The 219,978-nt window shown below is 37.0% G+C and overlaps 30 protein-coding genes, 5 long non-coding RNA genes and 1 pseudogene across 57 annotated transcripts in view; 17 read left to right on the forward strand and 19 right to left on the reverse strand.

Moving 5' to 3' along the window:
* Asator (tau-tubulin kinase asator) overlaps nucleotides 1-5,328 on the reverse strand; it is a 27,871-nt gene extending 22,543 nt beyond the window's left edge. The window contains exon 1 of one of the 3 annotated variants that reach the window (XM_043434183.1): nucleotides 5,149-5,328. Coding sequence is in view for 1 of the 3 variants with exons in the window: in XM_043434180.1 (XP_043290115.1) it covers nucleotides 2,893-2,900 (8 nt within the window). In the remaining 2 variants the exon portion in view is untranslated. Of the gene's footprint in view, nucleotides 1-1,870; nucleotides 1,890-2,892; nucleotides 3,187-5,148 lie in introns of those variants that run through there. The other 2 variants (XM_043434180.1, XM_043434187.1) reach the window with 2 other exon arrangements.
* Nucleotides 5,329-8,937: 3,609 nt separating this feature from the next.
* Nucleotides 8,938-11,754, forward strand: Pgk (phosphoglycerate kinase). Its single transcript, XM_043418873.1, has 5 exons — nucleotides 8,938-9,186; nucleotides 9,266-9,614; nucleotides 9,708-10,046; nucleotides 10,197-10,416; nucleotides 10,951-11,754. Exons 1-5 carry the CDS (start codon nucleotides 9,125-9,127, stop codon nucleotides 11,229-11,231), a joined length of 1,251 nt encoding a protein of 416 aa, XP_043274808.1. The 5' UTR covers nucleotides 8,938-9,124; the 3' UTR covers nucleotides 11,232-11,754.
* Pex19 (peroxin 19) lies at nucleotides 11,454-14,241 on the reverse strand. 2 transcript variants are annotated; one of them, XM_043418887.1, is made up of 5 exons: nucleotides 14,039-14,241; nucleotides 13,511-13,708; nucleotides 13,239-13,399; nucleotides 12,914-13,162; nucleotides 11,454-12,181 (listed from the first exon to the last, which is right to left on the reverse strand). In XM_043418887.1, exons 1-5 carry the CDS (start codon nucleotides 14,100-14,102, stop codon nucleotides 11,951-11,953), a joined length of 903 nt encoding a protein of 300 aa, XP_043274822.1. In that variant the 5' UTR covers nucleotides 14,103-14,241; the 3' UTR covers nucleotides 11,454-11,950. The 2 variants fall into 2 exon arrangements, with proteins under 2 accessions (XP_043274822.1, XP_043274830.1); XM_043418895.1 differs by lacking the exon at nucleotides 14,039-14,241 and adding an exon at nucleotides 13,846-13,981.
* Nucleotides 14,242-14,658: 417 nt separating this feature from the next.
* On the forward strand, nucleotides 14,659-19,412 carry LOC122411085 (uncharacterized). Its single transcript, XR_006261075.1, has 2 exons — nucleotides 14,659-15,200; nucleotides 19,009-19,412. It is a non-coding gene; the product is annotated as an uncharacterized lncRNA (long non-coding RNA).
* Nucleotides 15,707-19,896, reverse strand: Zip102B (Zinc/iron regulated transporter-related protein 102B). The gene is made up of 5 exons (XM_043419608.1): nucleotides 19,784-19,896; nucleotides 19,350-19,479; nucleotides 19,048-19,274; nucleotides 18,131-18,265; nucleotides 15,707-17,988 (listed from the first exon to the last, which is right to left on the reverse strand). The coding sequence occupies exons 1-5, from the start codon at nucleotides 19,877-19,879 to the stop codon at nucleotides 17,737-17,739; spliced, it is 840 nt and encodes a 279-aa protein (XP_043275543.1). The 5' UTR covers nucleotides 19,880-19,896; the 3' UTR covers nucleotides 15,707-17,736.
* A 1,636-nt stretch (nucleotides 19,897-21,532) lies between these two features.
* On the reverse strand, nucleotides 21,533-26,859 carry LOC122412554 (transcriptional repressor protein YY1-like). The gene is made up of 3 exons (XM_043422189.1): nucleotides 26,294-26,859; nucleotides 24,316-24,871; nucleotides 21,533-23,974 (listed from the first exon to the last, which is right to left on the reverse strand). The coding sequence occupies exons 1-3, from the start codon at nucleotides 26,778-26,780 to the stop codon at nucleotides 23,860-23,862; spliced, it is 1,158 nt and encodes a 385-aa protein (XP_043278124.1). The 5' UTR covers nucleotides 26,781-26,859; the 3' UTR covers nucleotides 21,533-23,859.
* Nucleotides 26,860-27,302: 443 nt separating this feature from the next.
* Nucleotides 27,303-30,176, forward strand: Fancl (E3 ubiquitin-protein ligase Fancl). The gene is made up of 7 exons (XM_043433968.1): nucleotides 27,303-27,864; nucleotides 27,943-28,044; nucleotides 28,278-28,522; nucleotides 28,647-28,836; nucleotides 29,067-29,303; nucleotides 29,383-29,507; nucleotides 29,995-30,176. Exons 1-6 carry the CDS (start codon nucleotides 27,583-27,585, stop codon nucleotides 29,482-29,484), a joined length of 1,158 nt encoding a protein of 385 aa, XP_043289903.1. The 5' UTR covers nucleotides 27,303-27,582; the 3' UTR covers nucleotides 29,485-29,507; nucleotides 29,995-30,176.
* LOC122419425 (NADH-cytochrome b5 reductase-like) lies at nucleotides 29,691-31,183 on the reverse strand. Its single transcript, XM_043433970.1, has 4 exons — nucleotides 31,068-31,183; nucleotides 30,598-31,003; nucleotides 30,208-30,442; nucleotides 29,691-30,133 (listed from the first exon to the last, which is right to left on the reverse strand). The coding sequence occupies exons 2-4, from the start codon at nucleotides 30,866-30,868 to the stop codon at nucleotides 29,731-29,733; spliced, it is 909 nt and encodes a 302-aa protein (XP_043289905.1). The 5' UTR covers nucleotides 30,869-31,003; nucleotides 31,068-31,183; the 3' UTR covers nucleotides 29,691-29,730.
* A 150-nt stretch (nucleotides 31,184-31,333) lies between these two features.
* On the forward strand, nucleotides 31,334-34,680 carry LOC122419421 (proton-coupled folate transporter-like; annotated as a pseudogene).
* Nucleotides 34,681-36,319: 1,639 nt separating this feature from the next.
* Nucleotides 36,320-39,898, forward strand: LOC122419419 (proton-coupled folate transporter-like). Of its 3 annotated transcripts, none has more exons than XM_043433964.1 (6): nucleotides 36,320-36,449; nucleotides 37,209-37,469; nucleotides 37,806-38,158; nucleotides 38,248-38,533; nucleotides 38,753-38,935; nucleotides 39,022-39,898. In XM_043433964.1, the coding sequence occupies exons 2-6, from the start codon at nucleotides 37,229-37,231 to the stop codon at nucleotides 39,249-39,251; spliced, it is 1,293 nt and encodes a 430-aa protein (XP_043289899.1). In that variant the 5' UTR covers nucleotides 36,320-36,449; nucleotides 37,209-37,228; the 3' UTR covers nucleotides 39,252-39,898. The 3 variants fall into 3 exon arrangements, with proteins under 3 accessions (XP_043289899.1, XP_043289897.1, XP_043289898.1); XM_043433962.1 differs by lacking the exon at nucleotides 36,320-36,449 and adding an exon at nucleotides 36,575-37,133; XM_043433963.1 differs by lacking the exon at nucleotides 36,320-36,449 and adding an exon at nucleotides 36,575-36,937.
* A 130-nt stretch (nucleotides 39,899-40,028) lies between these two features.
* On the forward strand, nucleotides 40,029-43,415 carry LOC122419418 (proton-coupled folate transporter-like). The gene is made up of 6 exons (XM_043433961.1): nucleotides 40,029-40,656; nucleotides 40,902-41,162; nucleotides 41,459-41,811; nucleotides 41,911-42,196; nucleotides 42,357-42,539; nucleotides 42,931-43,415. Exons 1-6 carry the CDS (start codon nucleotides 40,560-40,562, stop codon nucleotides 43,173-43,175), a joined length of 1,425 nt encoding a protein of 474 aa, XP_043289896.1. The 5' UTR covers nucleotides 40,029-40,559; the 3' UTR covers nucleotides 43,176-43,415.
* Nucleotides 43,416-43,557: 142 nt separating this feature from the next.
* Nucleotides 43,558-45,696, reverse strand: LOC122419426 (sepiapterin reductase-like). The gene is made up of 4 exons (XM_043433971.1): nucleotides 45,555-45,696; nucleotides 44,986-45,365; nucleotides 44,369-44,682; nucleotides 43,558-43,895 (listed from the first exon to the last, which is right to left on the reverse strand). Exons 2-4 carry the CDS (start codon nucleotides 45,215-45,217, stop codon nucleotides 43,653-43,655), a joined length of 789 nt encoding a protein of 262 aa, XP_043289906.1. The 5' UTR covers nucleotides 45,218-45,365; nucleotides 45,555-45,696; the 3' UTR covers nucleotides 43,558-43,652.
* Nucleotides 45,697-47,882: 2,186 nt separating this feature from the next.
* On the reverse strand, nucleotides 47,883-48,713 carry LOC122418939 (uncharacterized). The gene has a single exon (XM_043433105.1). The coding sequence runs from the start codon at nucleotides 48,711-48,713 to the stop codon at nucleotides 47,883-47,885; it is 831 nt and encodes a 276-aa protein (XP_043289040.1).
* A 2,556-nt stretch (nucleotides 48,714-51,269) lies between these two features.
* LOC122419430 (ejaculatory bulb-specific protein 3-like) lies at nucleotides 51,270-54,628 on the reverse strand. Its single transcript, XM_043433976.1, has 4 exons — nucleotides 54,479-54,628; nucleotides 53,135-53,309; nucleotides 52,914-53,008; nucleotides 51,270-51,557 (listed from the first exon to the last, which is right to left on the reverse strand). The coding sequence occupies exons 1-4, from the start codon at nucleotides 54,482-54,484 to the stop codon at nucleotides 51,456-51,458; spliced, it is 378 nt and encodes a 125-aa protein (XP_043289911.1). The 5' UTR covers nucleotides 54,485-54,628; the 3' UTR covers nucleotides 51,270-51,455.
* A 2,578-nt stretch (nucleotides 54,629-57,206) lies between these two features.
* LOC122419431 (uncharacterized) lies at nucleotides 57,207-58,428 on the reverse strand. The gene is made up of 2 exons (XR_006262894.1): nucleotides 58,141-58,428; nucleotides 57,207-57,955 (listed from the first exon to the last, which is right to left on the reverse strand). It is a non-coding gene; the product is annotated as an uncharacterized lncRNA (long non-coding RNA).
* A 1,777-nt stretch (nucleotides 58,429-60,205) lies between these two features.
* On the reverse strand, nucleotides 60,206-61,587 carry RpL28 (ribosomal protein L28). Its single transcript, XM_043433975.1, has 4 exons — nucleotides 61,463-61,587; nucleotides 60,972-61,068; nucleotides 60,422-60,664; nucleotides 60,206-60,327 (listed from the first exon to the last, which is right to left on the reverse strand). Exons 2-4 carry the CDS (start codon nucleotides 61,056-61,058, stop codon nucleotides 60,241-60,243), a joined length of 417 nt encoding a protein of 138 aa, XP_043289910.1. The 5' UTR covers nucleotides 61,059-61,068; nucleotides 61,463-61,587; the 3' UTR covers nucleotides 60,206-60,240.
* Nucleotides 61,588-61,796: 209 nt separating this feature from the next.
* On the forward strand, nucleotides 61,797-63,070 carry Samtor (S-adenosylmethionine sensor upstream of TORC1). Its single transcript, XM_043433969.1, has 2 exons — nucleotides 61,797-62,050; nucleotides 62,115-63,070. The coding sequence occupies exons 1-2, from the start codon at nucleotides 61,919-61,921 to the stop codon at nucleotides 63,042-63,044; spliced, it is 1,062 nt and encodes a 353-aa protein (XP_043289904.1). The 5' UTR covers nucleotides 61,797-61,918; the 3' UTR covers nucleotides 63,045-63,070.
* Nucleotides 63,071-63,219: 149 nt separating this feature from the next.
* On the forward strand, nucleotides 63,220-66,121 carry Srp54 (splicing regulatory protein 54). Its single transcript, XM_043433958.1, has 2 exons — nucleotides 63,220-63,884; nucleotides 64,839-66,121. The coding sequence occupies exons 1-2, from the start codon at nucleotides 63,563-63,565 to the stop codon at nucleotides 66,005-66,007; spliced, it is 1,491 nt and encodes a 496-aa protein (XP_043289893.1). The 5' UTR covers nucleotides 63,220-63,562; the 3' UTR covers nucleotides 66,008-66,121.
* A 214-nt stretch (nucleotides 66,122-66,335) lies between these two features.
* LOC122419422 (zinc finger and BTB domain-containing protein 17-like) lies at nucleotides 66,336-68,949 on the reverse strand. Of its 2 annotated transcripts, none has more exons than XM_043433967.1 (4): nucleotides 68,393-68,949; nucleotides 67,938-68,141; nucleotides 67,010-67,605; nucleotides 66,336-66,868 (listed from the first exon to the last, which is right to left on the reverse strand). In XM_043433967.1, the coding sequence occupies exons 2-4, from the start codon at nucleotides 68,039-68,041 to the stop codon at nucleotides 66,498-66,500; spliced, it is 1,071 nt and encodes a 356-aa protein (XP_043289902.1). In that variant the 5' UTR covers nucleotides 68,042-68,141; nucleotides 68,393-68,949; the 3' UTR covers nucleotides 66,336-66,497. The 2 variants fall into 2 exon arrangements, with proteins under 2 accessions (XP_043289902.1, XP_043289901.1); XM_043433966.1 differs by having other exon boundaries at nucleotides 67,010-67,655; nucleotides 68,393-68,945.
* A 520-nt stretch (nucleotides 68,950-69,469) lies between these two features.
* On the forward strand, nucleotides 69,470-71,958 carry LOC122419427 (transmembrane protein 208). Of its 2 annotated transcripts, none has more exons than XM_043433972.1 (5): nucleotides 69,470-70,068; nucleotides 70,486-70,644; nucleotides 70,734-70,870; nucleotides 71,426-71,510; nucleotides 71,580-71,958. In XM_043433972.1, the coding sequence occupies exons 1-5, from the start codon at nucleotides 70,063-70,065 to the stop codon at nucleotides 71,712-71,714; spliced, it is 522 nt and encodes a 173-aa protein (XP_043289907.1). In that variant the 5' UTR covers nucleotides 69,470-70,062; the 3' UTR covers nucleotides 71,715-71,958. The 2 variants fall into 2 exon arrangements, with proteins under 2 accessions (XP_043289907.1, XP_043289908.1); XM_043433973.1 differs by lacking the exon at nucleotides 69,470-70,068 and adding an exon at nucleotides 70,204-70,300.
* Nucleotides 71,959-72,096: 138 nt separating this feature from the next.
* Nucleotides 72,097-79,450, forward strand: LOC122419410 (nose resistant to fluoxetine protein 6-like). The gene is made up of 12 exons (XM_043433945.1): nucleotides 72,097-73,001; nucleotides 74,924-75,192; nucleotides 75,287-75,504; nucleotides 75,883-76,162; nucleotides 76,245-76,405; nucleotides 76,671-76,839; nucleotides 76,917-77,113; nucleotides 77,969-78,107; nucleotides 78,209-78,404; nucleotides 78,830-78,972; nucleotides 79,067-79,200; nucleotides 79,348-79,450. The coding sequence occupies exons 1-12, from the start codon at nucleotides 72,659-72,661 to the stop codon at nucleotides 79,376-79,378; spliced, it is 2,280 nt and encodes a 759-aa protein (XP_043289880.1). The 5' UTR covers nucleotides 72,097-72,658; the 3' UTR covers nucleotides 79,379-79,450.
* Nucleotides 79,451-80,528: 1,078 nt separating this feature from the next.
* On the forward strand, nucleotides 80,529-88,402 carry Mgat4a (alpha-1,3-mannosyl-glycoprotein 4-beta-N-acetylglucosaminyltransferase a). 4 transcript variants are annotated; one of them, XM_043433951.1, is made up of 11 exons: nucleotides 80,529-80,824; nucleotides 81,096-81,258; nucleotides 81,990-82,619; nucleotides 83,036-83,082; nucleotides 83,352-83,662; nucleotides 83,748-83,878; nucleotides 84,036-84,143; nucleotides 84,225-84,418; nucleotides 84,553-84,689; nucleotides 84,811-84,926; nucleotides 85,224-88,402. In XM_043433951.1, the coding sequence occupies exons 3-11, from the start codon at nucleotides 82,086-82,088 to the stop codon at nucleotides 85,251-85,253; spliced, it is 1,608 nt and encodes a 535-aa protein (XP_043289886.1). In that variant the 5' UTR covers nucleotides 80,529-80,824; nucleotides 81,096-81,258; nucleotides 81,990-82,085; the 3' UTR covers nucleotides 85,254-88,402. The 4 variants fall into 4 exon arrangements, with proteins under 4 accessions (XP_043289886.1, XP_043289888.1, XP_043289887.1 ...); XM_043433953.1 differs by having other exon boundaries at nucleotides 81,248-81,258; XM_043433952.1 differs by lacking the exon at nucleotides 81,096-81,258.
* A 1,554-nt stretch (nucleotides 88,403-89,956) lies between these two features.
* Nucleotides 89,957-95,609, reverse strand: Cyp303a1 (Probable cytochrome P450 303a1). 2 transcript variants are annotated; one of them, XM_043433947.1, is made up of 9 exons: nucleotides 95,501-95,609; nucleotides 93,843-93,928; nucleotides 93,485-93,736; nucleotides 91,979-92,453; nucleotides 91,710-91,890; nucleotides 91,526-91,634; nucleotides 90,962-91,260; nucleotides 90,580-90,718; nucleotides 89,957-90,362 (listed from the first exon to the last, which is right to left on the reverse strand). In XM_043433947.1, the coding sequence occupies exons 1-9, from the start codon at nucleotides 95,527-95,529 to the stop codon at nucleotides 90,181-90,183; spliced, it is 1,752 nt and encodes a 583-aa protein (XP_043289882.1). In that variant the 5' UTR covers nucleotides 95,530-95,609; the 3' UTR covers nucleotides 89,957-90,180. The 2 variants fall into 2 exon arrangements, with proteins under 2 accessions (XP_043289882.1, XP_043289881.1); XM_043433946.1 differs by having other exon boundaries at nucleotides 91,526-91,890.
* Nucleotides 90,345-92,354, forward strand: LOC122419432 (uncharacterized). The gene is made up of 4 exons (XR_006262895.1): nucleotides 90,345-90,559; nucleotides 91,048-91,733; nucleotides 91,860-92,103; nucleotides 92,213-92,354. It is a non-coding gene; the product is annotated as an uncharacterized lncRNA (long non-coding RNA).
* Nucleotides 95,610-95,730: 121 nt separating the features above from the next.
* LOC122419415 (methyltransferase-like protein 17, mitochondrial) lies at nucleotides 95,731-100,252 on the reverse strand. 3 transcript variants are annotated; one of them, XM_043433956.1, is made up of 10 exons: nucleotides 100,082-100,252; nucleotides 99,278-99,407; nucleotides 99,023-99,188; nucleotides 98,028-98,424; nucleotides 97,415-97,565; nucleotides 97,094-97,237; nucleotides 96,901-96,984; nucleotides 96,677-96,815; nucleotides 96,452-96,590; nucleotides 95,731-96,074 (listed from the first exon to the last, which is right to left on the reverse strand). In XM_043433956.1, the coding sequence occupies exons 2-10, from the start codon at nucleotides 99,320-99,322 to the stop codon at nucleotides 95,840-95,842; spliced, it is 1,500 nt and encodes a 499-aa protein (XP_043289891.1). In that variant the 5' UTR covers nucleotides 99,323-99,407; nucleotides 100,082-100,252; the 3' UTR covers nucleotides 95,731-95,839. The 3 variants fall into 3 exon arrangements, with proteins under 3 accessions (XP_043289891.1, XP_043289890.1, XP_043289892.1); XM_043433955.1 differs by having other exon boundaries at nucleotides 99,278-99,326; nucleotides 100,082-100,251; XM_043433957.1 differs by lacking the exons at nucleotides 99,278-99,407; nucleotides 100,082-100,252 and adding an exon at nucleotides 98,628-98,710 and having other exon boundaries at nucleotides 99,023-99,137.
* Nucleotides 100,253-103,059: 2,807 nt separating this feature from the next.
* On the forward strand, nucleotides 103,060-113,209 carry LOC122419417 (uncharacterized). Of its 2 annotated transcripts, none has more exons than XM_043433959.1 (6): nucleotides 103,060-103,671; nucleotides 107,274-108,233; nucleotides 108,674-108,740; nucleotides 108,879-109,040; nucleotides 109,963-110,068; nucleotides 110,290-113,209. In XM_043433959.1, the coding sequence occupies exons 1-6, from the start codon at nucleotides 103,569-103,571 to the stop codon at nucleotides 110,377-110,379; spliced, it is 1,488 nt and encodes a 495-aa protein (XP_043289894.1). In that variant the 5' UTR covers nucleotides 103,060-103,568; the 3' UTR covers nucleotides 110,380-113,209. The 2 variants fall into 2 exon arrangements, with proteins under 2 accessions (XP_043289894.1, XP_043289895.1); XM_043433960.1 differs by having other exon boundaries at nucleotides 103,070-103,671; nucleotides 109,966-110,068.
* On the reverse strand, nucleotides 112,955-117,461 carry RpA-70 (replication protein A 70). 2 transcript variants are annotated; one of them, XM_043433948.1, is made up of 12 exons: nucleotides 117,245-117,461; nucleotides 117,088-117,135; nucleotides 116,816-117,009; nucleotides 116,222-116,382; nucleotides 115,736-115,838; nucleotides 115,495-115,657; nucleotides 115,008-115,212; nucleotides 114,704-114,816; nucleotides 114,465-114,631; nucleotides 113,981-114,293; nucleotides 113,674-113,868; nucleotides 112,955-113,585 (listed from the first exon to the last, which is right to left on the reverse strand). In XM_043433948.1, exons 1-12 carry the CDS (start codon nucleotides 117,272-117,274, stop codon nucleotides 113,466-113,468), a joined length of 1,812 nt encoding a protein of 603 aa, XP_043289883.1. In that variant the 5' UTR covers nucleotides 117,275-117,461; the 3' UTR covers nucleotides 112,955-113,465. The 2 variants fall into 2 exon arrangements, with proteins under 2 accessions (XP_043289883.1, XP_043289884.1); XM_043433949.1 differs by having other exon boundaries at nucleotides 115,736-115,835; nucleotides 117,245-117,460.
* Nucleotides 117,462-117,945: 484 nt separating this feature from the next.
* Nucleotides 117,946-126,582, forward strand: pcm (pacman). Its single transcript, XM_043424654.1, has 11 exons — nucleotides 117,946-118,254; nucleotides 118,642-119,082; nucleotides 119,413-119,857; nucleotides 119,948-120,204; nucleotides 120,296-120,423; nucleotides 120,662-121,044; nucleotides 121,121-121,413; nucleotides 121,664-121,950; nucleotides 122,226-124,332; nucleotides 124,528-125,025; nucleotides 125,309-126,582. The coding sequence occupies exons 1-11, from the start codon at nucleotides 118,180-118,182 to the stop codon at nucleotides 125,468-125,470; spliced, it is 5,076 nt and encodes a 1,691-aa protein (XP_043280589.1). The 5' UTR covers nucleotides 117,946-118,179; the 3' UTR covers nucleotides 125,471-126,582.
* cdm (importin-13-like protein cdm) lies at nucleotides 126,504-131,636 on the reverse strand. Its single transcript, XM_043424780.1, has 8 exons — nucleotides 131,321-131,636; nucleotides 131,031-131,195; nucleotides 130,306-130,452; nucleotides 129,937-130,193; nucleotides 128,862-129,624; nucleotides 127,365-128,274; nucleotides 127,116-127,262; nucleotides 126,504-126,966 (listed from the first exon to the last, which is right to left on the reverse strand). Exons 1-8 carry the CDS (start codon nucleotides 131,459-131,461, stop codon nucleotides 126,719-126,721), a joined length of 2,778 nt encoding a protein of 925 aa, XP_043280715.1. The 5' UTR covers nucleotides 131,462-131,636; the 3' UTR covers nucleotides 126,504-126,718.
* Nucleotides 131,595-133,835, forward strand: LOC122414119 (uncharacterized protein C1orf50 homolog). 3 transcript variants are annotated; one of them, XM_043425224.1, is made up of 5 exons: nucleotides 131,595-131,613; nucleotides 132,275-132,307; nucleotides 132,386-132,498; nucleotides 132,890-133,108; nucleotides 133,413-133,835. In XM_043425224.1, exons 2-5 carry the CDS (start codon nucleotides 132,277-132,279, stop codon nucleotides 133,596-133,598), a joined length of 549 nt encoding a protein of 182 aa, XP_043281159.1. In that variant the 5' UTR covers nucleotides 131,595-131,613; nucleotides 132,275-132,276; the 3' UTR covers nucleotides 133,599-133,835. The 3 variants fall into 3 exon arrangements, with proteins under 3 accessions (XP_043281159.1, XP_043281067.1, XP_043280977.1); XM_043425132.1 differs by lacking the exon at nucleotides 131,595-131,613 and adding an exon at nucleotides 131,804-132,009; XM_043425042.1 differs by lacking the exon at nucleotides 131,595-131,613 and having other exon boundaries at nucleotides 131,964-132,307.
* Nucleotides 133,836-133,945: 110 nt separating this feature from the next.
* Nucleotides 133,946-139,449, reverse strand: LOC122414058 (dnaJ homolog subfamily C member 11). Its single transcript, XM_043424915.1, has 8 exons — nucleotides 139,199-139,449; nucleotides 137,587-137,716; nucleotides 137,182-137,425; nucleotides 136,787-137,106; nucleotides 136,300-136,507; nucleotides 135,626-136,190; nucleotides 134,968-135,097; nucleotides 133,946-134,887 (listed from the first exon to the last, which is right to left on the reverse strand). The coding sequence occupies exons 1-8, from the start codon at nucleotides 139,268-139,270 to the stop codon at nucleotides 134,865-134,867; spliced, it is 1,692 nt and encodes a 563-aa protein (XP_043280850.1). The 5' UTR covers nucleotides 139,271-139,449; the 3' UTR covers nucleotides 133,946-134,864.
* Nucleotides 139,450-151,093: 11,644 nt separating this feature from the next.
* Nucleotides 151,094-184,521, forward strand: LOC122413250 (forkhead box protein L1-like). Of its 4 annotated transcripts, none has more exons than XM_043423489.1 (9): nucleotides 151,094-151,422; nucleotides 156,105-156,604; nucleotides 160,950-161,085; nucleotides 179,387-180,043; nucleotides 180,629-180,833; nucleotides 180,957-181,005; nucleotides 181,243-181,315; nucleotides 181,388-181,546; nucleotides 183,667-184,521. In XM_043423489.1, exons 2-9 carry the CDS (start codon nucleotides 156,545-156,547, stop codon nucleotides 183,756-183,758), a joined length of 1,431 nt encoding a protein of 476 aa, XP_043279424.1. In that variant the 5' UTR covers nucleotides 151,094-151,422; nucleotides 156,105-156,544; the 3' UTR covers nucleotides 183,759-184,521. The 4 variants fall into 4 exon arrangements, with proteins under 4 accessions (XP_043279424.1, XP_043279433.1, XP_043279415.1 ...); XM_043423498.1 differs by lacking the exon at nucleotides 183,667-184,521 and adding an exon at nucleotides 181,921-182,417; XM_043423480.1 differs by having other exon boundaries at nucleotides 151,095-151,422; nucleotides 181,418-181,546; nucleotides 183,686-184,521.
* Nucleotides 173,570-179,451, reverse strand: LOC122413273 (uncharacterized). Its single transcript, XR_006261532.1, has 5 exons — nucleotides 179,342-179,451; nucleotides 177,218-179,267; nucleotides 175,697-175,948; nucleotides 174,943-175,370; nucleotides 173,570-174,364 (listed from the first exon to the last, which is right to left on the reverse strand). It is a non-coding gene; the product is annotated as an uncharacterized lncRNA (long non-coding RNA).
* A 7,919-nt stretch (nucleotides 184,522-192,440) lies between the features above and the next one.
* Nucleotides 192,441-202,542, reverse strand: beta'COP (coatomer subunit beta'). Of its 2 annotated transcripts, XM_043432955.1 has the most exons (8): nucleotides 202,388-202,542; nucleotides 201,633-201,984; nucleotides 200,208-201,146; nucleotides 199,787-200,022; nucleotides 198,609-199,547; nucleotides 197,233-197,520; nucleotides 196,918-196,934; nucleotides 192,441-192,786 (listed from the first exon to the last, which is right to left on the reverse strand). In XM_043432955.1, the coding sequence occupies exons 1-8, from the start codon at nucleotides 202,388-202,390 to the stop codon at nucleotides 192,780-192,782; spliced, it is 2,781 nt and encodes a 926-aa protein (XP_043288890.1). In that variant the 5' UTR covers nucleotides 202,391-202,542; the 3' UTR covers nucleotides 192,441-192,779. The 2 variants fall into 2 exon arrangements, with proteins under 2 accessions (XP_043288890.1, XP_043288882.1); XM_043432947.1 differs by lacking the exon at nucleotides 196,918-196,934.
* A 583-nt stretch (nucleotides 202,543-203,125) lies between these two features.
* LOC122418873 (uncharacterized) lies at nucleotides 203,126-205,425 on the reverse strand. Its single transcript, XM_043432961.1, has 2 exons — nucleotides 203,523-205,425; nucleotides 203,126-203,386 (listed from the first exon to the last, which is right to left on the reverse strand). Exon 1 carries the CDS (start codon nucleotides 205,106-205,108, stop codon nucleotides 203,555-203,557), a length of 1,554 nt encoding a protein of 517 aa, XP_043288896.1. The 5' UTR covers nucleotides 205,109-205,425; the 3' UTR covers nucleotides 203,126-203,386; nucleotides 203,523-203,554.
* Nucleotides 205,426-217,223: 11,798 nt separating this feature from the next.
* Nucleotides 217,224-218,914, forward strand: LOC122418901 (uncharacterized). Of its 2 annotated transcripts, none has more exons than XR_006262766.1 (3): nucleotides 217,224-217,744; nucleotides 217,948-218,096; nucleotides 218,175-218,914. It is a non-coding gene; the product is annotated as an uncharacterized lncRNA (long non-coding RNA). The 2 variants fall into 2 exon arrangements; XR_006262767.1 differs by having other exon boundaries at nucleotides 218,178-218,914.
* The last annotated feature ends 1,064 nt before the right edge of the window (nucleotides 218,915-219,978 follow it).

A 219,978-nucleotide genomic window follows, 5' to 3' on the forward strand; every position in this document is an offset into this window, starting at 1 on the left:
GAATTTCTCGGTTGTCGCAATTTATGCATGCCGGCGCGTGCTTTGACTGCGAGAACGCTTCGACGCTCTGCACCACGTGGCGGCTGGAATAGGAAGCTCCGTGGGCATTGGGACCTGCCATAGAGGCGTTGCCAAAATGAAAATGGCGTCAAAAGAGTGCAAATCGTATCTGTTACATTCGTAGTGACCCGTGAGTGTCTAGTTGTCAGTGTGCATCGACAATTCACTTCAAAATTAAGCATCGACGTCATACTAATTTTCGTCAAACTCCGCACTTGAAGGAGAGCGTTAGCTGTTTGAAAAAAAAATTTTAATTGTCCATCCGAGTTTAAAACATTCGAATAAATGATCTTCAAAAAATACGCGAAAGAATTTTCTTCGAGTTCGGTGCTGCAACATCGACTACGCAAATCAGTTATCATGATGGATTGAGGAAATTGTGCTCTAGAAAAGAAGTGGATGTATTTTTATTCTCATGGAAAAATCACGTCCCAGAGATTCTTCGATTTTCTGACTTTTGACAGAACTCGCGACCAGCCGATGCGAAACTCGAGAGGTTTATTCTCGTTTCGTTCTTTTTCTCTCTTCCTCTCTTTGTCTCTCGCTCGATCTCGATGCACTCGTGCAAGTCACTCGCTGTGGGACACTTCCGTTTCGAACACTCGAACGTTCGCTGAATCTGTCACTTAAATTATTCTTCTTCATATAATAAACTCGCGTCCCGTTGCGTGGAAGTGGACGAGTGTTTATGACAAATCAGAAAATATCCGAATGTTTCCAGCGATCATCATACGAAGCGGATCACTTGTCAATTGAACAGCGTCGGTCGTGAGGACGAAAAGCAAAAATCGGCTTATACTCGTTCGATCAAAATATTTCGATTTTTAGTCGCTTTACAAGCGACTTTGATTCCTCAACTCGTACTGGCACGACACAAACATAAATCTCGCTGCCGGGGAATTTGTATTTCGACAAGAGTAACGTCGCCCCCGCGCGGCCATGACAGGCGAACTTGACGAAACGAGAGCGAAAAGTATAGAGTTTCATTCGTGTCGCCTGGATATCGATCATTGGATAAGTTTCGAAAAAAGTTTGAAGAGTCTCGCGTTGAGAGAAGAGAAAAAAAAAGTAGGCGAAAACTAACCTTCGAAATTTTCTACCGCATTCGAAATAGAGTGAACGAGAGCATCGTAATTTTCGACGTTGGCTAAAGCAACGTCTTTGATCTGGTCATCGACACTGAATTTTCGCTTTCATCGAAATGGCGAATTCTGTCGTTAAAAAGTGTCATCGATGCCTCGGAAGCCGCAAGTACGTTTTATTTCGATGTTTCCGAGGACTGATCACGGGTCAAACGAGCTGCGTAAAACATTTTTTCATCCGCGTGTGTCTCCGAGTGTCCCAACAAAATGACGATACCCCGCCCGTTTATTTAGAATGTACATTCGAATTTCCATCGTTGCGGAAATAGCCTGCCGCGCACCGCGCGCCACCGTGTGAAAAGCACGTACACAAATACGCGCGCGAACGCCGCGTACATTTACGTAAATATACACGACCCGGGTGCCTCTCTCTGTTGGTCGAGTGCAAAGATCTCTCTGGCGGACATTACCAGCGGTACGCTCTTACGCTTTTTGTTTTCTCGGGAAAGTTTGAGCTGAATAAAGGCCCCCGGTTACTCTCGAAATAACGTCCGGAGACGTTTTTTATTGTGCACTTTATGTCCCTCGGATAAAGGGATTGCAAATACAACAAAACAAATATCGCTTTTGTAAATACTCGTTTTACAATCATGCGATAACAATGTTCCGAGAACATTTTCCAATCGAGTAAACTAATGAAATGCGTATACGAGCTGTTAAAAACGTACCGAAATATACAAAGCAGATGAGACGAAAAATGTGCGAACGAAGGCAAAATGGTGAGATGAACACGATTTTCAATCACCAAACAAAAACATTCCGACGAAAAAATATCCACGGGAAATACGAAGAAAAAAAGAAAAAACCAACTTGCTGAAACACACTGTTTGTCAATTAACGATGAAAACACGATTAAAAGGGAAAAAAGTTAAAATTATAGTACGGAGAAATTAATTAGGAACAAAAGGAATGAGGGAAAATGTCGAGCAGCGTACGCAACACGGGGGAGCTTCGTAGCAGGTTTTCCGTATTTCAAATAAAACGTAAGAAATCGATGCACTGAGAGAAAATTTGGATATGTGAGAAAGCGTTGACCCCGTGTCTTCGAATCAATTCACCACACTTCGGGGACTGATTGCTCCCACTTGGTCAAAAAAATTTATTGACACTTCGGCTGTAAATGTAAGCTGTGAATTTTTAGTTTCTTCGTTCCTTTTCCTACTGAATTATTCTTAAAAAATTGAACATTTTATTGTTTCGATTCTCTAAAACGAGTATTTTATTTGGCACTGATAACTACAGATTTATTCGGGCCAAATCGTATTCAAGGTTCATTAACATCCAATGAATTCGTGACTTGGCGAATAAAAATAGTGAAACTCGATTTTTTCAGTCACAGAAAAACTGTCCGTGAATTTAGACGAATTTTTCCTGTCCGAGAAAAAAGATCGAAAATATTTCGAACATGACGCATTTGAGTCCAAAGACCTGAAAGTTCACTTGGAAAAATGAATTTTTCGATCGGAAGAAAAGCACTTTCCGCAGCGATAATCGGATCAAAAAGTATGAAAATATTTTTTGAGATTTTCAAAATATTCTAGGACTAACCGTCTGTTCGATATTGAAAATTCGTATTCGTCAGTTGCAAACAAGCTCTGTTAATAAATTTCATGATTCAAACAGCCATGCAACGAACGGCGGTGCTCAACGGATCATGAAAAAAAAAACACAAAGAATTGCAATCACGTACCACTTCATCGCAGGTATAAATAACGAAAAATGGGAAAACAATGGTGACCGAACTGTTTGTTATCGCTCGATGAATCGAACGTAAGGTGGCGTGACCAATCGCGTGTGCGAAGCAAACGCACCACCGGTTTAGCGCGGACCGTTGACACTCTGACGGACAAACGCCGTACTAAACGTCACGAATATTCTAGAACTAATGCCGAGTGAAAAACTGTGATTATTGTACACAATAACGTTAATTACGATTTATTAACAACTTTTACGAAGAGTGAATCGTCGCTGGCGATCTACGCGCAAAGATATCGAGAAGTTTCTGATCTGCCTCTCGACGATAGACTAACGCCACAGTGCCAAGAGGACTCGTGACTCTCGCAACCCTACCTACCAAATACACGCCAGTCGTTCTACTGGCATTGGCCCGCTCACCACCGGACCAACAATTACTATAACTATTTTTTTTCTCTTGTTGAAGAAAAAACGAAAAAGAGGGAGAAAGGGGAGAGTGATGGAGGAGCCAGTCTCGACTTTGTTCTCCCTCCTCCTTTTTGAGGTTACGGGACAACCTGCTAATTTCGTTCGCCCATGTGCAGAGTTTCGAAATCAATAATCGATCTATAGAGAATTACCGAACATCTGATCGCCATTGTTCCCGTATTTACGTCACATTTAATCGCGTTTAAATGTCAATCGGCACGAAATTACAGAAATAGAATAAAAAATCACGGACCAGATCGAAAGTGACGAGGGGCGATCGGAAAGACGCCGAGGATTACGAAAATTGGAAATTTCATGCAAACACTATTTGTGCGGAATAAATAAAGTTTATACTTATCAACAGTGTGTGAGGACCGATGGAGTTTTTAGTACGAACTGGACCAATCAATCGACAGTTCCCAAGCAGTTTGTCAGTGTTCGAATCGTAAAACATACTTTGAAAAAGTGCTACGAATATCTAGTGTCAAATGAGTCGTTCGCTATTTCCTACGTATATTTTAATCTACAACGACAACAATCGGTCGGAATCTTATCAAAGTTTTTGAACGTTATCAGTCAATAACATCGAATGTAGTGCAAAACTTGCGGAATATTGATAAAGCTGAATATCAATGATAACCGAAGTAAATTTCAAAATAAAAGTCATTTTCTACGAAATTCTTCGATAAATTAATATTCAAATAAGTTATGCAAAATAAAATTAACGCTAGAGTGATTCAGCAATTAATTATCAAATAAACAAACAAAAAATCAGTTGGAAAGAAAATTTAGATAAAATGGCCGAAGTCTTGGTTTCAACATAGACCGTGCGATCGTTATCAAAGAAATACGAGAATCTTGGAAAATTAATGATCACAACAACCTACAAAAAAAGTATGGTGCAAGTTTTCGTGGCCCTTTGGATCTTCGTTCATATAGAATCGTTCACAAGTGGGTGTGAGGAACATGACAAAACGTTCGAGAAACTCTGATTTTTATGCGAGAATATCACGTTGAATGGGTTCTTCGTTTTCATCGCCAAAGTCAAATTTATCGTTGATTGAGAGTACGAATTCCTGGAGGAAGTTTTATGTCGCAAGGCATCACGACGAAGGAAACAAATTCGTCATTTATTTAAGCAATTTTCGATTTTCGGTATTTTTTCTCAAAGCGACTAGCAGCGGAGTTGAAATTGATGATTATTTTTTGAAATTTTCATACTTCGCTGTCCATTTAGTCCACTTTGGATTTCACAAAATACTCAAATTGAAATTCATTGTAATTTTTGCATCTGCTCACGAACTTTTTCATCGCATTATCGCTTGTTCGAATTTTCCGAAATTTTCAATGCTCTCGTAGCGTGCAGAGTCGAATCGCAGAGAAAACAGAGAAACCGTTTCAACAAGCTTCATATACGATGACCCGACATAGCTGTCAAAACTCATCGCTCCGACCATATCGCGAATCACTGTCACAATCTCAAAAATTTAAGATTGTGGAATGCCTCGTGTCACGAGTGACGTCTGTGTAGGTAAATGAATCGTAATAAGTAACCTCGAAACGAGCGTGTTAAATTTCTGATGCTCTCGTTAGAATTAGGTCCATTTTGCACGCGGCCCCTTCTCGTCGCTTGTATACAGATGTATAAAATATTACGTACACGTGTATCACGTATAAAACATAACACAATCACTAAGCACACGTCGAGTGAAACCTGCGTAAGTGACAGGTCGAAAAAGGTTGAAAATAAATTTCGCGAAAAGCCTGAAAATAATTGCATTACCTTTTCTTTGTCGAGCATAATGTTACGATGGAAGATTTCTCGGCGATTTTATTCTTCTTTTAGTGCGTGTATGCGTGAATGAAATATCATTTTGACGAGGAAAAAATGGACAGGAGGAAAATTGCACGAATCGCGACACTTCGGACACACATTCTGACCGCGAATCTAGCGCCGCTCGTTATCGAGACTGTTGACCAAAAACTGGCGAGAGCGTGATATTGAAAATTATAACGCTCGAGTTTTCGAGTGTGTGTAATAATATCGTCCGATGGATTTATGTGTACGAATTTCACGTTGGTGAAGGATAGCGCGCGGAAGGAGGCGAAGATGAGAAGCGATGAAGAAGAAGCAGAAGTGCGCTTTTCCCCAATACACTTCGGCGCGATACAAAAGTGGCTGGGCGTGTGTAGCGCGCCCCCGCGTTTCACGAGGTGCCGTCTATTTTCGTGACTACTTTGCGCCTTAAGGATTCGCGAGTTGAAAAAATACAGTTCGAGAGTTCATCACAATGAAAAAAAGGTTCGAAGAGATCTCATCGATCTCGGAACGAAATTCGATGAATTTTCGAGTTCGTATCACTTCGCACTTATTGAAACAAAAATAATTCGACTAAAAATTGAACTTCGACTTTTTGTTCGACAGTTGTAGTCATCAGATTCACAAGTTCCGAGGCAGTTCGATTGGATTATCGTTTTGCTTTTTCTATATTAGTGTGAGCAGAGTTTCAGAGTCGTGGAAAAAATCGATCGGAAAGAATACTGTTGTCTTTTTAGGTTAAAAATGCAATAATGCGGGAAGCAACCGCTAGAGGCCGCGTCGGAGGGGGGGAGGGGGGCGGGATAACAGAGCGTAACGGTCATCGGCAGTGATCTGACACGAAAATTCGCGTCAACGAGCACACGGGTAAGTAATAAATCAGCTCAGGTGGTTGTCTGATTACTTGCAGCTCTGGCGTCGTCGTGAAAATGGCAGAAAGATCATTTCGCTTGCACGCCTGGCGCATTTTTTCACTTCTGCCCCTCTCTTAATTTTCTCCTTCCTTCTCCCCCCCACCCAAGCCCACTTCGCGTCCACAATTATTGGCGAGTGTGTACTCGTCGATTGTATCTATTGAAGAAATGTCTGTACATATAAATATAACCGTTTAGCTCACGCAAATGCACTCACAGTTTCATCGTCATTTCTCTCCCGGCCATTCACACATATTCTATTTTATATTTGGCATTCGATCAACGAGACTTTCCCGTTTTACAACGAGATGCATATAAATTTGCACCTTCTTGCTCTTCGCCTCTGGATCCGCGGAATTTCGACTGGCAATTCTCGAAATGCGATCGGTTTATGAAGAAAGATGTTTTGTCGTCAAGGAAGCATGTGAACAGTTTGTTACTTTAATATATTATTGCGGATGACGTTTGATATCAAGAGTTGTGAAATGTGACATTTTGTTCCAATTATGACATTGACACTGTCGGTTTTGACATGTTAATTTTGTCGTATAAATCGTGAATTGTTAAATTGTCCGTGTGGTGTCTGAAAAATTGCGGGCGAAATTCAGGTCGAAAATCGAATTTGCGTTTTCTATTGATGACATTAATTTTTTTTCTGTTTTTATTTCTTTTGACAAATAAATGCTTTCAGAGCCTCGACATATCGATTTTTCGATAAAAATTAGTCGTACTGAAATCGATGATCGAAAAACACACTACAAACCGAAGAGCCGTCTTCGTATAGAATTCGGCGTTTTAACGAAAGATTTTTTTTCGTTCCGTGACAAAATATTCCGGTGCACTTCAATCCCAAGGTCGAAAGGGGTTTCGAGGAAAAAATCTTTCAATAGCCATTTCAACGACACACGCACGTTCTAGACTTTCGCGGTGAAGGACTCGGTCTGCGCGATGTATTTCACGGTGCTTTGGTGTAGTTCCCGAACGTCCCGTGAGACGAGACAAGTTGACAGACTTTTTAGTACGATATTGTGTCACGTCCCAATTTTTCAAGGGGAGCCACACGAGAGCTGAAGTTCTTCTACACCGTCAAATCTCATGTTTCTTCGGACTTTCAAAACGATCCGTTTTTTCTTCGATTTTTCGTAAGAAATTTACAAAGAAATAAGAGATTTTTGCCTTCACATATGAAACTCGCTCTCTCGAATGTACGAAATTCTATTTAAAAATTGTTCACGGAAATCGAGAGAAAGAAGATCATGAAAATGTAGATTGTAAGCAGACTTTTTGTGTTCTTTTGACAAAAACAGACTAAATCTACCCGCTTTTAATATTATTATAATCTTAGGTCGTATTTTCTTAGTTTCAACTTTCCCTATTTTAAACTCCACTGTGTGTCCCAGATAAACTCAACTAATGTGCGTCTCTCGAAATATATTATTGTCCGCCGGTCTCGCTTTTGCGTGATCAAGGGAAAAGAAAGAAAACAAAATTATACCGATATTTTATCCCTTCTTTTTCGTAACTTTTTTCGAAATATACAAAATTCTAGCAAATATTACTGAGCCATTTTTGATCGAGCCATTCCATCGACGTGTTTTGAATCTCGAAAACCTCGCCAAATATCAATAATATAACGATATATTTCGCATGAATAGTGAAAAAATGGGAGGAGGGGAAAAATGGTCAACACAAAGTTGACAGCTCAGGAAATGAGTGTTTTTTTTTTTAAAACAAGTTTCAAGGTTATAGTAAAATGTGCTAAATTTATCACTTCTCGTTCCAAAAGAAAAGCACGTACGCCTGGAAAATTTTTAGTAAATATATGAAAAACCGAGTCTCTCGATATTTTTTAGCGAGTTTTGGAATATGAATGTTTTCGGAAAAATTGATGTGGCAATGGATTCTTGGAAAATTCGGGAAAGCGAAGTTAACATCGTGATAAAATGATTTGATGTATTAACGGTTAATTTTGTAAAACCGTAACGATAAATATACAGCGAGTGTACACGTGAGCACACGTAGTGTGGATACCTTGCTCGAAGCTAGAATCGTGAATAGCACGATTGGTGGTGTAATCACGTGATATGAGAAACGTTGATTGAACAGCAGCTGCAAGACACAGGTCATGGACTGGCAATGCCCTCTTCCAACGGTATTTGATACTTCCTCGAACCAGAGATGCGTATCCGGTTGAAAAATAATGAAAAAGCCTCCATATTACGTCCAAGTGAATCAGATCTCTCTTATTATTGTACAGATGCTTATCGAACTGAATAAAAAACGCGTCAGTGTCCATGTCTGACTTTTTCTTTCTTAACCAATGTCAAAAAAAATATGGATCGCTTGATGAAATTACGAATCGGGTAACTCTTTTGAGAAAGTAAGGAAAATGCAGCGGATTATTTGCCTAAAAACAGTATTTTTTACACCACCGAACACATTGTCCGGTTTATTTTGTTTTTGTTTTATCGATGGTTGCTCATTGTTTCATATTTCATTTTTTCTTTGGCACGTTGTTTCGATTTATTTGAATATTGTGGGGTTCGCATGCGTGCCCAAAAGCGCTTGCGCTTTCGTCGATAACCCCCGTCTCTGACCCTTGCCCTCGTCTTTTCTCTGCTGGGCAAGGCACTTTGAATTTCTGAATCGAAAAGAACAAAATTGTGTAACGCCGCTGCTCTATAATTTTGTACAAGCGTATAGATTGTATTCGAAAGCATAATTTTTTTCAATATTGAATCATTTTGTCTTCATAAAATGAAAATATCGTAAAAAATTTCGTTTTTCTAATCAATCGATCGCAAATGCGCGCCATTTTTAATCTCGTGCGATGCCGCCACCTTCGACGCCCTTCGTTTGACATTGTCACCTCGTTTCACCGAATCGTTCGATTCTCGGGAGCAATACTTGTGAAAACGAGCATAAGACACGACAGTGACAATTTATCAAATCAACAAATATCCTCGACAAATTCATCGTACGTCAATTTTCTTGTTAGAGAAAAAGGATCGTATTTCAGGGAAAAAATGGCACTGAACAAACTCAGCATCGACAAGGTCGACCTCGCCGGCAAAAGGGTCCTCATACGGTAGGCTTTCATCAATTTTTTTTCGATTCCCTGTCTGTATTCTTTGAAATCGTGAAAAAACAATCGACGTTTCTTTCAGCGTCGATTTTAACGTTCCGATGAAAGAAGGAAAAATCACGAACACTCAGAGAATCGTTGCTGCCTTGGACACAGTCAAGTATGCTCTGGAGAAACAAGCCAAATCCATCGTCCTTATGTCCCACTTGGGACGTCCGGACGGTTCGAAAAATATGAAATACACCATGAAACCTGTTGCGGATGAACTCAAAACTCTACTGGGTAAAGATATCCAATTTTTGGATGACTGCGTTGGACCTGCAGTCGAAGCTGCTTGTGCCGATCCTGCTCCTGGTACTATCATTCTTTTGGAAAACTTGAGATTCCACGTCGAAGAGGAAGGCAAGGGTGTTGGTCCGGATGGCAGCAAGGTAAGCTTTTTTTTGATATTCGATCTAATAACTGTTCTCTGGTATTTTAATACAACCGACCGATAACAAAAATCACTCGTTGATATTCCATAGATCAAAGCTGACAAGGACAAAGTCACAGAATTCCGTGCATCGCTAAGGAAACTCGGTGATGTCTACATCAATGATGCATTTGGCACAGCGCATCGTGCACACAGTTCAATGATGGGTGACGGTTTTGATATAAGAGCGAGTGGCTTCCTGTTGAAGAAAGAGTTGGATTACTTTGCCAAAGCTTTAAACAATCCTGACAGGCCTGTCCTGGCAATCCTCGGAGGTGCTAAAGTGGCTGACAAAATTCAATTGATTAATAATTTGTTGGATAAAGTCAACGAAATGATTATCGGCGGTGGAATGGCCTATACTTTCCTCAAAGTCACCAAAGACATGAAGGTAATTAAGACCTTAGGTCTAATGTCAAAATTCGAGTTTTATGAAAAATTGCAAGTTTTACCACCGGACTATCTGAGAGAACTACGAACACGGTCGAAGGCACTTTTAATTGCAAGAAGTTTTACAAGGTAATTCCAACGTTTTTATTAGATTGGCAACTCCTTGTTCGACGAGGAAGGTGCCAAAATTGTGAAGGATCTGTTAGAAAAGGCAGCGAAGAACAACGTTCAGATTCACCTTCCCGTTGATTTCGTTACGGCTGATAAATTTGCGGAAAACGCTGCAGTTGGAAGTGCCGATGTTGCTTCGGGCATTCCTGATGGGTGGATGGGACTCGACGTTGGACCTAAGTCCAGCGAATTGTTTGCTGGTAATTGACTTTTCAAATTTTTTTCAACTTAAAGAAACACTTTCTTTCATTTTTTTTTTGGAAACGATGCTTTACCCCTTCAAAAAACGATCTCGAGATACATCACTTTCCGAGTATCTCCTATAGAGTTTATTAAAAGAAAACATTGTGCCAAATTTCTTCTAATAATTTGATGGCTCAGAATCTGTTGCATGCAAAAGATGCAAACCCTTGCTTCGAAAGTGCCAAAAAATTTTACAGTAAAATGATGAAATTTTTATCCAGGCAAGACATTCATTTCTAAAAAATAAAATTAGGCTAGAAAAAGTAGTCGATCTTTTCTCAAATTTTCTAGAATCAAGCAGTTGAAAAAGAATGTTGGCTATTACAAAATTAAATTCTTGACAAGTATTTTCTTTTCGAAATATGAAAGTTTTGATAGCGTGTCATAAAATCAATAATCAATTGAGAAAAGATTAATCTGAGGGACGAAAAATAATGACATTCCGAGAATATTTAAATGAGCATTTTTCGAAAATTTTAATTATTTTCCAGAGCCGATTAAACGAGCAAAAGTAATCATATGGAACGGACCAGCGGGTGTTTTCGAGTTCGATAATTTCAGCAAGGGAACGAAGAGTTTAATGGACGGTGTTGTAGAAGCTACGACACGTGGTGCGATTACGATTATCGGAGGTGGTGACACGGCAACCTGTGCCGCGAAGTGGAAAACCGAGGATAAAGTGAGCCACGTGAGCACGGGTGGCGGCGCAAGTTTAGAATTGTTGGAAGGAAAAGTATTGCCAGGTGTCGATGCACTGTGTGCGTCTTCCTAAATGTAAATAATCATTAGAAAGTAAACATACACGTACATAAACGCGCAAAAAACCGTGACAATAGAACAGAGTGAAAAAGTCGAATGGTTTGAATGACACGAGAAAAGACACTGCAGCATAGTTTTTACCATTCATACATTGAAAATCAATCGTGATTTTTGTCCCCAAAGTACCAGATTTCGGACTCGATCAAGTGTCCTCGAGCTTGAAGATGATTAACAGTTTAAAAGTATACGTATATTTTATTGTTATATACATACAAGATATACCTTCGGTGTTAACGAACTACGTCGTTTAAAAAGAATAACAAAAGCAGCGCCTAGAATGAGCGCCAGTAAAACCTTCAACAATAAATTAATTACTCGTATGTGCACGTAGAGATTTTATGCGTTGTGTTCCGTTCAGGGAAGTCGTTGAAAATTATATAAATAACAAGATAACGTGTCAAAGATAGAAATTTGTGTCACGCGTAAAAAAAACAATATCGATGTTGATGAAAAGAAAATGATAAATATCGAATGTTCTTTTTGCGTCGATCGCTTTTTTCTGCTCTCAATTTCGTGTCCCTTTCCTTTAATTCTTTTGACCACAACTTTCATGAAAACACTCTATGTACCTGTCAAACGAGTACGATTTTCGAGTACTACTATTTTTATCTTCACGAAAATTTTATGCACGTTCGAATAACGTTATCATCGTAATAGACTCGTTGAGCCTCATCACATGATATTACAATTCTGAGGCGATTCAACTCCAGCTGGCAATGGTGGCATCACTGGATTACCATCCGCATCGACTTGGAAAAAGGCTGATTGTTGATCACCGACCAGTTCCTCCGGTGGCTGACCGTAGTTCTGCATCTCTTGCATTAGAGCTAATATCGTGTCGAAACGTTGCTTCTTAACTTCCTCCGAGTCAGTTTCATTTTCATTCTCCAATTCTGTACATACCTAGAAAAAGTTAAGATTCGAAAGTTTCAGCTTATTCTTTGTTCAGATGTACGTCAGTTTTTTAATGGCAAAAGCAACACGATATTTTTCTTCCTCATTTCTTTCGTTTCCTGTGTAGACGAGCCAAAATTCAAAGTAAAGTCAAAATTTACCATAACAAAACAGTCTTCATTTCGCAATACCTCAAATTGTTTATACTTTTTAAAGCGAGATATTAAACACCATATTACAAGAATGTCTGCGCTTCTTTCAAACTCGCTCATTTGTCCTTCAACGGACTGCCACACTTGTGGTTTTTCTATGGTAATGTAAGAAAAACAATATATGATTTAGCATTTGCTAAGGAAACAATCTAAAATAATCTTTTTCTTTTACTCGTATAATTCATTTCTAATGCGCAATGAATATTATTGAGTTAGTTTTTCTGAATTCCTTTTAAAAAAAACTCTGAAAACTTTTTTAACGCTGGACACATTTTCATTAAACAGGATTTTTAAAAGCAACACATCGTCGACGATTAAAAAAATCTTGAAATCCTTGAAAAATCTGGGCACTTTCATTGTGGACTTTGAAGGTTGAGTAATTTTGTAAGATCCACCAAGATTCGTATGGTAAATTTTCTTTGAGATTTTGTTTCCATGAAAATTTTCATGTAGTCATTAAAAACTGGTCTTTGACTTCAGGCTGCTTTTTCAACTATTCTATTATTTGAAAATCCAAGATTGGAAAAACCTTTTGCATGAGCTCCAACTGTTTATTGTATTTTTCCAAATCATCAGGAGGCAGCGTAGTCTTTTTTTCCTCTAACCAGGCAGGATATTTGTCAACGAGTTCCTTTAACGATGGGTACAAAACTTCTTTTGAGAGTAGTGACTGAATCATCCCATGCATAAATGGGAGTATGTCATTTGAACCATCTTCCAGCGAAGCTTGACCAAACATTGCAGCGAGATCAGCCTCAGTTAAACCAGAACCAGCATTCTGTGAAATCAGAGATTTTTCCTCTGTTGAAACCACAGTTCTCACTAAAAATTTGCAATGTGACCAGAAAAAATACCTGCAAATTTTCCGTCGTTGCGGACAAGTCTTTCAGTGCTTGGGCAATGGCAGCTTGAAAATCTGGACTGTCACTATCCGATCCCGAGGGGTTGGTTCCTATCGCACTGGCCACGCTTTGAGCCATTTTTTGTAACGAAGCTCCCAAATCTCCTTCCACTCCTAAAAAACGTATTGATTGCTAATAACAATAATAATGATAACAGTGATACTGAAATAATTTTTTTCAATTCAAATAAACTGAACAAGTCAATGGAATTATGAGGTATATACCATTATTCATGAGATTCTGTAAATTTTTTTCAAATTGGTCCGCCGCTTGTTTAATAAAATCCTGAGGCCACGTCTCGTCGACGAGTTCATCTGGAACATCATTGGCACTGGTCTGCGGAGTGGAAGAATCTGCTTGACCTTCAGCCTTGGATGCAGCATTGGTGGTCTTTGGAGGCTTGTCGAAATCCTCCAACGCGTCTAAAACACAAAGTTGCTGTAAAGAAAAAAATAAACCTGTAATGCTAATCACATCGCGTACTTTGACTTCTCGCAAGCATTACGTAAGAATCGAATTGGGAGTATTTTCGTCGAAAATTTGAAAGAATAGAATTTACAATTGTGTTTGAAAGCCAAATGCTGAAGATCACCGAGTGTCAAGTAGCGATTCATGATTCTCATTATTTCCCATTTGACAGTAAACAACGACCGCAAGTTGAAGAGATTTCTAGGTTATAAACGTACAACACTGAAAACCTCAGAAATTACATTTATAATTTTTTGAACGTGTTGATACACGTATTCACTCACTGTCCAATAATTCATTCAATTCTGCATCCACAGAAACGTCTTTGCTGTTCTTATCGTCCGACATTTTCGACGTTTTATTATAATTTTGCTGTTGCACAGAGCAATCAGCTGATCCCGCACATCAATCAATTTTTATTATCAAAAACGGAGAATTCACATTCACCCCGCGCTTCCACACTTCTCCTTAGCAACGCTCGCAACGCCATGTGCCGGTAGGTGGTCGCTGCCAGAAAATGGATTGATCTAAAGCTGTTTTACAGGGACCGTGCGCAGCGTCTATAGTCTATAGTGTCACTACGACGCGGCCAATTCCAAAACTTCCTCCAAGGTGCAATTTAAAGCAGGCGCATATGGGAATTATTACTTTTCGTCTCGATCGAGAAAATATTGTTGCATTCGAGAGTGCTCTAATGCACAATTTCGACGTCGAGATGTTGAAGTATCAGTAAAAGTTTATTATTTCCCAGAGGGCACAGTCCATTCTCCATGGAAAAATGAGAAACGGACCAAATGGATCAAAAGGTTAAACACTGTCAATTCATCCACTAAACTTTCTTTTTTTCAATACTTTCGCGCCGAGTCGGTTCCAGCGACTCGATTCGATGTATGATTTTTAAATTTGATCATATATTTGAAAAACATTTTATCCGTGTTCCATTCGACATGAACGAATGAAGTTTTGAAAAATTTATTCCATATTATAATTTGAAAACAATCAGGACCGTGCGTGAGCTGTAGAGAGCAGCACCTACAGTCGATGAGCGCGCTCTCTCGTGTCTGAATATGCAATTTTTCTAATGATATTTTGACTGTATATGATTGAAAATAATTAATTTTTCGGAAAAAAATAATGATTAAAGTAATCAAATACGGTTTTTGTCCGATCAACAATGATCGCATTCAAAATCAAAATGACGTAAAAGGAAAAAAACTGTTTGAATTGAATGACGTTTTAAATGTCGTCGAAACAGAAAGCTTAGTGGATGAGTTGACAGTGTTTAACCTTTTGATCCATTTGGTCCGTTTCTCACTTTTCCATGGAGAATGGACTGTGCCCTCTGGGAAATAATAATAAAATTTTACTGATACTTCAACGTTTCGGCGTCGAAATTGTGCATTAGAGCACTCTCGAATGCAACGATATTTTCTCGATCGAGACATGGTAAAAAATAATAATTTTATTTTGTTAAATAATGCGAAAAGTAATATAATTCCCATATGCACCTGCTTCAAATTGCACCTAGGAAGTTTTGAAATTGGCCGCATAGTGACACGTCGCGGTCCCTATATTAATTTTTCCAAATAATATTCTAATGAGCAGACATCAATCATGCAACCATTTCATCGCGACAAAATATAACTGATAAACCACCGCCCTTCATTTACCCTTCGGAAAAAAATATATACATAATGTAGTAGTGGCGGCATTACCAGTACTCGTACCCCAAAATATTACCATCATTGTATCCCGAATAAGCTGGCTGTATCTGCATGGGAATTATATATAGAAGTCGAAATTTTCTGTTGCACACAGAAAAAAATCAGTTCATATCAAGGTTTCCAGTCCAAGACGAAAAATCTCAAAAAATTTGTGATAAAATGAGAAAAAATTTCAAAAATTTTGCAAAAAGAAAAATATTTCAGTACAGTTGGAATATTGCAAGTTCATTTAAAAAAAATTCTATTGCAGGATTTATTGAATTATTGCTATAAGTACACAATAAACAGAATGTACATAATACATAACAAACGAAATGGTTCAACAATTGCGATATGCTATATATATATATATATATATGGGACGATACTGTGTGTGTAGCGTACATATGATATTCGAAAATTTAGTAATCAATAAACGATTTTTTGACCACATGATATTTCTATGAAATTCGAACAAAGTTATACAATAAATCTAAGGATTGCCAAAGTTTTAATCGAGGTATCTAGCACATAAATGTACAGAACTGAACAAATTGGCACGGTATCCGAAATAAAACTGATAACCTGTCTTATTTGTGAGATAAATATTACCAAAAACCAATCACTCGTTTTATGCACATTAAGCACGAGTTCATATACGAAATGAAGGAAAAAAAACAAAAAATCATTCACAATGTGAAGAGATGTTCGTCTCTGAATCAGAGATGTACGTCAACCGAGCAACGTCTCTCATACAAAATAGTTATAAATGCATCAATACGATCGGTTGACAGAAACCAATCCAAATGGAGTCTCCAGAACCAAAAATTCTCTTTTACTTAATATTGTACCGATTCGTTGTTTTTGTCTGAACAAATATAACTCATTATCCGAAAATGTTTTATAATAAATAATAAATTTGTACATTTATATATATGTATATATGTTTCTGAATATATATTCATCAATAATTACTCTAAATAATATGCAAATATTGAAATATATATATTCAGGATGTCTGTCCCACGATCGATGTTAAAAGGGAAGTTATATTGTAAACGGAATTACGATAGCTGCATTAAAGCAAAGTCCACAGAAACAATCTGGTAAAGTGTAAATATGCTACAAAGAGGTCTTTGTTGAATATATATTCTATATGCTGAATATATATTCAGCATATAGAATATTATTTAAATAATAATTATGTTATTATACCTCCAATAAGTTGGCCCTGAGAACTGGTTAGAAAAGAACATTTTAAAACGTTCCTTCGATCCACTCTACAGATAACACTACCGAAGATAGAAGATCGTCATACAGAACTTTTTTATGGGAAATTTGATGTTCTACAAGATTGATTCCATCTCTTCAACTCTACATGCAGCCTTTTCTGTGGTATTCGTTATAAAATAACACTCGCGTCGCCATAATTGTAATTCAACATTTATCAGGATTTATCGACTTGAAATACGGTTTGAAATTTAGATTCACTGATGGCCATCGGTCGTGGGATACCCTGTGCGATTATATGTACAAACATATATGTGCTAATCGGATAATGCAACTTTGTGTGGAGCTATATCAGTGTTGTAACTTCACGTAACACAAGGTTTTTGAATTGTAATAAAATAGATTCTATATTAGAAGAGTTATATCCTAAGTCCATCTCATCTGCACGCTTTTTTTCTTATTCATTCGCTCATTCATCGATCGCATCAACGCGATCAATTTTTCATCAGACGATCAATAATATATGTTATAAAAAACCTTTCAGGTACAAGTACAGCGAATAATTATGGAGAAAAAAAAACAGTTTTCACAAACTAGTCTGACATTTTTTATTGTTCAGTTTTCATCGTTCTTTATGAAATTTCAAATTTTTTGGCGCGTGCGTTATTCGAAGAGTGTTTTCTCGTGACAAATGGAATGAGACTAATGAGATGGGGCTGGCGAGCTTCCATCGTTGCAACGGATATTCTTATTGTTGAAAATTCCAATGATTTAATCGATTTTTACTTTCGGTAATGTTGGAAATTACTTTAAAACTTAAAAAACAAATGCTTGAGCCATTTTTTCAGCTCAAATTTGCAACGAACCGATGAAAAAAAAACATTCATTTTCTTGAGTTTCAACAACCCAAACTCCAATACCGTTTAAGACGTTGCGTGGCAAAGAAATTGCCTCGTGAACGAGACTTCTCTTTGCGAAGGTTTTAACTTTTGTGCCACAGTCAGGAGACGACAAAATTAAGAAAAAAGTCAGAAGAAAGAAAAGGGAGGTCAGTGATGATGACCCGTTGTGAGCACAGCTGGTACAATTGCTCCTATCACCAAAGCCACGATCTCTTTGAACTTGAGACCCGACGTAACTACCGGAGCGTTCTCGACGGTCGGTAAATGTGAATACGCGGTACTGCCACGTGCCATAAGTTCCGGCAATACGTGGACCGTAGCTACGTAGAGAAAAGTGCCGGCACTAAAAAGCATTGCGATTCCAGTTGCGTTCACGTTACTCAGGGTTTCCTTTCCTTCCTGAAATTAGTCAATGAGACAATTTTCAATTATCCTTGTTCCAACACTCGTTTCGCAATAAGGCAAAAATTCTTCCATCGCAAATCTTTTGTATCGGATTGAAAAATAAAAATTTTCAATCAAGTTAGCAACTGAAACGAACCTTTCCAATTCCGAAATATGTTATAAGGGCTAGGCACGGCGCCGCAAGAGAAAATACCAGCAAATGTCTGGATATCCTCTTTCTGTCGACTCCTTCGTGAAGCAGAAATGACACCAATCCAAATGCTGCAGGAGCCTGTGAAAAGAATAAAGCAATTGTCACCATGGAAAACATGAACTCCTGACGAAAATACACTCATTTCCCGCTGGATTATATTCAATTAAAATTTTAATGAAAAAATTTCTATTGAATTCAGTTATATTAATTTGAGTTCAATTATTTTACATTACTCAATGAATTATTAGCCGATGTCTAATTTCATGATCAGCAAATTAAACACAAATGTTAGAAAAATCTTATGATCCCTTATTCTTAAAGTTATCGTCACATCTGTTTCTGAAAATAATTTAAATCTATGGAAGCTTAATAGTTTATATTTCAACATAAATATTTATTGATCACGAATTTGAATTTATGAAATTGTCAATATTCGTTAATGTAGATATGTTCATATTTTTAGTATGACTATGAACAGCTCAAGAATTTTCAACCTCATCACTTTTGCATGCATACTCTGTGGAAATGATTTCAAATATTTTTGGCGCTCGAACCGTGCTGCCGATTGACAAAAGCAAATATTTGAGAAAAACATTTAACTTTGTTTATTTAAGAAAAAACTTTATTGCCATTTCTCAAAGAATATCATTAAACACATCAAGAGAAAGAATAGAGACTCAAAGTCAAGTATCAAAGGAAAGAGCTTGCACAAGATCTTATGGATTCAAATATCATGGATTTTAGGCTCTCACATTTAACTGGATTGCAAAGTCTCTTTTGTGCACTCTGTAAATCATTTAACTAGTGATATTTTTTATCAGGAAATAGTGACTACCATCATGGAAAATGGGATTGCTCACCTTGTGGAGCATAATAGCGAGGAAAACGATAGCTTCAACATCAGCCTGTGAGGTAGTAGCAGCAGCGCCAAGAGCAACTCCGTCAGCAGCTGCGTGAACGACGAGTCCAAGAGTGGCAGTCATGCTTTTTTCTTTGCCTCCACTTCTCTTAGTTGAGCATTGGTCTATCAGGAGCATAAATATGAATCCTAGAACTAAACTGATGCCGATAACAGCATGTAGATCGTCTGAAAACAATGCAAGTGTTTATGATCCTCTGAGGCTCAAGAATAAATCACAAATATATTATGTTGAAAACTTACTGTGCGGCGGAGAGGTTTGCCCTGTGGGTACTGAACCAAATAAAGCTCGAATACCTTCTGGAATTATTACGGCCAATGCTGTGCCAACCAAGAGTCCGGCTCCCAACACCGAAACTAATTGCAACTTGTCCTGCAAAAAGAATGGGTGAATAAATATGCACAGAAAGGGGGAAGGGGAGTGAAAATGACGATAAAAGTGAAATAGAGACAATGCTTTGTTATGCCAACGTCTGTTCTGTCAAAAATGAATATGTAAATAATAGAAAGCTTCAATAAGCAAATGATCCATATGTAGGTATAATATTTATATAACTGATAAAAAGTAACTGTTATAAATCGATTTGTTTGTATAGTGGCTCGTTTTCGAACGAGGAACATAAAAACGTATGGCATTCGCTGTAAATTTTGACGGAAATTGCAAAACGACAACTTACCTCAGACAAATTCATAATAAGTGGTAAATATCCAGCAGCATAAGAGCCCGCCAACATAACGAGGGCGAGCATCCACAAAACAGCAGTTTCCTCCATATTTATATCGGGACTAAAACCGTCTGTTAGAAGAGTTCAAAACGGTATTAGAAAGTTTGTTGTATCGTGAAAAAAATAAGAAAACAACAAATCGAAGTATATTGCAACAAGATTTAATGAGGCACTATTTTATCGAACCTGAGACACGAATACTTGATCTCACGAATATATATATATTTATTGTTTAAACTTTTTATTCACTTCCATTACCGATTCACCACATGACGTGTGGTTGAAAGAGTTTTGTATTATTGAAGTATTGCGGTTAACGTAAAATTTTGGCTACGTAGACATTTTCGCGGTGAAGGCGGCAGAACACCATCGCGCGTGTGAAAGGGGATCTATTTCCTTCGGGTGTGAGAGAGATATTTGACACTTGTCAGCTGAAACTTATTCGTTCTCTTCTGAACCGCTGGAGCGCTGCTTTATTATTGTTTTGCATGCCTACGAATGTTGCAAGAAAACTGTTGGAGAATAATTCAGTTTTTCTATTAAAAAATCGTAAACAGCAAATAGCAGATGACAGCAAAGACTATTGAGTCTCTTGATATTCTAAAGAAATAAAACTTATACTGCACTTTGATATTCTAAAGGACCAATATTTTTTTTACTTACCAAGTTTCCCCTTATGCTGGAAGAAGCCTTCATTCAAGCAGGGACATTTTCCGAAACATTTTTCAATTAAAGAGTATGGATCAGTCGACTAACCTCACTTGGAATTTCCGAAATCGAAATTCGACATAGTTTGACCGATTAAAAAAAGGCTCTGTCAGCTTACGCAGAACGATGACAAAAATCGGCTAACAGAGCCTTTTTTAATCGGTCAAACCGTGTCAAAGAATTTCGATTTCGAAATTTGCCCTCTCGCACTCACGGTTGCGATATACCGACAGTCGATCCTCTTAAGGAGGGTGGATAGCGGCAATACAATGTTGCCATGCTAAACCATGTTAAATACATTAAAAAATTCAAAATGATCAAAATTTTATAAAATTTGGTGAACATATTCTTTAGTGCCAAATTTCACGTGTTAAGCATAGCGTTTCCATATGTATTGGTATACATTCCGAGCATAAGAACTCTGCTTTAATGCGTAATTACTCGATAACTAAGCAGAAGAAAATTTTGAAAAAAATTGTATCTTCGCACTTGATGTTGAAGAACATTATCGCCAAATTTGATCAATTTCTTATCATTTTGACGAATGTAGCCACCCTCCTTAAATTCAAAAACGACTGGACTAAGCCATTTTTATTCAATCACTATATGTGTATGAAATTAATTTGAATAACACTTTAACGAAGTATAGACGTGTGTGTATAATAACTATTATAATTTTTTAAAATTATTTCTGATTCCGAAGCGTGTAAACGAAATTGCGTGATCATCACGACTGTTCCCGGTTTTTCCTTTTCCAGATAGACTCGTGAATTGAAAAACTTTAAATCTAAATTTAAAATTGAAATTCCCATAGTATCGTCCAGGGGTTTAGTCACACAATCGAGATAAAAGAATTAGGGAAGGACATATTTTGCGTAAACTGCTCCCTTGGAGTATTGCTTTCTAACTTTTCAGTATCATTAGAAAATTCAGAATACGTTCAGTGATAAATGAATGAAAAAAACGGAATTTGTAAAAAATCAAGTGAACACCTGAAATATAGAACAATTGTATTTACGTTTTTCTTCTGCCCTCTCTTCTCATATAAATCGACAGACTTAAGTATATACCATTGAGTTCGACAGTATTGTGATATCTTATACGCAAGAAAAAATTTCTTTTTTTACTCTTTCATCGCTAATAATAAAAGTGTCGCTCCTATCTTTCGTTCTCTCCAAAAGTCTTGGCGATATACAGGGATTTGCGAATGTGCAGGCGCGCATACAAACTGTTCAGACGAGTTTTCCAACCGAATTTACTACGTTTTCCTTCCGTTCACTCCACTCATACGATATTTTTACAAATTTAATTTCTTCCATTCCGTTTCTCGTTTGAGGGCTTTCGTCATCGATGTCGATAGAAAGAAACACGAAAAAAGTATTTCATTCCAATGACAATGGATTTCGAGTTAGGTAAATACGCGGACATCAAGTTTTCAATGTTTTTTTTTTCTCGCGCTCAAATGTACATGCTCGCTATTAATATAATAGGCCGTGAAAAAATGTTCATTGTTTGCATCGGTGAGAAGCTCATTCAATCTCGTTCGTGTGTTGCGCTTGCACGAAAGCTCTGTGTAAATGTTTCTCTTATGTTTCGTTATCCTCTTTTTATTCTTTTTTTTCTTATTTAATTCGTCCTTAAATAATCCTGTGTTCGCTGCAGTATAAACAATTTTATAACATGGATTCACATCTCTCTTTTTCTCTCCCTCTCTCTTTCTCTCTCTCTGTATCTCTCGTATGGACATTAAGGCTACTTGATCCTCCGTCATTTTATTTCGAGAATTATTTATATTCCCGTTTCATTTGTTTTATAGTCTTTTATATGTACGCACTGTTATTCAGTATCGAGGCATTTAAGAAAAACGTTTCTTCTCTTGCTACATTTTTTCTTCGTCTCTGTTCGTAAAAAAGTTTTTCACCCATTTCAGTTCACGGGATCAACGCGCGAACTCCAATTAAGACATTGCCAGACTTGTGATCAAGTCAATTACGATCGTAAAAGAGATGCACCGTAGACACATCGAACTGACGAAAGTTTTGCCCGTTCAACAACCACAGCTGTGACATACTCGGGGATGGCGGAAAAGTCTGTGTAGCCATCGGATTGTGCAATTACAGCAGCCCCTCATTCTTCATTTTTTTTCCTCTACACTTCCGAGTATACGCGTCGTTGTGCGATCTTCACAAATTCCTAATGATCTTTCGTGTTTCTCTATTTTTACTCTGTCTTTTTGTTTTTGTTTTTCTCTTTTTTTCAAGGACCATACAATCGTTTTTGTATTCATTTTTCAATATTAAAAATTCAAAGTCTTCACACTGCTTAACAATTCATTGTATCGTTAATGTACAATCATTTTTTTCTCTTTCATCCTCGTTCGTTATCATTTTCTCTGGCGATTTTTATAGATATACATATATGCGTATATGTATACTTATAGATTCATAATAAAAATGAAAAAAAAGAAAACGAAAAGACTTCGGCGCGCGAATAATGAAGATAACGAGATATACGTAGTTTGAAAATGATAAAATAACCACTCCGTGAATTGCACGAAAGAGCTCGAAGCGCCCAACTTTATTTCTGTTCTGTTTCGTTTAAAGTTTCACATGGTAAACTTTCATTTTTTATTTTTACGGATTTATTATCCTCCAAATGTATTTTTATCCTTTTCGCACTGTTTTCTCTCTTGTTTGTTTGTTTGTTTGTTTGTTTTTCCAAAATATACTGTATACAATATTTAACTTTACTTATAAATATATACAGTCACGTTTTGACGAGAACACACTTAATTCACGTGAATTTGTTTTTACTTCAACGTAAAATTGAGCAGTGCGCGAGAGTCTACCGCAAAATTCTCGTTTTCTTTTCAAAACTTTTTTTTTCTTCTTCCATTCGAAGATCTGCAATATTCTTATCTCAAGTATGCCAGTGTTCGACTTAATTCAACCAATCTTTCAATGAACCACCCGCGTTTCAATGTTTTTCTTATATTTCTTCCTTTTTTACAATTATTCATCGATTTTTGGCCCATGCACGATTTCGATCGGTCATTCGACTTGAAATTCTTCACAAGAAAATTACATTCACGTACTTGTCTTTCTTTGTCATTCGTTTCTTGTCATTTCTTTTTTTTCGTTTCATTCTCGCCTCGTTCATTTACTATCTCATTAACCACGCGCAACTTCGCTTTGTAAATATGTACACTGTTTTTCTTTTTTTATCTGTTTGTTTGTGGATTAATAATAATTAATGGTTACGTTACTTAATATTGGGCTCGTTAAAGGACGATGGAGATCAGCGGGATGGGTTCAAGGGGGCTAATCCGCGTAGACGATAAACTGCTGATTGTCCACATCGGCTACCTCCACTTGTACGAATTGAGGCTGTTGCAGCTGAATTTGTGATACTTGTCTCCCAATTGCGTTACGCGATCTAGAATAAAAAACAAAGGAAAAAAAATCAATCAAAATTCTCAACGACATTCAACACTAGAATTTCTGTTTCAACACCGCTTGAAATTGTCAATTAATTCTTTTCTTTCTTGATATTTAACAGTTTTTGCGAGTAAGGAAAACTTGTGCAAAAAGCAAGCGAATGAAATTCATGAAGAATCGGAGAATGGGTTTTCGTGTTGATAGCGTGAATCGCTTTTTCAGTATTTTATATTTGTGCAAAAAAAATTTCTCTCAATTTTATCAAAGAATATAAATTAGTATAACAATGTTTGCGATCGCTCATGATTGTAACGCATGTTTTTTGGTTTAAATGCTTACTTTGCTTTCGCGTGTGTCAATATGTGGGACTTGAGGTTCGTTGATTGGGCAAATTTTTTGCTACAACCGTCGAAGGGACATACGTAAGGCCGGTCACCGGTGTGAATTCTGACGTGAGTTCTAAGATTAAAATCGAGGCTAAATCTCTTCCCACAGCCTTCGAAGGTACACTGAAAAGGTTTTTCGCCGGTGTGAACAAGCTGATGCCTCTTTAGTTTTGAACTTTCAACAAAGGCTTTCCCACACTCAGCACACACGTGCACCCGTGGTCCATGAGTATGAAGGTGTTTTCGCATCGCACTGTTGTCACGAAACATCTTTGTACATCCTTTGTGAGGACAGGCTATCGTACGCTCTACACCATCCATCACTGGCGGCTTCCGAACCTTCAACTTGTGTCCGGGTCGTGCAAATTCTGCAAGTTGCTTAGGATCTGACAGATCCAGTCCTGGCATTCCATCGGATACTGAACTACCGGAGTGATTAAATTTTGCTGATGATTTACCCGTCATATATTCTGTGTAATCAGGGTCAGGCTCTGGGTTCGAACCTTCATCTGAAAAATCAAATCCAAATGATAACAATGATAGTGATAATACTTAAAAATTCAATGTGAGAATGACATTGACGTAGAAAGAAATCGGATTGTACAAATTTAATTTTCAAATTTACTTTGTCAATTTAACAGTATGAAAAGTTTGCTATCAAAGTGGAACTGATTTCGCCACTATGTCACAAAATTGTTAAATATTTGTCTTGAAATTATTTATACGGAGATGAATAATACATTTTTTTGTACTGAAGTTGTGCGAGTTTTAGTTAAAAAAATATTCCATGTCAACACGAGGTTGGGCTTCGTACCTTTTGGATTTACCAGAAATTTATTCAAACATTTTCAGAGGTTTAAGAAACGATGTTGAAAATTGCGGAGTGTGAACAAACGATCAAGAAATAAAAGAATTTTGAATGAATGTACATTATTTTTGTAAAATGTTGACTTTCACAAATAAAATGTACCGTTGAAAATCTGAGGAACTATTGAATATTCCACGTCAGCGGTAAACGAGATGCTTCAATTTTTCTGAGAATTTATATCGAATAAATAAAAAAAACTCTCCTACATAATGGCATGAAACTGGAACTTTCAAATTTAGCGCCACGCCAGGTGGCGCAATGATAGGAGGTGAGAAGGGAATCGCAAAGCACTGTGGGTAAATATACGGGGTGAGCGAGTGAACGGCTTTGGCGTCCTTTTATGAAACAGAAAATTAAAAAAACATTTTTCACGACGAATAAAAGCTATTAGTAGCAAAAATATGAGGTATAAGCATGCTCAAAGCTTGCACAAACACTGATTAAAGAAACTGAAAAAGATTAGCATTGAAAAAGGCGAATAACTATGTTCTCGAGTGAAAAAATAAGGGGGGGGTGGAAGGTGGGAGTTGCGTCGATCGCCTTTGTTCGTTCCGCCAACATCCGCCATGATGATAAAATGTCGGCCGCGAGAGTTTAATGTCGGTGGTAAAAGAAGCCATTTTCAAAATATGGCTGCCCCCTGACTGACATCATAATGGCGTTCAGACTCGATCAAAACAAACAACACGTTGACTGTCAAGTCGTTATAAACCGGCGTTAAAATAAAAATAATAAAATTAGAATTATTTTAGGAAACAGTAGCCACGTGTATAGCGTGCAGTATTGATCAAAGAGCGCGGCCGGAAGTGCGTTCTCGCGTGTTAGACGAACCAGTGTTGGAATTTTCTATTATATACGCATGTATTTACTCACGTTTCTAGATTCGAAAATGCGTAAAAAATGAAGAAGGAAGAAAAGACGGGAAATAAATATATTTTCTACACTTTGATGAACTGACAAGGGGGTCTAATAGCTGGAAAATTTCGGGAAAAGAGATACGTGCGGAAGCCAGGAATAGGTCGTAATAGACAGAAAGAATGATGTAAATAAAACATAAACTTACCGTCATCGGTCCCCGAAGCCCACATAGTTACTGAAAACTCTCCCTCGAGAGTTTTTATCTGCACCTGCTTCTGTTCCCACTTTCTAGCTTTAGTTTCAGAACCCATGTCACCGAAGATCGTATGATCAGGTGTCCGAAATCTCGAGTTGCCACCTTTTCTAGCTTTCTTGGTTGTTTTCCTGGAAGGTCCAGGGCTCGATTCGACATAAATATCGTTATCCGGCACGGGTATTTGATCGTAAACGCTCAATGGATCTCCGCCGACAATTTCCTCCTGTGTCTGAAGTATTATTTCCTCGCGTCCTGGCTCTGGGAGTGGTTGCAACGTTATCATCGGTTGTCCGTCGTCACCGTCGATCGTTGTTTCCACTGTTTCGCACGGTATCTCCACCGGAATACTCTCGATCTCAACCTCCTGAATGTCCGGCTGGATCTCAACTTCAGTTATTATGTCCGAAGACGCCATATTAATATCCCCTGACGCCATATTATAAACTAATCCAAAATGGCTGACACGAACAGGGCACAAACCGCACGGTCGCGCGACTAGCGGACTTGGCTAACTCCGACCAAAACTCCCCCAACCTCACGTGATCTCACCTTACACTTATAAATGCCCCACTCTCTTTTCCCAACACTTTTCTTATATGAATGCACGCGCGATCACCTACACAACTTTCCAAGCTTCTTCCCCTTCTCCCTAACTTTCTATTCTATCGACATCTTGCGTACGAATTTTGGATAATCTTTAACCGATTCAGTCGTTAAAGCAAGGATCTACGTTTTCCGAGGAGTTATGGCGTCGGTATTATATATTTATGTGGCAGTTCCACCCTTCGCATTATTATCAAAGGAAACGAATGAGAGAGTAAATATGAAACATTCAAGATTCTAGAGTGAGAGGGAAAAATTTAACTCGGCGAAACAGTAGAAGTTGAAATAACAGAGAGATTAATCAGGAAACGCAAAGTAATAGCGGACGCTCTCTTTTTTATCGACGTCAATGTTTTTTTCGAATGGCGGGACTGTCCTTGAGTTCTAGAGTTCGACATTCCAAACATAAATATAAAATACAACCAATTTTTTTCATGTTATAAATACGAAAAGTGTTTAAGAACGGTTCACAAATGTAAAAAAAATTTGAATTGTTTTGTGCCCCATTATTACCGTCGAAAATCATTAAATATTACAATTATTGCATTCGGCAAAAGTGATTTTAGAATTTCCCAAAAGTTCGTTATATTCCCGATCCGCATGTGAGAATTTTGACAACTCGATCTTTTGTAATCATGGAAGAAAGTGCGGAAATAATAAAATCTCATCCGGGACTCGTTCTCGTCTCCGAACATCCCGTAACCTGGAAAGGCTTCCTTGTCGTCGACACGAGTTTAGGATTCGCTATTGATATAACACTCACTCTGCCGTTTTATCCACAATTGACCGATGCCAATCTTTTTTTCGGTCAAAGTATTTCGCTTCTCCATGGTACCGATTTCACCGATAAAATTCTCAGGCTGTTAGAAAACGCAACTACCGTATCGTCTTTGCTCTTTCAATTGAAAAGAATTGTGGTATGAATTATACTTGCAATCGTTAGCCCAACTTTTTACTTGCTAGTAATTCCGATCTTTTATAATCATTTTTCCCAGACAAACCTGTTGAAAGAAAAATTTGACCTGACCAACAATACAACAACAAGTTTGCAAGGTGACGTTGTGGATGAAATCAGAGAAGCACTTCGTACAAATTCTGTAAGCTAATTCTAAGAAAACAATTTAAGCAATGATTCAGAAGAGTTTTCATTTTTTTGAAAGCACTAAATTTAATCGTAACTATCAGTATTTGGGATTTCGCAATCCAATTTCTTTCAAAATATCTTTATATTTATTTTCAAATTGGAGTATTCAAATCGACATGCGTTTGCTTTAAACTTTCATCGATCATCAAGAGTTGATTCGATCGAACCATATTTTGTATTTTTCAGCCAGTCAAAGTATCTGCCAGTAACGGCTTGAAAGCAGTAAAATTGTCGTTGGACGATGTTGTTGTTATTATTAGTAAAGATTCAGGAACAAACATGTGGAAAGTTATATCATCTGATTTGCCAGAATTGCCTATGTTGGAACAATTTGAATTGAATTTGAAAAATCTGAGCACAGCAATGGAAAAATTGCATACGCAGGTGAATATGTTGGAAGATGCCTGGAACGTACTTCACGAAATTGACAAGTAAGTATGCGTAAATCGAAAAGCATCAAGTTTTTTAGACCAATTTCAGATATATGACTGAATTTTCAAAATTTTATAAGAATAATTGTTGTAGGAAAGTACAAGAATATTATGTATTTTTCAGCACATGCTGGGTTGTTGATCCACGAGTACCAAAGCCTTATCATCTCTACAGACGAGTGAATTTGACATCTTCATTGTCAGCTCTTATAACCATTGATCCCATTAATTTCTGTGAGCTACCAGACATCAAACTTCTTGGCAGTGACAGTGACGTAGCTAAATACAGAAATATCATGAGCAGAAACCTTATGGTGAGAAGAGAATATACACTGCATATTTTGCACAAATTGACCGGTTGAAAATATCTTCCTAATTCTTGGCATCAAAACTCTGCTGAGACTCCAGATACTCGATAAAGAGATTTGAAAAGCTGTTCAGTGAAAAAAGCAAAGTTCCAGTTTCATTTGTGTCTTTGCTCTAAGGTTCATTCAAAGTTCTGCATGAATTGATGCCTGAGATTAATTTCAAAAATTGGTCATAGAAATGGGATCCGGAAAGTGCAATAGCAGATAATTTGCGAATACTTTTTGCAATCGACGAATTGCCTCAACCACCAGAAGAAGAAAAAACAAAGGATGAAAACGCTATTGTTGAGGATGATGAGTGTAGCATATGCTTTGCCATGGAACTTGACGAGCACACTCCACCTTTGCTACCTGTTGAAATATGCAGTAATGAAAAGTGCAGAAAACATTTTCACACCATGTGTTTACGGCAGGTAGAAACCACTGTTTCCAGAAATTTGGAAGTCTCAACATTTTAACAGTTGAAAATTTCAAATAAAATTTTTTTTTCAGTGGCTACAAGCGATTGCTAGTAACCAAGTATCATTTGACCGGATCCATGGAACATGTCCGAATTGCAGTGAAAGTATTTCGTGCTCGCTCGTGAGCACATGAGCCAAATAATTTGAAAAATCGTGGTAAGCTCCGATCTATCGAAAATCCCATGAACCTCATTCCGGTGGGACATCAAAGTGAGAATAAGTATTGGTGCAAAAAGTTGATGGAAAATACTATAAATTTTACTGCAACCATCAAGAGCTTCATCGAACTTTTGAATATTTAAAAATGCAAATAAGAAAATTTCATAAAACACATTCAGATAAGTCATTACAAAAGTTATATTTTTTGTGAAAAATTTAATCAACTGAAAACATGATAATGAAAAAAATTACGATTCCTGCTCCAACGTTCCAAACTCTCGTTAAATTTTGGTGTTCCACAAATGAGAATCAGAGTTTTAGCGGTTGAACAATTTTTGACGAGTTCGTTGAAAGTAAATTCGTTTAATCGACCTCGTTGAATTTCTATCCCGTTTGGACTAACTCCGTCCCACATTGGGCTCGATATTTGCAGAGTACATTTGACGTTCCAATAATCAGATAACTGTTGCAATTCTATTCTCAGGGGAATTTCCGCCGTCGTTCGAAATCCAGCAACGAGATGAAATCTTGTTTCGTCGGTCTCCTCGTCGACTACTGATCTTGCGATTGGATAAATCGCGGCAATCCCCGAACCGATGCAAAATGCGACGATTTCGCTAAAACTAATGTACAAATGAATAATAAGTACTCGATTCTTCAAGTGAATGTTTGTACTCGAAAATTCGACCGAACTCACCGATTTTTCTCGTACACAAAATCACCGTAAGGCCCCCTGACCCGAATTTCATCGGCAATTTTCGCATTAGCCAAATAACTCGATAGCTCACCATTTACATAAACTTTGATCAGAAGTTCCAAACTGTCATTCGTCCAAGATATCGGTGTATAAGGCCTCGATTTTTTGTTTTGGGCATACAATATTATGTGTTGTCCAGGAAGCAAAATTATTTTGGAATTTCGTTCAATTTGTTCTACAATTTGAATTATTTCATTACGAATGAGATTATTTATTGATAAATACATTGCCTCGCAAACGTCACAATACAGTAGAATTTTTTTCTAATTGATAACATTAAAATCAGATTTTCAATGTCTTTCCCACCCAGTGTATGGTAAAAGAACTCACGACTACAATCGAGTACAAGTTTCACATAATTATCCGCAACAACGAGAATATTCTTGACGGAGAATATTTTATACAATAAAGGATTCAAGAAGTTATTGCGTCGACTATTCTCGATTCCCTGAGCTTTTCTCCTGTTGTATTGTTCCAACAATTGTTTGTGTACATCGAAGACACATGGATTGCAGGAATTGCCACAACAGTCGTCCTCCCTCGGGGTGGCTGGTCGACTACTCGTTTCGTCAAAATTTTTATCGTTTTTATCATCGTTCATGTTAAAAATGGGGTACTTGCGAGTACAGAGAAAAAGTACTTCGACATGATTTCATCGAATTTACAAATGTTCGCTCGCTCGCGTGCACAACACGACTGATCAGCTGTTCCCCGTCTCATAATAATAATGCTCTCGCTACGAAAAGAGAGTAATCAGCTGATTGGTCGGTGACGTCAAAACAATGAAATATTTTACTTACGTTAATGTATCATTTTCTTTTTTAGGAAAAGACGTTTGCACGAAAAGGTTTTCAGTGGCCAAAAAATCAAGGACAAATTCGAATGAAGCTCGAAAGACATTTTTATCTCTCAGGACGATACACGAGCATAAAAAAATGCTGTTGCTGTTTCGTTTGAAAAATCAAACTGAGGATTATTTCGAAAATGGCACAGCAATAGGAAGATCGAAAAAGGGCTTGAAATGTTGCGGAATAGACGACAATAATGATCGTTGCATTGGAAAAATGTTCAAAACGGATAATGACTTTGAGTCGTTTCCGGAATTCGTTGCTACATTTTTACTTTGTGAGCGCGATAAGCTCGCAGTTACATGCAGTTTTCTTTTGAACAAGGCCAGAAATAATTGTTTGTTGAACCTATAGAATAAGCGTTCATGAATTGACGAGTAACGAAATTGCTCAATTTAAAGAAAAAAATGCCTCTTTCGTAGACTTCCTACCCAACAAACGACTGTTACAATGGATTCTACCGTCAGTGGATGGCGACTTTACACTTTCGTCGAACCTCCCCTTTTTTTGTGCCTTTTTGCTCGAGTAATTAGTGGTGAGTGATACAAATTTAATTCGCTCTTATTATCTAATGCTTTTTTTAAACCTTATTTTTTCCCTTCTAGGAGCTGTTATCCCGGATCTCTTGATTTTTCGGACCTGTCGATTTATGTACAGCGACGACAAAAACATTTGCGATATTCTTCATACCGATAGCAAAAGTCAGGATGCTTTGAATTTACGAGCAGAAGCACAGCCTCTCGCATCCTATATTCTCATGTGCCAATCACTCGTCGATGGAATCGTGCCTGCTTTCATGTCCTTTTTTCTTGGACCCTGGAGCGATAAATACGGCAGAAAGCCCTTAATGCTCGCTGGATATAGTGGTGAGCAACAATCCTTTTTTTTTTAAATCCCTAATACAAAATGTACTTTTATTATTTGTGTACAGATTTGAATTATAAGAGAATTCGTCGAATTCGAAGTTTTTCAACAATTTTTTTTTTTTGCATCATTCAAAAGTTTGAGCTCTAATGAATGTGCTTTTAAATTGTTATTTGAAAATTTGGACTATTCCAGGCGATGGATTCTCTTTTAATAAAAAATGCAGGTTGAAGAAAGGAGAAGAAGGGAGCGTTAGGAGAAAATGAGGATTAGTTCAACCGTTCGTTAGAGTAAGCAGACGGTTCATCAAAATCTGAAAATTTCGTACTCGAAATTGCGATTTTCTCGAAAAGCGATCCTGGAAAATCAATTTGATGAAATTCACTTTTTCTTGCCCCGATAAACGCTTTTCTCTATCTCGAGATTCTTCGTCGATCCTCATCATGTTCCTCTTACTCGAAATTTGTTTGCCTTTGTTTTACGGAAAATGGAATTCGTGCGTAGAATATCGCTCATAAAATAGATTTTTTTCTACCTTGTACACAAATGTGGGTGACAGTATAATTAAAAAAAGAATTTCAAGCCATGTAATTCAGTTTCCCAATGAATGTTCAGTTAAACAATTTTGACAAATTTATTTTATTTTATTTTTTCCATGTTGATTTATCGAGCGTACACAAATTGAAAATTATACTAATTTAGAAAATTCTTACTGCATTTCCATTGCGTTTCGAACCATTATTATTTTTCCAGGCTCCACGGTAGCTTTTCTGCTATGGGCGATCCTCTCCACTCAAGACGCGAGCCCTTGGTTATTCTCACTGTGTTCGGCGCCTCTGGCTCTAATGGGAGGAATGGCCGGTCCGATTCTAGCGAGTTTTTGCCTTATCACGGATATGAGAAGTGAAAAAGATCGAGCATGGCACTTGATATGTTTACAGGTGGTGATTTCTAAGGGAATCTTTGTGGGCACCTTCGCTGGTTCTGCTATTTTTTAATTTTTCGGTTATTTTATGGTATTCAGTGTTGCTTGTGGATGTTCAGCTCTCGCGACGCTCTACGTCATTTTCTTAGTTCCTGAAACTGTGCGACGAACTGACACGCAGGTGAGTTGAGCATGAAATTAAAATTGCTTTCTGACGAAGTGTCGACGATTCTCAACGATCGTAACATAAAATATGATTTTTTGTTTGTCTTAGTCCAGTTGTTGCAAACTCTTCGACATCTTTTTGGTCAGAGACATGTTCGTCGCTTGTTTGAAGAAGCGCGACGGTTTGAATCGTGCTATTCTCTGGTCGTGCATCATTGGCCTATCGTTGAACCTTATAGCAATAAATGGAGATTCCGCAATTGGATTTTTGTTCGCGAGTGCGAAATTTGGTTGGAATGTCAGTGACTATTCGTTGAGTCAGGCAGCTTCCGTACTGTTCATAGGTATCGGGACGTTACTCGCAGCTAAATTGTTCCGGGTATTTTTGGATGAAGGTTAGCGCCGTTTCCCAACAATATTCGCAGCTCCATGGATGAAAAAAAAAAAAATTATTGATCAAATTTACCCATAGAGGATCAGAAAATCACTCATGAACGAACGTTCAAACTCTCAAGAATTATTCACGAGGAAATACGTTTAATCTTCGATATCTTATTGGAAGTAATTTCTATGTCAACTAGCCCGCCTCTGTCCCGATTTCGAGCTCTTAAAAATCCCCCAAAAAAGGCTACTCGCTAAATTTTTTGTTACTTGATTTTTAATGTTTTGTTGCAATTATCTAGGTAGAGTTCTACTAAATTTTCGTATTTTCTCTGTCAAGTGGCATCGAAGTTTGTATTTTACGATTTGCAAATTGTATTTTGCAGACATGATGGATATGAGAATTGCAAAAGCTTCAATCATTTCTGCCTTTGCGTGTTCTGTAACGAGATCATTAGCAACACGACCGTGGCATTTGTACTTGGCGATTGCACTTGCTTCGTTAAGTGGTTTATTGGGGCCAGTTTTACGTGCTGTATTGTCAAAATCTGGTCCATCGCAAGATGCAGGTAACGCTGACAAAGAAACTATTTGACTAAATTCTCATTTTCAAGAATCGTTATAACTGTAATATTCCAACAAATATTCGTTGTTTTTCAGGAAAAATATTTACACTCTCACAATCAATCGAAGCGATTATACCGCTCATAGCATCCCCTGTTTATACGCTGGTTTACACGCACAATATGCCACCGATTTATCCATCTCCGGTATATTTCGTCACAGCAGCAACATTTTTAGCTTTATTCGTTATCGTTATTTTAATTGACAGAGAATTGAAGGATTTGAAAAATTTTGCATATGTCAGTATCAAAGAGGATTTCGATTGAGCTTTTTCTACAAGAGAAAGCAAATTTTATAATTTTTATCGTTATTTTTGAGACATCATTGATCAATAGTCGTGATACGTTCTTATGTACATTGCCCTTATTTTGAAATATGTCCCAGACAAGGAATCCGACTGATTACACTTTTGGACAATAATGTTGAGGCCATAAGCCTGAGAAAAACAGTCACCACGCTGGAAGGAATAATAAAAATTGTAATTCTCTACTTTTCAACGAAAATTCATAGAAGATACTTCGCACATGTGGTACTTTCAGATCCAAAGCATTTTTGTGTATTTTAAAAACGATTGAAATTGTTTCAAAAGCAACAAAATCACTGATACATTTATGATTTATCAAATCATTCTATTTTTACAAATATTTTATCAATTTTATATGCAGCTTCCATAACCGTCGATTTACCCAACAGCTGGATTATAAATTCTCGTTTTCAACGCACAAACTTTTCTGCAGCTCTGAGAAATGTGGAACAAAACAAATAAACACCCTATTGAATGACGTTGGATTCAGCTCAGATATTTAATCTGCGATACTTAAAAATTTTGGGCCAAAGGCAAGAAGGACTATTTGAATATTCAGGGCAGCTGTAAATATTTGCATTTTCAATACCTGAGATTAAAGCTATTCGTGATTTATTACGTGTTATTACGACAGAAAATCTTTTAACGTGTTAAATATTTCGTAGAAATATTTATTTTAAGCAGTATATAAACGATCCTAATCGATACGAATTTTTATTACGATCCTTTTTTTGAGTAGCTACGAATGATTTCATGGTAAATCATACTAAAATATCGTAATTTGAAAGTATATCGTGCGAATTCGAAGTCGATACGACGACGTAACTATCATACCGTTTTTTTTATAAGATTCATCGAAAAAATTATTTTTACCAATTCCTTCGATTCCACCACCAAATTTCCCTTATTCTGGTTCAGGCCGTTGTTTCAGCAACAATGTGTTTGTTTTTATTAGAAAATATATAGGTTACAGGCATTACTGCAGTCGTCGTTCGTCGATGCACTTTGAGTCGATTATTCATTTTGTCGAAATCAAAATAGTTCTCTTCATTATTATTTGTATGTGTTAAAAGTGAGATGATTACTGCGAGCACAGAGAAGAAGTGCTTCAACGTGCATGGTTGCGGTACAGAGCGTATGGAAGTGTGCACGCGAATAATCAGCTGTTTTCTGATAATAATCATGAGAATAATGGTTAAAGAAAAGGAAAGAAAGAAAAAAAATAATAAAAAATATGTCAACGTATAATATTCTCCGAAATGATATAGTTAATTAATTATTGAAGAAACAAATTTTGAAAATTTTCGAAAACAATTGGAAACGCTATCGCTCCGGTAAAGAGTCTCTGGCAGCAACTCGTCATATCTTATAAATGTACTTGTCTCAGAGTCGCTGCCGCGACTCTAGATAATCAGCTGATTATTATATCAACATCACGTCGCGAAACTAAGCCAGTCACACAGAATGTGCATAGCATAGCATAATGCAGTGTACGTAGCTTCCGCCTACGTATGGTATAAATGTGTATTGCTTTATATACGTAGATAAAGTTACGTAAATGATGGAGAATTTTTATTTTGCTATGCCGTACAAAGTCGTGTTTGGGCTTGGGTGGGCTAAAAATGCTGAATATAGTCATACTACTCAATTGCAATGCGTTAGCACTTTTGTATATAATGCATATAACGACTCCCTTAAAAACGCACCTATTATCAAACGTCATTTTTAATTAAATTAGGTATCGCTCGTATGTATTGAATCCTTTGAAAACGTCAAAGATTCCCATCAAAATCTCAATCATTATTAAATTTGGACAATAAATAGACGCCTATTACCTTATATTTAATTCTATATTTAAATCAGAAAAATTTCGATGTCGAAATTGATGCTTGATAGCTTAACCTTTTAAGGACGGGGATTTTAACGTCGTAATTGACCTTTTTTTGTACGAAATTTGTGCATGATATCGATGAATTTAAAGGTTAAAAGAGATTATTTCTATTTACATCGGAAGAAAAAAAAATTACGAAATATTTCAAAAATGGAAGAATCGAACGCACGTGCGGTCAGGGTAACCCACTACTGTAGAAAAAGTGCAAGATGTTGTAATTGCAAAATGAATATCAGTGTAATAGTAAGGGCCTACAAAGTATAGAAAAGCCATACAAGCGATCAAAATGTTTATCTTGCCCCTTGGTAAAAACTTAACAACATTTATAGTGCATTGTGGAAACATAACAAAGCCTACTGCTACTCTGTATCTTGCCCCTTGGTAAAAACTCAACAATATTTAGTGCATTGTGGAAACAATAAAGCCTACTGCTATACTGTATGACAACGACACGCAAAAGAAGAGACAAAGACTTTTCGCAGTGTGAGCACGTTCGTAGTGTGTGAATTGAGAAAGGCTTCAAAAGCAGCAGAGTTCGTCGCAATTTTTCTATTCTGTTGCTCCGATAAGCGCGCGAGTTGCTTTGAACAGTATTTTTTTCAAGGCTGAATATAATTGCTCATAGCAAATATGGGACGTGTAATCAAGTTTTGACGAGCGAGGAAATTGTGAGAGCAATAATGGCAATAATTAGATAAAGAGAATGCGTAAAATTCTGCATTGACCGTAGATCAGTTTCGTTTATATTTATACTGTTTTTACAATACACGAAGCTCACAATGGATCCCAGTATCAGTGGTTGGCGTCTCTACACTTTTATTGAACCTCCCCTTTTTTTGTATCTTTTTGCTCAAGTGCTCAGTGGTAAATTTGGTCTTTTTTATTTCGCCCACTGCGTCGAACGACTTTGTGTATTTAATATTTTTCTTTTGATTTAAGGATCTGTTGCCACTGATCTCATGGTTTTTCGGACCTGTGAATCCATCCACAGCGACGACAAACATGTCTGTGATATTCTTCATACCGACAGTCAGAGTCAGGAAGCTTTGAAGTTGGAAGCAGAGTCACAACCTCGTGCTTCGTACATCCTCATGTGTGACTCTCTTCTCAATGGCATTGTACCTGCTTTTCTTTCCTTTTTCATTGGACCCTGGAGCGATAAGTATGGCAGGAAACCGCTAATGCTTGCTGGATACAGCGGTGAGCCAGTTTTTTTTTCAAAGATCTAGCGCAACTCAAAGTTTTGAGATTTATGTTAAAATTTGAAAGCAAAGTGTCGAATTGAATTGCTGAAGGGGATGGAAATCTCATCATAGGTATTTTTTCATACTGTGATAAAGCAAATCTTTTTGATACTTGTTACCTCATTTATTATGTATTTTGTCATAACACAAAACTTATTTCCAACAAAAAATGTTATATCTTTGTAAAGCTTTTAAAGCTTTTTGTCTGTCCTGCTGATGAAACGTATCATAAAGTACTAATGAGCCCAAATTCTTTTCTGTTTTTCATGCATTTCTAATGATTAACTTCCAGGCTCAGCGGTAAGTTTGTTGTTACGGACGATTCTCTGCACGCGCACTTTGGATCCTTGGTTCTACCTATTGTGCTCGTTGCCTCCGGCTCTTTTGGGTGGTATGAGTGGTCTAATCCTAGCAAGTTTATGCTTTGTTACGGATATCAGAAGCGAAGGAGATCGAGCTTGGCACTTGACATGGTTACAGGCAGTTATTTCTGGAGGAATATTTTTGGGCTCTTTCGCCGGATCTGAGCTGTTCAAGTTATTCGGTTATTCTGTAGTATTCGGTGTTGCTAGCGCATGTTCAACTCTTGCGACGCTCTACGTTATTTTCATCGTTCCTGAAACTGTCGTTCGAACTGACACGAATGTGAGAATAATACAAATTTACTAAAATTCAAAGAAAGCAAACGCCCTCCAAAATCGTACATCAGAATATACACTTTTTTCCATTTTCAGCAACGTTTCTGTACTCTCTTCGATGTTTCCTTGGTCAAGGACATGTTCGCAGCTTGTTCAAAAAAGCGCGATGGTTTCAATCGCGTTATTGTTTGGTCCTGCATAACTTGTTTATCCCTGAATGTCCTGACGATAGAAGGAGATTATGCAATCGGATTTTTATTCGCGAGCGCTAAATTTGGTTGGAACGTCAGTGACTATTCGTCCTACCAGGCAGCTGCTGTATTATTCGGCATCGTTGGAACCTTACTTGGAGCTAAATTTTTCCAGGCTTTTGTGGATAAAGGTCAGCACTATTTTCCTAACAATCATCATTTTCTCTCAATTACCAGAATTTTTTTCTTCAAGTGTACCTTATTTCCGGAGCTCCCGAAAAAATGAAGAATCCTGAAGCAATTTTTGTACTATTATCATCCACAAAAAAACGTTGATATATTAAGATTTTCAATTTCCTCAACGTCGAATTCCGACGAAAAAGTATTAACTTAAAATATTAAATTTGCAGACATGTTGGATATGAGAATCGCAATGTTTGCCAATATTTCTGCTTTCGTTGGAGCCATGACTAAATCTTTAGTAAGGAAACCCTGGCACTTGTATTGTGCGACCGCCTTCGCCATGTACAGTGGATTATTGTCGCCTGTGTTACGTGCCATATTATCGAAATCTGGACCACCTCAAGATGCCGGTGAATTATCAAAAGAATTATTCCCCTTTGATTTTAAACTTCTACAAACATTATGATGTTCCTAAAAATATATTTTTTTCTTTCAGGCAAAATCTTTTCGCTCACACAATCTATGGAAGCGGTCGTACCGCTTGCAGCTTCCCCTCTTTACACGCTGGTTTACACGCGCAATATGCCACCAATATACCCATCTCCGGTATTTCAAATCACAGCGGGCATATTGTTAGTTATACTTATTCTCATTATTTTGATAGACCGGGAACTTGGGAAATTGAAGAACTCGCCTTACGTCAGCATTAACGAGGATGTTGACTGAAACTTTATTTGCACAAGAAGACGAAAATAACGATATTTAGTATATTCTATATTTATCAAACCTTCGTAGTATCATCGAGAATGTAGAATCTTTGTTCTATTACAATCAAAACAGTCTCGGTGTGACCACGAATGGTTGATACAAAAAAAGTATTTATTACTCAAATCCAGCAAAGTTTATAATAATATATTTTGTGTATGTTTCGATACATTATTTGCAATGAAAAACGCTCAAAGCGTTAGTCATTTTTTAAACTAAACGTTATTCTCTTTACAAGTAACGGTAGTGGTTCTATAAAGCGCTGATAACAGCAGAGTTACCTGATAAGCCTGATAAGCCATCGATCGCCATTTTCTATGCCCTAGTTTTCTTCAGCTAAGCTAGAGAAGCGCGAAAAAAATGCCGAAATGCCTAATGAACGATTAACATCACCTTTAGTATATGGAACTGAACAAGATAATTATTCTGTGATACTAAGAAATATTGAGACAAAAAATGGACAATTTGTATATTACGCACAGCTGTAAATATTTACATTCTAAATGGAGAAGCTTGTACAGCATAACATTTACAGCTTTAGTCTTCAGCAATGGAACGATTTGTATTTGAGTCTCTACGAGATTAAAAACATATTAATTGTTAGTGCAGTTGCGAATCGCTGTTGGATTTATTTCTTAAAAGTTATTGTAATCTGTGAAAAAAAACATCGTCATAATTTTATTACGTGTCGTTGCGCTGAAAAAATAATAGTTTTTTTGTCTTCGATGCACATTCAGATAACCGGCATCGTCGAAAGATTATACCGCAAAAATTACATCCGATATGAACGCATATGAGCGCCAACGTTTATTTTGAAAAGTCAATGCTCGAATGAAAAGAGTATTCAATATCTCATTCTCAGCATTGAAACTCGTTAAAAATATCTTGGCTATCGGATTCTGATAACTCATATGGAAACTCTACACTCGGAACGGTGATAAATTTTAATGAAAACACAGGAAGCGGCTCACGAGCACGTTCAGAAATCGGCGCTGATCCTGTCACAGTCGGTACTTGATCGTGTAAGCTAACGAAGTAGCACTTATAATTCGGGAATCTTTTGAAACTTGTGAAAAGTTCGAAAACAGTGGGATATTCTTAAATGGGGAAAATTGATATTTTTAAAAAAAAAAAAAACTTCACATCATTTTTTTCAATCTCTACGTTGGGCCACAAAAAGCGAACTGAATTGAATTGTGAATAACTTAATGGAATATGTTTTTTATCCTATTCTATAAAAATCTCTGAAGCAACTATTGGAAATAAAAAATGGAGTTTAACGAAAATGCAGCTTTTAAGGGATGGCGCAGTTACGTTCTTGTTGAACCGCCAGTGATGTTGTATTTCTTTGGACAGGCAATCATAGGTATGAACAATACTTTTCGAATTTGCTCGTGAAATAAATTGACATTGAATTTTAAATTCAGTTATTTTTTAAACAAATTTGATTTTATTACAAATGTTCTTGCATTTTGTACAATAAGAAATGCAGAAATGAATGCATAAAACATTAACTTTTTAAGAGACTTACGAAATTTGATTTTTGAGTAAATTCAATCTTGCCGGACTGATGTCGAGATTTTAATGGATTTATTATTTTCAATTTTTCAGGTGCGGTTACTTCAGATCTTATGATTTTTCGGACTTGCCAAGCTATCTTGGGCACTGACAAAGGAGACTGCGATATCCTGCACTCGAACAGTTCAAGCTCAGAAGCAATGAATTTGCAGACAACAATTCAACCCTACGTCAGTTACATTGTGATGAACAAATCTTTTATCGATGGCTTGGTACCAGCGATTCTTTCATTCTGCTTGGGATCCTGGAGCGACAAATATGGAAGAAAACCAATTTTACTGGCGAGTTATTCAGGTGATTTGTTACTCCGAATGCAAGTAGCTTGAACATGACAAAATGTCGTCGCAGTTAAAACATTTTATCTCTTGAAACGAACAGGTTTGCTCCGTCAGTTTTTCAATTAATCTTCACATATTTTTTATCGAGAAGAAAATCCTTTTTTTCGGATAAACAATTTATGAATAAATTCCATGTCAGCTGTGACATTATTGAATTACCAACACAGTATTCCTGGCAATTTTATTGTGTGCAGGGCTCCAATCATAGTTTTCAAACTAGACGATTATTCTGAAACTAAATAATCATTGCAGGTTCGGCGATCAGCTTTTTTCTCTGGGCAGTTCTGAGTTCGATGGAGCTGAATCCCTGGTGGTACCTCCTTGCCTCCGTTCCACCGGCTCTCGTTGGTGGATACAGCAGCCTTATTCTCGCAACTTATTGCTACATAACGGATATAACGTCGGAACGTGAGCGCGCATGGCACATGACTTGGCAACAGTCTGTCATACCGGCCGGTCAATTTTTGGGAAGTTTTGCTGGGCCTGCGATTTACAAAAAATTTGGATACGTCGGTGTTTTTGCGACAGCTTCTGCAGGTGGAGCGATTTCAGCGCTTTACGTATTAATTTTTGTTCCTGAAACGGTCGCTGTAGTCAGCGAAAAAGTAAGTTTTACCAAAAGTGTAAAACTACCAAACGTGTTTTAGAGTGAAATCAAAAATTCAAGGGAAGCGAGACTCTTATACTTGATTTTAATGTTTCAGAAAAGCCTTTGCAGCCTCTTTGATTTAACGTTGATCAAGGATATGATAAAAACTTGTGTTAAAAAACGCAGGAATACCGATCGTCTCATCATGTGGTGTTGCATCTTGAGTCTCGCAATCCTAATGCTCGTTGGTGAGGGGGAACTGAGCATTGCATATTTGTTCGCGAGCGCGAAACTCGGTTGGGGAATCGACAAGTATTATTTTTATCAAGCAATCGTTGTTCTTCTGACGGTGATTGGTGCATTGGTTGGAGCCAAAGTCTTCAAATCCTTCGTTGATAAAAGTGAGCACCTGTTTTCGTAATATTTACAATTCAAGATATTTACCAAAAAAAAGGTTCCTTAACGATTTTGTCAATGATATTTCGGTGACATTCATTCGATTGCTTAATTGCGATCAATTTTTCTTTGGCCATGAACATTAATAATGAAAGTTTTTGGCAGGTATGGCGGACATGCTCATCGCTACAATTGCAGTAACTTCCTCGTTCGCCGGTGCAATCACCAAATCATTTACAACAAAATCTTGGCACTTCTATCTATCTACGGGTCTCGCAATGTTTAATGGACTCTGTGGACCAGTGTTACGGGCTGCACTATCAAAATCTGTCCCATCTACAGATACAGGTGCGTTTCAAATCGAAAGTTGAGATTAAAAACTACGTAGGAAGTCGAGTTTTTAATTTGAAGATAAAAGATTCGCTTCGATGTATTTATTAATACAATTGAAAACATTGAATTCTACGTCAACTTTGGTTTAGCGAAATCAAGCGAAACCATCAATTATAGCGCTTTCTTAGAAACCGAATAAACGGTTTGAGTATATTTTTCCTGTGTTTCTCCACTAGGAAATTAGCATTTCACATTTCAATGAACAATCAATGAGATTGATGAATATTTAAACTTGGAAAGTTCTTAAAAAATCATCATTTCCAAGCGCCAAACTCGGTGCAATATTCGTTGAAAACAAGTTTTTGAAAAGATCCACGAATTGATTGTACGTCTTTTTTTCAAACAGGCAAAGTATTCTCTTTCGAAACATCGATGGAAGCGATGATCGCGCTGGCATCGGGCCCTCTGTACGCGATGATATACGGACATTTCATGCCACCGATTTATCCGTCTCCAGTTTTTCTGCTCTCCGGTGGATTTTACGCTTTCATTATAATACTCGTGGTAATAATAGAATGGAGAATCAAAAAGAATGCTCACAAGAAAGCCAGAGAAGCGATAGATCCTGGAATCGTCGAAAATTTGGACTGAAAGTAATTCAAATTTTCGATCCAGTACAGATTTTCAGGATTTAAGAAAAACAGCCTGCACGTCAAGAAAATTATTTTTACGCTCTATTTTTGTACAATTGCGAAGTTCTCGAGTCGAGGACAGGAATGTTCAGCGTAATCTCGATAACGATCTGAAACGTTTAGATTAAAAAATCCTGATGGGTTTTGAAGAAAAAATTCAGAATTCGAATTCATTGCAACAGCGGATGTCTGATCAGCGTTGTGCATCGCGTCCCTCAGAATGGATATCGATCAACTGGTCCAATCCAATCGCGAAAGCAAGGCCTCGTTATCTTGTAACTCGTGGAATTTTGCGTGCAATTAAGCGTCATCGGTTTCACTCATGAGTGGGAACAATCGTATCGACGTCGACTCGATCATATGACTATATTTATACCAAAAAATAAGGAGAAATTCCGGTGGACTTTGAGGGTACAAAAAATCATAAAAAGGTACATTACAATTGATCGTAATAATCGACGTGGTCACCAGACTTGTAACTCTGATGCTTCAAAACCATAATCAACCGATTGGTCGATTGCTCGGGCGTCAATATGTCGTGGTTATCTCGTAGATCGTTGAACTTGGCACGTAATTGAGGATCGCTAGATTCTTTTGTCAGAGTGTCAAACATATCGGTGTCGACTGGACCAGGCGACCAGTTGAGAACGTTGACCGTAGGGAATTCTGCAGCGAACGTCTGCCAAATGAAATTTCGTCGAATGAGGATCGAGTGGAGCAAAAAATGCGACGTTTTATCAACGTGTGAGTCGATATTCTTAGCTTAAAGTAGAAACGTCGACCATTCATTGATTTAGGGCTTTGTGTCTAACTTTTGGATTTTCGTGTTCGAAAACATACATTTTGAGAAACGTTCGCTTTTTTCTATGTCATTAAATAAATATTTTTGACCTATGTCAAAATGGTCAACGTTTGACAAAAAATTACTCATTTCCGAACGAAAATTCATAACTTTGTCGTCGCAAAGACCAATGAAAGTCATTAGAGAATTCTTCGCGAATAGAACAACCGTGAAATATTTCAAACAGTTTTAGTAACTGCAAGCATTTCTCGAAATTTATTTTCAAAATTACCATAAACTTTGATCCCATTTCTTCCATAGAAGCTAAAAAATTGTTTGCTATTATTGCTGAAATGATAATTTATGATTACCTTGAAGAACATTTCTCTGGCTGCTTTTCCAGTGTTGTAGAAACCGGATGACTTCATAGGCTCGATAGCGCAAAGTGACGTAACGTTTATCACCAGTCTTGAAACTTTGCTTACATCCGTAAATATGTTCATGAATACACTGTTCAAGATTATGGGAGAGAATAAATTGAGATCACAGTATCGTCGCCATTCCTCGAGATCGTCCATGTCCTTCGTACTTTTAGAAAGATCACCAATCGTTGCGGCGTTGTGCACGATTACTGCTCTATCATATTGTTGCACACCTTTATCTCCCAGAGCTTTTAAAATAATTGCTGTGAATCACGTGAAAGAAAAATCAGCATTGATACGATTTTTTTGTTTCCTCATTTTCAGAAAATAAGCAAACTTTATTCTCGAAAATTGGCAGTTGAGAATATTTTTATCTGCAGCATTTTGTAAATTCGATTTTTCCTTGTAAAGCACTTTGAACCAGCTTTGATCCCCAGCATTAAGGAATAACATTTTTCACAAAAAAAATTGGAAAATTTTCAATCAGAAGTTGAAGCACGTTAAAAAGATTCTCATCAAAATTGAACCCTCAAATGCGCTCGCAGAGAAAAATAACAAAAAAATACCTTTCAATTCGTCTTTAGTGGCAACCGAAAGATCGACGTTTTCACAATGACACGTTACGGATTTCGGCATTTTTTCAGCATTTTTCCGGAGTTTTTCGAGATCTCGTGCCATCAGTAGGATGTGAGAACCTTCGGCCAATAAACGAGAGAATTGTTGTGCAATCTCAGCGCCGATGCCCCGACTCGCTCCAGTTATAATGAGGAAAACTTTGCCGGACAATGCATCAACCATGATTGGAGTCGAAAAAATGAGTGGTTTGCTCGATAAAACAAAGCGATTGAAATAACCTCGTGGAAGAAGAGCAGTTGGAGCAGAAGAAGACAGATAAAGATTATTCAACGAAATGCATATTTGGGGTCGTCGAAAAGTAGCTGTTCCGCTGAAACAAAAAATTGATGAAACGGATTAAAATCGGTGAGAGTGAGTCAAGTAAAACAATAATTTCATACTCGTATCTGAAGCATATGTTAAAAAATTATTTTTATTCAACGATTGATTTTTCAAATTAATATTTTCAATTGTCCATCGCTCGAAATTGATTATATTTTCACTGATTATTGCAACGCACTTTTGCTTCCAAAATTTCAATGATTTTCTAATTTCCAGAGATCGGAGCAACAGCTGTCAGAACGGTTGAGAGATCATTGTGCTCCGACTGCATCTTCGAAGCACAGATACGAGCCCGCCCCACTTCTGATCCAATCGCGGAGCTCGAGGGATAGCCGACAACTTGCCGACGGCAAGTTGTCGGCTAGTTATCTGCCGATAAGAAATTAAATTCTGGTCAACTTGGCAGTTACAATATGATGCTACTAATTTTATCTATGCTAAATAAAAAGCATTTGAATAAGGACAATATATGGTTGCTCCTCTGACACGATCTAAACACAGTTTAATTATTAAAAGTACAGTTTAGTCAGGATCAACTAAATTAAGAGTAACTAATGCTTCTTTTTAAATTAAATTAAATTGATTTAAATTTTTAAAATTTTAGAAAGTAAAATAAAATAAATTAATCTAATTTAAATTAAATTAAAAGTACGCTTCTAAGTGAGTGCTGAAATTTCGAAGCTTTTTTATGCCCACTTTAAAAGGAGGTCGTAGCAGAAAGTCAATTATTAGACACAGTATTAAATTTTAAATATGTTGTGGATTGAACTCTCGATTTTCATCTGGAAAAAATTTGGAGCAGCTTATCGACAATCAAAGCAAGAAATTAAATTCCAAAATACGTTACTTTAACCCGTTGTCTGATGACGTTCTTATTTCGATCGTATATTTCATGCATTTAGATATTAGATAGCCATAAAGTTTTGATCCCCAGTTATAAACGAATAATCAGGGATTAATTTCGTAGCATAAAAAAAACGGGTTATCGAATTAGTTTTTTCGATTTTTTTAGTTGAAGTTGCAGAAAACGAAATAACCTCGTTGAGAGGTTCGATCGGTCCGCGCTGAAAAATTCTTAGAGTGTGAGCTGTATACTCTCAAACGCCGTAACAACCTACGATAGGCTTTGCTGGTCAAATGTGCGATCACGGGCATGCGAATGAACAGTTTAACTAAGATCGTAACCGTTTAATACCAGTTTATCTACAAACGAAAAAGTGTTTGTAAATAATTTATTAATATATTCAGTGATTGAAAGTTCTTTTACGTGTCTGTGATTGTTTCAATAATGGAGTGAAAAAAACTGTTAAACTAGTCCGTGTAAAATTATAACAAATGCAGTTGGAAAGGAAGTAGAAAAAGATCATGCAAATAATTTTTGAATAAATTGTATTGTTGCAGAAGTTGAATTGTTTTTATTCGTTGTTTTCCATTTTTTTTACAACTTTTGCAATTATCGAAGCGTTTTGGTCACTCGAGGTTTTCCGGATACATCCTCTGCCAATAAAATTCGTATGGCATCCTGACCACCATCAGTATAGGTTTTTTTAAATAAATCCAAACTTATGCCCACTTGAGCCATTTTTGAAATCATCCCCTTCGAAATTTCAGGTGCAAGGCCCTTCAAAGAAGCTTTCAGATTAGTTCGATGAGCTGTCAGTTGTTGTTGCCAAATAAATTTCCGTACAGAGAGAGATGATTTTCGGAAATGTTCTTCTGGGATTTTTAACGTTTCAATTAATTTTTTTAATATATTGATATCAGTCAAAGCATTATGAGCTCCATCAGCTGCTGTTCCTCCAAGATAGTCGTTTGCTAAAGACGTCAGAGAAAAACTCTTTTTCTGCTGGTTAGCTCGATCCTTCAGCTCATTTCGAAAAATGGGCAAAGTATCTGAGAAACCACGAGTAATCCTTTCGAATTCTTCAAGAAACCCGTATTTTTGGAGATATCGCAGAATAATGGGAGCATCAAACCTATGGGAAGTGATGGAAATGTTTCAAAATATATACTTAATGAATGTTTATGAGGAGATATTGTTTTTATGTACTTCAGTCCATTGTGAGCAACTAAAATAACTCTATTTTGAACAGAGCGCAAAAAACTCATGAATTTGTCGAATGCAACTCCAGGTGGTGGAGTAGGCAGTAACACATTGTGCAAGAACAGATCGTTGTTTTCAACATGCAACCCTGTAACATTTGTTGCTTTCGGAGCTATACTTTTTGGAACGTGCTGCAATCTGCAAAAGATTTATACAACTTGTACTCTATATAGTCACCACTATACGTCATTAATAATTTAGAGTGATTACCTGACATATTTCGGCCGTATTTCTGTTCAGACCACTAGTTTCGAGATCGAATAAAATCAACGTTGAATCATCATCGTCATCATTATCAGCAACGTTTTTTTCCGAAGTGATAATCATATACATTTGCGATAACAAACGCAATAACAATAATAAATATCAAAACACTGCAATTTAACTTACGGTGCAATTGAACTAGCTGGTCGAAGGAAAACTGTGTTCCTGCTGACATTGCATATTCCGATTCGTATGTGATTCCCTCTTGTTTTTTAGCGCTAGCATTTTGAGCCGACCTCTTTTTCTTGCTAAAAAGTCGCTGTTGCTTGAAAGCAATGCTGCGTCTTTTAATAGCGTTTTTCGCCCTTTCTGCATCCTTGGCGTGCCGAAACGGTTCAGTATTTTTCCCAGGCGATAGGCAAAGTTTTTCATATACTTTGAGGATATATGATGTGCCGTATTTTTTTTGCAGACCGCAGCAGCTACTCTGAATGGCATTGACTCTGAAGCACCATAGAATTTATTTTTAGGGTGTTTGCTGGCCACGATGCTGTTAAACGACTCGTTCGGTTGGGAAGAACCACAAGGTGCTAATTTATTTGCATTCTTTGCATACTTTTCGAATATAGGTGTCAATTTAGCACGTAGATTCGGATCGGTAAGTGGCTCCCCATTTGGTAATCCATTGTGGACGTAAAGAATTTCGTTTTCGTACGCATGATTGACAATGTTTAGTAACGCAACTTTTGTTTCCTCTACTTTATCCTTGTTTTGTTGCAGAGCATAGGTAAAGGCTCTAGTAAAGTAGTCAATCAGTCGTTTAGGTAGAGAAATTGCGTACAGATCGTTACTTAGGTTTTTTTTTGCGTGATTGATATCGGACCATTTTTCAATCGTGTACGTCACTTCTTGACGCATAGCCGCAATAGACGAAGCATCATCATCACCGATGAAAACTGAAATATAGACATTTTCATCTTCCAAAAGGTGATTTTTGGCAACGAGCTCTACCGCCATGTCAGGCTCCATAGCTCTCGAGCTTCGATCGAAATTTTTCCGACAATCATGTGACGATTTAGGCTGTCCTTTCTCGCACTTTAAGCAACGCTTTGAACGGACTGCATATGATAGTACTTTGCCAGTATGATATCCGATCAGTGAACCATGAGCTGAAAGAATCATTCGAAAATGTAGACTGTGCTGTTTCAATGAAATATCATACAATTAATGCGAAATTGTACCTATCATACTATTGTAAGAACGGCCCGTACAACGCGTTTGCCATGCACCGTCGAAAGTGCCGATTATGCCTAATTTGTCCACACGATTTGAAATGGTAGTCCTGTCATCGCTTTTAGGTTCAGTCAAGGAATCGATGTTACCTCCGCTTTCGAATTCTTCGATGACATCCAGATGTGCAAAAACGCTGAAATGTTGGTTCAAACATTCGCCACTTTATAAATCGAAATTTTTAATGCCAACACAAATTCACAGATATGTTGATCCATCATAAAAAATCAGCCAGATCGTTGTTGAATAGTCCATTGAAGATAATGATGTATAATGGTCATAATGGCGATTCCCAATAATCCAACGATATATGAATCCACAGGTTTTTTTTAGCACCGGAAATTGAATGGGCAGCCTCCAGTTTTTGTTGGAAGAGTGAAACACTTAAATCTGTAATGGAGATCCTGTGGATAATTTTTCTATTAGTCTTCGCTCATAAATAATTCACACTCCATCAAACACAATGAATGACATTCCAGATGCAAGGATCTTCAAAGAAAGCGCCTCGTCCGTAAAATTTTTCTTATTCGAACGAAAACAGTGCATGGATAAAAAAAAAATACACTGCATAGATGATAGAATTATGTAGTGAATTATAGTTGATCGACTGAGGATTGAAAAAAATTGCATGCAGAGGAATACCAATTGTTAGTGGAAAAAATAGGATTTGAATTTTGCATTATTGTGACACACAGAATTTTGTATCGAATAAAATTTTTGCAATTTTTAAAATAATTGTAATTTTTCCAACAGATTAAATTTCCACTTTCCTTATAAATATTGTCGTATGAAATAAACTCCAATAAATTTCATTTTCATTAAAGGTTTTTCAATTTTTTTTTAAATTCCAACTTATTCACAGTTAACACATCAAACAAAACTTGAGGTTTTCTGCAACTAGACAATTTTGTTGCCGAACCAGCTGACGACGAGTAGTTCGATTAAGTGATTGAAAATGTGTAATTTCTTAAAATATCACCTGATGGCTCAGGATTGTTAACGTTATATTGGGGATATATAAAAAAAATAATTTCTTGGACACCATCGTATCGGAAATTCGCAGTTAAAAAAAAAAAAATTCTATACGGTCAATTGACCACGAGGAACCGCTACGACCTCCTTTCCACCAATGGAACGTAATTTTAGTGGTTTCGTATCTTAGCATATCTTATCTTATTGTCTTAAAGAAATATTTGAAGCGATATAGATTTGTAGAATAATCAATTGACAAATGCAGGATACTCGATGGCACATTTTTATTGTAATTTGCCAAAGGATTTCGTAACGTTTAACCAATTGTTCCACACCGGCAGTTCGTTGACATTTTTTCCACCAATTCACCACACGAATTTCTCTTGAGCTTTTTTTTTCACTGTAGTAACTATAGTTGTTTTTTTTTGCAGGAAAACTCTTTCAGAAAAGAATTACCATGCATGGTTAGCTAACTTGGAAAAAAAATCATTTGGTCGATTCATAGATGATCACTTGAAAAAAAAATAAGATTGCAAAATAGATTTTGCAAATCTATCGTTATTAATGTTTTTTTTTTAAATTAAGGAGACAGGCTCGTTCAACTTAACTGTGCTTATTTGCAGTGCATTAGTCTGGATAGAAAAATATTAGGAAAATGTAGAACTGATTTAATTAGCATACAATACAATGCTTCACTTTTTTAGTGAAGCTGTGTATAATCTATGAGATTGTTTGCAAGCCTTCATTACTGTGCATTAGAGTTTTCTCGCAGCAATTAGAGTTTCCTCTATAATTAATGATAAACGTCAAGTCAAACGAATGAATAATGAGTGTTAAATTAGTCTCACACAGTTTATCATCTAATTTCGACGCCGAAATTTTTTGTTTTGTTCCGAATATTTAAGTTCATTTCATTCTAAATATTGACGAAAAATATTTTATTTTTCAGGGTTTAGCTGTTGGAGTATTTTGATGAGGCCTCTGTCAGTACTTTAAAGCAACGTTCGAAAACTCGGAGGCAGGACAGAGCTTAGTCGAAGCTTTTATTATTATAGTACTGAAAAGCGTTGGAAATTCTCATGCCTGGGAAGTTTTTTTCTCGAAAATATAATAATTTCCATCCTTGTTTACATTGATCTCGAAACGCTTATAATTAAATCTTATTCGAAGAAAAATAAACAAAACAGTTCGACTGGCGCCCTCGAGCCACGCCTTCTCAACCAGTTTTGCAGATCCCACTCCTCGTACTACAATTCGAAAGCAGATATTCCTTCGTACCATACTCGTTAAAATTCTCGAAATAAATTCTTACGTGTTCGGAGATAAGTTTTGAGTGTTTTATTCAAAATTCATTTACAATGACATATAAAAAATAACAAAATGATAAACACGAGATATGTAACGATGTCGAGACAATTTAAGAAGTTCGAATGAGAATCATTGCATTACTATAATGAGACATTTTCGTTTCATCACCCTCAAAACCTTCGGTCCGCTTTTGTTTGTCTCTTAAACGGTGATTCCACGTTTATTAGCTTCGTTTTGGAACTTGCTCTTGTACTCGTTGTTGGGATCGTATTTCGCGGAGAGTTTTTCCCAAATTTGTGGACGCTATGAACGAGAGGGGAAAAACAAATCATTAAAAACACGTTTGAATAGTATGAAAATGAACTGTTGCAAAATATCGCATGAGTGCGATTGATTTGCATATTGTTTTCCAGTTTTGTTTGCTTATAATTGCTCTACGTTCTTCAATTTTACTGTGAAACAACAATTTAGTCTTTGAGCCCATTTTCTTCGTAGATTTTTTTTTCACTTTTAAAAAATTGCAGGAATTTTGTAGATTTTAATATTACTCATGAAATTTGCAAGCGAAACAAAGTTACGCTCTCGTGCGGACACAATCGCGAGTCGTAACTGTTCGTATTTTATTGGACGATTAGCAGCGATTTTCATAATGTTGGTAAATTATAAAAGGAAATATTGCATGAAAACGATACTACGAGCGATGCAGATATTTTATTACAGTAAAAGTATCAGGAACGTTGCAATAAATCGTGAAAGTTGAAATGCAAGTTGGGAAGAACATTCGCAACCGATACTCGCAATGTAATAGGGAGAAAATGCAGTTTGAATTGGGACGGATTACATAACTCGAGAGTCTTTAAATTACTCTTACGGACTGTCAATTATTTTTGTTTTTCCAATTTTTTTTACTTCCAACAACTTTAAAGTAGATTATGCCCGTAGGATCGTATTTTTCGGGTGTCTAAATTGAGACGATTTTTAATTCCTCATTAAAAATATTATCACTCCAAATTAATGTCAGAGTTATTAATTCAAAATTGTAAATAAGCTTTTCCAGCTTATTTTTTGGCGAATGAAATGACAAGCAATTAATTTATTGGGAAACCATCATCGACTGAACTCGAAATTCTATTCGTCCCTGACTATAGTTTTTTTTTTTTTAAAAAAATCGCTTTAGAGAGCTCAAAGGAAAATCAATAAAGAAAAAGGTGTTAATAAAAAGACAGAAGGCTGTAACAGGAATGGCCCAAGCCAAGAAGAAACAAAATGTCAAAATAAGCAAATGTGAGACTTTACGAGTGCTCATTACCAATTTCGTTCAATCCTTAACGCAATATATCTTTATCACTATCGAGGCAATCGTCTCGAATTTTTTCCAGACCTTCATTATATACTTCATTGTTATTGTGTACGTTTTTCACAAACTCCGTAAGAACCGTTCGTTCGTTGTATGGAAAGATGAACGATTTTTTACGCATACACCCCTGTGTGTGTTTTTTTTTCATATTTAAGCACGTTTATCTAAGTAACCAATAAGACGAACCCTTGAAAATTTGATGTGCGTCTCAGATCCATTTAAGTTCTGCGTAAATTTCAAGATTTTCTTAAGAAAATCGTTTCGTGCATGAACTACCTTAAAATGAGGAAAGGTGAACGTACCTCATTTACTAGAAACCGGATGACCTTCTCGCTGCCGGCCTTCTGCTTTTCGCTACATTTGGCGCAACCACTGGCCAGAGCATCGGGCAGTGATTCTGTAAAAAAAATTGTCGTTTTTTCAAAAGATCCGAATAATAAAAACAAATTTGCGACTTTTTTTTAGTTCAAGTGAAAAATATAGAAAAAAAAACATTTTTTTTTATTGCAGAACGACCACTCACTCTTCAACTCTTTACCATCGGGAGTACAATTTCCAGCATCGAGAAGACAATTGACGTAATTATTGAGGAGCCGAGTACTTCTGAGGATTTGATCGATGTCAACGTTGTCGTACTTCGTCGTAAAAGTACCTTGAGCAGCGACGCACGCTACAACAGCGATAAAAACGACGGCTACCTGGACCCAGAAACGAGCACATCCGCGTAAAATAAATACACCGTGAATTGTGTTGAAAATGGAAGCAAAGAGTTTATCAATTTTTTTCAATATTTACTAGTCGTACATTAGTTCAAAACAAACTCAAACATTTCAAAAAATTGCCTGAAAAAAATATTTTGCAGAACGATTGAATCAGTCACTCGAGAAAATTTTTATATATATTTATTGCCCAACAAACACGAGACGAAGCAGAAGAATTTTATTTTAACTGAAATAAAACTTTCAATGCGCATTTGAGGTTTGAAAAAATTGGCACAGTAAAAATTCACAAAAGTTCTACAATATAATAATGAATAATGACTTCGGTATATACGAGATGACAAAAAGTCCTAATTCGATATTAGCCAAATGCCTAGTGTCTCATCAGGCCACTGTTGTATGTCATTGCACGATTGCAATGACATACAAATAATATTAAGGAGTTTCGGTACAGGCGATACAATGTTGCCACGCTAAACCATGCTAAAAGCATAAAAAATTTCAAAAAGTTCAGAATTTTATAAAATTTGGTCAACATATTCTTTAGTGCCAAATTTGACAATACAAATTTTTTAAGATTTTTCTTCTACACAGTTATCGAGTAATTGATCACTAAAGTTCACGTGTACAAGCATAGCGTTTCCATATATACAGGTATACATTTCGGGCATAAGAAATCTGCTTTAATGCGTAATTACTCGATAACTAAGTAGAAGAAAATTTTGAAAAAATTTGTGTTTTCGCACTTGATGTTGAAGAACGTTATCACCAAATTTGATCAATTTCTTAATATTTAGACTTTTGTACCGAAACTCCTTAAATATTTATCTTTTGTGGGCAGTTCGAACACTAGGCGTTGGGCTGGTGTCGAATTTGGATCCTGCCTTCAAGATTTGCTCGTCACTAATATTGCCAGTGTTCGTGACTGGACCGAAACACTTTTAGAATTTTCGATCGATTGTATAGAAACTCGAGTAGAGTTGATTTTGTTGAAAAATTGTAAAAAAGTGGTAATTTTGTAAGAAAAGTTGAACTTTTGCTTGTGTTAACGGAACGTCGAATCGTGAATGTGGTGAGCGAGTGTACGAGCGCGAAAGTTAAGAAAACAATCACTGTATTTACTCTCGATGAATTTAGCAACGTTTTACCTTCATGTTTGGTGCGTAAGCTGACTGCGAAGTTAAGCAACTGATGCTGGGGGCTACGAGATCTGGCTCTTTATACCCAGCGGATGTCCAGAAAGATCCTAATTCGCCGAACTCTCTCACTCGTGGTCCTCGCGTCGAGTTTTACATTCCCACACACGCAAACGTACACGAATATATTTAAATAGCTTTGTACGTGTGTTTGCGTTTTTGCCCATTGCTTGCACGCTTCATTATTTGTACTTATATTTCGGAATACTGATGAGATCTTTCTGAGGATTCGTGTGTGCGTGCGATGAAGCAAAAAATACTGTTCTTCGATTTTTCCTTATAAAGTTTTGGCTTTTATGAGTATTTTGTTCCGTGCGCAATGTCGAGAAAAACAAATGATGAGGCTCCTCGAGTTATTTCGATTTATTCTGTCACACGATGATTTGTAAAAAATTACTACAAACGTTTCGAATTGGGGAACATTTATTAAGGCTTTGATGCACTTGCAGCGGCCGAAAAAACGTGATTTTCGTGATTCTTTTCGACAAGAAAATCAATGTTTATTGAAAAATTGTGAACGACATTCTGTGCAATTTTTTTCATCTAAAAATTTCTCAAAATTGCGAAACTCCAGTTATTTATGGGATCCATACGAAAAAACTATCAATGCGACCCATACGAAATTTATACCACTTATTTATTATAATAATGGCTTGGGCCTGGACGGAGGATTCATAAAAATTTTGATTTAAAAAAAGGCAACAGTTTTATCAAAAAATTCATTCTTTGAGGTACTCAATTTTCCGTTTTTCGTGACAATTTTTTTTCAACGAAATACGAAATCCTTCGCCCAGGCCCGAGCTATTGTTACGATAAATAAGTGGTATAAATTTCGTATGGATCGAATTAATAGTTGTTTACGAATCTAATGCTCCGATCTTTGTGAAATTTGGTGAGAATATTCTTCAGAAATTGTACTCGAGGAATATTTAATAAAAAATCTCGGTTTTCCCGCCCAACACAAGTGTACCTAAGGCCTTAAATTATCGACCGATCTAATCTCAGTGTCATATCTCAAATTATGCTGATTATTTCGTCTCCTTTTATTCAATGTTATTGCTTATATTGGCTGTATTTGGAAAAGAAAAATAGCAAGGAAAATAAGTTCACAAAAAATCGAATCAGCCTTCAGTCATTTAAATGAGTTTGTTGGTCGAATGAAGTATGAACAAGAGTTTCGTATTATACACGAATTTGCGTAGGTAGATTGATGTTCTCGCATCATGTGTAACAGGTATATTCGACACACCCAGGTCCACCCGAGAGCACGTAGTGTACATTCTTATATCCAACTTGCGTGGTCCTTTATGCAAATGAGTTTCAGACTCTGTCGCAATAGAGACGGAAAGACAATTGAGAAATTGCTCGAAGCGTGTGCGTGAAAAAATCCCTTCATACCGAATCGATCACGTCGCGAATTATTGAATTTCTATATTCCTTTTTTTTCTTCAAAATCATTCGATTCGATTTTTTTCGCGTTTCGTTTTCTAACGCTTCGTAAAAAATTTGTAAGATAACGAAACAATTTTCGTTGAATTTTTCATCTCTTTTCACTAATTTCATATTTCTAATTGAAATTTATTTATCGTAGAACGTGGTTAGTGTTACAAATTATTTTCAAGACTTCCAAATGAAAGGAATACTTTTAAATTGAAATTGAACGTTCTCATTACGCTGATAACACAAAATGAAGCGTCGTTTAAAATTTTAAGCATTTTTCCTCGACGCGTTTTTCAAGTAGGGAACTTCATATGTTACCACACTGAGGGAAATTATATTTCCGAATAATTTCTGCCAAAGCTCATCTGGCCAACCGGATTTTCGAAATTTCTGCGTTATTCATTTTAACAATGAAAAAAACAACCATTAAAATGTAAAATCATTTTTTAACGGCATGTAAATATGTGAGCACATAACAAAAAAAACTTACAGCTAAAGTATTGATTCAATTTTATTTGTCTTCTGTGTCGAATTTTTTTTTTTTTTTTTTTTTTTTTTTTAATGAGTTCAACAACTGTTTAAATCCGATTTTTTATACCAGACAAAAATTATACACGTTACGGTGTATGCCACTGAACAACATTTTATTGTAGGAATAAAATTTTTACGTTACAATAAAATGTAGAGAATGCTCCAAAAATTTGAAATTCTATTGATACACGAGGAAAACGAGGCTAAAGTTGCCTTCACTAGAAGTATCATGAAACATATTTCGAGTCAGATTGAAATTTAAGGTAAAACCTCATATTCGTTGTGTATTTGAACATTCATCATAAAATTTGCTGCGCCGAAGCTCAAAAATTGCAATTTTCAACAAATATTCATTAATTACAAAGTTCTAGTCAAACATAAAAAAATAACACTCAAAAGTAAAGCAAAATATTGATTTTTTATATCCACACAAAAATGCCAAGAATCCAAGTGAAGAAAAGTGCGAATTTAAAAAATACTGTGCTCTCTTTTGCATTTCGTGTTTAAACTGTTTCGACTTTGCTTAAAAAAAATTATTATTTCTCTCGAGACAAAATTCATTCGTTTTCCTTGTGTACCGGGAAATAAAGCCGAGCATCGGACTTAGTGACGTAGTTCAGATTTCTTGACGTCGATGACAATTTTTAAGAGGACGAATACTTGTCGAATTTTTAGAATCGGCCGTTCCGTCGTAAAAAATAGTACAAGATTTTGGAAATAATTTATTTATTGAAATTTTTTGCAGTAGTTTTTAATAGAAAACATTTTTCATACGAAGCTCTTTGATTTACGTAGACTATGCGGGTATTTTATTTCCATAGTTGTTGAAGTTTAATGAAAAAAAAAAACGTACTGTTGATAAATATTGTAATTCCGAAAACAATGAAACATAAAAAGGTTTACGTTTCACGAAGAACTCGTTTGAAATCGTCAGCCTCTTATTTTCACATCGGGGCAAAGCTCAAAGACAGATAGACGAAAACAAAAAAAATGATTTCGGGAATCCCCGATCATTCCAACCTGTTGGCTAGTTAACCCGAACTGAAAAAAAAAACGATGTACAGGGAAAGATAAATTTCCATAAGAGATACACCGTAATTCGAAAATGAGAAAAAAAAGTCGACCAGCTGGCGATGAATCACGAAGATCTGCTGGCCTTCAACAGCTACGAGATTGACGAGAACAGGCGTTGGGACTATTATACCATTGACCTTCTTCTTCTCGAGGAAAAAATCAACAGGACTTGGCGAACGAGTTCGTAAAACTTTCCGTCACAAGCGTACGGTTATTTCATTCTTTTTTTTCTTCAACTTTTTCTCGTCGATATTTGTTTCTCCTGTGCGTTGGAGGAAAAGTGAACGACAATTCAAATGAGTGTTTTTGCTCAACTCGTTCAACCCGGCCCAGAATTCAAATTGAATAAGTTTCCATAGGTTTTCCGCGTCGAGGACAACGACCCTGTAAGTATAATGAATAAACAACGATGAAATAATGAATAATGACTCCGGAGAACATAACGCTGACTGGGGGTTTTGAACATTATATTAATTCATATTAATATAATGTATATAATATACTATAATATAATAATAATTAATATAAATTAATCATTAATTGGAAAAGAATAATACCACATTTCTTACCTTTTGGAAATTTTTTCCCCCGTTGTCGAAGTAAAACAAGCGAAATAAAGTAACTCTGAAAAAAATCAATGAAACTTCAAATTATTCTCGTTTTTTGATCCCCGACGTAAACATTTTTTTTTTTTTTCATTAAATCAGAGTAGCAAATATGCTAATCACGGCATTCAGAGATCTTGGTGGTTGCTATATCATCATAATTTTCAATTGTTTAATGCAGAAAAATTGTATTAGCAACAGTTGAGAAAAAATCAGTTTCAGATTGAAACAAATTTGACGTAAATGATATACTTTTTTTTACCATTTTATGAGAACTTCTTTTCCGGAATTGGACTGCGGGGCGAGCGAAATTTTGTAGCTCTGAAAAAGAAGCAATAAATATTGAGTATTGATGTTTTTTTAAAACTTCACGGTTGAAGTGTCTTTCCTCTTAAATCAGAGTAGCAAATATGTTAATCACGACATTCAGAGATCTTGGTGGTTGCTGGATAAGTGTTGTTCGAAATAGTAATTCGATATTAAAAATTTGTAGCAGGATTTGTTTCATTTTCAATCTCTTTTAGCCATTTATGTATGTTACGACCATTATTCATTTGAAATGGTATTCTTACCTCTTTGTTTGATGAATTCATGTTCATCAGAAAAGATATTGCCCGATAGGAGCAACGTTTTCATGTTATTGCGATCTGACCGGAGTCCTCACTGAAACAAAAAATATGAAAAATTTAATTTAAACGTTCGTTTGCGAGGCTGAAGTCTGGTAGTTCTGGGGAAAAAATCAGTTAGCAAATACTATGAATAATCATGGCACTCATAGATCTTGGTGGTTGCATATTTCATCACAACGAATTATTATTCAAGATTTAAAAATGTATAGCTTGTGAATTAAAAGAAGCAAAATTGTTAGCTCACCTTTTTTCTGAATTACTCTCCCATCTTTCGCCAACTCTGGAAAAATGATAAAAAAAATATAATTCCATTCTCTCAAGGTTTATTTAAATTCAAATATTTTTTTGTACAATCAGTTAGCAAATACTGTGAATAATCACGGCACTCATAGATCTTGGTGGTTGCGTATTTCATCAGGTAAAATATACAAAGACTGACACTGAGTAGAAGTTCTTCTTACCTCATTTTCTCGCTTGAAAACTCCTCCAGGATCGAATCACTCAGAAATGTGGTTAACAAGATCTGAAGTAGAAAAAAAAGGAAATCTTGAAAATTTTATCAAAGAGATTGAAACAATTACAAACAAAATACGATGAATTGAGGTCAGTTAGCAAATACTATGAATAATCACGGCATTCATAAATCTTGGTGGTTGCATAAGTCATCATATCATTGAAATTCACTTATAAATTAAAAACATAAAGGTTAAGTACAAACTCACCTAAAATCCGAGTTCAGCCTCTAGCCTTAGTCAGTCCTGAAACAATTGTAAAGAAAAAAATGTGTCACAGCTCCATTGGCAAAAACTCGTTTTCTTTTTATTTTTCTTTCGACATTCAGCTAGCAAATACTAGGAATAATCATGGCATTCATAGATCTTGGTGGTTGCATATTTCATCATTTAATGGAACATTACTATTCAAAAGTAATGATAGAAACTTACCTGTCATGGAGATTGAAGTTATAGTAGTCTAGAGCGTCTGGATAAAATAGTATCTGAAAAGAAAAACTCATGTGAATAAGTATATCGAGATACAAAGAAACAGTTTGGATGAAGCTCACCTCGTTTGTTCATTTGTGATAAAATAATCGATGAAGGATCGAAGCAGGTTTACGGAAAACGATTTACAAAAAAAAGTCATCTCATCAAAGAACAACAATGATTACGAATGCTCGTGTTCTCTACCGTTAAAATGTACTTTAGGTTGAGATTACTCCGAGGTTTGAAAAAAAATTTAAATATCTGATATCATGAAGATTTTTCCAGATTTGGTATTTGTTTTCTATTCGATAAAAATTTCTATTGTTAGTAAATATTTGAAAATGATTGAGAATTTTTCTCTATCTGCAAAATATGATTGAATCATTCGTATTCTTTGACAAGTAGTGAGCATTTGTATGTGTTTAAAATATTTTATTGATGGAAACCATGAATTAATCGGCTTTTTTAGGAGCACGAGTCTTTTTAGCTGGCAAAGGTTTTTGTGATTGTAGAACAGCACTGGCACGACGCAACGCAACCTGTTCAAGGGGAGATAACATTATTGTAGGAATTTAAATGTTTTAAAGCCTTTTCTGTTTAAATCTTCAGTTTAATAATAGAAATTTATCGAACCTTGGTGAGATCCCGACGGTACTTGTTGGCCGTAAGGAGAGTCTTCAGCTTGTAAAGAGATCTACGAGCTCCTGCTTTCATTGTACGTCTGACTGTTGCCTTGGCGGGTTTCAGCGCTGCCTTTGGCTTCTTGTAGACTACCGTGAAACCTTTCTTGTCTGGGGTGTCTACAACACCAACACTTTTGCGGTGGACAATGCCGGAATAACGGTAGCTACTGAGGTTCGTCAGATTGTTGGGTTCCTAGAAAATCAAGTATACAAAGGTTTATAAGAAATGGGTCGAGGCTTGCCAGCAGATATTGGAATAACAGGATTAAGATATCAACGCAGCTTGCTAATACACAAGAAGATGTAATTACAATTTATGATGATAAATGTGTTCAGAAAAATTCAATAAGTATTTAGTGGATAAATATTTGAACTAAGTGAATAATTTAGAATAAGATTCGAAAAAGTTCTAATCAATTATGAACTACTGGGACTCTTTTCCTACAAAAGCATGTGTGCGTGTACTATTGCATATCAATTTCAAGGCACATTGAACTTACTGTCGAAAAAGGTTTGCTAATGTTTCGCTTCTTAAGAAGGAAAGCATTGTTGTTGCGAATAATCATCCAATTCAAGTGGGACGACATGATGAATGACCTGAAACACAAAGTTCTTGTTCAGATCTCGAATTGATTTGTCTTCGAACAACGGAAAAGTGAGGTTATGATTTTCCACAAAAAATATTCATTGATTCACTACTTGAATATATTAATGCAAATAGAAATAAAAATAAAATTTCAATTAATTTCTTAATGAGAACACTTTATTGGATCTCAAAAAACATTAAAACTTTGAATGTTGAAATCGCGATGTGCACCGTGCAAAAATTGACACATGTGCTTTTCACCATGAATAAAGCTGTTCACGAATAAAGAAAACTCCAATGATTATTGAGAGAAAAAAAACTGCAATTAATTGGACCAATCTATCTCGAACAATTTATATTGATCGCGCAATAATATCAATATGAATGAAAATATATTTTCCTCACCTCGTGCGTCCAAAAAGCAGCGAGAGGAAAAGAAACTCTTGAAGAAGGAGAGGAAATGTCGTGTTCAAATGACAACTTATCAAATTTTGCAAAAGGTTCTAAAAACCTCTACTCAATCAAAATATATTCACGTTTACTACTAATATAAATTACGGACTGCTTTTTAATGTTAACTTTAAAACATACGAACAAAATATGCATATTATACTAATTTTCAACTGACTTCCGTAGTTTCCATAAAATTGAACGGGGAATTGCTGAACTATTTACTCCGAAAATCGAACATGCTGCTGGAACAACGCACTTCCGTCTTCCGTTATGTCAATGCGAAGGCGCAATCTGCGCAATGTTACTTCTCCAAAGTAAACAAACCCACGTATAAGCAGTATACGGCTGCTTATTTCTTTCGTCAAACTTTCGTTTTTTATTTTTTTTCGTTAATTTATCATATACATAATGGCAAGCGACGATCACAAGAAATTAGCGAATTTTATAAAATCTACGCACAATCAATTGCGGAAAGAGTCTCGTCTTTACGGGCCGATGGAGGCATGGGAAAGACATCTAGCTCGTACGGAAGTTCTTAAGGTTAGATCGCGTGATGAATCGCGACAAATTGACAACTCAATGAGGGTTGGTTTGAAAATTGCAGAATTACGCGACATCGATGAGAGAATTAGCAACGAATCACTGGGAGCAGAACGAACAAATTATGGGAAAGCAGGAAGGAGCAGCAATACACTGTAGAAACCAGTGGATCAGGTCACGATGCTATGATTATTTTTTTAAAGGAGGCAAAGCCAAATTTGATCAGAAAGAAACAAATATTAGGTCTAAAATGAATGGAGTAGGACTTAGTGTCAATAATGAATTTCTAGACACTGAATGTATCGAGAATGAGAGTAGTATGGTTAGCGGAACTAAAATAGGACTGTTGGACGTAGGAAGTTGCTATAATCCGCTGGGTATGGAAGAAATGTTTTGCGTTACTCCGATCGATATAGCACCCTCAACTGCAAATGTAATTCAATGTGATTTTCTTAACATAGAATTAGCTCCTGCTACAATATTGTCTAGCAACCAACAAAGTATAGAAAAGTTGGGAGAAAAGTCTTTCGACGCAGTAGTTTTTTCTCTGCTTCTGGAATATTTTCCATGTCCCAAGCAAAGATTCGAATGTTGTAAAAAAGCTTACAATTTGTTGAAAGAACGTGGAATATTGATAATTGTAACACCGGATTCCAATCACATTGGAGCAAATGCAAGAATCATTAAATCCTGGAGACTCGTTTTATCTAGAATGGGTTTCATGAGAATAGTCTACGAAAAATTGCGACATCTTCATTGTCTCGTCTTTCGAAAATGTGTCGACAGAGACGTCGCTGCTAGATGGTTTGAATTACAAAATATTCATGAGGATGACAAATTTCTCAGTTACGATGATAAAATTTACATTCCACAAGATTTTTCGAAGGTTGTCGACGAACCCGCGAAAATAATGGGAGATAACGTTGTGTACGATCGCAAAGAACTAGTTGAATTTTTTGAGGAGATGCCTGGCTCTTGTGATGTGTTTGAATAAATCGAGAAGCTTTAAAGCGAGCGAAACCATGTGTCATTCATTTCATAATTACATCGTCATTTCTTGAATTGCCGCGCGCACCCGTTCACGCTACCTAGCGGTAATACCCGGCAACAGTACGCGCTTGGTGATAGTATGCGTGCGTAATTTCCGGCGAAACTAGAGACCCGGTCGGTGATTTATTTTGCGGTTGTTGGGGCAAAGTATTGCCCACGGAGACTCCGGGCTGCGAGTTATCTCAAAAAATAAGCGGCGGTCATAATAAGGAGTGGAGAGAGTGAGTGAGAAAAAATTATAGCGTCCTTTCTGTGATTCGTGAATAGAGTAATTACAAAGTGAACGTGATAAATCGTTTAAAAGGTACGCGTAAGCGTCGTTCCAATACGATGAACGTCGCCGTGACAGATTCCTACGCGGTAGTTTCGTATTCGTGAAATTTTCGGTGTAATTCTGCACCGGAAAATAAACTAACCTACAATTTCGTGTGTGATACGATCATAAAACATAATCTCAACGAAATGGCGGTTGGCTCAACGAAAGTCGTACAAGTTACGAATATCGCACCTCAAGCAACCAAAGATCAAATGCAAACACTGTTTGGTTATTTGGGCAAAATTGAGGACATTCGGCTGTATCCAACTATTCGGGACGTCGCTGTGCCTGTTCAGTCCCGAATATGCTACATCAAATTTCACGATCACAGTAGCGTCGCCGTTGCTCAACACATGACTAACACTGTTTTCATCGACCGGGCCCTTATTGTTATACCTTATCAGAATGGCGATATTCCGGACGAACAAAGAGCACTTGAACTTACGAACAATGGCACAGTCGTTCCAGGTAAAGTCTCGTTAAGAAACACAGTCAAATTAATATAAATGCAACTTTAGAACCGTAAGATGGAATTTTTTTTTCATTGATTTTCATCTTTAGAAAAAACATTGTGTTTTTACGTTCGATACCGAAAAAATTTTCGTAACTTAATGCTATGCAAGTTCTGTATCTGAGAGACCTAATCAAATTTACCTTGCAATATTTCATCAATATTTGATTTTTCAGTTCCGTTTTTTATTTTTGTAAAAATGTTTTGTTGATCTTGCATGAATGGAAAAAAGAATGAAATTTTATTTGTCATCGTTAAAAGACAATGAAAAAAAGTCAGGTTCGAGACTTTCACAACTGGGTCCAAGACATGCATGCGAGAAAGGAGAACTTCAAAATTTTTGTTGTATCCCAACTGAGTTTGATACGACGCTGAAGTTTACAATGTTGGAGTCCAACGAAATGAAGGAAAAAAACATTTGACATTGACCAATTTTTTATTTCATGAAGTATCGATGCAGGTTGAAAAACTACGAATTGCAAATTCAACAGAGAACGAAATTGGAGAATTACTGGAATTATTGGAGAGTTATTTAAAATCATTTCGTTGGACTCCAATGTTGCAATCTTCAGTGTCATATTCTTGCATTTATCTATGAAAATATATCATAGAAATCTCATGTAAAATAAGATTGAGAAAAAAAATTTTTTGTTCTGAAAAAGTACCGGAAATGACAATTTAGGATATTGCCTGATATATTTATATTTTTACTAATAATGTATTGATCATATCAATCATGTAAAAAGTTTTTTCTGAGTAATTTAAAGAAAAGTACATGTTTTATTTTATTGAATAAATGAGTTGCACTGTTAATTTCAAATATATCTCAATGACGGTAGAAATATTTGAAATTTCAGGCATCTTGGAGTCCTGATATTAATATTCTAATACCACAAATGTTTTTTTTACAGGATTATATCCATCGGAACCGAAACTGCCTCCAAATGTAGTGAACGCGATAGAAGGAATACCTCCAAATCATGTAATAGCTACGATCGATCCAAAATTGGATGCAAATGGTTTACCAGCATATCCTCATCTCCCGGGACACTTGGACAGTCGGAGGATCGAGGAGATAAGGCGTACCTTGGTAGTAGGAAATCTCGATATTTCGGTATCGGTAGAGCAACTGTTGGACTTTTTTGTGAGCAACGGTGTTGAGATTAAGTATCTTAGATTATGTACTCGTGATTCTGACACTGAGCATTACGCACTTCTGGAATTATCGGAACAGTCGAGCGTGGTTTCGGCATTGCAATTGAACGGTAAATTATTAGCGGAAAAGCCGATAAAACTGTGCCATTCGACACAAGCGATAGCGAAACCGGAAGCGAAGAGCAATGAAGCCGCGCAAAAAGAGATCGAAGAGGCGATGTCGAGGGTAAAGGAAGCTCACAACTTGATATCAGCAGCGATCGATCCAGTGATCGGAATGTTATCGAAGGACAAGAGGAGTCGTAGCGGTTCGCGGAGTCGCAAGTCACGATCGCGTTCGAGAGGGCGCAGTCGACGTTCGAGATCGCGCAAACGATCGCGCTCTCGTCACAGAAGATCACGTTCGCGGCATCGTCGCAGATCCCGATCACGATCGAAACGTTCACGATCGAAAGAACGTCGAAGAAAATCGGCTTCGCGGAGGCGAAGTAGCTCGAGGAGCCGTCATCGTTCTAGGTCAAGGTCACGAAGATCCAGATCGAGACGCTCTCGGACGCGATCGAAGGATCGGAAGAAGAGATCGTCGCCGTCGTCCCGTCGTAGAAGTCGATCAAGATCGCGCAGCAAACGCTCCAAATCGAAGACGCGTCGCTCCAGATCGAAGTCCAAATCTAGATCCTCCAAATCTAAATATTCGGAAAAGAGCAGGGACAAAGAAAAGCGTGACAAAGACAAATCAGACAGTAATGGAAAAAAAAGCGACGGGGATAAAGATCGAAGCGAAAAAAGCGATCGGGGAGAACGAAGCGAGAAAAAATCGAGCAGAGATAAAAGAGCGGATAAGGAATCTAAGTCCGAGGAAAAGTCACGAGGCGGAGGATCTGATTACAGCGATAGCAAGGACAAAACAGAGTCCGAAAATTGATTCTTTCGTTCTTTTTTTTCTTCCATTTAATTCCTATTCAATAAGCTCCTTTGCGAATTTGAGGTCGAGTCATGTATTGGCGTAATCGTCCCAATAAAATAATAATGATATTTATACGAGTTTTTCTTCTGAATGTTCAGTCACCATTCACATATGACATTGATAATGAAGCATGACAGAACAATTTCGTACTTTTTGAAGCTATTACTATTTTCCTCAGACGATTCTTTCGTTTAAAAAAATTCGCTCAATTCTAACGGTGTACCATTGGTAAAAATTGAAAGGCATCAAAAAGTCGTAAAGGATCAGTGACAATAATAATCTAAGGTTTTATTCAATAATAACGATTTTTATTCAAATTTTACAAGTATAATTCAATAACAACAAATAACATGCGATACGTCAATAAAGCTTTGTTTGGCAAAACAAAAGGGAGGAAAAACAAATAAGAGGATGGGAAGAAACATTATCAGACATTGCCACTCAAGATTTATGGCTTAGTGTGTTTGCTGCGTCTTGTATTATGATAAAGATACGAGTGTACGCGTAAGCTGTTGCTGTTCTTGTACTTGTTGCCACAAAGTTTGCACGTGAGACTCTCGAGGGGACCGTGTATGTAACGTACGTGCAATTTGAGATTTTCTTTTCGCGTAAAATGTCTCAAGCACCATGGACACGAGTACATACGAACGACTTTGCCCCTATCGACTCTCAACGTTGGTCCAATCTCGGAGACAACCCTTAAGGTTGTTTCCAACGGCAAAGAATCGCTTGGTAATCCTTTGACTGGTTTTTTTCCTCTCGAAAAACTCGCTTCTTCACAGTTCAAATCCTTTGATTCTTGCGGTTGATTTTCGGTCCCTAACGTATATATATATATTCATGTTTACATTGTCTTTTAGTTTTTGTTTCAAGTATTAAACAATAGCGTGGCAGAATTTTGGCTTTTAAAAGAAAGTGAAAATATCTTCCAGTCGAGTGGGATCTTCCGGCTGGGCTTACCTAGGCTTTCCCTCTCACAATTCTCGGCATGAGGTAAAATCAAACCAAAATCTTGGGGAGGATGATCATTTGCGTTCAGCCTGTAGTTCAATGGTTCTTCGCCATCATCCATCGGAGCTCGCACTTCAGAAGTGTAATCCAACGGTTCTTCGCTCATCGCTGTCATTTGTTCTGTCTTCATTTCATTTGTTCTGTCTTCATAGTTTTCATGAAACATTCTGTTTATCGGCTGCATTACTTTTTCTGTGTCCAAGTCTCCTCCGAAGCGCTGAAAAACCTTACTGGATGTCACTTTTATACAGGATTGTTTAGTTCTTGTAGATGGAGACCTTTCTCGATGAGGAGAACCAACGGAACCTTCCAATCTCTGCGATACCGTCTCTTCTAGATTTTGCTCCGCCAAGTCTTCACACATTTCTGTTCTAAATGAATCTTTCTCTTTCTTAGTCTCACCGGAGATGTAAGATTCAGTGCGGTTCTCAGTTGTTAGACCTTTTATTTGTAACGTCTCGGCAAGTTTCAAAAAACTTGATATATCTTCTTGCTTTATGTTCACTTCTCCCTGATACATAAAATGTAACATCGCCGACAGATCTCTGTAATTCACATCCTTCAGTATAACTATCGGATGCTTGCAAGTGTTCTCCTAGAAGAATCAATAAATAGTTGCAAATATTTTTGCAAATTGAAAAAACCAGGTGTTTGGAAAATTTTTTCAATAAAAATGTAAATTCTGGAATTCAATGCTAATGACTTATTTCGATCTATGATTTTGACATTAGAAATCAAAAATAGAATTGCATTTCTTAACACTTCGTTCTATACACTCCAAGCTACGTTTTGAGAACTCTGACTACATTTTAGACCTCCAGCAAATTTTGAGAAAATTATTAAGTAAAATCAAAATAATCCGTCGCTCTGAACTTACCTCGAAGAGTTCTCTAAAATAAGAACTACAGACAGATAATATAAGCTTGTGAGCTCTAAGAATTTGGCCCTCGGCAGTAAGTGTAACATCAACAAGATGTTCATCCGTCAAAAGAGTGTACAAACCGGAAGACAAATTTGTTGGAAAACTGTTCCAAACGAGCGAAAATTGTTCACTCGCCATGATATTATTTTACGTTTGTATCTGAACAAAAAAAATAATATACCATATGTGTAATAAATGTTTTTGTTGTGTGTGTAAACAAAGGGTTTACAACTGCCTATTTTTTTGACTCAACACAAATGGCCACTGTCAACATTTCCTTGTTTTCGTATTCTACAAACAAATGACGACAATAGAAGTCACATTTTATTTTTATTGACGAATATGCTATATCGAATATTGAATTTTTCAATTGTTTTCATACTGCGATGAATTTACACGATTTTATTTACCTGAATGTCACCAATCACTTTATTCTTAATGACTGTAAGAATATACGTAATTCGTCATCGACACGCAGTCACGAAAATACTTTGTTGTATGAACGATGTTTTTTTTTACGTATATTTTTTTATCACGAAGTAATTTGTATAAAATGTATCATCATTGCGAGAATCAACGTATTAGATGGAAAAATTTGAGTTTGATCGACTGAACAATGATCTCGTGATGTTTCGTGATGACATTTTAGCGATATCGTATAATTCAACGTTTCATTATGTGCGTGCTTCAAGTTTTTGTTGCTCGTAACTACATGACGATGATGATATTCGTATAATTCGAGTCGCGTTTGCCGAGACATAACGCATAACTATTCCATGAATCATAAGATGTATGCATTCGTATATATAACATATTTAAAGTACTGTTAAAGTATGTGTGTATATGCACATTGAATTTTGTCGAAGCTGCAGCAGAAGATTGTGTGTATATGCCGTCGTCGTCGTATTTCGCGTTCTCTCTCTTTTCCCCGCCAAACGCATGTCCCGTGCTTTTTCGTTTTCTCACTCCTTCACCCCTCCGGCCTGTAATACCGTGAAAATGCGTGTCGTATTCACACGGACGAGTGCAGAAGCATCGTTTCTATTGGATATCATGCACTTGCTATTTTTTCTCTTTTCAGCCTTTTACATTATCGCTTCTTCCAAATGCGCGACCATATGCAACACACGCGTGCATATGAAAAAATGCGTGGAGCGAAGTGCAATTCTTGCAACCAATCGCATGGCTATCCATGTATTAGCCTTAGCAGGGCGGGAATTTAATCAAATTTTGTTCAAAATTTGTCATAAGAATTATTCAAAATGTATTCAAACGATATTGGAAAAAAAATAAAGTCGCGCGAGAAATATTTTCACCAAATTATAGATCTTTACGTATAAGTTGATATTTTTCCGTCTCTGCTCCTCAAGTTTTTAAATTTTTTCACTTTTTTACTCTAATTTTTATTCAGCTACTTCTTTGATGCATGTAACTTGTTTTTTTGCTTTCGAAGCTTTTGTATATATTCAACTCAAAAAAATGTCCATTGACCGACATAAGCTCTTTTTTCTGCTTTGAAATGAAAAATTACGAATTACGATATAGAGTGAATATCCCAATTTTTATGTACACAAAAATCATCATTTGCGTTGCCTGATTGCTTGTAAAATGAAAGTAATTCAGCTCGAAGTATAAATTTTGTATATATAGTGCTCGCGGTGGTACAGTTTTACAAAGAAAAAAGTTTGGCTACAACAGGTTGAGAAGAGAGGTGTTTTGATTAGAAGTCGAAATAAACAAGTTTTACGTATACGAGATGATACAAGGTTCAACTTTTGAGAATCAAAAACTTTTGCGTGAGGAGTTGAAAATTGGTTATAGTTTTTAAATTTCTTCATAAATATGGCGAAGTCTGCTATGAGGTTAGGTTCGTGGTATAATGGGTTTACAGTTGGTCGTACGTTGCTACACGTCGTTTGATTAGGGTTCCTGTGATTGCCACTGAGAGTGCTGACTGCAAAGTTTATGAAGCGAAATGATAATCCCAATTCGAACAGAACTTTGGAAATAATTGTAAATTTATAAAATAAAAATTCAGTAATAAAAATACCATTGATAATAAAATAATAAAGCTTCAACGATGGCGGTAAGTTTTAGTGATAAAATTATAAAATTGTTGTTGATATGAAAAAACATAACCCGCAAACTGGAAAATTTACATGCTGCAACTTATCAAATCGTATGACTTTTTAAAAATTTTTCAATAATTGTAAAGTAGTCTTGCTTTTATCATATTTAAAATCGAAGTTATGCAATACTGGTTTCAATATGTTAGAGCCATATATCCTAGAGTTATCAATTAAATCTGGAAAGAGTCGGTAATAAAATTTCAAAGTTGTAAAGAGAAATGAGAAAGTCATGAAAATTGCTATCCACATAAATCGAATGTAGAATCTCTGAAAGAAAATCTCAATTCAAAACAGTGCAGTGTTTGAAAATTGAAAATAATTCATACATTATTGTTTTGTTAAAATATGAATTCTTCAAATTACAAACTTTACAGGCAGAAAAGAAGAGCAGCAAAGTTGCAACAAAAGGAGCTAAACAAATAGTCGAGGAAAATGTATCGACTCTTAATTTTTATAGAAATATGGTTTTCGCTGCCGTTGCCATTTATCTTACCACAATGATGGTGTTCTTCCAATTTAATGCTCTAGAAATTGTAAGTGCCTGCATCATATATTGCTGTATGCAATTGTAAAAATTCTGTTTTTTTTGATGATTTACATTAGTTCAAACCTTTTTTCACAGACATTAACTATATTTTCTGCTCTCGCATACCTTGGGAGTTATCAGTTCATGATGTACATGGCACGAACAAAGTACAGTGAAACAGGTCAATTGCTGGATTCCGGAGTTGATCTCAATATGGACGGTGGTATAGCGGAGTAGGTTTTAGCATTTTCATTGATATGATAAAAAAAATACTTTGATCCTTCCATCTTTTCCCAATTCACTTGAATTTCTTGGCCTTTTTTAACCTTTGTAACTCTTTTCATTATTTTTTCAATCACTAACACCTTTGCCTTTCATCTTATCCCCTATTCATCCCTCTCGCACTCCTTTTATTTTTATCTTCATCTCCCTTCTCTGTTTACGTTAAATATTCCCTCAACGTTTTCTTTTAAAAATGTTCCGTCATAGATTTTTCTTACTTTAATTGGAGTGAAAAATGATAATTATAAAAAACGGTACAAATTCAGTAAAATAATCACAAAATTGGAATTATTGAAATAACTATAAATGTAGGTTGTACGTTAAAGCGTATTAGCAATTTTAGTTTGCAAACATTCAGGAGAGTCTTATTTTTGTTTTTCACTTGAAATTATTATAAACAATCCCTAGACTGCTTAATGAAACTGCAAAATGGGAAACTGACCATAGTTTTGGTCATGCTAAGATATTTCGCATCTTTTGTACCTAATAGAATAATATTGTTTTAGGAATTTCAAAGATCTCATAATTCTTACGGCCGGTGTCCAAGTTCTGTCCTTAACATCGAATTATTTTTGGCTATTGTGGTTGCTGGTAAGTACACAAAAAATCCAAATATGAATATCTGGAGGATAGAAATAAAAAAATTATTACTGATCGCAGGCACCGATCAGAGCCCTTTGGATGTTATGGTCGAAACTCCTCGCACCTTGGTTTTTCTCTGGACCTCAGGAGCAGCCGGAAATGGATGAGAAGAAGCAACGAAAGATGGAGCGAAAAATGGCCAAACGTCATTGAATGAAGAACATTAAAATATAACAAAATGTTGTACATAAATCAAAACTCCACGTAATCCAGCTCACAAAGTCACAAATGGAAAAAATCTTTCTCTTTCGATAAAGTTTCGTTAATTATTTATTAAACAACATCTCAGGATTACTGGTATGCTTGAACATATTTGTGCAATTTTTCTATTCTTCGATGAACGTTATTAAACGAATTTCCATAAAACATTGAAAAATAGATGAGAATTCTCAACCAAGTTGACGTTTATGAGGGTTCTCCTTTTTTTAATACTCTACGACGCGTAGCTCGGGTCGCTCTCGATATTTTATTTGACGGTTGGGGAAAAAATGCAAATTTTCGAGCTACCGAATAAGTACGTCTATCGAGTCATAATGTGACGCGAGTAATTTGTTGTAAAAATTGTCCCATTCCTATGAGCGTTTCCGTATAAATAAAAAGGCAAAAGGCCAAAAGATTCTCGACAAAACGAGCATGTTACTCTCCAAATAGATAAGGATGTAGAGTTTCGGAGGTAACAAATACAAGAAAAAAAAGTGAAGCGTACCTATCGCAATCAATATATAAAAAAGATAGTTCTGTCATAGTTAAGAAGATCGATAGTAGTAACGATAGAAGAGGGGACAATGGAAGCGAGAGATAGAAAGCTCAAAGGTTGAGAACGACTTCCCGACTCTGTTTTTCGACTCGGGTCTTCCACGCAGAGTTTTAAACGTAAATAAGAATGTGCGGGGCGCAGAAAGTTCAGTGATTAGCGAGGGATGAACACGACTCGCTTTGCAAACGATTGAAACGAGTGTAATGTGACATGGGCTTCCAATGAAATCTCGAAGAGTAACTTAACACCGGAGGCTTCAAAGAGAGTCGGGAAAATATTGTATTTTTATCGTTCTACATAGTTTTTATCTATTCACTATTTGACTAGAATTCCTTGAAGTATGATTTCGAGATTTTTACTTTTGTGTGCTTATTCGCAAGTGTTTTTGCTCGCGGCGTCCTCCGACAATGTCTTAGAAGATCACACGAATAACTCAGTGTCAACGGAAGCGTGGACAACTCAAATTATCACCGAGAATATCTGGACCAAAGAGGAGACGGAGAAAAATAATGAAATCCGGAGAAACAACCGATCGAATCACGTCCAGCACCCATGGTATTCCAACGTTCCTCTACTTCCCATCATCTTTGCGAGTTCCTCGACTTTGCCTGATGGACCCTGCAAAGTGCAGGCTCAGCGTTATTTGACCGCCTTGAGAAATGGCACTCTCTGGGCCACTCAAAGTAAGTGGACAGAAACGTCTCAAACATTATTATTCCCTCTTCTCATCGTCAGTTTACTTTTTCCACTTTGACAACAACACACTCGATTCCTAGTGAGTTCATCAATATTTATTATTACGTAGATCGCTGGTTTTTTGTCTTTTTATTGTCAATCTTATTTTTTTTTTTTTTATCAAAAAAACCGATAAAAAATATCGAATCGAAGTTTCATTGTTACGATTTATCCGAGTCGTTGACTTATTCGGAAAATTCTTGAGGGCAAAATAGTAATTGAAAACTGTGCTAAAATATAAATATCCTCGGATTATAATGTCGTGAAAAAGTTTTATTAATTTTTTTAACCATTGTAGGGAAAGAAGAAGGAAACGGTTCGATAGAAACACCGCGGGACTTCCGTTTTCGCACGCGAATAGCAAGATTTTACTTTGTAAGATGCGTGCTTACGGTCTTCCGCTAATAGTATATACATCGAAAAAAGCATTGATCAGAGATCATGGATGAGAAGGTCACGCGGTTATTTTGCATAACGTCTTGACGCGTTGCGATATTGGCGGCTTTGAAACGCAGGTGCTTTCCTCGGAATTTTTCATCTTGACGTGCATGCTTTTTTTTGTTGAAAAAAACCATGTGACTGGATAGTTACAGACTTTGTAATAGTTTGTATTTTACGAGCACGACATTTACAAGAGTACTTTATTGAAAAAAAACTCTCGCACATGTGCAATTTCGTTTTCATCGACATTCAAATTTTTATTCAGCTCGCTTCGGTGGACCAGAAGATTCGTTTAAAATTCGACGTTGAACGACATCCGCTTTTTTATTAAGCATACCGCTGAAATGCTTGAGGATAGAACGAGAAACCATAGCAATTTTGATTTTTAATCTCCACTCGTTTGCCATGAGAAGAAGTCTCGAAAACGTTCGCTCCGAGGAGCTTTGGATTTTTTTCAGCTTTTTTTTTCATTGGCTCCCAGAAATGCAGGACTAAAGATAACTGCAGTCCGAAGTTTTTCATAGAAAATTTTATATAATGCTTTACGAAATCTTTTGGTTCTTTTCCAATTTCCAAGCATTTCTGCAGTACCTCTGATAAAAGGGAGAGGATTTTCAAATATTAATAATTAATAATTCATCACGAGAAATGCTGAATCGAAAATCTTGCCAAAGACTTCGTCTGGGATCGTCGTCGTGTAAATCTAACGTATAACTAAATCTATTTTATTCGATTAACCAGAAGATTGCAATTATTTGTTGACAACTTTTTAAAAAATGTCGAAGTCAGAATACGAATGAATTTAGTTCATAACTTTTATTATTGATTCATCATAAGCTCATGAGTATAAAAAACTTATTAGAATCTGCATGATAAATATTGTTAACGTGTTTTTTTTTGTGTATAAGTTAACAGCTTTTTCTAGTAGCATTACATAAAAATATCAGTTCAAACCGCGTGGATTTTAATTTCAGAATACAAAATCAGTGATCGGTCGTGGGGGAAGCCAAAGGATTCGAGTAGTTTTTTGTCACCTGTTTTTGCAACATTCATCGGAAAAGCGATTAGATTGGAGTATTGATGTTTATGCGATTAGATGTGCTGATGCATTAATTATCATTGATTTCATCAATGACGCACCGTTTTTTCGTTTAATACTTTTATTTTGTATTTACACGAGCGGACAACTACATTACATTCTAACGAATGCTGATTATGTGACATGCAATTGAAAATGCTTTTATACACATTCAACACCGATTCCTGATACTGCATCAGTCAAAATACAATTTAGCATTGAACGTAACATGGATGATGAGTTAAAGTAGCTGCAATTATCTTCCTCTGTAATTTTCTTCTGTCCCATTATTTTGAGGAATGGAAAAAAAAGAAAATGATTATCTTTCAAATTTTGTTGTTGTTGTTTCAGTGTACGATGCATCGACGAAGTATCCCGATGGTCTAATCAACGGGCATACGAGACATTTTGGTGATTTTGACGGATGTTACAATCTCGAAGTGAAATTACCAGCTGCTGCTTCCCAAAATGGGGATAAATTCAACGAGGAAGAAGAAATAAGCGGTCGATACTGTCTCGTCGATATCAAATACGAGAAGCAAAATTTACCCACACTCCGGAGAGACGAGGACCTTGACCTCGAATTCGATCCTAATGATTCTGCGTGGGAAGCTATTCGAGTATGGAAACACACGAGAGATCATTGAGCGAGCAGAAAATACTAAAAAAATCGAGACAGGTGCATTTATTTGAATAATTTTATCGAATCGATAGGAAAAAGGTGACTTTAGACGGGTCAAACGGTACTTGCTGCAAATGGCCTTGTGCGTGCCGGAAGTCTGCAGTCATTCCGACGTCGAGGCCGCTCTTCGGGGACCGATGAAAACCTTTGGAATTGAAACTGAAATGAATCTCGACGTCTCCGTTAAGCCACAGTTTTGTCAAGCGCGCAAAGATGCCCCGGAATTTTCATTGGCTGCAAAAATTTATAGGTAAAGCGCCAAATCATTTCGAAACATTCGACCAACGTCAATGTTTTCGTTGAAGAAAAAATGAGAATAATTTATAGAATCGATCATCGAGTTTCACGAACGCACTAGCGGAGCGTATACTGCGAGAGCCATTAAGGATAGAGCGAAAATTCATAGAATAATTTTAAAGAGCACAAAATTTTAGTCCACATCAATGCTATTACAAATACCTGCCAGAAGGCAGATCGTTGTTCCAATGAAGTACAAAATATGGAAAAATTCTGAAGTACAAAAGATAGAGAATATTTTCACATTATTAGAACATTACCCGAGTAAAAACTTGAGATCTTTTATAATTATTTAAATTTTTGTAATGTAATTGTAACTATACACCGGCAGTTCGATACTCCTGGGACTGATAACGCTGGTTGTAGTGAGCACATGGTACGACTTCACTTTGGAGGATTACAACGAGAACGTAACATCAACAGCGAAGGATTTAGTCTTATGTTTTTCGGCTCGTCGTAATTTTAATTCAATCATTGAAATAACGAGTGGCCATCGGGGATTGGACACATTGCATTTGACTCGATTTTTTTTCCTTACTTTGACGATGGTTGGTCATCGGACAGTGCAATATTTCACTGGCCCTGTCTTGAATATACAATACATGGAATCGGTAAAAGAAATAATCTTTATAAACACAAAAAATCGAATTTTCATTCAATTTATAATAATTTGATAAAAAAAAATTTGTTTAGCTGTACAAGTACAAAGCAGTAATGTTGGTCGTTGCTGGACCCCAAACGGTCGAAAGTTTCTTCGGTATCGGTGGTCTCCTATTGACGTACAGTTTGCTTACCGAACTTGACGCTAAAAGAAAAATTAATTTCCTCGGACTAATCATCATCCGATTTATCAGGTCAGTTATGTAAACTTTCATATGAGAGTGAAAGAAATCCGTCTACTTTCGGACGATCTTATTACGTATTTCGACAATGAAAAACATTTTCATACACCCACGATTTTGAAAAAGATTTTTAAAACCCGAGGCTAGTCGATTTCACTGAAAACTCTTGTTCCGTGCAGCTAAAGTAGAACTGAGGCAATGAAAAAACTCGTTTACACATTAATACAATAATTTTCAAAGTAAATAAAATGATGAATTTTTATTTTATTTCATTCAGATTGACACCGTCGTACATTTTGATCATTTTTTTTAATGCCTTAATACTGCCGTACCTTGGATCTGGGCCTTACTGGGAGTGGAAAGTTGGACTAGAACGAGACGCTTGCTGGAATAATTGGTGGGCCAATATTTTGTACATCAATAATTATATAGACCCGGAACACGCAGTGAGTTTTATTCAATCTGATTAAATTAATCCTAACAGATGTAAAATGTGTTCTAATTTGTTATCATTTTTTTTCAGTGCATGTTCCAATCGTGGTACCTCGCGGTTGATTATCACTTGTACATTATTGCGATACCAGCAATTTATATTTTCTGGCGGATGCCACGTAAATTCGGCTATTCGTTCTTTACCGTCATTATTCTCGGAGGCTGCATTATCCCGTTCATATACACATACGTTTACGACGTCCAACCACTCTACAAAGGTCTCCTATAGTCAGTATCAACTTTTTTCCAACTTTTTTTTCTTACTCGCATACCTTGGAATTCGTATTACTCTTACAACGAAAAAAATTCTATAAAAGTACCTTTGTCACGAGTTAATTTACATATTCTAATCTATTTGTGAGTTTAGCAATAGCTTCTGCAAATGCAATTAACTTGTAATGGGATCTTTTGAAAATTATGTTTAATCAGTTAAAAATTTGATCATAATTTGACAACCAAGATGCATCAGAGCTTATGAAAGTTCTCGATAATGTGAGTTATTCATTCGAACGTAAAAATTGATGAACTGATGAAACGAATGTAAAGTTCCGAGTTTTAGGCAAAACTGGTTTGTCATTTCTACGATTTTTGCAGTGGAATGTCCCATCAAGGTTCAGACCTTCAATTTTTTTTCATCATTCGTAATTATTTCGAAATGACTTACAATACAATATTCACAATGGAGAAATTTTTTTTTTTTTTAAAACGTCATAGCACGTACGTGCTTTTTCGACACTTTTACAATCTTTTTTTCTTCAGTATACGAAATAGCATGTACGTGCTTTTTCGACACTTTTACAATCTTTTTTTCTTCAGTATACAAAATAGCACGTACGTGCTTTTTCGACACTTTTACAATCTTTTTTTCTCCGTACTGAAGAAAAAACAAAGTTCGTTATACGCTAAAATTAATTAAAAATTGAAAATAATTGTAAAATTGCAAGTTTTTGGATATGTTTATTGGGTTAACACACAAATGATTGCAATACGTGTCCTCGATATCGCAGCCTCATTTACAATTATTGGATCGAGTTCGATTTCAAGTCCGATAATTTTAATGAGGAACACCATTTACTTTTACAGTATGCAAGAAGTTCGGGACGACCCTTATTTCACTGGGCACTACATCGTCTCCCACGAACGGATTACTTCTTATTTTATCGGAGTATTGATAGGCGCAATAATTTACGATCACACTCGTGCACCTTGGCAATTGGGCAAGGTATGCGTTAAGCATTTAACGGTTCCATTATCGATATTCATTATTATTCATTGTTGCTAATTATTATGAATTATCTCTAATCAGAGCATTTTTTTATTCAGGTTTCCTCAAACATTTTGTTCTTTTTCGTGGTGGTTGTGTTGAGCCTTGGAACTGAGATTACCGGACACGAATACTATAATCCTAATTCGAATCCAACGAGTCTTAATAAGGCCATTTACGCTTGTTTACATCGAGGCTTATTCGCTTTAGCGATATGTTCTATTTCATTACTCATTACAGTTGGACAAGGTTTAGGTAAGAGCCACGTACTCGTGTCGACGTTGCGATTCATTTTAAATACATTAAAATAACTCTAACCACTTTTTTGTTTCTTTGCAAACGAACATGTTTTTTTTTCGTTTTAATCTCGTAACAAAACGGTGTTAAAGATCATGGGCCCATGTCAACGTCGATCGATTCAAAATACTGTTGAATTGCTTTTTTTCTTTTTTTGACACGTGCGACGGGCATTATTTCTTGATGCGTCCAAGCCGTGATGAAAGAATGTTGAAAATCAATAGATTTACGATGTTTTTATACTCACGACTATGCATGAAATTGTCTGTCAAAAGAATTTTTCAAAGCAGATTAGACATTGCTTTGTTGGAATTATGGTTGACGGTAGCGTTTTTCCAGTGTGTGAAAATTTGACTGAAAAACATATTTTTCTTTTAATTCAGAATTTCACTACAATTTTTTGACTCCAAATTGGGCTCAACCGCTGGGCAGGTTGACGTACGGTGCGTATCTCGTTCACACAATTATTCAACTCTACGACGTTGGAGTGACGAGGAGCCCTAGAGATTTCGCCATTCTCCACATGGTATGGAATTTTTTAACTTGATATTTTTATCGATCAGAAGAAAATCACATGTGAGAAAAATATCGCGATTTAAACGATTGTGCGCTCCTTCTAGTTGTGGGATTACATACCGGACGTGGCGTTCACGTTCTTCTTGGCATTGCTAATTTCATTGGTCGTCGAGGGACCATTCAGAAGAATTGAAAAACGTTTTATATTGAAAAGAGTAAAGAGCAGTCCGTCCACAAAGTGAGTTCATTACTTTTCATGCCCGGTCATCCAAATCCTTCATTATTTTTGTTAAAATACATTTTTATCGGAGCATTCTCATTGCAATGGAAAAAAAATCCCAACCAGTACTTAAACACTTTTGACAATTGTAATTTAAATTTTCAGGTCGGAAGGGGAAGAGAAAAAAATAAACTAGTCATTCGTCGATTGATATTGTATATAGTTGACTTGGTAATAAATTTATAAAGAATCCCATCGTTCCCTTTCATTCGTTTTTATTTTATTTTGTCCAGTTTTACAAAAATAAACATTTTTATAGGCAAATAGTCATTTCTTATGTTTTCAGAGTCGCTCTTTCGAATGCCGCTGAGAAAATTTTGGAAAAAAGACATCATACTTATTTAAGAAAACGTGGAAAAAAGAGGATTTTTCACTGTTTTTTTTTCGATTGCTTCATTTTTTGATTGCTTCATTTTTCGATTACTTCATTTTTTGATAGGAAAACATTTTTTGAATCACTCACAAATTTATTAGAAAAGTGGTCCCGATACTAAGGTAAGAAGACTCGGCCTTAGGAAAAAAAAAATTCCAAGATAGCGTTATTGTCAAAAGATAGCGGCTGAAGGAATGAATTTTCATTTCAATCGATGGATTACGAACGTTCATCGGTTCAGTTTCATAGTTTCGAAGACAAAGGCAGTGTTCCAATATTGACTGTGAGTACTGCGAGTATGTGCTCTGGTATAGGGCTTACAGTACTCAATCAATATCGGAACACGGCTGAAATAACATTTATTGGGATTTTAGGGTCGTTGATCACAATTTCGATATCGAAATGGTGAAATTCAAGATGGCGACTATCCAAACTCTCGATATTTTCTATTCAACATTCAAGCGGCTTGAAATTATACTCATGGCAGTTTTTTGGCTCGCTAAGCACATCCACATTATTTGGAATAAAACGTGCAGCAGGATTTTTACCTATTGAACAACTGACAGATCACGTTAATGGGTTAATTCAATAAGGATGTAAAAATGGTACTGATGTCCATTAAAAATTGACTGAGAAAAAAAGATAAAAAGAAAAGGAGGAAAAAATTTTGAGAATCAAGCTGGTTACAAAAAAAAAATTATGCACGTATAGTAGCAACTATATCCATAGCTTAGCTATATAGTAGTTTCCTATATAGGGCAAGAACGTCCAAGCTCTCGAATCTCTTTTTGAAACGCGCAGCTATTCGTATTTTCCCGCTATTATTTCGGCTACTGAAAATCAAATGTGTCATAAATAGCGCCCGTCTCTGCGCTCTGGCAATCTCACGGTTTTCACAGTGGCGCGTAATCATTCTCAGCCGAGATTGGTTTGTCTCTCGTATTTATTTATGTCCCAGTTTGACTCGAGCGAATTATATGTGTATGAGAATACGTACATGCAGTCAATGTAGAGACAAGTAGAGGGGATTGTAGCAGGCACACAGCAGGCACCATTCTACTTGGTTTCTCACGGTTTTCGACCAGTTCAGATCATTCAGAATTCAGATGACAAACCTACCTTCTCGCGTGTTGATGTAACGACATGAGTGAGAGAGTGCCGCGTCGTAAATGCGAGATTCTAAATGTCAAAGGTGTCCAAGTCCATGAGGTACGCGAAAGCTTGTTCGAATAATTCTTCAATTCATAAAAGAAAATTAATTTTTTTATTTGAAATCATCAACTAAAAACTAACATTTTTTTCTCTGTTACAATGTTCATGGTAATAATGTTTTGTTTATAAGCAAAATATATATAATGCCAATGCATTTGTGAAAATGACTGTCACTTCTCTCAGTCCTTTCGCTGCATGTTTATTTGCCATTTTTCCTCAAACGCGATATTTGCCAGTCACTCGATGTTTTTTTCCACTGTGTCAATAGACCAAAAAATAACTGTCGTGAAGTATATATTTGTGCAACTGGTGCAACTATATCCAGTGGAGGTTTCTTCGTGACTATGAATATTTTCCACAAATCATGTTAAATTATGTAATTATCACATTTGCACGTTTATCGACGAATACCTCGTTAAGCGTTGGAACAGGTTAGTACAAAAGTGCAATAAATTTGTTTCTATTGCACCAACCTCTTACTCTTGATGTGGACAATTCTTTCACTATATCGTTTTTTTATCTTTACTGGTATTTCCCCAAATTCTATTTTTATAGTCAATTTAAAAAAATAAAAAGACGTTTTGATATTCAATAATTCTACTATTTTAGATTTTCATGAATTCTTTCGTAGTACTGGAAGTCATGGGGTTTTCAAAAAAATGACGAAAAAAAACATTTATGACTTATGTAAGAAAAGAATACTGGCTGGAAAAAAAATTTATTTTTCTCTCTTGATGTGAATTTTGACAGCGTAAACAAAAGAAAAGAGAAATTTTTTTTTTTTTGGAAACTTGAAGAAAAACGAATTTTGAGCTATCAGCTTGGTAGAGTATTCTCTAAAATTTTTCAAAATATTTAATACTCCACCATAGAATAATTTCTCATTGATAAAACGACTTTTGATATTCCTCAACATATTTTTGACATAAATATTCCATGGTTATGTGTCAGTATTTATAAAATATTTATTTATAAAATAAAATATGGATTTGAACTATTGAATTTCAAATATATAGATATCAAGTATAAAAGCTAGTATCAAGAAATGGGAAGAATATTTTTTTTAAAACTATGGTTTAAAACTGAGTCTAACAAAATTTAACCTTAATATACTTTTGTTCTTCTAAAGTATATATTATGTTATTGAAACATTTGGTCATAGATATGAGAGGAGGAGGAAAAAGAACAATTCATTGACAAGACATAGAGAAAATATTGGGAAACATGGAATGATGATGTAGTCCTGAATGAAACAACAATGATACCTCACATTATAACTTTTACACCGGTACGACGAAGATGCTTCATAACATTGCTGATAGTGCTGGTACCTTGCACTTTCTTCAATCTTGTCTCGATGCCGGATATGCACGAAGAAACTGCACTGCAAAATAGTATTGCAGAGCTTCAAGCAAAACTGGAACATCTGCAGTCAAAACACATAGCTAGCCAAGAAGGAATAAATGTACTTTCGCATCAGTTACTTACGCTCACTGAAAACACTCATATGCTACCAGATTTACAAATGTTTTTAAACAACGGAACGTCCAACATCTCCAGCATCAAGCTGCCATCGATTTACAATTTTTTCCCACACTTCTTGAGTGATCCCAACAGCCTTCGACCAGCTTTTCTCCAGAGTAAAGGACGCAGCGGTGTTAGCATGGTACTTGGGATACCTACTGTGAAACGTGAAGTTCAAAGCTACTTGTTGAACACATTAAAGAATCTGTTAGACCGCATGTCTCCTGATGAAAGTTCTGACACATTGATTATCGTATTAGTCGCAGAGGTAAATGAATAGGTTTACTCTTTTTTTTGTATTAAATCTTTTCAAAGTTGTTCCTATCAAATTCAAAGTAATCTTAAGACCTCATTGATTTCCTTAAGAGAAACATTACTTTGTCATTATTAAACTTCATTGAGGCTTATTGTTCAGTCTTTTTTTAATATTTAAAATGTGTACACAAAATTTCTAAAATCTATAGTATTATCTTTAGCAAATGATAATTTTGTTCATATTGGAATAAAATTCACTTTGAGTTATCAGAAAATATTGAAAATAGAGCTTCATAAAAAGGAAACATTTGCAATCTAAATTTGTATCTTTCGTTGAGAATTTTGACAGATGCACGCAAGAGATTGAATTTCGAATTTTCACATCATGCGGTTGTCCCACGATTAATCCTAGTTGTGTAATGTTTGCAGACTGATTTGGAGTACGTGACTTACGTTGCAAAGCAGATTGAAGTCCAGTACGTATTTAATTCATAAAAGCTTTGAAGTATAAAATTTGCTAAATATAGTTTAGCCGGAAATTCGAATTTCGTAAATTGATTATTTTTACTGAAATTCTAGAATCTTTGATTTATTAAATTTGAAAAAATATTTTTCGCTATTAGAAATAAACTTGACAATGGTACGCAAACTGTTTCACATGATCCATAAATTTTAATTTAACTCAAAACTGAGCTGCAAACTGTCACTGTAAATTTCGTCACACTAATCATGGGTATCGTTGCAGATTTCCCAATGAGTCTGAAGTCGGTTTGATCGAAGTGATATCACCGTCACCTTCCTATTATCCTGATTTGTCGAAACTTCGTAACACCTTAGGCGACGATCATCAGCGTGTAGTATGGAGATCGAAACAAAATTTGGATTTTGCATTTCTAATGTCATATGCCGAAACTAAAGGAACATTTTATATACAATTGGAAGACGACATACTGGCGAAAAAGAACTTTATAAGTACCATGAAATCGTATGCATTACAAAAAATCAGTATGAAGGAGAATTGGTTTGTTCTCGATTTTTGTCAACTAGGTTTTATAGGTAAGATTCATTTATTCCAACTCGTCAATCGAGGTAAATCGCGAAATTCTTATTTCTTTTCTTAAAAATTATTTTTTCATTTCAGGTAAACTATTCAAGTGCGTAGAATTACCATGGCTCGTTCACTTTTTCTTCATGTTTTACAACGACAAACCTGTTGATTGGCTACTCGACCATTTCATAGCGACGAAAGTTTGCTCTCTCGATATGGACCATGTGAGTACACAAATGTTAATAATTACTCAATGGTAAATAATTATTCGAAAATCTTAATATGGTACCAGAAATTTTCAGTAAACAATTGTTTGAAATTCAAAATGTTTTACAGTCATTTTTACCCTTTATGGTTGATTGATTAAAAATGTTCTTTTAGAAACGTTGTAAAATGGCTAAAGCTGAACTATGGTTACACTACAAACCATCGTTATTCCAACATATAGGCACGCATTCTTCCTTGAAAGGAAAAGTACAAAAATTGAAGGTGCGTTTACGGTGGAACTGGATTTTCTGGTGTCAATAAGTGAAAATTTGACTAATCACCATTTTTTTTTCATTTCCATAGGATAAACAATTTGGTAAAATTACGCTGTTTTATGGTCATGAAAATCCAGACGCAACGGTTGAATCTCAAATAAAGCCGTACAAACAATTCACCCTGCATAAGGCGTACAAAGGGGAATCGTTCTTCTGGGGTCTCTTGCCTCAGCCTGGTGATCACGTCAAGTTCAAGTTCACACGACCTATTTTTATAAAAAAGCAAGTATCATATTATAATAACACAGTCGGAAAACTTTGAAATAACAAATGTTTCAAAACTCCAATGATTTGATGGATTTTTTTGAGAATTATGATGAACAGTACAATTTAAAATTTTTCTTCCCAATTTTCAGATATTTGTTCAGAAGTGGCAATGTCGAGCATCCTTCGGACAAGTTTTACAACACCACAATAGAAGTTTTGACGGAATCGTCGAGCACCCTCAACAGAAATAGTAACGATGTTACTGAAGATGGTTACGTTATAATAGGTAAATCGATATTTACGCAAAAGTACTCGAATCCTATCGTCAGCAAATGTTGTTCATAAGCAGTAGTAAGACTCAATTATTCACGAATCTATTTCTTACAAAGAAACTTTATTTCATGTAGGAAAATTCGATGCACTTGGAATAGCATGTGGAACGGTGGATAAGCAACTGGGGCGTGTTAAAGTTCTCCGAATGACAGTACACAGTGAAAGTGAAAATTGGGCAATATTGTCCGAGGTAATTATACCACGAATTTTTATTTAACCAGTTGACTGGTATTTTAACAATATTTCCAAAGAACACGTGCCGATTGTGATACCGTATTATAAATTTTTTCAATAACTTTATCGATCTTCAATCGATTTTGACAAAATCGTTGAAAGTTTTTTAAAAATTTTAAGTAAAAAGTAAGCTTAAAATCTAAACCGATTTATTGTAAATTTTGGTAAATAATTCGCTTGTACAAAAACAAAAAAAAATGATCGGTTGAATATATAAATATTAGTGAATCCTAATTCGATTGTCTTCCAACAGATCCACATAATAGAGGGCGATCTCAGTTGACGTTCACGGGGCAAAGTAGCTCGATACAAAATACATTAAAACAATATACGAGGTCGCAATAAGAAATTGGATTTCCATCGAAAGTCATGAAATTCAGCAATTCACAAACCACTGTTGCGATCCTTCTCGTCACATGTGAAAGTAAAGAAGAAAAATGATTTAATATCGTCGCAAAATTTCAGCATTAATTTAAGGATTTTTAAGTGCCTGTTGATAAAAAGAAGTGTCCATAAATCAATCCGAAGGACAAATTTGTTGCCGTGATCGTCGATGCACGGTGTACCTTCTTCGAATTAAATACGCAATTACATATACACATTTATACATATACATATACGAACTTTTCGTTCACCGAATTTATTATCATTTTCCAAGTTTAACGTTGTTATCTCGTGTTTTACTATTGTTTATCATAGCAAGTTTAAACCGTAAACCCTACAACGGGGTCGAAAACGTCCCTAATTTTACACTTCAACATGAAATGTTCCTCAGATACGATAATAAGATTTCGCTGTATACCGTTCTCTTCGTTTTTTTAATCATAAAATGAATGCTCTACGATAGAATGGCATCTCGTGTAGATTCTACTGTAAAAACACTGAAAAGGGATGAAGAGGTTTGAAAAAAAGGTTACCACAAAAAATTGAGCTCGATTCCGATCTCGCTGTAGGAGCATCGGGCTAAAACACTCCGATTTTTTCTTCTTGTATGTGCAAATACGCATATATTTATACGAGGCATTCCACGCCATTTGGCTAAGCCGTGACCCGAACCATTGTCAAATTTCCGCAAAATTTTACATAAAATTCAAAACAAGTTTTTTTTTAGAAAAATTCAAATATTATGGAAAAATTAGAAGGGAACGTGAGCCCATGATCGGCGTTAGAAGTCGTGAAATTGGTCATACTATTTTAGAGAATGTTTTGGAAAAAATTAAGTCGACAATCATTGTTAAAAAATATTGTTTTTACCTCAGATCCGTGTTTCTCCTTTTTTTTTTTGAAAGTGGGCCAAAATAGAGTCGATGCAGGGACATTTTTCGATATGCTGATTATTCCCTGTTTTCGTTTTGTTGCTTGAAAAATAGTAACTCTTGAAAAACGTGATTTAAAAATGGTGAAATTGCTTTCGATATTTCCTTGTTGGATACAATTTTATAAAAATTAAAAATCATCAGGGTCACGTCTCAACGCGATGGCATGGAATGCGTTCGTCTCTCTTCCTCTCTAATCGATGTTCAAGAAAAATCAAAGCTTACGAAATACTCACAGAATATGAATAAGACGGCCCAATTACTGCAATGAATATTGCGAGACAAAAAACGGATTAAAATCGCTGCCATTTATTCGAGTCAATCAAATCCATTGCATATGATGAAGAGAAAAACGAGAGGAAAAAAGGGATAAAAAAATGTTCTGCATCGTCGATAATTAGGCAGAAAAAGAACAGACATTTATACACGTTCTCAATCCCCTTTGATAATAGTTTCTTTAGTTTTGGTCGTTTAATATTTTGATTTCTTTGTAAAGTTACGTACCATAGCGATCCAGTGCCCAATTAATACAAATGACGAAAGCACAATTCCTCAAAATCATTGGGACAAATGAGCTCAAGCCCGTTCGTTCCACTTTTCGGCATGGGAAACGAATTTCACCGGTTCCTCGGAACTGTGTTTCGAAATTTTGTAGTAATCGCTATCGTACGTACCTGTAATGGGAGTTAAACGAATCTGCCGAAAAGACAAAACTCACTGTCGAAAAACAAGATCGCTGAGAACTGTGAAGCTTGATGAAATAACGGCGTATTTATATATTGTATAATTGATTCTCTCAAATCCGTCAGCTTTCGGCTCGCATCATTTTTTTTGAGTGTCGATAATCCACGTGAATAAAATGTACCGATTACTCGTTTTCGCAGCAATTGAGCTCGAGCAGTTTGAACCACGTGCCCGTAGTTACCACGTCACTTAGAATTTGAACAAACTCAACAGCGTTTATGGTTTCCCTTTTTATTATACTCCATTATTTTCATTGCCCAATAATTATATTTTTATCGAAATTAATTCTAGCTCGTAACGAAAGCGACTTTACTGTTGGTGGATTGAAATCCAAGAAGCCATGGTTAATCAATACTTTTCAATTATTTATGCAGCAATTTGACAGTGCCAAACCTCGAATCCTACCATCGTGGTTAGCTCGATTGAGCGTGGCAACTATGGGTCAAAATATGTCGAAAAAGATTCAAAGAAATAACCTGGCCGTACACTTGTCAAAGGAGCGCTAAATTTCTACAAAATCTTTGAGTCAAGTTCAATGTGTCGGTTATACGTAACGTTTGTGAATTTGAGTCTCACAGCATGTTTTATAAACTGAGAGGGATTCTAGAAACGATAAATTGGCAGAAGGTTCAAGTGATCAATTCACATTTCCGTTACGACACGTTCCTAGTAATATTTTTTGTTCTCGAAGAACGCTCTTTATAATGAAACATGCTGTTCTGCAAATTCAACTTCATTGTGTTCGATCGATGCATTGAGCTGAGTATCAAAGTCTTGCAAAAATTTAGCACCTCCCTTTGACTATGGAGTACAGCAAAATCTACTCTTGAAAGTTTATTTGATTTTTGAATTGATTCTGAAAGACTAAAACCATGTGCTGAGTCGAGACTTTTCCGTAGTTGCTTAAATTGAGAACTGATCGAGTGCACTTTATTCATTGTGATGAACAAAGCGATTTTAACGTCTGTCTGATAGAAAACACGTTGAAGAGTCGGAGATCGCGCGACGCCTATTGTACAATTTCAATCAGAGGCTATACAGGGCATAAGCATTTTTTAAAAATAAGAATAACAAAGAAAATATTCTATTTAACTTCTAGTCTTGTTTATCGGTCAACCTGTGGAGTCTACATACAAACGTACGTGAAGAAATACCTGTCGCTGAATTTCGCCTTGTGCCTAATTAACTTAGAATTTCACCATAAACTAATCGCCATATAACTTCGTCTCGCGGAGTAAAATCTATTTGGAAACAAACAAAAAATCTCTGCTATACTGACAAAAATGATGGGTGAATGATATTCGCGAATTTTGTACTTAATTATATCATAAGAATGCGACAAATATATGCCATAAGGTGTCTCGAAATATAATATGTAACCGTATGAAGGAATGTTGTCAAGTTCAAGCAAAAAGAAACGAAAAATTTCGGTCTCCATCGCCGAGGCTCGAAATTATAACTGAATGGACCACCTCTGCATTCGCTCGAGTACATTTCATGAAAAACTATTGCCTTTGAATTTCACCGTTTCATTGCGATCCTAAGATACACATTTTGCTGATTGCTCTCACCCACTGGGTCTGCGAGACCCGGTCGATTTGTAAATTCTGTGTTTCCCGCGATACTGTGGCTCAAAAATATTAGATCGTGATTTCGACACTATGAAGAAAAATCTCGAAAATTTGGAGTTGAAACTTTGCAGGCACTAAGTTGCTATGAAAAACACTCCTCAAAGTTGTTCGCCAATTGTTTGCCTCGTGCCTTTGAATATGAAATTTATGGGGCAACGAACGAACAAATTATAAACGAACAAAAAATAAAATTTTACTCTTTCAACGTTGTGTAAGTCGAATGAGCGAGTTTTCGTGTCGTTTCGGTTCTCACAGACCCAGAAGTGCACTACTAAAGGTGATTGAAAAGAAAACAAATTTTTGGTGATACTTCGATACATTTGTTGATATTCGACTGTTCTACACAGTAAAATGCATTTTATTACACAATTTATAAAGATCTAATTACAATTATATATTTTACATTGTGAAATTATATGTATTATAATTATTTTACTAATTACTATTTGTTATATTGTACATTTTGGTTTTTCGAAGATCTTCATTTATGAAGTTTCGGTACAATTTCATAATTTTCAAACAAATTGCAAACTTCATGTAACAACGTTTCGTTTTCGTTGATGAGAAAGCAAATGATTTATAATCTAGATTGATGAATTATTTCATTTTTGGACACTGGAATTGTAACACCAAACTTATTGGCTTGGCAGTTCTCCAACAATTGTTAGGCATTCTTTTCATTATTTTACTCGTAAAACTGTCATTCACGGATAATTGTAAACTCATGAATAAGCTAATTACGATGAAGATTGTTTTTTTTTTAGATTTATTTTTACGAAAACCATTTAGTCGAAAGTTTTAAATTTGGATGAAAAATTGAGTTAATATCAAATAATATACTGTGTAAATCTGAAGCAAATCGTAATGTTTTGTCGATTGTATCGAAACTTCTTAACGTACGCGAAAAAAAATGTATGAAATTAAGGAAGCACCGAATTTCATCGATGCATATAATTTATTCCGAAAACTGAGTGAAAATCTATTCCACCGACTGGAAAGACTGCTCGAGCGATTGAAATATTTCTAAACTACGCGTATATTTATAAAACGAATTAATAAACATCGTTTGCGACAATTATCGATGAATTATGAAAATTATGTGGTATTTGTCTTTTGACACGATTTACACACTACATTATACATGTATATAAAATATATTATATAAAGTATTGAAAAAATAAGAAAAATTCTCGTAGAAAAAATCTACTTTTCTACGAAAAAAAGCAAACAATTAATCGATTAATATCGGTGGCTGTAAAATGATTGTAACCAAATAAAAAGATCAGGAAGGAAAAATTCGTCGCGATCAGATTCATATTATCCGTTAGATATATCGATTCTGAAAGATTGGTTTGACTAGAGCCCGGATCGAGCATAAATCTTTCACGAGCTTGTTTCGCTCAGTGCGACATTTAGTCAGCTCCATTGTCAGCTATAGCTTCTTATACTTTGCGAATAATTATTTTTTATAATTCGTCGCAATGAATTTGCATAATCTAATATTTGAAAATTTGACGTTTCAGAGTCTCCTCGAAACGAGTACCCTGAAGGGCAATGTTCCAGCGGTAACACCATCCGTGAACACCGGCGTTGGCTTCTCCTCGCCAGGGACAACCGAGAATACAAAATTTTGTAAGAGCCCAGCTGTGAACACGAATATGTTGCTCTTCGCAAGCACTTCTCCCATGCAGTGGTGCTTTCCTGTTGCATACAAAAAAGGAATCGACTATATTTTCACTGAGATTTCGCTGGTTGAGGTCATCAGAAGCGGAGGAAAATTTCCTCGTGCTCACTGATTTAATGCATCGCTCTGCGGTCACCCATTCAAGGAAGGCCCTTGCCTGAGGCTACTTATTTCAAAAAATCGATGAAATCACGCGACGACCCATCGAGTTTTGGTAATTATTTTATTTCTTACCGATACTGAATGGCATGAATTGATCTGGCACCGATATATTTCCTCTTGCATCTATGAATCTCTCTGGACGGAAAACCTCTGGATCGCCCCAAGACTCGTCCATCAGAACTCGGTTGAAATTCGCTACTATCATTGAATCCTTCGAAAATAAAGAAAATCAAAAGAATCAAGAAGAGAAATTTGGCTCATGGTTATTCAGAAATAAACAATCGAATTTTTTCGAATTAAGATGATTCAAATGATGTTCAATAACAATATAAGTAATCAATTGGATTCAACAATTGTGATTTCAATTAGAATTTTATCGTTATTTTTGGTTGTAAAGTTTAAACCAATTCCAGATGTCTATTTTCCAACTAATCATCTCCAATTGTTTCCTCACTTTCGGTATTTTGTATCCCATTATATGCGTATCTTTGAGTGCTCTGTGTGGTATGTTCATCGTTCTGCCCATAAACATCCTTATAGATTCGAGGCCAATGGCATTGACGTAAGTCATCCGGGGACGATCGGCGAGAGTGGGGAAACGGTCCGGACCTATGACTCTGTCGATTTCTTCCTGCGCTTTTCTTTGAACTTCCGGATAAAGGACCAGATACAGGAAACAAAAGTTCAAGGCTTTCGTCGTCGTTTCCGAACCAGCCATGAAGAGGTCCACGCAAATCGCCAACAGTTGCTTTTCTGCAGTCATTATTTGCATTATAAAAAATTGCTCAGAAAAAATGCTGAATTTTAATTCTTTGCTAGAGAAACAAAGCTCTGCGGAAAAGTTTCAAGCTCCCTCGACTGATTGTCGTTATAAGTCATGCCCGTCAACTGAGAAAAAAAATTTCCGTTTTTTGTAACACTCGCTCTTTTTAACAGTCACGATGACATTTTTTATTCGCTGTCAAAACTGACTGCCTCAGAACTTTGTTCATATAGTACGTCCTAAACACAAACTCACCTGAGAACGTTTCATTAAGATTTTCAGATTGAAGAATTTTGAGATACGCGTCCATGAGATCACAGGGAGCTTCGGGATCGAATTTCTGTTTGTGAAGTTTCAATTCTTCCTGCAAACAAAAATGAGAATACTGAAGTTCAAGCAGAGATTCAATGGCCCGGAATCTGAAGCTGGGAACACTTGCATATAAAAAGGCCCACAGTTGTTGGTGAGTCTCCATGAATTTTTTGTAGCCACACATTTCTGGAGCGATGTAGCGCAATATTGGAAAGTGACCAAACATCGCACCAATCATATCGCATTCTCGTAACAATTTGTTCAAAATTTTTTGCAGATTTATCAGTTCCTTATCATCTTGGGTGAATCTACGACAAGAAGAAAGACAAAAACCATCATTGAGTGCCAGGATTACAGGAGTGCCAGGATCGACAAATTTTTCCATTTTTTTTCAACCTTTTGCCAGCCATCATTCTCCAAAGAGTGTTGAGAACCGGAACACCAAAGGTGTCATCCATCTGAATTATTATTTCAGAAAAATTCGAAGCTTTTCGGACCTCGTCGTAGTCTTCGGCTTTGACGTACATGTCTTCAATTTTCAATGGTTTTGGAGCGTTTACAGTTTTATCGTGAGCTCCGAATGTGGTTTCATAAACGTTCAAACTTCCTGACAAATTTTTCTTTTTCCAGGGATTCTCCTGTTTCGTCAGCCGGTAAATTCGACCATCGTTCTTCGCGTTGCTGCTGTTGACCGAAGTTTTGCGAACGTATGAATTCCTCTCCAGACGCTTGAGCAAACTATTGACGAGATGCGATGCTTCCTCTTGTATCATCGTCGCCATATCGTTTTTTCCAAATCCCAAATCTCGCAAGTGACGCAACAAAAAACGACGCTGCTCCGTCCATAGAACTCCATCGGTTACTAGAACACCTTGAAAAACGTGGTCAAATTCATTTTCCATTTATCCAAAGTGTTTCCGCGTCGAAACATTCGTCCAACTCCAGAAAAAAATTGATTTTTTCGCTCCCTCTTCATCGATATTCTCGAAATTTCAAAATCTTTTCATTTTTATAAAAACATTCACATCAAAGTCTGTTTCAATATGAAAACAAAAATTATGACGACATTAAAGAGAATTTTCCTACCCGGAACCTTCTTTAAGGTAACTCCTGTATTGCATGCTAGTCAAATGAGCACTGAATTTTCAAAACGCTTTTAGACCAAGTTTAACGTACCGATTAATCGTATTCTTAGTGGATTTGCATTACAGCATGCTTTATTAAATATATTAAATATACCTTATTAAAAAATATTAAAAACGATAGTTTTACAAAAGCATCAACTGATAAATGCAAATTTCCACGATGACACATTTTCACTGGTATTTTTCAAAGAATTATCTGCATTTTTTGACCAATTTTATTGCACCAGTCTCGTTTTGTTTCTCAACTGATCCTCTACGAATCCACCATGAGGGTTTTTTTTTACCTTAATCGTTTCACTGTTGCAGCTAATTATTCATTAGGCAAAAAAACTTTTTCATTATCAATTTCTGAAGGAATAAATTTGAAAAAAATCTATTTTAAACTTGGTCTAAAAGCGTTTTGATAATTCAGCACTTATTTGGCTAACATGCAGTACAGGAGTTACCTTAGTGTGGATGAAATGATACAAAACAAATTTTCGAGATGAACGTCGTATTCACAAAGCTTCTTTAGAAAAATATTTTATTGTGAATTGAATTTATTTGTGGACGTTCAAATTCATTATTTTTATTGTTTCCGTTAATTATTTCTACAATCAAACTTTCACATCATCAAGCTTTGAATAATAAAGAGAAACAAGCGTTTCGGAGCACCACTTTTTGTGTCCGAAATATATAAATTCGAAATTTAATTAGTTTCTTTCGTGACAGAGTGAAACGAATGATTATTGGTATTTATAGACTGTTTTATTTTCACCTCTTCTTTTGCCCCAAGTGCGTGCTTCGTATACCGGTCCTGTGGGTCTCCCATCGCACTCGTCGTTGGTCAACATCGAACGCATACTTTCATAGTTATTGAGTACAACGATACGATCTTTGCCAATTTTAAGACCGAACACGGAACCGTACTGCTTCGATAATTCAGTGCACGTTGTGTGAAGAAAACCGGTTTTCTTTCGGATCCGTGCAACTTCCAGGGCGGAACCCAAAATCGGCAGCCACCGTGGTCCTTTTTCGAGCAGATCAAAACAACTCCATTCATTACGTCACTCTTATCATTTTTTTGTCGTCTTTTTTGTTTCGTTCAACTTAAGATCCTGTCTACGAATAATTACCTGGTGGATAGCCTTTTGGTTTCATTGAACTCTTGTAGAGGAGCAACAACAATAATATCAGCAGCAAAACCGATGGTAGAAGCATCCTAAAAATATTTCGTATTTTCTTCACTCATCTTTTCCAGTCTTATGAAATTTTCAAATATTTTCCTCCATTTTTTTTTCAATTCTAATAATTTTTGAATTTTAATTCAAAGTCTAACATTTTATTGGAGAATGTGCAAAATACAATTTCATCGTATACTCTATTCCTTCACGTTTAGAAGGAATAATCCTGATAAAGTCCCTCATGACTAATACTCCATGTTTTGAAATATCACCTGGGAGCATCACAATAAATTTTGCATTCTGCACATTTAATAAAATCTATTGATTACGAATAAAAACGTTTTGTAAATTCATCGCTACGTTACTGTGAATTTTACAGTTAAAATTGCAAAGTGCAAATCCCTGGGCATGATTTTGAAGTGAACATTCCAAATTCTTAAGGAAGTACGTTATAAAAGTATGCAGAAAACTGAAATATGGATAATCGTGAAGATCTTTGAGTGGAAACAACTCGAGAGCATTTGGTTACAATTCGATTATTATTTACTCCAAGTTTTCATAAAAATATGTCGTCGGTTTTGTAACCAGAGTACAATCGATGTGCAAAATCCTGTGATCATGAGAGTGCTCAAATATTCTGTGGAATTCAGTTTACAGTAATTGAGAAAAGAAATGTATTTTTCGTCTATAACCGAATAAATGAACTTTTGAATTTTGTTTATCAAACTCCGTCGAGCGATCTAGAGTACAAATAGATGGAAAATTATGTAAAATCTAATCGTTTAATCTTTCTAAAGAAAAAATCTAACTGTTTATTGAAACAGGAAATTTTGTGATCCACTTTTTTTTATCCAAATTCCATAAACGTTAACAAAATGATTATTTGATTGATGTTTAACAGAAGATACACAGACGATTTACTTGTATTCATAAATTGATTGAAGAATCTTGGCCTCTGCCTTAAAAAATTATATCACAGGGAACAAAAGTGAGTCCGGTGATTTTCGTCACGAAAATGTATTATTATAAGGGCAAGTGTACATAATCAGGTGAATTGTAAATTTACGCAATGGCCGTACATATCTTCGGCTCTCCCGAGATACCGGTAACGACGATTGTTGCACCACGTTCATAAAGAAAGTGAAACGTGGAGTGATCTCGTGGGAGAAAGTTGTCGGTGCAAGGAGCAATACATGCTTTGCGAAAAGTACTTTATCCTCGATCATTTCACAATTGCTTACGTAACGTGTACGAAATATTTTTCCATGAATGATGAAAAAAATGTGATTATAAAATATAGCTAATGAGCAATGGAATATGAACGTTGATTGGGAGTTTATTTATGATATAAAAAAGATTGTTCCGTCAACTGAAGTTATTTCACTATAAAAATTGAATTAAGTAATAAATGTGTGCATTTTTTTTCCAGGAACTGGAAAATGTAACAGAAATTTATGGACTCGAGTGAGAAAAGCATTACAAAATATTGCAGAACCCATTGTTAAATACTCATTAAACGTAACTTTCGCACCCATCAAATGTTCTCGGATAATTTAACACAAAAGAGAGAAGAAGTATGAGATTGAGAAACAATAACGACCTAATCATACCTGAAGTCAAGAGAATTCACTTCGTTCATCGTTAACAAGAAACTGTGCAATGGAGAGCGGTACGAGCTCCTTTTAAATCTTCTGTAGATACTCCGGGTACAAAATACATCTCAGGATTCGAGTGGAGGGGAGCAGGGAGCTGCAGCTCACAGTTTTATAGACATTCTCTTTTTTCTCATATTCGAAACAAAAGCCAACCAACCAGGAGGCAAAGCAGTAAGAAGTTTTTATAGATTTTCCAAGTTTTTTTAATTAATTTTGTTTTTCATTATACTGTTTTTTTCTTATTTACAAGGATTTTCTAGTTGGAAAGAATTTGTGCAAAAATAACCAGGAATATCATGGCTTTTTATCTTGAAGATTTTTTTCTCCCTGCTTTTTCGCTTCTTCCTCCTCCTCCTCCTCCTCCTCTTCTTCCTCTTCCTCTTCCTCTTCCTCCTCTTCTTCTTCTTCCTCTGTTTCCATTCTCTTTTCTTCATACTGGGCTAGTTCTCCTTCTTCTACCATCTCAGACGTTATTTCCATAGGAAGACGATCCCCCCATCTGCTGGATCTCGCACACCAATACATCCATCTGATAACGATAAAATTTGCATATTTTAGAACCTCATTTTGAAGAAATAGAAATATAATTTGTAGAAAACGAACGACTTGAACAGGACACTGCAATCGCGTGAAGAGCGACACCTTTATAACAGTGATGCTCAAAGTATCTTGAAAAATCGAATAAAAAGTAAATTGATCTTTTCTAGGGTCTTCTTTTTCACTTTTTCAACAATATCGACGCAACTTTCGCGGTCCATAAAAATTCACATTATAGCGGAAAGTTTTTGACACATTGTAGCAAATTCTTTTTCTGTTTTTTCAAGGAGAACAATGACCTAGAAAGTGAATGAAAGAATTTGAGATGAACGGTCAAAGTGTCTTGAGATAAACCTTTGCCAAACTCACTTTCCGTGTTTGAAAGCGGTGAATATAATCTCTTTGAGTTTCCCGTCTGCTGTGCACATCCTGCAAATTGTGTGTTTGGATCGTACGAGCACCGGTCGTACGATGCGTGGCCAATTTTTAGTTTCGTCTTCGGTTTCATCTGGCGGATTCACAATTTTATTAGACGGAAGAAACGATTTTTGAGGTTGGTAAAAAGTTTTCCAATTTCGAAATATCAGTCGCTACCTTTTTTGAAAACTATGTACGAAAAACGCTCCGTTCCTGGTCTCGATGTTCTTCCAATCTTGATATGATCGTAAGACACTTCAAAATTACATGGTGTGTTATCGGTGGCATAGCGTGGACACTTGAAATGGTGAGGACACTGGAAAAAAATTGAAATGCATTATTAAATTGAGTTCCGATGAAAAAAATTGATTATTCGAAAAAAATTTATCCAAGTTCATTACCGGTGAAAATATTTGACTTTTAATATCCGCTTGTTCATTATTTCGTTGCATGTGAAGAAAAAAGTCTCGAGCCTCGTTGATTATCTGCAATAGAAAATAGACATTGAGCGAAACATTAAAAAAAAATAAATAAGTAACTAAAAATAATAAATGAAAGTGATTTGTATGAGGAATTTGGAAAAATCTAATTTACTTTGAATCCTGCATTCGTTCCTTGCTCAACTAGAATCAAGTATCGTTGAGTTCTTGCCCACAGTTTCGAAATGCTCTCCAGACGTGTTTGCATGTTCGGCAATTCCATCAGAGTGTAAGAGCTTACGACAATATCATAAGTTTTCTGAGAAAGATTGAAAACATCAGCATTTTTTTTTCAATTGGGTATCAAAAGTACTGTTGAAGAGCTTCTAGGAAAATGAATTACGAGGAATTTCATTTCTGATAGTGATTCTCGATGCGGTTTTTCCGATAGAGAAATCGTCCTCGTATTAATTATTCGTTATATTTATTTACGTACGCTTGAAAATGGTATGTACTGTCGAGAAAAAACATTTGCGATTTTCGGTTTGGCATGGGCAACAATTGATTCCGCTAAATCACTCATATTTTGAGATATGTCAATGCACAGGTGTTCCTTGATCGTTTGCGGCCAAAAATGGGATGTCACCCTGAAACAGACCCGTTTAATCGTATGACTCAGAAAACTTTAAACTGAAACAATTATGTCCAAGACAAAAATCATTGTCTCGTAACTTGTAAACTGAGTCGATATTTAGAATACAATAAATTAAGAACTGTTTAAGTTTCATTTCTGAAATTGTTCATACATACTTAATAATTCTTCAAGGAAACACAATATTTTCATGAAAATGAACGAATATAAAAAGACTTCAAAAATATTCTAAAAATGTGCTCTTTAAACTGATGACCAATTATTTTTCCTCCAAGATCTTTACAAGGCGAAAAATAATCGAATAATCAAAAATGGAATTTTATGCAAACGGAAATACATGTGGCCTTTAGGAGGTTTCACTCGATCATATTAAATCATAGGATGAGGTTTCAACCCCTAATGATTTTGGAATTCAATTTTGGTGCATGCAAATTCGAGTATTTAGACGTATTCTTACCATAAAGATGTACCAACACCGGATCCAAAATCCATTAAAGACTTGGGTTGAAAGTTTTCATCTCGATTTTTGATTTCATTGAATATCCTATGAAGTATAGCGTAGTCGGGAGCGCTTCGTGAAACAAGATACAGTAAGCCGGCATATCTGTTGTAATTAACGGGAGACCAAACATGGAAAGCACGTTTCAATAAGCGCTTGGCTTTATCTCTATCAGCATTTTCCACTTCCTCAATTGATTTTTCATTTTGTTTTGTATTTTCTCGCGATGCCGCAATTTCGTCTCTAATTTGCGAATATTTCTGCGTCACTTCTGATACTTCCGGGGGTGCATGTCTTCCATTTAAAAAATTTGACAACCTTTTACTGTCTTCGACTAAAGTTTGTCTCGGCATGTCTGTAACGAGTTAATTCGTTTCTCATATTTTTACCTGCATTGTTAGATGATCTCAAACTATAATCATTCTTTTCAATTATTCATTTTCTACCACAAATATACAAGTAAATTTCATGCAAATGAATTTACTCGCCGAGGCATTTTTCATATGAAATATGAAAAAACTGAATCGATTACTTGCCAAGTTCGTGGGAATTCCATACCTTGAAATAATTTTTATCTAAAGTTCTCTATTATCCACTCTTTCTGCAGAAAACTATCAAAAACTTTGAATTATTCGTGGCAACTGAAAAAATTTACTTTACCTTAAGTCTTAGAAAACAAAGTCAAGAACATTTGACAAAATTGTCAAATAAAAAATATCTTGTATCCACCGATTAGATTATTATTTCATAAATTTTTACGCTGCTATAATAATGATCATTTGTTAGGATAATTGACTCTCTAACATGAATATTACCTTGAACATTTTGTATCAAAAATAAAAACTAGTTGTAGAAACGTTAAGGAGTTTTTTGCAACTCATTTACCAAACTGCGCAATAATTACTGTTTTTTACACGAATTTTTATCGATAATTCATCAAAATTGTTTCTCACCCTCTAATTCCTGGTCCACTGCATCATGAAGCCAATCCGGCAGCACAGCTCGATTGTTTGTGATCCTTCCTGGATGTTTACGTGCCTTTAGTTCTTCATTTTCGATTCTTTTGTATGTTTTCTCGTCCATTATCACACCGAGTTTTTCCTTTTGATTGGTTGCAATCTACGACGTTTATTTTAAGCTTGAAATTCCACAACCAGATTTCAAAACTATTTTAAACGAAATCAATGAAAAAAAAAAGAATGACTCACCTGACGTGCATGTCGTGAAATTGGTACATAAAATCTCGTCAACATTGTGCTGAAATCAAAGTTCAATTCACTTTTCGGTCATTGCACTCTGTTGGTCCTCTAAAAAGTTGTGCAGTAGTGGAAAAAAATTCTGGAACAGGATTTTGTTTTTTTTCCCCATAATTTAGTGTCAAAGTTCGAGGATAAAAAATCTTGATCCATATTTTTCGATCAATTTCATAAAGATCCTTTTTCTTACCACGCTTTGTACTTTTTATTGAAACCTTGTAATTCGATATTTTATAATTTAAATGTGATTTCAATTCCCATATTAGTTTCAGTGAATGCCACAAGAGGAGACACTGTACACGATGCATTTCCTCTTCCCCTCTCACCTGCTATCTTGTTGCATCGAACATTATTTATTTGACATAAAATAACAATTGAAACGATGCTTTTTCATGAGTATTATCCATCAATACTCTGAAAGCATCTTAATAAGATATGAATACTCGAAAATTAATGACAATTCTATGCATAGAAATATCAATAATCGAGACATTGGCTTTTTGGATCATATATTATTTGAATTAATACCTTAATTTATTGGATTGTTAGTGAATTCGATAAATGAGTGACTCATGATTGTTTTTATTTGTCGAACTAGAATCGAGGTCATTGTAAAAAAACAGTTTTTTTGTCGAATCTCTAGCAACTTTCCGGTCCGTGTTTGGTTAACCACTGATTTTGTATGATGCAGAACTTAAAAAGTACGGAATCACGCTTGATCGGAAAAAATGTTTCGAAATCCTGAGTTTCACTTACATTTATCAGCATTCAGCGTCGCTTTAATCCTTAACTGAACATTTATTAAACACAACAATGTTTACACATGTCACAAGAAGTCTTAACCGTCTTAACCTAGAAACCATAAGAAATTGCGGCAGCAAACTTTTTTGACCGTCGAGTGCTGCCACCGATTACGTACCATTCATCGTTCGTGTGAAAAAGCTCAAGATGTGAGATGCGATCCATGAAAATGGTTCGAACGAGAACTATCGCGTAGTTTTAGTTTCCATCGTAACATCATATTCAGTAATTAAATAAAAATAGAACAGTTTTATAGAAAAAATTGTTTTTCTGTTTTCATCGTTAAGATTCTGTGTTTTTTTATATTCCAAATATTTATATCGAAAAATAGATTGAACACACTCTGCATATAGCTTTGCGAGGAGCCCGTTCGTCAAACCGTGAAAGCCGTCAGTTCAGAACTTCTTTTTGTAACGGAAAAAAAAATTTCACAATTTTTGTGTAACTCTTCTCCGTATACAACTGAAAAAGTATTGAAAAAAAGGTTTGGGTTTGTTTTAAAAAAATCGTAAATTTTTCTAAATATCCTAAAATTCGTATAAAAATTTAACCGAAAAATTCAATTCCACCGAGAGCTCAAAATTACAAAAAAATATACAATTATAAGCAAACTACAAAGTTTTCGAAAAAACTCGTTTCACATTTCAGCAGAGATAAAAAATAAATACTTTGCGACTCTAGAGAGTTTTAATCTACCTTCCCTCTCATAAAGTCGAAACATGACGTATTTTCGTAACGCTTTAAAGCGAGACTCAAGTGGTACGGCGTACCGAGCCGGTTAATTGCATCCTCGAATCCCTTGAGGACACAAACTAATCTTCGTTCAACTTCTCGATCCTTCCACGTTCCCTTTAATCCCCACGAAATGAAAAATTACGATTTATCTTTGGATTTTCGCTTGCGTATACAAGAGCTAACGGAATACTTGATGAAAAACTAACAAGTGGTCTTGATACACATTACGTATATATCAGTGAAGGAAGTGAATTCGTCTGCTATATTGCGTGAGCGTTATTTCCCGTATGCTCGATTAGTAATTTCGAGTTGTTAGTAATTTTTTTCGTAATTCCGTAGGAAAATAAATATTTACAAATTCAAAGACAAAAATATGCGAAATAACAACCGCACGTGACTTTGAAAAAATAAAAATAACTCAGCAAACAACGGTTACGTAACGAACGATCGTTATTTAACAATCAGCATTGCTAAACGCGAGCGGATGTGAATTATTCAAGAGAACTTAATCGATATTTTGGAATTTTCAAAGAGCGTCGATGAAAATTCGAGTTTTACATTCGTTAATTCGATTGTGCTATTTTTAGAATATCGTGAAAATGTAGCAACATTTTTTTATATTTTCCTCTTTCAATCGAACCTATACCCGCATTTGGCCATGCACGTGAGCCGTTATTATTATGAGGAGTTATCTCTTCCGAGTCTCCTCTGTCCTGTATAATCACGTTTTCCTATCGCAGGACGGACATATACACCACGAATTCCACACGTTACTTTTTCGTATAAAATTCAATGGATTTGTGTATGTATAAGGAGAGACCTTTATGCTTTTGTCCCACGTATATTTTCCCTCTACGTTGAAATATATATCCTCGCAAAAGAATTGACCAATGGGAATAGTGAAAGAAAAAACTGCGCCCACACGCGGCTGCACGGTGTACTCCGAGGTCTAAACTTTTCCCAACATGGCGCCAAAATCCGGCAGCGACACACGATATATACGGAATTCTGATCTCTCCAAATTTCTGTGAGCTCGATTGACGCGTTGTGAAAATAAAACATTAGAGTTCTGTTGGAAAATCAGCTCATGTAGCTCATGTCGATATAAATGTACGAACTCGTTCCTATGACCGTTACTTTTAGCTGTGACGTAACAAAATCGCGACGAATAAGGTAGAAAAAATTGGTCAATTATTTTCGAAGTCGCATTGAGAAAACTGCAAAATTTTAATAGCCACAGTCCGTTTTTCAATTGTTCCGAAATTGCTTTTAACAAGTATATCGAATGTCTTGGTGAAATAATTTTGAAAAGTCACACGAAAATGCAATCATGCTGTCGTGAACGGAATTATGATAAAAAATACGCAGGAAGTAGATTTCTCGCGGTTAAGAGATTGCGATATACTGAACTGAAAATGCTTAGCTTTTCACACATACTAAGCAGTTTATTTCTTTCTTTACTTCACTCATACGTAAGTTCAACGTTCATTGTCCTCATAGCGGTCAGCTACATCCGTGAAACCGAAATTTCTCTTTATGCTACACTTAAGTTTTTCGATACGAAAATTGCGAAAACTTTTTCATCGGTCTGCTTATTAAGCAATTACTGAACAGAATGTACAGAAATTGATATTAGTGTGAACAAAGAAAAAAATATGCTGAAAGAATATTCGTTGCATAATAAAATTACGTGATTTATTGAACCCATTGATTTTCCGTTATACGCATATATATTTCTATCTATGGCGAGTGTCAGAAAATGACATAACCTAAACCCATACGTTATCACATCGTTGAAGCTTCCCGGATGGGGTCCGAGGTTTCAAGGTCGCTTATCGACCCCTAATAGCTTATTTTATTCGTAATTTCATTACTGTGACATTGGCCGTATGGGCAATGTAGGCGACGGTTGCACGTAATTTTCGATTAATTCAGTGCCGCAAGTTCCGATGAGAGACGACCAGAGTCTCATTGTGAAGGGAAAATTGTGGGAGGGAACAAAATTGATTTAGTGTCTTGATTATCTGAAAAAAACGTTAACTTAAGTTTTAACCGTGAGGGTGCGAGGTGACACCGCGCGGGGCTCTTGGGCTTCGTCGGCTTCGTCCTATCCCCTCCCGCCATAACGAATCGTTGCGGTCTCCACTCTCCACTCGACCGAGCGAGAAGCGAGTAAGCGGCAGTAAGCGCAAAGGTCCTCCGTTTGTCCGAACGTACTCTGAACCCTCCCCTAACCGTCAAACCGATGTTTTGATCGTGTGAAGTGCAAAAAGAACCGCGGACTCGGCCCGCTCGCGGGGAGAAGGCTGCGAGTGTTTTTATTCGAGTTGTTCTCTCACCCTTCTGTAAAGGGGAGAACGAACGGAAGTGAGGTAGAGTTAGGTGTGCCGAGGAGAGACACGCGAATGCGTAGGTGTAGTATTGATTGCGCGGGACCATGACCGCGCAAGCTCTCCGTCCTTTTCGATGAATGACGTGCTTACGTACGCCGAAAAAGAAAGAAGAAACAAACCGAAAGAAACAGAAAAACCTGTACCAAGCCGCCCGAGCGTTAGTCCGTGCGGACATTCCGCAGTCGCTCTCCACGAACTTGTGTACGATTTAATCCGTGAGTTCTAACAATAAAACCCGTGCATATCATCGACTCTCGGAGACACAGCAGCTGTGTTCTATCTCGCCTTTAACACCTGGCAGATTTTGCGCGATAATGAGATTCGGGAATCTCCCGCGAAGGTTCCTGGCACACTTTATCACCCTCTTGGTCCTACTTGTTCGTCTCGATAATGCTGAAAACCTTGGCTTTTATCAAGGTAAGTTAACAAAAAATATTACGTGCCTATGTCAATACCTGATGTTTGCTTTCGCGTATAGCGAACGTCCGTCTCGTTTATCATCGCGAGAATCAACCTTTCAAGGCTTTTTAGATATTCTATGAATAATGGTTCAAAAAGTTCACCATTTTTTCAACATCATAAAATTATTCAATTATTCCGTTTTTTTTTATATTCTTTACCGCGTCAACTCGAAAACTTCTTCAAACAATTGGCTATCGTATGCAAAATAGTAAAGCGAACGAGCAGGCCACGTTTATCCCGTTTTCCGCGAAGTGTCGCTGATTTCTAATAACTCGTTGAAAACATCATTTTCTCGATCCATTAGCATTCTTTTGAATTATTTTTTCCTGATCACTGACACGCGAATAAATAAGTAATCGTAACTAATTTCATTATGATCACTAAACATTTATTTCTCGTAACGTAATACCTGAATAAATGTATCCTTGTGGTAAGTGATCGAGAGTTAAAAAGGAATTTGATCCTGCATATGGTACGAAACATTAGAGTTTCGTATGAACAAAAAAATTGTTTCCGCATTGATACTGCAGTTTTTAACGAATTTCTCGTGAAATAAATCGGCAGAATATTTCATTCCGAGAAAAATGGGTCGGTTGATAAAATCTGACCACAAAATCCCAGCATTCCTGGAATAATTTCCGTGTTCATGGGCGCGAATCTAACTCTGCATGCTTCGCTCGCAAAACCAAAAGCTGTTGGGCTCGCTCGAAGTAATTTCGTCGACAAGGAATTTTGCGAGCCTTAAAACAACGACGATTCACTTTGACTTTACAGCAACGCTCCTAAGGTTGTTAATTTTTTCAATTTTTTTTATCGAAATGTACTAAAACGAGCTGTGCTCTGAAGTGAAAAAGTAAAATTGAACTTTTGTGTGTTGACAGCTATTCGAAGTATATCGTCACAGTTAATCGATTTTTGACTGAATCCCTGCGACAAAGTCAAACTTTTTCGTTTTCTCGTGCTAGAAATAGTTCGATTTTTGCGCTGATCTCGAACGTTTCGAACGTTTTCAATGTCGTTAGTTAGTTCAATTTAGTCGCTGCAATGTGAACGTTTTAAAAAACTGATCTTATCCAAGTTCAGTCGTGAAAATTCCGACTGAAGAGCATTTAATCCCATTTATGTATAACGTCGGATTTCAGTGGCGATGAAAACGATCAAGATTTTCCTATTATTTCGCGGTGGGTTGAGATTTGAGGTGTGCATGAAAACAATGGCGGCTTCGTAATGTTGTGACGGTGTTTCATTTGTTTCGGCCTTCACCCTTCTACAACAGTTTCGTGATGTGTTGGAATGACGAGAGGAAATTAATTCGTCGTTTGTTTGCAAGGTGCTCATTTGATATTCTCGTTTCAAAAGAGGGTATCGCTAGACATCTGTCAACTTCGTTCACTTCGAGAAAGCGACGTTTCCTCTCCTTCGCCTTACACATCATATCACCGTTTTCAAGCACCAGTTCTTTTTGTGTTTCTCCAATTCTACGAATTTATTTACGTAATTGACGAACCCGCATCGCTTTACACTTTTCATCGTTCGCCTTTCGAAATCGCGAACGTTCAATTAGACGCCTCGTTGTGGCTGTGTTTACCAGATGCAATCGATAAACTTTAGGTCAACGCTCACGGCTCACATAGACGTGGGAAATACGAGAGAGCCAAAAATTCGTCGATTTTTGTACTCTTCGCTACGAAACTTTTTTATTTCAACCCATGCTCAGAATTGACGTCGTGGCCGAGCGTTTTCAAGGTTATGTTTTCGGTCGCTCCCAGGAACCACTGAAAAAAAGGGGAGAGACGCGTGGAGCTGTTTCGCAGTAAATTTGCGGGGCCACGATAAGTTCCACGATGTTTTGTTCCCTCGCCACTGTTTGGGGATATTTATGTCAGAAAAACTGTGTGTCTTTTCAAATTCGAATGCATCACGAATAAATTTCAATTTGCACATATTTTCCTCGATTTTTCCACATAAATGTCAGTGAAATTCGTATTGAGAGTGATGCAACTCACATCAGTTTAAATATCTTATGAAAATGAACAAAAAAAATCGCATCCAAAGCAAAATACTTTTTTACTTCACGCGCACGTACGTAGTATTTGTTTGAAAATAAATGTGCTGAATTGTCTTTGATGACAATGCGAGTGTCCGCTGTACCGCGATAACATCCAGGAAACGAAGACATTTACACAGAAACGTATATTTCATGGAAGAATTAATAAATATTAGGACGTTTGACCCTCGACCTAATTTTATTTGATACGTACATTCAAAATTGATTTTCCCTGCGAACTCGACGCAACAGATGGTCGTTCAAGAGCTCTCTTCTGGGGATGAACGTACAAGAGTCACTTATATTTTCAAAAGCGTGTATTTTTTCCTTCGTCACTGAAGATATTGTTTTTGTAATTGGCAATTTTCTACACCGAAGCTCCTAACGAAAGAGCCTGACTCGTCGTTTTTTTTGCAAATGAAATATGAGAAATTTCCTTAAGTTAATTATAATATAAATATAATTTAATAAAATATAATATAATTATAAAATAAACATAAATATAAATAAAATTAAAATATAAACATTAGAAAATAAATTTATAATAAATACATATAATTTATATATTATATTATTATATATAATAAAAGATTAATAAATATTAATTATATAAAAAATTAATATTTAATACAAAAAAAATTTTTTTTTAAAATTAAGTTTAAATTTATTGTAAAATTGAAACTTAAGGAGAAATGAAACATTTAAACGGGAAATCGATTAGAATATTGAGTTTGAAAAAACGATATTTTGGGTATTTTTGTTTCCTGCGTTTTCTAAACGTTTGATTTTTATTTGTTGACGATACCAACACAGAGTAACGAATGACTTTTCCTTTGATGTGATTTTTTTGGATTTAAACGCTGCTGAGAACAATTTCATAATGTAAAAATTCGGAATTACTCATAAAATACTTGTCCTCCGATCGATATCATAAATTTTACTGCTGCACGTAACTCAAATGGTAACTTTTTTCATCACTATAACTTTCTTAAGTTCGTGACAGTTCCGGTCGGAATAAGTATTCCGAATTACCATTGAATACTTGGCCTCGAATTGACCTAATAAATTTTAATGCTGCAGGTTGCTTGAATGGACACTTTTTTCAATTGATTTAGTTGTTGGAATAAAAATGGGGGCGTCGGTTTCCAAAATGATTTCAAGTGCGATTTTTCGGCTCTTTATTTCTCACTGGTTTGAATTTTTGTTCACTTTATAATTACAGATTTGCATTTATTTGAATGTGTTTTTTCACGATTTGTGAAAGTTTTCTCGAATCGTTGTGTTGAAATTATTTACGGTTGGTTCAACGATATCTTGTTATCGAAGTTATTTACATTTTTTTTTCCCGACCTTTTTTTCGTAGGGGAATTTTCGAGGTTTTTTATTTCGTTGAGCATAAAATTTGGATTATTTAGACTGACTTTCCTGAAGAAACCCTTAGAATCCCCTTAATAAGGAATTTCCGTATTTGAATGTGAAAATTGAACAATTTGTGCGTTGACTTTTGTAGATGTCGAGCCAGAGCGAGGAATGGACGCCAATTACGAGGAAATGGCGAGATACCTGGAAGCGGAAAAGCTGGCCAACATGAGGGACGTGAGCCGGAGCAGATCGGCACCGGATTCGCCGTGGGGGTACGCGGAGTATCTCTACGAGCAGCGGCAAAAGGAGAAAAAACTGTTGGAGGCTTTTCTGGAGAATCCGAGCGTGCTCGACGCGTTGGAATTGCGAGAGCAGGCGAAGGAGCGATCGATGATTCCCCAGCTACCGATGGGTTACGACGTGCCGGAGGATTTGGAAAGAGAAATCCCCGAAGCGGAAGTTGTGCGTCCTTACAGCAGGCCCGATCCGCTCTCCGAGCGCTTCGAAGACGTCTCGAGCCTAAAAATTCCTTATGCGAAGAGCATTTTCAGAAACGAGAAGCCACGCTACGTTCATCCGGCTGCACCGGATCGCTTGTCGAGAGTTAATGAATTCATCGATGAGAATTATCCCGAGCAAACGAGCGCTGAGGAACGGCTGTTGAAAATCGAGGGAAAATTAATGGAGCTCAATCGAAATCGCGTTTTCAACAACGACGAAGATGTTTCGGCTCATAATCCTGTGCGCGAGACACCACAATTCACGTACAGGTTTGACCCACCGAAAATGGAAGAACGCCCGTTTGCCGTGAAACCGAACGACCCACGATACTACGAAAAAGACGATCCGAGCACTGAGCCAATCAACGAAAAAACAACGACGAAACATCAAAATATCATCACATCTTCCCGTGAATTTCAACACCAAGATCAAAACAAAGAACAAAATCATTTGCCTCCCACTGACCCTGAATACTCCACCGAGAATGTACGCACTGACAAATTTTCTATTATGAAAATCGTTTTGCCTGATAATCACAGGCTCACCGAAGATGATTCCGTCATCGTTTCCTCTAGTCGTCTCATGACTAACGATATTTATTTTATCGGTGAGCCAAGTTTATTCCTTTCCATAAAGTCTCGAAATTTTTTAATCACGCTGACGTTTGTGACGTTGGAGTCCAACGAAATGATCTGAAAAAACTGTAGAATAGTTCCAGTAAATCTTCAATTCTGTTATCTGCCGAATTAACAATTCGTCATTATCAATGATTTGTGAAATAAAAAAATCATGAATTACAAATATTTTTTTCGTTCATTTCGTTGGACTTTTTGGATTCTTCAATTTAGCTTCGTATCTGGGGAATTTTTACATCGAATAAAGTCCATTGGTTCATAGCAAAGGTCAAATATAAAATATTAATTCAGAACTTCAGAGCAAATTAACCGAGTTAAAACGTTTTTTTGACGTATGCAACAACATGCTTTTTTGATAAAACATTGGACAGTTTTTGGACTGGAAAATAAAATGGAATATTTCACTGTTCAGCAATCGTAGCCGGCTGCAGTGCAGCTGCCATGTTTGCCCTCGTATTAATCAGCTTAACGTGGTGCAGGTAACGTACATTTTTAGTTTCACAAATAAAAATATATTCCGCACCTCGAGAAATGAACCTTAAGAATCGAAGGGTGCAAGAACATCGTTCCGATGACGATGACAAGTGTCATTTAAATGAGTGTCGTTTAATCCGCAGACTTCAACGTGGAGCTAAAGCAGCTGCGGATATCGAATACCCGGCTTATGGCGTGACAGGACCGAACAAAGACATTTCACCGTCCGGAGACCAAAGGCTCGCCCACTCGGCACAAATGTATCATTTTCAGCATCAAAAACAACAGATAATAGCCATGGAAAAGTGCGTTTTTTTCTCTTTCATTGCTTCTTTATATTCGCTATTCTTTTCATTCATTTTTTTCCGAAGGCGTTAACACACGTGTTGGCGTGATTTTGAAAGATCGATCATGAGGCCGGAGTAACAATTCATAGGAAAAAACCATTTTGTGCTTTAATATGGATTTTCAAAATTTGCCAATTGCTTCATTAAACTTTTGATATTCAGAGTTAATTTCAATCATTTCTAAGGAAATTAATCGTAGGAAAAAACGGTATTAACTCTGCGTGGTCACCGGGGGTCAAAATGACCCCAAGCGCAACTTTAATCTAGAATTTATGAAATAATTGGCGCTCGAGGAAGCTGGTTAAACCATTGCGCGAGAGATGATTTTTTTTAGTAAAAAATTATTTTTTCTCGAACATGGCTTCGTTGATGATTTTTTTTCGCTATTTTGAAAATTGGATACAAATTCTTTCCCGTGATATTCTTATTCGGAAAGGTTTAAATTAATATCCTGAATTTTTGCGTGTCGTTCGAAACGATACTGACAATGCGGTGAACGTTTAAACATGGCTGGGGTCATTTTGACCCCGCGTGACCAGCGCGTTTTTCCTAGAATGTGTGACCCCGGAGGGTTGATCAGTTTGTTAATTTATTATAGTCAGTAACAGTAAATTCGTCTAATATTTTCATATTCGCCTCCTGCATATTAAATCTCCGAAATGTTAAAATTTATTCTGAAAATTGGTTGAAATTATCGAAAAATGGAAAGTTACCGATCGTCGCTTCAAAAAGGGTCAGCGAGGTGTAAAAACTTGAAATACTCTCTCTAAAAAAAAAGAGTTAGTAATTCAAAAAGAAATTCGATTGTCGATTCTGAGAGATTTAAAAAAATCTCGAGCATTCCCAATTCGGCAAAGCAGTAAGGTTTATTTTGTTTCAGTAGAACAGCCGCGTCGCGCGATCCAGGCTCCGTCTCGGAAGCGGAGAGTGACGAGGAAAACGAGGAAGGAGATTACACCGTGTACGAATGTCCTGGTCTCGCATCGGTGAGTCTGTAACGAATCGAATGACGAATCATCGAAATTTGAGTAATGTAAAAGAAGCGTATTCGCCCGGAAGTTCGTGAACTCAGAAATGTTCATCCTTTTTCATTGGCTTTTTGATTCATTTGTTTTTGGCAAAATTCCAACATAACAAACCCCCCTAAAAGTCCATTAAAATTTCAAACACGTTCAAATGCTAAATGCTGAAAAAAATTAATTTCAAGGCTGGAGAGATGGAAGTGAAGAATCCAATGTTTCATGCCGACCCAACACCCGCGTCGCCGCAAATTCACAAGGAAGAGGACCACATCTAGCTTCATTGAGTTGTCGTTTTCCCCGCATTCTATCCAAAATCTTCCCGGGTGTCTGGCTCACTTTCGATGTATCATATCCAAAATATTTATCTACGATTCGTATATCTATATAATATATTATAAAAATATAATATAATATATACATATAATTTTTCTATATATGAAAAAAGACATGAAAAAACTATTTCAAGAATATTCAATGCACGTATTCCGATCGGTGATTTTCTCACTCGAGAAAAGTCGTCAAACACTCTTATACTTGCGTACCAGAAAAACCATATTAACACGGTGATCTGGAATCGCCGCTTATTTTTACGTGAAATCCCCAAGCTTTACGTTAATCTAAGGAACATGATCGACTTACATAAAGCACGAGAGTTCCCGCAACAAAACTTGCTAAACAAAATACAAATAGATATTAAACAACGTGAAAAATAAAGACTTCAAACAAAACGAAAGAAAACATATAACAATACAGGAGCAACGCTAACTTTTTTCACTGGTGACACGATTTTTTAACAATTTCTATCGAATTGGGAAGGTGGCGCGAGGCAACACGCAGCATTGCGTGTTCCAACGGGGTCTTATTCTTTCTCCCGTTATATGCCAATGATCGAAGAAAGTCCACAAAGTTTTCAATTCCAAAAAGAAAAAAAAAAGAAAATAAATCATTACAGAAATACATCAGTTACCGGTTGTCAGCAATCACTAGAACTTATCTTGACCAATATTAATATCACATGAGAGTAGCATAGTTTGTGAGTCAAATGTTCTTTCATGCTGTGCTGCACCATGTATTTTGTAAATATATGTAAGAAGAGAAATCAACAAAAAAAAGAAAAATGCGAAAGCGAGACAAAAATACCATACATGAAAAAAGCTATATACGTATATTATACATACATATATAAATTATATTCTTAAATGAAAAAATCAACCGAAAACAAAACAAAATTCGTTCCTACGATCAATTGGGCACGAGAGCTTCCTGGGTAACAGAGTGTGATAACGTATTAGAAAAAAACAAAACACAAAACGAAAGTTAGAACAGATTCTATTGTACACTACGACAATGTGCTACGTACCCAAAGAATATACTTAAAGAAAAATTATATTTAACGCGAGATCTGCTATTAACGAATATATTCCTAGTTATTTTGTATTATATTAAATTGCCCTCGTTATCTCGTCTCAAAATCTATTTTCTTTCCATGACAATAATTTGTTACTTATAAATTGTCATTATCTTCGTTAATATAGAGCATAAGTGTATATTGTGTGAAATATCGTATATTTTACGCATTAAGGTGAGGCTTACATCGATTCCGTAATGAAACATTTTTTTTTGTTCAATATTGAATTTTTTTTTCCAGTCTAAAGGTTTATAAACAGCGTAACCGTGATTTTCGATATACATCACAGCTTGAACGACACAGAATCACACTTCGACCTTTCGAGAAAAGGAAAGAAAAAAAATTGAGTTTTCTTATCGAACAAATGTAAACCTCGCTTCAATTATCGTTTGCTACCGTATTCGATGAAATCTCGTCATAAGAGACGCTTTATTCATTACAACATGATCGGCTAATATATAGAATGGAAATTGACATCGACTTGAGAAGCTCTCAGAATGTTTTTATTTTTTAATACTTAACAATGTCATCGATAGAGTAAAAAAAAGCTTCCCACTCTTTGCATTGCACCATGCTGTCGATTAATCAACCATCAATTAATACTCTTCTCCAAAAAAAATTTTCAAAAACAAAAAATTGATTATTTTTTAGGAAAGCGAGAAGAAATTTCAAATACTTATGATGGAATAATGAACTTTGAACAAAATATCTAGCCTAACGTCGTTCCTACAGAGCACTACTGAATTCAAAGAATTACAATTTGTTGCCAGAGATCAACTATTTTATAGCACGATGGGATGTACATTTATCGATGTTGTGCTATTTAAAATTATATTAAGGGGGATTCCCGTGACAATAGTAAAAAAAAAAAAAAAAAAAAATTAAAAGATTTGATACGTTTTCCTTTCACTGTTTCACTGAATTATATAAAATCATTCTGTTGACTTTAATTCTAGTAAATGATATATAAAAAAAAAAGGTGAAATAAATTTTCCAATGAGATTAATTACATCTTCAACTATTTTAAATTTCAGAAACAAGTCCGACTTTGTATTTGGTAATGAAATAGTCATTTCACTTTGATTTTTAAAGGCCAAGTAAACTTTTGTTTTCAAGGCCTAATACACATGGAACTCTCGACGCCGCCGCGTTGAAGGTACACAGATAACGCTCCATGTGTGCAAGGCCTAAGTCGTTGGACACGAAAAACGTGTCAATGTTATTTTTATTCATTAGTCATTGAACCCAATATTTCATGAGCATGAATGACGAATATTGTGTCGTAAAAAGATCGATTTTTCTAAAGTCCGTCATGGGGATTGTCCCTTAACATTAAAGTGTTAAACTAGTCTTTGTTAGCACCCTATTAAGTGGTTCGTTTCAATGAAACATAAATGTGCAGCATGAAAGGACAATCTATGTGTACAAATACGTAAACAAGATTGTATTGAACTGTTTATTGGTTCTTAATTGATCAAAACATTTAGAAAAATGAAAATATATATACAAGATGATTTTGTAATAGTCCTGTTGTGCTACATTATGTTTTTAGAGTTTATATGCCGATACAATATAACGTGAGTTTATTATTCTGTCATTTCAATCTTCCAATGATCAAAAAATTATGAAAATCGCTGCTACTGAGGCATGTATTACGAATAGTGTATTATTTTAGTAAATAAATGATTTATTTTATACTTTGTTTTGTGATCGACGAATAATCTACCCACACGGGTTTTTATCTCAATCATGATTATGAAAAATACTTCTTTTTTGTTTTATTTTAATTATTGTTTAGTACAGTACAAATTTATTAATATGGTTAGCTCAAGCCAATGGAATGGAACGAGGAAATATTTGACGAACCACGCTTGATGGTGGAGGCAAACTTAAATTTATTTCTTAAATTATTAATATTAATTCGATCCTGTGTCGATTTTAAGGGGGGGAATCTTATTCCATGTTGACATCAACGTTTGCAAGTCTCTTGATTTCATCCATCAAATGATTCAGATACAATTTGTAGTCGACTGGTCCCGCAGCGTTAATGACTGACCGCACCTTCACTTCGTCCTTCAACAATATTTTCGTTATCAATATGTTTATTGATAAAATAATTGACGAACTATTACGAAAACTGTTTATGTATTCATGCACTTACGTTGTAAATCTCTTTCTTTCCTCTGCACTTGAAGAAAGAGGGCATAAAGAGAGGTTTGGTATAGACGTCATCCAACGTGTCAGAATCGTTTTCCTTAAGTATACCAATATCCTCAGCCGACATACCCAATATTTTTTCAGCCTCGTCGTTGAATGCCGTAGCCCAAAAACTACCGCTCCAATCAGCAACGTTCAACTGAATAAGAAAGAACGATTTCATTATTAAATATTTAGTCGACCTTTTAATAAACGCTCGTTGAAAAACTTCCTTTCAAATAACATTCATTTCCGAAGAAATGACTACTCACGTTAATCAATAATCGATATTTGAAGTTTGGAAATTCTCTGTCGCATTTCTCGCACCGGTACATTCCGTTTGCCTGATCAACGAGTTTCTTCTTGCACGCCTCCGTCGGGCAAGATTTGTATAATGCATTTTCTGTGCGTATCAAACTTATGCAACCTTTGATCATGAAAGTTTCTTGACCGTCCGTCAACTGCTGACACTTATTCATTGCTTCGAAAGCCGTTGTCAATGGAGCGTTCAACGAACCGCCACCAGCCTTCGATATGAATTTGCATTCTTGTTCTTTGCCTGTTGTGTTGTACCAACCGCGCAATCTGCAAGCAGAAGACGTGACGATAGAAGTACGATACTACAAGAACTTTGTTTCAATAAACAACAGACAAATAATTTATTCATTGATTGTTACTCTATGATGGAAAAATAAGTCGTTCGAGTATCGACCGATTCCGAATAACATCGAGTATTTCACTGTCGTTCATACGTGCCTGTGAGCTTCAGGAAGATCCGGATCCAATTGAAGAGTAGAGGATTGGAGAGTCGACAAATTTTTGCCCCCGTTGAATTCACCGATGCGTGCACCTTTGACAGCCAAAACGGGGTTGTCAACAGGGCTGAAGTCGTCTGCTTGAGAACCCCAGAGAGTAAGAGTAACCTTAAATACAAAAAAAAATTTTTTCAATAAAGATAAATAAACTGCTGTGAAGAGTGTTTATTATTAATTTACCGCAACGTTGCTCATGTCGACTAATTGTACGTCTCGTTTCCGGAGTTCTCTTCCAGTGTTTCTTGCAACTAGAGTCTGTACATCGTCATAAGATTTCACGATACCCAATACATCTGAAGTAGAAACAGAAATTTGAAATCATGACGGTTTCGACTTCTTTCGTGCTACCGCATAATAAAAACGTTAGAAACGTTATTAGTATCAAAAACGCAAAATTATTCGTGCTTTCGTATAATGAATAGAATTTTCAACATTCAATAAAGGCAAGAGAATTTTAGTGCAATCCATTTTACAATAAGCCTACCCATAACGGTGTTCTTTTCTTTGGTCTCGACCTCACTGAGCGGCTGAAAATCGAACGATATCGCTGGAATGTCATCAACCTCGTCGTGGCACGCAACGACTTCGGTGTCGTTGGTCATCGTCATTTCGTACTGGTTCTTCAATGTTGAAAACTGCTTGTTCGCTGGTTTCAATGCGCACCGCGATATGTAATAAACTTTTCCAATCTGGAAATTACATCAATTGGGATTATAACAAATATCTTGATCTTTTGACTCAGCTGACGGTTTCAACGTGTTTATGACCATAGACATTTTTATCGCCGAACGTGATACGCACTACTTCAGGATAATATTCTTATAAGATTCTCCGCAAGATGAAAAACGAGCATGAACTTATTTTTCTGTGAAATAAGTCTGTCAAGACCATGTTCTTTCCGAAAATTAATTTTTTGAGATACAAATTTTTTTATATATTTTAAAATTAATTTAATTATTAATGAAAATTACCTCAATCATGTTGTAAAACTTGTCACACTGTTCCCTGAACGCGGTGCATCTTATTTCGCCACTTTCGTCCACAAGATCCATCGAGAACAAAGTACCTTCTCCTCGTGAGTTACTCCACGTTTTTATTCCTGGTTTGTTGGTAACCCTCGCTTTGATAACCCATCTGATAAAAAAAAAATAATACACCTTAAATATGATTCTGATTTCTTTTTTATAAGTATATTTTTTGAGTCTGTTTTACCTATTTTGATATGGACTAAGAGCGGCAATTGGTGTAGTCGTGATATCAGAGCCTGCCGATACTGATTCATCAAGACGTTTTCTCTGGAAGCCAGCGGCTGCTGCTAGCGACAATAGATTGTACATTTTTAATTGTGTAATAATTTAATTGTACAAAAAAACAAAGGTTTATTTCTAGGAAAAGGAATCAATGCAAATCACAGTTTACAAACGTTGACATAGAATGTGAGATATTGGTCGTTTTCAGCTACTTGCACAGTAAGCATTATTTTCAAACTAACATGAGGATGTGAGAATTAGAAAAAAAAAGATTTTTAACTTTAGGTTAAGTCAGAATCAACAATATCACATCAGCCATTACACATTTATTTATTGTTCGATTGCATTGATCATTTCCTGTGATTCTACCCAGAAAGTTAATATTATTTTGATTTTTTTGTATTATAATAATAGTAGTTATATTAATCCGGATAAAAATTAGACTTACACGTTTTTGGGGAAGGTGGTGGTGCTTGCGGCTTGGATTGAGGAGCAGCTGATGCTTGTTCCGTTTCAGGTTGTGCATCGAGTTGTGTCGGATTTCCAATCTTTCCACCAACTTCGCTACCAGGAGTTTTGACTTCGATGTTTAAAATGACCATGACACGTCTGTTCACAAAATTCATTTCATCTTATCATCATCTTCTATTGCAATCATTTATACAAAATGAAATAAAAAATTCCATTTTTGCAACCAATTTCTCTTAATAAATGGCTCAAAAAATCAAACGATATTTGTGCAGAGCAAATCCCTTAAAAGTGCCTGATGTTTCAAAAATAAAGTAAGGAACTCAGAAATTTCAATTTCCTTTTAATGGGAATAATACTATATAATTATAGTTTTGAGGCTCTGCTTTCAGTTTAGAAGTTTAGTTTGAATGTAGACAAAATGTTGGTAGATGACATGACCTCCATCCCGAAGCCTCAAACATCCAGAACATTGAAGAAACATAGAGTTTGGTTTTTCAATTTCCGTCAATCAAAATATAACTTTTTTCTATTCAGTGTTATATTTTTAGCTTTATGGATAACGACAACTTACTTAGGTTTTCCAGCATTGTTGACGTTGCTCATGGCATAGCGATTAATTTTGCAAATGGCAAACTCTGTAAGTTCAGTATCAATCATATGATTGAGTTGAGTAGCAAGCATGGTAAGTGAATTGATTCTTTTTCCATCGGAGAGTAGAAGTCTGTAGCGTTCACCGCTGGTAGAACTAGCCAATTTTTTGTGTCCCTGTAAAATATTAAAACCTGTTGAGTGTCGATTAGAAGATAAAAAAAAATTAAAAAATAGCTTTGATCATGTATTTACCAATATTTGCACGATTGGACCTTCGACTGTCTCCCCAGCCATGATAGCCTGGAAAAAAAAAATTATTAGTTGTTATAAACATGCAGTGCACCTTTTGTTTACATTTTAGTATACTCCAATTGTTTGTGAAAAACATGCCACTACGAAGAGATCTTACGTCCAATGCTCCTTCCGACAAATCGATCATTTTGATAAACTATCAAATTTATAGAAGCACAATACAGTTCCTTTTCTCTAGCGCATAAAGCAAATTAAAACTACAATGTTTTTGTTTTTACGAGTATTTGACGAAAATTATTAACACTTATTCACGAATCAAGTACGTGATTAAACTTGTCGGCACAAGAAAAAAATTCTTTGTGAAACATGAAACATGCGTAACATCGTAGTACGTTTTGGCGCCAACATTGTAGCCCTCTAGCGGGTAAAAACACACGGAAACCATGGAAAAAAAAAATAGAGATGATCGAAATCGAACATAAACGATATAAATTTTCGATTTCATGGTGTTAATTCGAAATAAAAAATATAAAAACAAAAAATTATTCCATATAACTTTTTCTTATAAAGCGTGGAATTATTACTGTATGATTTGATTGGTCTTTTTGGGAAATGAAAGTAAAGATTCATTCTCAATAATCATGGAACATCATGGAAATTTAACGAGAACTACGAAAATAATTCCGAAGCTGGCGCTCAAATCAGCAAAAGCTAAAGTAAATCTTAAAATCAATCGGCCATGTTCAAGGAGGTTTGCTGGAATATAAACGAAAAAGAAAAAAAAAACACGAGCAGATGCGCAAAATCCGGCAACATCTCATTCGCTCGCAATAATTTTTCAGTGTTTCCGATGCTCGCCGCCGCTTCGTTACGAACGATTACCAAACTTTGTTGGAAACAGCACAGCAGTGTGTGATTACAAACGGCCCAGCTATGCCCGAAATTTTTATTTTTTTTTAATATAACAACATTATCGTGGTGGAAAATAAAAAGTACTAAGGAATAATAGATCGATTGGCATCGGTTTTCGAAGACTATAATAACGCTTCGTGTACTCTGTGTTTTTTCTTTGTAAATTCAGTCGCGATCAAAATGGGAGTACCAAAGTTTTGTAGATATATCTGTGAGAGATACCCTTGTCTGCTCGAATTACTGAATGAATATCAGGTAACTCAATTAATATCATTTGGTTCATCTTTTACGAACAATACCATTAGATTTGTTTTTGTTACTTCAAACGATGTTTTTCACGCTCCTTTATTTCAACGTATGTCAACATTTTTTTGGAGCAATGGTGGTCGAAATCTCAAAATTGAATGACAATGGTCGATCAATCCATGCTGTAATCATATTTCCTTTAACATTGAAAAAAAATGAAAATTCATAATCAAAAAAGATTAATCTAGCAAACGATATAGTCTAAACTGCATATAGTCAATGAGAATTCTTTATTACAATGTTGTGCTCCAAAAATGAAAAACAAACACAAAATTCCATTGTTATCACAGCCGTTGAAAATTCACTCGATTATTGTTTTTTTTTTCGGATTTCCAGATCCCTGAATTCGACAATCTATATTTGGACATGAATGGTATAATACACACATGTTCGCATCCCAATGACATGGACGCTCACTTTCGTATAACGGAGGAAAATATTTTCAAGAATATTTTCCAGTACATAGAAATATTGTTCAATACAATAAAACCACAAAAATTATTCTTCATGGCTGTTGACGGAGTTGCCCCAAGAGCTAAAATTAATCAGCAGCGGGGCCGTAGATTCAGAGCTGCCAAAGAGGCTGAAGCAGTCGAAGCCAGAGCCAGAGCCAAAGGTGAAGAAATTCCAAAAGAAGCAAGATTCGACTCGAACTGCATCACACCTGGAACTTTGTTCATGGCCAGACTGACAGAACAATTGAAATATTTTGTAACATGGAAAATATCGACGAGCAAACTTTGGCAGAAATGTAAAGTTATACTAAGTGGACCGGAGGTAAAAATTTTTTTTTAAGGCACGAATAAATTGACTGAAAAGCTGTTCAATTATAAGCTATCTTTCAGATTCAGGCAGTGATAATAAAAAATCACACATTTATAGAGTGTACTCAACAAATTAGTCTTACTAATTCAATAATCCTATTAATGTTTTTTCATAATGAGAATTCAAAAATAGCTAGCGAATGAACATTTATCTTAGCTCAGTAAATACCAAGCACAAAAAGCATTTTTCCAAAGTCATTTCGATCGCATATTTGTAAATAATTTTTCCAGAACAAAGGGATAAATCGGGAATGAAACTGAATTTTTATTGCAACACTTGCAGGTACCCGGTGAAGGAGAACACAAAATAATGGATTATATAAGATACATGAAGTCTCAACCGGACTACGATCCGAACACGAGACATTGTTTGTACGGACTGGACGCAGATCTCATAATGTTGAGTTTGTGTACACACGAGCCTCACTTTGCCGTTTTGCGCGAGGAGGTCAAATACGGGAAAGTGAAAAAAAGTACATCACCGGAAAAAACGAGGTTTTGTTTATTGCACATAACTCTTTTAAGAGAGTACATGGAGCACGAATTTGCTCCTGTCAAAGACAAACTAGAATTTCCCTTCGACATTGAAAAAATAATAGACGATTGGATATTGATGGGATTTTTAGTCGGCAATGACTTCATACCCAATTTACCAAATCTTCACATCGAAACTGGTGCGCTTACAATATTGTATAAGGCATACATGGAAGTTTTGCCCTCGTTGGACGGTATGTCGAAAAAAAAACAGAATTTCTCCACGAAGTTACAGCAGCTATTCCGGTGTTTAATGGCTCGTTTTCTTCCACTCATTTTTTCAGGATACATAAATGAAGCCGGTACCCTGAATTTGGAAAGGTTTGAAAAATTCATGGAAAGATTGTCGCAGGTTGATACCGACCAGTTTATGGAGCATTTAGCCGACTTGAAATATTTCGAAGCTCACACCGGCAGACGACCGAATGAGAATGAGAGAACAAGTTATAGAAAACCTAAAGATTCGCCAGAAAATTTAGCCTCCCCAAAAAAATCAGCGAACAGAGAATTGAGTGCTCTCATTCAATCGACCAACGACATGGTACGAAGGGATTTTATCGCTAACTTCTCTGGTTACTCTTTCTATCTTCAATAATAACGTTTACGAATTTAACATTTGTATCTTGTCGCAGTTGATAGGCCATTCGGACGAAGAAGATTCTTCCGCTTTGGATTCTGACAGTGAAACTTACAACGAAGAATTTTCACAACATAAACGAGATTATTACATGAACAAACTCGAATACGAGAACGTCGATGCGTACGTATAGAATTTTTCGTTTTGTTAGGCGATTTTGTGCAACTTCGAAGTCACAGAATGTCTATCATCTGAAAAACTGTATAAAATAACGACAAGAACGCAATCAAACTATCTTCGTTTCAGAATATAAAAACTAAAAAAAAAAATTTCAACTGCTCAATTTTGCGATGGTGCCAGGGGAAGGTCTTTTTTCAATTGCTGTAAATACTGTTGACTAAAAACTATCATCGAATTTCAGAGAGGTCTTACGATCCCAGGCGGTGGCATACGTGACAGCGATTCAGTGGAACCTGAACTATTACTACAACGGTTGCTGCAGTTGGTCTTGGTTTTATCCGCATCATTACGCACCCTACATTTCGGACATAAAAGGTTTCCAAGATTTCAAGATCGAGTTCGAATTGGCAAAGCCATTTTTACCGTTTCAACAATTGTTGGCCGTCTTACCAGCGGCCAGCAGGAAGTTGTTACCCGAAGCGTATCAAGGATTGTTGACGGAAGAACAGTCTCCAATTATCGACTATTATCCGTTGGATTTCAAGACTGATTTGAATCACAAGAAACAAGAGTGGGAAGCAGTAGTTCTCATTCCATTTATCGATGAAAAAAGTTTGTTAGATGGTATGTATATCGTTCGCAAAAGGTTTTTTTTATCGTCGTTCGATTATCAAATGGTTTAATCAGTATTTAAACACAGCTATGGAACCATACAATGCAAAACTCACGCCGGAAGAACAAAAGCGAAACAAACATGGCCCAATGTCAATCATCACGTACACTGACGAAGATCTCGGCCTTTACGAAGCTCCACAGTATTTTCCAACTATTCATAGCCACGCCAAAGTTGTTACACTTAATCGCGAGGCCATCGACGTGCCAGTAGACAAACTGGTTAAAGGATTATGCAAAGGAGTTAAACTTAGCACATATTTTGCTGGTTTTCCAACTTTTCAGCATATCAAGCATACCGCAGCATTCGAAATGGCAAAGGTTACTACTTTAAACATTAGTGACCCAAATATTTTGCTCATTAAACATTCTGGTGTTTGGCGAAAGGGGAAAATTCAGAAAACAATTTAAAGGTTATTCCATAGAATACGTCAAGTTTTTCAAATGCCTTTACTCAATATACTTTTTTGTCTGAATTCTCCGAAAACTTTAAGGTATTGTTGGAGAGTCGAGAATCTCTAAAATCTCATGATCCAAGAAAAGCATCGCAATTTCTTGTTTTCTTCAACAGGTCAAAGTTTTCGAACAACCGTCGAGACGTGAAAACATGATAATATCGGTAGTACCGAGTGAGATACCAAATTTGCATGACGCGGCAGGAAAAATATTGGGCAAAACCGTTTTTGTGGGGTGGCCGCAAATGAAAGAAGCTCTCGTCGTCGGAGTGTCAACGAACGATCGTAAAATCACTTTGATCAATACGCAGCGAGGCTACAGTCCAGAAAATGTCCGTATCGAAGACTTGAACGCCGGGCTTTCCGCACAATGGTCAGCACAGTGTCGTTCCGTTTACGATGGGTATGTAAATAAATCTAGACAGTTGCTATTGGTCTAGAATGATTTATCGAAAAACGAAAGGTACAATTTGTTTTCTGGAGGGTCACAATCGTGTGAAAAATTCTACAAAAATGTAGGAAAACTGAAATTTTAGCGATTTTGTATAAGGAAATAAAACCGTGTAAAGATCGCGACAATGTCAACTGTTCGAAATCAAATAATCAATAATTCCAATCAACAGAATGCATTTTTAACATTTCTCCTAGCTAAATTTTTCATTTTTTCATTTTTCATAGCTACAAGGGTCGTTTCGGGATCGACGTCGGAGACATCGGCGTGTTGGTGTATGCGTTACCAATGTGTGGTAGGCAATACATATTAACGGCTCAGGGAAGAATGTCTTTGGAAAAAACGTGGTCGACGCATCCGACGCCGTACGCTCACCAAGCGATTGTGACGGACATAGCAGTTCACGATCCCGGTTACGTGCACAATTTGAACATCACGGACGTATTCACCGTAAAAAGTATCGTATTCATGCTTGGGCATCCTCACTACGGAGCAATGGGAGAAGTGATAGAGCCGGGTCTCAACGCAAAAACGGGACGAATAAAAGTTGCGATGAGAATCGAGAATGAGCCGAATTTCGAGTCGATTCAAAGACAATTCGGCGACTCTGAGGCACAGTGGATGTCCACGGGAATAGCAGCTCAACGACTAGGAGTGAGCAATCATTTTCTTAGTCGTATAACTGGCTCGATTTACGTGACTCAGGGCTCGGCCGAAGCACCAGAAAATGGCAAACAAAACGTTGGTCTCAACCTCAAATTTACTAAGAGAAACGAGGAGTTGCCCGGGTACACGAAAAAGTCATCGGGTCAATGGTTGTACAGCACTAAATCGATTGGTCTCATACGCAGCTATATGCATCAATATCCATTGCTCTTCGAGCGTTTGGCGAAGAGGGTGACGAACGATATTTACATGGAGAATGATCTTTTTGAATCTGGACCTGAAAAACTTAGCGAAGTTGTCGAATGGCTCAAGGAGCAGCCGTTCGCATGTGTCGACACCCGCTCCTGCAACTCGATCGGTCTCGACGGAGACACGATCGCAAAGTTGCAAAAAGAGCTTGAAAGCATGAAAAATTCGGAGAATCAAGATGCTGGGAAAACCGTACTGATGCAGGTGAAACCTCACTTGTTGTACAAGCCCGGTTTGCACTCGGGAAATTTACCCCCAGACCCAAAAGCACATCACAAATTGTTCGACAGAATAATCAGCGTTAAGGACAGCTCCACTGTTCCACTTGGCTACAAAGGAACCATCGTTTGCATACAAAAGGCTGAGGACGCTTCGGACACGGTGTACGATATACTTTTCGACAAAGAGTTCGTCGGGGGTGTTTCCTTCAGCGGCGGAGCGGTGAATCGTCGCCACAAGCTTCACGAAGCTGACTTCATAAACATAAGCCACGGTGCAAGAGGCGAGTTGGATATCGCGTCGATAACATCAGGAATCCCAAAGCAAACGCCGGTACCACCAAAGTCTTGGAGGCAAGATTCGACAAATTCGAAGAAACAGACACTACAGAATTTTCCAAACTCGAGTGCTCGGAATCCCCGTCAAATTCCATTTCCTAATTTTAATCAAAACAAGAAAGTTTCAAACACGGAACCCCAGCAAATACGAGTCATGAAAAAGAACGACGCGACGGTGAATCGTCCGACCCAGGCTAATTGCGAGGCCCAGAAGGGAACGAAGCAACCGCAAAATTCAGGAAAAGTACAAGCTCCCACGAGTACTATCGATTCCGGGGATATTAAAAATACTATATTTCCACAAAAACAACCAGCACAACCACCGAGGCCCGATCAGACCTCCGAATTCCAGATGTTATGGAACGAATTGTACAAATCATCTTTACCGCCGTCCGGGGTTTTGACACAAAAGCCAATCATGCCTTCAGTCATGTCCCAACCAAAACCTGTTTCTATGCCACCATCCGCGAACGATTCGCTTCAAGATGAGAGTGCATTTTTGAAAGCGATGCTCAAAATATCGGACGAAAATTCTAGCTCGTCCTCAAAATCGAGTGTGTCGATAGCCAGCAAACCCGTCGTCGCTCAGGAATCTTCCAACACCTCCAGGGCACCGCCACTCGTTCAACAGTTGTTCGACCACGCTCGACAAGCCAGCCGCAAAGAGCCGCTTTCGTACACTGCCAAGTTGTTGGAATATTCGCAATTGAGTGGTCGTGGAATGCCCAGGTTCAATTACCACACCAATCAGCAGAACATGATTTGTGCACAAATCGTCATGCCCGACATGAGAACTTATTGTGGTGAATTCTTCAGAGCCAGTTCAGAAGCTGCTGAGAATGCTGCCGAAATCGTCTGCAAGGTAAGTTTAAGCGTTTCTTCTTTTTACGCATTTTTACGTCGTTTTCGATGTAAAAATGAAGAAATATTCGAGTTTACATTCTCAAAGTTCAAGCACTTAAAAATTTCGAATCCATTTCTTCAATACTTTTTCTCGTAAGAGTTGAAAGAACCGTAGGTTTGAAAGAAATTCAACAAAGATTTTTCTGTTTCGTAGGACTTGCACTTGGACAAAGCTTCAAAACCGGGACTGAGCATACTGGGTGCTCCGCCACCGATGTGGTTGAATCCTCTACAAAACGACCTTTCTCAAACACCACACAATGCGAGGCCACCGCCGATGATGCCACCACGTTCGCCACAAGTTTTTCCAAACATGCACAACCCACCTATGCACATGCAGCAGTGGAATCCTCGTATGCCACGAGCCCCGGCATTCCCTCAGGTTCCACACCCGAACATCAATCAAAATAGACCACCACCGGCGCAGAACTCGACGCAAGCAATGCCAAATCCTGCGGAAATAGCGCGCAACGTCAACAAACCGGAAAGTAAAAATAAAAAGAATACACCTTTCGTGCCACTTCAAGCACAAAAAAAATCGACGAATCCAAAACCCAAGCAAACCTCGAGAAACTCTAATCAAACGGCTAAAGAAACGAAGCACCAATCTCACGAAACACAACCGAGAAAAATCCAAGACGATGCGTCTAAGGTTCGTATTTATAAACAAAGTACCAATAATTCATCGAAATTTTAATAAAATATTACATTTTCATGTTTAAAAAATACGAAAATCACTTCAAAAAATAATTACGTAAGAAGTGCAAATAGCGACAATTTGTGGGAATGCGATTGAAAGAAAAAAAGTGATTTTCAGCAGGGATATTATCTCGGTTTAAAAAGTCGGCACAATCGGAATGTTTAAAAAAATGGTCTTCGAAATATTGATCTTCCAGAGTAGAAAAATTCATTGATAAGTGTTTTTTTTGTTATAGCAATCGAAAGAAGATAAAAGTGATAACGAGAGGAAAGATACGGATACAAAGAAATCTCCTCAAACACCACAAAAAGTGCAGAGGGCTCCGAAACCGAGGAGATCGCGAATCGCTGCCAACTTTAATACAGCACCAGCGCCTAATGGAAACGCGCCACAATAAATACGTGTATGTGTGCTTTGATGTTCGACAACGTTAGGCCCGTGATACGCGCATAAAAAAAGCGCGCCACAGTAGATATAAGAAAAATTACGATAATATTTCACGATAACACAATGAAACATACGTAAGCTTCTCGAGTCTTTTCGAGTGGCAAGGATGAGATTTATCCCTGAAAGTATACACCTCTTTGAAGCGAAATAAAGAAGGCAGGGGAGGGGGGAAGGGGTTGGGGTCTCGTGGACCCCGAGTGTACTTTGAGGGTTAAATTCGTGACGATCAACCGACTCCTCATATTTTGGCATAAGATTTTGGAAAATCATGTTTCGCTAAGGAGTTTTTTTTTTTAACGTACACGCGAATTAACACGCCTGAGGCGTTAGACGAAACGTTTTGTAGTTTTAACGACCGCGTACGACGTCCACATTCTGTACAGATTGTAAAGTTAACAATATTTACACGAATTATCAATTCATATACTGACGAAAAAAGTATTTTAATTGATTACGCTTGGACCGTGAACGATTACTCTTTTTTTTTCTCTTCATTTCGTAATTTGTATACTTTGGATCGATTTTATTTTTTTTTCCATTTTTTTTCTTTTTCCGTCCCTTTCGTCACCGCAAATACGTAGCGAAGAAGCATCGAAGTTCCGCATTATTTTATTTTTTATGTCGACCCACGCAGCAGAGATTCAAAACGACGGGTCGAGTGAGACTCGCTTTCTACAGACTGCAATTACCTGAGATACGACGGAAATCCTGTTAGTATAAAAAAAAGAAAAAAAAAAGAACAATAAAGAAAAAGTAAAGAAACACGAAGCTTCATGCAATGTGTCCGAATATATATTCCTCCTGGACTTTTAGATTGAGATATTTCTCACCGTTAGAGCCGCTTATTAATTTTAAAAACCACTATCGTTTGATACACTCCGTGTTCATTTTGATTTTTTTTTCTTCTCTTCTTTTGTATGCTTATTCTCCCACAATCCGTTTCCACGCATCCGTGTGGGTCCGTAATCAAATAATCCCCGAAATAGGTACGGCAATATCTGCTCTTTGTAGATTAGCAAAATACATTTTTCTTGGACACGAATAAATAATCACAAAGTACAAGATTGCTCTACATTATAGTATTGAATCATTCGACACAGCCAAAAGTGTGTTGGCCTTTGTCATTTACCATTTTTTTTGTTTTTCGTTTTTCCCCCGATATACGCTCGGGTAATTATCTTACTGTTAAAATAATACGTCACAGTTGCTTGACGCATTGACACTGCAGACTGAATTCTTTGATGACTTCACAGAGTCGCCACTTATTTGTCTGCTCCTTCAAGACTTCTCGTGAAAAATGTTGCTTTTGCACTTCCGTTGCCGGCGGCGCTGTAGCATCTGCCAACGCCAGTCGCAACCATTGACTCGTCCATTCCAAACAAGTCTTGTTCAACGCTAAAAACACTTCCGCGTGTGGATCCAAATGCATGCGAGCCACACTTCCACCTGAAAGACCGTGAATTATAGAAAAAAATGTTTAAATTTTTTTACGAAACTCTGAACACCGAAATTATAGTCCAACAAAATACTTCACACGAACTTATAATTCAGTCTCGATAACAAGCTTGCGAGATACGCTTAACGGAAAATCTTACCGATGCATTGAAGAATAACACAGACAAGTTCCTGCCCAATGGGTTGAATGAAAGTTCGTAAATGTGGACTCTGCATTATGGCATGATTAAGAAAGCTTCCAGCTGCTTTGGCGGTGCTTGTTTCCGGAAGACTGAGGCACGCCATTCCTGAATGGAAAATAAAAAGAAAAATAAAACAGGTCTCATCGATTCGGGGACAAAGCGATTCGAGCGAATCGAAATAGTGAGAATCAACGAAAAAAAACTCACCACAGCGCAGCATTTCCGGTATTTGATCGGGCACTTTGAGCAACATTCTCGGATTCTTTTTACAAATTTGTGCTAAAAGTTGTAGATAAGCTTCGAGGAGATCGCAAAGATCCGAAAGATTGCCACCGACCGAACGGCAAGCAGCAAATCCACCTAAGGTATGGGCACTGAGTTCGGCGAATACGGGGCCGATTATGTTTTCCGGATCTTTACCAAAGAGGAGTACCAAATCTCGTAAAAGGATCAAAGCCGATGGATGAGGATGAGTTTTGTACGATGTTGCGAGAATTGTCAATAAGGGGCGTGCTTCGGTTTCTGGATTTCTAAGGCACGGAAGCGATTTTTGTGCGCAGCCGTGCATCGCTTCAAGCGTCACATCGTCTCGGGACCATTCTTGGTGTTCGATTATTTGAAAGAATATTGGTAACAGTCCGTCAAGCACGGCCTTGCCAATGTTTCCCATGAGGGTCGACAGAAACATCGTTATCATTTTCAACTGATTAGCCACCGCCGTTCTCGCCGAATTAACCGGATGCTGCAAAAGCTCTCGTAGCCTACCGATGCAAGGGCCTAGCGTCGGCTCCAAATGACCCATTTGTTGCTCCAACGATGGCAGAGAATTGAGCAATTTTCCTGCTGCGTACATTAAACGCAAACCTTCTCCACCACCCGATGGAATATTCGGCAGAGTCCTTTCAATAGTTTCTAATATCGCCGGAGCAAGGGGCCCCATATGCGCGATGCATTCTCTCGCAATGTCTTTCAACGCCATGCTCGCTGGCGTCGATGTGATGGAATTCAATGTTAAACCGTGCCCAATGAGCTGAAGAACTCGTTCGAGCCAAGGGTCCGGATGCGCGTCTATCCACTCTGCGTACGCACCGACGGTTGAACAAGCGCATGCGAGGACCTAAAAATTGTCGAAGATAAAACTTGAATTAGTCAAATTTTCCATATAAACTACTCATTTATTTTTTTATTGCGAAAAATTTGTAGTCTTCGTTCTTGGATACCGACCATAAATTTATTGAAACTCCAAATACAAAGGAGAACAAATCAAAATTTTACTTGCCTAATTAAAACTGAAATTTTTTGATACTTTTTTAAGGAAAATCTGGAATCCACGGAAATATGATGAACAGATATAAAGAAAAGGAAACAAATTTCGAAAGTTCGATTTTGTGAATAATCAAGTATAAAGTAAAACCAGTGTTACGGGATGTTACTATTCTTCCCCTCCCTGCATTTCATATCACGCATTTTTTCTATTTATACTTTTTACGATTCCAATCGGGCATAAAAACTAAAATTACGAAGTTTTTTGACGAGTTTAAAAAAATGTATAAAATTCTACCGAAGATTAAACTTTCCACTACGCCCGAAATGTGGCAAGTACATTTCTAATAAATAAGTTTTGTCATTTTCGAAGGATTTCAACTTCAGTACTACTAATTGTAAGAGTTAAAACTCAAGTGCAATATGATGAAAACGATCTACCTCGCCTGGATAATGGCCGTATGGGATATGAGAAACCATGAGATCCATGAGTGCTGGGACATAACTATCTTCTTGGGTCCCGACGCTGTCGGCGAGGGCATTGAAAGCGTGCAAGGTCGATTCAACATCGGTCCACTTTTGGGGCTCGGTTTGTAGATTGCTGAGACGTTGACCGAGGAGAACAAGTAGATCTTTACCAAGAACGTTGTAACAATGGGTGAGTGTGTCAGCAGCATCTTGTCGATAGCATCTGAGGAGTTCACGTTCCTGATCATGGCCTGCTTCGCTCGGAGATGAGGGCAAAGTTGCCTTGCGTAAAAGAGCATGAGCGAGCCTCGCGTAAATCGGTTGTAAAGCAGTGAAAGCTCTGCTCTCAAGAGGTTCGTCCAAAGTACGGAGATCGTCTTGTAAAGCGTACCAAAAACCAAACGGTATACAACTGCGTCTTTCCTCGATTGGATAGCGGCCTTTGTGCTCGGAACATTCGAGCAACAATTCGATAAGTGTCTCCGAGGTCCATCGATGAGAAACGTCCGTGTCCTCGGTTAGGGCTAGTAAAAATAACCTGCTGCCGGCTTCACCGAGTGAAGTTAGTACTCGACAAAATACACTGCCGTTGTGCTGTCGCGCCAGGGAAACCAAACCCTTCGACCAGTCCCAGAGTAACTGAGGCCTTTTGTAAAGTTCGCAGTGAGTCACTGCCATTATAAGACATTCTTGTACAACTCCCCAACCTCGGCTATCCAATTCTTCGTCGTCGTCTCTGGAATTGAGAAAAAAACGTGAAACTTGTGGTTCATTACATCGTAGACCCCTAGAGAAAAATCTATTTGACCAATCGACTTGACGTGCAACTGATAAATTCGAAAATGTATACATTTTTACAATCAAGGTGGAATGTGTTTTGTGAACAATGTTTTTTTCTAACGTTTCATCATTTATTTCATGAAATTCGGAAGGAAATAGATTCACCGAGGAGTATAATATAAAAAATGAAACTACATTAACACTTATGTTTCGTGGTAAAAAAAAACAAATTTTTGCATAAATAATAATTAGCCTGCCAGTTTTTTACCTGCCAGGTGCGTAGTTGGCTGCTGCCACAAGAAAGTGTGGATAAATTTGAGCAGTAATATCGAGGGATAATTGTCCAAGCTTCAGCCAAGCCAAAGTACATTCGAGACTGAGGAGATACAAAGATTCTTCGGTGGTCCCAGGGCTCGACCGCTCGTACGATTGAAATACTTGTTGAAGTAACCAGGTCGTTTTGCCCCAACAACTGATTAGACTTTCTCGATATTTCGATGGTCTTATGTCCTGACGACGTTCGAACTTTAAAGGAAAATATTGTTCACTTCGATTCGAAATATGGGAAATCCCATTGTTGGAATACCGCAGAAAAATTTTATTATTGAAAAATTCGAATGTTGGTCGATTTTGTTACCTCGCTGGGAATAGCCGCAAGCACTCTCAATAAAAGATCCAAAGTTTCTGTTGAATTGTACGGCAACATTTCTATCACTTCTTCTATGAGACTATTATTTTTTGCTGCTGCTTCATTGCTGTAAATATTGGCGAGGAACGATGCGAGCTGGAACAAATATGAATGAGCAAAATAATAATCCAAAAAAATTTCACTCCAACATATTGTAGAAAAACAACTTCAAAATTATAAGCAGAATAGGATTACACTTTTTTATTATCTCTACCTAAAAAATTCTTTCCTCAACCCTAGATCTCTAAATTAGTCAGGAGCAACTCCAATTTTTTTTCAGTAATAAGTTTTTCTTTCTTTATTGATTTGGTTTTGAGCTCCGTTGAAAGATGTACATTCTGAAAAATATATTGCAGGGACCTACAATGGAGATCTTTACTCTAAGATCATTTCTGGAGTGTATTCTCTGGATTCATCTATGGAGTAGGAAAGAAAGTGGAGCTACTGTGCTAACTAAAAATAATATTTGATATAGTTGTGAAAAATTTTTCTACCAAGTCATAAATTTCTTTAATAAAACATGAAAAAAAACATAACGATTGCAAAAACATACAATTTGTGCAAAAAGATCTCGAAATAAAGAGAACGATGATGTAATTTTTGTTATAGCTCAACACGAGCATAGATTTGAGATCTATAAAAAAAAACATTATAAAAGAGTTTGTAAAAATTACCGCTTGACACAGCTTTGATAATACTACTTTTGGAGTATTTGGCATCTTTATACTGTTGAGTATCCTTGCTTGGAGCACAGGATATTCGTTCTCAGGTACTTCTTGAAATTGTCTTGATATTTTAGTATGTAAAGTAGTAGCAGCATAAAATTGTATTTCCCAGGACTGAAAATAAATGATGGATATAATAATAATAATAGTGTCATGGAAACCGAACAATGCCAATCAATAATAATTTATTCGTAACTTTACTTCATTGATTAATAGTGTTTTCACAATGATATTATTACCTTTGATGGATCTAACAATTGCCATACAAAAGTCCAGGCTTCCGTGGAGGCCTGGACTTGAAGAATCCATGTGTGGGCTTCATTAGATCCTGTAGAGTAAAATCTCTTCACCGCGTCCTCCACAGTGCTGGCATAATCCATTCCACTTATTTTTATTATTTTCGATTTATAAATAATGTGCAACAATTGAAATCACAACTGTTGTATTTTATTCACATTAGACACTCAGTGAATTCGAGAGATAATCCCGTAAACTTTGCACTTCATTGTCCCATAATTAACAATCATAGTCAGTAAGCAATATTTTTTTTCTCATATCAAAAATCATGAATCATTGTAACGAATTTTTCGAAATAACGGATAGAATATTCGCGAATTAACCGAATCTCGCTGATGTCACAACAAAAAAGTTGCAAGTGTATCTGCCTTGAACTTTCAACGATATCGAATCGAATGAGATAAAAATTAAATTTTTTAATATTTTTATAATACTTGGTCTAAGAATTTTAATATAACATTTGTAAAAAATGTCTCTGGTTCACTTTCAATCCGGTGAACCTACGAGACTTTTTTTGACAAGCAACTTTTTAGGTTATGTCGCTCAAAAGGAATCTCTCAAATTCAAATCTTTGTAACCTCAACTAACGTGTGTGGTCTCGTCAGACCCGATAAGAATGGTGTAATAATGTGTGAGTCAATCGAAATTTTTCCTTGAAAAAAAGATCAATTTTCAATAGAGACTACGATTCTTTCATATATTTTTGGGTTTTTTTCTGTTCAATTCGTCCTCATTTTTCTCGATTCACATATTTATTACTTTGATTAGATCACACTCGGAAAATAGTAGGCAATGGTGATTGCGGTATTGTTAGGCAATTTATTTATAATAACATTATCCTCTGCTCATTATTAACGAGAACTTGGCAAAACCAAAAATGAAACGTGTTTATCTAGGAATGGACAGTGGAGATAACATCCCAAACAAAGGTATTATTTGTTTTAGTGTATTGATGAAAGAAATAATTGTTAATATACACTATTGAAAATGTATTGTTTCGTTTCAAGTGGCCCTAGTGGAAAGGAACACGGCACCACAAGGAATACCTCTTTTAAATCCTTACGCAGTGGCTAAAAAATCTGCTCATGACCTTGTAGAGTTGGCTTCAGAAATTCAAAAGGTTCAGACATACTTCAATCATTCAATAAATTTCAAAGTGATAGATGCAAACGCAAAACATTTTGAGTTGGTTTCCAAGTTTTAATTTTCAATTTTGACAACTTTTTCAAACATAATTAGAAATCAACTATATGTGATTTTATGATCAAAACTCATGAAAAAGTACAACTTTGTTGCAATTTCGTTTCCAATGAATACAGTTAAATAATCATTTAGTGAGCAGATAAGTATTTTAAATTGACGACATTGCTCAATTTCTAAAATTCGATGTATGAAAAATTTTCAAAGATAAAATTTTGCAGATTCATTTGTAAAATCTACCCTGATTCTTATCCCAAAACGATTACGATAACCGAATGATTGTTATTAAATAATGAAAATAATCATAACAGGCGGACAGCTTCATCAGAGCGAATGCACAGAATAAACTGCACATAATAGCAGAACAAATACATTTTCTTCAGAAACAAGCTGAGAAAGTACTTCTCGAGGCAAAAGAGCAAACGTTTTTGCATCATGCTGCTTGTAACTTTGTTAAACACTCTGGCCAAATCTATCATTTGTATGAGAGAGAATCTGGTCAATGTTACTTCTCCATGTTGAGTCCAGAAGTAAGTACATTGCGGTAACTTAGTTACGACGCTGAAGTTTGCAACGTTGGAGTCCAATGAAATGAACGAAAAAAACATTTATAATTGACCAATTTTTTATTTCACGAAGCATTGGTGTAGGTTGAATCGCTGCGAATTGCAAATTCGGCAGAGAACGAAATTGAAGAATTACTGGAATTATTGGAGAGTTTTTTTACATCATTTCGTTGGACTCCAACGTTGCAAACTTCAGCGTCATACTTAGTTTTGGTGATGTAATGTTTGAGAAGTGTCCAAAATACTAAGATTTTTCTTCTATTTCCAGGAGTGGGGAAACAGAGCACCGAGGCAGGATTACAAAGGATCTTTCAGACTGGAACACGATCAGTCGTGGACACCGGTATCCCAAATAAATTCAAGAGATGATGAGCTTACAATGATAAACAAACTTCTTGATTCGAACTCGAGGCTCACTATAGAATTAGGACAAAATAGTATGCATATCGATTGATAAGAATAACTCGAATAACCTCATTAGATATAAAGATGTTGATTGAGGCTCGTACTGTTAGAGTGAAGCGAGAATTGATTTTTTATAAAATCTATTTTACCCAATTTTTGAATGTTTTATAGAAGCCGCAAAATTTCAAGACCTACCAAATGACATGAAAAATCATTTAGTTTCATTGCAATAGTCCTTATTGAAGTCTAGTAACTTGTATATTGAAATAAAATTATTTTCTATAAATTCTCTGTGAGATCGATCAATTATTTCTTTCATGGTTAAAAATATACATTTGAGAACGCATTATAATTAAGAGAATTCGGTGGATAAAATAACAGAGCGAGATAAAAAAATAATAACGGAATAGCAGTTTATTGCACTCAATGCAGCTTTCTAACAACATTCGTCAATAATTCTTTAAACAAATAAATGATTGATACAATTACGATCGACGATCGTATTTATAAAATGATAGTTGCTTCTATCAGGATTTATAATAATGAAGGTTCGAGCGAGTTCATGACTTCATGGAGCGAAGAAAAAAAATAGAGTTACTGTAATGTAGCCATTAATCTTTGTTCACACTATAGTGATAATCACCGTTGACGAAGAGCTAAGAGAGAAAGTGAAGTTAAAATACTTGTAGTATCAACATTTCTCTCGGAACACGTAACAGGATATTTGCCTTTTTTCTTCTAAATATCAAGCACGTACCTTGAATAATCTTTCGCTTTGTCGCGGCTGACTGTGTATACATACGGTTTAAAAACCGTCAAAAAATAGAAGGCCACGAAGCGAAGAATAATTCTAAGAGTAAAACTACGAGTGGAGGAAGAATTGGAGATGCGGATTGGTTCTCGCTATTGCGAGGATCTTTCTCGGTTTTCCTCGACGCGGGGGAAACATTTAACACTCGTCCTTCGAGGGAATTACAGGAGAATTGAGCGCAGAGCTTCGAAAAGCATATTCTACATCGATAAATCATCAATTCTTGCTGTATTTATCGAATCAACGGAAAACTATTAATTCAATTTGGAAAGAAATTGCTATTTTTATCCTTCGAAAATTGAAACAATTGTACAAAACATAGGCGAACGATGGGCATCGAAGATTCTCGATCACAATTATTTGTTTTCTCTCTTTTCTTTCTCTTCTTCCACAGGTTCATTCCTTTTTGAACAAACCCAAACAAAAATTGAGATAAAAAAAAGTATGGGGAGTCATTCGAATCATTCAGGTCATTTTCTTGATGTTGTGAACCCGGCGGCGTCGTCATGTGACGTTTACTCTGTGTGCTAATAAACATATCGCCATGAATTAATTTTCTCGGTCATCACTTCGGCTACAGTATTTTCATTACTCATTTTTTACGTACATTGTCGTGGTATCCTCAGCGTTTCGTTGTCTTTAACTATACACTCATGGGTCTGTGTGTGAAATAGGTACTGAAGTAGTAGTTGTTTGTCTTCTCCAAAGCATGGATCGTAAAACCCTGGCAGTTCGCTCTGAAAAAAAGCATTTTCTGAGTTATCCATTCAAAGAAATCCTCACGCAGAATGTTAAGGAGCACGGGCACATATGACGTTGGAAAAAAGATTCGTGGATTTTAGCATTTTTCGAAAAATTAACTTCTTGCTATTTTTTGAATAAATTTGAATTAAAAAAGTTACAAACTCGGTATTCTATTCAAATCGGTACGAAAACCATTTCATTCAAATGTTCGTTTACACCGGGAATCCTCGATGAACGTTGTTGGTTTTTGTACGTCCATTAAAAACAGGTTTGTCACATAAAATTTTGTGATATTGCAACTTTTTTTTCTCGCATCAGACAAGATACTTTTACATATTCAAGTTACGGAATATGTTGATAAATTTAATTAAATGTTAAGAAAAGATAAACTACACGAACGCATAAGAGAAGTATACGATTTTTGTAAAACATGAATTTGAGAGTATGAAGAAACCGAGTTGGGTTCGAACGAGGTAAAAAATACTGTAGATTTTGTATGGAGCTTTGAAAATCATACTGACTTTTGATGATTCATGAAGAACTAGTTTGGAATCGATGACCAAACATTGAAGAGGTACAGTGACGTCAATAACTTCATCATTCTGAGGTTCAGCAGCTTCGACACTGTTAGTTCGACCATTGGGATAAACGAATCGTCCGTAAAGTGCTTTGGTAATAATGAGTCCTCTCTTGGCTTCTTCTTCGGCTCGAATTCTGCTGAAGGTCACCATCATCAATTCAACGGCGTTTTTAGCCTCACGCTGTTTCTCCAACATTCTCGTTCTGTTCAATTCTTTTTGTTTTTCCTTCTCGCGCTCTTGGCGCTCTTTCACTATTGGATCGACGATAAATTTCTTCACGATAGTCCACGTTACCAAGGGCGTTACGGTTGCGTAGAACACTGGAGCTGGCAGTATTTCGTCGCACAAAAGAATTGGGAATATATATGTTTGAGACGCTCTTATTAGCTTCAATTTTAACGTTACTCCTGTTGGCACACCGACTCGCACATCAGCCGATAAAGCGCTGTGCTTTGATACTTTCTTCTCTGCTCCGTATGTCACGTATGCACCGGCAGTACCGAGTCTAAAACGATAGATTGATGATTAATTTCTTCTTTTCATCTCCCTAACACGCCTAGAAGAGTTCAAATTGTTTGGATTGTTTGCAATTCCTCAAAGCTCATTTCACTTACTTGACACTGCCTCGAAGCTTCAGCTGCTTTTCCTCCATCCTGTACGTATATCCAAAGGTAATTTGCGAGTGCACATAACCGAAACTAATTGAAACAGAAGAGCGAGAACGGGGGGTGTCTCTGACGACTGTCGTACTCATGGAGGTCTGGTCACCGGCTTTGTATGTTAAATATCCAGCGGTGTGTTTATCCAACTGCATTCCAACTCCTGAGGATATCTTTTGTTGAATTACTATAAACTTTACCAATTTTTTTAAAATTATGTTTTTCTGAAGCACAATCAAACAGTGCAATGAATTTGAACAATAGTAAAGCACGTTCGATCCACTCCTGATGAAGTTTTGGTTTGATTTTGTTTTGTTGCAATGTAATTTAAAGCACAGTAAGAGAGTGGAAAAAAATTGATTGAAATATTGGAAATTGATTGGGAATTTTTTTGATGGATTTTTTTCATTCAATGAATGTTGAGTAACTCGTGTTTGCTTACGTCCAAGCAGTCCGGGCCGAGCTTCGTGGGCGTCAAATTTCAACGACAAAGCAGCGTTACAGAATATTTTTTCAGTCAATACTCTATGACCGGTTAAGGATATTTTGGGTCCGTCGCCCACTCCAACGTCGACTTCCATCCAGCCCTTTGACGACAAAGTTCTTCTCGCAGCAAAATTGACAGTTCCATAACCAGTACCATTTTGAGTATCTATTTGGCCATACATCATGAGAGTGTCGCGCAGTGTGAGAGGTGCCTCGATAGATTGAGAGAATGACATTCCACTGATCTCAAGAAATGAGAACATTCCTTCGCTATAACTGGAAAAAGAAATTATCTCATTGCTGAACATTGCTCTAAAAAATTGAAGAGACATAGTGAAACTGTGGACAAACCGATCATCATAATCATCGTCGTACGGGGTGAATAAATCACTCGCGTTTATATTAACGGTTACATTTCCAGTTGGATTAGTTCTCCGTTCAAGCCTGCTTTCCTCTCTTTCTCGTGCTATTCTCTCGTACTCCTCTCGAATCTCTTGAGGAGTTTTTGTTCTTTGAACTATCTCCCATCCTTTAGTCTGCAGTCCACGAGTTCCCAGGGAGTCGTAAATTGCTCTTTGATGCGGATTGCTCAAAACTAAAATATTGTTAATGTTTACATGATGAGCCCAGCCCTTTGGATCCACCTCTTCTTTACATCAAAATTATAGGAGTTACTCAATAGATTATGTTGTTAAACTGTTTTTCGCACAGCTTGGTCATACATCTCCTTCAGGAGACTTTCCCATTTAAACATACCCTCGTAAGCTTTGCTTGTCCTATTGAACAGAACTTCCGCTTTTGTCTTGAGTGCCGGATCAACATGCTTATCAGGATGATACATCCTGCTCTGTCTGCGATAAGCATTACTGATCTCCTCTGGAGTTGCCTGCGAATGAATAAATGGAAAAAGGTAGTAGCAATCATTATCACTTATCAAATTGAATTGATTCAAATTAATTATTAAACAAAAGTATTGAGTAAAATCTTTATTAGATTATTGTTTTTTCAGCAATGTTTGAGTACTTCTTTTCATGGTAATTTGTTGGGTCTTTTTCAACTATAAATGTGTCAGTTTCATCATTATGATTTTATGATGATGATCACTTAGATTACGCATTATATTTTGTGAATCAATTAAGGTTTCGCATTTAATATTAAATATTGTTAGTCAAATCTGCAGAGTAGTATAAGTACTGAGTTGTTTTGCTTGAAAGTAATACTGGATAGACTGGCTTTTAAACTTTGAGGGCTTGCATCGAGTTATCTTTTGTTATCGTTCGAAAGTGGATTAGCAGAATAGGGCTTTTTCAATCTGATTGGTATAAGATTACTGATCGAAGGACCAATTTGAAAGAAATAATCTGTCAAAAATCACTTATTTTTTAGGAAGTTTTGAATTGAAACATTACTTTATCAAAATACCAATATTTTTAGTATAATTTTTACAATATTCTTTTCAAGCCTAGAACTTAGCAGTAAGAAAAACACTCCTCAAAAGATGGAAAGTAACACATGTTGGGTGATTGGCAAAGGTATGTGGGAAATATGATATACCAGAGAAAATTAGAATGGATGCTGAATTGACCTTTGTTCTATAGTTTGCATGATAATATGGACTTAGGACAAACAACTTGAAAATATGAAAGTAATGTATTAATGTAAGGAATCTAATGATGGAAATTTAAAAAGAAATCTATATAATTTAAGCCTAGAATACTTTGATCTTCTCAAGTCAGCAAGGGTTAAAATGATTTGTATCTCGTTCAGATTTTCACGTTTTGTTAATAATGAAAAAGAAAATTTATAAATATAACATTATTGGTTTTCTAAAATATTACTGATATGTTCTGTACTTTTTCGAATAAATTTTGTCCATAAATCTCTAACAGAGATCCGAATAAGACCGATTCATTTTCCTAAACTATATTTATAAAACCATACTATGAACATGCTGAAAAAATTTCTTCACTGCGATGACACAAATTTGAGCACAATGAAAGATGTATTTGGAGCTACCTTGAAGTACTGATGTCACAATCAGTGTATTTTACGCAGATAATATTAGAAATGAAAATTTCATGTCAGTCCTTTATCAATAAGACTTAGCGAAGCAGATTATCAAATTTTTATCAGACGCGAATGCTTTGATGTCTTTAAAGCCGGTTTCCCCGAGAAAAAAGTCAAAAGTGAAATCTTATTACATCAGAATTGAGCGATATAAGAAAGAAACATTTGCGAAAAATATGTTCGTGGTAATTGACAAGGACTGAAACCATCTCATACTTCTTAATTATTGTCAACGTCAATTGAAGAATAAAATATGAAGAATCATTATGAAAGGATCGGGAAAAATATTAGCTGTACTCACGTTTCGTGGTAGATTCAGAAACGTGTAATAATCCTCCTCGATCACATTATCATGATCTTGGTCATCACTCATTTCAAAATCTAAGCTCGACGGAGACTTTCACGATAATTTTCACTCAACAAACCCCGATAAATGCACTTCTAGACACTCTTTCGAGTGTCGTGTCCCTTTTTTTGTCTGCACCAGGTCTCCTTCAGTTTTTCGTGCTTTCTGCTTTTTTCTTAGGTTACGAAAGACACCTTCGACGACACGACCACCGGCCAATGCAGCAGTAGTAAATCAAGTTCGCACCAACGCCGCTAGGTAGGGCATCGAGTACGGTGCAGTGTGCAGCCCTGCCATACTAAATTCACGTGACTATTATCGATTGAGTTTTCCACAGCACACGTGACGTAATTCAAAATACTTATTATTTCGTTTCCAAAGAATAGAAACAATAGTACTATAAATGGCATGGGGACTTTTTTTTTTTAATTCAAACACTAAATGCAAACTTTGCACGATAATTAATATTTTTTCTCTTCGAAAGAATTGCATATCGAAGGTGAACTTTTGCAAACTTTTTTCATGAAATAATCGTAAATGATATTATTCAAATTCGGAGTAAAATTGAAAATTTCGAGAATTCTACCAACTTGCTCTTAACACAAAATTGACGACTTTCTCAAATTTTATTTTGAAAAAACGATTCTTCGAATCTCTTCGCACGCCTGACAAATGTACCGATTTATTTTTTTTACACTTGCATTATTTAAAGAACAAAAAAAACCGAAAAAAAAGCTTTTTTTTATCTTTTCGTTTCATCGTTAAAAAAAAGTAATAAAAACATTTCGACGTGTCATCCAATCGTGGCTCAAAAGTAAAACAATTTGTATAACAATTGCGAATAAATACCTTTCGAAGAAAATCATCTTGTCACTCGATGTTGAGTAATGGCACGTCTTCTCTTCGTTTGGGTTTGTCAAAACGTTCATTATGTTCACTTTTATGTGCACCAACCACAAACACCCGTACAAATATTTAGAATACATTATTTTCAGTGAAATGTCTTGTTTATCACGTACGAAGCGACGTCCGCAATCTAAAGTCTTCCTCATGGCGATTTATTAATTGAGAAATCGAGAAATTTTAATTAATCTAAAAATAATTCATCTTCATATTCATTTTTCTTTTTTTCTTCCAAAAAATACACCCCATTTTTTCCATTTCCAATAACAAAGAAAATTTTGTATAATTAACCAAAATTAAGTCAACGTTTCATCGTGAAAGCTCGAAAAAAAAGGAATAAAAAATGTGCCAAAAATGAGAAAAGAAAAGTTGAAAATGTGCTTCTCGCACATGGACATAAAATCGTATTAAAAATCACCGTGCCACCGCATATATAGTTGTCGCGAATTTATCGATTCGTCGACAGCTTTCATCGAAAGCATACCGCAATTTTGAGTGGTGGGAGAAAAATGACGATATTTCGTGAATTTAAATAAAATAAAAATGAATAAAAAACAAATGAAATAAAATAAATTGAATTAAATTAAAGAAAGCATACCGCTGTTTTGAGTGGTGGGAGAAAAATGACGACATTTTGTGAATTTAAATAAAATAAAAATGAATAAAAAACAAATGAAATAAAATAAATTAAATTAAATTAAAGAAAGCATACCAATTTTGAGTGGTGGGAGAAAAATGACGATATTTTGTAAATTTAAATGAAATAAAATAAATAAAAATAAGATAAAATAAAATAAAAATAAACGATTAAGAAAAAAAAAAGAAATTCGAGTATGTTTGTAGTGCAAATCGTCGATATCGTACCCTAAATGGTAAAGCGTTTTTTCTTTAGTGTTATATATTTTCGGCTCGGTTGGTGAGCTCTGAAATGAAATACTGGGGCGAGCAGCAGAGAAAAAAGGACGAGAATTATTATTATTTTTGAACGGTTCGCTGCTCGGAGGAAAACATTTACGTTTGGAATTGATAAACCGCGAAGTTTCGTAGCTCGGACGTGTTCTAAACGGTCCGAGGAATTTTTCTGACAGAGCGTCGCAGAAGTTGGTGCGGGGGTAAGTCCAGTTGTGAGTGGTCGCGCTCGCAGGCCCTAATTTACGAGATTTTTTGTAATTTTTTTCGCTCCTTAATGCGGGTCGGGGAACAGGCCCCCACCCCGGTCGTGCCCCATTGACTTTCGAGAACACGAAACTTGCGGGTGCTGGGCACACGTCACTCGCGGGACACACGAGACTAGCCAGCGTGGTAATCGCTTCTGCAGTCTCGCTTCGCCCTCACGAGCGGTTGAAAAAAATTGATAAAATATTATAATTGACTGATCACGCGGTTATAGAAGGAATGAAAATATCGATCGGAATTAAGGAAGTTCAGGTCGTAATTGAATAACGAAAAGATTTCGATTTCAAAATTTCAACGCACAGTAATGAATAATAAAAAAATGGGCTGTCGAAATTTTCAGGCCCGAGGAACAACTTTGATCGTGAGAAAAAAATTGAAACGCGGATTCTCCAATTTGACACGGTCTCTTACGGTTTTCAGGGGCTTTCCCGTCTTTGTATATTAAATTTGCATGCGCGCAGACTTAAACGAAAACAGTTCTCGCACAAACTTTCATAAGTGATGGAAAAAATCTGAAGAACATTTTTGCAGCTTCGTAAAGTCCATTCAATACTTATAAAGTTCGAAATTTATGATTTTTCCTCGATAAATATGCGTTACTTTCACAACGGCAAAGCTGGAGCGCTTTTTGAAAGGGGAGCCTACGTTTTCCGATGGACGCAACTCGCTCTCCGAAGTTGCAGCAAAATATGAAGGACGGGTGAGAAAATATTGAAGTAATTATAAACAAAAACTTGTTTTTCTCGAAATTTCTGGCATGCTTCAATCTCCCCAAATACTTCAACGCCGATTACGACACGAGCTCCCGTGCACAAGATTTTCTCGAGCGAAATAGAAAGTGGACAATGGATCAATGACTTTTAACTTTTAAGGTGGTTCCTCCACGAAACACTTAAATTAAGAAATTATCTAAATTTGTTGCACAAGATTTTCTCGAGCGCAATAGAAAGTGGACAAAGGATCAATGACTTTTAACTTTTAAGGTGGTTCCTCCACGAGACACTTAAATTAAGAAATTATCTAAATTTGGCATACGCATTGTTTAACATATGAACAACACCTCTACAAAATTTTAACAAGTTTCACCACCCCGAACCCGAGATACATGTAATTGAAGTTAACTCAATTAACACGTAACGTATGGACCATGCATAGGCAAACAGCAATTATTAATTATTCTACCGCTAATACTAAAATTAGGAAGTTTATAAAAAACGAGGAGGATCTAGAGCAGGATATCACAGATATTGTGAAAAAAAATCAAGGTGATTGACCATCCAGTTTGACAGATATAGTCTCGAGAAGTACGAAGGTTTAGGCTGCGTACGATATATTTTGGAAGCGAGCAAGCGAATGTCGTCTGTATAGGCAACCATTTCCGTGTGTTGAAGCGCAGCCCGGATAGTTCCGTCAAAAAATTTACTCGCGTTGTCGGATCAAAAATACTTTCAGAATAAATTTTACGAAAGCAAATGATATTTGTACTGTATCTGTTGGCACCGAGTACGTATGTAGGCGGCCCTTTACAAAGTTATTGATTACGATCCGAACGAATTATCAATCCTTTTAATATGCAGACGGTACAAACTTTTGGTTGGGGCTGTCGCGGGGGATCGACCTTAACGGATAAGAAATGGCGATGTAGAGGGCAAAACTTAGAGACGGATATGAAGAAAAAACGAGACGATGGTGGTTAAATATAATCGTACAAGCGCGTTATAGTATCGACGATAGAACGTTAAAAGCGATCGTAATGGAAACAATTGAACAATCGCTCGTTCATTGTTGTTAAACAAGGCTCATTGTGCGTGGCCAACAATGGCCGGAGTCATGTAAAGCCAACATTAGTCGTCCATAACTCCTTCTTTTATCAACATTATATCGTCGAGCTTCGCCATCGCGGTTTTAACGCCGTGTTGAAAAATATCCGGTTTGGACTCACCGATTAATAATCCTTCCCCCCCTCCACTCTCGCTATTTTACTCTAAGCTTACTTCTGCTCCTAATTTCTCGCGTTATCTCATTAGCTGCATTTTTTAAGCTTTTTTTAACGTTTTTTTGCACACTCTACCGTTTCTTGAGCCTGATTTTGAAATTGTCTTATTTCTTCACGTGCCCTCACATTTATTTTCATTGTTTTTATTTTATTATGTGTAGGAGAATGGCAAAGAAATAAATATCACAATTACGCAATTTATTCAACTGTTTTTTTTTTTTTTTTTTTTTTCAGTTTTATAAATGGAACAATTTTGAAAATATTATGATGACGTTTATTAAATTAGAATTTAGTAAACAATTAAACATTTTATTTCTTTACGAAGCATAGTGACCTCGATGGCTGTTCGATCCGCTCTCGGACATACTTTGATTTCACTCGAACGTTCTGTTTTTATCGTTGCTTAGCAACCTTATTTCCTCGCCCTCAGAATCTCGCTTGACGCTTAATTCAACTGTTATTCTTATCAAACGATGCTTATTATGCGTACTACGAAAATGATTATTTTTATTTCTGTTTTTATCATTATTTCACCATTTCATTTTGTATTTGTTTACTTTTGTTTTTATTTTTTACGTGTTTTGTTCGTTGTCTGATCTTAGCTTGCTTTTGTTAAATGAATAGGGCCAGATTTCTGGTTTTTGTATTGTTCCAGTTTAGCCTGGTTGTAATCAATCAATCGATGTCTCTTTTTTCTCTCCCACTCGTTTTTCTATTTTTTATTGGTATTATCTTTAAAAAAATTATTTACTTTTTCTTGATTAAACTCTCTGGATTTCCTGGTCGCTTTGAAGGCTCAATTGGCCTCCTGCGTCAACGAATGAAAGAGCATAGAATTTGCGAAATATCGGATACAATTCCATGGGAAAATAGCTCTAAAATCTGGTCGTGCCACACCAGATTTTCTCTGTTTTCCTATGCTTTGATAAACGCATGGACGAAAATTGGTTAGAACAGAGACGAATAAAAAATAAAATTTTTCATTCAAAGCACTTTTATTCTTCGTAAATTGAAAAACTTATCTGTCTTATTGGGTCCGTTGATTTCTGATTGTTTTCAAATTTTTTCATTCGTTTAAGGTAGTTCATACACGAAAGAATTTTCTTAAAGTCTTGAAATTTACATAAACTTTAAATGGCTGGTCGACGACTGACACGATATCAAATTTTAAGGGGTTCGTCTATTGGCTATTGAGACAAACGTGCTTAAGGCCTTAGGCCACTCTAGAGGCCGAAAAAAATAGGCTTTTTGGGAATTTTTTTTCAGAAATACTACAAATTAAATCGAGATAACAGAAACGTGATTTTATTATTCATATCAGTGACTGCTTACAATAATTTTTTTTGAAACGATTTAGTGCAAAATGGCGGCTGTGCAGCGTTTTTGCGATGGCTCAACTTTTCAAGTTGGCCGGACTCATAACTCAGGCAATTTTCAACCGATTAACTTGAAATTTTGAAAATATCTTGAAAAATACATTATCTATCGAAGTACGTAGGATTTTTTTTTTTATATTGCGTAGTTCATTCGTTATTAACAATTATCAGACAATTCTTCAGTTCTCAAGTTTCTCAAGATCTTCACTTTCCACTTTAGAAGGGCGCCATTTGGCCAAAAATCAATATATCGCAAAAATCCTACGTACTTCCATAGACAATGTATTTTTCAAGATATTTTCAAAATTTCAAGTTAATCGGTTGAAAATCGCCTGAGTTATGAGTCCGGCCAACTTGAAAAGTTGAGCCATCGCAAAAACGCTGCACAGCCGCCATTTTGCACTAAATCGTTTCAAAAAAATTATTGTAAGCAGTTACTGATATGAATAATAAAATCACCTTTCTGTTATCTCGATTTAATTTGTAGTATTTCTGAAAAAAATTCCCAAAATGCCTATTTTTTTCGGCCTCTAGAGTGGCCTAAGGCCTTAAATATGAAGAAAAACACACAGGGACTATGCGTAAAAAATCGTTTATCTTTCCATACAACGAATGCACGCTTCTTACGAAGTTTATTAAAAAGTACACAACAATAATGAAGTATAGAACGATGGTCTGCGAAAAAATTCGAGACGATTGTCTTGATAGTAATAAAAATTTATTACGTTAAAGATTTAACGAAATTGGTAACGAGCAGCACTCGTATGACCTCCCATTTCCTTATTTCGGCATTTCGTTTCTTCTTGGCTTGGCCCACTCCTGTCACAGCCTTCTGTCTTTTTATTAAGGAGTTTCGGTACAGGCAATACAATGTTGCCATGCTAAACCATGCTAAAAACATAAAAAATTTCAAAAAGTTTAGAATTTTATAAAATTTGGTGAACATATTCTTTAGTGCCAAATTTGGCAATACAAATTTTTTAAGATTTTTCTTCTACACAGTTATCGAGTAATTGATCACTAAAGTTCACGTGTATAAGCATAGCGTTTTCATATATATAGGTATACATTCCGGGCATAAGAAATCTGCTTTAATGCGTAATTACTCGATAACTAAGTAGAAGAAAATTTGGAAAAAAATTGTGTTTTTGCACTTGATGTTGAAAAACATTATCACCTAGTTTGATCAATTTCTTAATATTTAGACTTTTGTACCGAAACTCCTTAACACTTTTTTCTTCATCCATTTCCCAATTAATAAATGGCTTGTAATTTCATTCGCCAAAGGATCATTTGAAAAAATGTATTTACAATTTCGAATTGGTAACCCTGACATTATCTTAAAGTGATTATATCTTTAATTGGGAAGTAAAAATCGATCTAGTTTAGACACCCATAAAATACGATCCCTCGGGCATTTATTTTAATTATTATTAATTTTATTATTTTATTTTATATATATAATTAATTATTATTAATAAAAATAATTAAAAAATAAGAAATTCAGTTTAAAGGTTAATGGAGGACGCACGAATTTCCATTTTATTCAAACGATGTCGAGTCTTGTGTTCCAATTGAATCCACTTCGAACGATGAGCAATCAAAAACAACCGGTTGATGAAAAAAGCGGTGAAAACTTTTGAAAAATGTCAAATTTCATGTTGAGTAGAAAAGTGTAAAAAAAATAGTAAAGCCCCACAACTGAGTATAAATAAAGGAGCGTGCTCGAGTTCTCCGGATTTCCGAAGCGCCGTTTTCGATTCTGCACGAGTGCATTTCTCCAAGGATTTTGCTGAATCCGCAACGATTGCGTTTCACGCAATCGCGGCTCGTTCGGCCCACATCGAGCGATTGAGAGTTTGGTGAAGTGCATGCATTTTCGTCGATGAGCCACAAGTTCGTGACTGTTTTCTCGAAATCAACTCGCCCTCGATACGCTCGAAAGTTCTCTTCCCCATTAAACCATTATTCCCCCAATTCTCATGTGCAGAACGCGGAAGAGTTTGAGCGAGCGTGTTCCAAGATTTTCGCAAAAACCGCAAATTTCGCCGAATTTTTCTCGACTCCCAGAGCCTGACGCACATCTTCGCTGAAAGTTCAAGCCACAAAAAACCATTTTGCAACGACCTCGCGATCAAATTCGTTTCTCAGTGCATCCGTTTTCCCCAAACATCCTCGCAGCCTCGCGCCGCGCTCCGAAAGCCCACAGTTTCCTGTCGACTCAAATGCGCGAGCAACACAACCAAAGCGTGACGGAGGAGCATTTCGACGCGAGCTGAGAAACTCTCGTTGGGTTGGAGCAAACCCGGACCGAGCCAATATCCCCTGAGAAGCGTTACAATTCGTCCAATCGTTGAGCGAGGAGGGAGAGCTCCGACGACGCCCCATCATGGCGAACCTTCCCGTTCCTACCTTCCACTCGGTGCACATGCATTCGCGTCTGGAGATCGCTCTTGCCAATGTCAATTTGCTGATGAATTAATTCTCCTCGCGAAAATCTCGAAACTGGATCAAGATAAAAGTGTCGCACAATTAGCCTCACACTTCCAACTCGATTGCTGTTCTCGTAGATGCTCACGAACCGTTCCGGAGGGAGTTTCCGTTCTCGAGGACCCGGTTCAAGATTATACACTGGAAAAAAAAAAAAAAAACAAACAAACATTGTTGGTTCAATAGCAATTGATTTTATTGGAAGAGAAATGCAAGTGACTAAAAATCTCAGCGTTGTCGAAGTCAAATATGTAATTAACTCCACTGCATGATGATTTATCTAAAACCAATTCTTGTAAGACCGCATACTCTTCACTCGTAGAACCACGTGAAATCTGTTTCTCCAGAATATTTTCTCATTGTCATTTGACAAAGCACCGTTCATTATGATTTCGAAGCTCTCCACTCCAAAGAGTATTTTATGCTCTTCTTTTAGTTAACTTCAATATTGCTATAAACGAGCATTGTGAAATATTTTTTTTCTTCGATTCATTTGATTTTCACTTTTTTCAATAATTTTTTAAGGAACATGGAATCTAATGGAAATCGAAAATCCCAGTTTTGAGAGTTGAAATTTAAAAGTGTGCTAGAAATATACATCGTGCATCTATTCTTAGAATTATTATAGAATCTACCGTCTAGTTGTCGAGAAAACAATTAACGAAAATCACATTTTTTATCCTCCCAACTTTAAAGAGGCCAAAAACGAGAAAAATAAATAAAAACACTTATTTGAGGTTGACGATGAGTAATAACGACACAAACACATTTTGTTGTCACATTTAGCTTGACGATTTTGCTACGAAAGTATTTAAAGAGCTATCATAATATTAAAATTTATGAATCTCAACAAATAAGTAGTAGAAGTAGTAGTAGTATTTATTTGTACATAGGCTTGCGCCTTTTACAAAGGAGAACGTTTAAGGAGTTTCGGTACAGGCGATACAATGTTGCCATGCTAAACCATGCTAAAAGCATAAAAAATTTCAAAAAGTTTAGAATTTTATAAAATTTGGTGAACATATTCTTTAGTGCCAAATTTGACAATACAAATTTTTTAAGATTTTTCTTCTACACAGTTATCGAGTAATTGATCACTAAAGTTCACGTGTATAAGCATAGCGTTTCCATATATACAGGTATACATTCCGGGCATAAGAAATCTGATTTAATGCGTAATTACTCGATAACTAAGTAGAAGAAAATTTTGAAAAAATTTGTGTTTTCGCACTTGATGTTGAAGAACATTATCACCAAATTTGATCAATTTATTAATATTTTGACTTTTGTACCGAAACTCCTTAAGTAGTTTTACATTATGCTTACCAAAATATTTGGGATCCTAAGGATTTCCGTATCACGGTGTGCTTAAACATCTAATTGTGCGTCCGATACAGCGCTATTTTAACAAAAACTTATCTCTAATTCGTACATTTGCATATTATCTAGAGCTTATACCTCTGATTACTATTTCTTTATTTATGATTAAACGCATGTTTATGTAATTTTACATACATCGTAGTTTTAAATTTCACATGTCATCGGTATGACTAGCTCCGTATTTTGGTTTATCCGTTTCCTATCATAAAAGCGCGAATTTTACAAACTTGGAGTATAAAAAATGCAAGATTTTTCGTCGAAGATTCATCAAGGTTATCCAATGCTATTATTGGATGTGCAATAGGAAGATATTTTTGTCTTAATGGTGCATAAATCGGGCAATCGCACAAAATCTCAACAAATAAGTTACGCATAATTTTAATAATTGTGAAAATAAATTTTAGTCGTTTTTCTGATCATGAAAAGAGCAAAAGAGTTCAGTTGCTTTTTTGAATCGCAAGTAGCCCATGATCTTTCTCAACTTTCTCGTATAGATTATAATTCGTGTTCGCACGAATTTAAACCCACGTTTCACTCTAATTATGCAATGACAAACACGCTCGCCGCGTTTCTTATTCTCACACGTGTTCGATTGAGAAATTTTCCGTTCGTGCTGTAATTCGCTCGTTACATTTTCCCATTGCATTGTCGTATCGAGGTCGATTATGTTTTGCGACGTGCCACTTCGTGCACGATCGTCAGCAGGAAGAATTACTGCGAATCAGCGAATTTTGCTTCGTCGAGGGAAAGAGTCGCCTTCGAAAAAGCGTGCCCCAGTTACTGGCATCGGACGTAGGATCGACGTATCGCAGTTCTGCGATTAAGGGAGTCGAGGCTCGGGCCTCTTCGTCGAGCACGCGTGGCGCGGCCGCCATTTTGGAGAACGCTGCGCTTCGTGACGCCAAACATTTCTGCGTTGCTGATCGGCGCGAACGAGATTTCGTGTGCTCTTTTTTTTCCAAATTTTCATTGGAATGCTTCCGATTGAGCCGCAGTTGGTAAATTTCCACGATCGAAAAAAATGTCTGGAGAAACGAAAATCGATCTGAGTTTCCATTCGAATATCACGCAGCGAAAAAACCTCGTGGAAAAATCGACAAAACAGCCCGGAATGGCGTTGCGAAAGGCGAGGATTTTGGTAAATTCATTCTGGAAACCGACCGACCGAACTTAATCCAGTAATTAAGCACTGCGAAGAAAATTTTCTTGGCCGAAACAATTTTTGTTTCGTTCAACTAAATTATTGAGTTCGATACTTTGAACTTGATATTTCTGAAATTAAAGAAAATCATTTGCAAATTCTGCGAATAAATGGTACACCGTTGCTTCAGTTCGAAACAAAAAGTTACTTGAAATAGCAAAATTATATTGTTTACTGTGATGCAAATTTAGTTCCACTCGTTGAAATGCTGTTCAACGAAGTCCTTTTCAATTATATAACATTTACATAGATTTTTTTATTATTTTAATATATTATTGAATTAAGAGAAAGAAGGGAAATAATGATAAAACAATGAATAATTATTTATTAACTTCAAATATAAAAGAATCAGAACACAACTTCAATCGATACGTCTTTTCGTCATTCAAGCTGACACATTCAACTTCTTTTCTTTTAAAACAAAACCCTTTTCTTTTTTTTTTTTTTTTATTCAAAACAACTCGCTCCACACTCGACTAGAAACATTCTGAAACTACACGATAACCACTAATAATTCTACGTATAAAATGTATAACAATGAAACAAAATAAAAAAAAATAAATAAAATAAAATAAATAAATAATAAAAATAAAATAAAGAAAAAAAAGTCATTGGAACAACGAAAATGTGGCATTACGGGGTGCCAATAAAACATTTAAAAATGATCGAATGAGCAAAATTCTTTTATTTAGATCAAACTACAGATTCATTCTCTCCGAAAACATTGCAGTCGAATGAAGAAAACTACAAATCATGAAGCAAGCCTCTCGGGAGGGTCCATCGAACTAAGCTCTGATCAGGCACTCTATTATGCAATCGGGGCTGATCGAAGCAGGGCTTTATTGAAGTATTTAAAGCCTTCCTCAGGCAAACCCGATCCAAACCATTTCAGGTTTCCCTGATTTCAAAGTTATTCTGGAAAACATGATAAAAACGACGTCAAGCAACATCTAACGAAGGTTTTACCCATTCTCTAACCTGACCATGACGTTGTCGCAAGCAGGCAAACCCTCGAAAATTTTTAAGCAGGTTGCATCGAGCCCTCGACGTTTCTAGTCCGAATCGCCAGAAAATATAACGCTCGCGAGCCGATTTGGAGCTCATTCGTCGCGATTTCCTCGTACGTCGTCGGTTTTCATGACCGATTTAATTAAAAAAGCAACGCTGCGGGGGAGGAGAATGAATCGCGGGGGCCGAGCTCTCCGTCGAGTCTCTGAATCGCGGGGCGCGTGTGCGTGCATCTGTGACTTCGGTACGGGTCGGGCTCGCTCCGCCTCCGCGTTCCACCCGACGCGCGCTTTCCAGCTCGGATCCCTCACGAAATATCGGCCTCGTCGTCGCCGCTTTAATCTCGCTTCGGTTCCGTTTCTCGACGGCTGCCGCCTCACGAGCCGTCGCTCCTCGGGCTCCTTTACGCGCTCACGAGTTCGCGCTACTTTTGCACTCGCCCCCTCCCCCGGCGCCCGCGGATTCTCAATTGTCCTATTCGCACCCCCCGTCTTTGCAACCGAAGCTCTTTTCACCTCCGGTCGATTTCGGGTAACAGTGATTCCGTTCGGACACTGCGACGCTCTTGCGCCTCAGTCGGACTTACCGTTGTGTCGTGATTTTACAAGCGCTCGTTAAGCTGGAATATTTCGGACTGTTTTGCAGACAGGTAAAAAACACACTTTTCGTTACAAAATAAAAATTCTCCGATTTGGAATTCGGGCTCACGGGCTCAGCTACTTTAGGGTTACCGATCCTCAACACTGTGGCTGAAAAACCATGGATTTCCCATTGGTACTTGGGGGAGGAACGAACTTACGAAAAAACGTAAAAATTATGCGAAAACCGTAGGAAATTTGAAAAAATTCGTCCATTTTTGAAAAGGATGAAAAATCATTGAATTATCCGAAGTAAATGTCCATCGCGGAGCCAGAGAACGTTCGCAAAGATAGCGAATTTCGTTTTCCCAGGGATTCCCGCTCCGTTCGTTGCCTCTGTGTACGTGCGTGTAACTAAGTCTCGAACGTTGCCGCAAACGAATGGTTGAACGAGTTAACAAACTTGGAGTTTAACTCCCGGAGATTTATCAAAATTTGCTTGACGATTTTGTCGAACGAGGGGAGCGCGAGAGAGGAAGAAATATGTTAAATAAAAACAAGAAAATGCGAGTGGTCATTCCGTCACGAGGCGCGGGACTCTCGCCGCGTACGGTTGAGTGCGATAACGAGGGGGCAAGTCTCGTAAACATCTCGTTATCTGTCAAGAAGCTTTACAAACTCTCGTCGATTATCGTAATTTGTTGTACAACTTACGTTTAGTAAATAAATAAATAAATAAATTATTTTTATGAAACAAAATCAACAGTACGGGAAATTAGGAGAGAATACAACGAACCAAGTTGCACGTTTTCGAAAAAAAAACACTCGGTATTAAATCAGACTCATAAGTTTAAAAAATTTTCTATAAATACTTCTTTAAATTTGCAATTTAAAATTTTACACAAAATCATTTTTTTAAAAATCATTATATTCGACTGATCATAAAGAGATTGGAATTTTATATTTTATTTTTGGAATATGGGCGAGTTTAATTGGCTCCATCTATAAATTTAATTATTCGAATGGAATCAGGTAACCCTGAATTCCTTATTAACCATGACCAAATCTATAATTCCTTTGCAACTGCTCATGCGTTTGTTATAATTTTTGTTTGTGGCAATACCAATCATAATTGGGGCATTTGGGAATTGATTAATCCCTTAAAGGAGAAAGTTCCGAAAAGCTCACACCTCCGATTGATCTGAAATTCGGTAAATTTATGTATTTCGACGTGCTGATAGCGAAAGTGATAGGCAAAATGGCTGCATATTTTATTTTCAAGGTGAAATCTCGAGAAAAATGTGTTTATCGTGTTGAATATAGATTTTAGAGAAAAATGTCTGAGACAAAAGTTGTAGGCCATGACAGAATAGACGTTTTTTAATCAGTACATTTTCCGTGTAGAGCCAGTATTTTATGAGAAAAATACGAAAATCTCCCAGATGCAATAAAAAAAATATATATTTATTAAAAAATTGAGCAATTAACATTATTTACATGATCAATCTTAATTACGACTGTTTTACTTTTGCTCGCAGTTCCTGTTCTTGCAGGAGCAATTACTATATTATTGACTGACCGAAATTTGAACACATTTTTCTTTGATCCATCAGAAGGAGGAGATCCAATTAAATATCAACACTCATTTCGATTTTTTCGTCATCCAGAAGTTTATATTCTAATTTTACCTCGATTTGGCATGATTTCCCTTATAATTTTAAATGCAAGAATGAAAATAAGAACGATTTCGATCTCAGTTCGACTTCAACAACAATAATTATTGCAATCCTGCAGAAATTAAAGTATTCAGTCGATTAGCAACTATTCATGGCTCAAAAATAAAATTTAATACAATTAGAAATTTGAAATTTTGGATTTATTTCCGTATTTACTATTTAAGGATTGATCAGATAAGCAAATCGTCGGGCTGCAAGATATTTCAATCGCTGAATCTCATACAAAACGAACATTAACACAAAAAACACGTTTTTTGTGAACATTCATCTTTTGATCTTTTTTAAGACATCCCCATCCACGTGAGGCCTGACCCGTGAAATAAATTGAAGACTCGTTCATCGCCCCGCGACGCAGAACTAATCCCCGTCGTTGTTTCGGCACGACACAGCGCGCGAGCAACTCTCATCGAGGAAAAGTCTACTCAATTGTCGTATTTAATTAATTCCATTGGTAGCCAAGAGATTTTTGGCTTGGCCAGAAGCAAATTTCTGAAAATCAGAGCATTCATCGATGACACAAGGTCAGAGGAGTTTGTCGGAATGAAATTTTTGGAACGCTTCGTGTTACTTATTTCGGGAGTGAGGAAGAATAATTATTTTTCGTACTCGAGTTCAATTCAATTGTCTAAATCACTTCCGGTCTATTTGTTCTCGAATTCTCGTTGAATGGACACAGAAGAAAAGAATAAAGTAATGAAAATTCGTGACGAGAACGAGGACAGTGAAAGAAAAATCCAAGTGCAAGCTTTGAATTCTTGAATAATGACATCGCGGTGAGTCACGCCGAGCAACTGCATCGAGTTATTCTTTTCACGCGAATCAAATCCCAATCTCAGTTGATTATTTGTCCCCAATCTTCTGGAAAAAAAAATTAATTTCAAGTCCAAGAGAAAATTGTTTCATTAAATTTTGTTCAGTTTCGATATTTCTCTCCCTGAATTATCAATTAAATTATCATTTACAAACATGAATGGGGGTTTAAAGGTAAAATAGACTCGACGAAAGTGCCTCGGCCAAATGTGCTTGCTCGTAAATTTATTCGTCCAAAGGATGCTGCGACAGGAGAGATTTGTTCAGAAGTGAGAAGCTCTGAAAAAGTATGTCAGATATCCGGAGGTGCGTCCTGTTCCAAAAAGGGCCGAATCCTGTGAGAGTTTAACTAGAATCCGAAGCAGAAGAAGAGTCGTTTAGTGTCTGCTTGTGAGGATTTATGCTCGCCGATGCGAGTCCTTCGGGGACACTCGAGGTGGCGTTTCTCCGGGGTGGAGCGGGCGGGCTGTTTCGTAGCTATTAACGAGAGGCGAGAATGCATATTAGCGGGAACATGAGAGAAAATTTCGGTTGGGAGCTCGTAGAAAATTGAATAAACGGAAGTGAAGATGAGTCTCTGGGGAAAAAGCTTTGGCTGCGTGCTCGACGACGTGCAATCGCATCGGGATACTCGCTCTCTTTTATATTCGATTGGTCTCCAGGAGGAACGGAGAGAGAAGGAGAGTGCGACGAGAGTGAGAATTTCTAAGTGCTCAGCTGTTGCTGACTCGTCATACGCGAGAGCGTGTGCCGCCGGGAAACTGCTTCGTGGCCCGTCACTCCTCGAGCTCTTTCCCCATCGCGCGATCTCGATCCATTTCGGATGGAAACGTGTTGAATGAGGAAAAAAGAGGAGCTAACTGGGGTGGATCGCTGATTATTTTTAACGCGGACTTTCCATTCCGATTTGAAGAATGTTTTTTTCAGGGCTAGACCAATTTCGATTTGATACGAAGCTGAAGTTTGTAACGTTGGAGTCCAACGGAATGAACGGAAAAAAAAGAGAAACGAAAAAATAAATAAATTATGGTTCTCCAAATGTTCATTTCACGAATCATTTGGACTCGAACGTTGCAAACTTCGGCGTCATGATTCAAGGATCGTATTTTATAGGTGTCCAAATTAAATCGATTTTTATTTCCTAATTAAAGATACAATCACTTTAAGTTCATGACAGAGTTATTAATTCGAAATTGTAAATACATTTTTACATCTTCTAGCGAATGAAATTCCAAGATTAATCTCGAACCCCAAATTTCATTCCCCCCTGGCTAAAATACTACAGTTTTTTATGTCAAAAATCACATTAGAGAGCGCAAAGGGAAAACACACTACAGAGGGAAATGGATGAAGAAAAAAGTGTTAATAAAAAGACAGAAGGCTGTGACAGGAGTGGGCCAAGCCAAGGAGAAACAAAATGCTGAAATAAGCAAATGGGAGGTCATACGAGTGCTCGTTACCAATTTCGTTAAATCTTTAACGTAATAAATTTTTATTACTGTCAAGACAATCGTCTCGAATTTTTTCGCAGACCTTCGTTGTATACTTCATTATTGTTGTGTACTTTTTAATAAACTTCGTAAGAAGCGTGCATTCGTTGTATGGAAAGATAAACGATTTTTTACGCATAGTCCCTGTGTGTTTTTCTTCATATTTAAGCACGTTTGTCTCAATAACCAATAAGAGGAACCCCTTAAAATTTGATATCGCGTTAGTCGACTAGCCATTTAAACTCTGTCTAAATTTAAAGACTAAGAAAACTGTTTCGTGTACGAACTACCTTAATAGCAACCGAAAGTACATTAATTCGACTGAAAATTCAAACGAAATTTCATTTATTTAATTTATTTTCATTTAATTCATTTATATTTTTTTTAAATTATTTCTTTTTTCATTATTAATTATTTTTTTTTAAAATTAATTAATTTAATTTATTATTAATTAATTAATTAATTTAATAATTAAATTCAATACTTTAATTATTAAAAAATAAATTAATATTCATTTAAAAACATCGATTGGGCGCAGAAAAATGGAATAAATATTTGAATCTGAGTACAATAAAAAATTTTTTTAATTTCTAATTTCTCGTTCACCAAAATGTCAACGATTGTCGAATCAACGAGAAAGTTTATGCGCCAATGATAATACTGAGGACTTGTTGGTCCAGCGAATCGGGAATGAAATGCAATTTATTTGTGTTACAGAAATTGATGCTAATCAACCGAGCTTTCGGAGCCATTTTGGGAAAGAAATTCGACGAAGATGCGAGTGAACTCGACGATGTTTCCTCAACATTGATCTCTCGCCAATTGAATCAGCTCTTCAGCCCCTGTTTTTCGACGTTTAGTGAACTTTCTCCAAAAATGTAACGTTGTGAAAATACTTTGGACTCTCCCTCTGAACGCGTTTTTAATATGATCGTTGATTCGCCTAAAAAATCCTTATCTGCGGAACAAATATGAAGTGAAATCGCGCTTTCCATACGAACGAATTTGTTCACTTTTCGCGCGTGTATCGGTATCGTTGGAGAGTGAAAATTGTGGTAAATCTTCAACGAAACATTGAGTTAAAGGTTCGGGCTTCGTCGTTGAAGAATCTCCTTAAGCAGCGTCGCGTAAATGCAGCGGCTGCAGCGTCCCTCTTTATGAATTATTCGGCTACCGATCGTGGCAGAATGGTGTCTCACGTGGTGCCTGTGTCAGGGGTGAGTTGACAATTTTTATTCCGCCATTTTAATCTTTACATCGAATCTCCATGGTCCAGCATTGAGAATTGTGTTTATTTCTATCTCGAATCGTTGCTTTTCAAACTTTTTTCATAGTAACAAAATTTTTCATGGTTTTCAAACAATTTATTTTTCATACCCACGAAACGTTTTTCTTCAGCAAAAGCATTCAGATTTTCCGGTAATTGAGGGCAGGAAAAGATTTTTTCCCAGATTTCCCGGAAGTCTGTAGCTCAGCTTTTTAATTGAATCTCCTTTATTCGAATGCTCCTCGTACAATTGAGTTGTTTCTTCAGCTTTGCATGCGAGGGAAGAATGAATCGTTCTATGTTTGAAATCGTCACGTACAGACATAAATGATAATAGGCAATTAGCTGTAAACACGTACTGGTGTACTGTAAGGTGATAAACAAACATTCAACACGATCGCAAAGTTCTTTCACGAAGGCGTATCCCGCGTCGAGATTGTTGAGCGAATCTTGGCGTGGTCACGTCCACGATTTTATTAACCCTTCGATCGCCTCGGAATAGAAAGAGAAATTAATTCTTTCTCTTTGTGTCGTGCATTTGTTATTCGTTGTTGTTACTAAATCAGCGAGCCAGCGTTATACGAATCGATGATTTTAGTGTCGGTATAATATTTTATTTAGTAAATCAATAAAATTTCATACTGTGTGCGTTGCGTAGGAGAGCCACGATTAAGGGCTGTCAACAGTGCAAACCTTGTGCACGTTTTTGCATACTCAGAAGTACTGGAAAACGTTTTTTTTTTTTAAATTTTTCAAATGGTTCATTTTTGTACAATGGTGCGTTGAAAATGGCAGCCCTCGAATCGGCGCTGACAGTAAACCGGAAAGAGTTTTCATCCCAACGATTCAAACTGCATTTTGTAGGGAAAACGCATGTTTTCGGCATGTCGCGTTATCTTTTGATAACCTTTTTACTTTCCTCTTATGAAAAACTTTCTACTGAGAAATCCCCAAAAACTGTGATTTTTTTCTTCAAATCGTCGCCAGTTTCGAAAATCCCTCCGTCTCGTATTTTAAGAATCTTTTTGGTTTTCGTCCCGAGATTTTGCACTTTTGAGATTCGCTGTCAACGCCGATTCGAGGGGTGCCATTTTCCACACAGCGTTGTACAAAAAAATGAAAAAAAATGAAAAAAAAATGAAAAAAATGTTTTCAGTACTTCTGAGTACGTGGAAAATGCGTAGATTTTATTTAAATTCATCCACCCAATTTTTATTTGTAAAATAAACAAAAAAAAACACCTCGAATGCCAACGTCTACGCTGATCGCAGCCCTCAAATGAGGATAAATTAATGTTTGGAGTGAATTTTTAAATGCTCAGAGCATTTGCAGCCGCCATAAAGACATGCGATATCTTCAATGAACGCGAGTACACGCGATGAAATGGAATAAAGAAAATTCGTCAACGGGTTATCGGCTTTGACATCCTTCTCCTGGTATCGATCGTCATCGATTCCACAGCAGGGTCAACGTCGGTTACACACTGCGAATAAGAAATGCTATCAACGTTTAGCGTTGCATCAGTTGCCTCGCAGTTGAGACAGAGAGCAGAGGGAGGGAGGGCGAGAGTGAGAATGAAAGGAGTTGGAGATCGATAAGAATCGCGTTGCCCAGGGCTCGGATTCGCGAAACTCGGGCGAGCTGTTATTGCTGTTATTATAGTTTTTAACGAAGGTATGCACCGATAAAAAGAACCCACGCATAGGCTGAATAAGTTGAGAAAAAATAATTCGGCGTGGCCAAAAGACTGAAAATTCTACATTCGTCGATCACGTTTAAATCGTTGAAAATAAATCGCGCAATAAATCCGAAGATTGATCGAGATCGTTAAAATTGTCATCGCGCATTCGCGGTTATAAATTTGAACAAATTCAGTCGTTATACTTATCACAAAAATCCATTTCGCATGAGCTTTTCTGGTTCTTCTGAAATTTAGCTATCGACCGACCCAGGACGAGATTGATGGGGGCTGTGAATATCGAGAAACGTCAGAGTGATGTTAAATGACGAACAAGGGACATGACAAAAGTAACTCTCGCGCAGCGGGCGTCGAGAGGCTTAATTTAATAGCTGTCGTGAAAATGAACGAGAAACTCACAAAACTCTCAAGCGCAGCCGTATTAGAGGCTCGTTTACTTTGGCCTGTTGGGCGCCCTGCTTCTTGTGCAAATTATCGTGAATTATATATATACAGCGAGTGTATAAACAGCCAGGGATAAGTCAGCAAACGTTTTCTCAGTGTCGACGGGTTGATGCACTTCTCTGGTATACATAGTATTGTAAGAAGTGCGTTTATATGTGGTACGCAGTCGCGTAAGCTCAGCCTCCACTATGTCTTGTCATGTTTGTAAGCAGCCAATATAAGCTTCGCGTTTTCTGTCTCGAGACAGCTCTTTCGTAGGCCAGATTATCACTCATCAATTTCACTTTCTTATTAAGTCTCGCAGACGTTATTTCAATTCGTCACAATAAGCAGTTACGTAAACATTGTTTTTGTCGAGAGAGTCCGATGGACATTAAGTCTTTTGCTATCATTGATTTTGCAACTATTTCGATAATCAAAATGCAAGCTTTTGGGAAAGAAGGAACGAAGCATTGACCGCGTTGAAGAGAATTTACGATTGATTTGCCCTTGCGGAAATCATTTTTTGAGGTACATCGTGCCCGAACGATCGTATTTTATGAGCGTCTAAATTAGATCGATTTTTACTTCCCAATTAAAGATGTAAATCACTTTAAGTTCATGTCAGGGTTATCAATTCAAAATTGTAAATATATTTTTTCAAGTGATCTTCTAGCGAATGAAATTCCAAGCCATTGATCAATCGAGGATCCGTCACTGACTGAACCCCAAATTTCTTCCCCCTGGCTAAAATACTACAGTTTTTTATGTCAAAAATCGCTTTAGAGAGCACAGAGGGAAATGGGCCAAGGAAAAAGTGTTAATGAAAAAACAGAAGGCTGTGACAGGAATGGGCCAAGCCAAGAAGAAAGAAAATGATGATGCTGAAGTTTTCAACGTTGGGGTCCAACGAAATGATCCAAAAAACTGTCCAATAATTCCAGTAATTCTCCAATTTATTTCCTGTCGAATTTGTACTTTGTAGTTTTTCAATTTACACAATTATGATTCGTGAAATAAAAAACTGATGGATAAATCATATTATTTTCATTCATTTCGTTGGACTCCAACGTTGGAAACTTCAGGGTCGTAGAAAATGCCGAAATAACGAAATGGAGGTTGCGAGTGCTCGTTACCAATTTCGTTAAATCTTTAACGTAATAAATTTTTATTACTATCAAGACAATCGTCTCGAATTTTTTCGCAGACCTTCGTTGTATACTTCATTATTATTGTCTACTTTTTAATAAACTTCGTAAGAGTCATTCGTTGTATGGAAAGATAAACGATTTTTTACGCATAGTCCCTGTGCGTTTTTCTTCATATTTAAGCACGTTTGTCTCAATAACCAATAAGACGAACCCCTTAAAATTCGATATCGCGTCAGTCGACTAGCCATTTAAACTCTGTCTAAATTGCAAGACTCTAGGAAAATTTTTTCGTGCATGTGAAATCGAATGAATTTTGTACAAACGTACTTGTCCGCATGTGAAGTTCAGTGTCACGAGCAGAGCCGGGCGCGGCAAACAAAATCGAAAATCACAAGGAGGATCTCGTGCGCGATCGCAAATTAACGATCCGAAAGAGATCGTAAGTTTAGCTCCGGCATAATACGATGTCACAACACGTGAACGGTGTTTGTAAGCTGGCAACGACGGGACTTCAAACATTGCGAAGCCCCAAGCCAAAAGTCCGCCCCACGTTAGGCGAGCGAGCATTTAGAGAACGAGGCAGAACCAGAGAGAGAGAGAGAGAGAGGGAAGAGCATGGACCACTTGTCGTCGAGCCATCTCGCTGATGGACGCTCCGGTCCGCTACGACCTCGTGGAGAATCGGATTTCCAAGCAGGACATTTCGATTGAGATACATTTGGTTTCAGATGCAAATCCGTTTCGTCCCATTTTCAATACGCGATGAAAATCTTTTTCCACAATCCAACACTCGCCAGTAAATTAGCCTTCGTTTTTTGTGTAAATTATACGAACGCGAGAGCCATTCATTTTTGGAAATAAGGAAGAAGAAAAAGTGAATTAAAATCGGAACGAGACATTTTTATCTCAATATTTAAAATTTTCTGTTCCCGCGACGCAGCTTCGTCGTCGTCGTTCAGTAAAATACAAACTTTGGAGGAAACGACCAATCCAGCCTCTATAATTTACTCATTTTTTTACAGGAGTTGCAGCAAGGGAACGGAAACCTCGGTTGTGTGAGTGCGGTCACTGGAATACACAATTCTTATAACGGTCTGAAGATCAAGCACGAGCCTTTCCAATTGTCATCGACTTCGTCACTACCCTCGTTGCATCAAGGTAACACAATCGGCCTTTATCTTTCGCATCGTTTTTCATTTTTACACTAAAACTGTCAACCCCCATTCAAGAGAATCCCACGAAACTCGCGAAGAAGTGCGCACAAGCAAAAGCATTTCTTGCCCATTTTAGCAACGTTCCGAATCTTCAAAAAAGTCAAGAAAAATAGAAAATATAAATTTAACTTATAGATCATTCCCGAAGGATCGTATTTCATGGGTTTCTAAATTGGATCGATTTTTACTTCCTAATTAGTGATATAATCACTTTAAGTTCATATCATAGTTATCAATTCGAAATTGTCAATAAATTTTTTCAACTTATCTTTTGACGAACGAAATTACAAGCCAGTTATTAATCGGGGATCCATCGCCGACTGAACCCCAAATTTCATTCGCCCCTGGCAACAATACTACAGTTTTTTATGTAAAAAACCGCTTTAGAGAGCGCAAAGGGAAATGGATCAAGAAAAAAGTATTAAGGTAACTCCTGTACTGCATACTAGTCAAATGAGTGCTAAATTTTCAAAACGTTTTTAAACCAAGTTCAACGTACCGATTAAACTTATTGTTAGTAGATATGTGTTCAAGCATATTTTATTAATGTGAAAAAATATTAAAAATGATAGTTTTGCAAAACTATCAACTGACAGATGCAAATTTTCATGATGACACATTTTCACAGGTATTTTTCAAAGAATCATCTCTATTTTTTAACCGATTTTATTGCACCGAGTCTCATTTTGTTCCTCAACTGATCCTCTACGAATTCACTACTTAGATTTTCATTTAAACTCATTCCTGAGAGAAATTATGAATGAAAAAATTTTTTCACTTAATGAACAATTGGCTGCAACAGTGAAACGATCGAGTTAAAAAAACAACTACATGATGGATTCAGAGAGGACTAGTTGACGAAAAAAATGAGACCTGTTGCAATAAAATCGATGAAAAAACGCAGATTATTCTTTGAAAAATACCAGTGAAAATGTGTCAGCGTGGAAATTTGCATTTATCAGTTGATGCTTTTGCAAAACTAGCGTTTTTAATATTTTTGCATTTTAATAAGATATATGCTGTAATACAAATCCACTCACAATACATTTAATCGGTACGTTAAACTTGGTCTAAAAGCGTTTTGAAAATTTAGCACTCATTTTTGACTAGCATGCAGTACAGGAGTTACCTTAATAAGGGTGGAATTTGATAAAATTTGGTGATAACATTCTATGGCATCTTGTGTACAAATACAATTTTTTTCAAATTTTTTTACCACATGGTTATCGCATAATTGAGTATTAAATCGAAGTTCTTATGCACGAGATGTATATAACTGTATATATGTAAACTCTATGCTTATACACGTGAACTTTAGTGTTCAATTACTCGAGAGCTAGTGGTAAAAAAATCTAAAAAAATTTGTATTGTTTTATACATTTTTAAAGAATACATTTACCAAATTTTATGAAATTCTTATAATTTTGAAATTCTTAATATTTTTTAACGTGATTTAGCATGGCAACATTGTATCGTCGCGATCCACCCTCCTTAATAAAAAGACAGAAGGCTGTGACAGGAATGGTCCAAGCCGAGAAGAAACAAAATGCCGGAATAATCAAATGTGAGGTTAACGAGTGCTCGTTACCAATTTCGTTCGATCTTTAACGCAATAAATTTTAATTACAAGTAAGACAATCGTCTCGAATTTTTTCGCAGACCTTCGTTATATACTTCATTGTTATTGTGCACGTTTTTCACAAACTTCGTAAGAAGCGTTCGTTCGTTGTATGGAAAGATGAACTATATTTTACGCATAGCCCCAGTGACCCGGTGTATTTTTCTTCATATTTAAGCACGTTTATCTCAATAACCAGTAAGACGAACCCCTTAAAATTCGATATCGTGACAGTCGACTAGCCCTTCAAACTCTATAAATTTCAAGACTTTCTTAAAAAAATCGTTTCGTGCATGAACCACCTTAACGTAGTTTCGGAACTGCTCGTTCGAAAGGGCAGAAATTCATTGAACGCGAAAGTTTCAAAAATTCGAAAAAGGAAACGCAGGAAAGAAAAACTTCAAAGTCTCCTCGCTCCGACGTTCCGACCGTTCACCACCGATGCAAAAATGCTCTCAAGCATGAAGCACTTTCAACTTTCGTACTCTTATCTCGCATTCTCGAGGATCTCGTTATTACCATTCGGTTCGAGAGTCCATGCATGCACTCAGGCACTAAAATATCCACGTGCAGATGAGTGATAAAAGCAAAGAATGAAGAGAGATGATACGACTTTTGTATCTTCTTACGCACTCATGCGAGTCTTATCGGTCGCGATCATGGGATCATGTACAGCGACAGACGAGAATGAGAAGTCTCTGTATCGAGCCACATCAAAACTAGAGACCCGAACCTCGTTAAATATACTTTTGCACGTAATCGGATACGCATCACTCGAGCACCAATATTGTTTTATTCTCTATGATGATCCTGAATCATATCGCGTGCGTTATTTATTATAACGATAACATTGGATGAACCAGCTCCACGTGCTTCAGTTTTTCGATAATACGAGCCTCCACGGAGAAAATTCAATTTGAAATTTACCGTTCAGTAACGACAGTGCGGTGACGAGTTGCGATTCGTCATATTATTGTGGCCAAGAAATTGAATTTTTGTATAAAAAAATGATATTCATTGTTCACAGTAGAAAGTTTTACTGGAGGTTTTAGTAAATTTTGACGTCACGATCAATTTTATTGCCCTGCACTGCCAAAATTTTCGTACCGATGTTTATTCTAGGATACGATTATAGTGGAAACGTTTTTCATGTGCTTAGCCCTTTATCGAAGCGTGTAAATCACCGTTTCAGTGGGCTACGAAAACCTACGTTAGGGCAAAGACGTTTTACCTCGATGCGGTATAAAAAACACTAAAAGTTTTGTAAATTTTTGTATAGGTACCGTAAATTTCATTGTGTGCAATATTTACTATTGTGAAACTGAAAATTACGGAAAATTTTGAAAATTTAACAGTGCGTTACTGGGATAAATATTTTTTGTTAACTGTCCCCGCAGTCGAATAGGTTCGGTTAATTTTACAGTGAATTTCACGCCAAATATTACCGCTTTATTCTCTCCGTGCGAAGATCCTCGAACGGTTTTTTCGACAAAGAAAATATTTGGGTCGACAGTAGAAATTTTATCCGCAAAAACTATTCTCAGTCTCATTTTTTCCAAGGTTTTTACACTTCACAGAATCTTTATCATGAAGTTTTCGGTGAACGCGATTTTATCGTGGAAAATTCTGTATCTCGTGGAAAACTGAGAGAAAAATCTACGATCGAACTTCGTTGTGGGGTGCTAGAAACATTTCGTGGAGGAGAAACGATTCGCATGAATCTTCGACCCCTTCGGCGGAGACTGCCTTCGAAAAGGCAGATTTTAAGGGTAGAGCATGTCCAGGCGCGTTCTCCCTGTTTGTTCAGCACTTTTGAACGCGTGCTCACGCTCGTGGATCAGAGTCACTCCAGAGTCACTTCGAATATTGAGAAACATTCGTCACAACGTTGTCACCAGGTGGCGAAATGTGAGCCTGAAAAATGTCACACCAAATCACTGTCCAAGCGCCTTTCTAGTTGAGGCTTCCTCGGAATTGTTTTCCTGCTTTCCTGACACTTTCCAAATTTGATTTATCTTGATTAAGCCGCTAGTTTTTTACTGATTTTTACTCGCGTTTTCGCTCCATGCACGAGGTCAAAAAAATCAAATTTGTTTTTTTTTTTTTTTTTTATGAGACACAGAAAAACTAGTTCCTAGACACCTCTAGAAAGTTCTCAACTAAAATGAGCTCTCAATATTAAGGGGAAGTCGTTCTTGATCACAGTTTCCCATTTTCATTTCAGTCTCATATAAAAATAACCATTTTTCATCTTTAATCGATCGTTAAGCCAATCCCATTTATACATTTTTGTAGGAAATTGAACGCTCTACAAAAAAGGCCTCTTACACTTTTTTCATTGATCTAACCATTTACAGGATATTCGGGGTTAAACGTTGGAGAATTTAATGAAAATTTATTTTTTTACTTTTAGTTTGGTTATGAGAAAAATAATTATTGTCAAATGAGTACGACACATTTCCGTAGGAAATTAAACGCCCTGCAAAAAGGGTATCTTCGGTTTAATCGATTACTCATATTTACCCACATAATTGATGAATTTTGTGAATATTCATAAAAATTTGAGTCTACGATAGAATTGGAATTTTCTGCAAAGTGTGAATTTCCAAAAATTCGACGTTGCATCGCTGCTTTATAAAGCTAAGACGATAATTTTTACATTTTCATTCCCTCCGTGAGTGAATTCAAATCCAGGCAATATTGATGCTAATAAAGGGGATTGTGGAAGGAGAAGAAAAGGGAAAGAAAAGATTTGAAAAAATGTATTTTGGTGCGAATAAGAGTAGGAGAGTGAAAATCGAGGACGAGAATCGGTGTGAGAGTAGCGAGGTCGCTAATCTCAGAAGCTCGTGGCTCCGGGTGACCACTGATTTACGGAGACGAGGAGAGAAGTTGGGCACTGCGATCCGACGATTTTCAAGGCTCGCTGTCGTCGTCTTCGTCCTCGTCCCAGCGGAAGAGCGTTTTTCTTATTTCTTCCTCTGTCTCTGTCTCTGCCTCGGTCTCACTAATTTGTGAAACGAAAAGAGAGCGCGGCGGGTGATCTCTTGCCGAGGAAGACGACGCAATGTGCGTTGTAAAGCCCCGGTGAGTAAGGATGACCCACACGAACAGCTGGTAATTATTGTTTGGCATGAGTCCGCAGGGCTTTTCGTATGCTCAAACGTCACTCTAAAAGCCTCGATAAATTCATCTTGTCCTGTGTGCTAAACGTTGCTGGTTTAATACTCTCATATATACGAGGCATCGCGTTGCTGGATAAAATTAAATTGCGCATGATTTATCCTCCCAAAATTACACGCGGGCATCATTTTTTATCAAGAATTTTGCTCTTTTCATGATCAAAGAAACTAATCAAATTTATTTCCACAATTATTAAAATTATGTGCAACTTATTTGTTGAGATTTATCAATTTTTATATTATTATAGTTGTTTAAATACCTTCGTCGTTAAATCGTCAAGCGAAATGTGACAACGGCCATTTTCTATCAATATATGCGTATGCATATCTGTATTTTAAGGAAGTTGAGGCTGTACAGTCATTTTTTTACCCAAAAGTTATGACCTGTACCTTTCAAAAGTTAGGCCAGTTTACAGTTTGGCAATGTTGCATAGACTTTAAAGAAAAGTTGGGGAAAAAAAGACGAAAAACTGGTGAAAGCTCAATCGAAAACACGAACGGTGACGATCCTAGCCTCAAAAAACTGCACGGGAAACAGATTATTATTAATATAATTTCAGTAAATCTCCTAATAAATCTGAAAAAAATTGACATTGTTTAGCAAGCCTTGCTCATGTTGCCCAAAAAATTTCATATTTTTAGCATCATTTTTAACGGAGATATCACTGAATGTGTCTTGACTTCCATAAAATTACATGTTATTTGGCCCAAATTGTTATTGATTTTTCTCAGCAACAACGCTCCTAAACTGTCTGAAATTTCACCTGATTTTTTTTACACTTCACTTTATAAGATGCAATCGGTTTAAAAGCGATGACATCATTTTCATTCTAATGCCTCAACTTCCTTAAACCAGCTGGCTCATCGTCTTGTCAAACCTTCCACCGTTTGTGTCGTTATTACTCGTTAACCTCGAACAAGTGTTTTTCTTTTTCCATTCCAAAGTGATTTTCACCGGTAACAAGGCTTTCTCAAGACATCATTGATATCGAAATACATTGTATTTTCTCATTCTCGTTTTTGGCTCTTTAAAGTTGGGAGGATCCCATTTCATTAAATCCAAATGGTCGCACAGGAAGTGTGCCAGCCATAAAGCCTGTGTATAGCCCTTAAAAAATGTGATTTTCGTTAATTATTTCTCGACAATTGGACGGTAGATTCTATAATAATTCTGAGAATAGATGCACGGTGTATATTTCTCGTGTATTTCCAAATTTCAACTCTTAAAGTTGGGATTTTCGATTTCCGTTAGATTCGCGTGAACCTCCTTAAATGTTCACTTTTTCTGGACATTCCCACGTGTTTTGCGACTGAAATTATGACGGAAACTCGTGAAATACAAGGTTGGGGACTCGACCAGTAAGTCTGTAGTGAATCGAACGAATTTTTTAGGCAATGATACATTTTTCAAGATCGATGACGCACAGAGGATCAGTGAACTCTGGCCATTTATTGTATTTTTCCTTTGGATTTATGACGAAGATTCTGAGACACTACTCTTTGGGTTGATAAATGTGAAAAAGGTACTCTGCGAATAGGTAAAAAGTTTTTCGTCGTGCTTCGACGATACGAAAATTGTGGTAAAAGATTGTAAAAAGAAATAAAACAAAGTCGAATCACTGGCAGCTTCACGATGAAGAAACCTATGAAAAAAATGGCACGTTCTGCTAAAAATTATCGAATTTAAGCTGCTTCGTTGATGCTTGAAATTTTCGAATGATATTTGCGCAAACACCCCATAAAAAATGGTGATCTTGGCTATTTATGTTCGAACGAGGTCGCAGAGCTCGAGTACGTATAATCTTCGCATTGACATATATCCACGGGGCTTTTCATACCGAGTGGAATGATTTTCGGCCAAGCGTTTTAACACCCAGTTTGAAAATTCGTCGGATAAAGGAGTGCAAAATCGTTTGTACGATTTCACCATCAGGAGCAACGTCCTCATTCAAATGCAATTCATTTCAAACTCAAGCGATTTGCACCGAAAAAAATGATCGAATTCCCATTTTCAGGTGAAACAAAACGTTCCAAAATTTTTTAAATAAACATTGAAAATTTCGTACCAAGAAATATGAACTCACAGCTTGAATATGAGCTTCTCAAATGAAAACATAATCGCAGCAGTAATCGAAGCAATGCTCACTCAAAGTTTCAAATCTTTCAATTATTTATTTATTTATTTATTTATTTATTTATTCTTCATTATAGTTGATGTGAATTGGATTTTTTTTATTATTTTAAACATTCGACAATTTTGCTGAGTATTGATATGTGCATGAGCCAACTTGACATTCATCGATGTCGGATCCTTTGTTGTTTCCGTTTATTTGAACGTGAAGTTCAATAAATGAAGAATGCTCCGAGTGTCAAACAGAATCGCAGATAATGGAGTAAAAAAGGCCTCAAATCGACGTAGAATTCCCCATACAAAAGCGTTCGAATGCGTGTGAATTTTCATCTACAAACACACAAATTCGTATTGAAAGAGATACGTGAATATATTTGTGTGGTACATTTATAATTGCGTAGTAAACAAGGGCACGATTTGGGGCCAATAATGGTTATATGCCGCTGATAAGACAGAGCGGATTGGCGTTTATAGTAACGATATCGTTTATGCGTAGTTATCACAAACATTCGATACGCTCGCGATTATAAAATAATTTCTCTGAGATCGTAAATAGTTTTAGGAGCGGGCATCGCTCTGCCCTAAAAACAAATAATCAAAAAGAAAGTTAAACGAAACGGAATGGAAGAAATAACAAACTACGGATTATCGAGCGCTCGCGATGTTTTTTAAATATTCCAAAATAATCACAATAACAATACCATTAATAATGACAATGACGATAAGTCGACGAACCGCATGGTTCGATTGAACGGACGGGCCCCTTCTCGACAATCGTAATCGCTTTTTCGCTGATCCGTATATTTTGACAACCCAACGAGCTACGAGCTATATTTGTACCCTTCGGAAACTCAGGGAGCGACGTTCATGGTCAATTTTCAACTTTTTTTTCGCCATTTGAGAGTAAATGGGCGACGAATTTTTTGGAAGAAAATCAACAATTAAGGTAGATGGGTGAATATTCGCTATTCAAGAGTACGCGATGATATTTTTGGTAGGCAAAAATGAACACGTACTGGATAGATTTGCAAAATTTCGACGCTAGTTACCGTGCAGTTTAGCAGCAAATTAATCATTGAATATCGACTTTTCTCTGACACTTGTCACTCCGGCATATGAAAGCCGTACACACATCAAAAGTTATTGAATTTTTTCGTTAGTTATATCCAAAATTTCGCAAAAAAAAATCGATCGTTTTATTTCGTGGATATTCAAGAATACATGAGTATTTTAGTTTTTAAACCTTACCATTGAAAATCGGCTGAAATATGAAAAAATATCTTATGAAAAATCATTCGGATTACACGACAAATGGATGAGTAACGTTTGACAACGCTGCATTCAATATACGTTCGCGTGTGACGTCAGTTCGACCTTTTGGTCATATTTTGTCGTTCGTTAGCTTCGCCACGTTTTTTTGTAAATTTTTACAAAACGACGATTTTTATCCCGGTAAATTTTTTGATCGTTAATGTTTTCATTTTCCTCCACTGCAATACTATTTTGGACAGTAAACTCACTTCATAACTTATAAAATTTGTAAACAAAAGTGACAGCGCGACATCAACAGCAGCGGCAGCTGCTGCACCGCGCTAGTCAAAATGAACTCTTGAAACGTTTTTTTAATAATAAAATTGTATAAAAATGTTGGTGCTTAACCAATAATATTTCTAAAATAATAAAATTATTGTTTTCAAGCAAGTTTCGTCTTATGAAATTTTCGAAAAATATAGTTGCTGCAAAAATCACGTAGCCGTAAAAAATCGTTTTGGATGAGGAAGAAATCGCGTTTTCTCATTCGATTCGTAAAAATCTCATAATATTTTTCTGCATTGAAGTTTTCAAGTTTCATTCGAAACTGATGCGATCGCTTGAGACCTGAAAACCGTCACTAGTAATCGTACAATTGAAAATTCTCTCAAGCAAAAAAAATATGCGAGGTGGAGGGAAAATACGGTGGAAAAAAATTCTCAACGAGGGAAGCCAGCAGATTAATAATAAAGGGGAAGATACCAGGTCAAAATAAAATGAGAGTATCGACAGAACCGACGAAGGGGAAGGACCATTTTGGAAAGAACATTGGACCAAACCATCCCTCGTTTCGGAACGAAAACGAGGTCGAGATCGAAGAATTTTGAGCGAACGTTTTTTCAATATTTCTCAGCGATCAAATTATCCTTAATTTGGATGGAATTATAATTCAGTTTTCAATAGTTTTATCTGTAACTTCGAAAAGCACGACGCTGAAGTTCGCAACGTTCGAGTCCAACGAGACGAACGAAAAAAAACATTCAATTCCCCAATTTTCTATTTCACGAAGCATTCTCGCAGATTCGAAAACTCCGAATTGTAAATTCGTCAGGGAACGAAATTGTCGAATTACCGTAATAATTGAAGGGTTTTTTACACCATTTCGTTGGACTCCGACTTCGGCGTCATTCGAAAAGCTGCAGAGTTCGAAGAGGTCGCGCGATCGAAAGAAAAAAGAAATAAAAAATACGTCGACTTGCAGTATTCCCTGCACTTCTCTAATTATTATATTATCAATGAAATAAATTTCGTAAGTTTTCGAAAACAGCTGAAAAACACTATCGCTCCTGTATCAAGACTCTCTGGCAGCGACACTCGCAATTTCGTTGCTGGAATTTCAACAAATTTCTTTTCCTGCGGAATCTTCCTCCGCCCTATTTCCGTTTGCCCATTGGTCGCATTTCACCGAATTTTCCTGAACGAGGCGAAGGTAAAAATGGCTTTGTACAGTCAGCAGGAAACCTCGATGATTCGGAGAAGGGTTTGAAAGGAAGTCGAGAATTTCAGGGGCTCGGTATTCTCAGCGTATCTTGCGTGTGGGACACACATGCGACGAGGTCGCAGTGCTGTGACGGAGCTATCTCGTAGCGAAGATGACCCTTCTGCCCCTTGCGAGCATACGAGAGACCTGAGAAGTCTTCGAACGAGATTCCTCTCCGCGAAGAATGAAGTAATCTCAACGAGGATTCTATACCTATACAATTAACGGATAAAATTCTTTCGCAAAGTACAATCGAGTTTGAGCGACGACGCAGTTACTCCGAAGAAAATGGAATAGGAGAATGTTTTTTTTTTTTTTTTTTATTCTAACGATATTAGAAGATGGAATTCTGGACCGAAGAATTATTTCATTTTCGTTGTTCCTGCGTGCAGTTTTCCGGGTTTTTAGAAGCCCTCCGATTCGTATTTTCCCTGACTTTTCACTGGTTGGAGCCACCAGAAACCCAAAAAAACTGTCACTCGCTCTGATCGACGTGCAAGCTGGTGCACGGCTGAACGGTCACCCATCCGAGTACGGGCCTCGTCCGAAGCTCCCGGTCATCGCCACGGCTCTTAATATAATCAAACAATATTTCCAGATCAGTTCGTTCAATTATTCATAGGAATTTAATACAAAAAAATAATAAAATGTAATCGAAATTCTTCGTCAACAACGCCTTCATGACTTTCCATCTCGTTGAAGCATTTTTATCTGCACACGCGACCGGAAAATTCGTTGCAGTTCCACTTCGAAGCCCCGATATCTACGTCTAAATTTATTTCGACTATTTAGGTCCGCATTAAGGTACTGAACAGTGTTTATAACTAAACGTCTCTACGTACTCAGAAGTACTGGAATTTTTTTTTCCAATTTTTTCAATGCTACATAATCAACTTTTATTTAGAAAATGAACAAAAGCCACCTGAAATTCCAACTTTTACATCGTTCCTGAAAACACCGCAGGGACGAAAAGCACAACGAGGCTAACAATAATTTGGACGTTACGAATGTTCGTGAAGTAAAATAAGCATGATAATAATAGTAATTGAACTACCTTATCCTCAGTGGAATTATGATGATTATGAGCAAGGGCTGGTATTGGATTTCGTAACGTGGATGAGAGCAAACATATCGCACATTACGTACAGCAGTAACCACGTAAAGCTTTCTCGTGTTCTACGAAGGCTGCAAACTTCTCTTCGGTCCGTGTTGCTGCTGCGAGACTCGCATTGCCGGCTCAGCCGCTGCCGCCGCCGGCGAGGTGTCGGATTTCCATAGTTCGAGTCGTAAGCCATAAGGCCCCTTCGGTACCGCACTTCCCCTCGATTCGTCACCGAATCCCTCCGAGGCATGAGTTCTCTCGCACCAGCCTAACAAACTGCCCCCGCGTTTCCCAACTCGCTTTAGCTTCTTCGGGGCCCGTTGGGCCGCTCGAAAACGGCGAGTGGCTCGTTCTCTCAGGACGGAGTGATCGAACCTTCGCTCCTGTCATTTTTTTCATTTAGTACATCACTCGTGAAAAACTTCTGTAAGAAAATGAAAACGGAATTCAGTTAACTTTGGCACTTGGAACGAGGAATTATGAAGTTTCGAAAGTGATTGTTATTTTTTATGGACTTTTGGGAAATCGACGATCGAAGGGAATATTTTCATGGATTTTCTGCTCCCTCATCATTTTTCGAGTATTTCAGGCTCGATCGCACCGGAACGATGGGAACCGAACACACGATTTTTATGTAATAGAACATTCTCTGTCCTAGAAAATCTCAAACTCGACGAGCTCGTCGGCCGAGTATGCTTCGAAGACAAAGAAGCGATGCCCAAAAGGGAACGAAATTTCACGAGCGTCAAGAAAGACGCGACTGACGTCATGAACTCCGAGTCGAAGTTAGAAGCAAACGGAGAAAACGGATTCGCTTTGTGCAGTGAGGAATTCATTATTTTTCAAGAATTTTCAAAGTATCTAGCCACCGACTACAAACAGCATAGTATTTTTTGAATTTTCCTATTTTTCGTCCCTCGAATTCTTAACAGATTTATGTGCATAGCAAAAAGTGATGCACGTCAGAACTATATTTCGCTTTGTTTTCGAGAGTTATTCGTCATGTCAGACTAACACTTACTGATAAGTGGAAATGTATTCTAAATCACTAATTTCGACAGTCAGCATAGTTAATTCTATGATGAATACACGAATATACACCGAATACGTGTGACATTTTACCATACAAATAGCTTTTTTTCAGGTTTGCCCGAGCATACTTTGCAATATAAACATTTGAAGTGACTGCACGGAGAGAAAATTTCACTAAATACCACTATGGTGCCATAGAAGTAGGGTTCTATATCGGTAATATTTATTAATTCTTACGAACATACATAGTAATTTTTTGTGAAGCGACTCGATGAAAATTCATGAGTGATGTCAAAATAAATGCATCGGTACACATGTATACCGGTATATTATCGTACAATCGCGAATGAAATTATGTTATTTACCATAGTAAATTTCTAAACACTTTGGCGTATGATCGATGCTTGTGTTCGAGCTCCTCAAATTTTACTACGTTCAACTATAAATTTCAATTGTGAAAACAGTACTAAGTATAGCAAAACGACATAATAATTCTACTTGACGGTTCATCATCGAGTCAACATAAATTTTACAACGTTTCCTTGGTGAACTATGTTAGGAAAGATAGCACAGTTTAAACCTTCGTCACAGCAAAATACGCAATTTAAAAATTTTCATTCAGAATTGACTTGGAAATTACAATATTTTTGGTAAAAACCTTCGAAATGGGCGATGTAGAACCCCAATACCATGGCAGCATAGTAATTATTACTATTTTTTTCTCTTCGTGTGAAAACATTTTTTACTATGCTTGTAGAGAAAAAGACTCTTGAGACTTCTGAATAAAAGGTATTGGTCTTTTTACTATATTCCTAGTACTTTCCTCTAGAATTTTCGGTCTCGTTTTCTCCGTGGAGAATTCTGAAAACCGATCGCCATTTTCGTTCTTATTTAGCTCTGTTTCGGTTTCTCTTTAACATCGTTTTATCAAGCCCCCACGTAGATGAAGGAATAATGCTTAATTGAGCATTCCGTCGATATATCAGAGGCTGATACAAATTTGCCAGCACGGAGAAATTATATCGAGCGAAAGATAAAGGGCAGCTAATGTAAATAATATCGCAGATATTGATATCATGCGAAGAGTTATGGGGGTGCGATTACATACGCGGAGGACTAAAAAAAATCGCGTATCGCGTTACAGAGTCGTGAACGAACGAGAGCTGCTAAATCAACTGCTAATTGTATCTTCCTCAGGGCGCACGTGCCCTGGGGCCAGTGGGAAGGGATCGTTTTGTACGTTTTACGTATCCATCTCTCGTTTTTTCAATCTCCCTATAAATGCCATCCGATCTTCGCTGCGATACTCCCCTCGATGATTTTTCCTGCCTGTCTCCACCGCGGGGGAATCGCTTCGTTCAGCTCCGCTGTAAAAAATATATGAAATTTATTTAAAGATTTTTCCAAATATTTTAAACCCTTGGATCGATCATTTTCAAGTGTTGTTTGGGAGAGTAATTGAAAGCACGAGAATTTCACCTCGAATACTGGAGGCGACAATTACAGGGGAAAAATTTCGTGCTGTCAAGTTTGAGGAAAGCTCGAGGATCGCTTTTCTACGATTAGGAACGTTTCTTAGTAGCTGGAAATTGCGCGCTCGGCTACCCGAAACTTTTCTTTTTCTAATTGATAGCGATTAAAAACAAGCAAATGGAGTACAGGAAAGTTGATGGACGGGGAGAAAGAATCGATGAAAATGGTTGTTTGGGGAACGAATTGGCCAACAATTATTTCGACTGAGTCATCGCGGGCTTTTGTTTCCTCACTTTTTTCTCCTCTGACACGAATGTTGTGTTTATTTTCCTGATGTCGGCCGAAATATTATTTGGAAAAAAATTCATCGCGCTTTCGTAATCGACATTGTTTCGTTAGCTCGTGGGGGATCGTGACGGTGGAAGCGGACGTTTTATTGAATCGAATGTTACTTAATAATGTTTCAACGAACCTGGTATTTTGACAACATTCAACGAATCGTCGACTGTCAAAACCGTTTTGTTTTCGTTTTCGCTGCACATTTTATTCCGTCCGAAAACCAAGAGCACCGGAGCCTGGAACGCGGAAGATCCGAAAACGAAACGTGGAAATGAAAAATCACCCGAGTGATTCTCGCTTGCGATTACGACGCTCGCCTCCCACTGATCATTGTGAGAAAGCATTAAGTTCGTATTCAACCACGCGAATGATGTCACAGCGTGTATTGTATTTCGCATATTGACACTTCAAATGCGATTCCGAGGCGGAAAGAGCTCCGGCCTTTCAGGAATGCGTGGCGAACGCTTTTTTATTCGCATACTAGAGCCTCCGTCGCCTCCGTATCTCCAGTCGCAAGCGTCGGTCGCCGTGGGCGCATCGCAATGAAATTCGTTTGTTGACCTGAAAACAAGAAAGAAAATCGAGCAACGAATCAGATTATTTCATTGAAAATTTGTGGATATGGGGAAAAAAATAAAAGCTTGTTTTGTTATGAATAGAAAAGGAGAAATAATTCATAAAATGGGCAATTGATAGAAAATTCAAGAATGCAAAGACCTTTAAAACAATGATTTTTCGATCCGCTCGGATACAACGAACCGAAGCGCTTGAACGAAGCAATTTCATAGCCACTTGTACGCCTCGACAGTCGCCTTTTTTCTTGACGATTATCGTACGGTGTACAAGAGACTACTCGGTGCATGAAAAAAAAAAACAATAAAACTCACGCTACCGGAAGGATCTCAAAGATTTTGTACACATTGAGGCTGCTTCGTTGTTCAGAATGCTGTTGTCGACGTGAAGTTTCTGAATTTTCTCGAGAATCACAAATACTTTGATGAAAACCGAATTGACGAAGTACGTCGGGAAGCCTTTTCGAAAATCCGTTTTTCCAATTAGCGATCACAATTTCTCGATAGCCAGATCGTCGACTGACTCGAATATTGAGACGAAATAATTATTACGCTTTTTCTCAAAACCTGTAGAGAGGGAGAAAAAAATATTTCACTCCAACTCGATAATCGAAATTAAGGAGGTTACCCCGTGTGACAGCCGGATTTTTTGGAGTTTTTTCGCGATTTTTCCGACGGCGAGGAAATTTGCGACAACGATTTTGGAAATTTGAAGAGTTTATTTATTGGTATTTCAACTCTATAATATAATTATATAATAATAGAACGAAAATCAAAAAGCGTTTTGATTTGTAAAGCAGTGGCTACCCCCTGAACTAAAATCATACAGAAATATTAAGAATTGAAGGATTTTCGAGCTTTGAAACAGTTTTGAAAATTGAAATTTTATGTTTCGAAGCGCGAAGATCATTTTTTTTGTATTTCTGTATGATTTTAGTTCAGGCGATAGCCATTTCTTGTGGAGTAGTTTCACACCGAATCTACTCGAAATACCAGAGTCAAAAGTTCTACATTTTTTTCCCTCGCCGCAAAAAAATCGCGAAAAAACCCTAAAAAATCCGGCCATACAGGTTGAGATATTCTATTAAATAATGAACTCAATCAACAAGACTAATCTCTAGCTTAACATTTCTCGAGAATCCCCAATTTTTTACACGAAATACAACTCGTTCAAACAAAACCAAAAAATAATGCCAAATTGATGCAGTTTTCCAGCTGATGTTTCAGGAATCTTTGAAACCCTCATCTCTGCACAATAAAGTTATTGAATTACGAAGGATTGTAAATTAATGGATGAAATCATCTCGGAAATACGATTTGAGGGTAGACTGGTTAAATTCAACTGTTAAGGAAGTTGAGGCATTAGAATGAAAATGGTGTCATCGCTTTTAAACCGATTGCATCTTATAAAGTGAAGTGTAGAAAAAAATCAGTTAAATTTTCAGACACTTTAGGAGCGTCGTTGCTGAGAAAAATCAATAACAATTTGGCCCAAATAACATGTAATCTTGTGGAAGTCAAAACGCATTCGGTGATATCTCCGTTAAAAATGATGCTAAAAATATAAAATTTTTTGGGCAACATGAGCAAGGCCTACTGAATAATGTCAATTTTTTTCAGATTTATTAGATTTGCTGAGATTATATTAATAATAATCTGTTTGTCGTGCAGTTTTTTGAAGCTAGTTTTTCGTCTTCTTTTCCCCAACTCTTCTTCAAAGTGTATGCAACATTGTCAAACTGTAAACTAGCCTAACTTTCGAAAGGTACAGGTCATAACTTTTGGGTAAAAAAAATGACTGTACAGCCTCAACTTCCTTAAAAACGATGCACGAACTTGTTGCATTTTGTTCTCCTCCGTGACTTGTCCCAATCATGTACGAGGTTCCTCTTGTTTATGAATCACGTGCCTAACGATTCGTTCACTCGATACCCTGACTACTGATTATCGAAACATGACTAATGAATGAAGCAGAGCTCGTCGAGTTTTTCAAGCACAGAGATCAATGTTTCGTGTTCGATTTGCAAGCTCAACGAGTTTGGAGGCTCCTTGAATGGTGGGTAAACGACGAGAAATCTTTTCTTGAGATCCAAACGTTTTTCTGAGCCCAATTTTTTCACGATGTCAGCGAATAAATCATTTTCTCGTTTGCTCCATCGATCGAAAACCAAATTTGTGGCCACACATTTTATATTCTTCAGAGTAATATAGTCCGGAAATAAAAGCTCGAGACCGAGTCCACGTTAATTTTGGTATCACCCTTTTTCTCGGATTCTCAAAGCCCATGCTTTTCCTCATACATTATACGCTCCCAACCCACTCGTCAATGAATTTCGAGCTCCGAGCACGTTCAGGACAATTTTCACCATCGTTCTCTCCTCGCTTATTGGGCTATATGGCTCGCAAGAGTCTCAAACAAGTCTCGATTTTCGTACGATGGAACGTGACTCCGTGAGTTCCAATGCATGTGAGCATTCAGACCGGCGAGCTCAATATACTCTCCGCAGTAAGAAACGCTACGAAAATACATTCTTGTTTAACTTCTCGTTTACGGGAAAGAGTTCGGTTTCTTCAATGATCATTCACGCCTGCTTCGATTTCTTCAACGAAAATAATCCATTTTTTTCACTGTCGACGCACATTCCAATTTAGAAGTGTTCAGCTTCCCAATGTTCAATCAACCCCATCAAGATATCAGGAAAACCAAAAAATCGTTGCTATCGACGCCTGCAGAACTAGAAAAAAGGCTTGATTAAATGGAAGCTCGGAACAACGATTTTCTCACAGATATTTGGCAGCCTGAAATTAAATTTCGAATGCTTCATTTGAGGTAACATTAGAAGCCCTTAAAATAGAAAATCTCGTCGATTATTTCACGTTTTTATAAATAATTTAAAAGTTTGTTACCTGAAACAAACTTCTCGTCAGTCCGAAGCATCGAAAAATCTCCAAAATGATAAATCCTTAGGAATTTTCGTAATTAATAAAATGTCCGTTTCGATGGTTTTGGTACGGAAATTTTGGAACCCACATGGAGCTACTTGCGGATCGATCAGAGATTCAGTGACAACGCTTTTAATTCGGATTGGATAGCTCGAAAGTGGAGAAGAGCGAAGAGTTTCGTCGGAATCGTGACGAAAATCTTGGGACAAATATTTAGAGAAACGTACAGTCGAAAATTACATCGCACTTCTCTCGCGAACGGTTTCTCACAAAGCTTCATTCTAATCTCCTCGAGTTTGTAACTGGAGCAACGAGCGTGTCGTTCGCCGTCACTCGTCGTTCGTTAGGGTATTAAGTATACGATGCGTTATCGCACGAGGTAACGGGTTGCTCGAGGACCTAAACATCTTTTTGTCGCTGCGTATCGCACGTTGAATTAAAGGGAGAAAGAGCGAACGATTTTCAGGGGACGTCTCCTCGGGTTCGAAGACGAGATCGCTCATTTACATGAGAGAGAGAGACTCGCCCGAGTCGAAGCTCCGACGCGACGTTGCGCTTAACGCTCCTAATTATTTGCGCCTTCGTTCACTTCCTGGAACGGCTCTTTCTCTCTCTCTCCGTCTTATTATTTCTTCTGCTCTTCGATACTTCGTCGTGTGCGGCTCCAGCTTTTATTTCTCTCTCTCCGAAATGATGATTTCTCGACTCGGGTCACCAGAGCCATCGATTGTACTTCTCACCCATAAATGGGGATCGTATGGAAGCCGCGCGAGTAGATTACCTTCTCAGGATTTATTTACTGAACCCTCTCGACGAGCTCGTTCCCGTGGCCGCTCCATTGTCTCCGTTTCTTCGAACGAACATTGCGAGAAATTCGTTCCAATCGATTTTTTCTCCGATCGTCGCCTCCCAGGGAAAGTACGTGCGGGAAGCTCGCTGGTCCCTGAGCAAAAGTGAGATTTAAAGAAAAATTTCAGATAATAAATCGTCCGTTCTTCGGACCTTCAAAAGTCTCACCATTGAGAAATTCGTAATCGTCCGTTTTCTCCCGTATGATTCCAGTGAGTAATTTCGTTTCGGAGTTGCCGTCCAACTGCATGAGCAAAGCGAGCGAATCGTCGATGGCGATCGACGCGTCGGGCAGCGACATTTCCCGGACTTTGACGTCGCACCATTTGCCGGGCGAAAGCAATTCGCATCACCACACCCATCAGGGGGATCATCGCAGCCCGAACTCGGTGGTTTCGATTCACAGTTCCTCGCAGTCCCATCATCATTCTCATCACTATCAACAGCACCAGCAGCAGCACCAAGGACTCGACGACAAGGACGAGTGTTCGCCTCCAGGAATTCTGCACAGTTCGACCGGGAGCAACCCGTCGACACCGAACGGAGCATCCGTTCCGAATACCGCACCGGAAGCCGCGCACACCAAAATCTCCAACGGCCCGACATCCGGAACCCTCGCACCGAGTTCTACTTCCGGAAAACCCCCGTTCAGTTACGTCGCCCTCATCACGATGGCGATCAATCACAACGTCCACAAAAGAGCCACGCTCCGTGAAATTTACGCTTACATCAAAGCCAAATTTCCTTACTTCCAAGAGAACACGAAAGGCTGGCAAAACTCAATCAGGCACAATCTCTCGTTGAACGAGTGCTTCGTCAAAGTTCCCAGAGAAGGCGGCGGCGAAGGAAAAGGCAATTTTTGGAAACTGGGTAAGCTTCCCCATTCGTTTTTCATACTCCACGTATCGTCCGATGCTCAGACTCGCTGAAGGAACTCTCGAGAGAAGTACCTTCGTCCAAAGAGTTCGTTCCGCGCTTCCGGCCCAGGGGGCAGCGCTTCCAAATCGTTTCAAGGCTTCAACAAATAGCTTTCCACATATTTTGAGATTTCGTCAACTGGCAGGGTTCTTCATAAGTGCGTTTCATCACTTTCACATTTGTCGATGGCTCCAATCGTGTCTGGAAAAATAAAACATTCATTCAGAATGAAAAACCGGAATTTCGGATCGTCCATTCAGAGTTGATGAAACGAATTTTGTATTTTTTCGATTTCTATTGCTAAAAACGTCAATGAACATTGACAAGATTATTTTTGCTGCTTTTCCATTCTATTTCGTCACTCCCTTTACTTTTAACTTTCAATTTGTTTTCTCAACATTTCAAGTCAATTTTAAACGAATTTTTCTTTCTTGCTACCTGCCATTTTATTTCACATCGAACTGAGCATGTCAAGTTTCGTTCCTCGAATGAACAAAAGAGTCGATTTACTCCGTCAATTTTTCCAAACGCTCGCAGAGGCTGGCTACGAGAATATGTTTGAGAACGGAAACTACCGGAGACGGAGACGCATGAAACGTCCGTACAGGAGTACGCCATACCAAAAGTCACGTTTCCGAGATCCTTTTCCACCGTCTCACGTGCACTTTGCCCCGTCGAGGAATCTTTTCGGACATTCCCCGCCCTCGTACGCCCCGACGGGATACACACGTTACGACCCAAGGTGGGATTTTAATGCTGACAACTCGATTCGCGATGAACGGGAGACTTCTGAATTTCTGAAAAAAAGAAAAATTTCTTGAATTTCGGATAATAACATATTTTATTTTTTTCATGTTTCTCTTAGTACTTGGAGTCTTTCTCAGCCTCAATTATCCTACGGGCATTGCCAGGCGGTGAGTTATCGTTTTGTATTCATTTCGTTGAACGCCATTTGGGGAAAAAAACGTTCGAAACTTTTGAAATTGAGCTCGAAAGATTTTTACTTTTTGGTTCCACCGAAGGAGGCTTTTTTATAATGAAAAAATGTAACGAAACAATGAAAATTATCGAAGTGCTCGATCGACAAAAAAAAACGTCGAAACTAAAAGTTTCGAAGCTTTCATTCGACTTTTTGCTCGTTGTTATTTCAGCCACAATTGCAGCCGATACAATCGATGCAAATACCGACAATGAACGGTTACAGTCAGCTCGGAACGTCGCTCTGTGAGTCTCACTTCTCTGATCCCACATTTTTATCATTCACAATGGATGATCCATTAAAACGTTTGGCCAAAGCGTTTCAAGGCAATTATATCGATGTTCCAGGTGGCACTTCCAGCTCGCCGAGTTCGATGGCGAGCTCCACTTTCGGTGGCAATTTTCCTGGTTGTGCCAGGCGACACGAGAGTCAAATGTTCCCTGATCCGATGTCCGGGAGATGTTATTGGCCGGACAGTAAGTTTTTCAGCCCTTCGTTTTCTCTTTCACTGAAAAAATCATTTTTTTTCATCAATTTCAACGTTTTATCGTTCGCATTACAAGATGACGAGAAAAATCCGCGAAAATGTGGAAAAATCGAAGATAAAAATGGTCAAAATCAACATTCGAAAATGACAAACCTTGAGAAAGCTATTTGTTCATTTTTATTTTTATTTTTTTTTTCAATCAAATTTTAACTTATTTATCGACTTTTAACTTTTCCAAATTTCAAAAAAATCAGCTCTACGATTTTTTTTTCTAAATTTCTATTTATAATTCAATTTTGAAAAAGTTTATTATTCCCAAAATTATATATAAAAATATCGTTATATTATTGTTTTACATTTTAGTTGGTTTTTAGTCAAATAGAGGAGACCGGGGCAAAACGGGATACCTAAGGAAATATTGAACTTTTCAGAAGTTTGGGAAGCTCTCTCTCTTTTTTACTCCCAAAAACTAAAAAATGTACTGGAATTCTTTTTAATTAAAAAAAAAAAAAAAAAAAAAAAAAATCCGAGGCAAAACAGGATACCCCTCGAAAACTCATGAAATTTTTTTTTCACTATTATTTTAATTCAATGCACCTTGGGTGCATTTTGCACCCGTAACCGAGTGCTTCCGACTTATCGCTGTAAGCGTTGAAAGCGATCTCAGCGCTTACAGCGCTCAAACGTAAGTCGAGCGGACGCTGTGAGCGCTCTTAGCGCTTACAACGCTCTAACGTACGTCGGAACGCACCCTCCGTAATTCAATTAAGGAGTTTCGGTACAGAAGTCAAAATATTAAGAAATTGATCAAATTTGGTGATAATGTTCTTCAACATCAAGTGCGAAAACACAAATTTTTTCAAAATTTTCTTCTACTTAGTTATCGAGTAATTACGCATTAATGCAGATTTTTTATGCCCGGAATGTATAAACGCTATGCTTATACACGTAAGCTTTAGTGATCAATTACTCGATAACTGTGTAGAAGAAAAATCTTAAAAAATTTGTATTGCCAAATTTGGCACTAAAGAATATGTTCACCAAATTTTATAAAATTCTAAACTTTTTGAAATTTTTTATGTTTTTAGCATGGTTTAGCATGGCAACATTGTATCGCCTGTACCGAAACTCCTTAAAAATGAATGATACGAATAATAACGAAGATTGCCAATGTTTTTTTTTGTAAAAATTTGTATTCTTTATCCGCTCGATATCATGGATTGAGTGCCAAAATTGTTCGGAGTGGGCGCATGATTCATGTGCAGGTGTAACCACACATGATGGTCCGCAAACGTATGTCTGCGATTACTGTCGTAAGCAGTAATCTGCGAGGCAGTAATCGCAGATATAGTACAAATACTTTTTGTACATCTGTGCAAAAACGTTTTCACTTTGGAAGTGATGTAAAAAAAAGAGAATTTGAAAAAAAAAAACGAATTTTTTGAAAAAAGAAATCAAAATCCAAAAAAAACAAGATATTTTGGAAAAAATGTGTTTCATGTTCTTTTCGGAGAGGTATAAAAATTGAAAAAAAAAAAAAAGACAAAAAAATTCTCTCATTTTTCGGGTATCCCGTTTTGCCCCGGTCTCCCCTATGTTCACGATAACTATGAACATCCCCAATAAGCATTTATAACGATATGTGTAAGAAGATAGGATCTCTGAAAGCTGTAAAGCAAAAAGTTGATAAAAATACGATACTTGGTATTATCCAAATACGATTACTATAATTTTAATTTTTATATTGTTTAATATTTTCTGGTTCAATGTGAACGTGCTTAAAATGACTTGAAATTTTTTTAAATAATATTTACAAGACATGTTTTTCTTTGTGTGTGTCTGTGTATATATTCGTGTACTGTAAAATTGAAACACATATAACTTTGTTTCCAAGCTTCTGTTTTCAAGAGATGTCAATCTTTGCAACTTCTCGAATATCTGCACTTTTTTTAAACATAATATTAATACATTACGAATTTCACGTCATTTTATGGGAAACGCAAACTTTTTTTATATTTTAAAAATGACAAAAGAAAAAAAGAGTAACAAAAAAAAATGTTAATATCGGTAAGGAAATTCGGAGGATTTTCTAAAATAAAGAAAAAATAGAAACAAATGTCCACTCTAGTGTTGAACGTGAAGGAAGAGCCGGGCAGCAGTTCACCGATCGGTGGGTCGAGCACGGTGTCAACGATGGGTAGCGTTGCTAGCGGGATCGTTGGTTCGACGACTCCTTCGAGTGTCTCGTCCTCCGGCTTCCAAAGCGTTGAGTTTCGCTTCCGATAATTCAAGTGCGTGATAAATGAATGGAAACAAGCGAATGTAATTCGCTTCAATGCGAAAGATTTAAACGTGTACAGCCTCAGGAAGAGGGAATATGCGAAAACGGAAAATCATTCAACCGGATAACCTCAAAGTCGTCACGATTTCATCCACATTGTAAAAGATTTTTTTTCGCACGTACATATTAAAAATATACGTAAAATTGTAAGCGTCTTGGCCCGAGAGACGGAAACAAAAATGAGGAAAAAAGAATACATAAAATCACTAATAATGATGTTTCACTCGAGTGATCTCGTTTTCACGAAAAATGTTTAGATTATTGTAATGACGTCTGATAAAAATGTCAATATGTTACGGGAGAGATTGAGAACGAATGAATCCAAGCAATCTATTATTATTGTTATTTTATTTCTCATCAATTTACTATATAAATAAAACACTATAATTATCATAATAATAATACCGAAAGTAATTGTGATGCCAACTGTAATAATACGTCGATGTAAATGTAATTCTTTGTCACGTAAGATGTATTGTATTGAAAATCGATTTAAACATATGTAGAATTATCATCGTGGTTATTATATATTTTCTCCAAAATATGGAGGGTTATCGTAAAGATGTTTGTGTTTAGCTAAGGGACTTGAGGATATCAAATAAACGACTATTATTGATCGTCTATTTCTTTTTCCGTTCATTTATCGATTATTATCATTATTCGCTCTCTCTCTCTTACCAGTCGCAACGGTAGCGTGAATGCGATGCCACACGTTGATATTCTTCGGACGAAGCAAATTCTTTTCTGCTGTAGGAACTATAATCGATCGACGTTTTTTGAGGAACGAGCCTTTGACACGCGTATTCAAGAACTCGGAAATACTTGGGGAGTGACTTCGTATAGAGTGGGGTCTTCGATATCCGAAACTAAAGTTGCAAGGTTTTGACACTGTGCGTCGCGAGAATCGTTCTTTTCTGTCGTACTATATTCGTATGTTTAATGAAAAATATGTTTTTGTTCGCAATTCGGGAATGATGGATGCACATTTTTTTATCAATCATTACTCGCTACTCGACAAAAGATGCTGTACCAGTGACGGTTGGGTTCCTTGGAATATTGAAAGAGTTCGTTGAAAGTGTTCGACGAAAAATTTTCATCGAAAGCAACGGGAATTTTTGCTCCTTTTCGCAACAGTTTTGCTTCGGTATATGACGAAGTTTTATTGTATTATTCGAAATTTTGATCTCAACACGATATTATTTTGTTCGTTACGTCTAAACTACGACAATTAATACTGCTTCGAATATTTACTGAGTTATTAGACAAAGTGGTAGTTTCGAGTGGTGAAAGCAAAACGACGATTTAGTGTCGGGATCGGTGGTTAGAGGGCACGCCGACGCGTAATGCTCGCCCGGTGGCCGTACGAGCAAAACAGAATTAGAAATGGGGAGAGCCAAAGTAACGTTTTCAATGTCTCCTCTCTTGTTTTTTCTTGTTTTCTTTCTTTCTTGGGATATGTGATATCTCGTGAGAACGGTTGAAGAGTGCGTAAAACACGAGAGTCTTATGGACTGTGAACGATGCGCGACAGCTGAGTGAGAATTCACATTTCTACACGTCTCGCTACATTTGTGCCGTGAAATAGGTGACGATCAAAACGAAGGAAGGTCTTTTTATTTCAGCGAATATTCGCTAGGTTCGATCGCCCCAGAGACGAGAAAGTGATTCGTGATAACTACGCTTCAACTCATTGCCTTCTCGCAGCGTTTATTTAAATCATCAAAAGAGAAGGAATTCGTTTTCTCGAAAAAAAAAAATGGAAATTCATATACGAAAGAATTTTCGTGATTGAAAAAAGGCTGCGTGCTCATTCAATTCGCAACGATTTTTTCCCCCTTTTTATTGCAGCGGCACGATGGAACTGATCAGTAAGAGTTTGTAGTGATGAGTAATAAAATGAGAAAATTTATTGACGGTGAAACATTTTCGGAAGAATCACTTCATCGACTCCGTTGAATTGAGCTCGTTTCTAAAATATTCCCGTAATTTTGCAGTCTTGTTTCAATAATTTACCAAAACTAAAAGGAAGGGGATAATTATTTTTTCATAAAATCACCGATTTCCAGCAGTGACATATTGTTTTTTCTGTGTCCGTAAAAACGGTCTCGGGTTCCGAGAAAAGCTCGCGCAAAGTACCGTCCGTTTTGACCGTGTCGAAAAATGTCCGTATCATTTCTATGGAAAAGCAAACATAATCGCGTGTCTTGCATGGAAATTCGTGACATTTTATTTTTGTCGATTTTTGCGGCCAGTCGCATTGACGAAAACTCGATTCACATTTTCTCTATCATTTCGATTTTATTTATCGCGCCAATCACCTTTCATTTTTCATTACACAAATTTGACGAATATCGTTACTCACTACCCGAGCGATGTATATTAAAAAAAAAATGTCCAAATTTTACGAAAATATCCGATAATTTCCTGGACGTAAGAATATATGCACAAAAAAAAATGAGAAGAGTTCAACGGTTCGGAATATCACTACAGGGAATCCGAAATATTTCGTGTCAGCGGATTGAGAAAAAGGCGTGAAAGAAACGAAAGGGTGCGTAGAAGAAAGCAAGAAAAGTGTCATAGCTATATGCATATGTGAACGGGGACGAGGAGACTGACATATAGCAACAGGCTCCGGATCGCTTAACCGACTATTAGCGGCGCTTCTTCGGATTCCACACGTGCTTGCTATGCATGCGTGCCCTCTGGAACATCTCCGTATAAATTGACTCTATCCGCGCCCGGAAGATTTCCCTCAATGTTCCCCATCTTTTTTCTCCCTCTTCGCTTTGAAGCGACCGAGTGTTTAATGACTCAATACACTTTCTATCAACTGGAATAACGGAAAAAGACGAGAAATCGAAAATACGCAAGTGTCTTAATAAATCCGCGAGAAAGCATTGACTTCTTTTTTCGTCTTAGTTGTGCATATTTTTATTTCTTATACAGCGTTTACCGTAACAGTAAACAAAAAATCTGAGAACCTCGAGTGAATACCTTAACACGATATCGACGAGAATACCTTGCTTGACTCAACGAACTGTTCCGGTAGTGTCTCCTTTTTTATTCTAAAGTTCACGCGATTTTCGGTTGCTTCGTGTCATTGGCAGTACAAAGACAGAGAAATAAAATAGTAGCGCGTGCTTAATTGAAATTTGATGATCGTTTCCTTTCACTCGAGATGATGTCCAACAATTTATGTGGTAAGTACACAATCGTAAAATATAAACGCGATTTTTGCGAGCTTCGATCTTCACAAGTGTTTAGGTTATGTCATGCTGAAACGGAACTTTTGCGGATGACGACAAAAATAAATGTACGAAGGTGCGTTTTCGTCGAAATAAAAACCAAAAGCCAGATTTTTAGCATCTCTGAAGTAAGAAAAGGCCGAAAAAGTCACTCACAAAAAAAATGATAACAAACCCAGTCTTGGTATTTGAAAAAGCGTGTCTTTCGCATTGTGTCACAAAGCTTCTCGTCAACCCACAATATCTAAAGAGTTGTCCATACACCGAAGGCTTATTGTAAGAGGGGATTGAAAAATCGTGAAGATTGACGAAGCGATACGTATGCGTGTGTACCTAGGTCACGTTTAATATGGTCACCATAGTTCGAGGTGTTTCACACGCAACAGAGACTTCTCTGTTCTCTGCCACGGTTGACTCCTGGCCATAAAACCGGACATAAATAACCCCAATGGCCGAATCACGGAGAGAAAAGCACGCTTGGTTTTGCTTCGTATGGAATGAGGAGAAGGATGAAGAGTTCGCTGGACGTGGCTCGCGTACATACAAACACAACCATGCATATAGACACACGGACGCATACGTGTATATTATAAAATAACTGCGGCGGCGAGTTAACGGCAGGAAGTTATTTGTTTGCTCACGAAGTTTTGCTGCCGCTTGTGCCACGGATGTCATAACGATATAACTTCGTCTAGCCCCAAGAAACTGGTGTAAAATTTATATACATATACATATACATGTACACATTTACGAATAAATACTTCGTTTAAGGAGCCTGCCTCCCTCTTAAATTGTGAGATCTCGTATTTTTTAAACATCGAGCTTAATCGTGTAAACAACTTTTTTTAACACTGACCCCGCGGGAGAGAAAATTTATCGATTTCGTTGATTTGTTTTCTCAATCGATCAATATATTTTATTTTTGTTTTTAGTGCGATTTATATTTCAATAATAAAATAAACTTTGTTTTATTGGGATTCTCTTTATTCGAGGTTCGTGTGTTTGATCGAGATCACGCGAAATTACGTAGCATTTCGATAAAAGTCACAATAAAAAATATCTACTCGATCTTAGAATCGTGCAAACAGAATTTATGAAGTTCATCGTCGAATCTCTCTGGTGTTTCGGATTTTTTTTTCTCCGTGTTTGCAATAACTTGCTTCTGTGCACACGCAAATCATTATTTGCTCTTTTATCTTTTGACAAGTACACTTGTTTTTGCGATTTTCAACAAGTTGTTTTGGAAAAAAATCGAAAACAATTTTGTCGAGTTTCTAAGTAACGTAGGAAACGGACCGGCCATCTTGACTGCTCACGTTTTTCGCATGACGCTGAAGTTTGCAGCGTTCGAGTCCAACGAAGTGTACGAAAAAAAAAAAAACAATTTTCAATTCTCCAATTTCGTGCCTTCGCAAATCTTCAATTCGTAGTTTTCCATCCTGAACAAATGAGTCGTGAAATGAACATTTGGAGAATTATAATTTTTTTTTTTTTCGTTCCGTTACTAACTTCAAGGTCATTTTTAATATCGCTTCCAAAACATAACCTATAACTGACTAAATTTGTTTCATCGAGACGGAGATACTGTCGATTGTTTGGGCCCGTGTATTTACCAAAAATTTGAAAAACCACCCACTCGATCCCAAGAATTTTTCCAAAAAATAGTTTTGTGCCTCTGCAAAAGCTCGTTACGAAAGAAAACGGTTGAAGCGGCTCTGGAAACGTACGAAAATCCGATTGTTGTGTGATCGTCAGAAAATGTTTCGAATCGTCATCGGTGCGATGAATAATGTTCGTACGGCATTCGACACAGACTATTTCCTCGTCGTCGGAAAATCCTTTCAATCAGCTGACACCTCCGAGTCTTGTCGACGAGAATTACTTATAATTACGTTGGATAGAGTATTTCAGTGATTTTACGAGTCCCTGACGCTATTTAATCCTCGTCTCTCGACGCCACTATACGTTGTTCTCTTGAGATTTCTCTCCGGAGGATCGCTTCACGAGAACGAAAAGTTTGTTTCTCGAGAGTGTAGATCGAGCGAGGAGCAATGACGCGAGCAATTTGTAGCCAGTGTCACGCACAGATACACACGAACGTAGAAAACTCTCGGGTGGCTATTTCTATTTTGGAAAGAGGTTCATTCGGTTCTTCAACTATATCGTGTCACTGTTCCCTCTCCCTCACTCTCTCTCGTATCGTTCAACGATTTTTCTTTTACTTTTAAACATTCGAGTATACGGGGAGACACGAAAATCCTCCGACTTAATCGTTTTGCTTGCGACGCTCGACGTTTCTTTTTTGGCCGTCACCGCGAAGGCGCACCACTTGTCGCCCTCTGTGAAACTAAACGTCTTATAAATTCGTGGGTGGCTCGTAACAGCGTTTGCATCAAGCTCCAAATGACTCGTTCTCTCTTTCTTGTGCTTTCTCTCACGCTGTATTTAATTGTTACATTGCTCTGGACATGCCAGACTTTTATTCAGCAACATTAGTCACTTTGCTATCAACTCACTCGTTACTCGTACGAAACGGACAAACTAACTTCGCTCGAGCGGTCAGAGGGTTTTGAACAACTCGTAACACTGCGACCCAAGTCAATGTTTTATTTGTATATATCGAAAAAAATTGTTTGTGTTGTGACCATCGGCAATAAAGAACTCTATAGAAATAATAAAAGGATTTTCTTGACACGAGTTCAGTTCTCTCCCCTTTTTCTCGAACTGCGATTTTCGCGTCGCGGTTAAACCCCGAATTTTTCGTAAAGCTCCATCAGTTCGAAATCTCAGTTTATTTGAGCCTTTCAACCCAAAAATACACACCTTCAGTGCCATGAGATGGTTTTCATTCCGAAACCCATTTTTTTTTGTTCAGACCGTGGCGGAATTTTGTATTTTCTTATAGGTTATGAATTCATCGCGATGATGAGCATCGAGCGATCATAACCTAAAGATTCGACTTTCAATCCCGCTATGGAATTTCTCATCGACGCTTGTACGATAAGTTTTTCAAAAGTCAGCAATTTTACCAGCGCGGACGGACGGTAAGTCATTTGGCTAATGACTCATTAGCTCCTAACATATCTGTTCGACGAAGCAGTTCTCGGTTTCCGGACGAAAAAAAGAGAGAAAGTTGAGCTAGGACAGAAATCACAAAGTTACTCGTCCTTTCTTCAATCTTCCTTACTCTCCCTCTCTCTTCGTCGAGTGATCATCGACTGGGGCACGTGCCACAAAGCTGAGAGGCTCAAAAGTGCTGACAGGAGGCACGTCGACGCTTGCCCAGTTTCTTATATCGCTCTTCACCACTTCACCTCGTATACAAGATACCAAGTGCGATGTCTATATTTATATGTCGAGCTCCGAGTTTCGTTCTGTCGCGCGTCTCTCCCGCTCTTTGTTCGCCGTTTCGAAGCTTATCCGCATTTCCTTTCGGGCACTCGAGGACGATTTTCATCGTTCAGGAAATCTCGATTCAGAGAACGTTGGCAATATTCTTTTGTATTTTTTTTTCACAATTAATATCAACTGTTTTCCCAATATTTTCCGTAAAAATTGTTAGAAGTTTTTGAGGTTATGAAAAGATAATAAAAATTGGAAAAAAGCATCGAACAAAATAACCTCAAAATTTTTAGACCACATTGACGAATACTTGTAGGACACGTTAACGAATGTTCATTAAACTAGCATAAAGTGTTTTTTTTTAGCCTGGATACTCGAGCAACAGGATTATTGCCTCAAAGTGTTCTTAACAAAATGTCAGCAACATATTTCAAGTACCATTAAACTAGCGGAGCGTCCATATTTTGCATCTTCGAAACGACTCCATAAAACACGAGTGAATTTATAAGGCTTTACAAGCAGCTTTATAAATCTTATTTTTTCTTTCACATTCTTTTCGAAGCTTCAAACCAAGTTGAAACTCCTCCGCGTATCGCACTTCGAATAAGTGTAACCATATATGGTAGGATCTGTGGATTGGTCGGATTGGTCGATGTGATTTTCACGTAAGCTTTGAAATTTCCCCAAATTCGTGATATTGGACTTCGTGTGGATATCAAGTAACGGTTCGTTGAACCCAAAACGAGCTCAAACGGAAAATCCCTCGGAATAAAATTTGGCATTTTTCTCGCTGAAATCACGTCACGAAAGTTGGTCACGACTGAACAAAATCCGAATCAATTTCATGCGCTTTTCAAAAGCAAATGCAAATTGGAATTAACCTACAAAACGGCTTGAAAAAAAAGTCACGCTTCGAGGTGCTTTGTTTTTATGAAAACGAACAGTTTTCTGATCCGTAAGAATTATGAAAATTTTAGAAAATGAATGTTTTTTTCAATTAAATTTCAGCATTCACGGAATATTTCCCTCCCCAGATATAATAATATGTAAATATTTATAAATCCTCAAAATTAAAGAATAAACACGCTTTCGTGAACTGTTTTGCTCGTAAAAAGAGCTAGAGTGCCTTCGGACGTCGCAAGAGAAGAAATTCTGTCTAATACCACGGAAGTGAGCAGCGTAGAAGCGAGGCGGTACGAATCTGACGAAAAATGCATTTTCGAAGTGTTTTGAAGCAACGACGATACAGATGAGTGTACGGAGGTAATAATCCACGTGTGTTTATGCATATGGTAACTGCAAAAGTGTCGTATTGCCGGAGGTCTGGTATCTCTCGTACTGCGACAAAAGTACATCACGGGATCGTGTGAACGAGGCCAGCTGCGCGCGGATAGCTCGGAGCAAGGACTCGCGTTGCTCGTGGACAAGTCCGTGAAGAGTTGCGGTGAAGAAAAGCTGAGACGTGCGACGTAGCAAAGTCGGCTAAAGACACGCATACGGTGCTCTTCCCGTATCAGTTTTTTACACTCGCCAAGCTCCGCTATATCTTTGTTCGTTCATCCGAGAGTTTATATTTACATACGTGGATGTTTCAAAAACAGAGACACTGCGCTTGCCCGCCTGCTTCGATGTTAATCGTCTACACCGAGTACTATTTTACAAATATTATTCAGGTGTGTGGGTGCGAACGTGTGTCAGGAGTGACGAGTTGTGTTGAAAAATACTTAAAAACACGAGCCTCGATGTGTAAATCAGTGAGGTTGGTTGTGCACGTAAAATGTGACGTTTATTACTGACTTCGCGTTGCTTCTTCGCGAGGGTGAAAAAAATTGAGGAAACTCGTGATATTTCGTTGATTTTGTAAAAATAAAAATAAAGGGAGGGAACGATAAAAATCAGTTGCGGATCGAGGAATAATGAAGGGAATGTTCAGTAATAGAAACAACTTCTGGACATCGGTGACGTTCCAGGGTTTATTCTTATATTAACAATATATATTTAGCCCTCGGTATACATCGGTGCTTAACTCGTGAGAAAATGGCCCTCTCTCTTCTACCCTTTTCTTATTCTCTCATTTCAACGATTTTCTTCACGATATTATTCTATCACGATAAAAATGTTAATTTCATATTCGATTTCATAACTCGTAATACTCATGCGACTTTTATAGTGCTTCTGAGGAATGACCGATGGTTTAATGATATACAAATTTTCTCTCTCTCTCCCCTACTCTCGTGATTCGTATTTTTTCGGCTTCGTTGGTTAATCCTCTTCCAGAAGATCGTCGTCCAAGTTTACGTCCTGTAACAACATGAGAATCAAATTATGTCGTATCGTTTACGTTAATTTGCCATTTACATTTGTTCTATTCAAATATTTCAACTTTTTCAAACAATTAAGGAGGACCATGCGTTACTTGTGATTCAAAATAGCAACTTTTTGCTCTTTTCGTGATCGAAGAAACAATTATTATTTATTTTCACAATTATTCAAATTATGCGTAACTTATTTGCTGAAATTAATCAATTTTTAATATTATGATAGCGGTTTAAATACTTTTGTAGTAAAATCGCCAAGCAAAATGTGACAACAGCCATTTTTTATTTATACGCGTATGCATATATTTTAAACCAGCTGGCTCATCGTCTTGTCAAACCTTCCACAGTTTGTGGCGTCATCACTCGTTAAACCTCTGCTAAGTGTTTTTCTTTTTCCATTCCCAAGTGATTTTCACCGGCAACAAGGCTTTCTCAATACACCCGTTGATATCGAAAAACATACAACGCTGAAGTTTACAACGTTAGAGACCAACGAAATGAAGGAAAAAAACATTTGACATTGGCCAATTTTTTTATTTCACGAAATATCGATGTAGCTTGAAAAACTACGTAAATTCGAAAGGGAACGAAATTGGAGAACTACTGGAATTATTGGAGGCTTTTTTTAAAATCATTTCGTTGGACTCCAACGTTGCAAACTTCAGTGTCATAAAAACATTGTATTTTCTTATTCTCGTTTTGGGCTCTTTAAGGAGTTTCGGTACAGAAGTCTAAATATTAAGAAATTTGGTGATAATGTTCTTCAACATCAAGTGCGAAAACACAAATTTTTTCAAAATTTTCTTCTATTTAGTTATCGAGTAATTACGCATTAAAGCAGATTTCTTATGCCCGGAATGTATACCTATACAAATGGAAACGCTATGCTTATACACGTGAACTTTAGTGCTCAATTACTCGATAACTGTACAGAAGGAAAATCTTTAAAAATTTGTATTGTCAAATTTGGCACTAAAGAATATGTTCACCAAATTTTATTAAATCTTATAATTTTGAAATTTTTTATGTATTTAAGATGGTTTAGCATGGCAACATTGTATCGTCGCTAGCCACCCTCCTTAAGGTATTCTTTTCACGAACCCGAAATCCCTACAAAAAATTGATTTTAATTTACAGTTAAGTACAACTGCATCCAAATAAGATTGGCGAGATTTCAGGTGAGGTTATCGATCATTTAATGAAGAATTAAAATGTTAAAAATCGTAAAATTTCTACGGGAGCTTATGGAGAATCCGTCATCACCACATTTCTATTAAATAATTCGTACACTGAATAACTCTAAATTCCTGATACAAACTGTCTCACGAATAGAAAAAAATGTAAGGAATCCATAGCAACGATAAAAATAAAGGGTTATCGAATGTTTAAAAAATATATCAACGATAGAAGTTGGAAAAATGGCAGAAGCCGACTTCTCAGAGGTTAGGAATCAGTCCAAATTTCGAGTGCCCTAGTTTGCGACACCAAAAAATACAGCCCTGCGAAAGGGCCGTAAAATACCTTAAGAGTATGGATCAGTCGACTAACCTCACTTGGAATTTTTGAAATTGAAATTCTCTGACACGGTTTGACCGATTAAAAAAAGGCTTTGTCAGCCTACGCAGAACGATGGCAAAAATCGACTGACAGAGCCGTTTTTTAATCGGTCAAACTGTGTCAAAGAATTTTGATTTCGAAATTTGCAGCTATCTCTCTCGCACTCACGGTTGCGAAATACCGACTGATCCATCCTCTTAAGTTGGGAGAACCCCATTTCATTAAATCCAAATCGTTGGGCAGGGAGTGTGCTTGCCATGAGAGCCCGTGTACAACCCTTAAAAAATGTGATTTTCGTTAATTGTTTTCTCGACAATTGGACGGTAGATCCTATAATAATTTTGGGAATACATGGACGGTGTATATTTCCAGCACATTTTTAAATTTCAACTTTCAAAATTGGGATTTTCGATTTCCATTAGATTCGCAACAGATCTGAAAGATCGTGAATGAGAAAAAAAGTTACTCGACTTTGCATCGTACGATTGGAATAAAAATGATTCCTTTGCTTCAGAATCGAGGTAAAAACATTTCCGATGATGACAGTGAGTGAAGGAAATTTGTTGAAATCAAACAAACGAAGTGTGATCCTGTAATATCTGGCAAAGAGTCATCGGATTTCCCCGAGTTTATCATCGTCTCAAGCCGTTCGATAGCTCTCGAGATCACATTGTATTTTTGCTACATTAACATTCATGTGGAAATTCCAATGTGGAGTCTATATGCACAGGATTATATGGTCATTGAAAATCAATAGGGGTATTTATTACCGTTGAAGCGTTTGACCGGTACAAATGGGGAGGGAGAAAAAGAGAGAGAAAATGAGAGGGGGCGAGCGAGATAGGGGGGGGGGGGGGGGAGGCGCGCGCGAACCACCGGGCGCTCAGCTCCGAGCTTTTTGCAAGCCCCCTCGGGGGCTTGTTTACTCGCGAGCAGTCACGCTGCATTTTGTTTACAGCCTTGTTGCCATAACAATCCGGCGCACCGACGTCGTAATCCGGGATATCGTTCGCTCTACGCAGACCTGCGTCTCGTCACGACTTTACTCCGTTTTCTTTCTCGCTCTCTCTCTTTCTCTGGGGTTGCTCTCTCTCTTTTTCTCGTTGTGTTTATCTTCTCGACTTCCTCGTTAAAACAAAAAGAAAACACGTAGAAAGCCAGGAAAAGGAAACTTTTCGAGCCCACCGACTCAAACGTAAATATGTAACGCGACACTGCTTGAACAAAAATCAAAACAGTATACTAGACCTCTGAAGCAAAAAAAAAAAAAAAAAATTGAAGAAAAAGCTTCCTAAAAGTCAGACTCGGGCGATCACGAGTCGAGCCGTTTCTCGCCATCATTTTGTCTGCGCTTTCCGACTTAAACTTGCAGCAAATATTTCTTATTTCATAGCAGTTTCTCCGGGCCTTTGATTTCACGAAGTTTCGCTGTCCCGGACTTTCCTCGTTGGGGGTTGAAAATGTTTGTTGACATAAATCGTTCGTTCGCCGCTCGCCGATTTTGTCTCTCGATAATCTGTTTTATTTTCGCAGCCATTTGCGCAAACAAACTTTTTGTCATCGTACGATTAACAGTTTGTTATGGTCACAGATTATTTCCATTTCAACTGTTTTAAAAATAAAATTTATGTTTCCAAAACTTTGCAGAGTGCTTCGTTTTTGATGATTCGATCACGGGATACTGAAAACTCCCCTTTCCGTCCTCACGTTTTATAAAAGTTCAGTTTTTTTTCAACCAGCAAAAAATCGACTGTGAAAACGCACTTTTCTGCATTTCATCCGATCCTATCGGCTCACATTTTATTCGGAAAATCATTCGGTTTTTATATCGGCGTTTTCAAACCACTAATCGAAGCCCCGAGGTTTGACAAACTGCCAAAATCGAGAATGAAATGAAAATAAAAAAAAAGTATTTGGATTCCAACGACGTGAAATTCATTACGATACGACGCTACTCTTCTTACTCAAGCCGTTAAATAATATTTCTCTGCGGCTGATGGACGTCCAATATCTTTATTTCTCTTGTTCGCTTTCGCGCTCTTTAGATTTTACGAGCTTATACGAGCTCCCGTGGATTATCGCGGAGCTTATACGCACGGATCAGGGTATTGAGTGTATCGTTGGCGTACGTCCTGAGCTTGTATACCTGCTCAACCCAGCTCTTTCCGCGTTACGCTTTATTTTAGCAATTTAATACCCTCCTGGAGTTACTTTTGATATCATTTGTAGTCGGATGAAACAAAAGCATCTTCCAATTGCCAGATCTCTCAAATCAGTGCATTGTTTTTTAGGAAGTAACGTTTCACGAGACTTGATCAACGATTTTTCATTTCATATTCCTCCAATTTTTTTTCGTCAGCTGGAGTTCGAAATACACACGATGCCTTCTTGCCTCTGCGAGTGAAAAAGATCCGAAGCTTCAGTTTTTCCCAGATAAATGGGCTCCAGATAAGTTGAAGAATGAAATTGTAGCGAGGAATTTATGTTGGATGGGGACGACAGAAACTCTCGACTCCGACTCACTCTTTTCGTTGTTTTTAGGCGATCTCCTACTTACTTTCGTATCGAGAAAACCTTTTGCGAAAGCATGCAAACAAACAATAAATTCATGAAACAGAAATATTTATCAAGTAGAACAAATATTCTTTTTTCTCCCCTGAATGAAAATGTTTCCCTCCACTTCGTTTTATAACTATTTTTTATCGAAGCGGATGGCTGAGGTGGGGAGAGGAATTTGGCGAGGTGCTCCGATTTCCTTCGTTCCAGAAGTTTTGTCAGGAAAATTTGGGATCGTGGTGACAGGGTTGTGAAAAAATATCATTCGATTATATGTCAATATCCATGAGCCACAATCAGGTAAACAAAAACTCACGGTAGTGTCAATGTTCTCGTCGAGCTCAAGGTCCAATTCTAAATCATCCTCGTCCATGGTCAGTGGTCTCGATGTGCTTCGCTGTCTCGTATTTTTCTCCGCCGGATTAGAAATAGTGGGAGGAGCTGATTGATTTATTCCCAAATTTTCCAGTCTCTTTGTCAGTAAATCACTCGTTTCGTCGCTCGGATTTTCAGCGACGCCTGGACATTCTTTTTCCGTTGGTACGAAGCTTCCCAATTTTTCAGCCGCCAGCATTTCTTCCATGGGTTTTCGCTCGGTGTTTGGCTGGAAGCACGCAATAAATGAAATTCAAACATTTTTTTCTAGACACTCTCAAAAATAAATTGTTTTTCGTTAAGATTTAATTGGAAAATCGAAAACGTTAATTGTACGGTAATTAGGCTGACAAAAGACCAAAGATTCGTTCCAATTAATAATTTTTTTTTCACATTTCACGGGCCTTCCTTTTGCTCGCCTATAAATATAATTTAATGGTACTAGTACGATCGCTCTATTATCTCTAACACGCGTGACAGAATGTTCATTTTTAACGATGTGATTATGAGCGAGTATGGAGGAGCGAAGAAAAAAAACATAACAATACTTTACTAACATTAAAAGCTTGCACGCTCAGCCAGCTATTGTTATTATATTCATGGCTTCAGATCGCAGTTTCGATTGGTACGGTTATAATGGAATAGTCTCAGCAAGATGATTTGTACTACATAAATACGATATCCAGTTTATCGTCGCGCAATCATCATAAAAAATAGAACTTCAATCTCCGGCCGATACTCCTCTCAGTTGCTTTCATCGCCCGTGCGAATAGAGATTTGTTCAGTCAAAACGATCAAAATACACAAACATACACTCGAAGTCAGTATCGCGACTGCTTATTTCCCTTTTTTTGCTGTTAGCTATCAGAAGTAATCGGCACAAGCGGATCGGTGGCGTGGAATTATTAATTCTATCGTAACCCGGCTCGATGACAATCGCTGCGTTATTATCAAATCGATTTTTCGTTATGCTTCTATCCCCAAGTGACAAATAAATCATTATTTATTGGTAATACAATGGAAAATATATTTGTTTGTAATTGAGTTTGCGATACGTGGAATATGGATAAAGTTACTTTGAGAATTTCGTACGCGTTTATCTGAAAACGTTTGTAATCTTCGATATTGAGACGCTCGATCGATTTTAACGTTGGGAATACCCGCGACGAACCTTTCTCCCTTTTAAATTCGGTAAATCAATTTTTCGATCGTTTTTTTATATGACGCGAAGAACTCACGGGATTAATAATATGACTGAATTTTCGGTGGATTGAGAAATCTTGAACTTTAGAACAGCCGAAAAGGGACAATGTTTACCTGGAGCGTGGGGAAAGCAGAAGCAGGGATTTTCTTTTTGTTCTCTTCCCGTAGAAATTGTTCAACTTTGAGAGCTTCCCTGTAACCGGGGAAGAGATTTTCATATTGTTCAGGATCGGCCAAGCTCTGTCCAGCTTTTTCGCTGACGGCCGATAATTTTTCTTTCCACAATTTGACGACGTACGAAATTTTGCTAGGTGCGTAAGCACGAGCGAAGAAAGCGGCTTCGGGTACTCTGTCGGTTTTGATCAATATTTCTAGGCATTTGTCGACGTCGCTGAGGAGGAAATGCGAGAGGAAAGAGATGTTGTTTTTGCCAGCCTCGTCGGCAGTCTGTCCCAATTTTTCCATCATCGATGAGTTTCCGGTGCTCGTCGCCAGTAGTAAAAGTCCACCAAAATCTTGGGCGTGATGAAGACATTCTTGTGCCAGTCGAAGCTTGCCCTGTTGCGTCGCTAAGGTTGCGAGTTGACGCCATTTTTGTTGGCTGTTCGCCTCGTTCGCGAGAGTGTGTGCGGTCGTCAAGTCGCCGAGGGCAAGCGCCAGCTCGAATCTGTGCTCAGGATCGGTCGACACTTCGAGCGCTTGTTTCTTGAAGCCTTGCTTCTCTAAGAAATGGGCGACACGAGTGCGATGCTCCTTCGGCACTGTTGGCAACACTCTGTCCGCTGTTTCGAAATCCTTTCTCATCACTGCTGTCTGATACTCGAGTACCGAAAGCAGTAGCGAATATGAAACGACGGCAAGCTCTTTGTCGCAGAGATAAAGCCTGTTGTCGCGGGGCACGTAACCCAGTAAGTACATCGGACGATCCAGATGCGACACCGTTACGACCTCACCACCAACGAAATAATTTATCCTGTTTACGCTGTTCGTGTAAATGAAACAGTCACCAACCCAGAGACCGGTCTTCACGCCTTCGCTCATTTCTGCTACCATCTGAAAAAAATTGACAAATATTGTCAATCTGCTTATCAACATTTTTGTGGTGAGAAAAAATTTGATTCAGCTAGTTATTGGGCGTCCTGAAGAAACCGGGGGAATACTAATTTCAAAGATTTTTTTCTCAGTACCGTTGATTTCTATTCGACGGTTTAATTCTCAAGATCTTCATGAAATTTTGCACCGCAGTCGGATTTGAACGGTGCAAGCAGAGTGATAAATTATGTTTTTTATACCTCGAATGCGTCTTCAATATCCTCAGCGCTTTCCGAAGCATTTGCGACAGCATCCGAATGATATTTAAGGATGAAATACTGATCAGCGGTTGCGAGGGCGATGAGAGAAGCATTTTCGGCCCAATATACGTGAGTAGGCTGAATATCGATTCGACGTACGAGTTTCAGAGTTTCCCAATCGAAGAACGAGAGTCCCGAGCCAGAAGACACGCCAAGCATGAATCCACCAAAGATCGCTGGAAATATAGTCATTGAGAAGCTTAGAACAAAATATCAAAATCCGTGATTTCGTAGCAAAACGTATAAAAAAAAATCGCGAAGAAACATTGTTCGGCGCCATTTTCTGGTTAACTAAAATTCGAGTGAAATATAATAATGAGAGAAATAAAGTACAGAAGACCAAAAATGTTGTTTTACTCACCATCGACCCCAAAGTCAGGCATAATAGTTTTCTTTTCTTTGAAATTTTTGAAAACTTTAACAGTCGATGAGCTTTCGCGAACAGCGTATTGGCTGGAGTCCGAAGCCCAGACGAATTCAAGAGCTTGTCCGAAAGCCTTGTTCCTCAGGGCCATCGAGGTGTAAATAATGTATTCCCCATCGCCGCAAACAACGAGAAATCTGCCGTTTGGATTGTGCTGAATGGTTTGGGGATAAATTTCGCAAGCGCCCATGTCCTTGACAGCGAGTGGTAAGCGTTCGCCGTCTTGTGCTTCTTCACCGAGTGCTTTGAGATTGACTTGTTGAATTTCACTGTGTCGAGCCCAAACGATTTTTCCGCCCGTCGAATCCATTGAGACCGCTGGTTCTTCACGACCAACTTTGACCATAACACTTCCTTCGTCGTAACCGATTGCTACGTTGTTCGAACCTCGCATACTCGCTATTGTCCACACTCGTTCGAAACCGTAATTCAACGAGCACTCCAGTCTGTAGGTTCCAGCGTGCCAAATTCGGACCGTACCATCTTCCGAACCCGTCAAAACAATCGGCAACTCAGGATGGAAACACACAGCTGAAATATTCTGAGTGTGTCCTTCCAATGTCTGTACGCATGTTTTATTCTGATAATCCCAGATCTTGACGTATTTGTCGTCTGCACCGGATATCAAATAAGGCTTGTCACCACCGTGATAATAATCCACGCAATTTACACCTTTCTCATGACCTTCTAATGTAAAGTTCGCTGTCGACGAACCCAACTGCCAAACTTTGACTGTTCGATCCAGTGACGCACTTGCAAATGTGTTATTGTCCTTTGGATTGAACACTATCTGCATTACGTAGTGCGTATGACCATCAAATACCTGTTGACTGCGCCACGATTTTTCCCAGTTCCACAACTTGATAAGCATATCGTCTGTAAAGATTAGAAAACTTGAATAAATAAAATATGAGTGGATTGATTATTACTCGTTTTTTATCGCGGACTAAAGGTTTTTCATTTTAGAGAACCAAAATACTTATTGGTGGGAAATGGTAATTCATTTCACAACTATATTGGACCAAATTGCGGAAAGCGAAATAAAAATACAAATGTCTTGGAATAATGTAATAAATGAATATTATTTTGAAGTATCCGTGGTTATCACTAGAAATATAAAAAATATAAGTTACCAGTAGGACACATTGAGAATGAAAATCAAAACAGAGGATTGGACAGTGTCAACTACGGTTCTTCTTTTCCAACAATGTCAATTCTAAACAAATATTTTCTTTGCTTTTTTGGATTTAAATGATGCGTAACAAAGTACTTTGTTACATCATCATTCCCTTACATTTTTCACAATGTATGCATTGAATAGTAAAATGATAAGTAAAGTCAATAACCACAAATTGTACTAACCACTGCTGGTGAGGATGAAGGGTTGTGTGGGATGGACCGCGATACATCTGACATAATCGCTGTGAGCTTCAAAAGCATGTACGCGTTCAAGAGTATTGTAATTGAATACTCTGACTTGCATATCGTCCGAGCCAGTTACGACCCAATTTTTGCGAGTAACAAATTTTGCTGCTCTCACAGGAACGTCGCACACTTCAAAAGTTTTGACAAGTGTCTGACTTTCGTGATTCCAGATGTTGACATGGCCCTGATAGAGGGAACAGAGCATCCATGGTTCGGTAGGATGTAGGTCGACGCTTTTGACTCTGTCGGACCTTGCGGTCAATTTGCGTTTGATGTCTAATCGCAGAGGCTGTCAAAAAAAATGGCATCAATTTTTCATTGGTCCAACAATGGACTTTTTCTTAAAAAGATGATGTAAGCGAGTGTAAACAATTACATGAGTCACAATGAAACAATTGGAAAGGACATACGCCCTCTTCAAGAAAAATAAACATCGGACTAAAAAAATAACCTCAAAACAATAAAACAATTGAGCTTTTTAATTATAATACACAGATAAATTCGAAAATTAAAAATTTAAGGAAACAAAAACATGTGACACGAACAAGTGGAATTATTTGACGTGTACATTAGGCGTATGTATTGTGAATGTCATCACGAACCGTCCAGGACATCGCACAAGATTGTTTCGTGCCGGTTATTCAAATAATCGTTCGTCTGACAATATACATCATCGTTCTAAATTAACTTACCATTTTTTCCTCTTTTTATTCCTTTCTTCACTGGCCTTTCAAACTTTAGAAACTCAATTTTAAATGCACCCGATGCGAAGAGACACAATAACGATACACCGCTGCCATGAAGTAAGGACGTGGCTGATATTTGTCGTCGCGGTCTCTCCGGAAAATATGGCGCCCGCAGCGCTCACTCACAAACCATTTTTTGTTATTTTAATGAATCGTGTTTAGTGTAAATCATCATAGAAGAATTTTACATACATTGACAAGGTTTTTTTTCCAGATATTTTATGTACCGAAAAAAACATAGCAAAAATTTTTAAATCCTCGTCAAATCCAAGTACCGACTGTTGCATCGTCAGGTTTCGCGTTGATCACTCAGTCGATAAAGTAGTTTGACAACTTGGCGCGCTATTCGAACAGAGTTGTCATCTTTTTACGTATAATCAATGCAGTTGAAATTAATTATTCATTTAGCTCAATAATTCTTGGATGGCCATTTGATTTTATCGCCATTCGGATATCGCTCACATTTTGTTTTCAGCAGGAGGGATCTGTTCACACAATTTTTTAAGGAAGGTAAAAAAATTGATGGTCAAAACCTTCAGAATTTTCTTAATTTGTAAATTAATCGTTTATTTTAATTTAATTATTTGTATTACATTAATTTATAATAAATATACATATAATAAATAAAAACAAATAAATAATATAAAATAATAATAATGATAATAATAAATAATGAATAATAATTAATTAATTAATAATAAATAATAATGGTTATATTTGACACGATGGTTCTTACTTTCCTACCTCTTTTAGTATTTTAGTAGAATTTTAGTGGTAGTTTAGTATTTTTTTTTTCCGTTCGATACATTTGATGTTGACAATTTCCTTAAAACGGGTCAATTAATCGGTCAAAGTTGTTTATGAAATTGGGTACTGTTACATTTTTCTTAATTAGACTGTGTTAAGGTAGATCATTCCACGATCAAGCACGTTTATCTAAATAATCTGCAATAAGACGAAGCCTTTAAAATTTGATATGCTTGTCAGTCAACTACCCTTTAAATTCTGTTTAAATTTCAAGACTTTCTTAAGAAAATCGTTTCGTATATGAACTACCTGAATGATCGACGAAACAACTCACCAATCACGTACTTATTGCTGTCAGTAATTCCTTCAGTAAAAAGGATCGAACTTCTCATGCCATTCTTGAAGCAATTCTCGGTCCCTTTTACCCTGATCATTAATGGAATTGATAATCGTGGGCTGCTCCTCGTTCTCTCTGATGTCCGTGAGTGAGTGATCGTTGTCGTATAGTGCTCCTGATTCTTCGATCATTGAGTACGCATCAGCGAGGCGTTCTTCCTCTTCACCGGTGAATGGATAAGTTCCGTCACCTGGGGTTTCCTGTACTTCTACAAACGAATTCCAGTCCATAGTAGGCTCATTGTATTGGGAAGGGAATGGATTATCGTTGACTGTTTCTTGTCCTTCTGTGTGAAAATCCATGGAATGGGCAAGTTCTCCCGGCACGAAACTCCATGGATAATTATTGTAATCGGATCTTTCTCCTTGTTCTTCTGTCAATAAATCCAAAATATCGCTAGAGTTTTCCTGATCTCCGGTTGATGAATAGTTGGCACGTTGTGTTTCCTGTCTAACACGGAAATGATCGCTGTCGTATGGTGCTTCCAGTTCTTCCATAACCGAATCCGGATCATCAACAAGTTCTTCATGTTGTCTGAGAAGTGAATAATCGTTGTATTGTTCTCCGTGTAGTGTCATAGATGAACCCGGTTCATTAGCGACGGATCCTTCCTGCCCTGTGTTAAGTGAATGATCTCCGTGCCCATGTGGACGGCATTTATTCAACAAATTAAATATATCCAATATTCTTTCGGATGAAATTATTTCACCTGTTTTCTCAGCGCAACGTTTTTCAATGTATCTTCGGAGTATTTCGGGATCATCTTGTTGGGACAACTCTTTCAATGTCGCCAATGAAATATTTGCGTTGTTTAGTTTTTTTACAGTATAATGACCAATTTGTGGGATCAAGTCTTTCATATTTAGTACACTACGGAATAATGGTAATGGATATAGAAAACTCAGTAACCAATTTTCACAAGATTCGCTGTTCTCAATCAACTCAGATACTGATACGGAGTTACTGGTTACCAGCCATTTCAGGCAGTCCAAATGATATGATGTCAGCATGGCTATATTTTCGGTTTTTTTTCTTCTTCCCGTAATATAAGAGATTAAAGCTTCGAGGGTAAGTTGACTTTCGCCCTTTAGACTCGGAAACTTTTTTTTAAATATCGGTACGGTATCGACAACACGTAGAACAAGACGTTTAAACATATCCGCCGACGTGGTTTCTTGAATAGTTCTGGAGAGGAGTTGTAACTCGATTCCTGAAGAGTGGGTAACAAGTAAAATTGGCTCCGGTGATGATGTGATGAATTGATAAAATCTCGTTAAAGCAGTGTTCAAGTCAATAGTCTTCAGCCTTTGCCCCAGAAGAAACAACTCACCATTCTTAACTCTTAAACCGTTCGCATATAGTGACGTGTTCTTGCACATCCGTTTTGTAGACTTGACCCAAACAGAAAATTCTTCACTATTAAATTTTGCTGCGAGTTTTAGGATATCTGGATTTGTCTGCTGTCCGGCCGGCCATAACAGACGCACGTACACTACCTTGCAATTATCAGCAGTTAAAGACATTCTAGGTATTAACTTCTGGACTGAACGATAGATTGCTATTTGGATTTTATCAAAATCAGTTATGTGCTCGAAGGTTTATCGTTATTCTCTTATTGGATTTTAAGATACGTCACTGAACGTAACTGAACGATGACAACTCTGATCGATTTTGTTTTCTGCAGAAAGCCTTTTTTTATAATCTCTTCGTCCTTTATCGTCGTATGAAATCACTTGAGAGTTCTTGGATGAATCCGGCGGTCGGCTCGATGTTTTATATAATTAACCAGAACAAGGTTGAAGCAATTGGCGAACGAAAACTGGATAACATCGAGTCAAGAGTAAACTTTTAATACCGAAAATTCTCATTCGAACAATAACATATTTTGCCTTCCTGGAACGCACACTGTCGATTGGAAGGAATCGGTGTTACTTTTTTATGACTAATCATTTCCACGAATATTGCGATCCAGTGAAAAGTTCAACTTTTCTGCACTTGAATACCGAGTTCTGTACGATAATACGGCCTTGAACATAATTTTAAATAAATAATTTAACAGCACGTGTGGATCATTGTTTATCAGTTTTCGCATGAGCCTGCATCAGGCACACGAATTAAAAGTTTGAGTTGATTACGAGTTGGAATATTGCTCATCAGACAGAAATAATATTTAACAGTTCGTTCGATTTTTATTGATTTACGTCTTAGTTGTCAAAGAATATGTTGGAAATATGTTTTATTCTGAGGGATCATTTCATCCCTCATGCAGAGGCCCTTTTTCAAATTTCATCATTTCTTTTTTAAAAAAGCCACACTCGAATGTTCGATTTTCAACACGTCTATTTATATGTCGAGACTCGAATCATTATTTCATTTTACATATTTCATTGTAAAACATTTTTATTCACAATAAAAAAAAAAACGATTCCTAATGAACAAATTTATTATTTCCAGAATTTTGGATCGCAATCGGTTTTTACACTTTTTGGAAGTACCCTCCGTCTTAAATCAAAACTCTATTCCAATTTTTTTGGAAGATAATCCGAAAATAAAGTCCGTATATCTTTAATCCGAAATTCGTTGGTGACAATTGTTTCTTTCTTTTTTTTTTCCAATTTCGAGATAGAAACCGACGAAAAGGACGAACGGGAGCGGGACATAAAGGAGAGTTGACTGTCGAACATGGCCGCAGCTGAACCAACCATCCAAATCTCTCAACGTGTTTTCCAATGCAACCGACGGTGCACTTACGCACCGTTGACGCTTTTTAGTTGCCATTGCGTGTTGCCTTTGCGTAGGCGTGCTGGTCTCTCACTTATTTTATATTTCGTCGATCTGAAAATTATTTTTATTCGTGCAATTCAATGGTAGTTGTTTTTGGGATCGTTAAAAGTGAGATTAGAAAAATTCATACATTTAAAAGTTCAAACAAAGCGTAGAATTAAAAAAAAAAAAAAAAAAAAAAAAAAAAAATTGTTTTCTCAAATAAACTTCATTCCGATTGGAATTTTAACCCTCACGTTTTGTCAATGCTTTAAATTCCGTTCAACGTTGGAACGAAGCACAAAAAGAATGTTCAAATTCGTTTTGGTTTTGGCAAAATTGGCTCAAATATTTTTATTCACTTTTACTCTCGCTTTAAGCAGTAGCTACAATTCATCGTCGATATGGAATTCTGGGAGGTTTTGCGGAGCACTCCCGTTATGATTCGATCGAGTCTCCAACTCTTTTTATTTTCTACTCCGTTTCTTTCCTTCACCATCTCTGCTAACGAATGTGAGTAGTAATTCACTTCACTAATTAATTTCCTACGCATATGCCTCCAATTATACACACATTACAACTTCATCTTTCACTTCGAAAAATGTTCACGATACTTGCGTTCTTTCTTACTGAAACTGCTGAACTGAAAGACGATGCCGAGGGGAATCGGAGACCTAAATCTTGCGAGGATGTAACTTGACGTTGTTACGATGAAAAAATATGAATAAGCGACTCGTACGTAGAAAAAAACGAATCGAAAGTTTCATGAATTTAGGAATTCATCTTCCAAATGAATCGAATTATGAAATTGTTTATTAGAAACATTCTCATATACGATCATGGGAATTGTTAGAATGCAAGGATTTTAAATTTGAGCCAATCGTAATAGGAATTGAACGTGGTAGAAAAATTGTGTTGTGCGGAAAATTCGAGTGAGAAATTACGCAACATAAGGCGCCGTTTGTCAGTGACTAAAAAAAAGAAAATGAAGCGAGAAAATTTACTTTTAACGGAAAGAGATTGCTAACGATTGGACCTCGCCAGGAAAAGCTTGGAACGATTGGAATCGACGTTACAGCAGTCAAGTAAATGCGACGATTCTCGTTCCTTCTTTCCTGAAAACTTCAAGAAAGAGAATAACGTGCTTACATCGAGTGGAATGTACCGAAGATCGTATCGACGAAATGAAAATTAATTCATTGGTCTCCCGCGCTCCTGCAACGACCTGGACATCACGTGTCTTCTTTTAAATTCACATCGTGAAGAGCCGCAAACGTAAATGACCTCGACGATCGAGACTTCACTGCGTGTGCATAACGCGAGGATGACATTTTTCTCGTTACGTATAAATTCCATGTTCATGGATAAGTCAATGATTTTTGCCAGATATAAATAAGAACGCCCGGAGCAAAATGAGTAAGACGATTGGCGCTAATTCAAAATCTTAAATGTCCATTCTTTCATCAATCGTGTGAATAATTTTCCTCTCTTTTGATTACGCAAACGATAAGCGAATGAGTTAACTTTCTGTTGACTCGACCGGTTGATTCGTGACATGACAACAGTGCAGGAAGAGAGTGGCAGCTAATTTCCATCGGCCGAGTTGTGGAGGGGAACGTGAGATATCAAAGGAAGCGAATTTCGTTGGCACTGAGGATGGAGAGTTGATTTTTTCACGACTCTATTTATCTATTTTTGATTTTAGTCAAATAAACTGGAATTTTTGCCTCAATTGTGGAAATTTACTGTCTTGGTGCTCATAACAGATAACCTCTCCTTTTTCCTCTCTCTTTTTTACGAGCTTGACTCCATCGAGAGACCGATACCGCCCACGTTTTCAAATTCGCTCAACGTAGTCGAAGACTCGGTCATAAAATTATATTGTAAAAAAAGCTCCATTCGTCATAATGGAAAATATCGGAGCGATACTTCGCTAACTCCTCGGGCTTAAGGGGTTAAGCTACCTCAGAGTGGAAAAAGATCGGTTCAATGAGCTATTTTTTTCAGTTAAAACATGGAATCCGATAAAATTCTGTGGAAATTTCTCTGTCAAACTATTGACGAACTCAAAATAAAAATAAAAAATCGCGCGATCGATGAAAAATTAGCAGCTGCATTCCCCTGCGACGCCTCACAGCCGGAAGTGAATCTTTCACATTTTCTCAACGGTACGGTTATTTTTGTATGGAATCAGAAAACGTTTAGTTTTTTTTTCGAAGTTAAAAATTGTATGAGAATTTGGACATGGACCCTTCGGAGGAACGGGCGCTAAGAGAGTTTATTTCGAGTGTTTTTCATTCTGTTCAGCTTTTTTCAATGAATCGAAACAATCAAAAATTTCATACACAAGTTGAGGAAAATTATTCCGAAGGTAAATTTCAGCTCTTGTCGCACAATGCATTAAAAATAAAGGAAAAGTAATTGAACCTATAAATCTTGAAGAAGAATTTTGTTCATGATGTGAAAGCCTTTATTCGTTTACTCAAAGAAAAAAATAATGCTGGTCTTCCATAATGATATTAACCGTTTCATCTGAAACGGTACAAACATCAACTTTCGTTTGGAAGATTAATTTCATTAAATTATTATTGTTACATTTTAATCTCTTCGAGTTTCCGGTGAACGCTTTTTTTTCTGCTGCTCGCCGAGACAAATAAAATAATGTTTTTTAAGGAGTAAAAATGAGGTGAATTTCACGTGAATTACACTCGGCACCTTAATTCAATGACGTTCCCATAAACATTCGAACGAATCGTATAATTTGAGCGGAACTTTAATTCGTTACCGGAAATTCCGTGGGATTGAATTGTGCGCGAGGTTTGAATTTTTTTTTGAAATCGCACACGTTGACGGTGCAATTTATATCCGGAACTGTGGGTCAATGCGTAATTCGATAATCCAGTGCAATTTAATCGCTGTGCGTGTTTGTAAGAAAAATATGAAATTGAGTTTATTTCCTTGACGACCCTCGAAAGCGATAAGTGAAGAGAATTAACTTGTCTCGCTGGACACTTGAGGACGTGATTTTTATGCCGATTTCTATCAAGCACTCTGTTCACCTTATCCAATTGGGTGGATAATACTTTTATATTGTCCGAGTGACCAAAACTTTATTCTCGATTCAGCGAGGAACATAATTGAGTATTGACCTTGAGCACGATGCTTCGCAAATAAATTTCGTGGATGTTGACACGCTTAATTATATAAACACGCGTATATCCGACGACGAGGAGAACGCATGAATTCGAGGGGATGCAATTTCAATTTTTGGTGAGAGTTTACGAGAATTTACTCGAGGAGACTCGCCGAGGTCGATCGGTCCACGAATCTTCGTTGATTGGACCGGCTCTTCCGTTATTTCTGTACGAAGCAATTGCGAATGACATTTTTTTTTACATACTGTGTTTACCTGAGGGTCGAAGCAAAAAACCACCGTCAAACGTTCTAGTCGACGATTATAATTTCCCTTTTTCATAAAAAATCTTCTACATTTGGCTTTTAAGGTTTTGTGATAACTTTCAGCCGCGAAATTTCTTGCACCTGGTTCATCGTCAATTATCGACTGCCTGGTGTTAAAAAAAGGCGGATCCGATTCGTAATCGGGGGGGAGGGGCGATAATTAATTGCACGATTGCCAGGACGGAATGAATTCGACCTCGAAAAAATCAGGTTTTATCTCAAAAGTTTATTCGACTCTAGTTTTTCCACGTGGCAAACTCGTTTCCGAGTTTAACGAGAAATTGCTAATTCTGCTGAATTTTTGCTCATAGAACCCTTCGTAGTTGCTTCTAAAAGATCTGTTTGGACGATGGTTGAGCGAATAATGGCGCAATTTCATGACGTCGGACTCAGCATGACTAACAATAAAACAAATCATCGTTCCATAACTCATCCTTTTGCAAAGAGTCGTAAATCCCCTTTATTTAGAAACAAAGTTCGAATGCACTAAAATACGATTCTTTTTTGTAAATTCTTCCCGTCATGATGGTCCGTGGATTTTCGTAGTCCGAGAGCAATCAAGTGGGAGAATATCTCACTGTGAAGGTGGAGGTCGCACAAGTCAAGTTCGTCGGACCGACATCCCGAAAAAAAACGTACAGTTCGACCGGTGAAATATCTTCCGTTGAGTTTTAGAATAAAAGTTAAAAAGTTGGAGGGAAATAATTGAACAGCAATTGACGAAGCTCATTCAAAAGTTTGCGTACTTAAGGTAGATCATGCCCGTAGGATCGTATTTTATGGGTGTCTAAATTGGGTCGATTTTTACTCCCTAATTAAAGATATAATCGCTTTAGATTAATGTCAGAATTATTAATTCGAAATTTTAAATACATTTTTTCAACTTATCTTTTGGTGAATGAATGACATTAATTGAGCGGAGATTTATCACTTATTGAACCCAACATTTTATTCGTCCCTGGCTGAAATACGTTTTTTACGTAAAAAATCGCTTTAGAGAGCGCAAAGTGTAAACACAAAGGGAAATGGATGAAGAAAAAAGGGCTGATAAAAAGACGGAAGGCTGCGACAGTAATGGCCCAAGCCAAGATGAAACAAAATGCCGAAATATGCTGTTAAAAAATAAACGTTATTTATCATCATTATAGGTGTTGTTATTATTATCACTAAAAGAAATGCAGAATAAGCGAGCTGATGATCAGATGTTCAACTTTTGTCTGCATATATCGTATAGAAAGAAAAACTATTGATTTTTTCCTTCCTTAACGACGGTTTTCAGTATAGTTTGTTTGTTGGATGAAGACAGTTGTGTTCATTAAGGCTAGGAAAAGCAAGGACGATTTGAAGAAACTTTAATGATGATTTGCACTTTCTTTAGAATATTGAATCCCAAGAATCGGAAATTCCCAAGAGTTATGAACTGAATCTAAGTTAATCACTTAACGAAAGAGACTTTCTTTCAATACTTTTATAATCGTGATTCGCGTAAGTAACCAATCATTCAATATCGAAAACCATGAATGATTAAATAAACGAGACAACCCGCCCTGACTTCCATGTTAAAACCTCTTACAATCTATTTCAAATAACCATTGATTCCCCGAAAATTGATTACTATCAATTTTCGTAATTTCATTCAACCACCAAATATGAAAATATTCGTAATCAATTATGCTTCACGTTATTCGCTTTCCACCTTTTCTTGAGATTACTTCATGCATGAAATTCTGATCGAAATAATCCACGTTATTCACAAACCAATCACGGGCCGGCAAACCACATTAAAGCTTAAGCTATTGGTTTAAGTGTCGGTTACATCCTTCAATTTTATCATAATTTTATCCTCTAATTTCTGATCTGATTTTAATCCAACCTATATTCTCTTTAAACAGGACGATCGCGCAAATCAATGTTGGAATCATAATTAAACCCGAAATGCTTCTCAACTAAATTTACCTGATACATCTACCAAGTTCACAAGGTAACGAATCCGATTACTTTATCGAACATATGCAAATCTGAGGTTATAAGAGTGCTCATTACCAATTTCCTTTAATCTTGTCAAGTTATACGTTTAATTAATCGTAATATATCTTAATTACTAGTAAGACAATCGTCTCGAATTTTTCTCCAGACCTTCGTTATATAATTCATTGTTGTTGGGTACGTTTTTAAATGAGCTTCGTAAGAAGCGTTCATTCGTTGGAAAGATAAACGATTTTTTGCGCATAGTCCATACAACCCTGTGTATTTTTATTCATATTTAAACACGTTTATTTGAATAATCAATAGGACGAACTCTTTAAAATTTGATATGCGTGTGAGTCGACTACCCATTTAAACTCTGTGTAAGTTTCAAGACTTTCTTAAGAAAATCGTTTCGTGCATGGACTACCTTAAAGCGAATCTGATTAGCAACGCACTCGATAATTTCCTCCCAGGTATCTGTTTTTTCTTAAAGATAAACCTTCTCTGGAATGCTTTATGTCGAAAAAAACTGAGCGATTTTGTCGCACGAGTTACTTGGATTGACGAACTCCCCAGACAGTAATTAATGGTCTGTAAAGAGAGTTGAAACAAATGGATGCAATACTGTGACGATCGGAGCTCGGTTCAAAGTGGAAAAAAAAGAGTAGAACCAGAAAAAGATACAAATCGAATGGGACATATTTCGTTTTTTAATTCTTTGAGAACCGCGAACGAAGAATGCCGCCCGCGCAAATATGCCGTGATTACATCGGTCCGATGCAGCGAATAAATGCGGCATCGCGAGCCGTGACCGAGTTTATTCTTCGTTCACCGCGCTGGGTCAATCGAATAATCCTTTTGCGATGGAACGAAGATTTACGATATTTTTTCAATTTTTTTTTTCACTAAAACCACTAATTCCGACGAGATAAATGCGAAACATTCTTTCTCTGTTTCTATTACGATGACACAGACACGCGAATATACAGGGTGACCGGCGCTGAACAGCCAACGATAAAAACTTCAATATTTTCTTGTTATTCGTATCGTTCTTCGATCAAATCTTCCTTTGGTTACAAGATTAAGCAAAACTGTAAAAAATCAATTTTGCCAACCATTCGATTACCTGGAAATAAATTCCTGTCAGTATTTTTGTACCTTCAATATTCAAATGCTGAGAGCAACTAGAAAAATTCTGCGATTTCTCATAAGATTGACAGCCTTTGTCAAGCAGGTATTTTGAAATCGCTCTCAAGCCTGAATAACTGAAAATGGAAAAATATTGCTTGGAACATTTTTGTAGGAAATTTTATTCCCTACAAGATTGCTTGTATTCATTTTTACGTTATCTTCCACCGTTTCAGCGGTATGCGCCGTCGAAAAAACATTATCATCAACAATCAAACAAAATAAACTCATCATTACAAATTCTGAACAAAGACTTCTAATTAAATTCTATTCATTTTTCCGATTGCAACGAACTCTTGGCCCCATTACTCCGGACACCCATTAGATAAATTGCATAAAATATATAAAGCTATATCGAAGCAGATGGAAGAACAGAAGATTCACTGCAAATAGAGACATTGCTCCAATGACACGCTGCTAATGTGTCATTGCAGTAATTGAGGAGTCACGCGAGAACGATATTTCTTTCATTTCGATCTTGTTTATAAAATCTTGTCGTATTATATCGGATAATGAAAAATCACGATAGAAATACCGATGGCGTATCGTTGTTTCACTGAGAAAAGTGTACACGAATGAAGTGGGAATATTTTTATAGCTACAAATCGATCCAAGACGATTATCATTCGGACAGTGGCAGCTAAAAGCGTATGAACAATTGGAAACTATTAGTTTCTGCAACGTATCCAGGAGCGATTTGCTACAATTATGCTTCGTTATTCCGACAGTTTTCTCAGCACTCAGATGAAAGTGTAACGACTGCCAATAACGGCCACGGAGAATCAACACTATTCCAATGACTAACGGTCCACATTTTTTATCGAAATGGTTGTTACAGTTCCCAAAGTAGAGTAGATTATCAAGGGAGGTACGAAAAGTTGAAAATCGTCTAGCAGAATAGACATTTTTTAATTATAATTATAAACCTCGAATTATATTCCAGATGTAAATACCACGGGAGTGTAAACCAAAATCGTACTCAATAATGTGCGTTACCTTCGAAAATATTCAATTCTCCAATGAAACTACTCGAATATTCATTCTCAACGCCGTGTTGAAATAAACGTGAAAATAAATAGTTAATCGAACTAACAGATACTGATAAACGAGACACTTTCGTTTCGGATTGTACGATATTTTTGATTCGAAAAGAATGAATGATAGTTTACTAGAAACTAGAGAAGCACGTGCAGAATAATTTAAATTTAAATTTAATTCAAATTTAATTATTAATTTAATGTTTAATTTAATTTTTGCTCGATACAAAATCAACTTGGACACATTTCAGGGCAGGTGGAGTATGGACGCCAGGAATTCGTATCTCATATGATTCTGTTATGGAGTTGAAAAAAGTTATTCCCAACGAGCATGCACATTGAGGAACGATGTCGAGCCTGGTAATCGCTTGCTCGCGATATTCCATGGGAATTGTAACGTAAACTGCATGGAGCTATTCCTCGCGATGGGACATCAAGAGACGAGCCCGAATGATTTAACTTGGCACGTTCCTAAATATATACGCACATACGAGCAGAGAATATCGCGATTTCTGAGGTGCTCTCGAGGTCTATAAAAAGTTAATGAAAAAGGGGTCAAGACTATAAGCTCGCGTGTATACTTGGCCATGTATACCTTCAAATAGTTTGCGCACGGAGTGCACAATCGCGTATCTTCACGAGACACGATTTATTTCGTTGGATCGTGAAACGCCCTTAAGAATGTGTACAGTCAGGTACAGTCGCGGTTTAAAATGAGGAGACTGAATATTTTTCTTTTATGATTTTGATAAATCGACTTTGGGCTTTTCCTGTGTTCTTGGGCATTGGATCTACGGTGGATGAATTTTTATTTATTTTTCGGACGTTCGTTAGATTTGTGTGGAGATTTTTTCGTTTGGATCGATTCGTTGATGAATTGGTAACATTTTTGCACTTTTTTGCTTTTTTGTTTTGAGAAAAGTACGGTTTTTATATTTCGAGGTGAAAGATCGCTTTTAGTTAATGGTACAAACATGAGGAACATTTCAGCATGCAAACTGGTTCGTTTAAGGTCGTTCTTCGAAAAATTTTAATTATTTTCATTTTGACGAAGTCTGTACTGCTGGTCGATCCTTAACGAAGCGAAATGCTTAAATTATTTAAATCCCTTTTTCACCTCAACATCAGAACTTCATCGAACCGAGCCTGAGCAACCTTCGGCACGAACAGAAGACTTTCCTTTTTGTTTTTACTTATTCTTCTCCTTTGTGCATCTTCTCCAGAAGATTGAGAATGAAGGTAGGTTCGTGTTGCAAAAGTACAGAAGCGAAATAAATTTCTTGCACTTCGAGAGCGGCAAAGTACCGACAAGGGGGTCGCTTGCTCAATGGAAAAAGAACAACTTATATGGGCATCGAGATATTTGGAAAATTAATCGCTCAGACCTAATTCTACATTAATTGCAAAAGTATGAGGCTTTTTTCTCCATTTCTGAGTTTAAATTTCGATGGAAAAAGCCACCACAAAATATGAATTTTCTAGTAAAAATAAAATTTTTTTGAAATTGAGTTTTTTTTTTTCGCTGCAATTTGGTTTTAAGGTGCAAAGACCGCGGTATTATTTACTATGTCAGAGAAGTCACTGAACTCTCGGTCTGGTGGAAGTCACGCGACCTTCTTTCACTTTTTACTACAACTGCGAGGAGCTCTCCGGGAAATCGAGCAGTTGAGCATTGCGAGTATCATTTCGAGTACACGCTGCTTTCTCATTTCGCGCTACTCGCCGCATTCGCTGGGTCAAGTCGCTATTCGATTTTATTTCATAATGTGCGCACTAAAGCCACGGTTATTTATATCGATATCATTATTTGATCAATGCAGTAAATTAAACGAGTCCAACGAATGAAGCGAGCGTCATTTGACGTAAAACGAATCAATTTATGCACGTTAAGGTAGATGGGTGAATATTCGCTATCCAAGATTACGCGGTGATATTTTTGGTAGGCAAAAATGAACACGTACTGGATAGATTTGCAAAATTTCGACGCTAGTTACCGTGTAGTTTAGCAGCAAATCAATTATTGAATATCTACTTTTCTCTGACACCTATCACTCCCGCATATGAAAGTCTTACACACATGAATTTTTTCTTTAGTTATATCAAAGATTTCGCAAAAAAAATCGATCGTTGTATTTCGTGGATATTCAAGAATACATGAGTATTTTAGTTTTTAAACCTTACCATTGAAAATCGGCTGAAATATGAAAAAATATCTGATGAGAAATCATTCGGATTACACGACAAATGGATGAGTAACGTTTGACAACGCTGCATTCAATATACGTTCGCACGTGAAGTCAGTTCGACCTTTTGGTCATATTTTGTCGTTCGTTAGCTTCGCCACGTTCTTTTGTAAATTTTTACAAAACGACGATTTTTATCCCGGTATACTTTTTGATCGTTCATTTTTTCATTTTCCTCCACTGCAATACTACTTTGGACAGTAAACTCATTTCATAACCTATAAAATTTGTAAACTTGAAACGTTTTTTTAATAATAAAATTGTATAAAAATGTTGGTTCTTTACCAATTATATTTCTAAAATAATAAAATTATTGTTGTCAAGCAAGTTTCGTCTTATGAAATTTTCGAAAAATATAGTTGCTGCAAAAATCACGTAGCCGTCACCCATCAACCTTAATGGCGTAAAATCGTTTTGGATGATGAAGAAAAACTGCGCCAGCGATTATCGATTTTTCTTTTCGAATATGCGATGTCATTGACTCGCGTTTTCTCATTCGATTCGTACAAATCTCATAATATTTTTCTGCATTGAAGTTTTCAAGTTTCATTCGAAACTGATGCGATCGCTTGAGACCTGAAAACCGTCACTAGTAATCGTACAATTGAAATGATGTTGCCATGTTTTTGAACACTACTCCGTCGTTGTCACAATTTACAACCCGAAATCAGAAATTTTTTGTAAAATTATTTCGTCTAAAGCCTGGTGAGGTACGATTTTTCTATTTTTTACCAAATTCTTAATGACCCATTTATCTTGAAATAGGTTTTTTGATGAATAATCTTGGATTTTGGGCGAGAAAAAACCGTGTTTACGGCACTCCCAGTCGACCTTTTTCCGTAAACGACGTTTATTCGGTACCTCGAAATGCTCGACTTTGCAATTTAATTACAAAATAACTAGATGGTCAATCTAGCCAAAATTTTGTTAATCGCTACGTAAAATATTAATCTACGTCATATAAAAATTTCAGGTCAGAATCTTGGATTCGATCTGGTGATCGATCATCCTTAATATTGAAACTTGCATCCGAACGTGTGGGAAGTATAAAACTGAAAACATTCAAATGAGTCGAATAAAAACCGATGAGTACGCACCAAGATCATTCGACACTTAAGTTGAACGAAGGAAAATTCTTTCCTTTTAAAATTACCGATTAAGCGCCTATCAGGTGAGCGATTAGGCGGAACGGTGCAGGCTCGTTGAGAAAGATCGCGAGATTATTAAATCCCAAAAAGACAAGAGTATCGACGCTCCACGAGAGCCAAGGGAAGGAAAAAAAGAAAAATTGTTAAAAAAACTACGACAAATTATAGGGAAGCGTCTCATTACGAGTCATTAACGAGTTTCATGGTCCTTAGACCGAGTCAAACAGCCATTCATCAATCGGAGATCGCGCGCTTTACGAGCGCAAAAGTTGTGCGTTGATGCCAAAGCGTGTTGGAGTGGAACATACTCGTGACACGAGGTTGAGACACTTGCTGTGCGTCTCGGTAGCGAGGTAACTGCCATTCATTATAATAAATTAATGAATCCATAATTATCGAGTTTACGAGAGAATTCGTTACAACAATTATCTCGTGCAACATTGATTTCCCACCTCAGCGAGTGCATCGTTGAGTAAAAACTGTTCAAATGGCAAATGATCTTGCAAATAAACCTCTGCCAGACATCAGGGATTTTAAGTTTATTGCTATTTTTTAGGATTGACATTGGAGCGATTAAAAAATGCTGAAGAAAAATTCGTCGAGAAAAATGTGATCGCAGGTAGATGATTTTCAAATCGTCTCACACCAGGATGCGTTTGAGTCATAAAATGACCCATAGTCAGTGAATTATTTCATTATCTTACAGTTCGTAATTATTTTTCAATTATCCAAGAGGGACTGGAAATTCCTAGAATTTGATAATCACCGGATCTCTTTTTTCAGTAGCTTCGAATTTTTATGTGCTCGAACGATGATGCGATGTTTAGATGAACGGACAGGAAGTGAGATCGAATGGGAGAAAAATCTTCGTGCCTTTGTTTGCTTCGTAAAAATTGGCCACAAATTTATTGAATTAAGGACGTCGGAGGCGTCGGGGTTGGGTTTTTGAAAAATTTAATAAAAACTGTTCTTGAAATGTTTGTGAAAAAATTGATTTTCTCAATCCTTTTATCTCCGGGATCGACGAGATAAAAATAATTGTAAAAAATGAGGGAAAATGAGAAAATAGCCTGCGAAATGGAGCGAAATTGGTGTTCGATGTATTTTTAGTCGAGTTTGATCAGCGTTGGAAAAAGCGTCGGAAAAGTTTGAACCTTTCAAATCATTCGATTTGCATCCTTGAAGTGGCAGTTTAATATTTTTACATCGACGATACTTCCGGAAATGTCAAGTTAAAAAACTCTTCACTTGCGGAATGGAACGTAAAACAACTTTGTAAAATGTCAAAACCGTTGACGAAGTGTTTATTTCAAGAATTTTGTTCCTGCAAATGGAACATTGCAGATTTATTTTTAGTCGATTTGTTAGTTCTTTTTCCTTTCTCTACTACAAAATGTTTGAATTCTCGTGTCACTTTGAATGTATTTGTTACGATCGAAGAGAAAAAGAAACACTGCCATCCAATGAGATGTTGAGAATATAAACAAATCAAATTTCTTCATTGTCTGATGTAATGATTTTTGTTAATTAAATTTTTAATGATTTTTCTTGCAAAAATAAAGTACGTTGTTATAGCCACTTTTTGTTGTATACTTTTCTGACAATTAAATCCTGTTTGATGAGGCTCGCTTTCGTTTCTTCAAATGGTCAAGGAGCGAGAACTTCCGGTTTCAGGTCTGCACACTTCTAGATCGTTTCTTTATACGACTTGCAGTAAAAATATTCTGAACAGACATTCTTGTTTTATGTCGCAATGCTGCTTGTAACATTTAAAAAAAATTCTTTCGAATACCTTTTAGTCAAACTTCTAAAAAAATTAATTTTCCACCAACTATATTTTTTCGAAAAATTCAAAAGACGAAACTCACTTTAAAACAATAATTTTATTATTTTAGAAATATTGTCGATAGAGAACCAACATTTTTATACAATTTTATTGTGAATAAAGCGTTTGAAGAGTTCATTTTGACTAGCCTGGTGCAACTGTTGCCGCTCCTGTCGATGTCACGCTGTCAGTTTTGGTTACAAATTTTATAGATTACGAAGTGAGTTTACTGTCCAAAGTAGTATTGCAGTGGAGTAAAATGAAAAAATGAACGATAAAAAAGTTTACCGGGATAAAAATGGTCGTTTTGTAAAAACTGACGAAAAACGTGACGAAGCAAAGGAACGACAAATTATGAGCAAAAGCTCCAACTGACGTCACACACGTGAACATACATTGAATGTAGCGTTGCCAAACGTTTGTCGTGTAATTTGAAAGATTTCTCATCAGATATTTTTGAATATTTCAGCCGATTACCAACGGTAAGGTTCAAAAACTAAAATACCTATGTATTCTTCAATATTTTCAGTTGGTCACGTGACCTCGATGACTCTTAAACGCGTCTTGAAAAGTCTCGATGAACTCTGAATTCTTTTCCTTATCACCAATTTGATTCGATGCACGTTCCAACGAAAAATATTCTACATCTATTTTAAAATAAATAAACTTTTGTTTACAACCTGCTTTTCAAAATCCAGTAATTCGATAATCAGGCAAGTAATGAATTTCGTCTATGTATGTATTGAAGCATAAACTGAAGAA

The sequence above is a fragment of the Venturia canescens genome, chromosome 1 (assembly GCF_019457755.1).
Source record: "Venturia canescens isolate UGA chromosome 1, ASM1945775v1, whole genome shotgun sequence".
Taxonomy (NCBI): Eukaryota; Metazoa; Arthropoda; class Insecta; order Hymenoptera; family Ichneumonidae; genus Venturia; species Venturia canescens.

What these genes read in the sequence shown, in the direction of transcription:
- Pgk (XM_043418873.1), top strand. Translation starts at nt 9,125, where the DNA reads ATGGCACTGAACAAACTCAGCATCGACAAGGTCGACCTCGCCGGCAAA. An exon ending in GGCAAAAGGGTCCTCATACG is followed by an intron (nt 9,187 to 9,265) that starts GTAGGCTTTCAT and finishes CGTTTCTTTCAG; the next exon opens with CGTCGATTTTAACGTTCCGA. An exon ending in AAGTCACCAAAGACATGAAG is followed by an intron (nt 10,047 to 10,196) that starts GTAATTAAGACC and finishes CGTTTTTATTAG; the next exon opens with ATTGGCAACTCCTTGTTCGA.
- Pex19 (XM_043418887.1), bottom strand. Translation starts at nt 14,102, where the DNA reads ATGTCGGACGATAAGAACAGCAAAGACGTTTCTGTGGATGCAGAATTG. An exon ending in ATTGAATGAATTATTGGACA is followed by an intron (nt 13,709 to 14,038) that starts GTGAGTGAATAC and finishes TTTGTGTTTTAG; the next exon opens with ACGCGTTGGAGGATTTCGAC. An exon ending in ACAGAATCTCATGAATAATG is followed by an intron (nt 13,400 to 13,510) that starts GTATATACCTCA and finishes TACGTTTTTTAG; the next exon opens with GAGTGGAAGGAGATTTGGGA.
- Zip102B (XM_043419608.1), bottom strand. Translation starts at nt 19,879, where the DNA reads ATGGAGGAAACTGCTGTTTTGTGGATGCTCGCCCTCGTTATGTTGGCG. An exon ending in TCGCTATTATGCTCCACAAG is followed by an intron (nt 18,266 to 19,047) that starts GTGAGCAATCCC and finishes TTCTTTTCACAG; the next exon opens with GCTCCTGCAGCATTTGGATT. An exon ending in CATATTTCGGAATTGGAAAG is followed by an intron (nt 17,989 to 18,130) that starts GTTCGTTTCAGT and finishes GACTAATTTCAG; the next exon opens with GAAGGAAAGGAAACCCTGAG.
- LOC122412554 (XM_043422189.1), bottom strand. Translation starts at nt 26,780, where the DNA reads ATGGCGTCAGGGGATATTAATATGGCGTCTTCGGACATAATAACTGAA. An exon ending in GGCTTCGGGGACCGATGACG is followed by an intron (nt 24,872 to 26,293) that starts GTAAGTTTATGT and finishes TTGATTTTTCAG; the next exon opens with ATGAAGGTTCGAACCCAGAG. An exon ending in TTGACACACGCGAAAGCAAA is followed by an intron (nt 23,975 to 24,315) that starts GTAAGCATTTAA and finishes TTTTTATTCTAG; the next exon opens with ATCGCGTAACGCAATTGGGA.
- Fancl (XM_043433968.1), top strand. Translation starts at nt 27,583, where the DNA reads ATGGAAGAAAGTGCGGAAATAATAAAATCTCATCCGGGACTCGTTCTC. An exon ending in TTCAATTGAAAAGAATTGTG is followed by an intron (nt 27,865 to 27,942) that starts GTATGAATTATA and finishes CATTTTTCCCAG; the next exon opens with ACAAACCTGTTGAAAGAAAA. An exon ending in TCATGAGCAGAAACCTTATG is followed by an intron (nt 28,837 to 29,066) that starts GTGAGAAGAGAA and finishes AATTGGTCATAG; the next exon opens with AAATGGGATCCGGAAAGTGC.
- LOC122419425 (XM_043433970.1), bottom strand. Translation starts at nt 30,868, where the DNA reads ATGAACGATGATAAAAACGATAAAAATTTTGACGAAACGAGTAGTCGA. An exon ending in ACTTGTACTCGATTGTAGTC is followed by an intron (nt 30,443 to 30,597) that starts GTGAGTTCTTTT and finishes TTCAAATTGTAG; the next exon opens with AACAAATTGAACGAAATTCC. An exon ending in TTTGTGTACGAGAAAAATCG is followed by an intron (nt 30,134 to 30,207) that starts GTGAGTTCGGTC and finishes TTTGTACATTAG; the next exon opens with TTTTAGCGAAATCGTCGCAT.
- LOC122419419 (XM_043433962.1), top strand. Translation starts at nt 37,049, where the DNA reads ATGGATCCCAGTATCAGTGGTTGGCGTCTCTACACTTTTATTGAACCT. An exon ending in CCAGGCTTTTGTGGATAAAG is followed by an intron (nt 38,534 to 38,752) that starts GTCAGCACTATT and finishes TTAAATTTGCAG; the next exon opens with ACATGTTGGATATGAGAATC. An exon ending in TGGACCACCTCAAGATGCCG is followed by an intron (nt 38,936 to 39,021) that starts GTGAATTATCAA and finishes TTTTTCTTTCAG; the next exon opens with GCAAAATCTTTTCGCTCACA.
- LOC122419418 (XM_043433961.1), top strand. Translation starts at nt 40,560, where the DNA reads ATGGAGTTTAACGAAAATGCAGCTTTTAAGGGATGGCGCAGTTACGTT. An exon ending in CTTTGGACAGGCAATCATAG is followed by an intron (nt 40,657 to 40,901) that starts GTATGAACAATA and finishes TCAATTTTTCAG; the next exon opens with GTGCGGTTACTTCAGATCTT. An exon ending in TGTCCCATCTACAGATACAG is followed by an intron (nt 42,540 to 42,930) that starts GTGCGTTTCAAA and finishes TTTTTCAAACAG; the next exon opens with GCAAAGTATTCTCTTTCGAA.
- LOC122419426 (XM_043433971.1), bottom strand. Translation starts at nt 45,217, where the DNA reads ATGGTTGATGCATTGTCCGGCAAAGTTTTCCTCATTATAACTGGAGCG. An exon ending in CACTAAAGACGAATTGAAAG is followed by an intron (nt 44,683 to 44,985) that starts GTATTTTTTTGT and finishes CGTGATTCACAG; the next exon opens with CAATTATTTTAAAAGCTCTG. An exon ending in CCAGAGAAATGTTCTTCAAG is followed by an intron (nt 43,896 to 44,368) that starts GTAATCATAAAT and finishes TTCATTTGGCAG; the next exon opens with ACGTTCGCTGCAGAATTCCC.
- LOC122418939 (XM_043433105.1), bottom strand. Translation starts at nt 48,713, where the DNA reads ATGGAGCCTGACATGGCGGTAGAGCTCGTTGCCAAAAATCACCTTTTG.
- LOC122419430 (XM_043433976.1), bottom strand. An exon ending in CGATGGTAAAGAGTTGAAGA is followed by an intron (nt 53,009 to 53,134) that starts GTGAGTGGTCGT and finishes TTTTTTTTACAG; the next exon opens with AATCACTGCCCGATGCTCTG. An exon ending in TCCGGTTTCTAGTAAATGAG is followed by an intron (nt 51,558 to 52,913) that starts GTACGTTCACCT and finishes TCTCGTTCATAG; the next exon opens with CGTCCACAAATTTGGGAAAA.
- RpL28 (XM_043433975.1), bottom strand. Translation starts at nt 61,058, where the DNA reads ATGTCGTCCCACTTGAATTGGATGATTATTCGCAACAACAATGCTTTC. An exon ending in TTAGCAAACCTTTTTCGACA is followed by an intron (nt 60,665 to 60,971) that starts GTAAGTTCAATG and finishes TTGATTTTCTAG; the next exon opens with GAACCCAACAATCTGACGAA. An exon ending in ACCGTCGGGATCTCACCAAG is followed by an intron (nt 60,328 to 60,421) that starts GTTCGATAAATT and finishes CCCCTTGAACAG; the next exon opens with GTTGCGTTGCGTCGTGCCAG.
- Samtor (XM_043433969.1), top strand. Translation starts at nt 61,919, where the DNA reads ATGGCAAGCGACGATCACAAGAAATTAGCGAATTTTATAAAATCTACG. An exon ending in CTCGTACGGAAGTTCTTAAG is followed by an intron (nt 62,051 to 62,114) that starts GTTAGATCGCGT and finishes TGAAAATTGCAG; the next exon opens with AATTACGCGACATCGATGAG.
- Srp54 (XM_043433958.1), top strand. Translation starts at nt 63,563, where the DNA reads ATGGCGGTTGGCTCAACGAAAGTCGTACAAGTTACGAATATCGCACCT. An exon ending in CAATGGCACAGTCGTTCCAG is followed by an intron (nt 63,885 to 64,838) that starts GTAAAGTCTCGT and finishes TTTTTTTTACAG; the next exon opens with GATTATATCCATCGGAACCG.
- LOC122419422 (XM_043433966.1), bottom strand. Translation starts at nt 68,120, where the DNA reads ATGGCGAGTGAACAATTTTCGCTCGTTTGGAACAGTTTTCCAACAAAT. An exon ending in ATTTTAGAGAACTCTTCGAG is followed by an intron (nt 67,656 to 67,937) that starts GTAAGTTCAGAG and finishes TGATTCTTCTAG; the next exon opens with GAGAACACTTGCAAGCATCC. An exon ending in TTGTGAGAGGGAAAGCCTAG is followed by an intron (nt 66,869 to 67,009) that starts GTAAGCCCAGCC and finishes TATATACGTTAG; the next exon opens with GGACCGAAAATCAACCGCAA.
- LOC122419427 (XM_043433972.1), top strand. An exon ending in AATTTAATGCTCTAGAAATT is followed by an intron (nt 70,645 to 70,733) that starts GTAAGTGCCTGC and finishes CTTTTTTCACAG; the next exon opens with ACATTAACTATATTTTCTGC. An exon ending in TTTGGCTATTGTGGTTGCTG is followed by an intron (nt 71,511 to 71,579) that starts GTAAGTACACAA and finishes TACTGATCGCAG; the next exon opens with GCACCGATCAGAGCCCTTTG.
- LOC122419410 (XM_043433945.1), top strand. Translation starts at nt 72,659, where the DNA reads ATGATTTCGAGATTTTTACTTTTGTGTGCTTATTCGCAAGTGTTTTTG. An exon ending in ATATACAATACATGGAATCG is followed by an intron (nt 76,163 to 76,244) that starts GTAAAAGAAATA and finishes AAATTTGTTTAG; the next exon opens with CTGTACAAGTACAAAGCAGT. An exon ending in AAGAGCAGTCCGTCCACAAA is followed by an intron (nt 79,201 to 79,347) that starts GTGAGTTCATTA and finishes TTAAATTTTCAG; the next exon opens with GTCGGAAGGGGAAGAGAAAA.
- Mgat4a (XM_043433951.1), top strand. Translation starts at nt 82,086, where the DNA reads ATGATACCTCACATTATAACTTTTACACCGGTACGACGAAGATGCTTC. An exon ending in TTATCGTATTAGTCGCAGAG is followed by an intron (nt 82,620 to 83,035) that starts GTAAATGAATAG and finishes TAATGTTTGCAG; the next exon opens with ACTGATTTGGAGTACGTGAC. An exon ending in ATTGGGCAATATTGTCCGAG is followed by an intron (nt 84,927 to 85,223) that starts GTAATTATACCA and finishes GTCTTCCAACAG; the next exon opens with ATCCACATAATAGAGGGCGA.
- Cyp303a1 (XM_043433946.1), bottom strand. Translation starts at nt 95,529, where the DNA reads ATGAACGAAGTGAATTCTCTTGACTTCAG. An exon ending in TGGGATACAAAATACCGAAA is followed by an intron (nt 90,719 to 90,961) that starts GTGAGGAAACAA and finishes TTATTTTCGAAG; the next exon opens with GATTCAATGATAGTAGCGAA. An exon ending in ATTCATGCCATTCAGTATCG is followed by an intron (nt 90,363 to 90,579) that starts GTAAGAAATAAA and finishes TGTATGCAACAG; the next exon opens with GAAAGCACCACTGCATGGGA.
- LOC122419415 (XM_043433956.1), bottom strand. Translation starts at nt 99,322, where the DNA reads ATGTTGACGAGATTTTATGTACCAATTTCACGACATGCACGTCAG. An exon ending in GAACGAATGCAGGATTCAAA is followed by an intron (nt 96,985 to 97,093) that starts GTAAATTAGATT and finishes TTTCTATTGCAG; the next exon opens with ATAATCAACGAGGCTCGAGA. An exon ending in AAAGTCAAATATTTTCACCG is followed by an intron (nt 96,816 to 96,900) that starts GTAATGAACTTG and finishes ATTTTTTTCCAG; the next exon opens with TGTCCTCACCATTTCAAGTG.
- LOC122419417 (XM_043433959.1), top strand. Translation starts at nt 103,569, where the DNA reads ATGAGATTCGGGAATCTCCCGCGAAGGTTCCTGGCACACTTTATCACC. An exon ending in TAACGATATTTATTTTATCG is followed by an intron (nt 108,234 to 108,673) that starts GTGAGCCAAGTT and finishes TTCACTGTTCAG; the next exon opens with CAATCGTAGCCGGCTGCAGT. An exon ending in ATCAGCTTAACGTGGTGCAG is followed by an intron (nt 108,741 to 108,878) that starts GTAACGTACATT and finishes TTTAATCCGCAG; the next exon opens with ACTTCAACGTGGAGCTAAAG.
- RpA-70 (XM_043433948.1), bottom strand. Translation starts at nt 117,274, where the DNA reads ATGATCGATTTGTCGGAAGGAGCATTGGAC. An exon ending in ACCACCTTCCCCAAAAACGT is followed by an intron (nt 115,839 to 116,221) that starts GTAAGTCTAATT and finishes TATTGTCGCTAG; the next exon opens with CAGCAGCCGCTGGCTTCCAG. An exon ending in TCGACATGAGCAACGTTGCG is followed by an intron (nt 114,632 to 114,703) that starts GTAAATTAATAA and finishes TTTGTATTTAAG; the next exon opens with GTTACTCTTACTCTCTGGGG.
- pcm (XM_043424654.1), top strand. Translation starts at nt 118,180, where the DNA reads ATGGGAGTACCAAAGTTTTGTAGATATATCTGTGAGAGATACCCTTGT. An exon ending in TTATACTAAGTGGACCGGAG is followed by an intron (nt 119,083 to 119,412) that starts GTAAAAATTTTT and finishes CAACACTTGCAG; the next exon opens with GTACCCGGTGAAGGAGAACA. An exon ending in GAATACGAGAACGTCGATGC is followed by an intron (nt 120,424 to 120,661) that starts GTACGTATAGAA and finishes ATCGAATTTCAG; the next exon opens with AGAGGTCTTACGATCCCAGG.
- cdm (XM_043424780.1), bottom strand. Translation starts at nt 131,461, where the DNA reads ATGGATTATGCCAGCACTGTGGAGGACGCGGTGAAGAGATTTTACTCT. An exon ending in AATTGTTAGATCCATCAAAG is followed by an intron (nt 131,196 to 131,320) that starts GTAATAATATCA and finishes ATTTATTTTCAG; the next exon opens with TCCTGGGAAATACAATTTTA. An exon ending in GCCAACTACGCACCTGGCAG is followed by an intron (nt 129,625 to 129,936) that starts GTAAAAAACTGG and finishes TCTCAATTCCAG; the next exon opens with AGACGACGACGAAGAATTGG.
- LOC122414119 (XM_043425042.1), top strand. Translation starts at nt 132,256, where the DNA reads ATGAAACGTGTTTATCTAGGAATGGACAGTGGAGATAACATCCCAAAC. An exon ending in TGGCTTCAGAAATTCAAAAG is followed by an intron (nt 132,499 to 132,889) that starts GTTCAGACATAC and finishes TAATCATAACAG; the next exon opens with GCGGACAGCTTCATCAGAGC. An exon ending in TCTCCATGTTGAGTCCAGAA is followed by an intron (nt 133,109 to 133,412) that starts GTAAGTACATTG and finishes TTCTATTTCCAG; the next exon opens with GAGTGGGGAAACAGAGCACC.
- LOC122414058 (XM_043424915.1), bottom strand. Translation starts at nt 139,270, where the DNA reads ATGAGTGATGACCAAGATCATGATAATGTGATCGAGGAGGATTATTAC. An exon ending in AAGCTTCGAGGCAGTGTCAA is followed by an intron (nt 136,191 to 136,299) that starts GTAAGTGAAATG and finishes CTATCGTTTTAG; the next exon opens with ACTCGGTACTGCCGGTGCAT. An exon ending in TTCTTCATGAATCATCAAAA is followed by an intron (nt 135,098 to 135,625) that starts GTCAGTATGATT and finishes GCTTTTTTTCAG; the next exon opens with AGCGAACTGCCAGGGTTTTA.
- LOC122413250 (XM_043423472.1), top strand. Translation starts at nt 156,545, where the DNA reads ATGAATTATTCGGCTACCGATCGTGGCAGAATGGTGTCTCACGTGGTG. An exon ending in AGGCAATTTTTGGAAACTGG is followed by an intron (nt 180,044 to 180,628) that starts GTAAGCTTCCCC and finishes AAACGCTCGCAG; the next exon opens with AGGCTGGCTACGAGAATATG. An exon ending in CCTACGGGCATTGCCAGGCG is followed by an intron (nt 181,006 to 181,242) that starts GTGAGTTATCGT and finishes TTGTTATTTCAG; the next exon opens with CCACAATTGCAGCCGATACA.
- beta'COP (XM_043432947.1), bottom strand. An exon ending in CTTCATCCTCACCAGCAGTG is followed by an intron (nt 201,147 to 201,632) that starts GTTAGTACAATT and finishes TAATCTTTACAG; the next exon opens with ACGATATGCTTATCAAGTTG. An exon ending in ACGAGAACATTGACACTACC is followed by an intron (nt 192,787 to 197,232) that starts GTGAGTTTTTGT and finishes ATGTTGTTACAG; the next exon opens with GACGTAAACTTGGACGACGA.
- LOC122418873 (XM_043432961.1), bottom strand. Translation starts at nt 205,108, where the DNA reads ATGTCTTTAACTGCTGATAATTGCAAGGTAGTGTACGTGCGTCTGTTA.